The sequence below is a fragment of the Strix aluco genome, chromosome 4, assembly GCF_031877795.1.
Source record: "Strix aluco isolate bStrAlu1 chromosome 4, bStrAlu1.hap1, whole genome shotgun sequence".
Classification (NCBI taxonomy): Eukaryota; Metazoa; Chordata; class Aves; order Strigiformes; family Strigidae; genus Strix; species Strix aluco.
Genome location: NC_133934.1, coordinates 59301092 through 59589449, shown reverse-complemented (window position 1 = coordinate 59589449; position 288358 = coordinate 59301092). Strand labels below are relative to the sequence as shown.

The following is a 288358-nucleotide window of genomic DNA, read 5'->3' as shown; positions in this document are numbered from 1 at the left end:
AGCATATTACTAGCCCCTCTTTGATTAAGTTGCTTTACTGGAGAAAATGGTTTATTATACGTCATTCCATCTTTGTCTCTTGGACAGCAGAGTTGCAGGCAGACAGTTGCAGGCGTGGTAGTTGTAAATGCCATCCTCCTCCTTCCACTGAATTAGCAGAAAGGCAGCATGTCTGTCAGGTGAGTACAATAGAAGAAATTGCTAAGATGGCTTTGAAACATTCAGTGAGATTGCAGAACCTGGAATGTCAATGCTTCCACAAGTCCCTTGGTGCTACTTTCCTGCTTCACTCAAATAAATTTTGTACATTTTAGTCTGCTCCTGCATATTGCGCCCGGTGACTGTACCAGAAAGTCTTTGCTACCTGTCTACATCCATTTTTAGCAGCTGAGCAGTATCTTTCTGTTTTGAGTTGGGTTTTCAAGCGGCAATCTCATGAGAAGCTTCAGCAATCTGAAAGAGCAGTAAATTAGTTAGTAGTCATGAGATGCTGCTGTGAAGAAATGTAATCCCCACAGTTTAAATATTCAAAACACGGCCCTGCAGTTTTGATCAGAAAACAATCTTTCAATTTAGATTGTGCTTCCGTCCAAACAGTGGCACAATTTTGGTCACAAGGGAGAGCCATGGTTTTGTGTTAGCAGAGATGCAAGCAAGGCAGAAAGAAACAAAGCCAAATATCCAAATATTTTACCACATTATTTCCCATTGCTTTTTTAATATGTCTCCATAGATCTGATATAGTACGTGTGCTGGAATCACCCATGCATTTAGCCAGTCCTATAAACCTGTGCAAGGAAACAGTAGACCAGATGTAACTCTTCATAACTTTTGCACTTAGTTGTCTGATAGTAAATAGAATTTGCCATCTATTGTTATCTGATTATATAAAACAAGCTTGGTAGTACTGCTAGGCACTGATTTAAAGCTGAGATATTCAAGGTCACAAATCCACCATTTACTTATGTGATCTGTCAAGTGTTGAGGCATATTTATGGGAAAGTGTGGGAGGAAGTTTGTGCATTTCCAGTGACTGTCTCAGACTGTGGGTCAAGGAGCTTGGAACATAACATTAATTTGATTTTATATTTAATTCCAGTCATTTCTGCCACTGCAGAAGTGTTTGTTTCTCAGATAAGCTTTTGGAACAAGCAGTTGTACAGAGGGGAAGACATGAGAGGTTTGCATTTGTTTGAGGCCACTGACCTCCCAGGCTCCCTGTCATTCACACCGATAGAAGTGTGCGAGGAGTTAACCCTGGTTCAAATTTTCATCATACTTTGCAGGCTTTTTTTTCCAGGAAACCTGGAAGTTGCTTAGCCACAAATATCTTTATGCCCTGGAAAAAGCAAATGCACCTTCTTACTGATTGTGGATAAAATGTTAAGATAAGCATCTCTGGAGGGCTTTTTTTAAGAAGAATAAGATTGATAGTCAACTTTTAAGTGGAAAGAGCTTGCTGAGTCAGACCAGCTTTGATGCCAAGTTCTGTAATGGAAGTAGGAGATACTATAATTTCCAAAGTATTACTACTTCATTCCTTAATTGACAGTACCATGCACATGGGCGAAATCCACCTTCCCACTGGGACTATACAATAACAGTCAGGACGTGGTTTTGTCAGGACAGTGGAGCAGGAGTTATGGCAGCAAAAGGGCTCTTTGCATACTTGAAGCAAGATGTAAATATCGAACTCACCTAAAGCAAAGAAGGTACTTGCTCATAGCGTGGAGCATGTTCACTCTGGGAAAAGAAAGAAAGTGCCATTGATTTAATTTCAACTAAAAATATTTAACTAACCAATAGTTAATAGTTAATTACATTCCACTTAAAACACTGTAGGAGACACTGGAATGAAACAGCATTTAGCTCTATCTAGTATACAGTGATCTAATATAATATCCCTCACCTATATACAGTATCCAATTGTATATTGGAATTTTTTTAATTTCAGAGTGCAATTTTGGAGGAGAAATGTGGACATCAATTCCAGCAATGTAATTTCCCTCTCATTACTTGCTCTTTTAATATATTTTTTTCTCTAGTTAGTACCTATTCTGTCTTAAACACTCAAGCAAATATTGGGATCAGCTCAAAAATGCCTATCTGTAATTAGCAGCAACGTCGAGTTCCAGCCACCACTTATTTGAGTTCACCCAAGGCTAATCAGTACCAGCACTCTCAGGGACAGCTATGGGCACTGTCCTGCAAGAGCAGCTAATTCAGTTCCAGCCCCAGTTATGATTGTCAACTTCAGCTGTCTACTTTAACTGTGAAAAAAACATTTTTGAGTACAAATTGGAGCAGAATATCTACCCTGGGATATTCACTTTACATTTTTCTCTGAAAATGGGAATGGAGCTGGGCCAACAACAGCAAAAATCAGCTTTTTGTTTACGAAGTTGCTGTAAATGGAGGTGTAAAATGCTGGGCATATAGATTTCTAAATAGCTAATGAATTGTGCTTGCAAGATGCTATCTCAAGAGCAGGTAAGAAGCGGTCTCCCTTGGCACGCTGCTCTTGGCATGACACAGACAGGGATCCATGACAGCTTCCTTGCTCCACTAGAATGTTAGGACAAGTCCTTGGTAGATCCAAACTGTTATTCTCCCTGTGTCTAGATGGCTCCAAAGACAAATTCAGTTTGCTGTTACATTCAGGCTTCTGCCCAGAACACAGTCTTCTCTCCCTACCCACGAGATGGAGTGCTGTCAGCATTATGTTGTATAACTGGCACCACATTTTTCCCATACAGTTAATGCCAAGGCAAAATCGCTACTTATCCATAGACTAAAACTGTAACTGGTCTTCATGCCCCTTAGACTGCTTAAACTGCTTGCTGAAAATGAAATACGTAATCTGTATGGACACATGCATTTATGACAGACTGGTTATGCCAGGTCTTCAGAGAGGAACATTACGCAAGCAGATGGTAGCTGCTTTTTCCGTTGCCTTTAACCAGGAGATGAAGGGACCAGCTGGAGTCTTACTAGTGCTCAAAAAGCAAAGGCAACCACTCATTGACATTTCTCTGAGCCACCCAGTTTCCAGCAAAATGATTTTTAATATCTGTTCTGGAGTGTAGAGTTCCAGTTAGGCACTACAGCCCAGTGTGCAGAAAGGCAAGAAGAGGTTTTATTGGCAGGGACTGACACTGATGTAGTCACTGGCCATGAGCAGAGAATTTGATTGTCATATAGTCATATGAGAGAGAGCCATCTAATTCAGGAATTAATTCTTAATCACTGACAACTCTAAAGTGCTGATGGGGCTTCTACACTGAAATGTGCAGTAGCTCAAACATAGCCAGCACGAACCTCATGCAATCCAAATTCCTCTACTGTAGGGTGGCTTGCTGTTTTTTTCAGACTGAAAACTGAATGGCAGCCTAATTTTTTTTCTATGTTACTCAGGAGTCTCAAAATTTCTCCGATAGCTCAGCGTTGTTTGCAAATTGTTACGCTGCATATGAATAGCTGATTGCAATAGGGAAAAAATTGCATGAAAAGTGGGATTACTTGAATTCAAGTACACAGGTTATTTCAGTTATACTCTTTAAAAAAATTAGGTTTTCTCCTTTTAATTTGGACAGCCCCCTCTTTTCACTAAGCATCATGTGTGTCAGGGCCAGCCTAGGAGCAAATCCCAGTCCCTTCCCTTTCTGCTCACAGTCCTAATGACTGAAGGCAGTATTTTGGCCTCCGTTGAAGTCAGATTTTTAAAGTAATAGAATGGATAATTTTGGAAAATGCCTGGCAGAAGTTCACATGTATGCACGCAAGGGCATTGAGCAGATATTGTCAGTTCAGAAATACTACCAGCATCCACTTGACTGCTGTCTGGAGCATAGACTTTTGCTTCACTCTTTTGAAATCTGTGAAGCAGGGGCTGGAGGAGCTCTGCTGCAGTGCTGTGCTCTTCAGTAAAGCCTCTCTGTATTGTGTGCACATCATCAATTGCATAACCAGTGCCCAGTTGACCACCAGATGGCCTTCGCAGAAGCAAGCAGATAAGGTCAAGATTTTTATTTCCGATTCATGGGTAGACACTGTTTCCAGTCCTGCATAATCAGATTCTCTGTGCACCAGCTGATTTCCTAAGGCATAATGTAATTGATGAGTAGAAAATTGCTTACGCTATTATCCTGAAAGCACTACAAAGGTAAGCAACAATCCTCAGCATCCTTCTTGCATAGAGGCAGGATAGAGACATGAATTGTTAATCACAGAGGTTCTCCATTCACTCCCAACAGGCACTGCAGGGTAGTGGCATCTCCAGCTGGCTCAGGAGGGCTTAGTTTGTCACAGAGCAGATAACATCTGTGTGTTGTACCCACAACATCATGGAGTGCAGAATGTGCTGCAAAATGGGTTGGAGAAGCTGAATGAGTATCAGAGTGGTTACTTTAACACTGAGTTTTATGCTGCAGTGGTAAAACTGCTGTAGCAGTAGCTAACCTAAATTGTTTCTAACTTCGGTATGTCTGCACTATTTTGTCGTTGCTGCAGTGGTGCCTGCCCAAGTGGCAGGGACAGAAATAAAACCCAGCTCATCTAAATCACTGTCAGGAAGCTAATAACTGCACTGTGCAACTTTCAGCATTGGTAATGAAAATGATGCTACTCCTCAATCTTTACCTCTGCTGTATGTGGAAAATAGGAGTGTACACAGGACTGCACTGGAAGGAGCTGTGTCTGGTTTCAGGGAACTGGAAGCTGAAAAGCGTTTTCAGGTGGTTCCAGCCCTGGCTAGAAGTTGCCCTTCCTGTGCCAGACTGGCACAAGGCTCCCACTCCTCCTCCCACTGGTCCCCTCAGGTCTAGAGAATACCAAATCCTTCTCTGCTCCCATCTCACTTTTTCCTCTGCTGCATCTCAAGGCCATCAGTGTCTGTGTGCATGTGTGTATGTGAGCATGCAATACTGCCTCCCACAGCAGCTCCAGGTACCCTGGATGAATAGGTGTGCTATTTCATTATTCAGTTTGCTCAAGGGCTATTTCTTTCTTCCTCATTCCAGGTGAGGAAGGCTGCTTGTGACCCTCTGTTGTGTTGCATGGTGTGCTGCTGGGAGAGAGACACGGCATTTCCAGTTGTGTTCATTCAGCACATGCTTGGGGTACCTCGAAATGTCTTTGTCTTTTTCCTTAATGTCGATGGGTTAGCAGTTACCTTAAAGCCTTCAGAGATTCACAGCAAAGGGCAGACTTGAAAATTCAAATCTAACAAATTCAATCCAATTGTTGGCTTCAAATTAGATGACAGGAATAGTCTTTGGCTCCTCTTCCAGGTTCAAGGAAAAGTCAGACCAAAATACTGATGGATTTTGCCTTTCACCATCAATAGAGACTTGTGAAATGCTCTTGTATGTCCCATAGCTGTCAGTCATATCTTTCACTGAAGTAATTCACCACCCATTTCTTGCCTCTGCCAGAAATATACCACTTTACAGAAAGTGCAAATGAGTAGCACTACTTCTAAACGTATACATACACACATATTCGCATCAATGCATGTTGCTTACTGTATTGTTATACACTTCTGTGCCTTTTCAGTCCTCCATTTCCAATCTCTATAGACTATAATAATGCTGTTTTCTATATTAAACACTGCTTTACTCATTTCCTTAATACATTTTAGAAAAAGAATAACAAAAGGAGTAAATGGTTTGTTCAGAGTTAGTTGGCATTTGTGATAGCTGTGGAAACTACTCAAGATTCAGAAAAATCAAAGTATCAAGCTGTAGGGACCAAGCTGAAGCACAGCTGTTTCCCAAAACATCCTGGCTGGGGGAGTTTTGCCATTCCATGGGATGGAGGAGTTTCGATTTTGCAGGTGCAGGAATAAGTTAAAGCATTATACCTTTGTCACAGAAATTCGGAGCTGTAGATCCACTCAGCAGTGGAGTTTACATGCATGCAGAAAGCTACAGGTCAGGCTCTAGCAAGGCAGTCATGGGCGATGGTCTCATTGAATATACCCCCAAAGAAAGTGGGGGCAGAGAGCTATGGAGGAGCTGCCAGTGGTCTCCTACAGAACCAGAAAGAGAGTAAGAAATCTGTGCATCCTGCTCCCAGAATACCAGCATCATAGCAAAGGAGAGGGTTGTGGTATATGTCATGAGAAAAGGTGTTTTTACAGTATTCCTTACCACACAGGTTGAGATGACAAACCCAAATCATGACTATTAAATGAATAAAAGAGGGAGTCCTGAGCAGGAGCTATTGCAGTGGCTGGATTCACAGGTCAAATCTGATTAATTCTGTGTCATCAGTAATTCTTGCCTCATAGGTTGCAACTAAGGTTTTGGTGAATAAAGCCAAGAACAGCATCTTCACTGGTATAAACCAATCATGTGCTTTTTGCTAGGTGACAGATCAAAACCATGGTAGGTTTTGTTTTTTTTTTTTCCAGCTCGACTTAGAGTCCTGTTTTGGCACAAAATCAGAACATACCTCATTCAGACCTTTGGCCAGCCAGGAAATTTCACCTTTGGTTTCTGACCCAACCACAGTTCTCATAATTTATTTTCCTTCCCCAAGCCAAGTTTCAGTTAGTGCATCATAGGCAGAGACTTGGGCCCCACATGACAGCATTTAACTCAGTGTGGAAACCATGGGGGATTGCTGGGTGACCAGGACTGCTAAATAGTCCTTGGGAACTAGTGCAGAAAGAAGAATTGAGGAGCAAACAAGGAGTTTGTGGCTCACGTTCATACACAAGCCTGTTCTCAGTTGCAGTAGCTGCAGTTGTTCTTGCTAACAAGTCTCAGTTGAAACCATCTGGTTTTACACTTGACAAAGGCTGTTTGTACTATGTCAAATAGTTGAAACGTAACATGTGTGGGTAATTTTTTTCCTCATTTTTAGTGTACTATATGTTTTGTGAAAGCAATCCCTTATAAATCTCCATTATGTGAGGCTGTTTTAAAACACTCTTAAGCTCCATGAAAACAATCTCTTTTAATTACATGATCAATTTCTTCCTTTAGTGTGCCTTTTTTTTGCATGCTACAGACCTTTCTTTCTACTACATTATCTTCATGGGAGAGTAAAGAATAGCACTATTTACGGTTCTAAGATTACAGTTCCATAAATAAAACATATAGTGAGAATTACCACATCTAATAGGATTAGCATTACTTTTCTACTTATTTTTTAGATGGATAATTTTTATATAACTTATTCTCACCCACCCTTTCTGTAGCAGCAAACCAGCTTTAAGCTCCTCACCCTCTTCTCCCCTTCCCCTGCCTGCTGAACATTTTCTTAACACAGAAGTCACTGAATAAAGGCAGAGGCCAGGTCATGTATGAAACAGGATCTTAACCTTTTATTTTTTTTTTATCTGGAGCCATAAACTTAAAAGTCTATATCTCTCCTGCATCCTTTGCTTGTGCTTCCCACCAGGAAACATGCACTAAATGGGGCAGTTCAGGTGGGGAAATGTGCCCTCCCCGAGGCTGAATTCTCAGGAGGGGATTTATGGACTGTGCCTGGAGCATGTTGATGGCAGAGCTATGTGCATCCTTGGCCACACTGAGAGCTGGGCTGTAAACTGCAGGAAGGGGGTCCTTGCTAGGTCTTGGCTCCAGCTGTGGGGACGGATGCTTTAGGGAGCGCAGCTTCAAGTCTTCACCTCATTTTAATTCCAGGCTGGTGGGAATCCATCTGGGACACTCCAAGCAGGAACATTGCCCAGAGATAAGGACCACAACTAGCTCCTGTCTCATCAAATCAAACCGAAAAGCCGCGAGGAGTGGGTGCCTTTGCCTTTCACACCACAGATCACCTCCCTGGAAAGGGCATTTGGGGGGCTGAGACCCCCCACTGAGCTTTGTGCAAAGCCCAGACTAAGGGGCCTATTGGGAGATGCCTGTGTGCTCGTTCAGAGGACACCTGCAAGAGCTCGTTTTGCAAGTATGATATATGAACAAAAGTACCAGTCTGATTGTTCAGAGGAGATTAGTCCCAGGAAGAGAAATACATATGGAGTGGGGATACTACTGCTTCCAGGGGTAGGTGGCAGCCAAGAGAAATCTTGAGGGCACCTACCCGAAACATGGAGCCAACACTGATAGTTTTGTTAGTCTCACTGTGTTCCCAGACAAGTCTGAGACATCTTAGACAAAAACTTGGTTAAAAATGTCCATTAAAATGAAACAAAGAAACTATTTTGCTTTCTCAATACCCAGGGGTTTTAAATGAGCTGGTTGAGGGCCTTGGTATTTCTAGGATGAATTTTAAATAACTCTTTAGACAAAGAGGAATCTTTAGTGCTATGCTAATGTTTACAATCAGAAGATGGTATGACCCAGATGCTTTCAGCTGCTATTTGTCATTCTGACATTCATTCTGGGTAAAATATTTCAAATGGGATACAATAAGAAAATAGAGGGGAGAATTAATAGGTGTATAATTATTACTTATTACTATTTATTAAAGAACTTAAATGGATACTTTCATATTTGAAATAGCTTGCTAGATAAAGGTAGAATAAATGTGGATAGCATTTGGAATATTTGGAATACTTAGACATCTGGTAAGAATTTGACTAGATCTTACATAATATTTTGAATAATAAATAAAATGCCACAAAATTACCATAGCACATCTTAAAATTAAGAGGGATGAAAGGTCTTCAGTCATGGCTCATGTCAGGTAACCATGAGCAAGCATATGTGCTTCTAGAATGGTCAGCTAGTAACTGCTTCTTGGCCTTTGACTAACTGCCAGTAACCAATCAGATTTACAACGACAGCAATGTTGGGCTTAAAAGCCATACAGAACAACATGGTTCTCTGGATAAACTGAGAATAAGCTAAACAATGTAGGTCTTAACCTGAAGTTTATTACACAAATACATGATCTGGCTGCAATGTAGGATAAAAATGAGGAGAGAAAAGCTTCCTGTGTCCCGGAAAGCAGCATCTCTGTAAAGGACTGAAAGGGTAATTTGAGCTGCTTGGGTAATAAGCTTCTTCTTGACAGGGTAGTGTCTAATGCAGTCCTTGGATGTATAAACAGAGGTAGCTCAAATAGCAGTGGAGTGACGATATTTGTGTTTGGCACTGGAGAGAGCACTAATGGAATACTCTGTACAGTTCTGTCATCCCCAATTCAAGAAGGATATTGGCAAACTGAAATAAGTTCAGAGAAGAGTTATGAGAACAATTAAGAAGCTGGAAAATATTTATTATGGACAGAAAATCCTTGATCTAGGAAATAGCATCTATTTTAGCAAAAAAGAAAGTTAAAGGGTGACTTATTTGCAGTTCGTAAGAGTTTACAAGTAAGGAAAGCTTTGGCGATTGCTCTCTGCAGTCCTGAAGCCAGAAAAATGGGACTAGAAATAAGACACAGGTTTTAACAGTGAGACTCCCATTAAAATTTATGGTAGTAATTTGTAAAATTTTATTTTGTTTTGTTTTCTTACAGCTACACTTAAATGAGAGTTAACATGGGGGAGTGCTGCTCAAGAGTCATCCCTGTTGGCTTTGGGAGCTATAAATCTGAGAAAGCTACTGAGAGCATCTCAAACAATACGTGAGTTAAAATTGCATGATCATTCACATACTCATAAATACAAGCATGGGGTCAGGGTCTTAACTAAAATCAATTCTTTACACTGCTTTGAATGTTGAGAAAACTGTTCTAGACTGCTCACCTGTACATAGAAAACAGGCACCTTGAAGCACACCGGCTGTCATGAGATATATAAGAAGGTTCCAGTGTTTGAGGCTAAAACGAAAAAGGAATCCAGTATTGGAAGCAAAAAGGGTTAGTTAGGCAAATAACACAGGTAAGGCATGGAGCAATGAGAGTAGCAGAGAAGCCAAGTAACTTCCTGCTATGCAAGGAGGTCTGAGAAGAGTGGCATTTCACACAAACACATGAGGGTGAAATGAATCCTAAAAGGAAAATGGATGAGGTAGGGATTTGTGTTAGGCTCGCTTTTTATGCAGGCGTCCTCATTAGTGTGAGACTAAAGGAAACTGCAGGTGATGTGAAAGTATAAGTAACTGCCCTGAAGGAAATAGAAAAGAAGACAAAAAAAGATGTAGAGGATAACACCACAGGCATAGAATAACAGTGTGAGATTTGGGGTGAAAATATGTAAATTAACTCATTGAGGCAGAGGGAAAAATGGAAATAATCCAAAGGAAGGAAAAATTGTACAGAGCAGCTATGCTGAAAGATAAGAAATGTGCGAAGATGGGAGCCAGTGAAATGAGTCTGCAGTGTGATATGGTGGCATAAAAGATTGAATTAGTTCTGGATTTCAGATGTAAAAACACAAGCTAGGAGTCTAGGCTCTACCTGTAGCAAGATCTGCTGTCAGTTCCTAGGAACAGCATTAGGTCAAGTTGCCCTGCTAATGTTCTGCTTTCCTGGGAACAGAAATTCCCCTCGGTGAGTTGAAATATCAATAATATAAGGCAGTTTTGGAGTCATTGAAATGAGTTTGAGCAGGACCCAGGTGTGTGTTGAAGTACATTTGGGTCAGGATTTAGCTGGGGTATTTTGATATTTGACTGGCTTTAGCCAAACTCCCCTTTGCACATTGAAAATGTGCAGATTGGATTAAGGAATGTTACTGGAAGTTATGGGCTGAAACTGGGGGAAAATGAGGCAGAAACTGATCTGGAAATCTGTGTCTTCCTTGGTTGTCAGACAGGGGATTTCCCTAGAAAACTTCCAATGACAGTTTTGACAGCTTAGGTACAGCACTAGCAAAACCATGCAGTAAAGAAAAACCTTTCAGAGGCAGGGAGCTGGATTAGATGACCCACTATGCTTTTTCCATCTTTAACTTGCGATGACTTTATGAAAGCACTTTGTCAGCTCTTCACTAACTACTGTGTACTTAGCTTTGATCAGTCCTGTCAGACTATGGTTTGGGAAGTTAGATTTAGCTATAAATTCCTGTCTGAGTCTCTCTGAAATCTAAAAATAGAATAGTTGAGGCTGAATTATGGATCAAATGTGTTACTGCAGGAACCAAGGACAAAATGTGTGACATTAAACTGATGTCAAAGAAAAATTCTCTACTTGACTATTTCTCTACTCACAGAGTTCATTTTTCATGCACAGAACTCTGTCAAGACATTAACTAATTAATCCTCACAGGACGTCAGTGGATCATTACTCACACCTCCATTTTTCAGACAGAAAAGAAAGTTTAGAGAATCTTTCCATGTTACAACTGGAATCAGGAATACGAGTATCTTGCCCATTGCCCCATGCTGAAGCGTCCAGTTCATACTGCCACCTAATGCCTGTCTTGGTATATGTGAGAAAATGCAGCAGATGCTTTGAAAAACAAATGAAATAGATATTTTCAAACTATCCACAATGTTTAATAGTTAAAAAAAAATATGATACATAAATTGATTTCAGGGAGGTGAAAGTGGGAGAACGTGTGATATGAGGTTGATGGTAATTGCACGGAGAAGCATTGTTTCCTCCTGTAAGAGGCTGCAGACAGCCTTCCTGTCCTGGTTTGGTATGAATGTGACCCCTAGCAGCAGAGTGCAGAGTCCAGGCTGTTGCTTACCTTTATGAACGTTGCTAATGTATCACCCTGATGCCTCCTGGTTGGGGCGAGCAGTGATTGGGAGGAGTTTCCTCGTCACTTAGGGGCTGCAGGATTGATATTCCTCACCATTGCTGAGGGAAGCATTGGTATATGAGCTCCTCCTTTCTGGTAGAGGGAGAAACTAGGCCAGCCTGTGAATTGTAAGTCTTCTCGGAGACCTCAGGAGCCCAGGAACCCCAAGCCACCATTTGCGATTACAGCAGCTGCTTTGCCCTACATACTGATGAGGCCACAAACTTGTCATGGGACCACAATGCCAAATTGCTGCTCCCTCCATAGCAGTAACTTCTACCGCATCATCAGTCACAATTTCATCAGTTTTCAGATCTGCCACAAGCAGTTATGCTATCTATTATTCACAGATTCACCCATAGCATGATAATATTCATAGCTACACAGGCCTCTGTGCTGCCCCTAGATTGTATGCAGCTGCTGAAGCAGACGGATGCATCTGCACTGGTGCTGGACGGGAAGCAGGCAGTTTACACAGCCCTCAACTGAACACCTGCAAGATGCAAGTGTCCTTGAAATAAAAATATGTGGCATACCTGCTGCACTAACATTACTGTTCACTCTCATTATATACCTACCCTCTAGACTAGCTAAGGAAGCATGTTTAAAACTACAGCATGCAATTAGCAGTTGCCCAGAGGCAGTATAAAGCAATTGTACCTCTTTTTTCTCAAATTCTGTAGCAGCTAGAATATTCCATTAACAGTAATACTTACATGGTCTTCTACTCATTCAGCAGTTTTCCTGTAACTATTAGGTTTTGTTAGCATTAGTTTAATAAATCCTGGTATTTTTGGTCCAGGCAGTGCTTACAGCTTTGCCACTGGAAGAAAATAACAAGGGGAAATAGAATGGCTTTGTCCTCTTGTTGCCGTTGTTATGGAGGTGAAATTCTGTTTTGCTGTGGTTGATTAACCTTTAAATGAGGAAAAAAATCAGGTCTATACAAGCACTCAATGTTTTTTAATACAATGTGCTGAATATAGGGGTTTGCTGACAAGTAGGGGAGCCTGTCACAGTGAAAGCCAAGCTTTTACCATTAAAGAATATTTCTAATTGTCTTTCTGACCATCATTCAGAAATCTCTTATTAACATAATTAACCACTTGTCCAAAACTAGAAATCTATGCAGAGAAATGTAATTCTATGCCTTTGAGGGTTTGGAGATTTCAGAGTTTGCTTTTGTCCTAATTCGAGTGGAAAACCAAAACATTTTGAGTCCCCCATGTCAGTGCTGAAAGCATCCTTACCCATTACTAACATTGTCTGCACAGCAGACTCTGCTAAAGCCTTCAGTCCTGGAAGTCCCCAAAATTTTTGCCTGCCAGGGATCTGTATGCCAGGCAGACTAGGTTCCCTGGCATCTTTTCCCCAGGGAAGAGAGCTGCCAAGTGACTGGGAAGTGGGACAGGCAAGAAACCTGCTGAAGAGATCTTGCTTCCTTTCTTTCTAAATTTCACTCGCATGGGCACACATTTGCAAAGCTTTTCAGGTTCAGTTAATTCAGCAACTTGTAGTGAAAAGAGTTTTCTCTGTTCTGCCCTCCCCCCAGCAGTTCTAATCTTACCAGAAGATGGCTAAAATTACTGATTATGAACTTTCATTAGAAAATGTCAAAGAGAAAAATTCATAGCCTAATTTTTAAAAGTTAATGACTGCAAACTTTCCCACTGGAATGCTCATACCCCAAGAAATTAGGTTATTTTCCTGTTTCAGTATCTTCCAAAATAGGCCAAATTCAGCTCTGGAGGAAATAACTGTATTTATGGCAGGAGAACTCAGGTTCATGGGAGTTTGGTGTTTTTTTCCAAGACAGCCTTGTGTCATTATTATTATTATTATTATTATTATTATTATTATTATTATTATTATTATTATTATTATTATTATTATTTCTGTGGGGCAGTCTCACTATGCTAGGTAATATAAGAGCACCTAAGAAAAAATACCTCCTATCTCAAAGAAGGTAGATCCCAAGCAGACAAGAGCAGAGGAAGGAGGGGAAGGGAAAGGAGAGGAAGGGAAATTTAAGTTCTTGCATAGGATCAAGTGTATAGGCCTTATTGATTCTTATTGGTTGTCTTCCAACTTTCCCCACTGCCACTCAAGTTTAAAAAGCAAATGTTTTGATGGTATCCACCTGTGCCCCAGTGCACCACAGTGAAGGAGATGGCATGTCAGTGCTGCCGGGTTTCCAAGTGCATTCTGAAGCAGCCAATTAAAGCAGACAAGGAAAAAATAAATAATCGTCAGCCTCCACCTCATTACAGAATCCAAGCACCTGTCTCCTGTCAGAATCACTGAAAGGTTTTTGCAAATGCATAAGTGCATAAATTGTGTCTGCGCGATTACAGCTACCATTGCTCCTGGGGAAGCACCATGTGTCTTGCTAGCTTGCTTTTTGTGTGTAATAATTAAAAGCGTAAGTGCTGCCGTCCTCCACGTTTCTTGGTGGATATCTTTCTTGGCCAATCATTTCCGTTCAGCTGTTTACTAGACCTGAGACAGACTGAATTCAGGAAGAAGCAAAATCCTGGTTTTGCCTAAGAGCACAGGCCCAATTTCTTGCTCGCAGTCAGGTAGATGCAGTAGTCGCTAAAATGTTGAGACTTAGGTATGTTAAAAAATGCAACATTCTCCCTCAGAAGGATAATATCCTATACCTATGAGGCAGCAGACTTCAACTTAGATTATTTATCAGGGATCAGCTCTAGTTAACATAAGCGGTACATGCCAGGCTTGATCATTTTATTGCTGAAGTTACGTGTGTACTGTATTTGTATAACAGGAATACTATGCTTTTTGTTTTGTTGCCATTGCTAATACCAGTACGTAATAGTGTGATTTGTACTGAAATAGTAACTGTGTTGTGTAGACCTCCCCTCTCCCCATTGGGCAGAAGGTGGAACAGAGGACATTTTGGACAGCGATTTCCACCAAGGCCTTTAATTGCTACTATTTTGTGCTTAGGGGTAGGTTAGAAAGAATACGTATTTCCGAGCCTGATAAAAGAACTTAGATCAAATGGTTGATCTTTTTCTTCTTAGTGACATTGCTGTAACTAACTATATTACCTGGGAATGCAAAGATACAGTAAATGGATTGCAAATGTTCCCAGAATACCTTAATGAAATTACAAACAAAATAAGCATTTCAGCAACACACTGATTGTCCCTTACAAAGTCACACACATCAGTTAGTGCACAGCGCAAAGTATAGGAGGAGGGAGGGCTTACGACAGTGACCAGCTTCCATTAAGGAATAAAAAACTAACGGCTAAGGGTGTTTGCCTCAACTTCACCATTGATGAGCCTGGATAACATCAGTGAAGTTTCTCATGAAACTTCAGGTCTCTCAGATCATTTTAGGGGACAGCAGAAGGGAAAATCTTTCCATTATAGGTTGTTGGTTTAAATATAATCCCAGTCACTAGTGACCAGAACGCATCATTGTTTGACAACTGCCTGTTGGCACACACGGTCAATGCCAGCAGCCCAGCTCTGATGAGATGAACGTCCAGATCCCGGAGGTCACCATGACTGGCTTTACTTGCTCTTTCAAGGAAGGGTTGTAGCTGGAAACTGGTCTGCCTTTCCACTTCTGGAGGCCACTATGATCATGCATGCTGCTTTTGACATTTATCTTCTGGAGACAGATGATTGGCCTTTGGTCCTGAAGTATGAGTCTCTCAAGGGCACCTTTCTGCCTTTCTGAAGGGGAATTGCTGGTGCAATAGGAGGGAGAGGAAGGAGTACAAGCAAGAAATCTGGCTATAAAAAATAATATCCGCAGACCTTTGCAGAATGAGTGAAAACGCACTTTGTGTGTCAGAATTCAAGTGCCAGCTAGCATTTTGTCTTAAATGTTGAAATTCAGGAAATACTGACCATTTCCAACAGGGTCCAACCATTATTAAATTAAATGAAAAGAAAAATGTGTTTGCTTCGCTCAGCACTTAAGAGGAATTTAGGTGCCATTAAAGGTATTGTTTGATTCAGCTCCTACATTCAGTGGAGAAAAACATGGGTTTTCCCCCCTGACCTTTTAACTCTGTATCTTCTTATAACCATAACCCTCACAGACTGCGTACCCCGTAATAATGCAGTAGGAATATAACAATACCTCAACTCCGCCAGTTCCCAAGTGCTTTCATGTAGCTCTTAAAAGCCTGGCACCTTTGGCAGCAAAACCTTGCTTTGTAAAATCTGGGTTGCTGTTTTTCCGGCAGAGCTGAGAAAATTGTTGGCGGCTGAGCTGCACAGGAGAGCACCTTATTGTTCTGCTTGTCAAATACGATGCCAGGATCATTGCCTGCACACTTCAGTGCACACCTCACAAATTATAACTGTACCTGCACACGGGTTTAATTAGGTACATTCGCGTACAGGGGAGCTGAAACATTTCAGTGCTGGCTCTGGCAGTACCTATTCCCAGCACTCTGACGTGGAAAGAAAGAGTAAAAGGACTCCTTTTCACAAGAGAGATCAGAAGAGCCAGAAAGGAAACCTATGGCTAAAGCTGGTCGGTGCTTCTCATTATAATATCTACAATGCAGGCTGGAAGATCCAGGGTAGTAGCAGGGGCCTGAGATATACACAGGTGATGGGGAAGGCAGGAGCGGAGTTCCAGTGGCACCACAGGGAACACAGGGCAGGCGTTCAGGGCCAGAGAGAGGTTGGGAACAGAAGCAATGAGCTTGAAGCTGGTCTATAATGGTAGTTTTCTTTTTTATTTTTCTTTTTTTTTTTTTCCAAATAAAAGAATGGAACCGCAAATTAGAATTTATCTGGTTTTCTGGTAACTGAAGCCTTTATTTTTACTCTTGAGATGAAAAGCAAAAAAGAAAAAACTTTTAAGAATAAAAATTTGAACTTTTATGTTTCAAAGGTGTTGAGATTAAATTTTGGATTATCCTAAAATATGTTATTGGGGGCAGAGGGGAGCACAGGATCCAACCTGAATTCACGTGTGATCACCTGAAACTGAATTCTCTATTGCATTTAGCTGTGTTTGCTAACAAAATTTCATACAGCCTTGCTCTTTTCTTTTTTTAATAATTAAAGTTTATGGTACAACTGTGCTCATGCTGCAGTTTAGATAGATCCTACATGTCTATGCCTGACTCTGATGTTACTTCTCATAAATTTGCACTCCTTTTTATTTTTTATTTCTTTCTATTTAAATGAAAATTATTTCTGATCTGAAAAAGTTTTAGATGTTGAAGAAAAGGGTGAAGAAAAGATAAAAATTACATATTGCATGTTTAAAGATTTGATTTTGGTAAAGACAGATGGGTTTAAAAAGTGTTAGCAGTTGCTTTGCTCAAATTAGACAAATCTTAACAGAAGATCCATGAAATATTTCTACCTAGGGTGTGAGGGATGCTTGTAATCTATAGAACAGGGTTTGCCCTTGAAGTGTCTTCTGCAGTTAGGGTCCTTATGCCGCTTCTATTTATGAATTATTTGGATAAATGAGATATCAACCAACAGGTGATGGCTTCAGTTCCTTAACAACTGACTGAGGTTACCATTTGTCAGCCAGACTCTGAAAATATGAAGACAGTGAAGAAATAGATGCTGGAGCAAGGTGGAGATTGTTATAGGCAGCAGGAGGACAGGGGCTACAGATACACTACAAAAGTCCAAAAGCTGCATTTCCGTCATCATACTGCCCTTTGACCCAGTCTTTCCTGCAGCTTGAGCTACCACACAGCTTTTTGTAGAGAGGGTTTGTTCTGTTAGAAAAAGAGGGTGGTGACCTTCCAGGCTGAAATTGCAGATGAATGCTTTTCGAAAGGTAGTAGGAAAACTGTCCTTAGTTTCAGCTGTCAAATATAAAAGGTGTCTATATCAGTCATGATATATGTAGGTATGTACAGCACTGAATCAATCTCTGGTTCTACTTCATTTCAGTGTTACAAACAGGTTACAATATACAAAATACTAGTTTATTGCATGGTACATTGTATTTTACAAAATACCTAGGAGATATTTTACATTAAAGGTAAACGTTTACCTTTAATAAGATGTATAGTAAAGCAAGGTGCATGGTTGTTTAAAACACCGGCATGGAAAAGAAAATTATTTTTTCATTAAGTATTTCTATATACAAAATCAGTGGTGACAAAGTTGAATGAATATAGTTGTTTAACAGTCTCCCAACAATAAGTGCCCTTTTCCTTTGGTTTCCTTTCTCCATGGATCCTCAGTAGTTTTTGCCTCTGCTCTTTGTCTTCTAGTTCAGAGCATAGGCTCCCCTGTGGAGAAAACACGGATGAGAAGAGTTTTGCCATTTATTTCAAAAGGGTCTTGATTTGACTACAGATCGTCTTCCTGGCCATCACAACACAAGAGTAACGGCCAAAAGACAATGTCTAGGAGCTTTTACAGAAATTCAGGGCTTTATTCTAAATGCACTCAGGTACAGTGTTTCACAGGAAGTTTCCAAGAGTCCAGCCAGGAGATAAAAATTAAAAGTACAGTCTCACAGCTAGTATGACCACTTTGCCTGAGACTGAAAATGATGAGGATTTCCTTAAAGCGCTGCTGATCCCAACAAGTTCATCAGGCCCTTGAGGTTAAATGTAGCCCTTGTGAAAGCCAGTCATTAATGTCACTGGAGCTATAGCAAGGATGTATTTAGACCAATGTGCTTAGAAAAATTTGTGGTGTAGAAATACAAAATGCCAAGCTTGGTTGAAAGGTTCTGGGGCATGTGTGTGCAGATGGGTAGAAAGATGTGATTTCTTTCTGCTCTGTTTGGTATTTGGGTTTTTTAAATTTTATTTTATTAACTTTTTAGAGTGATAATTTATTCTATACAGTGTGTAGTACTGTTTTTAATCTTCATTCCCTCAACTATTCCAAAATCAAGGCGTACTAGTTTTGGGTGAATTGAGAGGTGACAAGTTTCAGGTCATGAAATCAGGAAATGAAATGAAACTGGAAAGTCTGTAGAAGAAAACCACCAGGAAAAAAATCCTAAAAGACTGCTATTATCAGAGGACTGAAGAACAAATATGGAAAAAATATGTCTATGCTTCCTATTTATCTGAGTGAAACAGTGACTGTGACCTACACGAGCTGTGGGCCTGATACACTACAAAGTCTGTTTATTTAGGCACCCACCACAGCATGGACACTTATAGCACTGGCTTCAGGGCTCCTGAGGGGACACTTTAGACTGTCCACGGCAAGTCAGTCTGGAAGCTTTCCTTTATAGATACAGAATATTATTAATATGGGAGGATTTTCCAGTATCGCTCTGCAATTGGATCGAAATCTCTCCCATCACTATGCATAGACCATAGTAATTGTGTGTGTGCATTAATATTAGCTTTCACAGAGCACAGTTTCCCTACTGAGGAGTCTTCCCTTGAAAATGTTTAACTATTCTAAGGTAAATTCAAGGTGATCCTACACCCCTTCTTGTATGTGAGAGCAGAAACTATCCCCAAAATGCAGATCGTTTGCATCAATAAAAGCTTCTCAGAGAAAATAAGTCAGTAACATATTTTATTATTCATTTCAGTCTCTTGGAGGTCTTTGCAAAACCATTTAACAAAAACATGATTTGGGGTGTTTGCACTGGATGTGAAGGTGAAATAGAGTCCTTCCCTATATTGCTGTCAGCAGAGGAAAAAACTGTGATGAAATTCACAGCAGGCTTGGACCAGCTGATGTAAACTGCCCTACCTCCACTGACTTCCACACAGCTAAGGTGGCTGACCCTCAGTAAAAATCTGCCACAGTAATTCTGGCCCTTCCCCAAATCTGTCTCTTATTAGCAAACGAGTTTCATGAAGTACCTTCATCCATTTTGTGCCCCTCTTCCTACCTAACCATATTCCAGAGCAGGACATCCTTCAGGAGAATACATTTCACCAGGTTCATTCCCCTAAGGTTTATAAATAATAAGTGGCATAGGCAGAGCATCATATTTGCTGTATCTGCTTCATTTAACTCTGTATGAGCTGTATTTCCCTGCACAGAAGGAAATAGCTTGCGAGTACCTTACAATGCTCAGGACAGTACAAAAGACGGTACTGAGTAACGAACTCAGCACAGCTCAAACATCCAGTGAAGCCTTGACAAAAGCCTCCCACAGTCTGCATCTCACAGAGCCGAACACCAAATTACCTCTTGGTGCAACAGTCTTGATTCTCCCTGCCAAAACGAGGAGGAAGCAACGCTGTGAGCTAGCTCGGCAGCAGGACCCACTTATCGGGGTTTCCCACTCCTAAGAGTGGCACTTGTCTTCCCTCTATTCAGCGCAGGAGAGCGATGGAGTGGGCACCGGGCAAAAAGCGTGCTAGCAGGCTGGAAGTTGCTATACAGACTGCAGGACTTAATTACACCCCCACTGGAGCAGAGAGGGACCAACGGGGAGTGTTTCTCCACTCCGTGCCTAAAACTCACCAGGGAGCAGGTCGCTGGAGCTCGGATGCCTGCCCCTAGAGCTGCTGGGGGCGTTTATCCAGTGACTGTCCCACATCCAACAGTGACACCACTGCAACCAACAGGGACTTAAAACCCAGATGGCAGAGCTGCTACCGGCCCCACCCCCGAAGCAGCAGCCTGGGGAAGCACAGCCCACCCGGCCCCCTGGGGCAGGTGCTGGGGGGAGGAGGTGGGGGGGCTGTGGGTGGCTTACTTGGCTTTTAGCACTGTCTGGCACCTATGCCCAAGCGTGGTTTGGGTCTGGTGCTTACCCAGCAGTGTCCGAAACACAGGCTCCACCAGAGGGCACAGCCACTCAGGAGAAGCGGGGAGCTGGGGCAGCGGCAGAGGCGGCAGCAGCAGCAGCAGCAGGAGGATGCTCCTGAGAGCAGATATTCCCCCAGCAGGTAGCAGGGCTGGCTCCTGCCGACTCCAGCTGCATCCTAAAAGGAGCTAGCGTTCTCCTTTAAAAACACACCGGTCCCTGCCACTTTCAAAAGGGGCGCAGCATCTGCTTTTGGCGCAGGAGCACATGATCACTTGGTCTGGGCAGGAAGCTATCACAGCCAGAACGTTGCTTTTTTTGCAGTGTTACATTTGATCTTATTTTGGATATGTGCATCAGGCAGCCTTCCTGAGGTAGCAACTGAGGGTTACCATTTCTACCGACTGATAAGGTACTAGATCCAGGGGTAACTGATACAAGGTCAGGATTTATGATTGGGATAAGAACTTGACCCTCATTCTTTATTTGCAAAAATCTTCCACTAATTTGGGGTTTACATGGTGACCAGTGTGCTTCAATGATTAATTTTCTTGCATTGCAAGAAACAGAAAAAACACCAGCTCTAACTTGTAAAATGATAATTTTTTTGTAGCTGTTGTGCCTAGTCCACTCTTGAGCTGTGGGGCTGAGAGGGGGGCATGGAGACCTTTCCTTTCTGAACTGGGATGGCTCTGCCCCCTTTCCCCTGCATTAGCCTGTGCAGCATTTCAAAGGGGCAAAAGCAGAGGAAGGGTATTGCTCCTTTTGAGCCAGCATGTGCAGAGAAACTGATACCCACCCTTCAGGGAGGTACAAATCAGGGGATGCGTCCTCCTTGTGTGAGGTTTGTGCATGTCTGCTTCTGGTACCTGACTGAAGTCCAATATTCTGTTGATTCCCATAATTAAGAATAGGCACTTTGACCTTTGGAGCCCAAGCCATGAGTTTCTGGTGACACAAGTTATACACATATGAAGCAAGTGATGAAATTTCCTGTCTTCTGAGTGTTGGTTTGAACACATGAGGTGCTCAGATAAGAAATGCATTGATTCACTGTCCTTCCTAAGGAAGCTAGTGAAGAGCCCTGGATGGAAATGCAAAGAATCTTCCTTTGGTCAGATCCTCATGGTGATCAGTGGTCATATATGGCCTCTGTGTATTCAAACCGTCATTTGATAATCATATGAGCATGCCAGAATACTCATCTCTTCTTTGGATTGGCCTGGAAAAGGGAGAGGGAAATGACTGGGAAAAGGAGTATGAGATCAAAGACAGTGGTATATTTCTGTACCTTCCTATGGAGAGGCAATTCTTATCCCTGGAAAGATCTTTCCCAATATCTGCACTTTTAAAAATGCTGAAAGAAATCATAGTTCCAGATTTTATCACCCTTTTTTTTTCATATTCAGTAATACTTAAACAGATATATACACATCCTATCTTATGTCCATGTGACAACTTACGGCTTAACCCCTAGTGCCAGAACTCTGAAACCCCTAATTTCCAAACTGGGATAACTTCAAACAGAGCTCTCTCCCCCATTGAGCGCAAGTCAACCAAGCCTGATTTTGCCTCTTTCCAGTCAGAATAGCTGGCCTAGGGCTAATCTGTTTCAAGCACTCTGCTCCTATTAGTGAGAAGTTGTTTCTGCTGTAAACTTGCACTGCTGCAGGCTTATCCTTGAGCAACACCTGGCTGAAGTAGTACCCATTTCCCAATTTACAGATTGGTAGATAGCTGACCACTGAAGCAGTAAAACAAGATAAAAACAAGCAGATAGCTGAAACTGAGAAACAACCTGTCTGCTCAGGAATATATAAAACCTGAAGAGAATTAACACTTAACATTTGAGCACCCCTGCCATACTTAGCAGGTGCTCTTTCTTCCCCTGCCCACCCTGCAGCCCCTGGGCCAAGCACACTGTTCCAAGAGTTGGCCACTGCAACCCCCTGTCTCATTTGGCCCCTTTGAGAGAGAGAGCAAGGAGCATCCCAACTCCAGCGAAACCACCAGCCACACTACTCACCCCCTCCATGAGCCAAACCTGACCCTTCAGGGAGCCAATGCAATTCACTACACAAGTTACTAACTTTTTTTTTTTAAGGTGACTTACCCACCCACTGTAGTGAGCTGAATCAGCTGACGGAGGGGTCAGGGGAGTGCCAGGGGTGGGGAAGCAGGGGGAGCATATGACCAACAGGAGAGCAGGGAGCAGAAACTCCCCTTCTGTGGCAACCAGGCTGGCTCTCAGACCTTCCACCCAGGCAGCCTCTGCCTGCTAGTGTGGCAATCGGTTGGAGCGCAGAGTGCAGGATGACCTGTTATTTTGGAACACTCCCCAAATAGCATTCATCCTCCAAACGGCCAGCAATCTCCAGAAGACTCATTCCTGTGACTCCTCTCTTGGAACGCAAACAGCTTGTGTCACACAGGCATGGTCATGTACTCAACTGCAGGTGCCTGCTTCTATAGGTAGGTGGGTAGGGTATCCAACACATCCCTGTGCCAGCAGATGGAATATGGGATTTAGGGGAACAGCTGCTGGAGGGCAGGAAAAATACTGGAGGACATCTCAAATGGCAGTACCAGACACCCGTCTCTCTGAAAATGAGTTGAGACTGAAGTGACTAATGCTAGAGTTCACAGCAATGACACAACATAACTCCAGCTACACTGATAAAACTGCCTGGGAGGCAGGGTACTCCTGGGCTTGAGTAGCAGTGGCAGAGCCTGCCCACAGACTTCCCCGTACCTCTGAAATAGTAACAGCAGATTGAATATACAGCTGGGTACAAGAGCTTCCCCCTGGCTCTACTGACTTCCTACAAAAATCCTGGCAGTTTTGTTATCATCTTAATTTGTTCTTATTTCTTCATGTATTCAATCTAATGCTAACATAGACCACTTTTTATGCCAACAAAAAGCACTTCTGAGGCCAAAAAATACCTGTGCAGTCCAGAAGATATTCAAAGATGTATTTAAAAATCAAAGGCAGCCCTTTAAAAACAGATTCTCTGTGCAACTACTTTTCTGTATGACTTTTCTTTCTTGTAGTCTGAAGTGCATGCAACTCTAAACTGCAAAGTAAAGTTCTTTTATAGACTATTTTTGCACAGATTCCAGATGGCACAGAGCAAGTGACTTTGCTATGTAAAGCTAAAGATTTTAGAGGAGGTGACTATAAAGATTTACTCAGCTTTTGTATCCCCTTCATCACTGACTGCAGGATTAGTCCAACTGCTGAAGTGAAAGAACAAGAGAAAAGCTCAGCAATCATTTCCCATTTTCAGTTTCAAAGAATCAGCCTAAGCATCGTTTTGGGGTTTTTTTTTTGTAAATCCCTAAAATAGAATACAATCAATATTTGTACAATTAAATGTCACATTGTTACATGGAAGAGCGAGACATTCTTTTTTCCCTTTCTAATCAGCGAGCCTTTGTGCTTACCTGTGTGATCTCGTCAGTAGCAGGGAGATTATGAAGCATAACTGATGACTGAGTCCTGTCCTTCATTTTAATAACCTCTGCATGGGATTTGTGTAGCACATTCACATTTGATTTAACAACAGTGGTAAGTAATAATAATCTTAACTGTAATAGTTAAGCAATAATTAACAGGAATTAATCCTGTTATTGACTTCCAGCTGAAGAAGCCCAAGTGATGGCTTTCATCTTCGAATGGGCAGCAAGTAGACTGAACACTATTTCCAAATCCCCATCACTGACTCCATTGCCTCAGACAGCAAGCGTGTCACCATATCTCATCCCTGCTGAGGTCAGCAGGACTTCTGAGGACCACTGCAAGACACAGCACAAAACCCTGTAGCAGAATCACGATCTGTATGGACTGCAAGCTGTGACAGTTGGGATAGAGCCTATGAGCCACTTGGCAATACCACTGTTGCATTATCAGTTTTTTTTAAGGAAGGGAGTGAACTGATTTGTTCAGGAGAAGTAGCAATATCAGTTCTGTTGGCTCTGGAAGCAGCTAAACCTGCACTGAGCAGAAGCAGGTGAAGAGTCCAGGCCTGCTTGATGACACTTTCCTAATTGCAGTTGGCAGGCAAGCTCCATGTTAGAGGCTGAAACCGTGAGGAGAAAAACCTAACCACAAGATTTTCAAGGTGCCCAGTATTTTGCTCTGTGGCCACTTCGTCGAATTGCCTGTCAGCTTTTTGCTCACTTTCCAAGAATGTGAAATATTCAGAAACAGGCTTTCTAGAAATTCAATGTATAAAAAAGTACAGAAAGTTAAGGTTGAAGTACACACACTTCTTTTTCTATCTCTCCACTCATCACCCAAAATATACACATACCCACCCATAAATAGACACTTGTAATAACAGCACTAATCACCTGAAGCAGTGCTTTCTGCTTCTGTGGCTCTTTTGTACTGCAATGTAAAATTAAATTAGTCTTTAGAACGTGATTGCACAGAGCCCATTATTTCAACTGCCTTTTCCATTTTTAACCTAACTCAATTAAAAAGTAATATGTAGGAATGCCAAGCAAATATATGGATTGACATCAAACGCCATAAAGTCAGTTCCTATTCCAACCTCTACCATGACCTCAGCATGCCAACTTAGTTGGTTCAGTTTAGGCATCCAGCTCCCAACTGACGTGCCCATGTTTGAACTTTTTGCCTTTCACTTCTCCATCTTGCCGCCTTCCCTTAAGAAACAGATTAATTTTGTTGACCTATTAGCAATGAAAATCAATTTATTTTATCTCAGATTTACTGGTATCGTCCAACCCAAGGTTGTAGAAAAGGAAGTATGCTCTTGGTGTTGTGCTCTTCCTGTCTTGTAGGGATGAAGCACTCCACAGGTCTGCAGATGTACTGGCAGATAATGTAGAAAAAACCTCGTGTCTTTTGCCTATGAATGAATACCATCTGGGATATGCTTAGAATTGCTACTAGTGTACGCAAAGATGGGAATTTCAAATTCTGTGATTTTTATGGAAATGCCTATAATGAGGGAGGTCTTGCTGTTGGTTTGCACAAGACTTCATGTGCTTTGAAACCACAGAGATTTTCCACTTCTTGCCACAAACCATGGCCTAGAGCTTCAGCACGAACTGAAAAATGACTCTGCTTCTTTTGGCTGTGAAGATGATACTGAGAGGGGCTGAGGAGGTGAACTGTGTGAAGGCAAAGATATAATTACCCCACTTACAACCACAGTGAGCTTTTACCGAGCCAACTTAAGTCATAGACCCAACAATAAGGAGAGGCATGTTTCTGTCCAAGCTACCCATGAGGGCTGCACCCTGGAGCTGCTGCCTGGCCCCTGTGGTGCACTCTGCAGCTTGCTCCTGCCCATCATCTTTTCTGTTGTAACTGGAATGATCTGCATTAAAAATATCGCAGAAGAGCTTAGATCTGGGTGGTTTCAGAGCCCGTGGGTGATTTTTAAGCCCGTCATCAAGCTGAAGTCCCTGGGTACTGTAGCACGATGAAACAGGAGTGCATTGAGACGTGTTATTTTATAGACCTGAAAGGTGACACAATAATTCTGCTTTAAATTCCTTTATAACATTTTAATTCTGATTAGTGCTTGCTATTGATTTACCGTGAGCTGACAGTTCCCAAGTACAGCAATTCATAGGGTTCATAAGGTTTGCTTAGGCTTACCACGACATTCATCCAAGCATCTTCCCAGCTGTCTGTGGTTGAGTCCAGGCGTAATGCAGTGGCACAGACTAACCCGATTTGCAGGCCTGACTTGCCAGGTAGATGGGCTGCCCATAAACATCCCTTGGCCATATTTTGTTTATTCCCTGGCACTTGATGAAACCTTTCTTTTGTTAGGACCAGTCAGGGGCAGCTAGCAGTCCTAGGGAGGTCCCTTATTAATTCTTCATACCAACTCCCATTATCTTATCCAAGGGCACAACCTAATTGTTTCTAGGTTATTTGGTATACAGAAGAACCTGTTTTTCCATAGCTTCCATTATTTTTATGTTGCTTTACTTTCAAGTATGGCAAAATCATGGTCACAGAGATTAAATCCTTTAATTCATTAATTGATAAAGCTGGGAAAAAAGCTTTCAAATACACAGGCATCCTTCAAGTTTTTGTTTGTTTTAGTAATTGTTGTTATATTTAAATCACAATGTTAACTCTCATTGCCAGTTACTATATCTTATGTTGACTTGTCAGCAACATAGCATCTCATTTCCCAGCAGCTGCTAAGAGTTTAGTTGAGACTTAGCTATACATCAGTAGGACAAACTATCAAATATTGCTCCTTACAGCAATAGAAGCCTAATGGTTTTTGCAATGAATTAACACTGTGACAGGGAGGAAAAAGTATTTGCTTAGTAACAGGAATGATAATGGTAAAGTGTCCAACCTGATTAGACAGTTCTTTGTAAATCCTGAATGAACCTGCTTGTATTATTCAACCAAAGGGTCTTGGGTAAAATGGAAATGGCATTATCATCTATCTGGTATAAAATGCAGCATTTACCGCCTATGCCTTCTGTACAGCCTTAGGAGACATGCTAAATAAGGGGAATAAAAAGTAATTCTCAATAACTACCCATTTACATGGGGATCCCGTAGAAAACAAAAAAGGTATGCATATATCACAGAATTGTCAAGGTTGGAAAAGACCTGGAAGATCATCCAGTCCAACCATTAACCTAACAATGACCGTTCCCAACTACATCATATCCCTCAGTGCTCTGTCAATCCGACTCTTAAACACCTCCAGGGATGGGGACTCCACCACCTCCCTGGGCAGCCCATTCCAATGCCTAACAACCCGTTCTGTAAAGAAATACTTCCTAATATCTAGTGTAAACCTGCCCTGGCGCAACTTGAGGCCATTACCTCTTGTCCTATCACTTGTTACTTGGTTAAAGAGACTCATCCCCAGCTCCCTGCAACCTCCTTTCAGGTAGTTGTAGAGGGCGATGAGGTCTCCCCTCAGCCTCCTCTTCTCCAGACTAAACAACCCCAGTTCCCTCAGCCGCTCCTCGTACGACATGTGCTCCAGACCCTTCACCAGCTTCGTTGCCCTTCTCTGGACACGCTCGAGCAATTCAATGTCCTTTTTGTAGTGAGGGGCCCAAAACTGAACACAGGAATCGAGGTGCGGCCTCACCAGTGCCGAGTACAGGGGTAAGATCACTTCCCTGTCCCTGCTGGCCAAGCTATTTCTGATACAAGCCAGGATGCCATTGGCTTTCTTGGCCACCTGGGCACACTGCTGGCTCATGTTCAGCTGGCTGTCAATCAACACCCCCAGGTCCCTCTCTGACTGGCAGCTCTCCAGCCACTCCTCCCCAAGCCTGTAGTGCTGCTGGGGGTTGTTGTGGCTGAAGTGCAGCACCCGGCATTTGGCCTTATTGAAACTCTTACAGTTGGCCTTAGCCCATCGCTCCAGCCTGTCCAGCTCTCTCTGTTTGAGTGTGTGCAGAGGGACTAAGGGTGTATTCCCTGTCTCCTGAAGACTTGGTTTTGAAGCCTTATTATTCTCCCCACATCCTTTCCCCTGAAAGGTATTTACAACTTTCACTTCAAGTTCCTGCTTTTATGTGAGAATTAATTAAATTATTTCTGAAATGGTTACATAAAAGTTATTTCCCCCTAAAATAGACTATATATTTTTGTTTACTGTTCTTTGAATGCAATTGGTTTAAGCAACTAGAAGCAGGGCTTACAAACTGCTCAAGGCCAAGAAGATTTTATACATTCTTCCATTGTCCACGCAGATTTTGTAAGGGACCCTGAGCTCTGGTATTTCAGGTAGCCCCCATGGGACCAGAACAGGAAGGGAAGAAAGATTCATTGCAGATTGTTCACACCATGTAGAAGTCCTGTGAGCTATAGAAAACCTGGAGAAATCCCTGGTGTGCTTTTGAGACTCATACAAATCCCAGTAGGGTTTAGTGTTTCAAGGCTGTTATTGTATTTCCTGAAGCTGTTATGGCTGATTTTCAAGCATTACTGGGACTTGAACTTCTACGTGATGCCTTGCACAGTCAGCAGTCCTGGGGGCAATAGCCAACCTCATCCAAAGCCCCATGGCCGCCCTAACCCTAGAGGAGACCTTGCCATAGCATTTTATAACCTTCAGCTTCATCCTGTGTACCTTGCCAGCTCTGGCACAGACTTTAGAAAGCCATCAGTGTAAGGGAGCAGGTCTCAGACCTCCTGGCTAGTCTGCCACTTCTGGGTTTCTTAGTCCATCCATGCACTCTGGAAACTTTTGCATCTGGGGCATACCTGTTATGAACAACTGTTTTCTGGGGGAAAGGAAGACCATAAACTTCAACGCACCAGGTACTCATGAAATAATCAGATGGGATAAGCCATTAAGCCACCCAAGTTTCTAATCCAAAATAATTTGTAGTTGAGAAAAAGGGGTATTGATTTTTTTTTTCACCCAAAATTAAAATTTCTGGTAACTTTCTCGCTGTAACAACTGCACTTTTAAGACAGAAAAAACATTTTGCCACTCATGGGAATAAAGGTACCAGACACCCAAATATTCTCTCAAAATTGGGGTCCAGATTTCCTCGTTTATTTCCTAGTCATTTTTGACCACAGCATTGACATACACCAGCATTTGTTGTATCACACATTAATTTCTCCACATCTCTGTAGTAAAGATATTGTTCAAATGGATGAGCGATATCACCTGAAGCCTTTAGTGAGCAAGTGCAGACTCACACTGCTGTGAGAGCACCACCAGGAGATACTTCAGCTGGAGGTGGCACATCTGTCCACTGGCAGTGGAGATTTGGAAGACTAACACACACCTTTGGGGACACATCTTTTGGAGCAGGAGTGCAAATGAAGTCAGCTTTGCCCAAACACCACTCCACCAGCCAGTTTAGTGACCTTGGAAAGCTGATGCAAAACAGTTTTGCAAGTCCCTGCAGCTCTCCAAGCTTCTCCACCTGGAAGGCAAGACTAGGACTGTTTCTCTTCCCCTTCATCTTGTTGATACAGACAGTAGTCTCTCTGAGGACTATGGGACCCCAATCTGTTGAGGGCCTCTGGGTACAATAGTAATAAATAGTAGTTTAGCACCATCTTGCAGTTTCAGTGCGAGCCGCGTGATGTTTGGTGTTTTGCTTAAAACCCTCAGTCAGATGACAATGTGAGAAACTCAGCCCTCATTCGGAAAAACGGAAAGTTCTATCTGTCAGGGAAAAAGAAGAGAAGAGCTGAAAGACGTGACTCTAAGGAGCATGACAGTCAAAATGCAAGCAGGAGCATCAGACTGTTTAGCTGTTCATGTCCCACAACTTGAGAGCTGCCTTTTTTTTCCTCAGTGCTTGGGTTTAATGACATCAAACACTTCCATGTCAACGAGGACTGAAGTCCATGAGAGTCAAGAGCATGCTGACCTGTGCCGGATCTGCTTGCTTACGGCTGGCTTTCTTGACACGAAAGCTGTTCTCCTCTTGCCTTCAGACTGCAAGATCAGTGGGGGCTGGGACTGCTATTTTAGCCCAGCTTGTACTGTAAAGCACGTCCAGGGGTGCTGCCGGAGCCGGAGAACTCAGCTGGAGACATCAGCATGTGGCAGATGAGACGGGAAGGCAAAATTAAGGATACATAAACACCGTGTGCCCTAGCTGTGAGAGGAGCTGAGCATAGTTACGCTCGGGGTCTCTGCCCCATCAGTACCATAACATCCAAAACTGTGTCTGTGGGGGGCACAGTGGGGAGCCTGGGACTGCCTGTCTGCAGGAGGGTCCCCCCCGCCTGAGGACACCCAGCTGCAGCAGGAGGGTCCCCCCCCGCCTGGGGACGCCCGGCTGCAGGAGGGTGCCCCCGGCATGAACCGGCCCGGACGGTGGGGGCGGCGGGTCCATCCCCGCGGGGTGGCGGCAGTCACAGCAGGTGATATTGAATTTAAGTGCAAAAAGGACTGGGGGGTGGGGGGGCGTAGGGGTTTTTTCGGGGAGTGTCTGCGTTTGCTTTTCTGGCTAAACCTGCGCTTGTGCTTCCTAATTTCCCGGGTGGCCGGGGAGGGCGCGCAGGGCGCTGCGGTCGGGATTCAACCCAGGGGTGGGGGCTTCCTATTTTTGTAGTTATTTTTGTCGGCCTTCGGCGGGGGGGGCGGGTGTGGGTGAGTGTCCTCCGTGCCAGGCCGGTGCACAGCCCCGGTGCGGAGCGGCGCCGTCCGCCGGGCAGCGGCGGGTGTTACGCGAGGCGCGGCGGCGGGGGGCGGGTGTCCCGGGCGGCGGCGGCGGCGGCGGGCAGGCGGGCACTAAGACCGCGCCGCCCCCGGGCGCTGCGCGGCGGCCGCAGAAGAGGAGGAGACCGGCGGGCCCGGGAGGAGAGGCGCGGAGGGGAGCGGAGCTATGCTAAACCCGGGGTACCGCTGAGGCGGGGCGGGCCAGGCCAGAGGCGGGGGCTCTCCGGCGGCGGGCACGCAGGGGCCCGGCTCCCGAGGCGGCGGCAGGCAGGCAGGCAGGCAGCATTTCGGCGCGGGGAGCGGCTCCGCAGCCACCGGGCCAATGAACATGTCAGTGTTGACTTTGCAGGAATACGAATTCGAGAAACAGTTCAACGAGCATGCGGCCATCCAGTGGATGCAGGAGAACTGGTGAGTGCCGCCCCCGGGCCCCCCCGCGCGTCCTCCCGGAGCGGCGGGGAGGCGCTGAGCCCATCCGGGTGCGCGCAGTGCGCGGTGCGGTGCGGCGCGGTGCGGCTCTGCGCTGCCGCCCGCGCTACCTGCGCGCCCGGGCCGGGGCCGCCCCGCCGGGCTACGCAAGGCCGGGGCATCCCGCCTGCGGCGCGGTGCGGGCCCTGAGCCCCGCCGCCGCCCCCTCCCGCCGTGTCCCGGCCGGCCCGGCGGCGCAGAGCCGCACACGTGCCCCGGCTCAGCCCTCGGCCTCCCCTGCCTCCTCCCCTGCCTCCATCCCTGCCCGTCCCTCCTGTCCGTCCCTCCCGCTCCCCGCGCAGCACGCCCGTTAAAACAAGTTGCGCGTGTGCCTGCGCTCCCCGCGGAGCCCCTTCGCCTCCCCCCTCCCCTCCCCCAGCTCCTAATAAAACTTCATTTTCAGCCATGCGGCTATTAACTTTCCCGGCGTGTGCGTGCGGCCGGGGAGCCGGGGCCAGCCGAGCCGCGGCGGGACCCGCCGTGCCGGGGGGCTGCGCAGAGACCCGCCGGGGCTTCCCGGGCCGCGGCAAGACGGAGCCTCCCGGGCACGCACACGCCTGGCCCGCCGAGGGGGAGTACTGTGCCGGGGGCCTGCTCGCTGCCCCGCACTGCCCCGGGGGCATCCCCCGTCCCGGGCGCGGTTTATGCCGCTCCCCGGGGCTCGGCCGGCAGCGTGGAGGCAGGGGTGGAGGGAGCGCCCGAGCTGCCCCTGCCCCCTCCCGCGGGGTCCCCCGGGCTGCCCTCGGGGCTGGGATCCCCCTCTCCATCACGCCCGCTCACACCTTCCTCCCGGTCCTCCTCCAGCCTTCGTCCACCTGCACCAGCCTTGTGTTCACACCTTGCCCGTGCTCATCCATGCCTCGCTGCTGCACCGTCCCGGCTACCCTCGCCTGGTGCCCAGGCTTGCCCCTTCTGCTGTCCCTGCAGTCTTTCTCCCCAGCTTGTTCCCCAGTCTTCCCATTGCCCACGTGCCCTCCCTCGGCGGTGCCACCTGCCCTCTCCGGCTCCCTTGGCCCCATATCTCCCGAGTGGGGACCTTCTTCCCCCTGCCACCCTCATGTCACGATGGCAGGATAGGACTGTCTCTGGGTCCAGGCTTTGGTGCCTACATTTGCAAGGCAAAGTGGTCCCAGATCCTAGGTGGATCTCAGCCAAGGACTTGCTAGTATCCTCCAGTGCCTCATCTGGGGACTTGTAAGGGCAGTAGAATTAAATTGACCATTTAAGTGTGTGTATGTCTCCATTGACCATTTAAGTGTGTGTGTCTCCCTCCATTCTCCTGCAGGTGAGCTCATTAGCTCTTGAGGGGTGCCTAGTGTCACTCATGTTTCAGGAGAAGGGAGACCACGTAGATGTTTTTGGGCTGGGAGTGTTGGATGCTTCCTATTTTGTCCATGTTCCAAAAGAAAACTGGCATCAGAATAGGACAAACTGGTAAAAGAGGGTAGAGGGGGTGGTACCTGAGTGTATATAATAGCCAAATAACCCAGGAGAGATGCAGTTTAGATTAAAGAACATGACTAGGAAACAGGACTCCTGCATCTTCTTCTTGGCTCTCCTGTGCTTCATGACATGACCTTGGGAATATTACATAACCTCTCCTAGGCCTCAGTTTCCCCTGCAGGGAAAGGCCAGGGGGGTGGGGGGTAATAGTGCTGAAATACCCTCACGAGGCGCTTTGATGACTTAGGTAATGTTTGCTGAGTGCCTCGAAGATGTCAGGTACTATATAAATGCTAAGCAGTGTTATTAAAATCGCCCTGGCAGTCTCATGTGCTGCAGAGGTTGCCAGCTGGAAGTCCCGTAACGCCAGGCTCCCACTTCCCAGGTTCAAAGGAGGAGACTCAGTTTTACGCTGCTGCGGTACAGCTAAAGAGACATGATGATCTGTGCACACGTGCTTTTTGGTCTAGTTTCACCTTCTCTAACGGTACTGATGAATTAATACCTTTGATTCACATGAAAGTGGAGGAGGAGAGCGATCTGCTGTGGCCAGGGAACGTTTCTGAAAATGAAACGGAACTGTGCCCACTGAGGTCTCCGTCATGGCAGGCTTTTCCTGAAAAGGCTGCAGAAGACTCTTCTGAGTTTCAGGTTATGTTGTATGTTTTTTTATTTTCAGGAAATTCAGTCTCTTAATGAAACAGGTCCTGCTCCAGCACCTGAATTTTGTGGGGAAGCTTAACTGGTAAATTACTGCAGCTAGGGACCATACAGGAAGGCTTTTCTACTTCATATCAGGATGACGTGATAAGTTTGCTTACGCAGACATCAATGGCAGTACATGGCTTCCCAACTTTGTAGGCACACCCTTAGCGTACACATCGTTAACGTAACAGCGTCCTAAGATGAGGCTGTTCAGTAGTAGTTCGTAGGGGTAAACATGGCTGTGCTGTTCATTCTCTAGGCAGGAAGATGGACTATGTGGACTTGCTTCAGGAAAGACTGTGACAGGATTTTATACTGTAATCGCCATTTAAATTAGGATGTAATACTATTACAATGCCTAACGTGGAGGTAAACAAATTCTATAGGTGTGGCATTTGTTATTTTACTTCCATCTCAGAAATATGTCTTGGTATCTTACAAGGCCAAAACCAAAAAAGGCTGTAAGGTGTTAGAGGGGATGAAGCGGCTCTAAGGAGTTGACCCCATCTTTTGGATTTTGGGAAGTGTCTTTGGAGTCTGACTAGGTCACATATGAAGATGTAGCCCAGTTTGAGGCAGGACATGAATCCTTTTATATACCCTCTGGGTTCTGAGCTGGTTAAAGCACTGACAAGCTCTTTTAATTACAAGTGCGTAAGCCTAAAGCTGGAAAAGCTTGAATGCAAAGCCTAGGGGTAGCGACATGCCCCTAGGTGCTGGTATGGTTGGTCAGGATGGATCACGGTTCAAGGAATGAAGTGGCTGGTTCTGTTCAGCTGGGGCTCACCCCTCCTTTGCCTCTGTCCTCCGAGCCTTCTCCAAGATCCATTGCACCCTGGGGCAAGAGCTTGTTCTTTGCACTCACTGATCACTGACACCCAGGCTCTTCTTCAGCATACCCCCATCCTAGGGTCTGTTTCCTCACTGCCATCTGCCCCTGGAAATCATCCCTCTGAGGCTGGCATGAATGGAGCCTGTCTGGTGACAAATTGGTCTCACAGCAGTGAATGAAGTTCTCCTTGCTTCGTTCCAGATGTTCCTGCTTCGCTTTAGGGAGGCCCTCATCCTGCAGTGTGCATTGTGCTGGGACCTCTTTAGAGCCTGGGCCTAGATTAGCAGTGCTGTAAAGAGGCTACTGTTTTGACACAGAGGAAAAATGAATAGTCTGTTCCCAGATACTTGCAAGCTGATGGGTTTCGTGCCTCCCTGAATGCTTGGCTTTATGCGTGTGCACGCCTTTACGGTATAGCCCCCAGACTGCCTGGCTGTCCTGCAGGGAGGCACGAACGGCCGAGCGAGGTTGCAGGCTGCAAAGGCAGACCTGCAGCCTGCTGGTCTCTGAGGGTGAGAGCCACCAATTAGTTGTCTACCCTAAACAAGCCATGACAGGTTTTGAGAAGGTTAAAGAACTAACAGGTCCATTTACTCCCATGAAACTCCTTACGCTTTATGTTGTGGGAAAGCTGTTGTTGATGTACATTTATGTATAGTGCCATCAGGTAGGTAGCTTTTGACATAAGATACGGTATCGCTTTGATCTTGTCGTGCTCGGACCATGGGAGAGTTGATTTCAGTAAGATCAGGATTAAGTCAAATGTTTATTAAAACAATTGCTTAAAATGATTTCTCAAATCAAACTCTCCCAGAACCTCCTCCCAACTTCTTCAGAGGGGGAAGAGGGATGAAGTAAATAATCTGCAGAGGATATTTTTTTGTCCTTAAACTGCTGCATGAGAATTAATGCAGCTGTAGTCCTTTATTTCATGTGAATAAATACATTACTATTTTTGCAGAAAATTTGCAGTTCAGTCAGACATACAGCAAAAACGATTGCAGTGCTGAGATCCCTGTTCCCAGCTGCAGCCAGTGAGGTAGCAAAAACCATCCGGTGCTTAGGAAAGCAAAAGTGACAGAAATGCGTGGACGGAGCGGTGACCGCCGGGGTCCTTCTCCATCGTGCTGCAGAGCGGCAGGTTCGGGCATCAGCACGAAGTGACAGTTGTTCCTGTTATAATTGTCTGGCCAATAATAATTATCTTCAGATGTCTGCTGACGAGGGGCTCGCCAATGGGGAGGCAGGAGGCCTGTGCTGACTGCACTGAGATTATCTGGGCGAGATGACGTCACGCGAGGGCTTGCCTAAAATCACAGAAACTTTTCCTCTGCTGCTCCGCCGGCTGCTGCAGAGCTTGGGCAGGCTCCCCTCGCTCCCCTCTATTTTGGCTCTCCTGGCTTTTTGCTTTCCTGTTTTTCTCCCTGAAAAGCCAAGGTTTAACCCTCGGCAGCCGTCAGCATGCTTGCAGGTAGTAGAGGGAGCCGAGTTGGAGTGGAGTAGGACAGACAAGCAGGGTGAAAGTGGAGCTGGTTATTCCCCAAAGATGCTCTGGGGCTCTGCTGCAGAAAGTGGCCGTTTTCATTAATGAGCTTCCAGGAAAGAGAGAAGCACTGCCTAGGGGCAGCTGGGCATTTTTTGGCTTTAAAGGGCACTGGCAACTCAAACTGGACTCTGAAGTTAACTTTGTAAACCTCAGATGAGTATAAATTTTTGTGTATTTGAAAAAAAAGTCCTGGTGCAGGAAGTTATTTTTAACCTTTTGTTACCTGAAACTTTTTTGTGGCAAGAGGCAGAAAGTGCAGCCAGTGCTGAGATAAATTTATCCTTTGGTGTGATTCTCTTTCTGGTCAAAACTGGAGATAGATGTGAAAGAGCAGAGCATCAGCTAATAAGTACCATCGTCTTAGACAGGTTTGTTTCCTAAATGCAGAACAAGCTTCCCTCATCCACTTAAGCTACTCTTACCTCATGCAGAAATCAAGAGTGAGAGGCTGTGCGTGTATCTCTTCAGGCTTACGTGGGTGGCAGCCAAAACCTGATGTAAATTACTTCTTTCCTTTTTTTTTTTCCGATCTCTTGCTAAATGCCAGTGAAGGATGTGAAGGGGACACTGCAGTCACCCTGTCCTCTCTGTGCCATGGCAAGGACTCAAAGGGAAGATGTACAAGTTGCACTTTACCACAGAGGGACTGTTTTACTTAAGCAAAATTCATTCAGCCCAAGAATTTACCCTACCTCCATATTTCATCCCCCAGAGAGGCTTTTTGCTGCTCTCTTGTGCAAACTGGCCATAATGCTGACAGGGCCCCCAGTGCGTGGCAGCTTTGGTGCTGCAGAGATCAGAGGGTACTTTCCTGCAGGCCTTTCTGAGCAAAATACTGATGGATTGGGGTACCATGGAGCTTTGGCTCCTTGAAAGTACAAGGATGGAGTCTAGGGGGAGTAACAGAATGTGTCCTTTCAGAGTTCAAGTTTTCTGTCTGTGCGTGTGCTTGGGGAAAAAAAAAAGAAGATGGTGGCACAAAAATGTCATTGGTGTCTTCTGGATTCAGCCTACCACTAAAACACAGGCATTGGTCTTTTGCTCACCCTATCCCTAGAGCATGAACACATCTCTCGTCATGTTGCTTCACTAATTTTTAAGCCTCTTGAGTGTGAAGGCATCTCTTCTGCTTTCTGAAACACCGTGTGCTTGTGGGAATGATAAACTTTTAAGAATGGGACAAGAAGTAATTTAGGAGCTTGCCATCATTTTCCAAAGTGTCTTTTGGTTTGGGATGAGATGTAGGATGCTGAATTATTTTGGCACTTTTGAAAAAGTAGCTCATGTGCTCAACTAGGCATAAATCTTGAAAGCAGAGGGGTGTTTGTGCAGGCACAGGCTAAGTAGCAAGTGGTGGTATGAACCCCTGGAGTCAGAGGGGGTTTTGTGGGTGGGCACAGGAGTAATGGGAAGAAACCGATTTGCCCTGGGATTGGGGTGCAGAGTGCCCAGCTATCTCCTTTCTCCTCTAAACTCCCTGGCCTTGTTGAATGGCAGAGCATTCTTCCCCTGGAGGACATTTCACCTCTGTGGCTCTTTCTGCTAGTTTGTGGATGCAGGCACCCATGCAGAGACTGACAGTCAGACCTTTGTCCTTCACTGGTTAAATCCACATGGAGTCAGTGGGAGGAGGTGCCCTGCACACTGTTCCAACTTTCCAGTCTGCCAAGCTGTAGCTTCACAAGGCTGTGGTGTTAGGGCTGTTGGGGCAGCACGAGGCAGATCGCCTTTCTTTTACTGTGGTAGCATCTCTGCTTGATCAGTCCCAGCAAAAGTGCAACCTGAAATCAACTTCCACAAGCTCTTCTGCACCCTGGGCGAAGGCAGTCTGAGCGCAAAGCACATCTTTGGTCAAGGTCATTGCCCCATGTCGAGAAGACAGCAATTTGTACAATGGCAGGTGAGTTGCTGCTGGCTGTTTTGCTGTCAGGTTGCACATGCTTCTCAGCTCTTCCTAGGCACCACAGTGGCATTCTTTTCCTGACTGCCAATTTTTAATCATACCTTGATGATGAGTCACTGCTGTTTAGGTTGGTGTGTTTTTTCCTCCTGATAGTTTTTCTGAGGCAGAGACTATGTGTGTGTGTGTCCCTTGCAACCCAGAAATCTTTAGAAAATGTCTTCTTTAAAAGCAGTAAAGAAAATTTATGTGGAGACAGCTTCCATATTCTCCTCCTCCCTCAAACGGGTGCAGTCTGTCTGTCCATAATCTGGTGAGAGAAGCACTGTAGACAGCCTACAGTAATTTGTTGTATCCTGGTCTTTTAATGAGCTCTGTGCTGGTAGATGGTGCCTTTTAATGGGGCTCAGGGTAGGCAGGAGATCGCTGTGTGTAACTCGTGGTGTGATTAGGGGTCTCAATTACTCCATTTTCTGCAACGCCTAACATAACTGGCCTTTTCCCTGACCCCCCTGCTGAAAATGCAGTGAGCGTTCATGTCCAGTACATCTACTGCTCCTTAAAAAGTCAAATGTGGTTACGTTCCCATTGGTCTCAGCAGAGAAAGGTCTGGCTGAGTATTTAACTCTCAAATTTATGCGCCGCGTTTGCCGTTGGTCTCTTCTCCACAGCCATCTATAGTGGTACTGGGAATAAAAGGATGTTTTGTACTTTTTTTCTTCCTTTATGTCATTGCACAGTCTCTGCCTCTGGCTCAAGAGTCTATCCCAAGCCCGTTTCAGCTGACTTTGATCTGCTGACTCTTAGCAATAAAAATAGAGATAAAATGTGGAAAAATTTGTAAAGGAAAGGCTGTAGTATTTCTGTCTTCATGACTGAGTTAGCACTGGCAGGCTGGTACCCCCGGTGCTTTGGGGGTCCAGACTGATGGGAAATGCAGAGACCCTTCTCTGCAAGGGTGTTTTCAGTACAGAGCTGGAGACATTGGAGGGTATAGCACTGGGGTTTCTTTTTTTGCTTCGAGGGTAAACTTTTATTAGTGTTTATGGAGCTTTCCATAGCTTTGAAAATGATTTTGTAGTACAGGGTCCACTGGGACTACACAAGGCAAGATGATGTAAAACACTTTTTGGAAAGCTTAATCGAGAGAGTTTAGATGCTTTTTCATTTAATGGAAATGAGCAGAGGTTAAAACATATTATTATTTTTAAATGTAAATTCACATTGACTAAAATGTAAAATAAACTTTTCACTGACTCAGACTATATCAACATGTGAGGTATTTGTGTAACCACGTTACTCACGTACTGCTGCTACCCAATACTTTTCTTCTTGCCAACCGTTTTGCCAGCCCACTTGAGCCTTGTCCCGGGTTGGAGTAGAAGGGTTGCATTTACTCTGTGTCTACACAGCGCCTAGCACAGTGGTACCCCATCACTGACTGAAGCGTCCCAGACTGCTGCTACTACAAGCCACACTGTTCCTGTTCGTGCCACGGCATCACATCTCCTGGCGTTGGGTTTGCTGGGGGAGGCCGGTGCAGCCTGGTGGGGTGCTCTGCAGGGACATGCAGGTTAGCGTTACACAAGCCAGCAGCAGAGTGGGAAACAGCGGGACTGTGATTGCACCCAAGCTAATTCAAGGACAAAATTGTATCACTTCATGTGCAGGGTTTGCAGATGTGGTTATTATTGCTTTCAGATCCAAAGTAGCAATGGTAACTGATACTGATACCTTTCACGGTGTGCCTTGTACTATATACTCCATTGCAAACCTTCAGTTGCAAGTCTTGTTGACTTTTGTGAGGACATCTTAGCCTTTGATTTCTGCAAGACTTACTTATGGACTGGGAGCAAGGTGGAAGGACTCCAAAAAATTAACATGACCTCAGTTTGGGTAGAGAAGGGACCCAGATCCTGCAGAGCAGACATGCCATGAAATAATGACATGATGGGCAGATCTTGCATCTGTTGAGCAGTTCTTGACCTCCTGTGTGAAGAACTGGTATTCCGAGTGGGGAAGAAGAACGGGTGATGGAAGTCAATGTTTACCTCATGCCAGGGGACCTGGGGCTTTGCAGAGTACATGTAGTGGTTTATGTACTACATGGCATGCAGGGGAATTATGATCACAGAATCACAGAATTGTCTAGGTTGGAAAAGACCTTGAAGATCATCCAGTCCAATCAACCCAACATCAATACATCTCTTGAGGATGCAGGGAGCCTGGCGTCAAACTGAATGCAGCCATAGCCACCTTGTACAAGTCAGGCATCAGTCAGTCAGGAGCAATTCTTTGGAAAGTGCCTGAGTCCCACGATTCCAATGGATATCAGGGACCTGTGTCATCTCTGAAAATTGCTCTTTGTGCCTCAGTTCCTCAACTGTAAATGGGGAACAATTCTTTTCTGGATATATTCAGAGTTGGTTTTTACCATGTCACAAAGGTGATTCTGAGGTGGTAAGACCCGTATGAGTAACTTCATTAAAACAGTACAGAAAACAGAATGGTTTTACAGTATTACTATGCAGCTTTACACTTGTGTTAGCACTGAAGAATACTTTATTGTTGCCAAGGATGTGAGGCAAAGTTTGTCTCCTTGACTGTGGTAACCGAGGAGTAAGAAGAGCTGCTGTAATATCGGAGGCAAGGCAGTTTATTGTTGGTATCATGGGATTAAACTGCAAAAGTCCAGACCATTCTTAATTGCAAATTTATGAAAGGAACTGTCCTTCAAATAGTCCAATAAAACTTCAGACTGTTCAACATCTTCTGATGATAACTTTTAAATAGAATTTTAAAAATTTGTTGGTAATTAGTTTCAGCGTATGAAGCCTGCAAACTGAGTGAAAAATGAATTGGACATCATCCATGATTATGGGCTCCTCAAATTGAATGTGTTAATTTTGATATCTGATGGCCTCAGTTACCCCTGGACATTTAGTTTAAGATTGGCCAAGAGCATTATTAAGGAAAAATATCTGCTCTGTATGTCTTGAGCCATCAGTAGTATAAATACACCTGGAAAGAGCAATCCCAGGGAGTGCCAATTAACGTTTTAAGCGGAAGAAACAATGGGCCAAGTTCTTCTCAGTAAAAACACCAGAATTATATTATTGAAGAGTGTGATCTTCTGGCTAATAAAATTGTCTGGTTTTCTTTTTCTTTTCTTTTTTTCTTTTCTTTTTTGTTTAGAACCATTAAGAGGTACTTAAGATGATAGTAAAATCCCCTAAGTATAAACAAAAGCAGGATGCCAAAGTTGTTGCACTGTCCCATTCAGATAGTGGGTTTATTAACAAATGTTTACAAAGTCTGGCTTTTTCCTTATGTAATTTTCCTTTTAGCTTTAATTGGGAATTTTCTCTCTAGGTTTCCTGTTGTGCATCTGCTGAATGCAGGTCCTCTGTAAACATTAAGGGAATTTTGTGCTTTCCAACACAGAAATCTCCAGGCAGCTGAAAGTCCTGGGTTTTCTTCCTTTTTGTTCTCCCTGGAGGGCCTGGCTGTCCAACTCCTCTTCCACATCTTTGCAGGTCACAACCAAGAGAGACGTTGGTTATTAGCAGGAAATTCTGTGGACACCTTACATTTCAATTCCTTACTTCTTGTTTCTTCATCCTCCTTGGCTTGACAGCCAAGCAGAAAACTCCGAGCTGTTTTGTACACCGTGATAATGTTTAGATCCTCTTGTCTTCATTAGCTACCTTCACTTTTGTGAAGACTTTTGCTCCATTGACATGGTACCTCTGGGGCTGACAGCTGCCCCAGCCCATGTTAGACATCAAGGTTTCATCATCAAGGGGACTTGTTGGGTCCCCTCTCCCAGATGTGGGCGGGGATCCAGCCCTTGTGAGCGGGCATCTCCATGCTCATGGGCAACTGACCCAGACCCAGCAAAACTTGCGGTGATTTTGCTGCGTTTCCTAGGTAAAAACTGAAGCTGTGAGGATGTGCTAAGTGAAACTGCTGATGAGAGTGCACAGCACTGATTGCAGACCCCTGATGAAACAGGGTGCTTAAGAGGTAGAAGTATTTTGAGATGTATAATGCTGTCTACATTATTTTGTGAGAGCATTTCCCTGTTACATTTTTTCATAAGATATTGCTGTTGGCCACTGTCTGAAACAAGATACTGACCTAATTCAGCCTTTGATGTGACCTGATTGCTCCTGTGTGCTTAAATACCCTTTTCTGATCACATGCCTCATAAAGAAAATACTATTTTTGGTACCAGTCATGCCAGAACTGTCTGGAAGCGACATTCCCTCTTGCAATGGCTCTGTGAGCACAGACTATCAGTATATTTTGTTAAATCATTATTTGTTGTTTCAGAACTCTGTAAATACTGTGGAGTTAAATCTATTCTTTCTAAGTCTTACTTTGATTGGCAGTTCATGCTGAAAATGCCCAGCAGTCCTACAAACTGTGGCATTTCTGGGTGTCTGATGCTAGTCGAGATTCCCCCTGTGCAAGGCATTGCTTGTGGATGCTACGAAAAACCCTGTCTTGCCCCTAACAGCTTGTGGATTGAGTTTAAGACTAGTAGTACCCCAGGCAGACAAAACTCATTCTTATTTTTGAAAAGGTTTACATAAATTATTGTTTGGACTGTGAGAGCCAGATCTATGCAGCTACATTGCCACTGTCTCTGTGAACCAGTGGGGAGTTTTGCATCTGTCCCAGCGGAGGAAGGACAGCTCCAGACAGCCAAACCCCAGGGGTAAAAATAGTGTTATAGCACTGAAAGGAACCCTCAGTTAATGTGTTCTTGTTCACTGACCTCTAATATCACCTCTGAAATGTATTTTTTTCATTTTTAACAATTTCCCATAAGCTTTCCAGCATTTTCCAAGAGCTACATCAAGCTCCAGTAAGCTCATCCTACATCAGTGCTTACATCATGGACAAATTTCCAAATTTAGTTTGAAAGATAGGATCAACATCAGGTGTTCCTATTGCAACACTTAGAACCAGACTGTCAGGAGGCTGTTGTACCCAGGATGCTCACGCTTGTTAGGAAATGAAAGAAAACGTCTTACTCAAAGAAACATTTTGAAAACCTGACCCTAGATGTTCATGAGGTGGTCCTTGTGTAATGGTACCCGTGTATAAAGATGATAGTTACAGTGCGTGCCTTTCCCAGATTTCTCCACATATGTCTTTTGATCCTGCTCGGGAGTTTTGCATGTCCAGTATTTGGTGGTTACAGACAGTTTATATTACTGTTCACTCATTCAGTCCTTTGAGCACCCTACAGGCACTGGTGATGGGATTTGTCTGACCACACATAGATGCCTGCTACGTAAGGAGTTGAGTCATCTCATCCTGAAATAGGGAGCTGAGAGAGATCAGTTGCATCAGAAAATCACTCTCTTCTCTGCACCGAATGTAGAGAGACTCCAGGGAGCTAATTGGACCATAGTTATTTCCAACCATCCTTCTTCCTTTCTCCCCCACCATGCATTTTCTTCTTTTTCCAGATATGTATTTGATTTCTCCTTTTTATCACCCTTTCCCCCTCCCTCTTTCATTTTCAGTATATCTTTTTCCCATTTAGGAATAGTCAAGCTGGCAGTGTGGGGGGCTGGGGAAGCCCTGTGTGCTTGTGTAAAACAGCCTGTGGACTGGGAAACAGCTGGTGTATGTGTTGGTGCTGGGCTGATGGAGCTGGGCAGCGCAGACCTGGCCCTGAGCTGTCTCCGGATGAACAGAAAAAGTACGGCGTTGGGGTAGTCCCTCTGTCACCTTCTAATGAAGTCTCTTGGTCCTTGATTTCTGGAATAGGGCAATAACAAAAAAAGAAGAGTCCTTGCTTGTAGCTTTCCTCAGCTCCCATCATATCCAATCCTAAATAAAGTCTACAGTAAAACTTCTGTTGGCTTCAATGTAAGAGATTTAGTTCCTAAACTTGTATGTGCTAGCTAAATGTAATGTAGCATCTGGTATGTAAAATGATTATGACAATTCACATATTTTGAAATGGTCATTACTGTAAATTGAATAATTGGAAAAGATGCTGGAAGAATATGAAGAGAAAAGAGATTGTGTCTACATTTAGGAAAAAATACAGACCAGGCTGATAATATGGGCAATCCAGAGATTAGAGAGAAATAGTAATTATAAAAGCTACCACAGCTTTTTACTGTGTGGTGAACGAGTAGAGCTCCTCCCTGTGCTTTCTGTAGTAGCATGCCCTTGATCAAGAAAAAAAATGGACTAGGATAACAAAAAAGGATCTGTTAGCATCTATCGTGTATCAGCATTAAAGCTGGGAATGCAGATTTTGACCTCAGGTTTCCAACTGCTCTTCTTGCCTTAGCAGTCCCCATGACTTCAGCTGTTGTGGTGTCATGGAGCATCTTCCCTAATGAAATGCTGGTGGCTTCAGGGTAGGCATGCAAAGTATGTAAGATACTCAGGATGGTCCTTTGGTTTATCTTGATGAACTCTTGCGAGTACAGTGAGCAGTTTTGAATTGCATCAATTAAAATGGCTTATACAATTGAGCGAGACTTTTGACAGACCACAAGTATCTTGCCTACGCTTTTCTTTTACGATTGTGTTCCAGCATTTTGTTTTCATAGGCTGTGTCTGATGACCTTAGTTACGATCCATATTTATTGCTGGCAGGGAGTTAGGCCCCTTTCCATTAAACTAGATCATGTTGTATCTGTTTACAGGGGACCTGAATTTGTCTTCAGACAACTTTAACCCATTTGCCTCGTTTAAATTTTCAAGAATGAGCCTTGACCCAGTGGAATTACAAGGAGCTCTTGTGTTAAAATAGCTGTGTATCTTGAAAGAGGGACACTTGTGTTCACTGAATTACCATGGAGAGTTATGGTATTTTAGTATGGTTTTGCCCTTTGTTCATGTCTTTTGTGAATCCTACAGTCATGTTTTTTGTGAGTTAGATGCTTTAATTACAGAAAGGTCTATAATGTAACATTTCTAACAACAAGAGGGATGCCTTGGAAGTGGTGAATCTGCACCGCTACCAGGGCTGCTCTGAGAGCTGCCTGAAGCCATTGCAACTGGAAGTCTTGCCAGATTAGAATGACCAGTTCTGCTGACTTTCAGCTGAGGTCTCTCTTCTTAGCTCCCAAGTCTTATATGACCTTAAAAAGCAAGACTTTGGTTCCTCACACTTTTGAGAGCCTCCCATTGCACATACAGTAAACCAGAGCACATCAGAGAGAAACTTGGTACCATTATGTGTTTTCCCTGGCTGCTGGATGAAATTCTGCCCTTTGAATGTCAGCCGGCCTGGCAGGCAAGAGGGACAGCCTCCCTGTCACCCAGGTTGCATAAGGGGCTGATGTCAGGGTGGGTTGCCATGGGTTTGCTGGTGCTGGAGTAGCTTCCCAGGGCTGAACTTTTGCCCCATGCCACTCAGATGCAACCACTGATACAGTTGGGTGAACTGGCTGCCTGTGCCAGGGCTGCCTGTCATGATTTCTCCCAGGGCCGTGACCTCCCGTGGTGGAGTGGAAGGGACCAACAGAGGCAGTAAATCTTCAAACTGCTCCAGGTGCTTTGCCCAGAGGCTGCCTGCATGGCCTTCCTGCAAGCAGTCCCAGAGGCAGCGTGGCATGGAGATCGTGTGTCCTTTGGTATTTAGTACCCATGAGAGCATGTATGCTGAGGTACTTGTTGCTCGTATGCCCAAAATATTGCACCCATGCAGTCTGAGTGGTTTCCTTCTAGCTGCATGAGCGGGGACAAACAGTTGTGAATTAGACAAACATCCCTCTCTAACTGGATCTCACAGTCTGCTATGGTAATGCCCTGCGGTCTGGTCCCTAGACTATCCTGCTCAACCTGTGTCATTCAAAGAGTGGGTAAGGCACCCATCTGGAGAACTATAGACTTTCAAGGACCTTCGCTATTAAAATTGGCGTCTGGGATTCATCCAAGTCAGTGGGAGACATGCCTGTGACTTGAATAGGAAGCGGATGTAAATTTTTGTGCATGAGTACATGAGATGGCTCTAGCGTTAGCCATAGCTTTGATTCAGAGATATGAGTGCTGCCGTAGTTGGAATAAGCTGCCATCCCGTGGGTTTCCTGCAGGAATACTGATGAAGAGGATGTAAATGCAGGATGGGGCTGTGGAGTAGATGGTAATATGTGGGGGATCACTAGAAAGCATGAAGACTAAACTGAAAAGGGCTTGTTTCCCAGAGATTGGCAAGTGCAAGTGCTCCTGTGCAAGCACTTCTCTTCCAGAATAAAACTACCCATCTCCAGTGTTGAACCAGTTAATGAGAGCAGGGGCTTAGGCTGCCTTCTGCCATGCTCTGGGGTAGTGGCTGTACGCGGGAGAAAGCCTTCCAGAACAGAAAGGGGAAAGAAATGCCAGTTTGCGTCAGGGTGTGTTGACTCATAGGAGACATTTTGAAGGTTATGGATATATGTTAAGCAGGTATTAAATAGCTCTTGCTTTATAAATATCATTTACAAAAGCAAGTATCCTTTTCAGGGCATCAGAGTGTATAAGAATATGAGTTAATTAGAGTCTGCATTTTCAAAGTGGCAGAAAACCAGTATTTAAATCAAAAGAACTGCAAAGAAGTTTGCTGGTGACTTGAAATCCCGTGAGTTTTGTAAAACTTTCTGGCCTTGTACCTTGCTTTTTCTTCCCACTCACAGCTTTCTGCAGCTGTGACCATTGAACTCAGTGTAGTTGTTTGTGATTTGTGTGACCTGAGAGAGGAGAGGTTCAGACCTGCATCTGATGGCTATTTGCAGAGTGTCAGGTCTGCCTGCTCGTGGGGGCATGTTGTGGTGGTACTCCGAAGCACTAAGTCACTTGTTTTGCAGAAAAATGCAGGCTGGCAAGAGGATGAGCCAGACCACAGGCTAATTTGTAAACAGGTTCAGTGGAGCGTTTCATGGCCTGCAAAGTGACCGGGCTAATCCTGGAAACCTGCAGCCTTTATCACGACACCTGACACAGCAGCGTAGCCAGCCTCCTCTGCTTTACCAGATTTCCACGCTCGTGTCTCCCATTTTTCTAAACATGGCACAGATTTTTTTCCTTTCCCAGACTTAAGGGGGGGAGTGATGGAAGAAATCTGCATTAAAGCCTTCCCCAAAACAGTATGAAAATGCAGAGGGCCCCCTGCAAAAGGGAGGGGTCCCTCACACTAGGGTGGTGTGTCATCCAGGTTGTCGGTCACACTGGGGTGGGGTGTTGTCCAGGTTATTGGGGATATGACTTTGTCTGCAGTGTGAACGACCTCGCAGTGCATTCAGAAATGCTCGCCTGACTAACATACTGCTTACATTTGCTGACTCACTCTTGCACTGCCTTTTTCTTTCTTGTTCCCTGGATGTGTTGATTTTTATCTCTGTTACTAGGGCTGTGCCCCAGACACTGTGTAATCAGCATGTTTGTGTTTGGCTCCTGTGGTGGTGGGAGGTATCTACATTTGGATACAAACGTTAATATAATTCACCCGCAAGTGAATAATAGCAACAAAATACAGGGACCTGAAACCCTCCGGTGTGGGAGGGAGGGCTGTGAAACTCTGCTTTTGGGGCAGGGCCACCCTCAGCATCACTGCCTGGGACTCTGCACCACCAGCTGTGTTCAGTCTTACTGTCACTTCAGATCGTGCCCCCCTATGCTATTTTGACTGATTAATTTAAATTCAGCCTTGTGCTTTCACCTGTAGAAGATACCAGCACAGGCAGCCTGTATCTCAAAGCCCTTCCAGGGTGGGAGCCATGCACCGGCATGGCTGAGAACCGCAGCGGAGCTGCTGGGTCCCTGCTGTCCTGCTTTTCCAGGAGGCATGTGGGTCATCAGAGGCCCTGCTTACCACCCACCCTGGTCGTAGGGTGCTCCTGGAAGAACTGCATCGGGCTCCTCCTCTCCCGGTGAGCTGCAGCAGCCCTGTGCCTTCACAGCCCTGCTTACTTTCCCACTTTGATCTTGCACCCGGAGCCATTAAGCGTCCCTTTCTCTTGCCACTTCAAAGGATGTCTATTCTTGATGTGCAGTGATCGGGTACTTCTGTAGCTATGGCTCGTTTCCTGCACATCTTCTCAAATACCAGTGATCTTAAGCAGCACCTGTAAAATGTCTGAGGGTCCAGGTTAGTATGCAAGGACAATTATGTCTTCAGGTTTTTTCCCTTTACAGCCCAGGCTCCGAAATTTTGTCTAGGGGTATCCCAGATGGTTGCGACTATTCTGTCTTCTCAATCTCTCCTGAACAGGACACCATTTATGCTCGTCCAGCTTGGTTAGGGCTAATTTGAAGTCCATCTCATTAAGTTGCCACCACATAATGCTTTTTTCTCTTCTTTTAATCAGATGGTGTCCAGTGTTTTCCCAGGAATCCTCATGCAAGGAATGACATTGCATGGCCAATTACCAGGGAAGTAATTAGCAGACAACTTCTTCCCTCATGGTTCAGAGAGCATTATGTACACATTCCCAGGAGATCGTACAACACAGCATCACCCTACAGCAGCATTGCTGCGAATGAAATGTGCTTTTTCCCTCTGTGCCTTTTCGTGCTCATCAATTTTGTGTCAGACTGGGAGCAGACAGTCGGCGCTCCCCAATGTCACCAAGCAGAATCCAGCACTGATGGTGCCTTTGAAACCCTCCCCGCGTTGAAACGATGGGATGGCCTCTGCGCGCTGGTTCTGCACAGTGGCAGCTGAACAGAGGCACCCTGCTGACTGCCTGGGCAGGATAGCTTTGCTTTAACGAACTTCAACCTGGAAAGGGATGCCTTTTTGGTTCTTTTTAGGCACGATTGCTTTTCTCAAGCTGAACAGTATTTGTGGCATTTCTTACTGCAGGTTCAGTGAGATCAGTGGTATTTAGCATTTGCAAACAGAAATTGTAGGTTTGAAAATCTTGGCATTTTTGATAGTGACTTTTGTAAGTGCTGGAGGGCATTAAGCATGCAGCTTTTCTGATGTCTTCTCCTGGTAGCTGTTTCTTCATAGAGGAAATGTCTGTCAGCTTCTTGAACCAGCTCTGAAAGCCCTCCAGGCTTTTCAGTGGCAATGCTAAGGACTTGTGACCAGCTTTACTCACTTCTGGATTTACATTTTTGTCATTGATTCTGAATGCATATTGGACCAAATATAGATGCAAACAGTATCAGGAGGGTGTGTGCTTGTACTCTCCTCTCGTACTTTTACTGATTCTCAAAAGCAGTGCCTGGCACCTTGGACCCATGCAGTGAGGACAATGATGAGCAGAGCTGTTGTTTTACATCACATTATTCTGTCTTCTCTGTCCCAGCTTCCTCTGCATTTGTGTTATATTTACTGGCAAAGAGCATCTGGTATCACCTATTTGTAAGTCATAAATTCAGATTTATTTTACCCAAGTAAACAGAAAGAAGTCCCAGAACATATAATAATATGAGAGCTTTAAAAAAGATGCCTTATCTTTATCAGTAAGTGGTAGTGTGTACTCTGTTAAGATCTTCTCAACTAAAATATTTCTTCATTTCTGTTGCCTAAGGTGAGCAATAAGCTTTTTCTTCAGCATAGCACTCTGTCACAGGATGGGGCGAGCAGTAGTGCTGGAGCAGATGAACTCTCCTCCACTTCCAGACTGCAGCACCTGATCCCGGTAACATTTTTATGTCCCCTAGTGCAGCTGCATGATGAATTTCTGGGATGAATAGCTGCTTCAGTGCCGAGTTTAAAAATGGAAATTAGAACTTTGCCACCCAACTTTCAAATGATCTCTGTTAGAGAGTTGAGGAGGAGGCTTTGTTGCCTTACCAGAGTACCCTTGCAGGCTAGAAACCCTAAGGCTGCTCCCACCCTCGTTGGCCCCGACCTTCTGGCCCTACAACTTTGTGCCATATCCCCTCCCTGGCCCAAAGCTGACCACTTGACTTTTTGTTTAAGATAAGTGAAGAGATACCTCAAAGATGCTTTGGGCTGCAGGCAAAGTCAAGGAAATATCCATATGTTAGTTATATGGATAGTTAGGCCAGATTTTCCAGCTGTTTATTTTACAAGCATGTTGAGACAACTTAATGCAGTTAGAGGTTATTAAGTCTAAGCTGTTAATTTTAATGACTTTAATAGACCTTTAGCATTCATGTTTAATCCAGCACTACTTATTGGCCTACACAGTATGTTGATACTTTTTAAAGCTTCAGACTTGGCAGCTCTCTGAAAGAGTACTTGTATTTCCCAGATGCTTGGATACTTCTTGCTGCTGTTGTTAACCAACGTAGACTGCAGCTCTGCATTTGGACTAAAATTTAAAACCATCTGCAGAAGGGAGCCTGATGCTGTAATTGTAAGCAACATCACTGGCTGACTTTGAAAAGGGTGCCTCTGTGTCTGCCAGGTGAAGGCACTGAGTGGAAGGATGATGGAGAGAGAGAGAAACAATGAGTCATAGAACATTGTACCAGCCGAGGAAGTCTGAGAAGCTGCCCAACAGACCATGCGACCTTGTTCACTGAAATGAAGCCTAGCTCAGGATGCTTCCAGCCCTCTTCAGATTCCTGCTGGTTACAGCACAATAAGAATAAGTATCGGCCACCACTTTTTTCTGTGTTGTTTGAACATCTTTTCGTTTGGCATAAGAGTGCTCCTCCAGCAATTCATTTTAAGTTTCGAAGTTTCTGGACTATGTTAACTGCCCTCTACTAGGTGGCAATTTCTATCCTGATCTGCAGTGATTAAAAATGAATCTAACTAGGTTTTAGAGGTACGCCACAATTCAGGCATTCTGATCTTCTAAGTCAGGTTTAAACTAAATGCACATTACATGTACATCTGCTTTATTTAAAAAATAGAATCAGTGTTTCATCTTTAAAGTAAAGATTATTCATGATTTCCTGGTTTATTCAGAATTGCAGATGTATCACTGCAGCTAAACAAGCAGAGAACATCTTCCAATTGACTGTTCATCTCTGTTCAGGAATACTTTTAGTGATTGGTATCAGAAACAGGTACAAAAGGAGCTTTTAAGTGTCTACCTGTGGCTGCTATGTTTTTGCTATTGTGTTTCAGGAAGCAAACCCAGCCCTGCCATGCTTTGCTGAGGCATAGCTTCCACTAATGCCATAGGACAAGTTTTCTTCTTTACTACGAGCAGCCATAGAAGTATGCTAACATAAAAAGATAAGAGATTCAAAGGCATATGAAGACTTGCTTCTCTTACAGAGATAATCTTTGTGCGATTTTCCTAAATATTTTGTCAAGTTTTTCTGTCTCTTTTTTTCTTAAGTGTATGTTGGCAATAAATGCCTGCTGACCTTCCTTGGATCAGCTTTTATCCTCTAATAACTTGAGGTAATGTGTACAAATCCTGAGATTTACATATTTGACTGATTTATGAGTAAATACCTCTCAGTCTCTGTTTAAATCTGCTCGAGTCTGAAGAGGTGCTGATGTGGATACAGATGTATTGCAGGTACTTGCACATGACAGATTTTGTTCATTAACTCTTCCCCAACTATGACAAAATACTTTTGCACCAAGTGGAAGCACCGGTTCAGGTGTTTTCCATCAGATCTGTGCAGGTTTTGCGGAAGTTGTACTAAACCTGTTCTTCTGCAAATATTAACACAATTTTGGTTTTTTACAACTATACCATAATTAGTATGCCTCTAAATTCTTCCTGACAGTTTATTAGTTCATGAAGGGCTACAGCATTTTCGCTGGTTGAATTCAGTTGTTAAGGCATAGATGATTAAACCCGTCTAACCAAAGCTGGAGTCTTCGCTTCCTGGTGTTGATGCTCCCTCTGTATGACTTTCTTGGCTTGCTCCTCACCTTTTTTCAGGTTATGATCCATTTAGCTTAAAACATCTTTCGATCTTTGGCTTGTAAACAAAAGCAATAAACACTTCTGTAAAGTGTCCAGGGCTTGGTGGAGAGAGGTGTTCAGTTGTGCCATTAGGTAACTGTTTTGTGAAATAGCTTATCCCAGTAGACATTGAAATGTGTTTAAATGGTAATCCTATTTCTAACCCAAGTTAGGTAAATAACCGTGTTTGTGTTTAGACTTCTCACCAGAGGTTAGTGTGTTATCCAGTAGGCTGCAGTCAAACAAATGACAAACATTGTTTTATCACTCTTGAGTAGAGAATAGTACCATCCTTGCATAGCACCATGCAATGTCTCAATTTTATGGCACTGCTCAAAACCAAATATAATGAGCATTGCTTTGTAGAGGCTTACGGCACTCACAGTCGCTGACACATGGGGATAAACCCTCCTTTCCACTTAGCTGTGCATTGTGTGTACTCTGTTTTACAGCGTCACATTTTATTCAATACCAGCCTGGACTGTGGTCCTGTGTGAGGTGGTATCCTTTCTCTGACTTCTGGGAGCTGCTTCCAGTTCACCTCAGGATGAAGATCCAGCAAATCTGCATGCACAAAGTGAAAGATTCAGGCCCAGGTTTCAACTGTATTAGAGTTTTTGAATATTGAAAATCTTTGATTTTGATTCTTATTCATCTCTTACAGTGAATGTTAACTAGATCTAAAATCCCAACATGCTGTACATTTTGAAGTTCAGATGAGTTCATTTCACTGAATTCAGAGAAGATTTCAAACCTTTCAGGTTTCCAAGTAAAATGTAGAACAACCACTGTTACTGTTATTTTCTATGTAATTTTATTCTGTAACTTCTCCAGCAATACATTAGGACAGTACATTTTTGGTGTCACTTGGGTAACCATCCTAAGTCCAATAAGAGGTTAATTTGGGAGACCTAGAACAGTTCTTAACTTTGTGCCATTGTAACAATGCGGGCTGGAATATAGTAGCAAAGTTTTCAGCATTTCACTTTAATGCTTTTCTGCAGGTAGATTCATAAGTCAAGATCAAGTTTTGAGTCAAATAAGTAGGAAGTGAAGCATAAAGTACAGACTTCCAGAAGCAAAAAGCACAAAACCATTTCAGGTTTTAATGAGATGTGAAATGTTCTCACCTTGCAGAAAAAGATCTCCAAAGAAAGATCACCGTTGTCTTTAGGTTATTCTGTGGGTAGAGTCGTACTTTCTCTACTAACAGCTAATCTTTAATACAATTACTGTTCAGTTATAATAATTTTACTTGAGACACCAAGGCTTTCTTCTTTAGAACTAATTACTTTCATGTTTAGTACTAATTCTTTTTGCTTTCCATGGATGGAACCATAATAGCTGTCCTAACCATACAGTAGATATATCAGATCAATTATAGGTCCAGCAGTCTTTTCCCAAAGCAAAGGTCTTCCTACAGATCAAATAAGGTAAAATCAGATAGCCAAGTCCCTGAGAGCACTGAAATTTCTACACATGATGTGTGGGAATCTGGATGCTCTGCATGGGACTTCACATGAGAGTTAAGTGTGGAGGCAGACTTAGCTCTGTATTTTAAATGGTAACGTTTTAGAAGGTGATAAAAATCATATCTTAGCTTTTACATAAGCTATTCCTCAGTAACAACAGGCAATGCAGTAATCTGCACAGGTTGATGTGACCAAACTGGAGTACCCAATACAGAACTACAAAAATGCAGTTCTTTACTAGCTATAAGTAGAATGATGGACAACCCCAACTGCAAATTCATGTAGACACTGGGTGCTCTTTCCCCAGTCCCATGCTTGCAGAACTGCATAGAGATCCATCTGTTCTTCTCCGCACCTCAGTGTCTGTGTGGGGAGAGAAAAATCACAGGTTTGTGATGTTTTTAGGGTCAGTCACAGTTTTCACAAAAGGTAAATTTTGAAGTAATTTTAGGAGATCATAATGAATTGGCTGGCTCTGTACTTTTTGTTATTAGGATGATAATTCTATATTAGATTTAGTTCAATTCAGTATAGTTTCGGCAGTTAAAATTGCTGGGAAAAAAGAAGGAAGAGTGGAGAATCTGTCCAGGAAAAAAAATACCGCCAAAACCTCCTGGTCAACATCTGAAAGGCTTGGAAAACTAGCTTCTTTGCAAGGGGGTTTAAGCTGCCATTTCCTGCAAGGCCAGGAGGAATTCACTGTATTCTGTCTAATCTTTCTGGATCACTCCTTATGGCTCCCAAGTGTAAAGATGACTAAACCTAAATGTGCTTAATGGTCGGTATGTTGAAACCTCTTCCTCTGAGTCCAGGACAGAGAGAATTTGAACAAGAAGAGGACATTCTTTGAGGCATAGTCTGGATCTTTCTTTGCAGACCTGATTAACATGGGCAGCTCTTAGCAATTATGGTGTTTACCTCTATAGGGTCCCTTCAATGCTGGGTTTCATGTAAACAGGAAACAATTAGAGAAGAAATGTGGTGCTCTATTTCCATTGCATTTCCTGTGCAAAACTGTGGGCTGAGCCGCTTGGGAATTTTTCCCTTAATTGCACCCTTGGTTGTATGGGGTGTGTTGATTGACTTTGTGTGATGCCCCCCCAGACACCTGCTTGGAGCTGATTCAGGCAACCTGCCTAGTGTGATGAAAGGTATTTTAGCTCAGTTTGCTATCTAAAAATACTGAGGGCTGGATTCAATCCTCAGTTAAGCAAGAGGAGTTGCAGAGAGATTGTGCCTATCTTGCCAGCTGCGGGAGGGAGGCGGGACGGAACGGGCTCAGCACTGTCCTCCTTGCAGGCATTCCCAGACAAGGATCGGCATGATTACAGCTTGTGCTGGCTACAGGTAGTCACACTGCATGGTTGGAGAACCGAAGCTGCCCACCCCAGCCCTTTGATCGCACAGGATGTTGTGTGTGTTGCACAAATAAATATTATCATGTGTAATCCTCTGAGCTCTGTGAGATGAGCTGCTCTACTTGCCTCGGGGCTCCCCGTTTGTTGCTGTGTCGCACTAGTAATGATGTAGCTCCAAATCAGAAGAAGAAAAGACCACCTGAGGCAGCCAAGTCCTTTGAAAGTTTGGTAAGTGCCAGTGAAATGAAACTAGGACATCAAGATATCAATAAATCCTTGAAAGTTGGGGGAATTTGTGCATAATTAATAGCAGTAACCAAAGCAGAGCATCAGGTGAACATGAATCTCAGCTTTCTTTTGGCAACTGCTTGGTAAGTTTTATCACTGGTGAAGATCTTGGAATTGTATCATACTTTCATTTGGCCTCAGAGATGCATTAGCTCTGAGATACCTGATAGAGGAGTTTGACTGTGTATACATGAGCCAGAAAGCTTTGGAATTGCCCAAGAGGACTAAGATCTTTCCAGAACTGTGTAGTGCTAGTTCAGAGCAAGACACAGGCAATGGTTCTCTGAGTCCCCCTGTAAGTCTGCAATTAAAACCTATATTTTTTTTTAATACTTGCTGGATTATTCATCTGGATTATTCATCATATGTAGCTGTGACTGGATGGAAGGATGTATGCATACATGTAAACTTCTAGAAGGCATTTTTTATGGAGAAATAATGAAATAACACGTTAGGGGGATTATGGCCAAAAAATGCTTTGTAAGCCACAGAAAAGGAAAGAATAAATAAATACCATGTTCTAACTCAAAATCAGTTTTTCTTTTTGTTTGACTGGCACTCTGGCAGGCTGATTCTTCTCAGTATTACTGAGTTAACGTGTGTGAAGATATCGTGGTTGGCCTTAGAAGTTTCTCTCTGAAGTGCCACTTTGCTTCTGCCCCATAAATTTTCATTAAAAAGCATTTTATGATCATCCAACATGAAATATGAGATTGGATTGATAATATATCCACAGCTACAGAAAAGGATGTCTTTCGGATCTATGTGTGCAGTGCAAAATTCATCTTTTTACATAGTTGTATTGGAGGGATGGTATTTAAATTGCAGCCTAGAATAATTACAGGAAAGTAATTACATTTATGCATCTAATGTTTTGGAAGTTTGTTTCATACATATATTTGTTGAATAAATGTCACCTTGATGGAACTTGCGCAGCCAGGTGATATGTTCGCTTGCACAATGAAGAGCACTTCAAACATGCAAGAGGACAAAGATAAAATTGGTTTTGTAATGATAAAGCCAAAGGCCTTTATGCAATTAAAATTTCACCCCAAAATTGCATAGTGAGTTGTTTGCACAGCCCTTCCTTTGATTCTTCAGCCATTTTACCTGGAGAAGGATGTGTGGAAGATGTGTTAAGCTGAGCTGCAGTTTGTTTGGAGCTGTTCTGGGCCTTGGTGCTTACTTCTGATGAGGCAGTGGTTAAAGTCTTAGGCTGTGCTTTTAGTTGTAACCATCCTAAGTTTTTCTTCTTTGATATTTCTTACCAAAGGCTGAGAATGACCTCCTGTCAAATGTTTGTGGGTAGCTTAACCGTTTTTCAGTTTGTCTTGTGCTGCTCAGCTGGTGAGTGCTTTGGTATTTGTTTTTTATAGCCAAGAAGGAAGAAATCCCAGCTTTTCTTGATGTTTCTAATCTTTGGTAAAGTGCCTTGTAGAGAAAACAAGCACACACAGCTAGTGTTTGTGGGTTTTAAAGGTACATACAGGAGTGCTTGGAGGTCCCTTGATTTCAAACAGCTTTTTTTGGTGGATATGCCTGTGCTTCAGCTGTTAAAATTTTAGGCAAGTCAGGTTTTTCCTTCCACAGAACATGTTTGAGTCGATGTCCAAGGAGGCAAACATGGAAGAAAGATGAAAGATTGTTTTGGATATTGAAAAAAATATTACGCATACTTCCAGCATTGACAGTGTTATTGGGAAGGTGGGAGAAGTTGTGAAAGAGCTTGCAGATGATTCAAGGTCCACTAAAGATGCCCTCTGAGGAAAAAATTAAGCATTTATCTGGTGATTTCATCCAAAATTGGCATGTTAGCACGAGAAAGGAAAGAAAATACTGAGCACTAAAGAGCTCAGAAAAGGGAGGCTGAACAAGGGTCTGTGACTGAGACTTCCAAGTCCTATGCACAGCAATTGTGACTAGTAATAAGTCTGATTATGCATTGAGGCAAATTAGTAAGGGAATTGCTGCATCTATATCACTGGGTTTCTTCCTCTCAAGAGCATATGTCCTCCTGGAAGGTATGCCTTAGCCAAACCCAGCTTCTTGAATTCACTGTAGAAGTTCCTAAATTAAAGGTGAGGACTTGAGATATTCAGAAGGTTGTGTTAGATGATGGTCCTTTCTGGCTTTTAAGCTGTGAATAAATGACTGATTTTGAACTCGAAGTGTTGTCTTGATCACTCTAATCAGCACCAATCAGTAAACACGTGGAAAGCTACATAGTGAGCTCACTGTGAAATGTTTTGGCACCTTGGAAGATTTTGCCCTTTTCAGAAGTGTTTCCTGTCAGTTCTTCTTGAGATGGTCACATCTTTAGAAGAAGCATGTATTCTTATAACTCCCTACCTAGAAGCCTTTAATGTTGAGTTTCTGGAATTTCTTGAGTGAAATAAGGTTAAAAAATGTATTTATCTAACTGCCGTATACAGTTTTCATTCTCAGCATTTCATGCGTTATCAGCATTGATGGTGGTATCTCTGGGAGATCAGGCTCATTGCCACATAAACAGCTGCTGGAGACAAGCTGCATCCTTTTCTTTGCTCTTGCTCACTGTTGTTCATGGGATCAGCTTAAGTGTATGTTTAATCTGTTACCTACATAGTTTTATTGCATGCTATGGATGTAGCAATACTTATGGGTACCATTGCCTTGCATTTCTCACTGGAAAAACTCATGTTCATTTACTTATACCTTCGCCCAAATCAGTCAGCCAGAAGGTGAAGCTCTGAAAATGAAGAATCAAAAAATACCGTGGCCATTGATCTTTGGTTATGGATAGCAAACTGTTTTTTTTTCTGAAAGCAAAAGATGTTGGCAGTGGGTAGAGCCAAAGGATGACATGTTTTTGATCAAATACTGCTCCTTAGAGCTGCCACTTGGGCTTCAGAAACCAAATTTTCAGATGAGATTGAACTAAATCCTTGAAAAGAAAATGATTAAACCCTTGTGAAGTAAGTTTGCATCAACATGCAATTTTCTGCCTGATAGCTTGAACTGAATTGAGTGCTGCCTAGTTTTTTTTCCATAAGGCACCAGTTCTGAAGTTTAATGATAGCAATTTAAAGGCATCTTTGCTGATTCCTTTGTGGGCAAACACAAAAGAAGTAGGCTGGAGGCTTCATGTCTGAATGCTGTCTGCCATCACAGGAGTGATGAGCTGTGTCTGAGAAACCAGTTCAGATTTTTGTTTCCAATTAAATGCCCTCTCTTCCCAGTACTTCCCAATATCAGTATACATACAGTGTGTATATACAGTACATAGTGCAAGAGACATAGATTGTCCAGATAGTAAATTCTGCAAGCCCATCTTCCCTAAATATGTCTGTTAATGAAAAGCCCATTATTGGCCTCTTCTGTAGCAAAGGCAGGGAAGTTTATGGCAGGCGGAGTAGGGGAGCCTGCCTCTTATGTAGAAGACGTGTCCACAGTCGGGCTCAGCTCCGGGCCATCCCTGCTGCTGCTCTGATCTAGCAGCAAGTGACCTCATGCTCTCTGCAGGGACGCAGTGACTCAGTAGCAGACAGATCCCATATAAACACCGTAGTGCTGATTGGCGAGCAGTCAAACACAGCAGCCAGCAGGGATTTGAACACAGTGTCTGCACTTGAGAAAATGAATCAGAGGCAAAGAAAAAAAACCACCCTAAATTGCTGGAAATTAAGAAAAGAACCCCACACAACAACCTTAGCACAGCACTGATTTGCATAGTGAGATGATATCTGTGCTCTCTGTCTCTCTTTCTAGTAATCTCGTCCACTGTTGTTTGATATGTCTGATTTTTGAAAGACTAGAATTTTTTTTTGAGAAGAAACTGACAAAATCACTATGTTAATTAGTCAATTGTTGTGGAAGCAGGCTGCTTATTTTAGTTTATTGTAGGAGTAAAATACGCCGTTAGGTCAGCAGAGACTAGCTAAGCCTTGTAAAGCTGCTTACGTTGTATTAGAGAACCTGTAAAGTAAGGGGAGGCTCATTATTTCTTCTTCAAAGTTATTTCAGGAACGTCACTGCGAAGTGCAGAAGATCCCATTTTACAAGAATCCCAAATTCTGAAAAAAAAAAAATCCAGTGGAGATTATCACTGCAAACAATAAAAAGATCTGTCAGTAGGAAAACAGTGCCATAGCTTGTTGTTTGAAGAAAAATATAAATACAAAATAAAATGCCCTCTTTCAAGAGAATCAAAGCATAGTATTCAAGCAGTGCTGTTGAAAGTGCACCTTTTTCCTGTTGAGTCTCTGAATTCAGACAGGTTGAGTTTTGCTACATCAAGGTAATCCTTTTGTCACCTTTGTCTTGCAATATCAGTATGTTTCAAAAGCTGCCGTCCAGTCTGTTTGAGCCTTTTGTAGTGTCCAGGGTTCTACCGAGAGAGGCTGTCCCAGACTGGGGGCAATCAGGGGTTTACTCAAGGACTGCAGGAGTGACTCCATAGCCCAACTGGAAATCAAGTGAAACCATGAAGGAGTTGGGTTGTTACTGAAGGGTGCACACACAACCACATTTGTTTATGTTGATGTGGGGTTTGAAGGGTTCTTAACTACTTAATGAATTGTTTGTTTGGATCTTATGTGTGACATTCATTACTCTGCTGCACATACTTGTGTGAAAGCTGAAAATAGAGGAAAAAGACTGCTCCTGAGTGGGCTAATAACTATGGAGTTAAGGCTACAGGATGTAACGTGAAAGCTTCCCTTTGAATCATACATGAAGCGAGATGCTAAACCTCGCCTATCTACTGCTGTCTCAAGGTTTCCAAAGTGACTAATGGTTATAATACCTCCTCAGTAGGTTTGTAGTCACGAGAGTCTGGTTTGCAAAACGTACCAAGCAGCTCCGCTCTAAAAACCAGACTCTTGGCATCAGAAGACTGCAGGTATGTATAGTCACTGTCCCCTGTGAAATCTAAGACAACACTACTTAATAAATTCTTCTTGACTGTTTCATGTATTGTCAACTGCTGATGCTCAGTTATATCACAGAATCACAGAATCATCTAGGTTGGAAAAGACCTTGAATATATATACACACACACACATATTTATATATACACATACATATACATATGTATGTATACATACATATATGACAGCTGCCCAGTTAGATGGGTGACCTTTTTTAAAAAGCAAAGAACAAGCTAGAATTACTGTCTTATATGATGTGACATTCAAAAAAATGAGCGCAAAACTGAAACCTAAGTCTTGATCATTATTTTAAGAATTTCATGGAATACCAGCCCCCTACAAGCATTTCATTTATCCTACATCCGCATACATGGACATTTGAAGATAGTAGCCCATAACTACATTTGGAAGAGTGCTCCCATCATCGTGTCAAATCCACACAGGCCTGGGTACCACTGAGCAGTTTTAATTTCATTTTCCATGTCCGAGAAGAATGGTGAGGGTTTGTGAGATCTCTCACTAGTGATCTCTTGCAGAAGATAATCTAGTCCAGATAAAACTATGTTCTTAGGAGACGAAAGAAGGGGAAAGCTAAAGTAAGGGAATTGCATTTATTGCATATATTGCTTATATTTATTGCCTACTTGTTTCAAAATCAGTGCTTCAGGAGTGGGCTTGTTCAGGATTCGTTACATGGCCATGTTGTGACTCAGTGTAAAGGCAGGAGTTAGATGGCAATGTGAAGGAATATGGTGCTGGAGGTATCATCCTGTTAGTGAGACATGTAACCTCGGTCAAGCCCATGTGCAGTCATAAGAGAAGAGTTGCCAGCTTGAGTGCAGTGTTTGAATTTCTGTTTGAGTAATTATGTTGTGCCTACCCTTTCTGAAGTTCCCCATGAAAACTTAATTGGTCCTAGTTCTGCTAAGTCCTTGAGCAAATAATTTTGTTGCGTGTCACATTTTACTGTCTGTGAAGAAGTAGCAATAATTTTTAGGGCTTGCACTGGTGTGCTGTCAGGGTAAATGTATTAATTTGGGGATGTGCTTATGTATGGGCTGAATTATATCACCACCCAGAAAGAAGAGCATAATTTTTTAAAAGACTGGATGCAGTATGTGTTGACCACTGTTGAAGGTCATGTGTAACCTTTTGGTTTGCTGGAGTGGCAATAGGGAACAATATACCAGGAATAACATGGTTCACCTCTGAAATGCTTTTCTGAAACTAATGAGTGACTGGCTAAAACTTAGAAACACCAAGTATGATCTTTTATGGGTTTAGTATTTATTTATTTTTTCAGTTCTCTTTAGAAGTGTGCTAAAAGCAAACAATCTGCAGCAGTGAGTCAGAGAGGCTAATTGTATCTCACACAAAAAATCCACAAGCTTTTTCAGCTCAAATTATTCCTCTTCTACCTTCATTGAATTCATTGTTGGTGAAAGATGCTGGATGAACAGTCATAACAACTGAGATTTTCAGACTGAAGCTGTGTAAAAGTATCACACTGTAGTGACCTTTCTCTGCTTTGCTTTTCTGCTGAGAACAAAATTGTAAAGCTGTTTCTTGCAAAGCACAGGCTTAATGCTACCAACTCATCTCACACAGATTATCAAATAGTCTTCAGGTAGTAATGACCTTTGGTCATGGTGGACATGGGCCAGATCTGAACTAACAAACTGTAAAAGTATCTATATCTCATTACCAAACTACTATCCGGTCTTACTCATTAACATTTTAGTGGCAAAAGTTCAAATGAGTTATTTCATTAATAGTCATGAAACTAATTACATTGAAGTGCATCTGTCAGTAGTAAAGGCAACTGACTTCTGTGCTTCTGAATTAATTCAGTCTGCATTAGGAAATGTTATTCTGCCTCTAAATGAGAGAAATACATTGCAAATCATGAAGAGGTATTAAAAAGGAGAATGCAGATGTGTCCTAAATGTGATGTGCTTGATGCGGCAGTTCCCTAATGCAATCAATTAATGAAATGAATAATCAGAAGTGTGTTTGAGTAGAAGAAGGGTCTTGGGCAATATTTTGTGCCTTATTTCCTCCCTCAGACACTGAAAAGTCTGCAAGATAAGAAAGGCTGAGGAGCAAGAGGGTTGTCATTGACTTCGATAAAAAACTCAACCCAGTATCAAGATTAGTTTGGATATGTAGAAATGAGACCTGGGTATACTGAGGAGATATGACCAGAGCTCAGGTATCAGTTATATCACAGATAGGTATCTATTCAAGTGATTTTCCTGGGAATTTGGCATCTGATTGTGACTAAGGACATGGTCAAATTTTCTTTGCTCAAGATCGCAGGGAAATTTGTGATGAAGCCGCTCTAGTTTCCTGAGCACTAATCTACCAGTCCAACACTGCAATGACTCCAGTTTGCTGAGATTGTGTAAATTTGTCTACCGCATCATTCCTGTACCCAGTGTAGCATGTCAGGTCAGGTCTGGTCCCTCTGCTGCCGTGAGGACTGCTATTTGCCATTGCTGTCATCGCTCCTTTCCCGTGTCTTTCTGAACCTGCATGTGCTCCACAGACACGATGGAGACACACACTTGGAGGTACATGCTGCCTTTAAGAATGAAAAACAAAGTCACCTTCATCGTGTGGTCATATGGTCCAAGAGGTGTTCAGTGGGGCCAGCGAAACAGGCTGTTCTCCATGTGTGTGCAGGAAGATGGGTGAGCAGTTCTATGAGAGACCCATGAATATGTGTAGGCTAAAAGTGGTTTGTAGACAAGTCTCAAGGGTTTCCAAACCATTAAGCTCTTCCCCTACGGTCACAGATTGAGAGTTGCCTGGATTGTTCAAAGAGAGAGTTCTTTCCTAAGGATCATCCAAGAGCACCGTATTTATAATTCTAGACCCTATGAGGAATTAATTGCTCTACAGTCTAAGATACACTTATCTCTCCTAGGGAGAGCGAGTGGAGTAGGAGAGAGAAAGGGGAAGAAGCCACAAATCTGTTTTTTCTAATTCTTGCCATTGGACAGCATTCCTCCCCAGAAGGGACTCAAGAGCAAAAGATAGGAATATGGCCAGCTCTATTTTTGTAACACAGTCTCCTGTCTGTAAAATGGGACTGTCTTTTTCTGGGGAGAAGTAAAAACATTAAAGAGTGTGAGCAATAGCAAGGTTACATGGGTATTTAAGGTAGATGAACCAGTTTGTGTAGTAATTAAGACGTGAAGTCAGCTGTATTTACAAACAGACCACTGTTAGGAAAAGTACTGTATATGAGTATACAGTAAAAGTAACTGCTAGTTATGACTGTGAATCTATCCCCATTAACATGTCTTTATGTGTCTCATAATGCTGTGGCATTCAGCACAGGTATGAGAAGTTAAGGAAAAATAGTTTTCCCTCTTGGCTTTATTATCTATTATTTTTGTGTTGTTAACAGGCTCTAGCAAACACAGCTGTGTTTCAGACACATTGCAGGAGATGGTGTCTCCAAAGTTTAAGAAGACAATGCAGACATTGAAAATACCGTTATATATTTGTTTTACATCTGGGCAACTAAACTGAGATACTTCAAGTAACCTACAATGAAGTTGATGAGGTGGTACCTATATATGTAACATACACACTGTATGCAATGAGCTGTTGTAAACCAAAGATGAAGCTCAGTTACTTTTGTTCCTAGTAAGTTCTGGTTTTATTTCTGTTCTTCAGACATACTTAAGACAAACGTGCACTGGAGTAACTATAATGAAGGAGTTCCTCAATGCAGGCAACCTGGCACCAGTGCAAATACAGTCTTGTAGTACTGCCACAAATGCCATTGAAATGAACTGTAATGGGCTCAGCTGTGTTGGACAGGCCAAAAATTAATAGAAAGAGACAAATGGGAGTTTTTCTTTAGTAGAGAACACCTTGCTCTTATTTTATGTGGAAAGTTCCTCAGCAGCCTGGGGTCTTCTCAGCTTGTCTTGAGAAGAAGCTAAGCCATAGGGGGACCAGGGGTGACACCACCTGCGTGCAGTGAGTGAAAGTCACCTAAGCCTGGTCTCCAGGAAACAGGAAGACAAGCCTGCAGTGATACCTATCCCCTTTTTACTCCCAGATAACAACTGTCGTAAGAGTCCAGAGGTTGTAAACGGCTTGAATTGACTCCTGCGATTCACCAAAGCAGGAACATAGTCAGATGTGTAGTTCCCCTCTTTAGTTACCTTTGTTTAACTCACTCTTAGAAGCTGGGCCATGTGAATTTTTTAGATGAGCAATAGCTTTTTCAAATGTTTCTTTTTCACTTAGAAAGCAATATAGATAAGGTTAACACACCTATGTAGGGAGTGGCAGTCTTGCCCACTAAGTCAGCAAAGAACAGTTTTGAACACTTCAGAGGTACCACAGGAAAGCCCAGGAAAGTGGAACAGATGTTCAAGGCACCTCTGCCCATGAAGAGGTCACACAGAAGGAGAGATCACTGAAAGCTGATCTGTCCTGTAAGAAAGGTTGCTTAATCAAATAAAAACCACCTGGATGAGGCACTTGGGGGAGTAAGAAATAAAATAAGATTATTAAAGCTGTTGAGTTTTGCTGTCTGAGTTAGGGATGGCAAATGTCAAAAACAATATCCACCAACTAGTATGCAGCTTTTCCAAAGTGCTCTGAAATGGTAGGGAGTTTTCTATTAATGCCCCTGAGCTCTGGGCCAGACCTAAGCACTTCTCTGGCAGTAAGAGAGAGGTGCAAGCTCTCCTAGCTTCGGTGCAGTTTCACCACATATTTTGGCAGTGTTTGGCCTCCTCACTCAGTTATTTCCCACTGGGCCTGTGCAGATAAAGAGGACAGGATCCAAATATGTTTGTTATTTGATGGGCAGTAGAGCAGCTTTGCCTGCAGCATTTATGTTTGACTTGGAGTTGCTGAGCTGTTCTTCCCAGCTGTAGAAATAGATGCTTTCTGCCCAGCTTATGCCCTAAACCAAGGTTGTTCCCTCCCTTCCCTGCCCAATAAGTTGCAGTAATCTATGCTACCACTATTTTTTCTTGATACATGTATGTTCACAGCTAGAGAATTATGTGGAAAAGCACAGTGTTGTTCTTCTATGTATGAATTTACAACTGGGAGCAAACAGCAGCTTGGCATCACTGTTGTCTTCCCTTATGGGTCGATCAGTGCAGGTTTCTCTGCACCTCCTCAGCTGTGACCTGGGCTGACCTGACCTGGAGTGAGAGAGTGACTCAGTTAATTCCCCTTCAGCCTTGCCACCATCAGTGCAGTGCTGTCCTTTAGGAGGTCTGTTGAGACTACCAAAGACTTGTCAGCATCAGCTGGTAAAAACTTTTAGTTACCAAGACTTCCAGCTCAGAGTAATACTCTAAGAGCCAGGCTCCCTTTCTCTCTCCTTTCTGCACACACAGTGTAGGACGAAACCCTGAAGTCTTTACCCTTTTCTTATTCTGTGGCGATCCGTAACAAAAGTCACCAATCCAAACCAAGTCAAACAAAAATGTGCTCTTATTGCAAGTGACATATTTACTAGATATGAGCTACCAAATAGTTTACTGTTTAGTTCTCAGAAATATACTGTTGTCAGCCAAATCCGTGCACTGATGCAGCAAAGCATTTCAGTGAAATAAATTAAAAGAAAGAAGAGGAATCCGTGCATGGGCACAGCTCAGTGAGGTTTTCCGAGTGAGGTGTTTAAACATTTTGCTGAGTTGCCTTCTGAACCGGCGCCCTTTAAGCTGTTCGTGTAGCTACAGGGATGCAGAGTGCTGAGCAGAGCCAGGCTTGGCATGGGGCCGTGCAGGACCCTGGTCTCGGGTAAACTGCAGTGCTTCGTCCTTCTGCCGGGGAGGGAGATGAGCACATGGGGGAAGGGAAGCGCAGGCCAGTAAAAAGGCTACACTTCTGCTATGAGTCAGCCCCAAAGGAATGTTAATTTTAATTTATTTGTTTTGGGTTGAGCTACCAGGGTTTATCGGTGCAGCCAAAGCCCCTGGGTTTGTAGGAGTGCTGTGCCAGAGGCAGGCTTGGGACCTTGCCAGGGACCGCTTTGGGATCCCCACTGCCTCTGCTGCCAGAGCAGCTGCAGCAGCTCCAGCCCGTCTCAGGCTCCAGAGTAATGATATATGTCCCAGGCTTCCTCTCAGCTCCAGTTGTTTAGACAGCCCAGGACTTCAGGAGCCCCTGGGGACAGATCAGCCTTTGCTGCTGGGGCTACAGGGCTGCAGAAGGGATGCAGAAGAGGATATAGCGACTGGGCTGGGTTGACAGTCACTATATATGGCTGTACAAGGGCAGACTTAATCTCTCTATCCCTTAATGCTTGCAAACTTACTTTTCCTTTCCTTCTTTCCTTCTCTGAGTTTCTCTTCTTTGCTGATAACTCTGCAGCTCTCCTCAGGATGCAGTTTGTAGGAAGGTGCCTATGCAGAGAACGGCTGTTATGCTGCACAGTCGGAGTTTCACTGGGTACATGTTGCTCAACAAGTCCCAGCCTTGCAGCCTGAGGGGGTTTGCGCTGGCACTGCAAGTGCCAGAAAGCAAGGGAGAAGCTTTTGCAAATTAAAGGTGCCAGGTTTGCACGCTTTCTCTACTCTGTGGAATGGTAGAGATGAGACTTCCCTGCCACCTCTGTGCATCACACCCAGCCATACCAAGCACCATCGAGCCTTTCTTCTCCTGGGTCTGTGTTCCCAATGACCACTTTCAGTACAGTCATCCTAGAAGTGATGGGGTGCAGACAGGAGTGCCCAAGCCCAGTTTTATTTTATAAGGGACCTGCAGGGTCATGCAGCCCCTCACCTGGTCTTCAATTTTTTTTCCCCCAAACTTGTCAAGCCCCATCTTTGAAGCAGGCAAATCTTTTTGCACTTGGAAAGCAGAGTATCCCAGAGTTTGGATGTCCTGATGGTTGGGAGTTGTCTTCCTGCCTACACATAGTGGTAGTTGGCATCTGCAGGTTTCTTTTGGTACCAATAAAAGTGGAGAGATGATATACCTTCCTCACCTTCCCCTTCCATGAGAGCAAACTCAACCTGCCAGGTTTTTTTAATAGATGTGTAGCAGGGAAGAGTTGTAAGAGCCTATATAAGGCATTGAGATCTTTTATTTTTAAAATTCAATAGTAATTATTAAATTTAATTAATTTAAATTATTAATATTATTTATTACATTTAATAATAAATATGTGTAAGATAGTCTTTCAGACCTTGTGAGATCAGCAACCCACTGTGTTTGTTGTGATAGATTTGCCCCAGCCTGCATGCTAGAGACTGTTTCTCACTTATTTTGTTAGTGTTTATCATTTAATATGAATGCAGAAATTCTCAATTACCTAAGACACTCACTTGTTCCTGCTCTCCCTCCCAAATTAAACAAGGCTGAAAAGTAAGACTGTATTTAAGCAGAGACAGCAAAGCCTTTTCCCAGTCTTAAAAATGGAAATGGCTTGCATAAGACAGCTGCAGTATTTTTTTTTTTAAATGCAGAGAAACGTGTTTCCTTTTCATTTGTTAATTATGAAAGAAAATTCACCAAGGAGAGTCTTGTTAAACAACTCTGGCATCGAAGAAGACAGAGAAAGAAAAGAAAAGGACCAGCCTTCACTCTGTAGCTGGTTGACCCAACTTACAGTCATGACCTGAATTTCAGATTTTTGTTTCCACGTTTTTCCTACATTTTTTCAATCCAGTCCTGACAGCTTTAGGAAGGACAGCAGAGCCCTGTATTTTGCCCCCAGGCACACCATGAAAAGGACAGTTTAGAAACTTAAGCAATAGACACTTGCGGCCCAGGGAGCCCTGGGAGCAGTGGTGGGTGCCTGTTGCTGGCAGGACTTTCGCTTCCCAACCTTCTTGCTGCCTGTCTGCCATCCTCTTCTTCAGACCCATTCAGAGTCAAATATTTAGAGGCAGCAGAGATTTTTTTTCCAGACACACTAAGAGGCAATGGGGGTTGGAGCATTCGAGCAGTACTGGCTGAGCTGCCCTTGCAGGAGGCTGACATGAAGTTGCTGAAATGTCTTATGCAGAGCTTTGACTTGCGTGAGGAAAAAACTACAGCTCTTGGTCTAAAATTGTGCCCCCAGAGAGGCCGTTCGGAGAGCTCATGGGTTTTGCTGGGCAACCAACTAAGCAGTGAAGGAGGCCTCCACGTGTGAAGGAGCCCTGGTCTGTTGGGTTCGGGGAGCCCCAGATGTGGAGAGTTTTCCAGGACCGTTCACGCTATCCAAAATGGACTAGCATACAAGAATAAGCCATGCCAGTATCTCTCAGGACATCAAGCCTGTATTCTGTCACTTTCCCGTTATATTAGCTGCAGGATGATTAAGTTTCATACCAGGACTTTCACATTTTCATTTTGGCTGCAGGACGTATGCCAGAAGGCTGCTTAATATGCCACCCGTATGATTTAAACCACTCCATGGTTTGAAATGCTTCAGTATACCATGGTGAGAAAGAGAAGCAGCTGCTTGAGAACATTTCTCCATTGCTCTATTGGAAAACTGCAGCCACTAAATTCAGATAGGCAGCTTTTTCATTAGCAGCTTTTTCTTGGTCCCAAGGAGCTCCCAAACTCTCGCTTATTAACACCTCCTGTCATCCGTAGGTTTTAGGCTCATTTTCTTGAGCCTGCTCAGGAAGGTGTCAGCCTAGCACAGGCTGTGAGCACCAAATTTAGCCAAATCGTTTGAATATAGTTTTACTTGAAGCTTACAGTCTTTCTGTGAATGCAAATGTAGCAGTGCTGTTGGGTTAAGTTTTAATTACATGGGGCCACATTCTCTCATACTTACCTGTTTTGTGAGTAAACCCATTTTCTTTAATTATTATTTAACAGGATCATTTAGTGTGTTACTGATGGTAGTATTATCAGTATTATTTGTTTTTTATCGACAGTATTGGTATTATTTAACAGGAGTGAGTTGGAAGTAGAAGTGGGATTTATTCTTCCTGCCATCCAAACAAACAAGAGCACATCTGAGACATGAATAAAATGTGTACTACAGGGAGTTTTGTGTAAATCAGCACAATATTTTAATACGCAGACAGAAGAAGAAAGAATCACAAGCTCATTTAAGTAATAAGGATTGGTACTGTTGTGACTGAAGTCTAGTTAGGTCCATCATCTGGTTTGTAGCCATGTAACACCCTTGTTTTATTTAGGGCAAAAGCTGCCAGGGGTGGAGCAGGATGGGTGGAGTGGCAGCTGTAGCATGGATCCAGCGTTTTACAGAAATGTGGATGAGAAGCTCAAAGCTTTATTTATAAGAAATCAGTCTCCAAAAGAACAAACTTTTGCAACTGCAGGTTTGGTACGTCTTTGAACAAGTCACCAGTGTCTTGTGAGAATTGCTAAACGTCTAAGTCAGGGAGATGCTGATTCTTTTTGCTGATACAGTAAGTAGCAAGAGGGACTAAACTGTAGGCTGTAAACAAATAACTTGCAATGAATCACAAAAGTGAATGTGTTTTGCCTGGCCCAGCCTGTCATGCTCGCTAGCCTCTGCTCAGGTGAGGGATGCAGGAGCTGTGCTGGGATTGCTGGTCGGGGTGCTGGAGCAGCACAGTGGGCTCTGCCCACTCAAGAGGGGCTCTGCGCTGGCTGGATGCTGCGCTGCCGATGAGGCTGAAACTGCTGAACCAGAAGGCACTTTGAACATGGACTTCATGCCTTCTCAGTAAAAGACAGAGGACTCTAATATTTTTCCTCAGAGACCTTTCTCTACCGCTTGTCCCCCTGCACATACGGTCATCTTGGTGATTCAGGCTATCGAGAAGGAGCAAAATGAAGGGCTGTGCTGGAAATTCCCACATGAGCCGGTGCACCCCTGCACTGTGCTGACCATGTGGAGATAGCAGCTTGGAGTGCCCAAGACCATTACCACTGGCTCCCAGCATGGGTACGGGTTGGCCCCAGCACGGCAGTACTGCTGCCAGGATGCAGGTGAACACAGGAGCACGTGTCTGTGTTTGTCAGTCATTATTGGTGCAAGTCAGGGTCTCTAAAATATTTTTGTTTTCAGTGGGCCAGAGTCCCAGTGAGCCAGAGAAATTAAATTAAAGTAGAAAAAACCTTGCAGTATGGCTGGAGGGGAGTCACTGGCATAGGTTCCTAAAACATGAGTAAACTCTTTCCTGTCGGCGTTTTGAATTCCAAGATTGGCTGCCTTTTGGAAAACATGCTGGAGTGAAGTCTTGGTCCAGACACAGAGTAATTGTGAAACTCTCTGATATGCATTTATAGTGTGCTTACACTCATGAATCTCAAAGCAGGCTACAGCTAAAGAAAAAAACCAACAAACTGAAAGCAGTGAACATTAACAAACTGCCATTTGCTCTAGGGTATCATGAAAGTGGAAAAACTTGTTGAATACACAGTGTTACAACTCTTCTCTGGGCACTTAGCTTAGCTGGGTGGCAAATATGCAGTTGTGTTGATCATTACCAACCTCAAAGAGATAGCATTTACCTTTCCCAAGGAGAGAGGCTTGTAAAAGCAAGCTATTGTTAATGTGTACTTAATGCACAGAAACTGGAGGTGCCCAGCCCATGGAGACTGTGGTAGGCGCTTGAGTTGCACTGGTTTAGCAGGAAGGCGTCAAGGTGTCCAGTCTCAGTGTGTGAGTTGTGTGACAGGGCCACTGACTGCAGGGACCGCAAGGGTGACTGGTGGCTGAGCAGGTTTTGGGTTCAGCTGCCAACACGGGCTGTGGTGGGAGCACTGCAAAGTGCTGGAGCACCTCGGGGCATCCTCTGGGAAAGTAGTATATTTAGAAGATCACTTTCTTCCCCCTCTCTGTTGCCCATAAGATCCTGGACACAGGTGCCAAGGGACTCTTGTATTCACTTTGCAAGTGAAAGAAGAAGCAGAGCAACAGAGCATCCTTGAACAAGATACTGATGTAAATGGGTTCATGTGTAGTTAACGACATCTGGTCATAAGAAGACAGAGACAATGGGTAGATGCAAGAGGCAGATTTATTGGTACTCTCAGAAGAGCCACATGAAAGAAAGGTAGTAAGAATAGGTAATGAGAATAGAGAGCATTCTATTCTATCACTCAGCTGTGTGATACAGAAATTAATTTAGGAATAGCTTGGCTTTTTTCTAGAACAGATTCTTTTTTTTTTTAGCTCTTTATAGGCCAGCCAGAAGTTAGCAGACCTGCCATGGAGAGAAGTTCGATCAAAATCCACAAGTTACAGAGGTAATCAGTGGTGGACAATCCAACTAAGAAAAAGAATAGCAAAAGGAGTATGCGTGGAGATGTAAACTAAATTTTGGTTATGTGATCTTTAGGAAAAAACAAAGGCCAGATAATGTATTTAATTTCTCTGCCTTCATGGGAGGCTACTTTCTGTTTAAAAAAAAATCTGAAACAGTGTCACTGACATGCTAACAGACTTTCCTGTTCATTTTCAGTAATCTGTTTCTCCCTTTCGCCCCTTAACGACTATGGCCATTAAATTCTGACTGTTGCTGTATTTGAATTGCTTTGCTTTGCTCCATTTGCCTGTCCAGAAGAGCTGAATGTCAATTACTGCTCGCTCCTGGTAATGCTTCTTTTCCTTCTCTTGGTGTCGTGTATGCAGCCACTTCCACCATAGTCCAGATTCATCGCCTTGTTTATGTGTGGTTTCTTTTCTTTTGGCATCTCCAATCTTTTAACAGCTCCCCTGCGACCAAGATTTAGCAGAGGGTAGGACAGGCAACTCTCTATGTATATATAACACTTTCATGTTACACTTGCTAATCCTTTAGTAACCTGGGCTCTTTATACCACCATGGAAAGTGAAATACTGCTAATCAGTTTAGTATCCCATCTAATTAGGTGAGGGGGTGGCTAAGGGCAGGATGCAGTCAGCCGAGCCCTTGCGGCTAGAAGCAATAAGACCCAGACTTTAGTTCGGAAGAGCTGGCAGGTCCTGCCACCTCTCAAGAGAGACGAGGGTGCCCGTGCCAAGTGTGAAGCTGTAGGCAGAGGTGGAAAGCCAGAACAAGCTGTCACAAACATATTGCTGACAGGATAGAGATAAGCTACATTAATGCCATGTACTTTGTACTGCCTTGTGCCACTCCTGCTGGTTTATTCTGATTGTTTCAGGCTGGTTCAGGACTGCAAGCGGGATGTCTGCAGGAAATGCCCGAAAAACAGCCAGGCTGTGATATTTAGTTGAGGAATGGGTGCTGGTGATTGTACAGTGTTTGCTACGTTCCTCTGCCCCATTCATTTCCACTACAGGTTTAGGAATGTCATCCTGCCTCTTAAATCTTGTCCTCATAGGATCCTGAAAACTCTGACAGTAATTAGAAAATTACTTCTACTGGTTTATCACTCAGAGTATTTCTCATGGTGTTTTACATTCTCTCCTCAAATAATTTTAGTTGGATTCGGGCCAGTTTGTCTCTATCTTTGAAAGGGTTTGCTTTAAAGGTACTGCCTTGACTGATTTCAGGTAGAGTGATTCTGGATTTAACAAAGAAGCTATAGGTCATGGTTAATGACATGAGAATTGTGACGGATTGAAAGTACTGGGAAATTTATTAGCAGATTAGCCTCTGCTAGGAATGAAAAGCATAAAATTCTTACGTAAGTAATGGTGAGGTTTAGTTCATGAAAATGCCATTTGTTAATGATGACGTAGCCAGCTAATGCACAGGGCTACCTTGTGTTGGGCAAGCTGCAAAGCATTGTGTTGTAAGGAGGTAGCAGCATGTAAACCTGCCTCTTTACTACTGCGAACTGCTCCCTGTTGCAAGTTTCAAGCACTGCTGAAACACCTTTGTATTTGTCCTGACCTGCTTCCCGGTCAACTAAGAAGGAAAATGGCTGTTTGGCAGGGCTCTTTATTTTAGAGAGGTGGCTGAAAAGATTATGGCAAGATTGCTGCATTTTTTTTTCTGGATTTTGCTAGTTTCCTATCAGTCAAGTGTTAGGTCCAGGTTTGCTGCAGCGTTTCCATTAGCATCCTTTGTCACTTGTTCTCTCAACACTAGACAAATATCAGATGTCCTTGAAGATTTTATTAGATACATCAAGCAGTCCTTGACATTGTGTATCAAAAAGTACTGCAGGAGCAGTCAGAGCAGGTAGTTGTTCTCCAGATGACCAGATTTTTCTTCAGTAAGGGATGCTGGAAAGTATTCTTTCATTTGTTTCTCTACCAAAATGCCTATGAGCTCCATTCACTCCCTTCTCTTCCACAGGGCATGTGAGCATTTACAGGGTTTGAAAGCAAGACATTTTATTCTGCAGTTCCATTACCGCAATGTCACCGGTACCAGTATCCCCTTTTCATCAGACCTAGGCCACAGAATGGCATTGCTGGCTTGCTCCCATCTGTCTATATGGTTTTTGGTCTTTAGGTGGGGAGGAGAAGAGTAGTAAGTGTATGTTCTAATTTATCATGCTTTTCAGGCATCCCCTCAGTTTGGTTTCCTTCAGAATAATGTTTTCTGGCACTGAAAGAGTTATGAAGTGATGCTTTTCATAAGGTGGTCACCAAGCCCTAGCTTATTTTTTGGCTGCTGTGTTTCCAAGGTTGCACTCTGCTCCACGGGAGAATCTTGCATGTCTTTTTTGACTGGGAACACTCGGGAAAATCAGAATGGTTTTTGTTTGTTTGTGTTTTGCAATCCACTGGCAGTTGTAGCAACATCATTTTCTGAGGTTGTATTGCAGAAGGCTGGAAGGGAGCAACATCTGCTGGAATGTCTTTTAGGGCAGTTAGATAGAAAAACAACACACTGCTTGCTTGCAATCCCTGCATTTTCTAGGTTTCATTTTGAATGACTGTTTTTTTCCTATTTAAATATTTTTTGAGCTCCAACAGACATTATTTCCAAGGCTGTTTACAAGGTGCATTTGCAATGATAGAGAGACCTGACCATGCCACCATGGTGCATAGGCTTTCCTGCAGATGCAAAGGCAAACGTATCTTTCGTAAAGTATTCTTACAGATTTGTTACTTGTAGTGTTGTGTTGTGTCCTGTTAAATAAATAAAAACATATCCCCAAAGAAGTAAAAAAAGCAGGACTTGTCTATATAAATAACATTGGTGAGTTGCTTCAGGGATCTTCCTGGATCTGAAGGCCTTATGTTGATGTACTCCTTTAAGTGTAAACTTACTAAATGTCATAACCATTGATTGATTTGATAAGATAAAGCAGATCAAATGAGTAAAGGCGGTATGGAGATCTAGTTATCTTCATGCAATGTCTATATGATACACTTCCACTAGCATCTTCATTAACTGCTCTCAGGTGAGATGCGGGTACAAACAGAATGACTTCAGCTGGGAGAGATGTAGGTTAGTAGTCCCCAAGTTCAGTTGCAGTTGTGTTTACTAGCTCCAGGTCTTTACTGTGGAGGCCAGAGGTTTAAATTTACATTGATGAAATTGAAAGTGAAAGTACTGTAGTTTTTCATCAGAACTGCAGTGCCTATGACCTACATTAGCTTCCCTTCTCTCTGTCACCTCTCCACAGACTGCCTGAAAGCCCCAGCAAAGGCTGGAGAAACCCATGATGGGTCCAAGGGGACAATGGGACACCCTACTTTGTCACCTGTTATAACCCCAAGTCTTTGTATTAAGAACTAGGTATGTTGTCAGAGTGATACAGATGGATTTAGCAGAGGCTCCCAGTAGAGAAGGAGTTTGATTACACTGACCTGCTATGAAGGCTATTAACAGGGACAGGGATGGTCATCGTTTTGCCGGTAGGCTTCTATGACTCTTCTGGGGCTAGATTCAATTCTTAGCTCTGGTGATGTAAATCTTGGAGGGTTTGTGCAAAAATGCACTTATGATCAGTAACAGTGAGGTCAGATGCTGGCCCATCCCTGAGGAGGAGTGGGGACATTGAAGATGGGGTGATGCAGGCTTCGGCGCAGGCTGAACAGTGTCATCTGGGACGCCAGCTGGGTAGGAGGGTACGATGGGACTGACCCTGGCAATGCAGCCCACTGGGCTGCAACTTCCACTGCTCTCCGTGTGAGGTGGAAACTCAGGGATGGCAATTGTCACTGCGAGCACACTGTCACTTGCCATGTCCACTGGATTGACCCCCATTCAATGCATGATTTAAAAGTGGAGGAAATCTGGGGCAGAGTCAGAGGTGAAGCTGATTTGCCTTCAGTGATAAAATTTTGGCAAGCTGGTTTTAAAACCCAAAGTTTTGGAGGTTGTTTTGTTTTTTTCTGAAGTGCTTTCCATATGAGGGGTTTTCTCTTGTGACGTTGCTTATATTTGGGATTGTAGCTTATGGGTTTTTAACATTTATGGTTTGTTCCATTAAGCCTAAATGAGGCCTATAAAGAACAAGGGACTTCATATACTTCCGAGCTGAGTTTGCCTCTTTTATCTGGAAAAAAAAATGTCCCTGAATTTTAACTTAATTTTCTCACCCTTACGCTTCTCATACTTTTCCCACCTCAAAGAGAAAGCAAGAAAAATTTGCTGCTGCTGTTTTTGTCTCTAGCTGCACACGTTTTAGTTTATGGCTAATACTCTGTAACATGTATATTCTACAAGCATGAGTGTGACAAACTACTGGCAAACACGTTTCAACAAAACAAATTCAACCATCAGGGACGTGCAGGACATGAGCCACCTTCCCCCATGCCTCCACATTTCCATGCCCTTGTTTCTCCTTTCTGTAATTTTAGGGCTGTTGCCTGTCTTGCCAACGGCATGACCTGGGAGTGCTTTCCTGCTCCTGGGTTTGATGGAATGTGATGCAGGGGGAGGCTTGGGTGGGCACAGCTGCTTGCTCCCCAGGGAGGATGCCCATGCAGGTTGGCTGGTGGGGGGCTGGGGTTATCTCCAGCCTCTGGCTGGACCACAGTGGGCTGTGACCTGATGATACACCATAAAAAAATAGTTGCTCTACTCTTCAGAGGTAGCTGGCACTGCAGCTCTCACCCTTCCTGCTCCAACATGGGCGATGGGGGACCTGGGCTTCAGGCTATGCCTTGGCTCAGCTGTTGGCACCCGTGGAGTAAGGAGTGCACATGCAAGTCCTTCTCCTCCTCCATCCTTTTCGGCCGAGTTGAGCTTGGGGCAATTCCTGCAGCAGTCCCTCTGACTGCTCCCAGTGCCGTATTTCCTTCCTTTTCATGGGTTAAGGTGTTGGACCAATGATACAGGTACTGTCTGTCAGTAATGATGTGAATTGGGTGTGGGAACAGGACCCCAGATAAAAGGTAGATGTGGAGTAATAGCAGTACCTGGCCAGGATGTGTTCCCGGGGCCCTGACTCCTCTTCCCTTGCTCCCAGCAGGGAGAGCAGAGCCTGGGAAACTGCCCAGGCCTTGGGGGGAGCACAGGCCTGTGTATCCAACAGTACCTGTCATGAGGAGGCTGAAATGGTCTTTTGAGAGGCAGGCCTTAGAAATCAAGGGATCAGATGATTGGTGTGAGGTATGTTCCCATTTACTCTCTGATAGCCTGTTACATCAAAGACCATCATCAGTGAGTCACCTACCCGTGTGTGTGACTGTTATCGTTGCTGCTCTAAATATAAATGTCAAAGGATATTGAGCTGTAGAAATAAATCAGACTGTGTTGGCATGTGTGTATCAGACAGGTCTTCCTCTTCTGCACATCCTTCTCTCTATTATTAAGGCTGGTATGGTCAATGGGAAACAGCTGCAGAAACTCAAATCGAAGCCAGGAGTACAGGGTATATTTTCATATGCAGATCTGGCATATCCACACATTGGATCTCTTCTTGCTGGTTCTGTCAAAATTATATCTGGGAAGAGAGAGAGAAAGCTTTGCTTTGACAGTATTTCTGAGGTAGAAACACTGAGAGACTGAGAAGCGTTTTCACACCCTTTTTATACATACAGAATGTGTGATTTTTAAATAAGCACCAAAGAGAAGGTAACTTTGCCAAGGCTACCAGCCACTGCTTGTGAGCCATGGACACAGGTATGCTGTGTGGTTTACACTGGTTCAGGTTAAAGCACTTTAATTAGACTCTCAAGTTAGGAGTTTCAATTATAAACACAAGTGGTTGTTGTTGTTTTCTGTTGAAAGCTGGAAGAAACCAATAAGTCCCTTATCTTTCATCTGAGAGAGCATCCTTTTTTTTCTTTTTCTTTTCTTCAGTAAAATCTATTTTTTTTAAGTCAATAAAATGGGCAATGAAGAAGGCTGAAAGAAAAACATCGAGAGCCTGAAATTGCCTCTTTACTTGCAAGAAGCACTCTGCTCTGGCAACTGGAGTGGTTGGTTTTTTTACCTGTTTTGCTTCCTTTATAGCATATGAAGAAGTGGTAATGAACTTAAGAAGGAGCTCTGCCTGTGAAAAGTAAATACATCTTGATAAAAAAAAAAGTTTTAAAAACCCTATATAGTGTAAGTAGAGAGGGGTAACACTGCTTCACTTTACTACTCCCCAACTGAATGCTGTTATGAGGATAATCCTGTATTACATGATAGAGGATAGTTAAAAGATCTCTGATAAGGTTGTCCTTTGTGCATTTCTATAAGGATTTTCCTTAATGATTAAAGAAAATCCTATGGAAATATTAAATTTTTTAGCACATATCTATATCTGTTTCATTTTACTCATTAACATCAGAGAACTCTACAATAATGACTCAGGCTGCTATTTTCAGGAGAAAAAATGACAACAGTGTATCTGGGCTGCAACCACCTCCTTCAGCAGTACTGCAATATTCGGGGCTATTTCACTTTGCATCAGAGACACCCGGATGACTTACGTTGCTGTACAAGAGGCTCACCCTCAGGCTTTGGCCCCTTATTTTAGAATACTGTGGTAATTCTTATCCTTTCAGTGTTTTATAAATAACATACTTCTGGGGGACTCAAGATTTCTTACTCCTTAGCTGTCTGTTTACCATTGCTTCCTCTTTGGATTATTTGCTGCCCCTTTCTGTGTTGAGTTTTCCTGCCTGAGGCTGGATGTCTGATCTCTCCCTGTCATTCCTTGGTGCCTGGGTGGGCTTTCCTGGGTGGGACTTCCTGGCTGTGAACGAGGAGAAGCTTTGTTCCTGGTGGGGTGGATTTCCTCTGTCTTCCTTTATCAGTCCCAGTTTCTGCCTCCCTCTTCCCAGTTGTACTCCTTTTCCTTTTCTTCTTGCCTGTCTCCACTCCTCTGCCATAAGGCAGACTTAATAAAGGATTTGAGCTTCTAAAAAGCACATCAGTGCCCAAACCTTCATCCATCCTTGAGAAAACACATCACCTGCCTGTGGTTTACACAGTGAAAAGGGACAAGCAGAACCCATGGGCTGTGGTCCAGGGGATGATGATACCACCTGTCCCTGTTGTAGAATTTTTGCAGGAGAGTAACCAAAGCTCTGTGTTCAGTGTGGGTAGCCTGAGCCTGTTGGTGTGCCCATGGGTTCAGGAAGCATCCCTCCAGGGGCTTCTGCAGAGAAAGGACTTCAAATCTCCTTCCCTTCCATGCTGTCCCAGCTTCATGTTCATCTCTTGGCTGCCAGCTCCCCTCATTTGCTGCCATGCTTACCATTGATCCTTCCTTTTCTGTTTCTCCCATCATGTCAGCAGCTTCTGCCTGTTCCCTTGCCTTGTAATATGGCCACCTCTCTGCTACCGTCCTGGAAGATCTGCCTCACATCTTCCACCTGTAGCCCCAAACTCTTGCCTCCCTTTCTTGTAGTAATCCCCAGCCTGAGCACAGCATTTTGTGGGTTCTCCAGAAAATTCCCCTGCCTCCCTTTTGGGGGAAAGAGCTGGCAACTTTCAACAGGGAAACATGGAGTTGTATTCAGTAGAGATAGTACTTAGTCCCTGAAGTCTGAAAATGTAGGAAGGTGGGAGACAACTGTGAGAAACAGAAATGCCAGAAAAATGTGGAGGATTTGGCAGCCCTGTCTTTATGTCTACTGTGTTACCCTGCAGAACAGAATTGAAGACAAACATATGAATGTGCTAACATTGAAGTTGCTGGATGCGAGTCTGCTACTGAATTACTTTGGGGATTTTTTATTTTTTTAGTTTCAAGGTTAATTTTTTTGTTGTCATTCTGCTCTGTTTAGTTTCTCTTCAGATAATAGTAATGAGAAGTTACAGTGCTCCAGTACAACTCCAAAACTCTGTCTTTAAAAATGCTTATTTGATTAGCCTCCTTTGGCTAAAACTGTATCAGATATAATTGAATGCTGTCAGATTGCCATTGCTTTGTGTCACCAGCCCAGGAACTAGACTGTAGTCATGAACCTCTCAGGAAAAGCCATCATAAAAACACTGATAGGAAGCTGGTTAATACCAGTCTAATGCAGTTAAACAGATTATCTTTAGAGTACATACCTCTGCAACCCCTTTATAACTATATCACCTGGACTACCCAGTCCTTTTAACCATTATTATGCCGCAAAGAGGGGAAAACTCAAAGTAATTTGGATGCAAAAATTGTGAAAAGCTGTCAGCAGGTGTCAAAACAGCGAGATGATATCAAAATCAGGCTGATCATTATTCAGTGTTGTGCTTACCTCTGATAGGAGATAATACTACTGCATCCCTCATCTGAAACTGCTTACAGCTGCTCTCTGCAGTTCTCATCATGCGTGCAGTCAAATCTTCTCATGTCTGCCACCACCAATACCAAGCTGTATACTGTGGGAATACCATTTACCGTCGTTGCAAATAATGCTGAACTCATTACAAAGCTGTTAAAGATGACCTAAAATTTATCTGTTCTAATTAGTATAATGTACCTATTAACCTCAATAGACTGACTGAACTCACAAAAAATAGTTTCAGTAATAAGCAAACCAAAATATTAGTTGGCGTAAATATATAGAGTATCTTGTCCAGGAAGAAGGGAGACAAACAGCATGGACCTGAGCTGCTAACTCATTCAGACTGGTCTTTTATTCTTTAATTGGAACTGAAGTCGAACCATTATTTTGAAGTCTTGGCTGTATTTGATCCAGAACTGAACTGCTTCCTGCCTGCCTGCCTTCCTGCAAAGTATCTCCAGCTACTGCTCTTAAGTCCTGACCTCTCCCCATGTCAGCCCACATAGCCCATGTCCTGTTGGTAGCTCCATGGCAGCACTGTGTTGCAGTCTTTTCCCCTGCACTGAGGTGTCGCCATCCTGCACTGCTCTCGGTTGCTTTGGAGCTCCATGTATGAACCAGTGCAACACAAACCTTTCCTGTCTCTGGTGTGAGGGACTCCCACTGCAGTGCTGTGAACTGGGGGATTTGCACTTCCCTTGTAGCGTGAGTCTGCAGGATCCCTCCCGCGGGACCCCTGCAGATGACTGACTGGCTCTAGTAGCAGCACATGTGTATGTGTATCTCCATAGCTCTTTGTGTGCATTGCTGTCTGTCTGGCTCAGTGCTGTAAACCCAGACTTTTGTGGGATTGAGGGGGCAGAAGCATGCAGAGCGGATATCTCTCCTAGTGCCCTGGGGCAGCCAGGACAGCACTGCAGACTGTGGTACAGCCCATCACATACCCTCTGCCTTCCCTCGCCCATGCCTATGTTAGCAATGGGCAGCTCTGCACACTGCTGCTGAAGAGGCCGCAGAGGGACGGAGATGGGAATGCAGTCCAACCTCACACTGAGAGTCTGTTCTTGTCCCGTAACGCATAAATCTTGTCTTAACAGTTAGGCGGTTCGGTTTGAGCAAGTTTGAGGTGGTTCATCACTACCCAAACTGGTTAACAAATATTTACTGACCTCCAGCCAAGCTAAACTGCAACCATGCTATCAAATGTGGTAATTCTACCCTTTTCCTGACTGTGAAATTCAAGACCATAGAAGTGAAAATGAATGCTTTTTTCTTTATTATGAGATGAATAAGGGCTGAGGCTTTGTGGTTTTCTGAACCCAGTTTAATAAACATTGCCATCTCAATGCAGAAGGTGAAAGGGCGCTGACTCTGAGGTCATCCTGGTCTTCTTGGGGCTTGTCGCCAGCACAGATGCAAAAGCTCACCCAGGGGACCGCAGGTGCCAGATTCTCCCTTCTCAGTGCAGAGCACCAGTTGGATTTTCATGAGGTTACCTGTGTTTTGCAACACACAGCTATAAACATGTCAATAGAAACAGAGGAGTTTCTAAGTGGGCAGAAAATGGCGTGCTGCTGTACGCATACTGATATGCCTCTGTCTCTTTGGACTTCGCTTTTACTTAGCTTTCAAATTCATATAAAACTCATTTCTCTCCAGAGAAGGCCGCCTGTGCTTTCTTTGTACTTCCAACCAGATGTGCTGCTACAGCTTTTCTTAGTTTTTGTGGATCTCCCGAGAAGACCCTTTTACATGGAGGGGCTTGTGATCTGTGTACCGGTTGCCTTCAGCAGGCGCAGGCACATGCTGTGCTGTGCCATACTGTGCTGCATGTATTGTTTGGCCTTCAGGACTGTGGTGTGCTGCCCATATCTCTTGCCATGGGGTACCCTCAGCCAGCTATTCATAATGGAAGAGCCTGGAGGTGTCACCTACTTGGCACCACGAGCATGTCCTTGTCTTTATCTTGAGGTGAAGCAACATACTTTCATATAACATCCAATTGAAAATCCTATAAAAACTCTAAAGACCACAATGCGAGTGAAACTTGTCCCCAATGGGAAGGCTGGGCAGCGTGCTGCACCCTGATCACAGGTCGGTCTGATACTGCATCGTCTTGGGCTTCCAGTGTCAGAAGGAACATAAGATCGTGTAGCTTGCTGATGCCTTTTCTGGGATATTCATGAAGTAGTTACCTTTCTTGAGAGTGTTTGTCTTTCTTTCTGGGGGTCCAAAAAGAACCATTACCTCTTCGTGCAAAGCCATAGTCCACTGGTATTTTTGAATATAATTATGGATTTTGTAGAGAAAAATCTGTTCCTAAATAGACGCCTATCCAGTTAGGCCACCATTAATGCTGTGCATCATTAAGTCTTAGTGTAATATTGTCCTGTGTGGGAAGGAATCGCAGACTGGATCTATTTCTGACCTCTAATGGTTGATTTATGATGAGTTATAGTAGCAGAGTTCAAATGTTTGCTCATTATTGCTGGCTGGACTACTATCAGGCAGTTTTAAAAATAAAACTTGCAATTCTAAGAGTATCATTGAAGTTCTTTAACAGAGCCCTGCTTGACCTTTCAGGAAATTCACTGGATTTCCAGAACTGGCACTCACAAGCAGGACTTGTGCAGCAGGGCGATGTCACCCAGCATGGTCGCTGCTTAATGGGGCTATTGACCTCTCCTTGCTGGTTCTCCACTTTTCATGAGGCTCTTCGTGTTGTGTTGCAGTGCTCATGATCTTTGAGTATCTTCTTGGAGGAAACAATAGATAACTACATTTCTAGGAAGCAAGGAGCCTGCAGGAAACAAAAATTTGTATGAAAAAGATAAGTCACAAAAGGTGATCAGCTGGTTCAAGTATCAACCATGTTGTGCTTGCAGAAGTGTGTCTGAGCTCTGCAATATCTATTCTGTTCCTCACAGAAGTTCAGTCTTCAGAAACTGGGGAAGAATGGAAGCCAAATCTGACTGTCCTTTTTCAGAACTTCCCCGGGGTCAGTTTTGCCTGCACCTGGACCTGACCCTATGTGCAGGCATGTAAGTTCATACACTACCGATAATTTCAGCTGGGCTGCAGGAGTGTCTTCAAAAGAGTTTCCTTTCAAGGAGATGCACAAGCCCAAGCCCTTGGCAGTTATGTCCAGATGTGACTCTGCTGTGTATCTAATACTAATTAAATACTTGACAGGTGTTTTTTGGTTTTGTTTTGCAGGAAGAAATCATTCCTATTTTCAGCTCTGTATGCTGCCTTTATATTTGGTGGTCGGCACCTAATGAACAAACGAGCAAAATTTGAACTGAGGAAACCACTAGTGCTCTGGTCCCTGAGCCTTGCCGTCTTCAGGTAGGCATTTCTTCACACCAGCTGCCTTTGACAGTAGTCCATGAAGAGGGTTTGGGGTTCTTCACATACAACAGCACTGCTAATGCGACAAGAAGCTTACCCAGAAATGGCATTTCTTTAGTTCTGCTATTCAGGGTTATGTCCTGATCCACTCCTCATCATTGAAATGATCCCCTTTGACTTGCCAGATCATATGGTGTTTGAAGAGGAGACGAATCGATAACCCTCTTGAAGAACAAAGGTGAAAATAAAGTGAGGACACAAGAAAAAGCACTTATCATTGCAGTAAATTTACTATGCAAGCTACAAATGGAAATAAACACATTAAGGTGTTAGTCTTGTTCTCACTTTCTGGTTAGTATTACAGTTGTATTGGTTCATATATGGAATATTTTGTCAAGACTCTGCTCTCCATTACAATGAGGTAAACCTAAAGTCACTGCTTTGATGACAGGGAAATTAAGCCACTGAAATCAGAATCTGTCTTCTGGTTATTGCATCGCAAAGAACTTGTGAATGTAGGAAAGGGGTGGCTCCACAGGGAAAGGCTATTTTTTAGTGATGCCCATGTCTCTAGCTGTGTGTTGACTCTATCGAGTATGAGGAAAGTCAGGTTCAGGTTCTGGATAGTTGCTGAAGTCAGGAGTAAAACTGACCAACTTGAATTCCACTTTATCTGCTTAATATGCTAATTTTTGATGAGGCTGAAGATAAATGAACAAATGAACTTATAAAAATAGCCCTTACAAACACGCAAACTTTTGGTACAATTTACTAATAACAGTACACAGGAGACCTGAGGATTATCCTTCATTTCAGTGCCTATTGGGAGTGTAAGTTATAGTATCAAACACTGATACCTGTATCTTTTTCTAATATCAATATAATAATTACTGATTATATTAGTTCACAAGTACATAAACCAGGTTTGCTTACTGAGCAGCTGTGAATGGTGCATGATTTTTCAGAGGATGGGGATAGTTTGAGCTGAGAGTTTCTACTGAGTAAAATAAAGCAGGAATGGAAAAGTTTGCTTTCTTTTGTGGCTTTTCCTTTTTTCCTCCAAAATTGTTCTATCACACTGACACTTTCTAAAACTCTGGCAGGGGAAAATAAATTGTATTTCTAAGTTGTCTCATCCAGCTAGGACATGCTAACAGAAGAACTTTATGTTGGCTTGATTTTAATAGTTTGTTGATACCTTTAAAAAGTATCAAAGACAAAACTTTGAGCAGTCTGGATAACTTTGAGAGCAAGTTCTAACACTGTGAAAATTTATAATTTTCATCTGGTTGCATTTGGTGTGTAATTCTGGCTGTGGATCTGACATAGTTTTGCTGTTAGGGTCCTGTCAGCAGTTGTCGTCATTTGTTCCAGAAATGGCTGAATTTCAGCAGCTGTTGAATTGGTTCCTAGATGGCATGTCAGTTGTGGATCAGTTTGTAATGTGATTTGTAGCCAGCAGGATCCCAAAATGCATATTCCAATTACACTTTCTTATTGAATGTAGACACTAGAAACTAGTTGACTTAATGCAAAGCATTTGTAGTTTAATTCCCAGACTGAGAGGGGGAAGCATGATTTCAGAAACGTCCTTTGCAGAAGGTATCTAGGATGAATTTTAATATCACATTATTTTGAGAGGGTCTGTGGCTGACATTCACAGTGTGGGGCTTTTAAGCAATTTCACTAATTAATTTCCTCCCAGAATCATTAACGATGTACCGTTCAACAAATAGCAAGAATATATACTACAGTGTGAAAGTGCTGTCTACACGGACTTTGAAATCAACACGTTCATTGCTTGCTAATTGGAGTTTCCTATCATAATCATATGAAATAGCTAACGCATGGCCAGCATGAGCTGCTGCGTGGTGCTGGGTGAAATCTAAAATGTGGACTTCGTGTTTTTGAAGCTAGAAGTTGCCAGATTGAACCTGCCACAAAGACCACCTCTTGCTGTGCCCCACAGTGCAGGTGCTTAAGGTGAGTTCTGCTTGTGCAGATGAGAAGCAGCGGACAGAAAGGCACAGTTGGGGAGGGCTTCACCACGGCAGGGTTTGCTTCCTCCATTAGCTCAAATAGCGCCATTCAGGGACAAGCGTTTCCCAAGTACTGCAGAACTCATCCTTTCCTCTGCATGTCGGGAAGTCAGACAGCAGGGTGGAGAGGGGAGGGATGAACAAGAGTGTGAGATGTTTGGACTACACAGAAGCACTGAGCATTTAAGCTGCTGGTTTGCTAGTGGGGACAAGTTGATTATGAAAATTATATGGCTGTACTTACAAAACTTTGCTGTTCGGAGGCACTGAGTAGTATGCAGAAGAGTGAAACAGGGAAGGGGAAAAACGACCCAAAGTGTTTGCAGTAGGACAGAGAATGAAACCTCTGTAGCTTCCACAGTAATGTGCAATCCCATACAAAACCAAGCCAAACACAAAACTCCTTGAGTTCTTGCCTGGAAAACAGAGGAAATGCAGAATATTCATTAAAACCTGAGATGAAGACTTCTTATTAAAAGTGTTAATTGGAACATCCGTTTCCTGGTGTTTCACCATCACTGTCCTTTCTAGGGCCATCAGTCACTCACAGCCTTTTTGACTCTCTTAGCAAGCTGCACTAGACTTCGAATGCTGTAAACTTTCCAAGTAACTTAGATCTTTTTTCCTGGCTCCTCACATAACTAGGTGTTTCATGCGGCCTGAAAGACATTTCTGCTTCCTCTGACAGTCAATTCAGATAGATTTAGATGCCAGTGTTCTGCCTGTAGACTTACTATGGATCCAGGAAAATGCTCCTTAACTTTAAAAAGACTTCCTCTTTGGCTTTCTGGGATGCTAAAATGCTATGACTTCTACGATACCTTGCAGAAATTCTAAGTAACGTATTTGTCTGCCGTGAGTGGTTATACGGAGGAAGAAAACCCTGCCTGGAGAGCCCTCAGTATTCTGCTTCAAGGTCAGTGTGAGGCTTTTTTCCAGAGTCCTTGTTTATCTCCCTTCTAGCACTCCTACCATTTTACCTGCTTCAAATATCCTCAGAAATAGTAACGCTTAGCAGAGGCTGGAAAGATATGTTTTGGGCTTTAAAAAAAGAGGAAATTGCCTGCCAGGCACTGACATAGTCCTTCTTCAGAATGTATCCCATACACCTTGCTCTTGCCAAGATCATTTAAATGTGGTAGCAGCTACAGTAGGAAACTTGCCACGCTTATAAATAAACAAAACAACTACACCACCCTACTGAGCTTGCTGAGCATTCAGGAGCTTGGTCAAGAGTGAGTTTTGTGTCAACACTGGCAGCCAGCAGGGTTTCTGAAACAGAAAAGCAGCTTTATTTCCCTTTGGAAGCATTGACTAGTTTGAACATTTTGTCTCTGGAATAAGCTTACCACTTCTCAGTGAAAACTTCTGTAGGAGCAATGACAGTAAATCTTGCTTTTCACTTGGAAACCACTGTGAAAACATGGTCTTCTGACACCTTTTGCTGAGAAATTAGTTCGGGATACTTTTCTTGGGTTGTTGGGTTAGGTTTCTTCTTCTCCGTAGCATGTTTGTTGACTTGTTTCAAGCATTGAAGGTTTATTGTTGTCTGAAATGTTTTCAGTCTTTTGTTTTTTTTTCTACACTTCAGTTAAGTGTTTTCACCCAGCTTGATTTTGGTACTGAGGTCCTTGGGGAGCAGCTCTATGTTGCTTCATGTCAACAGGAACCCGCTGTTAGGAAGCTGACACAAAATTCATTTTTCAGTCTCATAAGACCCTAAGGAAACTGTTGCTGATTCACCTACACATCAAAGTGACAATCAGCCCTGTATTTCTGAATATTTCCTGGGGTTAAAAATCTTCAAAAACATGTTGAATCTGAGTTGTCAGTTTTATATTCATGCCACTTTGAACATAAAGTTAGGGTCATTTATTGAATTTTTTACTTGGAGTTTACCAAAAGTGTCATGCTGGCATCTCTAGGAATCAGCAAAGCTGACACCAGGACTCTCACAGAAGGACACGAAGTCATTAATTTGTGTTTTCCTTACATCTCAGCTGGATTTTTGTAATTCCTTTTATAGGCCATAGACTCTGTGTATGGGTAGCATTGCTATCAAGGAGCTTAAACGTGTATTTGATCGTCTAGTCTTCACACAAGACAGCAGCATGGCACTGCTTTCACTTGCTTTCCATCCTTAAGGGGCTGCCAACAGAAGCCTCAGGGTCAAGGCACTATCTAATAGTAGCAAAAGGTTGTCTTCCCTAGGGAATACTGTCACGTCAGTACAGGAGACAGAGAAGCTAAAACATCCAATGTGATGCAGTCATTTGTAGGCAGAGGCTAAGCCTGACCCTGACTGGTGCAGTGAGAGGAGGGACTTCCCTCTGTCTAGCCAAACCACACAACCATAACACTATTATCATCACCTGAGATCACTTAGATTCTAATCCAAATTCAGCTGTGCTTTGTAGCAGTGGTAGAAATCAATTGATGTCAATACAGCGTTTCTGAATGTCTTTCTTCGTGGGAAACACTTTCTCTCAAAGTAGTAGAAAATAGTAGAAATGGTACCAAACGTAGCTGCTTGCTACAGAGCTAACCAGAGCCTCAAAAGCGAAGTATCCTTAACAGCAACAGGTCTTGTATTTGAAAGACAAATCTGAAAAGGCTCACTGGAGGAAGGTGACTCACTTTGCTTTTATCAGACTGCTGTAATTGATTCGTAAGTGCAAGCACAGCAGCATTTTGTAGAAGGGTTTGCACTTGTTCCTCAGAGAGCTCCTGACAAGGCAGTCCAAAACATATCTTTATGTGAGGAACTCAGTCCTGAGCTGAACTGAATCGAAAGGACTAAACATGAGTTTAAAGATAGGATTTCAATTGCTTGGATTTGTGACTCTGAAGTACATTCTAGTTATCATGCTTATAAGTAGGAAAATTGATGAAAAATGATTCAAATTTACGTCCTATCTCGAGAGCTGCCAATCACAGATACTTGCCATGGAGATTAAAACACAACTTAATTTCATATGTTGCTGAGCAACCCATCAAAATCTTAAAATACTCCGAAATTTTATAAAGGTCCTGACAGTACATTCGAAGAGAAAATGAATTACTGAAAAGAGCAATATTTGCCAAATAACATTAAAATTAATAAGCAGCATTTAAGGTGAATTAATGATCTTCTCTCTTATAAATTTAAAAGCATATGAATTCCATTTGAAACATTCTCTATATTTGTAAAGCATTAAGGCATATTCTCAGTAGGACATTTCTCAGAACCCAAATTAGTAAAATGCTTAATATATACCTACTTAACAATTTATTTCTATAGGACCATGTTTATCTTTATGTACTTCCCTGATTTTCTTATGTAACAGATATTGGAAACATCTTTTTAATTACCATTTTCGAGCAAAATTTGAAAGTTGGGTGAACACCAGGAATTCAAAATGATTGGAGAGAAGACAAAAATCCCTTGGGTGAGATTTAACAGTTTAAAAAGAAAAATTTCTTTTCTGTAAGCTGAACAGAAACCCCAATAGAGAAATGCAAACAGTGCTATGTAGGGTGAATTCATACATGGCAAAACAAATGCTGGCTGCCATTAAAAAAACAGTGTAGAGGTGATAAAAATATATAGACTAAAAGCAATAAAGTACTGTGAAGAAGATGTAACTCCAATATGTACCTTACTTATTCTAAGTAAGAAGAGAATCCCATGACAAGTATCTTTATTGCCAGGATTGTAATTGATGCCATGTAACAAAATGCTGTGCCCATTCTCTTCTGAGATCTCACCTCTTCATTCACTCTGCTGCTACTGCTGCAGCCTCTTTTGTGTCCATCAAAGTAATTTTGAATTTAAACTGGTTTTACTGTTTTTACCTAATCAGGCCTAATTAAAAGTAAACCAAGGATTCGCTGTGAGACTGGCTAATGCTACTTTACAGGAGATGTGGATAGGACTTGCTAAAAATTCCTATGAAAATCTTTTTTTTCAGTGCTAAGTTGGGCCTCCTTTCTTTAAAAACTTTTTTTTCTCCAACTGCTTGCCTGCTTGTTTGTCTTTATTGCTGGAAAACCAAACATCTTAGCAAAGTGAATTCAATACATTATTTGGAAAGCGGTTGTTGTGCTCACGTTGCCTCTCTTCCCTCCTCCCTCTCACAGTCAGTGAGAGTGTTGACACCCAGTTTGTCACCTTGAATTATATCTTTCTCATGAGATCACCCTGTCCCAGCCCATGGGAGCCCTCACAGGCCATGAATGTTGTACTCAAAGCAGAGCCCTCTGGGAGTGAGACTTCTCCTCTCCATTTTAAATGGGGAGCAGACTGAAAAGTGTATTTGAGGAATAAAGAACATCTGTCTGGTGGCTTAAGAAGGGAACTGCACTAGGGAGAAAGTAGATAATTCATTCAAAAGAAATCAAACCTCCCATCTGTCCCCCTGGGGCAGCACTTCTGCATTTTACTCAGCCTCGGTACTTGGTTTGTGTTCCTGGTAAAAGGCCCATGCAGAAATCCCTGGGGAACAGAAACCTCCATGTATTTTCTTCTGAGTAAGTCCCCAACAGCTTGTGCTTGTTGGAGACAGTGGGAATAAAACACTAAGAGGTGTTAACTTGCATGACCTATCAAATCTAACATTGCATCAGCAGACAAGCGTGTTAATAAACACTGCCAAACCGAGCAGTGCTCACACACAGGGTTGCATACGGGTGTCGAGCTGTGGTTTAGCGAAGTCACTGTTTTGCGATGAGTTTAACTTCTTCTAAACAAATGTGCATCCTTGTGCCTGTGCCATTCAGCATCTTGCCTAGGTTGCTGAATAAATAAAATACATTTATTACTTACCAGTTGTAGGTAAATCCCTGAGATCTGAACTTCCCTAGATGCTGGCAGGAGTACTGCCTTGGGAAGGACAGAGTGAAAAAGGAAGATCAATGGCTCCAGGCCTGTAATTGCCATTAAATTTATAGATCTGAGCAGCTCATTACAGCTGTATTATAACTTTTAGCTTCTTTAAGCCTTCTTTATTCTGTCAAATGCTAGTCTTTGCCTGTAACTTAGATTTTGCTTACTTTGTTATCTGCCTTTAGCTAGCTTTAGTGACAGCTAGCTTCATTGGTTGGCTTGATTCTCTGCTAAATCTTTTACTTTATTACTTTTTGGCTTTATTTGCCTAGGATAATTTCAAACTCCTAAATACATACATTTCAATGCTATACATGACAGTTACTCTACCAACCTGATACATTTGATCCTGTAAGTATCTTTAATTTATCCTGCAGAAATAGATAGGCCACTTTTTTTGGATTATCATTTAAATCACTGCAATATTAGAGTTATTCTAAAATTTTCTTGAGATAAAGTTGAATGCTGAGAATGATTTCAGTAATGACACAGTACCAAGTGCAAATGCCCCTGAAGCATTCATTAAGGATTGCTTAAGAGGTACACTGTGCTTATGAATCCTCATGGGCTACTTTAGGAATCCTGAGATGGATTCCTTAATTCTTATGAGATTTCGCACCAAACACAGGGCTTAAGTTGAAAATTGATTTTTTTTTTTTTTAAGTAATTTAGCCACAGTCCAAACTTGCTGAAATAATTATCTTAGAACTAGGAAATGTTTCTTGACAGAAAACCATCTCACAGAGTATACAGCCTTCACAGGGTGCGAGGCATTTCAACTGCAACAAAAGTCCAATTGTTATTTAGTGATGGAAGAGTGAGTTATTGCTCAAGAAATAACAGCTTTCATCAAGAAATATTGTTCCTGCAAGTTCCTACCCTACACGTGCCAGATAATCAGGGAGCAGCATCAGGTAACAGCACATTGAGGAGGGCAAGACCGGATGCTGGGTAATTACTATTGATTAGCTTGTAACTGACTCTTTAGAAGTCAGATGAGATGCAGGGATGCGTGGGTAGAGCTGAAAAATTATTTTTCATTCGTTGAAAGAAAACAGTTACATGTTTCTCAGCAGTGTATGGTTACATGGGTGTCCCTGTAAGCAACTTAAGCTATTCTCTCATGTTCCTAGGGTAATGATTGAGTTCAACTGCCCTTCAGCCTGACCATTGCTCCTTGTTTATCTCTACCAAAACCCAGTGGGCCTTGTGTAGCCACTAAGAGCTCTGTGTAAGACTGTCCATGCAAGTATAACCCTTTTTACCTCCACCAATTATCTTCTCCTCTGTTGCAAAGACTACTTGTAGGAATCTAGCCCTGGCATTTGTTTTTCTGCTATGCTTTATAAGCAGTGCGGGTTCTTCCACCAGCTCAGAGAGCTTCACTTTATTGATTATTTTTATACTCTGCTCCTCAGGATTGTCTGAATAAAGCTAATCCCTATCATAAACAAGGCAGGTCTGGGGGATCAAACTGTATTTTCTTGAGAGGGAATTCAGGCTCTGTGAGGAGGGACTGGAAGGTGGTAGCTGTGGTAGATTGATTTTTATCCACACATATAAATAAGCCTTCTGAGTAGTAGTTGCAGCAATTGGCGAAAGTGTTGAGCTTGCCACTTTAGCAAAGGAGAATCAGATGGATTTTACTCTGCTGTGGTATTAATGTGATTAAAATCTCCAGATGACAGTGTCCATTGATCTGGAGCCCTGCAGAGATGTCACTGTTTGGGTATGCTTAATGAGATCCCTGGAGAGGGAGAGAAATAAGTTAAGCCTGGTCTTCTTTCCAGTTTTGTCAATAAAAAAGACAAAGAAATAGTTTTGGAAGCCAGGTGAGTTGTGATTAGGAAATCTGCTGACGAGAAGGAAGGGCTGAAGGGAGTGGCCCCACATCGAGGGATTTATTGCAAAGGAGAAAAAAAAGACTGTTGCAAGGAGCACAGTATCTGCCCTCACTGGAAAACCACAGAGCGAGCTGTCACCTTAATGTACCTCATTTCCCTCCCCAAAATTTATCACATGTGAAACTAGTAACCACCCAGGCATGTATGCATATGCTTACGGGTATATAAACTTGCACAAATGATATGTTATTTCTTAAAGCCATATAAAATATTTGCACAATTTTTAAATCACTCTGAGCTGGCCTGGCTTCAGGTTTTGGTCATGATTTGCATTGAAAAGCTTACTAGGGAGACATCTGGATCAGATACAGTAGAAAGGTCTGAAAAGCAGGGCTTGTGTGTTTGGTGCAGTGATGGGGGTCTTTTCTAGAGATGGAAGGGGAATTCTCAAATTTTGTTTTGGGATTTTGATAGGACTAAACCCAAACCTCAAAGTATGTGTGAACTTATGCAAAGAAAAGTCTTCTGCCAAAAGAGTGATAAAAACTGCAAAGATCAGCACAACATTTGCTCACACAGCTGGTATTGAGAGCTAGAGCAACCCATTATAAAACACTACTAGTACTGCTGACCACCAGGTTTTTGGGTGAGCGCCACACTATCTCCCCCTTTTCTTACCTTTTTTTTAAACAATACTGTGGCTTAGACTCCGCCCTGAATGAGACTCCATCACCTTCAAGGATGATAAGGGAGGACTCTGTGGGTGAGCCACAAAACCCATCTGTTCTGCTTCCTGGTCAGGAGATGGGGGGGAAGGAGGCTGAGGAGCAGCTGGGCAGCAAGATGTTAGAAGGAAGGTTTTGCGGTTGGGCCTTGTTAAATTCTTGGTGTTCTCCTGCCCTTGCAGATATGCTAACTCTTTGTGTAAGTATGTTTTGGAGGCACCTTACTCTGTTATTCAGAGCAATGGGTTATGTAGAAAGAATATGTAACAATCATATATAACGGGAATGGTACTTAATACAACATTGGTATGGTTCCTGCTGTATTCCCAACCATAGCCTAAGTGACTTTTGAGTCAGTCTTGAGATTTTCTGTCACCCTCTAAAAGAACCATATTTGAAACAAGATCCAGCAGAGATGCAAAGCAGTTTAAATGCCTTTTCAGTGTCTTCCCAGAGCAGAGTATCTGCTCAGACCACAGTGCCACTGGACTCTCTAGCGCCAAGGCTGGCTGGAAATACCACCTTCTGTGGTCTTCGGTTTCCTCACTGTGACGGAGAGCAATGAAATCATGTCATTTAAAAAAAAGTGGCAGAGAGACTATTTTAGCTGCATGATTCACCTGTCCAGTTAAACAGCACAGCCCTGCAGTCAGCCAAATTGGCACAAGTGAGCAGGTAGCGGGCAGGTGGAGGCAGCAGCCTGCCTGCCTGCGGAGTGAGGGGTGGAGTAGCGCCAGTGCGGGAGGACCTGCGGAGCTCACTGTGAGATGCGCAGGTACAGGACCTCAAAGTAGAGAAGAACCACAGAGACTGCCCAGTGCTAGTTACCACATACACCTCCTCGGAGAAAATGAACGTTTTCAAATAATGCATTCCCTCAGCTGGAGAGGTAAAATTGCAAGTGGGAGCAAAATCATTAGTCATTTCAAGCTTTCAGAGAGTTTGGGAAGCTAAAAACGTTTCTTAGTCTAAATCGTTTGTGAAAATTGTGCTCTTATTTACAATAGTTTAGTCATTATGAAGAATATAAATACCTTATGACCTTTCAGACACATGGGCTGAAGAGGATGAGTTCTGTGTTCTTTTTAAAGAATGAGATTGACATAAGTGCTCTTAAATAACTGTTTTGTTAATTTTTGAAAACGTGCTTTTAAAGGTGTTCCATTACCATAGGAAAAAGGTATATTGTGGGACCAAGGTGCTTTTTCCATAATTTTTTTTTGTTCCTGCCCATTGTAAGAGAGTAAATAATGGTCCCAGATAATTTTATCAATAGGCAAGGCCTTGGAGGACACAGGTACAAGGGAGTTACTGTGCTTTCAGTTATCTGCTATCAACTGAATTGTGGTACCTAGCATGTGATTGTCTAAACACAGTTACAAAGGGGTAAAATATGGTAGCACAAACCTCCTTCTCTGGTTTTACAGTTTTACACTAAAATTTAGATTTACACTAAAATTTAGTTTTACACTAAAATTGCCATAGACAGAATGAGCATGTAAATACTTAGCATAGTTCATCAGCACCAGAGAAGACTCAGTAACATGTTCTCATGTCTGTGCCCAAATTTAGTTTTGTTAAAGGAAAATATGGGAAAGATAGCCAGTAATTTTTTTCCAGTCAAATGCAAATAGTATAGAGCAGAAGGGAGTTCAGCTTAGGCGCACAGTAACAGCGTGATAGTCCTAAATCCTGAACATAAAAACCCAATCATTTTAGTCCTCTGCAAGACTGACTTTGAAATAATGAGATTTTTTCATTTTAAAATGAGAATTTAGGGTTCTGTTTTTGTCTGTGGTTGACGCACTGGTTATGTCTTCAGGCTTTTCCTTCATAGACTTTGGTAGATAGAAGACTTTTCAAATGAGCTTCCCACAGAATCAGTTGCTGCTGATTAAAACCTGCATTTTTGTAGTTTATCAACTGAGGGCATTAGTAAAGGAAAACAGGTATTTTTAAGAACATTAGCATTGAGTTTTCCACCTCACTAGTGTGAGTTTTGTACCTGCCCATGTTGCAAGGAGTTAGGCACCCCCACCATGGATTCTGATCCATACTTGATTTTCTTCTGGAGTTGCTGGTGCGAGTAAGGGGATCAGCAGGGAGCATTAACACAAAACAACTACAATAGTTAGAACAACTGCAAAAATTCCGTGAGGGAGAAGAATCCAAATATTTTCTCCTATGACAAGGTCAGCTGTTGAGGTCTGGTCCTATGCAAATTCAAGGGGTGGGACAGTGTGGGGGGACATAGAAGCAATGACGCTCTTAAACTCACTCCGTAGGTTCACATTCTCTATGGCTTGTGTCCAGCTGTGTCAAGCCAAATCCACCCTGGTATTTGCCTAATACGTGAAGGGAAACAGAATGAAAGCAAGAGTCTAACTTGAGTCTGTGGAAGGCACGTCTTGCTCTTACCTGGTCTTCTGGCTAGGTCAGGAAGTTTCCAGCTGTTTGTGTTTCTAGGACAGCACAGCTTTGTAAACTTGCACCATAACTCTGTGCATCACTGTATTTTTAGGTCTTGAAAGCATGCTGCCAAAATATCGGATGTGCAGACAATGAAAATGTGATAAGAGGTGTAACAACAGCTTTTATGTCTATAAACTATTTATCTTTACAGATATAGGTGTACCTTGGGTAGTTAAGATGGAGGGTTTGGGACTTGAAGGTTTAGAGAGTAACTTTAAAAAGTGAAAAGAAAATCTATAGCAGGTCAAAGGACTCTCTGGAGAAAATTCCTCCTACTGGAGTGTGTTTACTGTTAATTCAATAATACTGTTTTCACTGATACAGAGTGAGGTCACACCTCTTTCTACTTACATCAAACAGACCTCATGGGTAGGACACTGAACCACAACTTGTGATGTTGCACATCATTTCTCATCCTGACTCAGACACAGGTTTTTGACAGGACACTTAAATTTCAGTTTGCCTCACCTGTCTTTGAAATGGGTCTTAGGCTTAGCCACTTTACGAGGCTGTCACAGAGTAAAGGCCACTGAGGACTGTGAAATATTTACAAATACAATGCTAAAGGCGTTGGAGATGCCAACATGGACAGAAGAAGTCTGGAGAAAGTTAAGTCTGAACCTGAAGACACCCCAGCTTACAAACAGCGTTGTACTTAGCAGTTGCTTCACACAGGGATGCCTGACCTAAAACAGTTGCTGGCCTGAATATTGTTGAGGCATTTGTAATTCTGGGACAGCCCAAGCTGGAGGTGGTAGGTCACTTGGCTGTGGGAAAACAGACAAGACCAAAATTTTGATACGGCAACAGGAAGGTCTGCTCTGTGGAGAGAAAGGAGATGTCTGCATCACAGGTGGCTTTGATGAGGAGACAAGGTCTTCTGGGGAGGTACCTGGATCAGTTCTGGGAGGTAAAACAGGGAAGTGCTTTATAAGTGTTTAACAACAGTGATTCTGCAGGATCGGGTCTCCCTCTCTCTATCACTAACCTTGGTGCTGCTTGAAAGCACTTCAGAAATGTTGAAGGATGATGAAACAACAGCCTAATTATATTAATTTTCTTGCCATTTCTTATAAAAATAACAGTTGGGCTAAGTTCATCAGCTGTAATTTGAACAAGTGTGTCTAGGATTTCAAGGTAACTCACTATTAGGAAGTCCTCTTTTTTAAATGCTTGTAAAATGCTCCGTAAATGTTACATTTAGAGTTAAGAGAGACCAAATCTGTAGTCAGTACTATTATTTTTCAAACTTTATCACTTAGATGAGTACCAACCATATCGCTGTGTATCCTTCACTGATCAAGAGACTGATTCATTTAATTTGAAAAATGTAACCCTTAGTTCCACAAACCTAGCAAAATATTTTTAATAACCAGGTGCAGACTTACAAAGCTGGTTCTTCGAGCAAGTTATTAATATATATGAATGTTTCATATAGGCTGTCCTTGTGTCACATTGACCATTTAGGATGTTGGCTGCCAGATCCTTTTCCAGGCTGCTTTTCTGTGAGATTAGAAGACATGTCATATTGCACTGACTTAGCCACAGCTCTCATTAACTTCTTGAGATCAACATAAGAGCCATTAATTCCATGTAGGTCACTGAACAACAGCCAATAATATCTTTCGGTCATTGCCCACATTTCATTTGTACTTAATGATAGGTTTCTTGTACAGTAAAAATATCATGTTTTTGCAATCAACCTAAAGCAATCTTATAGTTTCTACACCTGTTTAAATACAAGATCCAGGATTTTATGGAACGACGTTTGAATACAGTCAAGGCAAACTAAGACAGGAGTCACATCTGAGATAACATTTAGGTAGCCTGACAACCTTTTAGTGAAACTATATATTAGAATTGTCATAGGCTTAATTAATTCCTCCTCTCTTCTGGAGGATTTATTCCATCTGGAAAATCCAACTTTTTTTTTTAGTATTGCACCATCGTGTATTGCACATTGCTCAATGAAGGTAGTACTGCTCCTCCCTTTCCCCTGCAAAGGTGGCCAGATGTGGATGAATGTGCACATCAGTGGAAAAAGAAACACAAAAAGTTAAGAGGTGATTCATTTAAAAAAAAAAAAGGAGGGGGGGAGGAACAGCTGCAATGAAATCTAGCCAGTCGACAAACACCCGAGAGCAGCTTGGGTGTCAGAAAACAGAGCAAAGCAATTGTGAATTCTGGTGGGTTGTGCTGCTCCTTTGCTACATTCCATCACACATCCACCGCCCAGAAAGGGGGGTCCTCAGGACCTGCATTTGCTCTCTGTGATACCCTGTGAACATGTGCCCATGCACTCTTTAAGTTTAGGGAAACTTAGTTAGCCAGGAAACATATTTCTCACTCGCCCTTTTGCTTCTGTATGCTAGAAGGTTGGTGTGTGATGGCATGTCTTGCCAGTCCCCTCCCCATGTTGGAATGAATGCTGTCTCTGTCGGGCAGGCTCTTGGGGAGGCTACTCTCATGGTTTTAATTCTCCCAGCATCAAAACAGTCTGACAAATCTACCCACAAAATGATTTTTGAACAATACGTTTTAAATAAGCTCCCAGGCACCAATAAGCTGTTAGTCCATAATTTTGGTCAGCACAAATCAGACCCTAATATCCTTTCTTCATTTGACACCACCCAGATAACCGCTTAAACAAACCTGGACATTCCCTTTCATTTTGGCTCAACTTTAGAAAGAAACTACCCACTACAGTCATATCTTGGGAGAACTGGAAAAAAAAGCAGTTTTATATTTTTTTACAGATTATGGGATTTCTTTACAGATTGTGGGATTGAGTGCACCTCATCATGTTTGCCAGTGACATCAAGCTGTGTGGTGTGGTCAACATGCTGGAGGGAAGGGACGCCATCCAAAGGGACCTGGACAGGATTGAGAGGTGGGCCTGTGCGAACACCATGTTCAACAAGGCCAAGTGCAAGGTCCTGCACATGGGTCACATCAATCCTGTGCACAGATACAGGCTGGGCGATGAGTGGATTGAGAGCAGCTCTGTGGAGAAGGACTTGGGGGTATTAGTGGATGGAAAACTGAATATGAGCCAGCAATGTGCACTCACAGCCCAGAAAGCCAACAGTATCCTGGGCTGCATCAAGAGAAGTGTGGCCAGCAGGTCGAGGGAGGGGATTCTCCCCCTCTACTCCACTCTTGTCAGACCCTACCTGGAATACTGTGTCCAGCTCTGGACCTGCTTCAGCAGGTCCAGAGAAGAGCCACAAAGATGCTCAGGGGGCTGGAGCACCTCCCTTATGAGAACAGGCTGAGAGAGTTGGGGTTGTTCAGTCTGGAGAAGGTTCCAGGGAGACCTTATAGTGGCCTTCCAGTACTTAAAGGTGGCCTACAGGAAAGATGGGGAGGGACTCTATATCAGGGAGTGTAGTGATAGGATGAGGGGTAATGAAAGAGGGTAAATTCAGATTAGATATAAGGAAGAAATTCTTTATTGTGAGGGTGATGAGGCACTGGAACAGGTTGCCCAGAGAAGTTGTGGCTGCCCCCTCCCTGGAAGTGTTCAAGGCCGGGTTGGACGGGGCTTTGAGCAACCTGGTCTAGTGGAAGGTGTCCCTGCCCATGGCAGGGGGGTTGGAACTAGATGATCTTTAAGGTCCCTTCCAACCCAAACCATTCTATGATTCTATGATTATGAGGGTAGATTCCCATAAACTTCCTGATTTAAATACTAAAATTTTGTTTGATGGTCTTCTCTTTTTGACACAAAGCTTAGCAGTTTCCCAGAGTACTCTGCTCCTGCGGGACCTGAAGCCACTGCAAAATGTAAGCACAGATTTTAGGTTGGGAGCAGGCCAATGATTCATTAAATCTTCCATCCTTCCCACTGGTTTGATAGTATAATCACCGCAGCAGTAACAAAGCAGCAAGCACACTGTGATCTGGTTACCTCACCTGTCTACACAGATAATAGTTTAGGTATATCTTCTTACAATACAGCTGTATGTATAGTGTGTGGTCACCATACAGATGCATGTTCCCAGAACTCCTGCCCTGTTTGCTAGGTAGGACCTATCCTTGTGTGCTTCCTCCCTGGAAAGGGCCATTTCCCAACACTGGTCTGCCAACCTTATCTGAAGTCACCTAGGCAAAAATAATTCTGTGACAAGCTTGGAAAAAACCCTTCCATCTGCTGGTTGGCAAGGCAAGTGGCCCCTTCAACGTATGCATCCTACAAAGGTGACACTGTGTCTTTTGATTCAGCAAAACTACTGTTCCTTGTCACGTGGCCAAAGCAGGGTTTTGTGAGAGACAGATAGAAATCTCGTACAGTTTCATTTCTAGCAACAAAATCTTATCAGTTTCTTAAGAAAGCTGTGACCTAGCTCTGTCCCTGCTGTGTCATCCACTTGGTGCATATCACTGATGGACTGGTACTCTGGGACCACATTTCACAAGACTGCAGAAGGTAAGAGTGATTTGAAAGAAGCCTGCCCTTACTAGGTGGAGAAGAAAAGCTCCATAAATATTCAAAAGAATTACAAAACAAACTTACTGGTCATGTTGCAAAATTGCTTTGTTACAAACTTATTTTTAGGAATTAATCAAAGAGCACAGCGAGCAAATGGCTAAAAGATGAGAGATGTTCCTTCACATGGAGATGCACCCACCTTGGTCCATGTTACTTGATAATATCAGGCATTTCTGAGTTTCTGTGCTGATTTGGGGGTAGCTACCCTGCTGGGGAATTCAGAGCTCTCTGATTAAGGTGGCTTCAGCTGCATTTCTTTTCAAGAAACTTAGTTCATGGAGTTGTTTCTCTTATAGATGCTTCCTCTGTGCATTTTCCCAGCATCAGTTTGTATTTTACGTGTTTTCTGTTGCTTGGCTAAGCACAGAAATATTCTGTTGCCCTTTTACAGTAACTGCTTTCACCAGGTGTGCTTTTTGACTACCCTGCCACTCTGATGTGTCAGACCGAGGGGTCCCTGTGCATTCTGTGCTCCTGTGCCACAGCATTAGCAGCACAACTTGTTCCTCTTTTCTGAGAACCATGGGTTTTAAATCAGAAGGGCACAGAAAGGCCATTTTATTGTTTTAAGAGACCAGCTCTTCAGCAGCAGGAGGGAAACTTGATATGACCACTGAAATATTCCTGCTGAACAGAACAGAAAGGTGAATGCGGTTTGATTTGTCATGAAGGAAGGTGTAGGAAGCTCCGTGTTCTTCACCTGCTGACCTTTAAACATTTATTTCGAATTCAGAGTTCTTCCTCTGTAAATATTTTGCATGCAAAAATGAAAAAAAACCCAAAACCACAAAGAAGCAACAAAGAACCTGCTTGCCTTTTTTTTAGCCGTTATGGTACAAGCAGGCTGCAGTCTGAGGGCTGTGACTCTGCATGTAAGGTGATCTCGGCTGCTCTCACAGGACCACCGGCTGTTCAATGTGGCTTTCATGGAGGAGGACCACGTGCTCTATGTCACCTCCCAGTGCTCCCATGAGTTGCCATGTAAGTGGGTCGGGGCAGAATTAAGATTTCTTCTCTCCTCCAGCCAGGCCCCAGCCAGGGACCTGGAGCCGGACCCATGGGAACTCCGGCTGAGTGCCTGGCCAGCTCGCTGCCAGACTAACCCAGCACACCCACGACAGAGGGTAGTCCCACACCTTGGAGACTGGTTAAACCAGCTGGGCACCTGTGGTTTGGGCCATGTTGAACAGCCTGTGAGCCTGGGTAAGGCTGTGCTTGAAGTCTCTACCAGCCTGTAATTTTGCCCAGCACAGCTGGGTCTTGCTGGCTGTGGTCTCCCTGCTGCTCTCTGCTGGTGCTGTGTTTGCAGGATGGCATGCTTTCAAAAATATACTCCACTTCTGATGCGTAGCTTGTAGCTAACATATTCTACATTCACCTTAGCCACAGTCAAGACTTTTACCCCCTTCAATACCATCTTTACCTAGTTCTGCAGATACAGTTTGCATGGTGTGTTTGGTTAGTTTAAGGTTTTTTTTTAAGATGCAAACTGGAGCAGAGAATTCCCTGTCCGAAATTATCACAGCACTAAAATCCTTTAGGAAGTGTTAATATATTCTGTGCTGAACTTTTAATCTATTTATTTTTTTTATGTGGAAGAAACATTCCCTGCTCAATTCTGCAGTGTTAAATTCTGGACCAGGATGTCCAAGAGGTGTCAGGACCCAAGTGCAGTGACGGGTCTACATAGAAAGCAGCCCTAGCAAAAATAGGCAGTCTCCTCCTCACTGCAAGGAGGAGCTGAGTCTGCTAGAGTGCCAGCTGGGGTTGAACTAGAGTCTTGAGATACCTGCTGCCCTCTCAGGCTTTTGAGAAACAAGTACTTCAGTCCCTCCTGGTAAGTAGGATGGAGGGAACAGAAAGCAGTAATATGCTTCGGCCACTAACACCTGCTTTGTCTTCCAATCAGCTAGCTCCCCAGCCCTCGATTTCTCTCCTTAATGCCACACCTAACCCATGCACTGGCTGTGTTCTGAGGCCCTCATTTGAAAACAAGTTTGTGAGGGAAAAGTATTAGTATTTATTTTGCTCATGGGTATGTTTTGATTGTATTACGGACAGTAAAATCTCAATTGGGCATTTGTTCATCTACCAGAGAAGTCACTGGTTGAAGAGAGGAGAACGTAGGACATTTTGAGTCTGAATAGATGAGAAAGCTGCATTAGCTGGTGCAGTTTGTTTCTGATCAGTCTCTCTAGTTGCAAAAGGCTGTAATTGTACAGTAATTCACTGCTACCTTATTTCTAAAATCCCTGTGGATGATTCCCACCAGACAGACTGCTTTGGTAAGCAGTTTGTTTCAATACCTCATAAAAGCTACAGCAGAGAGCAGGGCGAGGACAAAATGAAGCAGAAGTGATTTATTGAGCAAGCAATGTCATCACTCTGCTGCACATCATGTTTTTGCAAGATAGAAATTTGTTGGTTGATCTTACCTTACAGAACAAACAAGATTAAGTGACAGAGGCACAAAAAGCAGTCCTGTCTCTCTGGGTCCAAGGCACGTTTGCAGACATGGATTAGATCTTTTTCTGTCTCCGGTGGCGTGTGCTTGGTGGCAGGGTAGTGTTTTGGCATGCAGCACATCTTATAAACAGCTACCTGCTCATGGCATCTGTTTAGGTAATTGAATCAGTTACTTCCAGTTTGCCATCCTCCTTATTTATAAAGTCTTCCCTTGTGAATTATGTGAAAATGTAACTTGGTTTTTACTGATAAAAAATTCAGATTAGTCTGACTCACACCATGTAGAGCAGTAGCTGGAGTCACAGAACTAGAGGAGGCAACTGTGCTACGAAATTATAGAAAAGCGTGTGGTGAGAGTGTGTGTGTGCATGTGCGCTGCAGTATTGCTAAATGGAAAGACAGGAAGAATTATATTGTTATAATCTCAAGGACAGCAAAGTGAAACTCTGTAATCCCCACAGGGCAAATACTCTTTGGCTCTGTTATCAGTCCACATTAAGTCCCTGGGGGTGTTGATACTCAGTCACTTAAAGTTAAGTCAACGTTTGCCTGTTGCTTGAACAAGCGCTCTTCTCAGCTGAGTTTGTGTTCATGGCACAGAATTCTCTTTAGTTTTAAAACTTTAATAATAAATGATGCCTTAGAAAAGCAATACAGCTTCTGTACAAGGAAGGGTGTATAGCTTGCAGCTATTTGATTTCATAACTTAAAATTTCCTTTTTTGCCCCCTTTTTAATGTCAGCACTGAGGTATTTGCTAATGGGAGAACCAACGTATCATTAGATATTCTGCCTGATCTTCCTCCACCCAGTTTTGCCACCACCCAAAACATAAGAGCAAGCAGCAGCCTGCCCTGGCTAGCTTGAGGAGTTTACTGCCTCAGGAAGTGATCAGATCACATCTCTGTCAGGATCTCCTGTCTTCTTGGGAATGAGAAATGCAATTCCTGAGAAAAAAAAAAAGAGGCATGCATTAAACTCCAGAGAGAAGACACAGAACAAGTTGCACCTCATTTCCAAACTCCTCCTGCAGGCTTTGGCACTCTCTGCTGAGTTAAAAGGACCAATCCCTGAAAGACATGAGAAAAGCATGCTGAGAGAGCATTTCTGGGAGGGAACAACCCTACACAGAGAGGATGCACTATGGTCTGCCTAGGTGTCAAGAATACTGCACTATCCCTCCTGCATGCAGGAGTGGATGAACACGAGAGACTGCAACAGCTGTCTTGCCTAAGCCTGAGAATATGTGCATTACTTTGGGCAGTGTTCGTGGGAAACCCAGACTCAGCTAAGCTCCTTCAGTACACCTGTACCACAGCAGGATGGTTTTTTATTTGCACATAGCAGAAGAGGACTCACCTGGCAGTAGAGCCCATGAGCAAATGCCACCGTACAAAGAACGGATAATCACAGTAGCTTCTTAAGTGCTTGCAGTTGTCTGAATTTCCTGATGGCACAGTGAAACCTCAGGCATCGAAGTGTAATGGTGCAGGAGCCAGAACATAACACATCTCCCCAGGTATGACCTGGCCATAGAGCCCCATCTGTGATGCCACTGACAGAGCCTGAAGAGCACCAGGCAGCATGGTACTCCACTTGGTTGTGGAGTGCATGCAGCAGACAGGGGAGAGCAAGGTGCATTGCTCCTTAGGAGCAGGCACATTTGACTGAATATATCAATGCTGCAGATTTGGAAATCTAAATACTTAGTGCAAAAATTATAAAAACTTAGGTCAACAGTTTTTTATGCTTGGCAGGCTTTCTTGAACCATCTAGTCTGACCAAGTACCATAAGAACTACCATAGAGCTGAACTTTTGAAGCTGCCTTGATGATTTTAAAACACATTTTTTAAATAATAATGACTTCACAAGACAAGGACAAGTAACAGAATCGATAACTTCAAATGAACTGTTCCTTATTTCACAGACTTTTGCATAAAAGGTAGCTTGCATTGCCCACATCAATTTTAGGTGGTTTGGTTTGCTTACTGGTGTGCAATAGTCACAAAAGACACTAAGGCAGGGCAGGAACTAGAGGATTCATGAGTAGGACAAGGTCACAAAGAAGTTAAAGGCTAGAGGCACAGGGTCATATGATGTAGACATAAAGTAAGATATACTCAGCCCCAAAGGACATCGGATCTTTCTTTTCTCCAGTTTTCTGAAAGCTGCTTGTTTCACCCAGTATTCGTCACAGCTTTTGAAGGGCCAACGAGCTACAATGGTAGACAATGGGCAAGCATGTTCTTGCCTAAAAACAGTGAGGCAATTCCTTCTGCAGAGCTCCTCACTGCAGAGACAGAAGCCTTTGTTCCTTACATCAGCTGGATATCTTTTGTTACCTAACCCTATCCCCTCTGTAATTGTACCAATTAATACCATTGCAAATCTCATTTCTCATTTACAGAAGACTGTTACTTTGCATCTCACTTTGATGAGGTGAGGGTGAATCTGCTGTTTTCGGCTCTATTCAACTAGTAGATTCCTCTGTTAGCAAAGACCTGTTAAGAGATGAAGTGTGAAGACAGCATATGCACCAAAACACATGGCCTGACTGAGACCCTCCATCAAAGTCTGTGCGCCCTACCTGGGTTTGTCTGTGCTCAGAGGTCCTGTGGGTGCAACAAACACAGGGAGAGACAAGAGAGAACTGAGAAAAATCAAAAGAGGGAATTAGTCCTGCTTATGTTGATGACAGCTCTTTATCAACTCATTTCTTGTAGTCTCCCAGCCATCAGCATCAAACTCTGCACATTCTTTTCAGCTGAAGTAGATGTCTCTCACTGCTTCTGAAATATGAAGGATCATTCCTGTAGAAATGAAATAAAAAACATTGACATTACTATTCCAGACTTTCACCAGGTGATACAGCTGGAGTCCAGTTTACAAATCTGAGTTCAGATTAACTTCCTAGAAACCAGCAGAGTTGCTCCAGCTTTAAGGCTGTCTCAAATGTATTATTTCAGCACATTTATGGCCTTTTTCTCTTAACGATTTGAAGTGATGGCATGTAAATTTCAAGTGTCCACTCAATTTTCTTCATTTTCTCTTTTTGTTTTAAAGTATATTTGGTGCTGTTCGAACTGGTGCTTATATGCTGTACATTTTGATGACCAAAGGCCTGAAGCAGTCAGTGTGTGACCAGAGTTTTTACATTGGACCTGTCAGCAAATTCTGGGCATATGCATTTGTGCTAAGCAAAGCACCCGAACTAGGTGAGTACCCTCCTTCCCTTTCTCTCACTACACATATTTAGAGCGGAAATGTCTGTGCAGGAAGCACAAGAAGGGTCTCAGTGCTGTTGAGGTCTTGTTTAGTCTTAGAAAAACTGAGTAAACAAAACCAACCCCAAACTCTGCATGTTTTAGTCTCTAGAGATTAAGTCCAGCTTGACTGAAGTTAGAGCAATGTGCAATTGAATAAGACTATTCCCAGCCCAGGATTAAATTGCAGTGATTATATACAGCAGGGCAGTCAAGGTAAGAGCAATCTGGTCCATACCTCTTCCTTAACTACTTGTAAGTAAATACAAGTAGCGTAATTGGCAGTCACTCACCCCATGGGTACAGAAGTGAAGGGTGGGCTACAGCAGCTGTGTCAGGAAGAAGCTTTGAGTTAGGTTCTACCTCCATTCTGCAACATTCATCCTTAAATACACATGTAGGCGTACAATTATGAACAGTAATGTGCTTCCTCCCTAAACACTGAAAGCTGCAGCTGTCTGCTTCCTCCAAATAGAAACGAATTTCCTATAATATCTCTAGCTTTTCCCGATTCTTATAAACTCCTGTCTCTCCAGCATTTTTTTTGCTAATGATACTTATGATATACATACCAAAGCCAACTTAATAGCCAGTCTGCATGTGTTCTCATCCCGTGGCTTCTTAATGCAAGAAAGGCTTGTCTTAATGGGAAATAGGAGGCAGCAATTTAGCTGCCCTCCAGCTTTCATTTCAGAGGATGCCCTTACTAAACCTCAGAGGGCTGCAGCACTCACTGTGTTCAGGTGTACAACAAAAAATAAGTCTTTACCTTTCAGCAGAGAATTTGATTCAGCAAATTACAGAAAAGCAATTCATCAGCGTAAAAACTGGAAAGAGACAGACACCAGTTGCCTTGCTGCGTCAGAATCCCTTGGTTTCCTGCTGCTTAAATTATTGCAAAGCCACAGAAACTTAGTTCTTAAAAACTGCACAGCAACAACAAATTGAACATATGATTAATTACAAAAATGTGAGTCAACATCTTGCAGCTAATGAAGTAAACAGTAGCATTATGGCTTATTACAGACCTTGTGCAGACAGTGCAGTTTTGGTTCCACCCATCACTAACTTTCATGATTTGGATTTCCTGGGATACATATATGTAGAAATAAGTACCTGGATTCAAATCTCAGGTATCTTTTTTGGAAACACTGTGTCTATAACAACAGAAAACAAGTAGCATACATATATACATCTAATTGAGATGCTGTCCTGGATTCGAGCCCAGAGGGCAAACAAGCACCACGCTGTTAACTCACTCCTTCCCCCCCAGCGCTGGGAAGGAGAGAAATGAATCAAAAGGCTCAGGAATCAAGATAAGGACAGGGAACAGTTGATCACCCATTTAACAGTCACAGGCAAAAGACAGACTCCTTAGGGGAAGAAAACAAGAACATCACTTTTATTCAAACACTAACAAAACCAGCACTTAACAGACAGAATGGAACAGTGAGAAGTGTTACCTATCTTAAAACATCTCGCCCCACCCCTACCTTCTGCCCAGGCCCAGCTTTGTTCCAGCAGCACAGGGGCAGGGGATGGGGGCGTGCAGTCAGTCTGCTGCTTCTTCCTCCAGGGTTGGGGGGAGCACTCTTCGCCCTGCTCCATGTGATGTCCTTCTCACGGGAAACAGTCTACCACAAACTCCCCACCATGAGTGCTCCCCATGGGATGCTCTGGCCTGGGTCACCCCCTGTGTTGCAGTCTGCCCAGTGCCAAACTACAACACTGGGGGCTGCTTCTTCCTACAGAGTCCCAGCCTAGCACAGCCACCTGCTCTGGTGTCGGGTCCTCCACAGGCAGATCTCTGCTCCTCCAGTGACCTTCATGGGTAGCATGGAGGGTGGCCCTGCCATTTCACCACAGGATACAGAAGGGCTCCCTCCTCTGGCTTGGCTTGGCTTCCCTCCCTTCCCTTCCCTCTACTGACCTCAATGTTCACACAGGTGTCCTTCTTATAACACCTCTTCAAAGTCTCCTCCCCCTTTCAGGTTCCCCTTCTTAAATACATTATCACAGAGGCGTGGCCACTGTTGCTAATTGGCCCAGGCTTAGCCAGAGGCGGGTCTAACTTGAAGCTGGGAGAGCTTCAAGAAGCTTCTCACAGGGGGACACTGCTTTAACTGTCTCCCCCGCTGCTAAAAACCTCGCCACTCAAACCCAGCACGGATGCTTAGTGCAATCACGAGAAGCAGAAGGAAGAAAAAAGCAGGAAAGAGGAATAAAATTTACTTTTTTACAATAGCAACATGAATTTGCAGAAAAGGATGCAAATTTCTTTCTAGAAGTGTTTTTTTCTGACAATTACATACCTTTCAGTATTGTAGGTTGCATACACAAGAGCTTTTTGCATAGTACCTCAAAAGGCTCTACTGAGTTTAACTAGGCTCAATTTGCAGGTAGGCATTTGAATTGGAGGACACTGTGCTGCTTTCTCTTCAGGTTTTCTGCTCTCTGTCAAGCTGCATTTCTCTTCTAGTCACAGTGTATCGTGGACAGTCTCACAGTCAGATGAAACATACATCCACCTACTTCAGCTCAGGCTTTCATGGATTATGTTTGCAGCAGAGGGCTACCAAGTAAACCTATGGAGTTTTTAAACAGGGGTTAGCCACACAGGAAAGTGTGGATACATTGGTTTTCCAAAGATTGCATAGAGATTAGGAGCCAAGCTGATTCTCAGATCAGACAGGCTCTCAGATCTAGAGCTGAAGTGTTTTTTCATGCTCCAAAATAGTGTATACTCCAGCAACATCAACGGGAAGAGAGCACTGCAGTAATTATGGAATTGTTCAATATGTTTCTCATTTCCTCCCCTCCTTTTTTTTTTTCTTTTTGTTTTGTTACAGGTGATACAATATTCATTATTCTTAGGAAACAGAAGCTCATCTTCTTACACTGGTACCATCACATTACTGTGTTACTTTATTCTTGGTACTCCTACAAGGACATGGTGGCTGGCGGTGGCTGGTTCATGACTATGAACTATGGAGTACACGCCGTTATGTACTCTTACTATGCCTTGCGGGCTGCTGGCTTCAGAGTCTCACGCAAATTTGCCATGTTCATCACCTTGTCGCAGATCACTCAGATGTTGATTGGTTGTGTGATCAATTACTTGGTCTTCTCCTGGATGCAGCAGGGCCAGTGCCATTCCCACGTGCAGAACATCATCTGGTCCTCTCTCATGTACCTCAGCTACTTTGTGCTCTTCTGCCATTTTTTCTTTGAGGCCTATATCGGCAAAACCAGAAAAGAAAGGAAGGTTGACTAGTGGTAGAAATGAGAATCCATAGCTCAGGGTCATCCAGAAAAACAAACTTATAAGAAAAGAAAATGGCACAAGGAAACACATATATGTATGGTGCAGCTAAAACTTGGCAGCTTAGGGAAAGTTAGCTTGGTTTAACCCAGTAAGTTTATGATCCTATCATGGTGAGGACTCACTGAATTCTACTCTATCTCAAAGGACTGCTGATGAAAGACAACTTCCTTCTTGTACCTGTCTGCTCTAGAAAAGAAAGAAGATAAGAGAAAAAAGGAAAGAAAAAAAGAGAAGAAGAGAGAAGGAAAGCGAAGAAAAGAGAAAAGGCATAATGTTGAGGGGGGGAAAAAGTACATTAAATAAGCAGTGTGTTTCCCCAGGGAGGAGCAGAGACTTTTATTAAAAAAAAAAAAGAAGTTTCTAAATCCTTTCTAATAATTTTGCAGCATTAAACTTGAACAAAACAAAGCAGAGAAGTGACAAAAAAAAATCTGTCTATGATAACAGTAAGATTGCAAAATTAAAATCTTTTCCATAGAAGGTCAATACCTTTAGCCAAAATGAAACCCTGGAGAATGTTTCCTGCATGGAAAGTGGCTGAACTCCACACTGTGGTCATGAATGGAAAAGAGAAGAGATTGATTTCTCCGCTATGTACTCTGCTGGGGGGAGCAGGTCTGGGATGCGGAGTCGCCTCCCTCAGAAGGCGGAATGGAGCAGTACTTTTACAAGAGTTTAATGTGAAAAGATGCACTGTTGCAATACATATCTCAGAGAGTGCATTTTCCAAGTGCATTTTTCAGTTAAAGGCAAGGAATTTCTGCAGCAGGATAAGTCATAGAGGGTTAAATCAATCAATATTTGCTAAATTACCAGGGGCTAATAGCAGAGGGTTGTTCAGGAAGGAGAGGGAGACAACTCCCCTCACGTGATTTTTAGGAATTATCTGTTAATCTCAGTTTCACCTGCAGCAACACTGAATTAAATGGGGGAAATCAGAAGAAATCCTAGTTAGCAAGAAGGGAGTGATATATCTGGCCACTGTTTTCAGAACAGAGCCCTGTGGTACAATACGGATTCTGTATTTTTGTGGACACATGGACACCTGCCTGGGTGGGAAGAGGTGGCAGGACTGTGTGACATTGGGTAACACTGTGCTTCTGCATCTGCCTCCTGGGCAGTGCAAAGATGTTCAAAGTGCCCTCCTCTGGTCATGTGGAGATACTACTACAAAACATACTTGGAATAGGTTTTTTGAGATTTGTATAGAAAAAATTAGCCTAAATGGAGTAATTTTGCTGCAGCAGCTTAACTCTAAAGTCCAGAGAGAATTATCCTTCATTAAATCTCTCTCTCTCTCTGCAGAATCTGTACTGTAACATCAGACTGACCACTTAAGAAGACACTCTTTCTTCTCTGAAGTCAGCTACAGATATAAGGAGAAATGTATTTCACTCTGAACCTTAGAGAGTTAGTTGAGAACAGCCATATTCTTTCAAAGACAAGTAGATTGCTTTATCTGTGATATTCCAGTCCTTACAAAGCCAAATAAAATGTGTAAAAGTTCCTAGTATTTCAAAGACGCAAGTATGTAAACTTGATGTTAAATGTGTTAATGTAGTATTCTAAATTGTATCAGTTAGGTAGTTTAACTAAACAATTAGAAGAACTAGATCAACAAAATAGGGACTGCTGTTCTGCATAGGATATACACACACCTATAACTACACCCATATACACATTCTGTGAATTGTCAACAAGAAAAAAAAAAGCCCAGTGGCAGAGAATCACGTTTCCTAGCTAATGCAAAGATTGTCATTATCTTTCTTGCTTTAATTTGAGATTGTACAGTACAAAGGGTTTTTTTTTTTTTTAATTATGATTTTTAGCTTTAATTGTGCTGTCATTCATGAAGCAGCTGCTTTAGTATCCTGTTAAGAGATGACAAGGGCTTTCGGTGTCTCATATACAAAAGAAAAACAAATAAAGTTACATTCCATGTTATGTGAATGGTCTTACAAATCAAAAAGCCTTTGCAGGCTAAAATCATAATTATAACAACCAGAAAATGAGTTTACATTTGTGTTATTTAAGTTATTGATGTGCTGACGTTATTTTATGGTACACAACAAATAGCAAAATGTGATATGCAGTAATGAAGCTATGATATTCATTAATAGGACTACTGTATATGTGGAAATACTAGACAAAACCAATTAAATGTGTAAACTATTTTGTTATACAGCTTGGGAGTAGATAATTATAATGCTGAATAAGACTTTTTCCTCATGCTTAATTTTGCCCTGGCTAAGAAGCAGGTTAAGAAGACCAGTTAAGAGTGGAAAAGGCAAAGTTAAAGTTGGCTGCAATTAGATGAGAAGCGTTGGGAGAAGCCCACCATCGTGCCATTTAGACCCTCAGTCCTGTGTGTCTTAGGTCTCTCAAATAAAGCAAGAGGGGTTGGAAGTGGTCTGGTGTCTGGAGCTGAAGCTGAAGCAGAAACCTTGGACCCTGTGAAGTCAGTGGAGGCTTTGCTCTGCTTTGAACAGACCTGGTGAGTCCGACTGCTGTTTATTTGAGCAGCGGGGAAGGAACCTCACACATCTCCTGCTAATTGGAGGCTTATGGGTAATGACTTAAAAGTCCCATAAACTTTATCAATAAGAAGTGACACCACAGCAAGGCAAGGACTTGCAGCCTAAGTTTAACACTGGCAGAAAACAGGGTGGGTTGCTAACAACTTACTGTGTTTCATACACTGTTTTCCTTAATTGGATAAGAGAAAAAAAACCCCACACCTGTGCATGCTGGATGGCAATGCTGGCAATGCCGACACTGACTTCAGTGGAGCAAGAGTTTCACCCACTCTGACCCCATCCTCTCAAGGCTCTCGCGGGTACCTCGGCACCATTCCCAGCACCTGCTCCCTGACGTGCCCACTGCCTCACCAGCCAGGGCTGGGCAGGTGAGGGCCGCCTTCCTCACTCCATGGGAAGAAGCTCCAGTGCAGAAACCAGCCTGAGTGACCTCCCCAAAACGCAGGGTGGGTGCACCCCTGGCATGCAGGGGGGCTCAACGCTGAATTCAGTGGGAGTCTGGCAGGTGACTAGGCTGCAGGTGAGCATGTGTGTAGGGAAGGGGCAGCGGGATCAGGCACGTAAGGGACAGTGGTAAATCAGGGTACATTTATTGTCATGCTGGAAATTGGCTGGAAATGGCAGTGTGACGCTGCCATTTGCTTCAGGACATGATGTATCACATGCATTTACACAGGTCCTATGGCCCTGCTATACCATTGGGCTTTTCCTCTGAGGTTTTCCAGCAGAGTCAAATGTGGTAACTGACATTAAAGAAATTGAGGATAAGACCAAACTAGCTTAAACTGTTTTGCTTTTTTTTTCTTCCTGAAACACCCATGATATTTAAGCATCACATTTAACCCACTCCCATGTACTTAAACACTGAGCCAGTCAATCCTAATGTAATGACACCTCAACAATACTCCAGCTGTTCCAACCTACGAGCTGTAAGATATAAACACAGTTAATTGGGTCCTATTTATTTCCCTTGGTTTGAGTCTTGGGGTCACACTTTCAAGTTTTTCTGTCTACTACCAGAACTCTTTTTTTTCCTAATTATTTTAAATAAAGCTGTAATTCTGTTGCATTCACACACACCACGGGCAACTGGAACTTTGTATAAATTACCAAGTATTATGGGACCTGTGACAACCACCACAGATGCTGGAAATGCTGTTATGGGATTCACTGTTAAAGTCAGGGAAGTTACACTGGCGATAAGGTCAGTCTGCCAGGGTCGAAGTCTGTGTTTTATGTTTTGACGCATTAATCCGATGTACTGAAATAAAACCAGAAAGGTTGGTATGGATTTACACTTAGGCAGCTGCAAGCAGAATAGGGTCCTTCCTGAACACTACTTCTGTGTAGTGAATGCTTTAAGGAAAATAGTTTTGGCTAGTTAGTGGAAGAAAAAAAACTTGGGTAATTCTGCAGCCTCTTTAAATTGTGCCTGTAATGAGAGGGAAAACTCATTCTTACAGACCTTCTGTAACTCAGTCACAAATGATTTATGTCTGGGCTCATTGATAACACCCAAGAGTGGCTGGCTCCAAAAGACACCTCTCACCAGAATCTCACAGTAAACTAATACAAGTTTTTACTTCAAGATAAGGGCCAAAGCGTGCAAAAGGAATCACCTGACAGAACCGAGTTTTGTAGTAGGAATACATTATTGAGCACAAATTGCAGGAGAGACAAGAAGGGAGAAGACCTATCCCGTATCCCAGGAGAAAGTATTTCCAGGCTGAACGCTCGCTCCTTCCTAAAATGAGGAAAAGAAAAGCAGGAGGAGGGTATACTGCATAGTGCCAGGCACCCTGGGTGGGATGTCTGGTGGAATAAGGCTTGCGTGAAGGGGTCCCTCCTGCAGAAGTTAATTATGCAGTGGCTCCCTGAGTGCAAGTGTGGGTCTGTGGATTTGTTTGGAGGAACATCCATGGTCTAACAACTTATGAACTTTAAGGCCTGGGTGTATTTCATTTTTCTTTCCTGAAAGTAGAAACCTGGGACAATGTTTTACTTGAGAGCAATAGTACCTCAGGGATCAATATTCATGTGGTTTTCAGGCAACAAAGAGCATAAGACACCCAACTGTTGTGACTGTGAAACAGCAGCCTTTGTAAGCAGTGCCAGATATAACATTAGTGCAGTAATATCTCTACTAGTTGCAGTCTATCCTGTACTTCAGAACCAGGAACAGAAGTATAACATGTTTATATAGCAATCATTAATACAGACATACTTCAAGTAATAAAAATGGCTTTGATCAAGGAAGAAATCAAAGCAAATTGCAGACCATACATACCATGTAAGTTCAGGACTTTGCCCAGTGCCTCCTGGGAGTGAGATTGCTGGTGAGATGTCCCATGACTTCAGGGAGCTTTGCTTCAGCCTGTTGCAGCCCAGTTGCAGCAGGCGATGCAAGACCTAAATCCCCCTGTTATTTACTTAGTGGTGACATGAACCCACTCGGGGCATCACTTAGGCCCTGATATGGGTCTTCAGTCACATTTTCCAGCCTAGTGTCAAGGAGCCCTCTAAAAGGGAAGAATTGCAACTCAGAATTGTCGGTGGGTTTCTACTGGCTTATTTCAATACATTTTCCATTCCATTTATTTTATTAAAAGCAACCTAAAGGACAAGTCCCTGCTCCTGCTATCATAATCACCCCGTTGAAGTCAGTGCAGCGATGCACAGGCACAGAAACCTTTTGCTTACGGGGTAAAGGCAGGATCAGTGCCTTGTTACAGACTTAATTTCTAGTAGAGCAAATACCACAGGGTAGGATTTGATTTCTTAAATTACACCAACTGTACCAACACAAATAAGATCGGATCTGCACAAGAACTTGACAGCTAAGGGGAACCAGGGCCCTCCCCAGTACATCATAAAGCTCAATAAAATGCTGCATGAAGTGGGGTTAGAGTGTATTTCCCAAAGGGTAAAAAATAATACTCGCCTGAAACAGTGACCTTCCTGAGAAGTCTCACTTCTGTCCAGCCCTGGACAGGTTCAAACAGGCCTGTCGGCTGAAAAAACACAGCTCTAATTGACTTATCTGCTTTCTCAAAAGAGCCACTACATGCTTTAGGCTTTTTGGAGCCTTAAAGTGCAAGCTAGATTTATATTCAGAAAAAAAAAACCTTAAATATGTGTACAATAACTAGGAAAGAATATTATGAGAAATATGTTTATTTTACCATTTTCAAATGGCTATTTCACTACATAAAAGGAAGTTTTTATTTTTATTTTTTGGGGGTATATTGATATTCCAAATAAAATTTTAACTTTTGGTTCAAAATAAAACCTGTCTCTGCATTTTATTAATCTAGAACGTCCATTTCATTCTCTATACTGCCATCAAGTCCAGCTATTGAAAAAGAGAAGTGATTCTCCAGCTATGAGACTACAGCGTGGCTACTCTGTCTTTCATTTCCCAGCAAATCTCTATCAAGTTCATATTTTGTGTATCACATAGAAGCATTATATGTTTTTTCCTTTGTGTGTATATGTGCACGTGCATCTGTATGCTATGAGTGCCTATCATACAGATAATCAATACTTGAATGTCCTGTTCCTACATGCTTACACTTTAGAAATCCTACTCTCTCCTTCTCTGGTAAGAAACACAATCCCTGTCCATCATGATACCTTCTGAGCAGAGAGACTGTGCAAACACAGCAGCACTCGCTAGCAAGCCCAGCCAGCACTGTTGTACAGCTCCTGATGGCATCGTCTGCTCTGTAACATTCCTGCACCAGCCTTTTTCTGAATGACTGTGTGTCCTTTGTTCCCTGAACATCACTTTTACCCATCCCTCTGCCTGCAGCACAACTCATGCAGGCAAGCACCCATGCTAAATGATGGGCATAGCCATCCTGGTCTGCACAGCAAGAGCATTTCATGGCTTGTTTTGGTCTTAATATTTTGTAGTTAAACCAAAGCAGTCTATAAAGGAAAATAAAAGCTTTGTTGCCCCATATACACAAATCAATAAGGTGACTTGCATCTATTGCAGGACTAACCAAAGACTGAGGCAGGACCCAAAGCATAAATGTTTGGGCTGCAGCATATCCCTGCTGAAACCCCACCACTCTCCCCTGGAAAGGTTTCCAGCCCCACAGCAGATTTCTGAGCAAAGGCAGCATATGCTGGAGGCAGAGGGAGGAGGGTAAAGCAGCGTGGGAAGCCCACAATGGGCACACATGGGGCTGTGAGAGACCCTGGTGACCTTCCTGAGGACTGGTTTGGGAGCCAGCCCAAGGAGCAGCCTGGAAGTGGAGCAGCAAGAAGATGGAATTGGATATACAGATCAGGAAGTGCTGCCTACCATCTTCAATATTATCACAGGGAGAGTGGAAGAGCAAATGTAGCAAAGCAGAGGGCAATTTCCAAGGTAGGTGCAGCTTTGCTGTTGGGAAGAACTCCAACAATAACTGGGGAGAAAAAAAATAGGATGTGGGCATTATAGGATTGTTTCAAGCTTATGGTGGAAAATACATTTCCTTGGTTCCACTACCCACCTTTCTATGCTACTCCAGCTACCTGTGACCCAGGCTGGATTACAGCTGTATTTGAGGTAGGAGCAGAGATGAAGCATGTAAATCCTTCTTTTATTAAGGTTCTATGGAAAGCTGTGCTGGATTTGGCTGGGATAGAGTTATTTTTCACAAGAACTTGGGAGGGGCCACAGCCAGGACAGCTGACCAGAACTAGCCAAGGGATATTTGATACCATATGACATTGTGGTCAGTATATACCTGGGGGAGCTGGCAGGGAGGAGGAGGGATTGTGGCTTAGGAACGGGCTAGGCATCAGGTTCTGGGTGGTAAGCAATTATATCGGGTATCGCTCACTTTATATGCTTGTTTATTAGTAGTATTATTATTTCTTCTCTCCTTGTGTTGTCCTATTAAACTGTCCTTATCTTAACCCATGAGGTTTTACCCTTCTGATTCTCCTCCCCATCCTACCAGGGTCGGGGGAGGAGTGAATGAGTGGCTGCGTGGTGCTTAAACTGTGACAGAAGCAAAGGGGTATAGCTTTTGTGATGTACTACACACTCTGCCAGTACCTTTGGCAAGGCTATGGTAGGGAGTGTCATCCTTATACCCCAAGCAGAAAAGAGCCTTTCTAGTTTCCTGTGTCAAGCTGCCATGACTTGCAATGACCTTGTGCTGAAAATCCCCAGCAGAATCAGTCATCCTGACATCCCACCAAACGTGAGCTGCTGCTTACACAGAGAGATGATATCAGGACAAAATAAAGTGTGTCACGCTTGTCCTTTAGCACTGCATGGCCAGGTAGGTATCTGTCACCATGTGGTACCAGCAGCGCTCTGTCTGTTACCATCCTGGCAAGGAGAAATGCTTTCTGGCCTGGAACAGATGCCAGGCACGAATGACTGAAGCTGAGCCTGTGCAGGAGCCCAGCCACAGCAGAGGGGAGTCACGGGGACGTAGCTGCCACTCCCCTGCCTGCTTGTCCAGGAGCATGGCACAGCCTTACCTTCAGCTACGCTTTGTCCCTCGTGCACAATGGTTGCCTCAAAGACAAAGCTGAAGCATTTCACAAAGCTGACGGTAAGTCCATGCAAGACAACACAGATTTCACAGTGATGCTGAGCTTGGCCAAGGAGTTTCTTGAGGCTTTGCCACGTCATTTAATGGGAAAATGCTGAATAAACATTCTTCATCCATTCTCCTCCAAGCAGCTTGGTGCCCTCTCTGCTCCCTCAGAGTGATGTGCCCGCAAAATCCCTTGTGGAAAAACCCACATAAACACCTTCAGCTGCACCTGTTCTGCCACCTTCCAGCCCTGTGGAGGCCTAAGGGCTTGGCAGGGAGCAAACCCTTGCTGCTGCTCTATCTCAAGCTCATCAGAGAAGGATTAAAAGGAATTATTTGTAACGTCTTTCACAGCAAAGGAGTAGGCTGTGTTGCCTAAATTACTGATCTGGGGAAGACAGGTGAAGCCAGAAGAACTCTGCTGGGGCACAGTGCTCTGTCTTGCCTCTCATCTACACTGCTCTTCAGCTTTCCTCTCTGCTCTACACGAGTGTAAAGACAGCCCCAGACCCTGCTGCTTCAAGGGCTTTGACAGTCTGCCTGTTCAGCCCAGGCTGAGCTCCACTGCTTTGCTCAACAGATTTATCCTTGCTCCTGAGCTGCCCTTCCCTTCAGCTTCTCACAGGAGCCACCCCTGTAGACCCTCCCACACCACCGAAACCCTGCTACAAAAACCCAAGTCCCCACCCTGCTACTGCCAGCTGCTGTTCCTTGATTTCCATTTGCAATTCATTGCTCAAATCCTTTCTGCGGTCACTGTAATTCTTCACACCCCAGGAATGCACCACAGCTGCTGCCACCCAGCATCGATGGCAGCTCCACCAACCCACAGGGCAGATGGTGAAGAAAATGGCACTAAGCTTCTCAATGACCTATTTTTCCACCTTCAATAGAAATTAAATGGCAGAGCATGGTGTCACTTGTTAAGATCATGCTGGCTTAGGGATGTTCATGCAATTGACCATTAATAGAAATACTGTGTTTCCATGCAAAATAATTAATGAAGTACCAACACTTTAGTGTATCAGCTGCAGTGTCAAATGATGCAGAAATTTAGTTTTACCTGTTAAAAATGAGCCATGTTTTGTGTATTTTACATCTAACTCATCTAACCATAGAAATGGTCATAGGTGAGGTTATAATAAAGGAAACAGTGATAGAAAATACTATTTTGGATTGTGTTGTATAGAATTATTTATTTTTGCTAAAAGAACCTTAAAGGTCATACATAAAGAATTTTTTTGGATCAGTATTTTTTCCTTTTAAATTTTACTAGAAATACTAAGGATCCTAGGTTTGGTCGGTACAATGCTGGCACTTATATCCAAATGGTGGCACTGTAACTGCTGAGGGCGTTTAAATCCTTTTTCCCAAGTATTCATTAGACAGAGAGCTAAATACAGTTAACAAAGACTTTGCTGTTCACCTCTTCTGCTTCCTCACTAAAGCTTTTCTTTCAACATGGCTTTATCTATATAAGATAAACTGAACACACGTAGGCTGATGACCATTCAGGGTATCTGTCTGTAAGATAGGTAAGGTCACAGCTGTTTCAGGGAGCACTGTTTTCTTGGGAACTTTTTCTCTGTTGTGTAACAGAGGCTAAATCTAGGAAGATAAAAGCAGTTCAGGCCTGTTATCACTTAAGAGGGTTATGCATTTCATGAATGCAACTCTGTGCCATTTTGGAGTTTAATTCACAACTATTGACATCAGTAGAATTTTAGGCTGGAAGGGTGTTACATCACTTCAAGCATAGCTCATATAACTGTTTCTTCAGGTAGAGCTTTTGCAAGCCCCACAGCTGGCAACTGGCATGATGCAAATGTGGGGCCTGGAGTCACACACAAAAGCTAGAGAGAGCGCGTCTGCAGGACACGTGCTGGGCCTAGCCCCTGTTGGTGGGCAGCAATCCCCCTGCAGAGGGGGACACAGGTGCTCCCAGGGAGCCTGGAGAAGACCTAGCCAGTCTTGGCCAGTGAGCTGACCAGTGACCTAGCCAGACTTGGCCAGTGAGGTGCGGTCTGGGGGCTGCTCTTGGTGGGACTTATGCCCCCTCCTCTCACCCCATGAAGCTTGTTTTTCAGGCTGGTAGAAGAGGACCTTGACCCACCTGTGCAGAGTGACTGAAGCTATAAGATGCAATTTGACTGTGTGGCTCCTAATACTGGTAGTATGTTGAGGATAGTATAGATGGTCATATTCCTCACAGGACTTATTTAAAGCAGAAAAGGAGGGTACATACAGGCAACTTGGCTTCTTGGAAACATCTGATGGTTTTAGCTGATGGGGCATTCAAGAGAAAACTGGGAAAACTACAAAGACGCAAGCCTAAGGTCTTGGTTCTAGCTGAGTTCCTCCATGACCTCCCACCCTACTTTCCACCACTGCAGCCAGCCTTGTCAGTACAAAACCATCCAGTGTCATACATCTCATGGGGCAGGAGAAAAATTTGTGCGAGTTAAACATTTTTACATGCAGGGAACAAACTTTCAGACTATCTGCTCCTATGCAATATATGTCTCTTCAAGAGGACACTTTTGAGCTGATATTTTCTCTGCTTGATCCTAGACTTGTTTGAATTAAATCAGGTAAACTCTGTTCCTTCAAGCAAAAGAATACAAGAAATGAGTTGTGGCAGTTGGCCAGGATCATTGCACGTGGTGTATATGTTGGTAGCTTGTATGGATTCACATACAGAGGCTGGGAACACCTGGCTTGCTCAGTGTGAACAGATCAGAGAGAAATCCCTGGCAGACAACTACTGAGGAGGACTCACACAGCCTTGGCACTGGGTTGCTTTCTTCCCTGCAGCTGCAAGCAGCTTCAACCTTCCTTTGCTAAGTTGCTCATCCCTGCTGTTGCAGGAGGTGGTGGGCAACATGCGGTAGCACTCTAACCACTCTAACACCCAGGGGCTGCTTGCTTCTTGCGTCACCTTGACAAAATATTACTTGCTGTGCAACCTCAAGATGTGGCCTTTCTCTGTGCATCAGTGAGTGAGGTAAAGGGCTTTGCTCTGAGCAGAAGAAATGATTCATTTGTAGCAGTGGAAGAGGCGGCTGCTGTGTTAAAGCTGTGTACTGTCCCCGAGAGCTGCAGAAGTGCTGGTGGCAGGTCTTGTGCGCTGCCAGTGGGACTGTTAGGGGCTCCAGGCTGCGCACATAAAACGACACGGCTCAGAGAAAGAAAGCTTGGCAAGGAAATACTCCACGGGAGCCTGAGAAACAAAGACATCTCTGTCTCCTGGCATCGTACAACACCATAGGGAGGACCTAGTGAAGGAGCCATCAAAAACTGGGCAAGAAAAAGACTCCGATCCCTTCTACCTCCCTCAGCAGAGCAATGCTAATAAGCTTGAGGAAATGGGAAATTACTCTGTAAATGAAAGCACTAAGTTGCAGGAAAAATTAAACAATTTCAGGTGTAAAAGAAAAAAAAGTTGCTGATACATAGGACAAACAAGCTGTTATCATTACCCAGACAGTCTTTTCTAAGCCTGCCTTTTTATAACTGCAGATACAGCAAATCTGATCAAAAGTGTCTGCCACAGCTTGGAAAACCAGCATGTGCTGCGGCATCTCCAGTACTGTCCGTCGGTACAGCCAGAGCCGCCTGCTCACCCGGAGGCCCGGGGGAGGCCGAGCAGCGCCTGTGCCTGGCTCCCCGACTGCCCAGGGCTGCTGCTCGCCAGGGCCTGCCACCCCACATCGCTCTGCAACGGGGAGATGATATTTCTCATCTTTTAAAGGAGGGAACTTCAACTGCACACAGCTTCAGTAAGTCCAAGCTGTATGAGGGTCTCTAGGAGGTGCTCTTAATTGCTCTCAACTGTGTGTGGGTTTTTTAATTTTCTTTTTTTTTTTTCACTTTCTCATCCTCCTCTGTGTAAGATAGTGACAGTATGAGGCACCAGGAGCTAACTTTACTGCTCAAATTCTGTAGAAATCTAGAAAACTCATCAAAAGTATGTGTGCATTTATATATAAAAATACCAATATTTTAACTACAAAGGACATAGGTGAATATTTGATGTATAGAAGTTTTTGGAGTTATTTTCTTAAAAGATAGCAACTGAGTTTGTTCTTTTTTTTAAAGGAACATGCAACTTTCATTTTGAATCACAGCTCACCACTTGAAAGTATCCTATGCAAACTTTGAATTTGCAGTGTTGCAAGCAGAGCTGTGAAATGGCAACCAAAGTATAAAGTAAGTTTACAGAGTGTGGTTTTGTTCCAGGTGCTGCCTTCAAAAAGGGTTTGTGTAACTCTGTATGCAGCATGCACTTGCCGCTTCTCCATGAAGTCACTCTCCCAGTGGGAAAGGTCTCAATACTTAAAAACCCACAGTGCTGGTCAGCTGCCTGCCGAGTGAAATGTGTTCATCAGACATCAACAACTTGGTTATTTTGCAGCTGTCACTTTTTCTTTTTTAAAGTTAAACAATAATGGCAGTTCAAAAGAAAAAGTGCAGGCTATTGCTCCAAGTAAACTGTTCTTCACTCCTACTGATAAGCTTAATGCTACAGTATGGCAGACACTCCAGGTTTAGGATCTGTACTGTATTTATATAGACTTTCCTTTGTAAACTTATCCACTGTAATTCTACACACAGCCTGTTCCTGAGTTCCCTGCTGAAGAGGAGTGAAGCACAGGGGTTACATCTGGTTTTGTGTCTATTACTTTGAGCAAATGCTTCTAGTCTAGTTCCTCTATAACACACTGGCAAGTCTAAAAAGGGGGAAAAGGGGGAAAGGAAATGAGTTGTTTTTCCAACTGATAAAATAGTAAAAAAGGGTCACCTGAACTTGCTTCATGTGTCTGAGGAGAGGCAGGCATGGAGGCTGCTCACAGTCACTTGGTCACCTCCAAAGGTTCTGAACCAGGGCATCCACACCTTCAAAGCAGGTGTCTGGATTGCCAAAAGCCCGGGCTGGCTAGGCACTTGTATCCTCTTTGCTGTGAGGAATTAGAAAAAGTGAGTCTGAGGCATGTCCCCAAACAAAACACATAAATGAAAGTACTAAGAATAACAACAAGCAAAGGCTTTGCACATGCTGTAGCCTGCAGAACTGTGATGGTGGCATTGCAGTGTACTGAACCAGTTCTTTTACCAAACTCTGGATGTAGGATTATTTATATCCATGGCTTAATGACTGACTGGTGAGATGCATGTAAGTGCTTGTAGCTGATCGGTTATGAACCTGCTGTTAGCCACAACAACATGTTTGTTAATAGATTATTTTTTCTTTTTTTTTTTTCCCTCCTGATAATACTGGGCTCAAGTGCAGTTACTGACGAGCTCTCAACACTGGTGACCCCATTTATATCAGTGTACCAAACCCTGTTATCTTTACCCTCACAATCAGTGTTAATTAGACAGGTTAAACTCTTCAGACTTTCTAGTTTTTACTGAAATTACCTAGATAAGACAGACCCATCTGGGTAAGACAGTGGTTGTAATTCTATGGGTCTCCAGAGCTTAAATTATGTATTTAACTTTTCTCTCAACATTCTGCTCAGGTATCTACAAGCTACCTCTTTATTTCATCATTTGTTACCCCTTTTGTTGTCATGCTCCATTTAGATGCCTTTCATTAGTTCCAAAAAGTAAGACAATATTATCCACTGTCTTTTGGAATTCTTTACAAGAGCTGCAAGCATGAAACTTCCAGTCCTGCTTGCTATTTGGTTGAGCTGTTCCAAGTCACACTTCCCTGTACCTACCAATGTCCATGGCAGTAGGCATAAATTGTGCAAGACTAGTACAAATAGTCCTTCTTGAATTCATAGAGACTGTTTACATTGTTAAGTAACATATACCTCACATGGATTATAAAGAGGGAGGAATAGTTAGAGTAACAAAGTAAACTATAAAACTTTAACTTTAGAAAGTAGCATTCATTAAAGAACGACTCATCAGTTCTTTCTTTAAGCATCTTCCACAGTTGCAGCTTGAGCTGAGTACCGTTATAATTATTATTAACTGGGAAAGCTTCCAAAGCCAACATATAGAAAGACCCAGAAGAAAATATTTTGATATTTTAACTAAAGCTAATCTCTCCATTGGTCATGTAAATGGTAGAATGGGAGCCAATGTTTTCCTTAAAAAAAGATACTTCACCAGCAGGACTTATTTATGAATCCTAAACTTTGGAGTAACTATTGCATCAGCACTTCTTAAACTTGTTTTCAAAGACACAAAACTAAAATCTTGATGTCATAATTAGAGGGTAGTACATAATTACAGGATTTGTGTGACCTACTCTCTAAACATGAACCCTCTTCTAACAAAGTTCTTGCCACTCATTACTTAACTCATGTTTCACTTGCATACAGCTGTCCTCACTTAGCCTGACAGCTCCCCATTTGGAGACCAGCTAGAAGATGTGCACAAGGAATGCCCTGAAGAACCTCTCCTGGTTTATGAGAGACTGTACTGGCATTTCCAGTGTCTGCTCTGCAGTGCAAAATTACCACAGATGTGCAGTCCATGTGCAGGCTTTCTACTGACCTGCCTTTCTCTATTCCTTCCTTTCAAAACTGGGATTTGAGAGGCAAAGGCACTGGATATGTTGCAATTTGCATGTTCATGTGCTGAGCAAAAGGGAGAGCAGGCTCTGCAACGGCCTCTAGTCCTACATCTGGATTACACCTGGCTGAGCAGTGACTGTTGCTCTTCACAAGTTCCTTTTCTCCAGAGACGGTATTTTGGGGAACGAGGGGGTATTTAACTTCCTTCTGTCAGCTGGACCTGGAACCATAACAACATTTTTTTCCCCTTAAAACTTCCTGGGATGTGCCATTTCAGGAAAAATACTTCACAGCTTTCATTGCAAGCTTGAATCCTAAGGTACTAGGTTTTTGGCTTTCTGGACTTGAACTTTAAGGGACACTTAGTTTTATTCTTGCACTAACTCCTCGTTTCACTGGCACCGGGATTTAAAAGAAACTTTGAAAAAATTATCTTTGTTTAAGATCTAAGGGAAAAAAAATCTTCATTCCTGTTTGGGACAAACTTTATTCCCATGGAGGAAGCCATCAGGTAGCTGCTAGGATTTCCTTGTCAAAAGAGAGCATGACTAGGTGAGAAGCTAGCAAGTGGGGTGACAGATCTGTTGACAAAGGTGCTTCAGACACAAAGCGTGTGGAAGAAGTTGCCCTCCAAGACTTTTTCTGAGATGGTTTCCAACCGAGAAATACCATGTCCTTCCCAACGTCAGCTTCCTTTTCACCACAGTGTGAAGGTGAAGCCTTGGTGCCAGCCTTCCATTGCCCTGCCATCAGCACAGGGATGAGTAGGTCCACATGAATATGTGCCTCGGCATTTGAAAAGCCTTGTTTCTCACTGCCAAGACAAAGTGTGTCTGCAAACGGAGCCCATGTCACTGGGTCCCTGAGCACAGGGGAGCAGTAGCAGCAGCAGCCACGCAGCTCGTAGCAGTGCAAAGCAGCCCTCAGTTTCGGCAGCCAGTACTTTTTCTTCCTAGAAAAACATTTCATTACTAAACTCTTGGCTAAAAGCGGAGGGCGCCAATCCTAAAATCACAGCATGCCTAGTGTTTTGCTGTCACAGCTTGGGAGGAGAGGAAGCAAGTGCTCCAGCCAAACTCCCGAGGTAGTTATTTCAGAGGGGCTGGGAGGCCCTGGGGTTGCTACTATAGGGGGAAATTAATGGCTTGGGCAGGCCAGCTTGCAAGAGGAGACCAAGCAAGCCAATGCACAAGTCTCTGGAGTAGGTATCAAAAGGGCTTTAATTTGCCTGCCCTGATGTCATTTCATACTCTGTCTCATGATACTGAGTTACAGGACGGAGGAAGCAAAATACTTGTTTCCTCAGGCTCTGGAAAGGGATTGTTGTATGTTTACATTTGTACAAGTTTTCAAGTATGTAAAGGGATATTAATGTGGAAAGTTAGCCCTGGTGGAAGGAAACACGCATATACTCAACAGGGACACAGTAGGGAGGAAGGACTGTTTTCTCTTATATATTCTTTTTCTTCCTTCACACATAAGCCTATTTGAGGTTTTCTGGACAGAATCTGAAGGAAAGAAAAAGAATCAAGTTTCCATCAGGAGCACTGTGTTATAATGAACCTGTACTGTGGAGGGTGTGGATGAGATGTAATTCTAGGCATGCTTCCTCCATGCAGCATGGCACTCTGCGATCCATGAGCAAAGCCTACAGTTAGGTAAAGTGCAAAAGCTGGGAGAGAAAATGACTGGGAGAGTACCAGACTACTAAAAGCGGCATAGCTTCCAGGGGAAAAATACCTGTTTGACAACCCTCTCAGGCAGTCTAATAAGGGGAAAACCCTCCAGTTCCCAAAGATTCCTGCTTTCTAGGCAAGAGAGCTGAAATCAGATGGGAGCTAGGAAGTGACTACAAATGAGTGAATAACAAATATATGTGCCAACACATGTATCATCAGAAGAAAGTGAATGTCTCTGTGGCTTTCTTTAATCATCCAGGTATGTAAGCCCTTAAGAGGAGGACAGCAGACAGTTTGAGAGGGAGGGAATCTTTATTTTATTTTGCTGTTGAAATTAAAAATGAAACCCAATGGATGCTGTGTGCTGCAGTTCTGCACTCCAACCGTACATTATCCACCAGGCAGCACAGAGAGGGCAGCCACGGGCTGCGAAACACTGGGAGCAGGCAGTGCTTAAGTATATACCCATGTACTTGTGTGAGTAAAAGTCCATAGGCTTCCTTGCTTTCTTGTTATCCCTTGAAATAAGGGTTAGGCAAGCAGTGATGGCAGGATTTGCACTGGGGACTGGAAGGCTCCACCCTTCAGAAGGAAGGTGGGAGGCATTCATCTAAGCAGCAGGTCTCCATACTGACACAGATGTTCGCAGGCAGTGCAGTCACAGCCCTGCATCACAAACACGACCTGCCATGGAGCCAGCCTGTGTGGCGTGCCCGGCGCCTGCCCAGCCAATTGCTGCACAGGGCTGGGCTGCAGCCCTGCTCTTTCATAGCAACATGGTCAGTCATGCTATGTAATACTGCGAAATGCAAAAGAAATCTCAACAGTAATTTGGAAGCTTCGTGGAACACCAACCTCAGTGCAGAGACCCTGCTAAAAGCAATGTGGGTCTGGAAAGTGACATCTGCGCTGTTTTTCTTTTGCATGAGTGAAAGCAAGACTCCTGAATTTTCTAATCAGCCTACTTCACTAGCTAGTAAAACATCAGTCCCTTGAATAAAAATTTACAGTCTTAAAATTAAAAAAAAAGTCATGTTTCTCCTCCTCCCTGCAGACTTTTCTCAATGGAGTTCTCAGAAATTCTGCTGGAAAAAAGATTAACTAACCTGATTTTCCTCTCTAAATCCTCACGCAGCAGGACAAGGTGACAGGCACTAAACGTGACAAATCCAGAGAAAGGGAACTGAGTAAGTGCTGGCTCAGTGCCGCTTGCCCCACAGCTTCCCTAAGCACTTTTCAGTTCCATTGATTTACACACATTAAATAGCTGCTTTCTGCTGGATAGTTAAAATTTGTTACTTGAAAGACCAGAGAGAGTTTGCAATGGAGGAGCTCACTCAATGGCCTGGTGGATCTGGTTTTCCTGTGTAAATGACCACAGTTCACATTCCTGCTCCCATAAATATATTTTGTATATAAAAGGGAAGGACTTTGCATGCGGAAGCTGTGAAGAGAACCTGCTCTGCTCACTCTCTCTTTATTTAGTAGCCTGGGGAGTTTGTCTGATTGATGAGTAATGCCTTTTCTTAACAAGTCTGATATGAATCAAGTAGAGTGGGGTCTGGCAACAGCATTTCCCACACATCTGGGAAAGCCCTGCCCAACAGCTGTGCTGTCTCTCTCCTGCTCTCACCCTGCTTGGTCACACCTAGCAGCCCCACATTGCCTTTGGCAGGCGGAGCAGACAGGCGGGAGTACCCGGAATTTCTCCTGGCTGGTGCCTCTGAGAGACTGGATCACCCAGCAGGGCTCCAGCGGTAGGAGGTGTCCATAGTGCCCCCTGCCAGCATCCTTCCCCACTAAGGAAAAGGGCAGTAGGACATGGACACAAGTGTTGGCTGCTTGCAAATAAGGGGATGGACAAAACCATTCTACAGTGACGATCATGGCTCTACGATTTCTTTGACAGTGGTCAGAGGACCAAAGGGAAAACTGCAAGCTAGGGAAACTGGTATCAGCTTAGAGCTGACATCATGGTGGAAATGTTCTCAGCTGACACCAAGTTGGGTGGGATTGTTGATCTGCTCGAGGGTAGGGAGGCTCTGCAGAGAGATCTGGACAGGCTGGAGTGATGGGCTAAGGCCAACTGTATGAGTTTCAATAAGGCCAAATGCCGGGTGCTGCACTTGGGCCACAACAACCCCCAGCAGCGCTACAGGCTTGGGGAGGAGTGGCTGGAGAGCTGCCAGTCAGAGAGGGACCTGGGGGTGTTGATTGACAGCCGGCTGAACATGAGCCAGCAGTGTGCCCAGGTGGCCAAGAAGGCCAATGGCATCCTGGCTTGTATCAGAAATAGCTTGGCCAGCAGGGACAGGGAAGTGATCTTACCCCTGTACTCGGCACTGGTGAGGCCACACCTTGATTCCTGTGTTCAGTTTTGGGCCCCTCACTACAAAAAGGACATTGAATTACTCGAGCATGTCCAGAGAAGGGCAACAAAGCTGGTGAAGGGTCTGGAGCACATGTCGTACGAGGAGCGGCTGAGGGAACTGGGGTTGTTTAGTCTGGAGAAGAGGAGGCTGAGGGGAGACCTCATCGCCCTCTACAACTACCTGAAAGGAGGTAGCAGGGAGCTGGGGATGAGTCTCTTTAACCAAGTAATGAGTGATAGGACAAGAGGGAATGGCCTCAAGTTGTGCCAAGGAAGGTTTACACTAGATATTAGGAAGCATTTCTTTACAGAACGGGTTGTTAGGCGTTGGAATGGGCTGCCCAGGGCAATGGTGGAGTCTCCATCCCTGGAGGTGTTTGAATAGGGTCGACATAATGCTGAGGGATATGGTGTAGTTGGGAACGGTCATTGTTAGGTTAATGGTCGGACTGGATGATCTTCAAGGTCTTTTCCAGCCTAGATGATTCTGTGATTCTGTGATATGCTGGTGTGTCAGGGTCAGGTCCCTTTATGACTCCTACTACAATTGTGCATTTCAGGTGCACATCCTCACTCCCACCTGTTGTCCCTTCCATCCTAGCTCCCTTCTCACTCCTCCTGTTCATTGTCCCAGATGAGCAGAGCAGGAGGAGATAGCACAGACATGGTAGATGGGTCAACCCAGTGACTCTCTGCTGTCATCTAATACACAAAACAACATTTGAGGTCCCAGACATCACTCGTGCTTTTGAGTTTGTCCTCAACACCTATGAAGTACGAACAAGTATGAGCTAGCCCCAGGGGTTTCTCTACATTAAATGTGGTGTTTGTGCGATACGGGGGAGTGTATAACAGAGTAGGGGGTGCTCACATAAGCTTGTAGTTTAGCAAGTCAGTGCAACCGGCTAATAGCATCAAAGCAATAGACTTGATCCCTATAGCTAGGGCCATCTGCTAAGCCAAAAGAGAGAAGGCAAGACTTACAAATTTTTTCCTCATGATGCATAAAAAATATGGCCCAGCCAGCAAGTCAGTGGGGAACTACTCATCCAATGCAAATCAGCAAAGATGACAGCTTCCCCTTGAGAAGATTCGGAAAATTACATTGAGGCAAAAAGGTTCCTAGAACTGTTTCTTCCCATTCACTAGGGATTAAGTGCTCCAGTGTCACTTTTCCTCTTAAAAGGTTTTTTGAGCAAAACTTCTTGATATTTCGTAGATTAATATTACATACTGCTGTTAATAATGTCTTGTGAAACTTTATCCTTGAAGGAGCTACCCAAAAAGCCAGCAACCCAAAGGGACAGACTAGGCCTTAGGAAAATGGCAAAGACAGAAGTGGGGCTAATCCTCTAAGAGTGTAACCCTGCTCACTCAGAGTCAAGAGAGATGCACTGAGTCTGGAGTAAATGTGGAGAAAGGCAGCATGAAGAGCAAACAAAGGCTCTAACTAGAACTTGGCCTTCAAGTGAGCATGAGTTCATCTCACAGCATGGAACCATCTACCACAAGTTACTATCCAGTGCTTCACATCCCTTTCTGTATCACATCTCTCCCGTCTTCTTCTCTTTTTCCTTCTAAAGCAGTGGGAAATGGCTAGAAGGGCTTCCCAGGAGAGGAGGAAGGGATTTTTTTTTTTTTTTTCAAGACATAGTGGTGGAAAAAATTACCACCACAACAATTGTAAATATGTTTGAGAATTATGAGAATGAGAAGATCTTTGCAGAAATTAGTCTGTAGGGGTGGTAATGGGAACTTGACTCAAATGCTGTGAAATTGTGTTATTTGCCAATCCTTTTGTTCAGAACTTGTTTATTCCATGCTAATAGATTTGCAAGATTTTTCATTCTGCCTAAGACAGAAAGGAAACAGGTTGCTGTAATACGTGCACTGTCTGCAGATGTTATTTTTTTCTTTTAATTTGAGTTACAGCATAGGAAGACAAACTGATCACAGGACTAGCAGAGTTTGATTCAGGAGTTAAAGTCACTGAAAATAAATTACTATGCTAACATAAATTGTGGTAAGGAAGAACAAGAATTAATAATATGGTTGTAGGTGATTAATGAAAGAAAAAAAAAAAAAAGGAAGGAAGGAAAAGAAGAATTTTATTCCCTCAATTTAGGAAGGGCCCTTACATTGTGCTATTGGCAGAGGCGAGCATTTACGCAATGATGCAAGGAATTTTAGAGGGATTAAGTAATTTTTTTTCTGAATCAAGGGAGTAATCTTTGATACTTCCCTCCCCAGAAAGGACCAGTACAAGCATGGTAAAGTGTCTGCAGAGTAGCATGAACAGCATGCATTTCTATTAGGTAATACATCAGTCAAGAGACCAGCCTCCTGAGAAGTTAAACACTTGGTTTCTGCAGGTCTATGCTTTGCCACTAGAAGAACTGTCATAATCAAATTTCTTTGCTTCAATTCGCAGTGCCAGGAGACCTTTCGGCATTTTCTTTCCTTCTCATTTTCCTTTTTCTCCTTTCTGAGGAGCCTTTGTTTGTATCACACAGCTTGCAAAGTTGTTAAGGACAGAACAAAGTAGAGCAAATCAATCATTTCTCCATCTTTAATGAAGTGATCAAAGAAAGTGAACATACACAGTCAAAGTGAAAAGGATGCTCAGAGGTTTCAACAAGACAGACTCTTGTTTGGGAATAGAAACCACTATTTTTCTTTCTTGTGATGCAGTTATTTATTTTCCGGGAATCTGACATAAAGTATACTGGAGCAAATATATCTTTCTTAATAGCTTGACTACCACACGGAATTTCAGCAGCTATATTAAAAAAAAAAAAAAGCTATATGATTGATCAAAAAAATAGCTTAAAATGACAATGCTAAAAAATGATGAAAGAATCCTTATTCTAAGACATCACTCATTTACTGTTAAGAATGTGAAGATCTAACAAATGGAGCATGATCAAAGAGCATCACTAGAATTAATTTCATAGCATTAACTATGATATCTGTGCGTAAAACACAGCAAATTAGATGTGGTTTGTTTGCTCATGCCCCAAAACCCTTCCTCAGGAATAAACCAGCATTGTTTACCCTTCTATTTATAATCCAGAGAAAAAGAGTGAGGAAGAGGAGATCTGACTCTTAGGCCTATCTACTAACCTGCTAATACCTCTAGCATATGGGGTACTGCAGCATACTGGTGTAGGAGGTTAGTGGGTAATCTGGGACAGCAGTAACAGGGGCTTCTCCTCACTTTTATTCCAGCCAGGTGATACATCCACAGCAATGCTACACAACAGGACTGTACCAGCTCAGCCAGGCTCTGAGCAAATATTTGGCAATTGAAGTTCTTCCCCAGTTTCTTTGCTAGGCTAGTGGAATTTTAGTCAGCAGGGTCTTTCTGGCCCTAAGCACGCTCTGCCCAAAAAAACCTTGAGGTGCTGAAGATACTTCCTGCATGCCTTTGTAGTAAACCTCTGTGTTGAATTAGCATTTGCAAACCTCACTTAAGTTGCAAGGACCATTGGGCTTTGCCATGAGATGGTCATGTCTTTAGTTGTCCACTGCCCAAAAGTAGGCTATCTGGTTTTATGTTGAATTTTGATGGTAGGCTATTTTAATAGTCATACAGCAGGTACGCTTTGAATGTATTTCCCCTCTTGTCAGTGTACCAAGCTGTAACACAGGCTGAGGTCTTCTGTTAATTCACTGTGGTATAATTTTTCCCTTAGAGTATCAAACCACAAAAACAGCTTATAGGAAATCTTGGCAAAGTTACACCCATTTATCCAAACACAGCAACTATTTAGTGTGGTAAAGAACAAACAAGGATCAGTGGTTTGCTGCTATTCCTAAATTACAGATAGCAGCTTGATCATTAGCTATTTATGTATCAGCTGAGATTTTAACTCTTTTCCTAGTGATCTTCCTTTACCTTAATATTTTATAAACACATTCTGGGGACAGGTGGAAGTTTTACAGAGGCAGCAATAGTTTTTAATATATTACAGTGGCTTTCAGTCAAAATGATGGAACATGGTGGGACATTTTTCTCTGTGCTATTAAGTCATTTCAAAACTTTGTGAAATATCACTTGTGGAGCTGCTTCTGAATCATACAAACCACAGAGCAGCTCCTTCTGTGGAGATGAATAGGAAACTAATCCTGTTTTCAAACATACACATGCACATATATGCAAGTTGCTATGTTATTTTTCCTTTCATGGGATGTACAAAGGCTTTTATTTTGCGGACATTTTTCACTGCTCACAGTCACGTTGTCATTTGCTAAAATGAAATCATGTTTCTTGGTCATAGTTCTTATTCATAAAAGAGAAAGCCCTGACAATTTCAGTGACACTGGTTTTGCAAAACTGCCATTTTGAGTAAGGTCATTCAGAAAGTTTTGTTCTGAAACAGGTGGTTTGACATTTTCAGGCTCATCCATTACATTTCAAAGCATCCACGGAATGAGTGAAGGATTTATAGCACACACTGTTTCAGGGTTAGTCATAGGGTAGTGGTAAGAGGAGAGAAGGCTGTGGTGTGGTATTTCCATCACTGGAAGTACTGAAGAAGGTATTAGGAAGATATAATATGATAACAGAATGAAATATTATTATAAAGGTAATTGGCCTTATCCTGAAGCAGAGAGAACCAGGCAAATTATTGGATTGCCTTTCAGCCCTGTGCTTCTCCTATGATTTTTATTGCAACCCTCAATGGGTTTTCCTGACACTTTTTTTCAAGCTAGAGTTATAGAGAGCATTTGCTAAGAAACATAAAACTCATGATTACCAAGTTGCATGCTTGGTAATAAACCTGCAAAAGTTCACTTTCTAAAAATGAACAGATGGGTTTTATTCCAGAGTATCAGATATGACCAAGAAAGTGTACTTAACTTGCAGAAAATGGCCAAAAGAAACCCTCAAGCAGCTACTAGGCAAAATGGTATTAAAAGCGTAATCAATCTATATGTCATATATGAAATCAATAGCAAATTATAGTAGAAAACCAGTAACTCTCTAAAACGCAATTGGTATTTCTCCAATAGTCACTCTGGGCCAGTGATGGTGGCAGAATTTATATGGATTTTTAATAGCAAGTGTTAATGTATAACATATATGCTAGGTATAAGGTTAGGTGTTAATTTTTTTTTTTTTTTTTAACATAATGGGGTATCTGGTGTCTTCCTACTGAGGTTCAGCATGGAGACAAAGGATTAAACCACTACCACCATTTAGATAGTACAGGACTACACTTGAAGAAGAGGTTCCAATATTAAATTACAATGCATGGTCTTTGTGCATCACTGAAAACTTGTTATATTAAAATAACACGTTTAATAAGTAAATTTACTTACTTGCAGAGGAAGTTTTGGAGTTTTGCTACTTGCTATTGGACATGCCTGTGTATGAAGAAAAAAGAAACAGAGAAGCACTGTCAGGTTTGGATTACTTGAACAAACTGTTCTGTGTTAACTTGTTATTCTTTTGTGACTGTGCCACAGTTCATACAAATATGGATTCCACTCTGTCACAGGGAGTCAAACACTTGAAAGGGACAAAGGGGTGCCAGAAAATTCAAATTGCTCAAGTGTTTTTCCCAAGCAAGTGCATTCCATCTCAATTTGGACATCATATCATTTCTCCACTGTGGAAGCAGCTCACAAACTTCACCTATTTCACCTGCATTCCCTTGTATATATCCCTCTGCCTTGCAGAATTCTGGGTCCAAAGTCTCAGATAGTTTCCTGGATTTTTCCATCAGTATATGGACTTCCCAATTAAAATTTTTGCCAAAATGATAATAAATACAATACACAGAAATGTTCAGGAAAAAATGATCACTCTGAAGGTGAGTTGCAGGAGGATGTTCTCATTAATACAGATTTCACAGTCCTATCAACTCTTCCATTGCAGCAGCCATGGCCTTCCTACAATGCTCTTGGTAAGGCTTGAAGGATATCCCACACCTTTCTCCTTCTTTCCCCCCCACTTCATTCCTGAAATACATTTTTCTTCACACTTCTTTGTTAAACCATACTTGCTCCTTTTTGAATAATATTGGACAATACTCTATTTGAGGAGGCAGTGCCAAGAAATGTGCAGGTTGCAAAGCAGTTCAGATGAAAAGGTTGCAGTTACAGCAAGAAAAAAAAATTACAAACCAGCAAGCACAAAGAAATTAACACAATTAAGATGTTAAGATGAGTCTGCCCAGAATGCTTACCATTGTATATGCAGCAGTATATAGAAATCTTAGAAGATTAATGGCTTGCAAGCAGCAGCAGATTAAAATATACTTCGCACAGGGACATACAAAGCCAGTGGCAGTCTCATCTGGATTTCAATAGCCAGGGTCACTCTACGGTAGAGGCCACCTTAGCTGAACTGTCATTTCTCACTCTGCATGTAAAATGATCTATATCAAAACTTCGATCATGCTGGGAATATCTGAAAATATATTAATTCTTTTTGGTCATAACTCAGAGCTGCCTCTGCGTGAAATAAAATAGCCGACTTTTTTTTAATTTATCAGTGGTTGAGTTTCTAAAGTCCAGTCATGCCCAAGGAAGAGCTTGCCCATGGCTTTGCTCAGAGACTGGCTGACTAGAGAAGGAGCCAGGACCTGCTGTAAAGCATGCGTACGGCTATTTGAAAATCTGGTAGATGATTTTGGGATGTATAAATGAAATCTGAAGGCAATGTACCCACAGTGGGGCTGGTTGCAAGGAGTGGGATTTAGTGATCGAAAACAAGGTCATAAGCTTCTCTTATCCTTGCTTACACAAATGACCAATTTTCATTTCATGGAGTTTTAATTTTCCATATGCAGGTAACTAACTTAAAAATCAAACAAGACTTCTCAGAGCAATAAATAAAGCTTATTTGTGTTATAGAGGGTCAATTCTAGATGCTGCATAAATTTAATAATTTATTAAATGTTTAATAAATTTAATAATTTACTTCAGGATCACTGTTGCTACCTTTCAGCATGAGCATATTTTATAGCATTTATTGAAACATTCTGTGATTGGGAAGGCAGAGTGACAACAGGGTAACCCTTTGTTTTCAGACATAAAAATACTGTATCAGTCGTCTTGAGATTACTTTCCAGGCACAAATAAGAAATGCCAAATGTCTCCTGCATCACAAATTTAATCTAATAAGCCCATGACTGTGTTGACATACTAAGTGGTATAAGTGAATTCTGGTCAGACTGCTGTTTCCTGCTGCAGGAGCACTTGCACCTGGGTGTTAGGAACGGCACACACAACTGTCTCTCCTCTGTGTGAAAGCCCCCTCTGCTGGACCAGCCTGATATGTAAGCAGTACATAAAACTACCAATCATCCCCCTTCCCCCCAAAAATGGAAAAGTCAGTGAAACAATTCTCCATCAGCTGCCCCTTATGTAAGAAGCCCTTTTCCTGACTGATGCAATACGAGTCACAGAAGTGGCCAGGTTTTCTAAAATGCAGCATGGTTTGAGGAATACATACCTTATCTATCCCATGCATGAGGTCAGCAGAGGGCCTTTTCTCCAAATTTTGAAGGACTCCCAAATGTCAGGCTGTTTCCTAATGTCCTGCTGCATGCCAAGGAGGTTCTGATCTGGCCGGAGAACATGCCATTTCCCAAGATACATCTTGTATTACCAATCCTTTCATCTTTGTGTAGATGATCCTCCAAATACTGAGGAATGTCTAAACTGGGCAAGATATCAGGAAGTTGGAGAAGAAAAACAGTGTGTCCCAGTGAATTGAGCATGCTGCTCTGTCACCTTGAAATCACTCAGCATCAGAGAAGACCAAGAGTAGAAGTAAAGATTATGATTTTCCTAAACGTGAGGTTAAAGAATCATTTACTCTGTTCAGAGAGAAATATTGAGAAATAAATCTGTAGCACTCCAGCCTTCTCACTCTGGTTTAGCTCAGTGTTGTGTGTGTCCATTTCACCCAAGGGCCTCTGAAGCCAGAAGACCTCCCCAGTTACATTTGATAAGTCCCCATGGCTATCTGATTTTTTAGACAAGCTCCATCATTAGGGGTTGCCTTCTTGCAGCTGGATCTTGACTCCAAGGAAAGCTTCCCAATTGCCCTTTCTCCTTGCTGGGGACTCTACCCAGTATCTAAGCTGCACCCAGGGATGGCTCCCATCCATGTGCTCAATAATGCATTAGGACATCAGTTAATACAGCTCTTCTCAATGAGCTGCTGTCTACAGCAGGGGTAGCTTTTAACATGCAAGAAGTGGAAGACCTGTCGGTGCTTGCTGGACAAAACTGGATGATGTTACCGCCTGACTTTGTAGTAAACCAAGTTATGCTGTACTGTCAGTGTGAATTTTCCTGTCAGGCACTTCTGCTTAAGCAATTAGTGATGGTACAAATCTATGAGTTCAGCACCTAGCCTGGCCATAACAAAATCATTTATACAACCTATGTGAGGTTCTTCCTGATGGCTGGTGAGAGGAGTTTTGTGTTTCAGAACTAACAAAATGAATTATCTTCACCATGCAATGTTTTATAACACATGCTGAAAACGACACTTAACACACCTGTAAGAGAGCGCCAGTGATGCAGTCTCTCACTGTGATGTGATAGAGACTAACATGACAGCAACTCAAATAAACATGGGGACTATTGTTAGTTTGCAATAAATCTCACTTACACATAGCTTGTTGGAGCTGTGTGACAGCATCTCACAAAGACAAAAGAGGAAGCATCCCCAGTGAGCAAAAGGAAGAATTGAAGAGGAAAGATCCACAAACCATTGAAATGGGAGAGTAAAAAACAGCTGAAACATATGGTTGAGGAGAAAGGAGCCCCATAATGTTGTGAGGACTTAAGTGAAAAACATATGAGGCAAGGTACTCAAGGAAAAGCTTACAACTATAGTTTTGCATATGGAGTCATTAGTAGAGGAAGAAATCTAACCAACATTTTCAGTGCAGGTAAAAATGGCAGAGGGTCATCAAAATGTGGGAGAAAAGAGAGGCTGATAAGTGTAGAAGAAGTAGCACAGTTTCATGGAGGAGCATCACAGGGTTGGAGGAGGAGCAGTCTGTATAGCTGTCCAAACTATTTGCTGTGAACCATCACACCTGGAAAGCAAGGAAAGTAAATAATGTCCTTTTCCTTTGGCAAACAGATTATAAATTAGTATATTAATCTGAGCCCTCAAATGACTTATTTTCTGGAACTTGTGTTTCATGTGGGCAAACTGTGAGATAATGGGACTCAACATTCTGCCTCAAATGTGCTATTGTCACAGGAGGCAAAAGTTACTTACTCCTTCTCTTCCTCACTCTACCACCTGTAAAATGAGAGTAGTAGTACTATCCTGCTGTATCAGACCTTCACAAGGATAAATACTGAGACTGCAAGTGCTCAGATACAGTGGTATCCTGAAAGAGGTTAATACAGAGCACTCTTACCAGGCCTTCTGCTCCAAAACAGAACATTGTATCCCTCTAACACAAAAGAAGCGGCACTGTTTTCCATTTTGCTGTTTTAGTCGCCATCTCTCCCTGACAGCCATCTCAGAACCCAGATGGAAATCAAACAGATCAGTAAAACCCACTTCAAAGTGTACTTTTAAAGCTCACTGACTTTTTTGACCAGAAAACTCTCACAAGTCTTGGTCAGCAGTGTTAGGTAACACATCATTTCCCAAGTTACTTCTTTAAATTCCTTGAAATGGAAGACAAAAGAAAACTCAGGCAGAAGAGGGTATGACCGAAGCTTTCACAACTCAGCTTCTTGACCTCCAAAGCATTTGCTGAAGTCTGAAACAGTGCAGCTAACTTTACCCTTTTGTCTTCTCCTTCTCCCTGTGCACTCTATAAATTTGGCTCTTTCATTCCCTCCAAGTAATTCTGTGCTTGGACCAAGGCTGTGTCAAAGGGATCTCATCCCAAGTCTTTATCTCAATTCAGCCATGTGGAAATAGGTCATTTTCACTTCTGAGCTTTCACCTACTTGAATTTTAAACCTCACAGTTACATCTCTGTGCAATTTTTGATCGGCTTAAATTCTATCTTTCATCCACAACTGGAGCTGGAACAACTTATTCTCAACAAATGACACATCCTGTGACATACGAGTCTCTTTCCATCTGCAGAATATTTGAGATCAATTGTAATTTCCTCAAATGTATTTCTCGTTCTACCACTGCCAACAGATTTTGTTCTGTAAAGTTTCAGTTGTGAACACCATCCTGCAAACATCTATGCAACTGTTTAATTTATCAATTATTTCAATAAGTACATGTATAATTAACTACCAAGTCAGCTTGCAAACAAATACTTAATATTCCAGACTATGGCTTCCTCAGCTATTATTGGTCACACTTGGGACTGGTTCCAGACCTTGGCTGAGAGAGCAAAAATAATTGTGTAGCTTATATACATTTCTGTTTCATTGAATACTTTTGCACTAGAGTTTGAATTTAACTCTTCTCAGATATTTTCCTGATAAAGTTTTTACCAGAGAACAGACAAAACCAGACATAAAACTAGCTGCCAAAATTCACTCAAATGTTAATTCATGGCAAACATATTTTTGCAATACCCACTTTCAAGCATACGGCTATACACCCTCAGCCAGCAACAAGGCCTCTCATTGATAGTGCTAAGGTCAAAATCTTTACACTAAATTACAGTGTTTTACCAGCCCCCTTCAGAAAGAATAGAAAGGCTTGTTAACAGGTTCATAAATCTGGGTGAAAAGATTAACCCAGTCATCCAGGCATATATGTTATTACTGAGTATATATATTTTTAGAACATAGTAAATAACCAGATCCATGTTTACTGTTATGTGCTGAATGCAGATTGGACTCACTGTTTCCCTATATATTAGGGGATATATATTAGATCCTGAATACCTATCAGCACTATACTCCAATACAGCTTTTATTCTACTGGGTCAGGTTAAACAGCTCCTGGATTCCTGTTTGTCTCAAGTAGTGAGCAAAACTACACATGAAGAAACCAGCTCTCTGTGTTAGCATGCTACAGAAATTGCATTCTCACTTATCTAAAGTGACAGCCCCTCTGGGTATATGCTCGTTGCTCTCCTCTATTTAAATGCTACAGCTTCTTTTCTTTAAATGTATTTACTTTTGAATGGAAGACTAAACAACAGCTGTTATATCCTAATTTAATCTGTGTAAAACCTCACATCTAAAGGGTTTAGTCAATAAAATGAAAGGAGACATTAGAACTGAGTACAAATGCCCAAAACCAAACCCCAGCACACAATTCTCTTACAAATAAAAACTACATGACATGCCTCCAACAGAGTTTAGAGCGCAATTTCCTGGCCTCTCTTCGAGATACTCACACCGAAATCTTGAGAGGCACTGAACCCCTTGGCAAGCTAAACAGCTAGTTTTATCAGAGTTACAGTTAACTCCTGATTGCCCATGGAGAGATTATCTAGGTTGCAGCTCAGTGGGGTCCTGCTTTCCCAAAAAAGCCTTTGCCCACCAGCATTTGCATCAGTCACCATGCTGCCTCTTGCAGTTTATAGAGGCTCTTGATATCCACCAAAATCTCTTCACAAGATTTTTAAAGGTGAGTGTATGTAACTTGTGTCTAGCCCAATTTTATATGGTATGCATTATCTGTTTCCACTTTATAGAATTTATTTCCTATTAGCCCGTAGGATTAAGAACTGGCTGTGGCCAAACACTTTTGAATGTTTTGAATGTGAATCTTCAAATTTTCCTGTAGGGAAAAGAATTTATTTCTAAACCAAGCCCCCCAAATCCTATTTTTCCTCAGTTATACATTTCTGTATAGAAATCAGTTCAGTTCTCTATCTCTTCACCTTCATACCTGCCACATTAAAACAATAGCTTTAGTTTCTATCCCTCTTGTGCACATTTCATCAAATTTCTTCCCAGTTGAGAGAATATAATGCAAAAAAAAAAAGAAAAAAATGCTGTAGACACCTCCATTCCCAAAAAGGAAAAGATTCTGCACAGATTCCCAAACATATTCAAGGATGTTGCTATGCATTTTCTCAAATGTATGTCAAATTGTCAAATTCTCCTGACACATTCCCAAAGGGTTTGATATGAGCTTTGGGAGATACACTGCATAGGTTTTTAAGTTACATGAATTAGTTCATATCTCTTTGTTTAATGTCACTGTCTGGCAGCTGTACAGGCTTGGCTTTTAATAACACCTTATTTTACAGCTTCAAAGGAAAAGTAAGTTCCCTGGTTCTGCAACCTGAATTTGTGAATTTTGACGTTCTAGCTGTCAACAGAAGGAATACTTATTGCTTGGGAAAAATGAAAGAGTAAACAGTGCAGGAAACAGTGCGTAGTGTAAAGCCCATGGGAAACTCACCTGAGATACCACTGCCTTTACAGTGATCTATCTAGTTGCCACCTCAGAGCAATGCTTCTCATGCTCGAGCTGTGTTCAGATGCAGAAATCAGAGTGGTAACTCAGGAACCAGAAACAGGATCTAGAAAAGAAATAGACATCTTCTTGATAACAGTGGTTTACAAATAATTTCCCTTCTGATTCAACAAGCTCATGGAAAAACACCTGCTGGAAGACAGACTGTAGCATTCCTTTGCTGAACAATCACCCGCAGGCTGTGATCCTGCCATGCCACCCTTATCAGTTCCCTTGAGCTTCCTCAGATATGCTTCAAGGAGATGAAAAAAAGTTGGAGGTCTTTAGGATTACACTCAGATTCAGCAAGTTGCTGATGAACAACTCTGATGATACTCATGCTCCCTGGGACATGTGCCACTTGCATGGCCTGGGGTTGTATTGCCCTGATGATGCGTGCAGGGATCTGGTGGAGTCTGCCACAGCTGATTTCTCTCTGTGAACTTAGGTTTCCACCACTCAGAAACCAGGGTGTCAGCAGTATGCATGCGTCCAGGTCTCATTGAATAATGGCAACAGGTTTGGCCAAGGCAAGCAGGAGGCCTAGAATCTGGGAAGTGATCCTGGTTTAGACACAAGTCCTGGTTTTGTGAGTGACTTTTTTTCTACTGTGTCTATTCATGGAAGCTCCAGCCCAACCAGAAACCACTGAAAGCAATGAAAATGCACCAGCAAGAAAATGAAAAGCAGCAAGACGTTTGAAAGTGTTTGTCATTTTTACTTTAAGTGTGAGAGCACTGAGGACAAGGAGAGAAGGACAGAGGAGGGTTAATGCTGATACAGTCCATGAGGGTGCTGTTGAACCACAGGCACATTTTAGAAGCCACCCAGCTTTAGTCAATGCAGCCATAAAGAAGAGCATGTTGCACGGGTGGATGATAGTGCTTTTCTGCACTCACAAAAATAATTCACTCTCTCTATGCCTCAGGTGCCCTGTTCATGAATACAACTGTTTTTATCCAGCCAGGATTCATTAACTTCTCTAAAGCACTTCAGAGTTCAGATGGAAGTCTTTTCTATATAAATATAAATACAGGCCAATAATGTTGCACACTGACTTACCATTCCTTTAAGAAATGTAACTGAAATACATTTAGTGCAGTAGAAAGGTTTCCGGGGGATCTGTATGCTTCCAGAAATTTCAAAAGGGCTCAGAGAGCAAAGGCTATAAGCTGGCTCTGCTCCATTAATGTAAGCTCTGCTCCATTAATTTTGGTCTCACTTTAATCGGGCAAGTTATCAGATATAATTTTTCCAAGACAGCACTAGACATGTACCCCAAAATTTTCCTTTTTGAATGTTAACAATAACAGTCCCTTTTGCCAGAAGCCCTTTACAAATGCACACTAAAGAAAACAACACCAGTAAATTAGAAAGGGCTGTTAGACATCTCATAATATTAACTGGCATTTTATATCTCTTCATGCACAAATTACCCAATTAATCCCAGCTGCTCAGAATTTTCCTGCTCCATTGCACTGGCCAGCTCCATGCCCACCTGCATGACCCAGGACCCCATGCCAGGGGTAAGATGGATTGTACAACCCTGTGTATGCTGGCCAGCTGCCTTGAGCTCGCCTGGCCACCCACGGCTTTCCATCAAGCCAAAGACCACCTTTTCTAGCAAGCTTTTCCACGCATGGTCATTTATCAGAAGCTGTCCCTCCCCAGGCCACAAAGCAGTGCTGTGGTCTTGCTAGACAAAGCATGGCTTTGCTGGGCAAAGCTAGACAGCAGTGTGCAGGACTTGCTAAATAACCTCATGGGGTCTGTCAGCCCCTGGAGCAGGGAGGAGGTCACAGCATGGCATTGCAAGCCCACGAGACAAAGGCCAAACCCTTGTCTGACTCTCAGCCTCAGTAAGTAGGGCAGGATAGGGTTGTGTGTCCCCCAGTACGCTATCCCCAGTTTACAGGTGAGGATGTCCCTGAGAGTCAAAACTGCAAGGTGCCCCCATGTGCTTAAATCAATGGAGGAGCCCCTGGCTCCCTCCAAGTAGGGCATCACTGCAGGATGAGAGAACCCTGAATCTGCAGCAAAGCAGGATTTGAAGTTCAGACCCTCCAAGACCACACACAGTCTCCCCAAACTTTGCCACTCTTACCTGCCACTGAACATAAAGTTTCTTTTTCTAATGCAAAATACAATTATAAACAGGCTAAGCCAAACAAAGCTCAAGTGTCTCCTCCTCTCCTCTAGGAAGAGGGTGAGAGAGAGGGTTTCTCCCTTCTCTCAACAAACAGACGCGTTTGGGCAGCTAAATGTGTTAATGCACATGGCTGGACCACAGGGACTGTCCACATGGGAAAGGTGAAGCAAAAGCTTTTAGCCTAAACCATGGTAAAAGAGATTTACCCTGTCAATGAAAACTTTGACAAATGTCTCCTACTGTCTTTCCATATGACTCCATATGCAAAACTATAGTTGTAAGCTTTTCCTTGAGTACCTTGCCTCATATGTTTTACACTTAAGTCCTCACAATGTTATGGCGCTCCTTTCTCCTCAATCATGTGCTTCAGCTGCTTTTTACTCTCACGTTTCAATGGCTTGTGGATCATCCCTCTCCAATTCTTCCCTTTGCTCACTGGGGATGCTTCCTCTTTTGTCTTTTGCAGAGGCAGCGACAGTTTTTAATGTCCCCCATGTCACTGCCAACTGGGCCTCATTTTGAAGCATTACATAAAATATTGGTACAAGTTACTGATCACTGATTTGTTCTCTTCACTGAATACACACATAGAGCTACAAATATTTTTTTTTAATAGAAAATATTTAAATAACTGAAGTGATAGCCCGTCAAGATCAAGGGCCAAATTGCCTTTGATTTTAACAGGATCAGGCCTTCATGACATGATATGTATTAATCCATGATAAATGCACGTGTTTTAATGGTGGAGATTGGCTAAAATAGGAATAGCTTATCTCAGATCTCTAAAAATGCCTTAAATATGGGTCCCCAAATCCCTATTTTGTAGATTCTCACATTAGAGCATTGTAATATTTCACCTACCTCTGTTTTAATCTTATGACAATCAGTGGTGGTGCAGAACTGCTGGGTTTCAGGATAGGGAGTTGTCAGAGTTATTTAATAAAATCTAAATAAACTTTAATTATATTGCAATCTAGGAATGTCTAGTAAAGGCATTTAAATATCCTCACTCATAAACAACTCAAGCTGCACCAAATTCAGACCTTCAAATTAAACCTGAAAGATTCCAGAGGCAGTTTCAGGTATGACTCTGACTCCATGACCTGGGCTGCAGAGCAGATTCCAAACTCAAAGGTACATTTGCTGTGCACCAGCATACACCACTTGCTAACAGTGCCCCAAATGCCCTGCACACATGATTTCAGAAGCAAGCCCAAATCCTCATGCAGGTTCAGTGTTGTGGTGCCCAATCACAGAAGGATCAAATTGTCTATCATGGTCCATCTCCAGAAGTAATGACATTAGGTGAGTTGCACAAATCCCTCTTGAATGGGTAGACTGAAGAAGATAAATGTGCTCATAAGTGTTTTAACTGGTTTTTGTGCTTTTACTTATTAAAAAAAAATTAAAAACAGTGCTTATGAAAGCAGTTTAACATCCCCTACTGTATCTTTTTTCCCAAACCAGTAGGACAGAATTTGGTATAAAATTCAAGAAGTCTCATTTTCTCTTGCTTATGACAGAGCTACATTGTTGTACTCTTGTTCTGATTCACTCTTTGCATTTTCAATTCCTGACAGTGACTTTTTCTGAATGTACAAACATGTAGGCTGGCTGTTTAGAAAAGCAAAATTAACAGTTTTTGTCTTTCTCTCTCTTTTTCCCATTCTGTCTTCTCAATAAACCAACCAAAACCCCTCAGCTCAAGAGTCTGATCCTGCCTGCAGCACCACGCAAGAAACTGCTAGCAGTGCACAGACTTGAACACCTGCATAAACCTCTCCAAGGCTGGGGATGAGCCCTCTCTGTCTCCGAGTCTTCTATGGTTCAGCATGGCATTGACCATAGGAGATGGGGCAAGTGATGAATGGAGGCTGACAGGAGCACCGCTCAGTCACTCTGCTGGGGACTGCACACTGGTTTCAGCAGGATGCTCAGCTGTTACCGTGCGGAAGGCCCTAGGAGAGCTGTTTCTGTCGGCGGGGAGTCTCCCCACTAAACCACGCTCGGTTCTTAACAGGGCCTCACATGTAATACTAGAAAGTGCTTGTCAGGCCTCGCTTTGCTCAAAGCATTTCATGCCTCATGCTTTCCTTAAGGACATTTCTTACTTCTCATTGCTGGTGGGAGGTACAGCCCCATCACTTCAAGAGGCTGTTTACCAGACACCATGGGGCAATCTAGAGAAAAATAATGAAAAATGGATTTTTGTAGACCAAGTCAGTCTGTCCAACTAAAGTCTGTCAGTAGATTTGCCTACTAGAGAGTGCAAGAACTCTTAGTTGCAAATGTATACGCAATATGACACCATGCTCACCTGTGTTTTCCCTCCAATACACTCTTTTCAGTTGCTACAGATCTTTGCAAAGCAGAAAGGAGTCAGGGGTCAGACTTGCAGGTACCACCCTGTGTAACGGGTCCAAATCTGGTCAACAGGATTTACCTATTTACAGCAGGTCTAAACCAACCCAAGGAAACTCAGCCTGCCTCTGGCTGCACTTCATATGATGTATAGATACACATTATATATGGTTAATCAAGCTTGCAAGAGCTTCATATTCATTATTCAAGTGAAATATGAATTATTTTTTTTATCTATTAAATTTTCATTATCTGCAATTATTCCCCAGGGCACAATAGATAATGAGTCAGCAGGCACAGATTTAATTATCGTTTTTTACTGTAAGATGATGAAGTTTATTGATATCACTATCAGACAGACACTGAAATGAAGCAGATGTTAATCTGAGGTTAAGCTCCAGGAGGCGCCTAGCAGTCTGACCAAAGGGACTGATGTTCATCAGATAATAAAAGAGGAGACCTCCCTCCCTCCCAAGGCCTGCACAGAGCTCACAGAAGTACTGCCTTGTTTTGCAAATTCCTCCTCACACCGTTTTCAACCTGTCCAACAAGCAGCTTGCCCCTTAATGCAGAGCTTTCAGTCAGTTCTAGCAGACTGTTTAACCTAACATCCTATTTTGCTTACATAGGAACTTTATGGTTGGGTTTGGTTTATTTTTCCCTGGCACATCCTAAAGGGTGATGCCAGAGAACTCAAAAACAGAAATCGAGTGGTCACAAAGTTGCTGTGGCATCACAGTTGTGAGCAGAAAGCCTGTCACTGATTCCCATCACACCATCTGCCTTAAGTAAATCCACAGCAAGGCAAAACACTGCTCTCCAGTTCAAATGATACAATGTAAAGAAAAGGGACCTTCAGTGAGGAAGGAGAGGATGACGAAATAACAGCAGCTTTCTATGCTTGTCAGTCTGCCGTCACTTTCTAGTGTTGAGAACAATGATGTGACAGCCTATGTACTAATAAAAAATATGCTGGCAGATGACACTCACTGAAATATGTTAACGTTTAACGTTAGAGCTTTGCAACAGGGCTAGTGAGCTGGTGCAAATGATCATTCAGATAGGTGATTTTTCATAGCTATTTCAGTGGTATACTTTTTTCCTAACAAGAATGTGTCTGACAGTTTCAGTGGAAGATGAGTGGGAAAAAAAGCCCATGTTCTATTTTCTAGATAAAGACTAGTCCTGCATCCTACAGCAATACCGTACATTTTATTTTTATTATTACCATTTGTGGATCAGCTAGGGCATTTTTAAGCTGTTGCAGCAGCATCCAGACTCTTCTGGTCCGCTCCCAACCCAGCAATGGTGTGGCCCAGCCCCATGCCTAGCCTGCCACACCAACAGGGTGATCTTGCTCTTGCCCTGGCTCGGGTAGACCTGGGCAAGTCTCTGGGCACAGCACTGCAGGACGTGGTGTAAGTAGGCTTTGCACAGGAGGGGAGTCTCATGCACCCAAAAAGCTGGCTGTCTCAAGAAGCACAGACAAAGCAGAGAAAAGAGACACGGATAAATCAACGCATTGTCTGGCATCAAAGAACAGTTCAGTGGCAAACCTGGGACCAGAACAGAAAGTTGATGTATTACATTGATTCATGCAGTCCCTTAGCCCATATTTTCTCTGTTAAAGTCAAAGTCATGAAGAGTTTGACAGAACACGAAGATCCCCTCCTTAAGGTCCTCCAGCTTGATACCTGGACACAGGACCCTCAATAAGCTGACATGGGTATATGTTTAAAATTATATAAAAGCGTTGCTTTAAACTACTAGGAAGAGAGATTTAATACCACTGGAGACTGGCAGAGATAATGAGGTGGGGGAGCAGTAATGTTTTTTTCCAATTAAAAAGAGAAAAAGGAGAAACCAACTTGTGGAATTTCAACATGCGAGAACACATCATTTGCAAAAGAGCCACGCTCAATCTCTGTGCCTGGCTGAAGGGAATTTGTGGTTTCATTTCAGGCCCTTTTGGACTGTTTTTCATGTCAAAATTACATATTCACTATAATTTGTCTCTGTTCCAAGATTTACTGAAACAAAGGAAACATTTGAATGAGATTTGGGACAACTTCTTTCTCACCTGTCAGGAAGGTAATCCCCAACCTTCAGATAAATGTGGGCATGTGGTTTCCAGTATTCTCACTCCATATGTCTTCACAAGCACCAAATAGATCTAATGTAAGAGGACTTTTTTTTCCCTGTAGATCAAAAGGTTACAGTGATGGACCTTGCCCAGGATGATCCAGACTTTCATCCATATCTGCACTCCCTATAGAAATACAGACTCCCTGGCACAGAAATGAGGAGACAGGTTGTAGGTACCAACCCATTCCAGCACTTTCAATCTCAGCCATATCAGCTGTAAAGTGGAACAAAAGAATAATGCCCAGTTTAGGAATTGAGCTTTACAGGTGAACCACTGCAACATTTTGACTGCTGTAACTCTGAAATGAGGAAGATACTTCATGGTGGTGTTTTGTCCTGAGTCTCATTCCTAAAGAAAAATTATGTTTGATGCTTTGTGTCAGCTCTCTTTCTCCAATATTTTGGGGTAAACACTATAGAGTAAACACTATAGCTCTTAAATCTGCTGCTTACATGGTACCCTGTTTGTGGGTTTGAAATCTGCCTTCATATGCTCGTGTTCATATTGGGTTTGGGGAAACGCAAATGAAAGCAGAGGGAGCAGCTCCTGAAAAAGAGCAGAAAGGAAAGGCGGGCATAGAAAGCCAGGTTTGCACCACCCCTCACTGCCAGCCCCAATTAAAAGAAAGTTTAATCTGTGTATACGCATTCACAGGAGGAATTTTTGCTGGTACAGCTGTTTCAGTCACAAATCACACCTCATGGCACTCTGACCCTTGTTTGTAGAGTAGGTCCAGCCCTTGCCTTACCCCAGAGGCAACAGTTCCCTCTGCTATAAAATGCAATAAAATAAAAATAAAATAAAATGCACAAAGCTCAAGCAGCCTTGACACAGCCAAAGCCTCTTTATTTCCTATATGAGCCACTGGGTCTGGCAATGGCATGAACAGGTCAGGTAGGGGGAACAGCAACTGGACTGACAGCTGCCAGGTTGACTCCACCACTTATTGGCTGGGAGTGCATCTCTCAATGCCTTTACTTGTCTTGTTACATGGCTGGATACCTTCCCAGAGCAGGGAGACAGGGGGGGAAAAAGAAAGGAGGAAAAAAAGAAAAGTGCTTTACATGGGATTCTCCCATTGGAGAAGAATGTGGATGTGCAATTAATTCTTTCCAAGAAAGGAAACATTGAGCTAGATAAGATTTTCTTCAAAATCCCATTGACACACCAGTGCAACATTTAGCATGTAATATAGAAAAGTCTGTATGACACACTGTGGTGTTTCTTTCTGCCATAAACGGACAGAAGTTATACATAATGCAAAGCTATAAACGCTGACAGACTTTTGCAAGAATGTTTACATTTATTTTTCATAGCCCTAAGAAATCGATCTGCATAGACCTCCCATAAGAGACTGCACTTGGCTCTGAAATATTGTCCTGAGAGACTGTGTTTCTTTCTTCCATCTGACATATTTTACATAGGGTATCAGCATATGGATTTGCACCTCAGCTGTGTCATGAGCAAAGAATTGCTATTGTTTTAATATGCTACGCTGGGACATTTAAACATTGATATTGTCAGGTACTACTTTACAATTCCCATTAGATTTGTTGTAAAGCACACATTTATGAAATAAAATATTGCTGTATTCACCCATAAATTTCTATGTTATAACAGTACTGAGCATCTGGTTTTAATCAGAAGTCAGGAAATTCACAGTTCAGGCTGGAACTCCATCCTTTCCTAAATTCATTGTGTTTAACTTCTGCAACTCAGATGTGAACAGGTTCTACAAAAGTCTCATTGCCCCTACTGAAAGCTAAGCACAACAGGCATACAGGTTTGGAGTTAGGTGATGTACCAGGGGCAATTCCACTTTTTGAGGCTTCCTGATTGAGCAACTCGAGCAGCGGTAGTAAAGCAAGACAAAGAGACAACACAGAACATCATTGCTAATAGGTTACACAATGGTGTTAATGTTGCAAAGCAGGCACGTTTGAACTGAACTTTCAAATCCAAGCCCTATCTGAAAATGGTTTAATACTTTCTAACACTCTCTTTAAATGAATTTAATGCTTCCTTTCTCTAAAATAACAATAGGGATTTTGCTGGTAAAATATAATCAGGAATGGGCACCAAAATAATTTTTTAGTGTAAATCTGTCTAAAACATTTTGTTCATGAATGAAACAAAAATCCATAGCAGCAAAGAAAATAAATGAATGCAATGCACATAAACAAAGTGATTGAATTAATGTTGGACAGACAGTTTTGAATGCAACATTTAATAATTTTCAATTGATCAACTTTGCTAATAAATAAATTGATTTTCATTTGGGGGGGCTTTGTGATTGCTCTACTGTACACCTAGCATTTGCTTGTTCGTTTCAACCTTTTTTTTGAGGTTTTTCTCCACTCCTACAGCTGAGGCATGCCCTCGGCTACATGTTTGATTAAAATTTAGACCCCAAAACCCTCCTCAAGAAAATAAATGAAGTTTCAAAGTATAGGAAGAAAGTTTAAGGAATGCAAACACGTTAAAATCTTAAAAAAAAAAAAAAAGTGAGAGTTCTACAAAACCAGGGGCTCCAGTGGCATTCACCAGATACTTTAAGGGAACCTCGACAGGTTCCGTTCAGCTATGATCCTATACATTCACATGACTCTTCTCTGAAGCTTAGCCAAACCCTTATGATCTTCAAAGTTCTTCAAGAAAAAACTTTTCAGAAAGTCCTGAAGGAAAAAAAAAAAAACAAAAAAACCAAACTGGAAGTCTCATACCCTGGAGGACTGGACATCTTGCATACATTTACCTGGCCTCTCAGCTTTCACAACACTGATTATATGTGTTCAGTAAGAGGGAGATGCTACTGCAAACTTGCTATCACTTCTCTATCCAGCAGCCAAGATGACAAATCATACACTCACAATTATATTTACCTTTTAGAGTTTTAAAGAAAAATCTATCCTACAGCTCAGAGTACCAGTAGATGGATGCCACATCCATCTAGCATCTGAAATACTGAAGCAATTCACTGCTGTGTCCCTTTCACCTGATAGCATGGAAAATGTTAAATTAAGTTATGCATTTCTGTGAATATCTAAAGTTCCTATTTGAGAAAGTGCCAGTTGATGTTGCTTCTTAGCTGTGGTGGTGAAGAAGACAAATGGTCTTCCTACACAAATCTGTGTGTTTCAATGGGGCTAGGTGGTCACTCAGTAAGATAGACAGTATATGGTAAGTAGGTACAGTTCAGGTAGGTTAACCAGCAAAAGGGTGTGGATATTTGATCTACATTCTCTATTAGCTTGAGTGCAACAGTGGGCACATGTGTAAAGCACAATCCAGAGTGAATACAGGTTGCAGAGTGGCTCGATCACCACCCTGGCCCAGAGCTACTGAACTGAACCCACAGAAGTAGCACAGACCATGTTCATCCACAGACTGGGGCAAGAGTGAGCCTCTGTACCCTTGGAGAAAGCTTAGTTCCTCTGAACCCTACATTCAGCTTTGTGATATTTCTTGGATATATGCATTGTCCATTAGTATAACAGCATAACCTGTTCTATTAAATCCTTAAACTAATCTACTATGTGCTAATGTAAAGATAGAAACACACAAACACATGTACACAAGAACCTCAAAACATTGCATCAGAAATGGTAGTTTCACACATGGAAATAATAGAAGGAGACATCTATAAAGAAGAGTTTACATTAATTTATGTCATATGAGAAATTATCTAGATTTGTCTTCATGAAGGCCTGTTCTGATGAACCATTGCCTTTAACCACTGTTTCTTCATTCCCGCTCTCTCTTCTAAAGAGAAAAACAAACTCCCTATTTCATTCTTATTTTTATGATGATGAGATTTGAAATTTGCTAGCCATTGTCATTTAAGATGTTTCCCATCCTTCTGGGCATTTGTTTGGCTTTTATGTTTTGAAGAAGCAGACTGTGGATGCTTGTTATCTATGCAAAGCATGGAAGATAAATGCAAATGCTTAGTTGTGTACTAAATAAGACCCTTTGATTTTGCAGATGGAAGCAGAGGGATACTACCTGGGTTGCAAAGCCATCTAAACGTAAGGCTGAATGACCTGTAATTGAACAATGTATGGTGAAAAAAAAGTAACAAAAACCAAACCAGAAGAAAAAATACACATTAAACTGGAAAAAGGTGAAATGTGAAATCTATCCCTTTTCTATAAACACATGTGGAAAGAATAACACCTAGCCTTTTTATTCTTGGCTTCTTTTTCCCCCCTCCTTTACATTCCAAGAGAAGATCTGCCAACTTTTGGCCATATCCGTTTCTCTTCTGTTGTTTGCCAGTATTAGTGCACTCTAGCACACATTCTTTCCTAAGACTTCAAAACGAGCCATTTGTTAGGTCTAACTGTTTAAAGAACCCAGCTACCCTTCCCTCCTTTGCTTACAGCAAGCTGGGTGGTATACAGCACATTCGCATACCCCAGCTTACACACTACAGGTTTAGCTGAAATCTTTAATTGAAAAGACTCTTGAACTAGAATTCACACTGCATGCCTTGTGTTACTGTAGATCAAAAGACCTCACACTGATACCTTCAAATGCTTCTAATGCTCCCTTTGTCCTAAAACATACACTGAGGCAAATATACCTGTGTTTTGCTTATTGAAGCCTCCTGATGCAGAGCTTCAGTACTTCTGTTCTGTAAAGCATTTCCAAAATCTTAGATCTGGATCTGCTTATCATTACACATATAAACAGAGGGTGAATTCACCTCTACACAAAAGGTTAGCACAGTTTAACCGTTTTAGGATTTAAATTGGACTCTATGGCAAACAGACTTCCAACAAAGGGCTGAGTTTTACCAAGAAAGGTTAGTTAACATCGCTCAAAAATAAAATATTGAGTGAGTTAGGGTGTACAGTACTCTTCATGTATAATAATGTGAGAATGTAGTTAGATTCAGATCTGGTATAAACGATGAGTCAACACTAACAACTGTGCTAAAGCTGTGTCCACTTCAAACAGGTCTTAATCTGTCTCTGGAGCAGCAAAAAAATGTAAATCTCAATCAGCTTGATTCCAAGTCCACTGATTTTAATGTTAGCTTTGTTTATAAAACTAGCCCATCTGTGGGAATTTCTTTCAAAAATCTAAAAACGTGCCACACTGACAGCTATTAGAATATAGGTAAGAATATTATGTCCTTCTCTATCTCTTTCTTTCCATCTCTTTTTTATTTTGAGTGGGAAGGAAGCTTGCAAGGACCTGCTGAGTTATTTGCCTGACACCATCCCATGAGTAGTGGAGTGAGGAACAGAACCAAGAGCTCCTTATTGCTCACTACCACTCTCTAATGTAACAGCATCCTCAGCCACAAAGCTCTAAATTTGCATTTTGAGGGAATGTTATACCGGATGCAGAAGAAGAGTAGGGATCCACTGGCTGGATGAAGACTTCAGGGTTTGGTTTATTATTACATCCAGCCACAAGGCAGATCAGATCCAGATCCAACTGCCTCAGCATTTGATAGTGTTCAGCTCTGGGATCATGGTTCACTCGCCCATTATGAAAACAGGCTCATAGTATGTTTTGATGTACTTCCTACAACTGATACAGATTATCAGGTATAAGAAAGGAAAAAAGAACTATTATGATTACAACATACAATAAGCAGTAGGGAGTGCCTTGTTATGTATCTTGGTCTCCCAGAGGTGGTGTTCAGCACCTTTCTGTGTTTAGGCAAACATTGTATAGTGATTAAGGATACTGACAAAGCCAAAAAAATGGACGGATAATACCATGTTTAGACTCTCATTTAGGAGATTTTGCAGAGAAGACTGTTATTTAAAACTAACTGCTGTTGACCATTGGAGAAATGAGGAAAGATACTATAATCTTATGCAATCCCAGTTTTGGTCTGTTCCCTTGACCTGGATTAACCTTTTTCCTTTTATCTGTATTTTAATTCCAAACACCTTGCTTGAATGTGACTGTATCCAGGTCTCTGCTAAAACCTTTAATGAGCAACACTAAGGTCAGCGGAAATAAGTTTGAACTCTATTATTATTTCATACAAATACTGTAGGGATCCTTGAATCTCCCATAATTATTAGTGATTTTTGTCTCCAGTGAGATGTTCAGCATCTGGCTATATTTAGTTTATTGATTTCTTTTTTAAATGGTTACCTTTCAGAAACCATTTAAAATACATGTTTCTTCTTCTTAACTTACTATTTACAGGCATGCACACTGCACAAAGGCTGCACAGAAGTAGTCCCAACTTTCTTTTGCAAGCAAGAAGTAAACAGCAAAAGGACCATTAAAATCTTAGTCTAAATATTTCTATTTCTTTCTTGATTGAAAAAAGCATAAATTTATATATAGCATACTTTCTTACTTTATGACTAAGTACTGTTAATAGACTAATGAAATATCAACTCTGCATTCCCTCAATTTATTACATCACATGCAAATGTATTGTTTTGTGCAATCAATATTAGCAAAGATCATGTCCATTAAAATGTGCACACTGTTCTGTAGACTGAACACAGCACATAAAACTTGTTGGCTTTAATCAATAAAAAGCCCAGAGCTACACAAAAATTGCTGGGTCATGAAACTATGAAGCTATTAAACCTTTTTTAACGTGGGTTTTTTTTTTTTAATAAATCTCTTTTTTATATGGGTATGAGTAGCTAATTCTTTTATAAATTATTAAGTATTCTTTTTCATTGCTGCATCATATTAATACCTAGGGGACTTATTAATGGACCAGGACTCCAGCTGCTCTGTTTCCAGTAGCTGCTCACATCAAAGTGAGAAATTCCCTTACATGGTGTCTTTGACTTACTTTTAAAACCATTCCAAATTGACTTGGATAAAGGCCACATGGTTAAGGCCAATATTGCTACACGGACTGAAAACTGGCTAGCAGACAGGATCCCATAACCTGTAATGAGCATACAGTGAGGGTCAGACTGATGGGACCAGATTAGGGGTGACATGGACAAGACTATCTGTGAACTGAAGCTCCTGGAAGGCATGTGGTATAAAGCTGGATGATTGGAAAAGTCACAGTGTCATGCAGCAGTGAGCGTGAGCAAAAACAAGGGTCTAGGACTCTGGTGTTCTTAAAAACTTAGTCTTGGAGACATATCCTAACTTCTTACCCAGAAAAAAGGCAGCTGCCAGACTAGAGGGTCTTGATCTGTAAAGTGTAGATATTCCTTCTAGGCTTTGGTTTAGCTTCTGCTTGCATCTAATAGAACAAAAGAGTCAGAACCATCCCCTCCAAAAAGAAAATAGGCAGGGAGAAGACATTTTGGTTGTAATAGCTAGGCTTGAGGAGGAAGACGTGATAGTGGCAAGGGTCTTAATACAAAAGGTCTTCTGCATCTTTACAGATGATTATTGCAACAGTTGCCTCAAAAGTAAAGTTCCCAAGTCTTGAAATTGCAGGATACTGAGGGCCCCAAAGACTGGTTAGAAGGGACTAAGGCTTTTCATTGGACTGAATCTAGTCCACCTCGGTACTGAGGAGTGTCCGAAAGTTAATCGCATGATGAATGGTCTTCACAAAGTTGGCTGTTCCTGGTCCACATCAAAACTGGCATTAAACAGCAGTCTCAATAAAAGATCAGAGGAACGTGAGCCAACTTAGGCTATCACCCTTGCAGATTGTGTTCGGGGTGCATTCCTGGGGCTCTGGGGGAGGCTTCTAACGCCACTAACATCTTTCCTTTTCACATGCACAGAGATAAAGATGGCAAGTTATCAGGGAGCAAAGCAATAACACCAAGTGTGTCCTGAAGACTAACGGAACAGTGTAGGCATCACCCTGAAATAACATGAGATAAAATGACTTCAGATAAGACAAAAATACAATATATGGTAAGAAGGCAGAGGCTTTCCCTAACCCCATTATGAATAATTTTTTATTTTTTTCCCTAGAATGTTTTTTTGGAAATATTTTCATCCTGAAAGAGATTACTAGGATGGACAATTTTTGCCTGAATAGATAAACTCTGCAAAGCTGCAAGTAACTGCAAAAGGGGCTTAAAATGAGAAGTGTCATGCATTCCTATGACTAGGAACCATTGCATTGCCTACATCCATTATGAATGAGCATGAATCATTCCTCACTTGTTTACAATGAAAATACAGCTTTAGAGTACTGAAATGTCAATTTCAATAAAGTCAGGATTTACTAAACCGAACAAATTAATTTTCTCCCTTGCTCTTTAGAATTGCCCAATAGTTTTCTCACTTTGGACTCGTCAAGCTTTTCCCCCCTATCTTTCTAAATTCCTCTTCTACAGCTTAACATAACATGTTGATTTCATTTTTAAAAGTCAGAGTATACCAGTAGGATTTGAGGTCAGTACTAAGTTAGCTACATACCCAGAAAGTCTAATAATTTTAAAAATTCTGGGGTTTTTTTGCATAACTGAAAAAGTTTAACCAAAAAAAAAAAAGAGGAACCTCCAGGATTCAACCAGTTGACTTCAATTGATCTGCATGTAAAGCCTGAGAATAAGATCTTGGAGACCAATTTGAAAACATATTGTGAAGCCATGGATAATATTTCTAGAAAAACAAGTAGCAACATTCATAACAGTCATTTAAATGTGCACAAAGAGGAATATATGGCTTCTACTGGTTTATGGGAATGTATAACTAAAATAATAAATAAAAACTTACCATATTCAATCTGGGACCTACCTGTGAGCTGCATATCCTCATTAGTACAGATTCTCCAAGCAGTGAATGAAAAACCCACGTTATCTGCACATGCTGCACCAACACTTACACGCTGTGGCTTTATGAAACCAATGGAGCTATCAACGAGCATGACATGGGTTAATGGAAACCAAAATTTTGCATTCATTTCTTTTAAAACACAAGGGACATCAGGGATCTTTTAAAATTTTATTTTATAAATCAATAGCTTTATAAACATACAAATAAACCAAATATATTATATTTGTGTTGAAATATCATTTCAAGGTTTTATACTAAAGATTATTTTGAGTTTAGAGATGAGTTTAGGAAACATTTAAAACTCAAAACACCCTCATTACAAAAACATATCAACTTGATTTTCCTATCTTATTCCGTAAAGAACACTATCAAATTTAAAATTAGATCCTTAGACTGAAGGAAAACAAAGCAAAATACAGCCTAGAATATGAAAATATTTTGTAAAGAGTCTGAAACACCTTTGTTTAGACAAGATTCAAAGTTAAAAATCTTTATTTCCTTTGATTGGGTAAACGTCCAACTAAATGTTGACTGTCGTTCAACACAACATTGATTTTAAGCACACAAACGTATTTCACCAGAGATAATCAAAGTGCGGGGATTAAAGTCATTTTACTGTCTAGCTCTCATGGAAATAAAATGCTTTATTGAATCGGAGCCTTCATAGCTGGACTCTCTTCCCATCAAAATACACAAGATCAGTGATGAACTGTGAAAGACCAGGGAATCCAAACTAGATGCTTTTAACAATATTAATGAAATTAAACTATACTGAACATAAAAACAAATGGTTCAACCCAGTGGTTGCCCTCTCCTGAACACAGTTTCAACCACTTCTCTGTACCCTTGTTGTCATTCACACAAGAGAATGTGTCTTCATTGCTACTAGTTCCAACTAACCTCTGGAAATGCCCATTTTACAAGTTTATTCTGAATTCAGAACTGACGTGATTAGAAAACAGACTCAACAATTCAAAACCACCAGAAAAAAAAATCACTTTAGAAGATAAACAAGTGACAACTCCCTACACAACAGAGCATTATAATTTTTGTAATTCAGACACCTTGGGCTCAATGTTCTTTCTGCTTACACCAACATAAATCAGAACTGACTCTGCAAAGTTACTCAAGTGTGTAACTGTTTTGGACAAGAGGTAAGAGCCTCTCAATACTCTTTCCCATCACTGGCCTACAGAGCTGGTAACCAAATGACAACATCCCCTACTTTCCTGGGACAAAACAAAAAGCAGTATGTTAAACACCCAAATTAATAACATTTGCCACTATTATCCAGCTGATGGGCCATTGCAGTTGGAATGGGCTGCCCAGGGCAGTGGTGGAGTCCCCATCCCTGGAGGTGTTTAAGAGGCGGGTTGACATAGCGCTGAGGGACATGGTGTAGTTGGGAACAGTCAGTGTTAGGTTAATGGTTGGACTAGATGATCTTCAAGGTCCTTTCCAACCTTGATGATTCTGTGATTCATTTTCTAGGCAGTTTCTGGACTCTGCGTATGTGTAAAGACCACTACTTGCAACAAACTCCCTTAGAAAATACTTATCTCTGACAAATCACCCACTTGTCTGTTTTCCCCTCAGTGTCCTTTTATCAGGCAGTTAATGAAGTTAGTGGCAGTGACCCTTAAAGTGATACTTACAGAGTACTCACTGCTAACACACTGCTCACAGTAATTCTTCCAAGCAGGGATGACAGGGAAGGAGTGGCAAGGACTTAGTTGTTCTGTCTTGATTTGTGTTTGTTTTTGTTTTTGTTTTTTTTTTCTAAAGCAGATTTTAACAAAAAAATGCAGGTTGCTTCAGTGTTTCATGAGTTCCCATTCTCTACTGACTTCATCCTTCCTCCTTTTCCCACTCAAACCCAGGCTGTGTCTAGTCTGGCTGCATCAGCAGGCTGTCTGGAGCAAGCTCGCAGGGCTCCCTTTCCAGCGGGATTTGAGAGTGGATGCTCCAGGGAGCCTGGGGAGGGCCCTTTGCTGCTCCCATGGGCTGACACGATTTCTCACCAACAAGAACCTCTTGTCGACAGCCTTGTTCTTTCTCCTCTTCTGCCAAAGTCTCTGCTGCTTTGTCATATGTTATAGGCTGTTCTTCCACTGGGAAAAAAAGGATATGTATTACTGAAAGCCATTTGAGAAGCCCCACAACAACTAAGCTAATGGCAACTCAGAGAGGAAAGCTATGAAAGGAAGCACAGAATCAGGTTCAGAAAATTACAAAACCAACTCATGTCAAAAGAACAAAAAAAGAGGCAAAGTCAAGAACTTGCTTCAGATTTTAAGAAATTAATTGTCCTAGGCAAATTTCATGGTTTTCTGTTTTAATGCATAATAGGAAAAAGCATGCCCATGACAGGAAGATTACCTGCCTGGCAAAAATTAAAGCCCCTGTTCCAAAGTCAAAAGATCTTAGGATTTATTCACTGGCATGGTATAAGAACCTTCTTTAACATGTTAGAAAAGACATCAATTTATTTACCAGTCTTGTCTGAAATGGTTGAACCACTTTTGATAAAATTTTCAACTAGGAAAAAATGAGACACCTGTCATGGGAAATTACTGTTCCAATACCTGCATCTGATAAAACTATAAATGAAAACAGAGCCTCCTAATGGGAAACATCAGGCTTCCTTTGCTGGACAACACAGTTCTACACATGTTCACAATATTAGTCCAGCCAAGTAAATGTGAGGCATATTTTCTACTGATGAACAAAGTAACTTCCCAACATATGTCTGAGGCCAGGATGGGCAATTTTGAAAATCTTGCAAGATGCCTACCCATTCAAGTATCCTCAAACGTTTGTCTTTGCATATCTCTAAATGACTGATGCAAATTTGCTCCTCTAGTAACTTCTGTAGTTAGGAGGTATATATGGTAAATAAGACAAATGATTAAAGATATCAGTCTTTCTTCATCAGTTCTCACCATCTGGGCAATGAGGAGATTCAGTTGCCATCTACAGGGAGGCATTTCCTAAAACTCAGAGTGGTCCAGCTGGTAACAGGTGGGCCATGGAAGCCTGTTGTGTGCTTCTGTGCTGCCTGCTGCCTTTGCACCAGGGATGGGAGGCACATCTCCTTCATTCATCTCATCTTTGTTTAAGCACCAAACACTCCCCAAGCAGTCAAACACCTTGTTTAACACAAAAAGCAGAACTGCAGTTGCTGCCACAGGCCAAAAGGTTTCTGGGGAGACCTGGGCTCCTCACACAATTTCAGTTAACCTGCCTGAATGAAAAAGGGCTGTCAAAGTATATCGATCCACAGATATACATTCCCCATCAGTATGATGGGCATAACTTCACTTGCTATGAAGCAAGCCTGTGAATTTGTATATAAACACAAAAATATGATAATATTACTATCACAAGAAGCATCTGGCTTCTTATGAGTGTGAAAGCACTGTTACAGTGTAATTTCTCATGAATAATCTGCAAAGTGAAGGACTGAATGGTCTGTCTCTTCACAGCAATACAAACATGACTTCTGATGTGCACAGCAGCTTTAAACGGGCCAGAAATATAATTTTGATTTCTCTGTCTCCTCTATCAGCCGCTGTTTCTGCTGGTACAAAGGTGAGGAGAGATCTTATAAGGAAGGAAATCCTACTCACCATATTCCGAAGGACAGGCAGGATGAGGATCTGCTGTCTCACACTCAATTAGATCAACCGCTTTAGTCTCCAGAGAACTGTTACACTCCTTAACAACCGCAAACTGCAAATACATACAATATGCACAAAATATACAGAGTCCAAATTAATATAAAATGAACCGGTTTTCTGAAACCCAAGAGGCATACTAGAAGGGCCACATACTCCAACCACAGCAGGGGGAAAAAGGTCACCCTGGCTTCTGGGATGACCCTTCCCCTGCAGATAATTAAACATTTAAGTTGATGACAGCCCCGGTCTTTGGAAAGTGCACGGTTCCAGTCTAGTAAAGAACTACCCATTCTCTTGCCTTGCAAATCAACCTTTCCAGATGCAAGAACAAAAGTTTATGAAAATCAACTCTCTCTAAAGTACTGAGGGCCACTTTTAAAGTATTAAAGAGACCCAGAACCAGACAGCAGGAAACCGTGTCAGACACAGGGAAGGAAGTGAGCCTCCCTCCTCTCAGTACAACCTGGGGGGTGCAGTTCCATTGTCCCACAGTTACAGTGTGACACCTCAGAAGCAGAAGATGGGACCCTCTGGGGAAACGTGCTGAAAAGACCGGGGGCAAAAGAGAAAACAGGGGTAGAGGAAAGCAACATGAAGCACTGTGCTGAAATAGTATAGAGGGAAAGAGGAAAACCCAGTAAGTAAAGGAGAGATGTTTAAAGAGCAGAGACAGGGAAGAGAAAATGCCTGTAAATAAGATGTTCCAACAGAAAGATCGACAGATTCAGTGGTCCAGGTAGATAATTGGTGGATTTATGTGGATAGATCACAGATGTAGCAGGTGTGACTACTTAGGCATCAGTTCATTTACATAAAATCTGTAGGTTTACAGCTGCTAACCCACATGTGACAGACCCTCAGAGGAGATTCAGCTATGCACTGTTCTGCAAAATATCTTTGACTGTGCAAAGCAGAACACTTGCTAGATGAAAAGGCTCAGAATAGCATCAAAATCCAGGCCTATGCAGAAGTTGACCAAGGCTTACATATCCCTAGAATAAACCTAGCCTGATTTATGGAATTCTAATACGAATGTGAAAAAAATACCCAGGCATACCCTCAACTAAATGCAGCCTCACCTGGCAGAATAGAAGTAAAGGGAAAAGTGAATGACACTTGAACAATTTATAGGTATAGTTTCAGTATCACAATACCAAATATTTGGTATGTGTGATGGTGTAAAAGCTCATTATCCTCTACATTAACCCAGATGGGCAAGAACAAGAAAGCCTTTGCATGCCCTCTCCCCAGACTCACAAATGAACAGTAGAACTGTGGGCCACAAAAGGTGTGAATTTCATGAGCTCTTTACAGTTACTGCAATACACATCATCCAGTTTCCATACAAAGTCCTTCATTAGGATTATTAATCCTTATTATTATTATATTATATATAATTATATATAATTATATAATTATAATTAAATCAATAGCACCCAAAAACCTATTCCAGTACCTTAAGAGTTGAGGAGCTATAGAGTCTTCTGTCCCCAACGTAGTATAATCTCTTTTTTTACATAAAACTCCCCCATAATCCACTTTAAGTGAACAGTAGAAATGGACAACTTCCTGCTGCTTTTTGGCAACTCTACAGTTTCTAACCTAAGTGCATGCATGCATGAAGCCCCAGTGAACTTAACACTCAATGGCTACATCAGCACAGAGAAAAATCACATGCATGAAACCACAGGAATCCATCACTGTGTAAGCAGAAATAATTAGCAAAGGGTCAGTGATTTCCTCTTCCAGCCTGCAACGAGCTATTTGCAATAAATCAGTTTATTAATGTATTTGATGTCTCCCAGGGCAAGAATGCTGGGTGAAATTTAACATGAGCGTGTAATAGATGAGTAGGCTGGATTCGGTTTTGTTGATTCAGTTCATTGCTTAGCTGTCTAATTACTCCTATATTCAGCAAAAATGTCATTGACCACTAGCATTATCTGTGTGGACACTAGCAGGTGAGGACAGAGTCAATGAGCTGCAGGTCTTCTAGAGCACTGTTCCCACGCAATGAGCTGCTCTCAGTCCCAACAAATGTTTCTGATTTTCCTGGCCTCAGATATTTTGAAAGCTGTAGCTTTTGTCTCTGCTGTGAACAAATAATGACATTGCCACAATTCAGCACATTTGCTGTCCAGTACCTGGAGGACCAAAGCACTAGTAAGAAAAGTCCACAAAGAGTATGCAGTTGACCAGCATATGTCATAACCAGGGTCAAGTCAACTCAGTTCCCAGCATATGTTTGATAGTGTGTTTCAGTGGCTATCCACTCACAGATCCTGCCAGATGTACGATCTAAACCATTTGCAAGACCTTCTTCGAGTTGATTAAAATTCCTTGCATTTGCACTATAAGTATTCCATGATATTCAACCCCTCAAACAGACTCCCAAGTAGAACAAACTCATCTCTTTCTGGACTCAAAGATTTGGAGCAGAGTTAAACTTCAGGCCATTTAAAGTCAAATTCTTTTGCGACCATGACTATTATGCACATGATTCTTGTACCTTTCCAGCTACAGTTGAGTGTGGAAAGCTTTAAAACCTTGTAATAATACCTATACTAGAAAAACTTGTGTGCAGTTACCCGAGTAAAAACAGTATGTGCCTCACTAGAGTTTATCACCAATCCCATACAAGTATAAACTCTTCCAGTAGTCTTTTCCACTGTGGCATAACTGTGTTTGTTTTGAAGAGTGTATGCTGCTTAGCTAATGTGATGCTACCTGGACAAGTATGGTGAAGAAGCTTATTCAGAGCTGAATGTGTGTGCAGACAAGCTCTCAGGGTACGTCATGCCGTTCTGAGAAAGGAGTCTCAGACTGGAAACAGAAGTAGCCACAGATGCCAATTATGTCACTTTTCCCAACTTCAAGTTTCAATCACAATCACCTAGCAGTGTAATGTCATTTTAATGCCAGTAAGAATCAGGTCCTTAGATCAGATCTTATGGGGCCAAATTCTCTGATGCAACTTCAAAAATGACATTTCTACCTATACCAGTGCAAAACTGGTATTTTATATTCCCTCCCAAGCTGCCTGATAACATCCTGGTTGTTTTGCTTTACAAGGCAGCAGCCTCTCATACAAAGACATTTAATTTCATCAATCCCCAAAATAAAGTTCAACATCTCATGTAGCACACACAATGCTTGGCTTCCAAGAAGCCTTTTTTACACAGGGCATACTTTCCTGTGAAAATAACTCTGTGATATGCCATGTCATCACATTGCCATTTCCTTAATTTAGAACACAGTTCCCCAACTGTTGTGTTCAAAGCTAACAATAACACTGGCTAATGGTTGCAATACATCCAGGCAGCTGTGAACTTTGAGGGATAACAATGAGGTAAGATGAACTAGGGTTCACAGCAAAGCACTTGATGACTCTAGCAGTTATTTAATATATTTAAGATGTGAATTATTTGATGGATAATCTCAAGTGGATCCCTAACACTCTTTGATCCTTCCTGCCTCCCTCTCCACTCCACATTAATATAGTTACCCGAGACTTGTTGCTAGTAGGTGTCACGTTCTCATTGTCAGCGTGGCTGCTGGCATCTCTTATCGCTTCTGCATAGAGATTCTTCTTATACAAGTTTTGACTTCTGCAACAGAACAAAAGCTGAAATACATTATTTTGCTTTGGCAGGAACAGATGCTGCTTCCTTTCACACATTATTCTACAGGTATGTAGAGCAAGGACATATTTTGTTTTCTTTCATTGGTTTGAAAGGGTGTATTACTGTCAATTACCACACAGTGGTTAAAAAAAACTCAGCTTGTCAGAAACAAAAGTCAGTAAGAAGTGAACCAGTGTTTGTACTAATGTCTCATCTGTAGAGGCTCATTCATTACAAAAGAACAACAGGCCTCATAATTTTAACTACTCCCCTTCCATTTTCTTATTCTATTTATAATACATCCGTCTTATAAAGGTTTAGGTTTCAGCCAATACAATGAACAGCATTTGTGAGTGAAGCTCAAAAATAAAAACCTGACTGTATTTTTGTACACCATTGATAGTTATGAAAGTTGCTTCTGCATTCATCAGCATCATTTATGAAAAACAATAATTTCAGAAATTACTATGAAATAAAAAAACTGAAAGCCTCAAAAAAAATTGGACTAAGACATTTCCAGGAAAAAGCATGACCAGCAGAATTAGCTCAAGGGGGAAAGAAGCCAAGAGTACAGCCCGAAGGTGGAAAAAGATACAAATAATCAGCTCGAAGTGGCTAGTTCCATAAATTCAAAAATTGTTATTTTTGCAGTTAAACAGCAATCACTTATAAAGCAGTATTAAAAGCCCATATAGGCCCCAACATAGAAAACACAGTCATAAGAAAAAGAGCTCATTTACACTGCTTGAAATCCAAATCGGTATATCTTTACTGACTTTACATACATTTTTTTTCTTTTCCTAGACATCAGCTAACAAAATTAATGTTACACTCATCAAATTCCAGAAGTCTCAAGTTATAACATCCTTTTACTTGATTTTAAATGAAATTTAATAGACATGTACCAAAGAAAATAGGCAGTTTCCTTTTATTTTTACATTACATTCATATACTAACTGGGAAAGTGCATCTGCTGTAATTACCGTATGTTAGTCCCTTCATGAAAATACAACGTAAATAAAATTTGCTTTTTGCTAGAAACCTGTCTCCACCATGGATTTTATCCCCAGATTCTCCATAACATGTTCCTGTGTATTCAAATATTTAAAAAAGTAATTGCTTCCAGTAGAGGATAAGAGTGGGACTGCTAATATGAAATCAAATAGGTGTCAGATTTGAGGGTATATCCACAGAGCAGAATGCTGAGAAATAAGGTAAATTAATCCATTTTGACTTTTTCTGATGCTGTGGCAAGGCTGCTGATCATGTTTTGTCACCTGGATGTGCCTGTTCTGCATTGCAGCTCATAGTGCTGACAAAACTTGAGCCCATTACTCAAGTGTTATAAAATCCACTGCAGAGAGCTCACACACAGGCATGGTCCTCAGCGGGATGCACTGCTCAAGGGGATCGCTAATTCTACATCTTACTTTACAGTATGCAGAGTAACAGATGCCAGATGGACTTGGCGGGCACTGGAGTCTTCATGTACAATTGAGCACAAGCAGACAAGGCAGTGAAATCTAGTTGATCGAGCATGGGCAAGAGGCCAAGAATTTCTCAATCCTAATCCCAGTCCTACTGTTGCTTTTTGCACAGCCTTGGTCAATTGAGGTGAAAGGATTGTGGGTGTTAAATCTATGATTCAGATTTTTTTGTTGTTGGAAAAGAGTTGTTTCCTCGCTTCCCAAGGAAGATAGGAAACTTGGCATATTATACAGTCAGACTACATAAACCTGATATTAAGAATAACACAATGCTCTTCAGCAGACTACAGCCACTGAGCAAACCAGCACAATACTTTGGTATTCTTGGCCTTCAGTTCACACATTTTTCAAATTGACGGGTGTAGATCTGCAACTTAATTTCCTCCATTGAAAAGGAAATAGGCATCTCCATTTTACAGGGGAAGGAACAGAACTATGACAGACTTAATCGGTACATTCCAAAATATAGTAGATTATGTGAAAAAGCAGTATAGCAATTTCAACCCAAATACTGGTTTCCAGACTCCAGTTAAATAGGGATTTTAGGTCAGTGGTTTCATTTTGATCTAGTTATGCTAGTAATAGCTACAGCACAAATTCAGTCAAGCATGTAATTGAAAACTTGTTGTCAAGGTAAATACTTCTATTGATCAAAAGCATTTGGCAAGAAAGAATGGTAAATCAGGGAGAAATGACAAAAGAGAGAGGAAGGGAGAATTAATATCTTCACACCTTAAAACCAGCCATATTCTGGCTATTTTTCATGACAGTTTATATGACATATATGGGAAATACAAGAATCTCACAATTTGTCAATTCTGTATGTATCATTCCACTGATTAGCTTCTGAACCCCAGGTCATGAGAACAAACCAGGCTGCGCTTATCTTTAATTCTGGACCTCTACCATTAGTTAACAGAAAATACGAAACATGGCAGCTTCTCTATTTTTATGAACTAAATACACTAGGAACCATTAAATAAGAATGGAAAATATTAGCTTCCATAGTTAACTTCTTTTGTAGCTTAACTTTTTATGCCTGGGAGAGTCTAGTTTTAAAATTAACCTAAACCACAAGCAAAACCCCTGCACATGAAGGGCAGGTCAGCATGAAGCAGGAGACTCTTGATTTGGCTGCTGTCTGGCTTTTTGTTTGTTTACTTTTAAATATAAATATGCATTTAAACAAGAGCCTCTGAGAACAGTTGTCTACCAAGGTCATGGCCAAAGGACTCTAACTTATTAAATGCTGATTACTTTCCAGTCCAAGGGACATCGACAACATTTAATTTCACATCAGACTGCGTTCTTAAATAGTGACTGACAGGATTCTTTTTGCCATGAGAAGAATCCCAAACCTGCACAATTCATTACAGCCATGGAAAATGCCAGGGAATGCTTTTACAACAGATGTGCCTTAGGCTCACATCCCTATTTTTTACTCTTTCCACTGCCAGGAAAACTGCTTTCATGTTTATTGCTGGAGGCATCACTGTGGAAGCTTATTATTGGCAGGTTAGATACTGCTTTTCTCAATGGCAAGGAAACTTTCAGGTGCCACTCTACACTGAAAGGGAAGCAAAGCCAAACTAATGGGACAGCTAGCAGAGAAGAGCCAAACCCTACCATGACAGTTTCAGACATCTAGAACTCTTAAGGGAAACCAATGAAGAAGATAAATAGCATGCTCCTGAACTCTCTCATCAATACAAATTTCAAACCTAAGAAGGTCTATTCTTCTTCCCCCAGAGACATGCCACTCACTAAAACCAATGTGTCTACTGCAGGCAAGGGACATGCCAGAACTTTCTGAATTATTCATAGATCCAATTACTGAAAAGAAAAAGAGTAGCAAGGATGATATGGTGATTTCCACCAGCTGAGGAACAGCTCACGTTCTTTGCCATGAGCCTTCTGTGAAAGTCAGCAGTGCCTTGATTCCTGTGCCACACATTCACAATGCGGTTGGAATCACTACCTGTGGCAGTAGGCAGCCAGGGACCCCAGCAGTAGCAGTAGAACCAGCACAGCTACACACACTGTGATGGTGATATTCCGCATCTTCACCCGCTCAGCGTGCTGCTGCTCCCACCACTCCAGATCACTGAACTGGCACCGCTCCCCGACGTAGCCTGTCACACAGCTGCCAAAAGGAAGTGAGCACACTTTGTAACTGGTGGTGGAGGAAAAACCCCAGATCATCACTTCAGTTACCTGCTATATTGATTTACCATTGGCAACCACTACAGAAGTATCTGGTTGAATTTAGTAGTGGTGAAGACAAAATGACTTTAAAGAAATGGCTGTCAAAACATGTAGAATTCAATATTTAAATACTTTTTTTTTTATTGTACAGCTATTGAATCACCTATAGAAATATACAGATAGATTATAATTTCCAGATTCCAATGGGTAAAGAATAGAAAAAATTATTTTCTCTTAAATCCTGCTGCGTGAGTATTATTTCCCTAAGACTTTCCACTGAACTGTTTCCAGCAGCAAGTTTTCCTTTCTTTGAAATAGGCAATACAGGACTTATGTATTTCAGAGTGATTTTGTTAAGTGAATCAAATTTTAATCTGAATCCTTATTTTAAAATAAAAGACAAATGAAAGTGTTTAAAAAAACCATCATGTGGGTTAGAAATATCTTCATAATTTAGTTTTAATACAAGCTTCTTCTAGGCAGTTTTTATTTGTTTGTTTTTACCACTGAAAACCCAGCATAGAAATATCAGAGCATGAAACCCTCAAATCAAAATTACTGCAAAGTGAGAAATACATCAAGAAGAATCTCAGTCTAGTTTTACTGTCCAAAGTGAGAGACATAAAAAAGGAAATAATAAACAATAAGAAATGAAAAAATCTATTCAATTCATAACAATCTCTCAGCAATGTAGGCTCAAATCCTTCTCACAATTTTTATCGGTCTAGTTTTACTCAAGTAAAAAGAGCTAGTCAAATGAGCAAAAGAAGTAGCAGCTTTTACCTAATGCCCTGAAAATGTTATATCAGCATTCATTATTAAATCAGGCACAAGCACTCTCATTCTGTCACAAATTAGAATGCATATATGTTGGAAGGCAAAAAAATGCTCATTTTTTAATGTAAGATCACAATAAATTCCAAATAAGCTATCAGATGTACTTTGTAGTGTTAGAGCTTTTATTAATTAAAATACAATGTGATTTTTGCTAGATAACATTTTCCCATTACTTCATTCTGGTATTTAATATATTACAGCCTACATGAATGAATGCTGCCATCTAGTGAGAATTCAGCAATGTGAGAATTAGCAAGGTCCACACACAAACCCTGGCCCCCAAGAACACAGTGAAACACTGTTGCTCCTCAGTTTTTTAAAAGGCTTCCACTTCCAGAACTGAAGAATAAGTACATTTGGATTCTTATTATGCAGAAAAAAAGATGTGATCCCATTTGAAAGTTCTGCAGTTGTAGACTCTCAGTTTCAATAGGAGAAACTCAATGAGGTGAAAAAAGGTAGTTTTCAATGCCACTGAAATTTACGCTAAAAATTCATAACAAATACGAGAGATAACCATGAATCTATCTCCTATAATGGTTTTGCCCAAGGGTTTTGCTGAGCTCAGGAAATCCATGGCACAAAGCATCCACTTCATTCCCATGTATGGACATGAGATAATTTTTTTTCACATTCCTGCAGGTACAGAGGTCTGTAGGCAGGACAGACAAATTATATTTAAAAATAAGAATGCCTTGGATTTGACAGTGTTTGCAGGAATGGCCTGGTATAGAGGTTCCTGCAGCGCAGTACAAGGAAGATTTGGGGCAATGGTGGGCCAAAGAAACCCTTCAGCGCAATGCTTGCTTTCCTCACTCCAGGGTAATACCAGGGCCACCTGAGTTACTGAGACACAGAGGGACATTTGCTTGCTACGGAACAGCATCCATGCCCTGCACAGGTCCTCACTTACCAGGTGAGACCCCAGGGGAGGAGGCAGGCATTGGATTTTTCCCACTGTAAACACTTTTATGCTTGATTTTGAAGAAAGATATAACACAGGTTCAAATATAATCAAGTTACACAATTAAACTCCAGCGCTAGTGGTTTTGAAGTAATGATTCATTACCAGTCCCCATGGGACTAGGTTGTCACATGGTCCAGGCCAAGGCTGACTCCTGGAGATATGAGATTCTCTTTGCTTTTATCAGTAACTGCATTTGGGGAACTAGGAATGAGGCTTCACAAAAATATTGACAGGAGGAAGGAGGTCTCATTTTTGAGGTGTCATGGCTACTCTCAATGTTTTTAAGAGGACCATCATGTTGTACCCTTTCTGCCAGGGACTGAGACTCTTCAAACTGTGGGGGAAGATGTTGACACCAGAATTCTCTTCCCTGGTCCCAATCAGAGAAGACAAGAGAGAGGTTTCCTCTTCCATCCCAGTGAGTGCTACACATGAACAGCAAGGCTAACAGAGGTACAAGTCAGCATGATCTGTACAGGACAGACAGCAAGCACCTCTTTCATAGAGCCATGACCACTAAGTCATTTAACCACCTATCTCACATTTCCAAAGCAAAGAATTGAGTGCTTAGGGAACAAATCCAGTCCTACTATTAATTGCAATGGGTGTGAATGGAGTGACCACTTACAGAAACTTACAGTGATCACTTACAGAAAAGAGCATAGTCTAATGATTCTAGTCTAATTGCTAGCATGAGTGATGAACAGATAATTTATGAACAAACACTTCACACTCTGCACCCAGCTGAGCCCTAAGGATACCATTCATCAGCACAGACAACACAAATTTCTGTACTTACTTGCAGGCATAGTCTTGTAGATCAGAAACATAATTGCACACTCCGCCATGGAGGCAGTATGACTCGTACGAAGGAGGGCATCCTACAGTATCACCTTGCACAGGGTGAGTAGCGTATTCATTGCTGATAACAGTGGGGGACACAGTAGGTTCTGAAACACAGGATTTCACAAGGACATCTCAAACTTTTGACTGCATAGGCAACGTGATCTTACAGCAGAGTTCCAGAACTTCAAGATAGGAATGTAGGCAAAAATTTCTAATTTCAACCAATTACTTGTGTTTTACCTATTTGATTATGTTGCTTATCAAATTTAGGCACACAGAACTTTAGATCAAAATATTAAATATGCTTGATTCTAGGTTTGTAATGAAAGATGCACAGAGGCTGGCTGTGTTCTGTTTATTTAGCTCTGAAGAAAAACTGTACTGGCTGTCCTGTTACTTACACTCAAATGATTTTTGAAGCTTATGCAGCTTTAAAACTCCACCATGCATAAAGTACAGATATACAGGTGAAGGGTGACTGTTTTTCACATATTTGGATCTCAGACTGAGAAGTTTTCATAGGCAACTTGCCATTCTTATTCAGATTATTTCTACTCCACTGCCATCCAGTTTATTGCATCTGATGTGACTGCAGATCACATTTGTTATTGTTTCAGGCTAGCTGAGGTACAGATAACAGCATCATTGGGGAAGCAGGGAACTCTGTTGACCCAGTTCTTCAAAGGGTTCTGTAGCCTGCTCTGAGTGGCACACTGTCACCTACATAGATATCCAAACTAGCTAGTTTTAAAGGTAGTTCTAATATCTCTGTGCAGCATGACCTACGGGGCAGACATGCCCTTACAGAAAAGGAGTGCTTTCTTGACTACTTTGATGCTGCAGCAAATCTATAGGTCAGAACCAAACATCTACATGGCAAAGAATTTCTAGAAGGATGGCTTAGCAGAAATGTGCCTAATCACTCTCAAACATTTATGGGATCAGTTTTATGACTTACACTAGTTTTATTGCAACATGACCTTCAATGACATTTGGTTTTTAAAATTTCATTTGCAGGAGAACTGTCACAGCAAAGAGCCTGAATGGAAAGGGATGAGTGATTTTAGTGAACCTCAGGTGTGACCGATTTCTGCAAGGAAAATTTCAGCTTGCTAATAGAGCTTATTAGGCTAAGAACTAAAACAGTGTGTTAACACCCATGAAGACATGGGATCAGATTTACAGCTGAGGGACCTAGAAGGCATTACTTCCAAGTCATGCATCATTTAAAATCATCATTTCCTGAGTGACACCTGAAACTACTGAAAGCTTAAGTAACTGAAAAGGGGATAAGGATCTGATAGGTGTTCTACTTTAAAAAGCCATCATTTCCTTCTGTTTTTCTGCAGAAACAGATCTGTGACAATCACAGAGTATTCCTCCATCATCAGACAGTCACTTGATCTGGAGTAAAATTCACCTCGATGCAGAGGGCTGGCACAGAGTAAAATGATGAGTCACCCAGCTCCATGTTTTCAGAGAATGCTGCTGTCATATTAAGGCACATTTTGAAAGGAGGGTCAGATAGTCACTAGTGCTGAACCTTCAGCAGCTCCCTTCATTAAATTGGTAACCAGATTTTCTAAAGAGTTTCAGAGTACTTTTGAAAAATTAGCCATGGGATCTGAAAGACTAGTTTAGTCTGAAGAATTAAACGGAACTTAAATTATGTGCAGTTCTTGTGCTAGCCTTCTGTAGAGGGAAAGAAGGCAGAGAGTTTGAAAATTACACAGACTGAAATCACCTCCAAAAATGTTACCTCCAAGGAGCATTTACTTCTGCTGTTGATTGTAAAGGCCGTTAGATAGATGTGTCATTACATTTAGACAGTAAAACTGGCATTGAACCTTAATGTAGGTACTTCCGAACTAAACTCAAATCTGGTCTCTTTAGCCCACCTCAAAACAGGCTCCTAAAGCAATGCTAAATGGATCCACAAGCTGCCCAGTATGACACTATACAGGGTTTTCTTAATTTCCAGGTATCGCTATTTATCCAAGAGCACAGTTCTTAGTTAAGGGCCTCTTCATTTTAATTGCTCACTCAGTTTACTCACTGCAACCAATGCCAGTTCCAGAAGCATCATCAGCACGTGAGCAAGTGAAGTTTCCTTCTGTATTTGTGCAGGTTGTGTTCTCTCCACAGGTGTGGGACCCCATCTTGCACTCATCAATATCTGTCACCCAAACAGTCTGCAGTTAGAAGAATGAAATGCCTCAGAGCATCGGTTAAAAGGGCAGCAGTTGCAACATTGCAGTCTCCTGGCAGTGAGGAAAAACACCAAAGACTTTCCCTCTGCAAATATGCCTTCATGGAAAATGTAGCGGAAAAGAACCCAGCATACTTTCTATGCCAAGTAATCACAGCCTCCCCAGCCTCTCAGAGCATGGTGTGCTGCTGCAGAAGCTCTCCACAGGGAGAAGGAAGGAAAAGCCACCCCATGAAACATAATGAGTACAGTAGAGTTGAAGAGAAGACTTTTTTGTACTAGGTACATTCTCCTGGCATTGTTAGTCATAACTTGCACCCTGGATGAGTACTAGAGTGCTGTCAGTTGGCATTCTTGCATTAAGACAGCAGAAGGGTTTGGGAGTGGGGAGTTGCCCATCCCTATACCACCCTGCCTTGGTCCAGCCTAAACAAAAAGTTTAGAGAGAAGGAAAGGGTCTAGAAACCTATAGGTTTATCTAGTCTATGTAAACACTTAAATGAAGCGAGCCTCTGAATTACTATGAAGAGGCTCCTTTATTCCAAGAGTTTCCAGGCTGTGCTAGACTCACATATACCTCTCACTTACATCCTGCTGCACATCCTCACCCTGCCTCCACACCTTCTCTAGCACAGCCCACAGCGGCAGCTCCTGCCAGGCTGGCACTCACCCCCCAGGTGTCACCTGCTAAGTACCAAAGCATCCCCCTCAAAGGTGGGAACTTTGAAAGGGTTCACATATCAGAGTTTGGGAGCCTCCAATTCATTTTATGAACTGTCAGCAGAATACTTTGGAGAAACAAAATCACAGATCAACCATCCCAATTAGTGTGAAATGATTGCTTAAACCACTGGGACTTTTTCTACAGTAAAATTTTTCCTACAGGATCTGGCCCAAAACAGTCTAGAAAATTCAGAGCACTTTTAAAAGCAAAAATACAGGAGCAAAACTATTGCAGCATATTCCAATAAATGTGATTTCAGCAATGCAACATGCCCATAATAATGATCTTGTTCTTAATTTTTCAGTCATCCTTATCTGTATCGAGGAACCAAGGTCCAGTAAAGACTATATGAGAATTGGGTCAAATTTAATGGGCTTTGATTTAAGCTATAAGGAGAAAGGAAAAAGAAAAGGCCAAAGGAGAAGCCAAGACTTTCATAAAGCTCTGAACAAACTGTGGGCTAGTCAAATACTGGGGGAAAAAATCTTCCTGGTCCTTCACATTTACTGCTAAAATGGATTAAAAAATTAAGAAATGTAGGGAATGAACTAAAGACCTGGTATTAGAGCTGGATGGGAAAATCAGTGGGTCTGATTATTAACAAGACTCTAAATGTACTCAAGCCGTCAGTGTCAACACCTTGAACCTCATGCCTATTAAACAGGCCTGGAATTATTTGATGAGTATTATGACACACTCAATTCCTGCTTTCGTTTATATTCATGGCAACGATTTCCAATAAAGCTCTACTGCTTCACCTCCACTTCCCTCCTCCCCTTCACTCTTCCTCTCTCTCCTGCTGTAGCTACTAAAAAGAGTGCAAACACTGAGAGGAGGTATTCACTGACTACAGGCTTTGCATATTGATCACTAGCTGAGGTTGCCACACTTCAAACAGGAAGGAAAGAATAAAAAGGAAGAAATGATAAATGTCAGCTGTCTGTGGGAACCACTGCTAGGATCCATGCCCCTTCCAGATTTTTCAAAAAGAACCGAAACAGTTCATCTGACAACTTCACAGCTTGATGCAAGGCTAGCCCAAATCATAAGACATGTCTCTTCCTCTTTCAGCCTGTCCCAGCCTTCCAGACACAGCACAGCCCTCACACATGTCTGTACCGTAGCAATGGACTCCATCTCCAGTGTAGCCCTCCAGACATTTACAGACATAGCCCCCTTCCGTATTGATACAGCCCGACACATTTCGATTACAGCGGTCCATATTTACAGCACACTCATCAACATCTGTGAGACAAAACAAGGACATAGGACACATGGGTCATGAACCATCAAGTAAATCGATAAAAAGAAATGTCTACATCATGAATCTCCCTCAGACTATGCTGTCACTTGTCATTTGTGCATCTGAAACAAATAGGAAGAGAAGGGCTTTGTGGCCTTTTCTTGGTATGAAATTTGATGGGGATGTTCTAAAGAGTCTAAGACAGTCAACCAGTTACTTTCAACTGGAGACCTATAGATTCCACAAATATCAGTTTTTTCAAAAAAAATATCCCCTTTGGAGGCAATGATCCTATTTAAAATTAGCCTTATATTTTTCAACCCTACTCAGACAAAAGCTTTGTTTTGAAAAAGAACACATAAGCTTTAAAAAAAAGGTACCAGAATGAAAAAAAAATTACATTCATTTCATCTTCCAATTTTTTTTTTCCTTTCCATAGCAACATAGACTCCTGTGAGTTTTCATGTTTAGTGACCAAATGGTAAATTGTTCTGTTTCTAATGCCTTCATGTCTTGACCTTTATGAGTGAACAAAGTGCTTCCATTTATGTTGTATGCAAGTCCAAAAACTTAAAGACCACTGTGAGCAATGTGTTGTCTGACTGTTAGTCTCTTTCCGGTTCTAGAAAGAAACAAGAGCAGCACTTTTATATGAACATTACATCAAGAATACTAATTTTTAAGAGATTCCTTAATACATACTTCTAAATTATACATCAAATATCAAGTCTATGGACTGAGGTTTTATTTTTACAAATTTTTACAAATTTTTAGAAATAAATACATTATGCTTTTATTCCTATTATCCCTGTTATTGCTTGTTAATATTAATAGGATTAAAACACATGACTCAGGAAAATAAGGCATGTGATAATTAGCCATTTCATCTCACATGCTCTCTGCTTATCATCCCTTTCAAAATAAGCAATACCATTGACCTTTCTGTGATGGCTCACACAGCAGAGCTGTCAGTGTGAGAAAAGATAGATTTTCTTCCTCTCCCCCAATGTACAGTTTTCCAGAAGGTTGTATTAATGTCTTTTATTACCATAGCATGATTTCCCCTTCCTGGTAAATCCTTTCAAACAGTGGCACACAGCACCATCTTCCAGCAAAACACACTGTGCATTGACATCACATTCTAGTGCAGTACAGTCATCTTGATCTATAGCATAAACAAAACCAAAAACAACTCTAGATGTATTTGGACAGATCAAAGGAGGTATTGTATGTAAAAAACCCACCAAAACAACCAAACAAAAAGCTAACAAGAAAACCAGAACTACAGTCAAAGTTTGAAACATAGCTCTCCAGGGTTAATGATGACAAGCCAATACAATCATTAAAGCTCTCTTTGACTAGGTGGAGTTGAAGTGTCTTTTATTATCAGGATTTTTGAATACTGTATGCAAAACCTATTGTACAATTTAATGATCTAGTGTCATCAAACATATGTAGGATTCACCTGTTTTCCTCTGAACAATTTTGTTCAGAGGAACATAATATAAAATCTAAGGGAGAGACTTTCACAAGTGTTCCAAATTAGAAACATTTGTTCTCTAGACCTGGATAATCTTAACGAGTTTGTTGACATAGCAAAGGAACATGGAGACAAAGGAAAAAAAAAGCAGTCCTACATGGCATAATTGCATAGACCCAACCTCCTGTAAGAGGGTTAAGAGCATGAATGCCACCAGTCTTGACACTGAGCCTTTCTTCCTTTAAGGTCTATGGTTTCATTCTGTTCTATAAACCTGTTCAGAACCTCACAGTAAATAGAAGGAAGACAATCATCAGACTCTACCTGATACCATGATTTCAGCCATCAACAAAACACTGATTTTCTGCTTTTCCCCACTGTCCGTATTCTTGAATATCCCAGTGCTTTGTGTGCTCTGCAGCACAGTCTCTGATGTTGGCATTGGCACTACCTCCTTGTGCACAGAGATGCTTCCTGAAAAAGACAAGAAAAAAAAGTGACACAGATTATTTAAATCTACTGAACTAACTTTCTGATTTTCTATCACTTGCCTACTTTCCAATAATCAAGGTGGTTTTCTTTTAAAATAAACATCAGTACCCTCCCAGACTAGCTTGTTTCTGGCCTCAAATTATTCCTAAAACCACTCACTGGTGGGTTTTCTGAAATTCAAAAGACAAGGAATGCAACTCATTGTTCATAATGCTTGTCAGCACTACACACATCTCTCTTACTGCTAATATGCCAAGGGAAAAATTACAACGGTCAGACAATATGTTATTGTCCCAGGACAACACACCAGTGTCTTCATTCTTCAGAGAAACCATCATTCATTATGTAGAACAAGATGAGTATTTTCCAATGCTATCTGTCAGGATCCTCAAGGGTTTGAGGAGGGTCTTTTTTAGAACTGGAAGATTTTACCTGTTGTTGTGTTGGAAGCATCCAGAGCACGACAAGTTTTTCCATCTTGAGTTTTCCCAAATCCTGGATGGCACATGCAATGGGCAACTCCAAAATTGTTTTCACAGATCTGATCACAGCCTCCATTCTCATAAAGGCAAGGATTTGTCCCTAATGCAGAAAAACAGGCAGCTTAACAAGCTGCTTTTTCAGTCAACATCTCCTTTTAGCTGTGCAGAGTTGAAGCAGTTGGGAAAAGAATAAGGACTGACAAAAGCTAGAACATCATTTTTTAAATTAAAAACAGGTGCATATAGTAAAGCATAGATATTATCATCTAGCCTCTGGTGGGAAAGAAGATTAGCATACTCTTTATCTAATAAATGTATCACTTCTTTAAAAAAAAAAATTCCTTTATTATTTCTCCTTTAGAGTCCCAGCATTCCCTGAAAGAATGTTACAAGGGCATAGGGAACCTGTGATTACCTTCTCTCAATCCTGGTATATCGAATTACTTTTTTCTGCTTACAAAGAGATTGTTTCCAACAGAAAATCAAATTATTTGATCCAAAACTAATAAATCTTACAAAATCTTTCTCCACGTTGTTATTATTTGTGTGGGGGAGGGGTGCTAATAAACCAGGATAAATAGGAATTAGAAGACTATGGTAGCCTTGTGGCAATTGACCAGCATCTATTCTTGAGCATGATCATAAATATACAAAATCTGTTAGCATTCCTGGGACACATGCCCAGATGATGCTTTCAGTAAATGCCAGTCTGACTATGCAAGGCGTTTTTTAAAGAGTCTATTTCTGAGAAGATAATCCTCTCCCCAAGGACATCTATTCTACTGATATCAGTGAACAAGAGGAAGCTAGAAGGGAATGACTGCTTAATTTTTGCAGTATACCTGGTTTCGCCAAAGGATGAACTACAACCATTGATGAGGGTCTCAGCATGCTGCCTCGAAGACGTACCCTGTTTTGGCCGGTCTTCTTGTCCACCCTCATTAGTGATGGCCTAGCCCAGTCAGAAAACCAAAGGTGATCCTCAAACACTGCTACATCAAAAGGGTGGCCTACAAAGAAATTAGATTTCTCATTTCCACATCTGCAGAATACACACAAGAAACCACACAAACAAAAGCAGTCTCTGCATATAGGTCTACTTCTAACACAGTGGCATAGCCATAGCCACTTTTCCACTATGATGTCTCGTGGGGAGACATAGGCACATGTTACTTATGCTTTTAGCAGAGGAAGTTATGACACTTGCCTGGCCCAGTACACTCTCTATACTGCTGGTGACCTCCAACCAGATCAAGTTCACAAGATGCTTCCACCTCAGACATTATAATTTCTTGAAGCAACATTGGGACCAGCTTTTCAGAAGTGGAGTGCCTTCCTCCTCTGTCAGTAAGTGGCCCAGCACAGAGCTGCTGAGGTACACAGCTCCTTTTGCAGTCTTCACATAACAGGGAGGAGAGGAACTCATGGCATGTGCCATCCTGCATAAGTGTACCAGCATGGGGCAACCTGGGAGTTACAGACACTATAGCCACTGAGTCATGATAGGACCCCAAAGCCAGTGTGTGGTCTCTGCAAGTGCCAAAAGTAGACACAAGTGCACTGCAGTGTGGTCCACACATACATATAAACACACACAGACATTCACTAGCCAATTCATCATAGTGCAAAATTCAAGAGGGGAATTAATTTTCCTCGCTTCAGCCAACTAGCAGCAGTAGGTTGTGACTAGGTAGTCACTGTCTGTTAGCCACCTAACTAATAGTAACAGCTAACACAATCCACAGGATGCAATAGATCATCCAGATAGCTTCCTCTCTTTTCACTGATTAGAAGAGGAACCTAGATTCCAGTTTAGACCAGGCACCTAACACTTACATGACTAACAGTAGGTGAGAGAAATTCCACCCCAAGTGGAGAGCACAGCAATTTTTCCTTGATAGCACAACATTATCTGCACCAGGAAAACTCAGATCCCTAGTTTGACTTCCAGAGAGAAGCTCAGCCATTCAGAATCCAAAGGACACTTTCATATATAAAGGTAGACATACTTACAGATATAAAGATCTTTGCAAAATGACTCTTTTTAATATCTCTCTCATAATAGAAAATTGTCATTAGTCCATATGGGACTATGCATTCTTTCTATATGTTTAGAAAACTCCTGCTTTCAGGATAGCCTTTGGGCAAGCTTTTTGCAATGCAAGGTGAGAACACATACTATTCTTCCATGGATGTCACCCGGGTTTCATAGTGGGTGCTTCCTGGCTGAAGGAGATTCGCTTTGTCCTGGTCTTTACCCACAGTTTGAATATGCACCACACTTTGTACCACTGCAGTCTGACCCCCTCTGAAAGGTATGTTTGGAGGCACATGCTTTTATGATCCGTGTTTTTGATGTAGACCTCAACTAGGTCATGTTTGATTTCAGTAATGAAATTGGGATCCCAAAAGGTATTAGTTTAAAAAAATAAAAAAGAATTAAAAAAAAATCAAAGCCAAGCAAACAAAACAACAGATAAATTACGACCTTGGAGAAGGAGTATGTGTTGGTATATCTTAAATAAACATCACAAATAAACTGAAAAAACCCACACCTACATAAGAAAATTTCTAAGATACATTTTAAGTGTTCTTAAGTGTTAAGGTGAAGACCATTCTGTTAGAACTTCACTACCTCCACTGAACCATGATTAATCGCTGGGTGTGGTTCTTAGTTTTTCTTTCCATTAAATTTGAGCAACTAGCCCAAGATCCAGACACCATCCAAACATTTACTCACAATTTTGGGATCTATAGCATGCACTACCAACAAACAACACCCTGCTTTGACCAGCAATTCTTTAACCTCTTAACTTATAAATACATTGAGGATTAAAAATAGAAGTGTAGTGCCGTCAGTGGAGATAGCGGGAACAGAAAAATAAATAATCACATAAACCCTTTCCATAACAGTGCAAACCCAACCCACTGCATAAACAAAAGGAATAGTTATGTTGTTCATTGCCTTGGGCAGGTGCTTACAGGTTGTTTTACTTACAGCTGAAAATGGGGTTAGCAGAAGAGCAGAAATAATTTTACCTATTTTGCATGCAGCTATACTGAATGAATTCTCAGTACAGGGGCACTAGAGGGAGCTGCTGTAATAATAAAAAAAAAAAAATCACCTTACAGCAGAACGCCTGTGAAGCGGTGCCACTTTTCTGTTCTCCAGTGTACAGCTGTGCAAGGACAGAAGCTGAATTCTGGTCTCACTAACAGCATTAGCAAAATATCAGGATATCAAGTCTCTCTGCCTCTCTAAATTCATATCCCTACAGGTCTGCACTTCATCTCTTTCACTTCTTTCCATACAGGTGTTGATATCCTTTTCTTCCACCTCCAATCAGCCATATCACTGCTCCAAGTCTACCTCCTTTCCCATACCCAGCACTCCTAGCTCTCCTCTGTTTTCTCCCCATAAGACAGTGTCTCATTCCTTGTGGAGAAACAAAGTGAAACTTTCAACAGGCTTCAAGGTTGTCCTTCACAGATCAGTTGCAAGGTGGAGCGTACAGCAGAATACATGCAGCAGGGGAAAAGAGAGGAATGCTGGGAAGTCACTCTGCTCAGGGCTTTTGATGTCTTATGAACTGGAGAACACTGCTCCCTCCAGCACCTCACTCTGGTAACCTTCAAACAAGCTGGAGGGCATCTGGTTTAGGAGATGAACACAAGCCTTCCCAGTGCACAGACTAGAACAGCAGCTGCTTAACAGAGTAACCGTAAAGTCTTTACCCATGGCAGTCATGGTATTGAGCCAAGAGCCCTCATTCTACCCATGAATGTATGCACTTTGTATGCACACCTACAAAATGGTCCCCAGAGGGATATCATGCACAAAGGGAATTGGCCTCTCCAGAAATAATTTGCCATGAACAAGATTCTTAAACACATTGTTTACTTCAGATGTGGGACAACATCAGTTCCTCATTGCTGATACTTCTGTTCCCTTGCTCCAGAACAACACAGCTATGTGTCAAACAACACAAATCTCAGCCAAAACAAATACCAGCATATTTCATAAATAATTTTTCCATTCAGTGTCTATTGTGTATTTAGAACCATCCCAGTGTTCAACACTGTGCAGATGCAGGTTTGTTGCTCAAGGACCGTAACGGCCAAGATATCCAGCTTAATATCCAGTTTACATCAATATAACTCAGTGGTGTAATAAGTACATCAAAACCTGAATTACACTAAGCAGCCATGCATTGAACAAGCAAAATACATTTTTAATTTTTTTCTTCTTTTCATTTTTCTGTGAAGGCAGAGAAGTTCTCTGTACAATCCAGATTGGCTGATTAGTAAAAGCAGAGAGTGTTGAAAAGGTGTTCTTTTGCTAAAATGAATAAATAAAAGTCAACTGGGTAACAGAATGAAGAACTAAGTGATGCCATTAACCTCAACACAGTTGCATGGGATATACAGCACAGCCGCTGGCTGGTAATTCACATGCACATATGCAGATACACACTGACAAGCAGCAGTAGGTAATTATTAACCCCAAAGCCTCACCTACATCATTCTGTGCAAGAATTTGACGACCAGAACCATCCAGGTTTGCACTCTCAACCACCGACTGCTTAGCGTCACACCAGTACACCTTGTTGGCTAAGTAGTCGAGAGCTATTCCACTGGGCCACACCAGACCAGTGCTGGCTATAACCTGGCGATCGATGCCTTCTAATGAAGAGCTGTCAATCCGGGGATTGACCCCCAGGTCAGTCCAGAATAATCTCCTTTAGAAAACAAAACACATACAGGAAGTCAGTAAGTAAATGTTTGTCCTCCTCTCCATGGAGTTCTTTCAAAGCAGAAAGATCAGATCAGAGCAATACAGGCCTGAGGCCCCTGAGAAAAAGTGCATGCTTCAAGCAAATATATTAGCTGCTGATCTTTTCACACTTGCCATAAGACTCCAGGTGATTACACTGGGACTTATGCAGAATCCCCACTCCATTGGCACAAAACCTTTGAAAAACAACTCCCACCTATGCTAACTGCCAACTCTTCATATCTGCTTTTTGCGTTTTCTACGTGTCTGCTGATAGCAGTTTAGCAAACCCAGACAACAGAAGACAATGCATTAGCCAGCCCCTTGTCTAAACAAGGGTGTAACAATGCACAAATGGAACCAAAATTACCCACCACCCACGGAAAGCAAGCGAGAGTGCTCAGGTTATTTCAGTTTTAAAAAATAAATCAGTATCAGGCCCAGCCTCTTTTCTTCTTTTAATAAAATCGTGATTCTCAGGGCCTCCCTCTAGAGTCCTGAGTGTTACTCACTGAGTGCATACTTTTTTTTCAATGAACAGACAGTGCTAGATGGCAGCTCAAAATGGGGATAGCCAAAACCACAAATTACTTCTGAAGTTTGGACTCCAGTAATCCCAGTCATCAGCTCCCTCTGTCAGGGTTACTGAAATAACCCACAGACTCACTTAGCTTTTTTTACATGAAAAGTTTTTCCGTAGCAAATGCAGGGATCAGTATTTGCAATAGCCTTAATTGTGTCTCAGATCACTCTTTAATATGGACTTTACAATTATGGACATTGCTATAATATCTGTTCCTCCTTTCACCATTAACCTTCTAATAAGGAAGGCTTTAGTGACGGTTCCCTGTTCCCTTTCCCCTTGTCACCTTTGAGTCTACCAATAATTCTAATAAGCAATCCCCCTGATTGTTCTTAAAAAGTTCTGTTCTTAAAAGTTTTCCTGCAAAATGTATCTATCACACTCAACTTGTGCTGAAAAATGCTTTCAGCTCTTTTATGTCCAGAGTGAAGTTAACAAAATACCTTCCTCATCTCTGCTTCATTCATCAGTAGTACTTAGTCACAGCAGGATATGAGCATCCAAAAAAAAAAAAAAAAAAAAAATCAACAGCTTTAAAATCATCCTACTACAGGCATATTGACTGAAATCAATGGGGCTTTGCCATTGATTAAAATGGCCAGAATTTCATAAAGAATTTAAACATCCAAACCTCCTGTGATCACTGTAGCACTCGATAAGAAGATATAAGGTGCATTTAAATCAACAAATGTCCACAACAATAGATTTGGTTTAGTTTCCCCAGAAACTGAAACATGGCCCAAAAAAATAATTTGTAAGCACCATTGGTTAAAAGCGACAACCTTCTTCGTACTAATAGATATGGAACCATCAAAGTTTACAGTGTGGTGCTTACAACTGTCAGGGTGACTTCAGTTGCTCTTACCTTTCTTTAGCTTAAACTGCATACAGTACCTTTAATGTTTCTGGTATTTTTTAAAATCTTTAAGAGAAATGAACACACCCCAACTCACAAAAGAAAGCCAGTAGTAAAACATTGCAGTTCACACAACTCTGCAAGGCAATGACTATCCTAACATGAGACTAATGTACTTTTTGACTGCCAAAAGGACAAGACTGGCATGCTCATTTTTAAAATCCTCCCCAGGAATTACACAGTTAACTGCGTTTATCACTCCTTACTTAGCAAATGGGTGAATGGCAATCCCTCGGGGCTGGGAGATATCCTCCCAGATGATCATTTTTCTTTGCATTCCATTCAGATTGCTCCTTTCCAGGCATGCCTTCCTGCAACACACAGAGCACTGTTAGGTCCTCCCTGCTATCTTTATAATTACCTTCTCAGGCAGAATCTACTAAGTTTTTGCATTGCTTTAGTTTAGCACAAAACTGTAATAAATAACTTTACAATGACAGGAAATAATCCTGCTGATGTGGGATGTCTAGCTGTTTTATCAACAAGTAATTCATGTTACAGCCTCATTATCTGGTCCAGGGCACAATGATAAAATACCTGCTGCTCTGCAGGAGACATGAAGTTCTCCTTTTTTGGGTAAATAATGAGTTGGAAGTATGATCGCTAATAGATAAACATTAGCTTTAAAGGGCTTCAGGAGGAAAACAAGTTCCTAACTGAACGGCATTATCAAATGGATACAGAATTTTTTAAAATAGTACTTTTAGATAGCATTTTTCATCCAGAAATCACCAAGCATTTTATGTATTATATCTACTTTACAGGAAAGAATGAAGCTAAGGTCCTTATGATCACTCATAAAATCTATGGCAGAGTGAAGTACAGAATCTACATCACCAGTCTCCCAATCAGACTTTTTTCAAGAAAGCTGTACTTATTGCTACAAACTTCACCTTACCAAACAAATATCAGCCTCTACCTGAAAGCAAGCCTACAGCCTTCCACGCCTATCTGAACCTGCAAAGAAAGGCCACACAGAGATGGAAGGAGAAATATATTCATGTAAATGTGGAATACCAACAGGTAAATGCAGTGAGTGAGAAGGAAGTGGCACATACAAATTCACAGCTTCACCCTTGACTCTTGTGTTCCAGAGATGAGCACCACAATTTCCCATTTCACAAGAAACATGGGCGTATTTGTACAGAACAACCATGTATACAAGATTGTAGCTGATAGCAAGGAAGTGGACTAGTACTATGTACTCAGTGCAGTAATACTCACTATTTTATATATATATATATATGTGTGTGTGTATATATATAAAAAGATATACCTATACATGCAGTGTATTTATATAAATACGAGTGTATACATATATATTCACATGCATGTGTGCACATACATACATGTGTCAGCACATGCTTTAGATTCCTTGAAACCGAGTCCAAACCCTTGCTTCTTGGAAAGACAAAGATAAAAATACAATATCAGACTCAAAGTGAACTTTCAGCATTTCAGTTTTAAAAAAACCTTCCAACTGTATATACTTGAGATTACAGCTACCCAATCAGAATGTGAAGCATTACTGAATTTAGAGTGGTATCTCAGCTATTTCTGTATCACCAGTCATTTATTCCAAATATTTTATGGCATGCTTCAACATAAATGCACTATGGAGCATGTACCCTCTGTCTGTCCAATACAATTTACGGTTAATCCAGTCCACAGCAAGGCCTTCAGGTATATCTATAGCTTCATGAATAACTTTTTCACGATTTGAGCCATCCAGATTAGCGCGTTCTATCCATTTCAAGGCAGTGTGGGCAAAGTAAATCTGTGAAGAAATAATAGATAAGGTGTTATTAGTTCCCATCTCACTTACCGCTCTATTTCCCTTGTCTAATAGTTCCACTTCTAAAATAACTTTTTAATCTTGAAAGTTCCCTGAACTGCTTATTCACAAAAAGCTGCATAGGTAACCTGTGATCCCTGATCAAATAAAAAAGCACTTATCCTTCAACCAGGATGACTTCCACAGGCAGCTTGTGCTTAGCTGTAAATCCTGGTTGCCCTATATACAGCCCTCTGAATATCCTGTGGTTTTGTTTCAGAGAGCAGCTACCTCGCATGAAGCATGGTTGAGGAAGCAAAAGTAGGAGCAGGCAAAAAGAAGCATATTATCATTTCACTGACTGCTCAGTTTAAAAAGGGAGGAGCGGGGAGAAGAGAGTGGTAGTGTATATGTGTCAAGGAGCTGGGAAGGTAAAAGGAGTTATATAATTTGCTTCTATTTTTTAACTCTTTCAACCTGCACTTATTTTTTTACCAGGTGTCTATTGTTTAGGGCTCTAGCATTTCCAGAAGACCCATCTCTGTTTTGGGTCAAAATAAAAGTTCTTTGCTGGTGGGGAAACGAGGTTTGTGTTTTCCAAGAATAGGAAAAAAATTTGTCTTGTATTTCACATCCAGAGGGAGCCAAACTCTGCATTGGCAGACCCATATGCAAAGCAATGCAGAGGCTTACTTTGCAGATGGTAATAACAAAACAAATAACTTTGTTCGGATGCTAACCATGAGGCTGAACAAAGCAGGAGAGAGGCCTCTACCATTAAACCAGCTAATTCAATTGTCATGGGAGCACAGAGCGATGCTGGGCTAATTTACCTTGCACCTCCGTTCTGTGCCACCAGGACCAGACTGCTACAGGCAGCCTGGCTGGCCCACTGTGGGTCATCTCGCCTCCGCACTGCCCACCCCACCAGCCATCCTGCACAGCTCCCTACAGGAGTCGAACAAGAGTGCACACCCAGTGTGACCAGTGCAGCTGATTTACGTTCGGCACAGCACAGAACAACTGCTAGTTCCACAGCAGGGCCCTATTTCAGGAGCAAGTGGCGATGTTCCAGCAGCTCCTGAAACGATTCTCCTGTAACGCAGATCTGGTAACATTCTCATTTGTTTAGCTGTGTTCATCCAGGCCTTGAGACATTTCCAGCAACTTAACCAAGCTCCTTATCAGCTTTCACTGTACCATCCAGTATCTTTTTGTAACACTTCTACAGTGCAAATAAGTCTCACCATGGGAAAAAATAGCTATCTGCCAGAGAAGGTTTAGCAAAGCACAGCTGAAGTCCTATTCTTTCAAACTCTGCAGGCAAGGAGTAGGGCACTGGGATGCGGCCACACAAACAGCTCTTTATGCAGAGAAGACTCCTGTTTCCAGCAGCAATATCTTGTAATATGAGCAATACATTTCATAAGAGCAATAAACCAGTGAGTATTCAGCAGTTTTGTTTAACAATGACAGGACATGGGAAGTAATTCTTGTTAAGATTACTCCTACATTTAGTAGGGATCATGGGATGTAGCTGTACAGAAAAAAAGATACTGTTGCTTTTACAGCTACCCAGTGAAAAAAAACCCACAATATATTTTGAGAAAACAGTATGGAAATCTTAAGGGAGAAAGCTATCACTCACACAAAAGTTCTTTGAAATTGAAATCATGCCTGAAGTGAATTTAGAAATCCAAATTCTCTGTGAACTAGCCATGTCAATGTGCAAAGCACATTCACTCGTAAGTAAAGGATTAAATTCTTTAAACTAGTGTTTGGCATCCTGTACCAGTTGTGCTCCTGGACAGGCCACAGAACCATGAGCAGCATCAACATGTAATCTGGATCACTGACAGCAGAAAGGTTAAGGCACATGGAAGCCCAATCCATTTGTCCTTGCAACACTTCAAAATCCTCTCATTTTTAATGCCTTACCTTATTTTCCACCGGGTCAGAGTCCAGCGCTAAGACTATTCCCATCTGCCAGTCAAGTAAACTTGCATAATCTGTTCCATCAAAACCGATCTGGCGGATATCTTGGCTATTTGCAAATAACAAAAATGGTTTAGGACCTGTTGATGGAAATTTGCACATACATTAATGCCACTTGGTTCATAGCGATCCCTAGTCTGCTTTAGTACCTGGCTAACACTGTAAGTAAATAGAAGAAAAAATGAGGAACAGGAGCACAAAGAAATTAAGGCCTTTGTGGTACATTCCACTTGCCTCAGAAATGAAAGATAAATGTAACTATAGGTTTTCAGCATCAGTGCCTTGCTCAGAATTTGCGATAAAGGTAGTCACTAGCCCTGCTGCATTTCACACTGAGTTAGCCTCAAGACAATCTTCCCTCTGCATTTTACAGCATCACCATAAATGCCAGAACACTTGTCTCTTGCATGAGAAGCCTTTCACAGTAAAAGCAAGAAATATGTGGTCCTTCAAAAAATAAAGCTTTTGCTTTATTCTTGAAACAAATCACAAATTTCTCTTTCCTCCTCTCTCTCATGCAATTGCTTATACCTTACTGTTCACCTTACTGTCTGCCCTTTTCTCAGAAGAAACAGAAGGGTCTGGAATCCAAACATGCACATCAAATACCTGGGCTTCCTGGGACCAGTGGGGGAGAAATATTCTTGTAGGGAAGGTCCTTCAACAGACTGTTTCCTGCCCTGTTCTCCAAATGTAGACACCTCAACCCCAGTTCTTTAACTCTGGGCAGAAACCACACCCACATTCATATGAAGGCACAAAACCCTGAATACTGCAGATAGACCTCTGCAGTATGGGAGCCCACAGTGAAATGCAGAAGTTGGACAACAGACTGAATCTTCCGTGAGGGAGACTGAACCATATACTGGTGCTTGTTCTGGTATATTTCCAAAATAGGTTATTTTTCCGAACAACTAATACTTCCCAAGTTTCACAAAGTAACCTAAAACCAGTGGATCCCAGTTATGCAATCCACTTTAAAGCTCTCTAAAATGTTTTTGCTTCTATTGGCAGAAACATGCAAGCATACCAAGATACCAACCTATGGCAGTGCAGTGCTTTCTGTCTCGCTGAAGCTTATATCCAGGAAAACAAGCACACTCCCAGGAGGATGGGCTTAAAGAAGAACATATCTGACTACAGCCACCATTATCTGGAGATGTACAACCTTAAACAGAGCATTTGAAAAATTTAACTTTGCCACTCTAAGAAAAAAAATACAACAAAATCAGAGTTATAAGTAAGAAAACAATTCACTCTGGTTAGGATTTCTACAGTGCAAAACACCTCAGTGACCGATAGATTTACTGAAAGGCCTCCTGCTGGAAGCAGAAGTCTAGTGAAGCAAAAGCAAAGTAACAGTAACTTCTTCCAGAGTTTTTCCTGAAAATTCACAACATAGGATCAGGGGGTGGAGGGGTGGTATATAGGAAGAGGGCTTCCATGTGTTTGTTATTTCAGAGAATTCTTTCTTCCATTCAAATCTCATCCCATCTACAATAGAGTAACAAATTTTATCAGACTTTGGACTCCATGTAAAGAAACAGCAAATTAATGCCATTGTCTCCCCACAAGTTAATTAGGCTAGGATGGTGAACTGATACCTTTTAATACAGCAAACCAAGATTTCATACAAAAAAAAAAGCTGCCCTTTCTTCTTGGGGCTGTACAATGGTTACAGCCTCAAAGCCAACCTGAGCTTACTCAGTGGAGTGTCCCTACCAAAACAGCAACACTGACTGAATCTATCTATACAGTACAGTTCACAATATGTAAGGGGTGTAAAAGGGGAAGGGGATTTTTCAAAGTGTAAGGCTGGCATCAATGGAGCTACCTCGATCCCTAAGACTCAAAAGCTTCAGTTAAAGAGCTACAATCCCTTGAATTTGGAAAGCCTGATGGAATAGGAAATGACAGATTAGTGGGTGTAGCAGCTTCAAATATTCTCACTGCAAAAATTCCATTTTTGGGTACTTAGATGAAATTGCTGTAAGTTAGAGTGACTCTGAAGCTGAGTTGCACGATGTCAATAAAGTAATTGTCAGATTTCATGCAAGCCCTAATTTTGTACCTATATTTCCCCTCAAATATAAATTTTAGATGTCTCCTGCAACAAACATCTGGCAGATGTCTTGATCTGTGCTGAAAACAGAAGAATTTGTCCTGCAAACATTGGATGTTGCTGCTAAGAAACATCTATTAATAACTGAAGATAAATATTGCTCATCTCAGCACTCAAAACACCTGACATTCCATTGCCTCCTATCTTGTACAATCATTTATAGCTGTGTAAAATGAGAGTAAAATGCCTTCATTCACTTTTGGCTCTCAGTGCCAAGAATAAACAGAGTTTGGCAGTCACTACATCTAGAAAAAATGTAACTTACCCGTGCATGCTTTGCCATCCACTTTGAGTAAAGATCCCTCAGGACAAAAACAAACAGGCCCTTTAGATGTTTGAAGGCAACCATGGCTACATTCGGTGTCATTACTTGTACAGGAAATTAGCTCTACAGTAATTTAAAGAGAAAAAAAAAAATCTTAAACGATGATAAAAATTTTTACTAGGCTCCCCGAAAGAGATTTCAACACTTTCTTACATACCAAAAGAAAAAAAGAATAAAGAAAGAAAAAAAGACAAAAAAATAAAAGTGTGATGTTGAGAGTACAACACTTCAGTGGTCTTTCTGGGGTTTGTTTTGGTTTTTTCCATTTTTTTTCCCCACCTTCTCCTAATTATAGCAAAGGAGAAAACCAAAATTGCTTGGTCCTGAAGCCATTATACTGATCAGCTTTAAATTCTCCAAAATTTTACGATGTGTTATCCAAATAGAAATTATTTAGAAAACTTCCTTTTTTACATTTCATCGAAAATAGATCAGGTTTTGAAAACTACAAGTAAGTTATCCTGAAAGAATAAGTATAAAACACAAAGAGAATGAGGAAAAACTTCTTTCCTACTACTCCAAGGGTTACAGAGCTAGAATCAATGAAAACAGGAGATGAACCTTCCAGAAATAAAGATGTGTTCCTTAGTGGCAACTTTTGAAGTTTTAGGGGGAAAACCATCTGAGGACCTGGCAACAGCTTTCCTTTCCATTACAATTGTTGGAGTGCCAACATTTTTTTGAATATTTCTTTAATGCAATTTCACAGGATATGCTTCTTCCACCTTCTGTATTGCAGTGCTACATCTCTTTATGCCAATTCTAGTGCCATATGGCAACACCCGCTGGAAGACTGGAACTAATGCAAGTTTCCCACAGCTGCTTCTTTGAATCAGCTGCATACACTGGCTTAAACGGTGCATAGCTGTTGCAAATATTGCTTCTCCAGGGCAACTGCACTCTCGACTGGATTGTTCCAAACCCTTAAGCACAGTGAAGAGGGTCAAGAAACTGATCTTGTGTTTCTTTCTGACCAGAGCTTGTGGCTTTAGATGAAGAGCTTCATAAAGGACTTCAAGGACAAAGCATCAAAATGTCTGGTCAGCATGTGGACTTCTCACCTTGCATCTCTCTTTCTCTCAAGCTGCGTAGCTGGTGACACATCTGCCTTGTGCTGCAGTAGTTAAGCAGTTATACTGTCCATGCTGCATCCCTAGCCTGTGTTAGAAAAACATTATTTTCTACCTAATTTAAGCTGCTCAAAATGGAGGCATATAGTTCAAGCTAGTTATCCAGAGTAGGACCGAGTTGCACAGTGTCTAAGTGTTGTTTTGGACACAAAAGGATATCCCACCTCCCAATAGCCTTTGGCTGCAGGTCTCCGATAGGTCTCCTGTCACATCTGACTGCCTTCTGCAGCTGTCACATACACCCTGGACCCCCACATTTTCGTCACTGAATCCTGCTCCTGGCTCCCTCTTAATAGAGAGGGAGAAGTGACTACTGGAGTTCTAAGATAGACTGATTGCTAGAGTCTGTTAGACTCTATGGCTACATTTACTCTCTAGTAGAGATATTTAATATACCCTAGGTCCTGATCCTGCCATGATTCAGACTGAACTCATTGGTGTGCACTGGCACTTCTACCTGGGGCATATACCAAAGTTTTATTTCCATGGAAACAAGGTAGAAGGACCTTTGTCTATGTTTCACTTCATTATGAAATAGAAAAGTGACCAGGAATATCCCAAGACCTCAAAATTTAGATGCATTTCACATTTGATGTTCTAGACTTACTTTATTCATTTAAGACTTGCTTAATTCAATTGTAGACTGAATATACACAGTGCTGCATAAAGGGAGAAAAAAACCCCCTTCACCTCTGACTCTTACTATGACTGAAATGTGGTCCTTGAAGCCTACTGACAGACAGATCTTTGTTTTTTCCCTTCATTTCTCTGTGTTCTCTGTATTTAGTTTATTCACATTCATCCAGCTTCAGAGAAATTCTCACTTTATGTAGGTGTGTTATATGGATAAGTTCTCTCAGGCATACTTCTTATATACAATTTAATTGATAAAAGAAAAAAAATCACAGGTGCAGCAGAACCCCAGAATAATCAACTTTTTGAGTACTTCTGTGTGTCTTATTGGTTGTGAACAGATGCACATGCATTTAATTTCAATAATGTGATGCACATTAGCAATGCTATCAACCCTTATCTGAAGAAAAAAAAGACAATGCTGTAAGCTGCTCATTCAGAGACTGTGTGAATTCTTATGCAGGGCAGCCAGAGTGAGCCAAATTCAGAGACATTTTAAATTATATATCTGCTTATCCACTTGGAATGTGCCACAGAGCCTCATCTGAGTGAAGAGGTCTCTCTGGAGATCTGACTTTTTTTTTTTTTGCTCCTGAAGAGGCTCACTGATTACTCACGTGTAACTTACGCTTCCTTAAACATGACATCTGAATTTGGTTCACTCAGTTTAAGCTGATCCTACTTACATAATAAGGGATTGGAAGTGAGCAATGCAACACACAAAACTTTCAGCCGTTCCAGTGTTAAATGAGGATTCTTTCCATTATGATACTCAAAGTGTTTATGTATTACTGCTACTTACCATGACATGTTTTCCTATCAGGCAGCAGAACAAAACCTCTTGGGCAGGTGCAATAATAAGAACCGGGGATGTTCACACAGCCCAAAGTACAGCCATGATTCCAAAAGCCACATTCATTGATATCTGCCAAAAGAAGCACTTGCTGACAGAATAACATCATCAACCAGTCTTGGAATTAGGTTAATGAAACAAACTAACAGTCTTCAAGAAGTACCTCTTTTTCCCATTCATTTTACAAAAATATGTTGGTCCTAATAAATGATAAAAAAGCGAGTTGGTAGACCTTATTTAAATAAGCTTTAAAAACCTTCTAGTAAAACCTACTTAGGCTGCACATGTTCAGCATAGGTGTCCAGAGGACGTTCAAAAGTATGCGTTCCCATACAGATTCCAGTGCCAGTTAAATCCTGTGTGCACCCAAAAAATTTACATTAGACACTTTCTTCAGACAAAAATTATTTTTAAAAGTTTGCCTCCAACATGACTCAAGTAAAACTCTCAAAACACAGAAGTGGTTTAGAGGTTGAAATTCAGAAAGAAATACTGGTGAATTTCCTGAAAACTGGATGGCTGCTGCTCTGGCAGGTGTGTAAATCCTCTAAGCTAGGAATTTTGATGCCTTTATGTCTTTTCAAATCTGGTCGTGTAGTGAAGATGCTTCTAAAAGTGATATGTTAACTATTATTTATACTAATGTTAGATTTTTATTAAAACAATCCAGATTAAAACATTTAGAAGCATGTTAAGAATTTGCGTCTTTTTTGAAAGTGGTCTTAAGTCAGCCATCTTGTTGCAGGATTTTTCAGCGTTTCACCTTTGGTGATATATCTGTTTTAATTTTTATTTAAAAATTAAATAAGCACCCATAAGCATGTCTACTTATCTGAAGCTCCTTTAACTACTCAGGCTAAGACCAAAATTTCTTGCAAGAGTAACACTTGTGACACTTTCATAGGTCTCCTTTTAAACTATTTCAGAACCTGGAAGGACACAAAACTGAAATGCACAACTGGAATTTTTAAGACCTCAGGGTGGTTTTTCGTACTCAAGATATGAATAAAGTAAAAGAACGGAAGAATTTGTTCATCTGATGGAATAAAGCTGATAGGAAATTCACATAATTACCTTCACAAAACTGTTTATTTCGACTTAAAATAAAGCCGCTGGAACATTTACACCGATGAGTCCTTGAGTCTGGCCTGCAGATTCTTCTTCTGCACTTTTCTTTGTTCAAATCACAGGTTTCTTTTTCTGGAAGAACAAATATAGTGTAAATGTAATGGAGTTCTTACCATATCAAACTTCAAGGAGAAACTCTTTTGAGCAAAGCTGCTCAGTGATATGTCGTCTTCTCAGCAGCTACTTGCTCAACCCAAAGAACTTCTTATTAATAAAAAATAACTTCTATTATTTTCTATTGGTAAAATCAGGCCAAAAAGTCACTATAAAAAGTAAAGTACTTGGAAGACTAAGAGTAGGGCTATGTGAATGATCATTTCTAGCTCTGTGTCAGCACAAGCAGATCCAGAGAGAGCCTTAAGTAGGGGATGGTTTGGTTTGGGTGCATACCTATAGTGACTATGAAAGAAAAACCTTGTGTAGCAGGCTTCACATGCCACCAGTACTGCACAGTATTACATGTTGCCAGGCTCTGTAAAACACTCAGAGAGAAGACAGTGGCAGGGAGAGAGCACACATGCAAAAAGACAGAGAAGAGAGATTAAAAAGAGAGAAAGCATACAAAGACTGGACATTATTAGCACGAAGCAGTGCTCAAGTCTCAAGTTATTTAACAAAAAATAGCTTGACAAATCATAATGGTCAGACATTTCATTTGGACAAAAAGTATTAGCCTAGTTTAGAGCATCTTTGTATTGGAGTGGATCCTGCTGAGTGGATCCTGCTTTCTGACTATGAGAAATACAAATCTTGAACTCAGATTTAAAACTCAGAATGTTTCTGATGTCCAACAAGATATGCTCAAAGTTTCTTCAAAGGAAGCAGAAAAAAGTACCCAACAGATCCCCAGAACCTTCCGACTTCTCCTGCTTCACACAAAAAGGCAGATATTCAACTATCCTTTTCCATGGGAAGGATTTGCAGGGCCTTGTGCCTGTGCTCAGATATCTTTTATTGCTGGTGTGTTCGCAGAGATGCAACAATCATGGTTTTATTTTTGTCTTCCAAACTATTACTTTTGTTTTAATTTTCCTAATCTTCTTCTGGGGTTGCTTGCCCCCTCCCCAAGCTAAGAATATCTGAACTGCTGCTACTGAATGTGGCTGTGCAACCACCCACACACACTGTCTTTGCCCTTTGCTGTCTGTGTAATATATAAGAAATCACAGGCTCATACAGGCAAAGAAGTTTGTATGTGAACAATTCTCTTGTGCTACTTCCAATTCACACCCTAAATTCCAAGAGATGAAAAGCAGCATAATAATTAAGTTTGACATTTAGTCTTCTGTTAGCCACAACAGAGAAAATGCCAGCCATTTGGTGGAATGATAGATCACATCTGTAAAAGACTGAAATATTTTCCAGACAGACACTTCAGCTTGGCTGAGATCAACACTGCACTTACTTGTATCAAACTGATTAATTCTTTTCTAACAGAATTTGTATCACTAAATGAAAAGTTATGAATGGATGACTAGACGGATATTATTTGTGTTATTAAGCATGTTAGCTTTTGAGAGATTTGAATTTGACAGTTTTGGCTGAGCCTCTCTTTTTGTAGAAATAGTTTTGAATTGGACCCTTAATCTTTGTCCCTGCTGCAACTGAATCAGGACATACAGTAGTGGGGTGTCTAATCTTCAAATACAGAACTCACTAGAATGACAAAAGTGCAAGTACATGCAATCACAAAACAATACAAAACAGAAACAAGACCACATTCAAGGCTGCATCTTATGCTTATCACTGTTGCTAGTTGTTTGTCCCTTTCTTGTATCATTATTGGTCTAATGAGATCTAAGACACTTAGGAGTTACAGGAGAAATAACAGAAACAATAATTTTGCCATTTGGGCAATCTCAAGAAGAAATTCTTTTTTAAGTGAATAATTATTAGAACTTGATATTGTCAAATCAATATGTAAAAAAAAAAAAATCACATTTCAAAACTTAAAATGAATGGTGGTTAAATTATGAATCACAAAGTTTTTAAGGTAATCTGTTCTGGAAGAACAACCATTACGAAACAAACTTTCTAGTTGGTTTGGGTTTTGCGTGGTTTTTTCCCTCCCATCACTTCTTTTCTATGGAAATGGGTGTTCTCAGAAAATAGCCTGATGCTCGTATCTTACACTGGAAAGAAACACAACAAAATTCCTCTAAAAAATTAACCTAAGTGTACTGGATATCATTAATCTGTCAGATAAGATACTTAAAAAAGTTCCAGAAGCAGTCTTTGAGATTTTAAGGTAAATAAGTGTGAAGAACATTCCATCAGGCATTTATGAATACACATACTGTCACCAAATCTAGGGTTAGCTGTTAAAGAGAGTTGAAGTAAATTAGAGGTCATCTTCCAGATACTGCTGTACTAAAGTTGTTGTGTGGCGTTATAGCAAATCCATAGCTGAATTAATGCTCTTCTCTGTACTTATTGGCCCTGACCAATCCAGGAAAGTGTTTTGAAAGAGAAAGGGAAGAGGGGACATGAGAAATTGAAGTAGTAAAGTAAATAATCCAAATTCCAGTAAAAAATCAAATCATGTCAGTTGAGCACTTCTCATCAGTTCCCTTTTCATCTGAAGAAACTCACTTGCTATCTGCTTTAAAGAAGGTCTGGTAATTCACAGCTGGCACTACATTGCACCATACACTTTCTTAGCTTGTACAAAGCATCCAATTAGTCTAGGTATGCTTTTATCTCCAGGTTTCTCTGTTGTAAGATCAGCTATAAATCTCATTTGTACTCCAGGCTCATTAGTACTCCTTTCATCCCAGTTCTTGCACTGGATAAGTCAAGCAGCATACATGCAAAGTCCAAAAGGTTCATCTGGATTCAGCCCATTAAGCTTATTTCTACTCCATCACTTCCCAGATGTTTTTACAAGAAGGTATTTGGAATTAAAAAAAAAAAAAAAAAAAAAAGCCTACTGCTGATAACACTGTCATATAAAAATTCACTAAATACATTGGAAATATACGAGTATATAGTGCAAAGCTTTTAAAAACACTGGTAGTTTATTTATTAATAAAGTTGGGGAAATCCTTTTTCCAGTGGAAAGAGAAACACCAGAAAGCAGCATATTCTGGTGGAAGAAGTGGAGTTTATCTTCTGAGATAAGAATAAAAGCTAAGTTCCCATAGTCAATGAAATTATGCTACACACTCTGATGGAGAGGACATAAGTAACAAACCCAATATCCTCTGAGGTTCAAGAGACCACTATAATGAACTACTTTTCTTGGTAATTGTTTCTTCCTCTCCATCTTCATGCATATGCAGACATGGTGACAGACAGCCAAGGAGGCCTCATGAGACTTTCTAAATGTCATTGTAACAACCCTGAGATGTGTGGACATACCACTGTCTGCTCCACAGACATATTCTTCCCTAGTTATTCTGTGTGAGAGCACCAAAGGTATCAGCTGAAAAAAATGCTTCCGTTTGCCAGGATGACTGTTTTCCTTGAGGGATACACAGAACAGGTATTGTCTCTGAATGCAGGCTCCCTGTGTTTACAAGTTTAAACTTGATTTCCAGGAACAATTTCTCTTCTGCATCTCAACAGCTATTTGCACTGCAAACAAAGCATTTGAAGGGAAGTTCCCTTGAAGATTTTGATTTTCCCACTCAGACCAGGCTTCAGGAAGGAGAGACAGTATGGTACCCTATAAAGGTGTTGGCTGGCATGAAGAAAGACAAAGCTTATTTTATAGTAGATATTTAGAAATGGTTCAAGAGAGATATTTACAGCTTCATTTTGCTCATACAAAACACCACTATTTTCTTCAAATGTCTTTATACCACCTATACCTTTTGGGAACACATGGCCATCTTTCCCTTGGGAGTTCTGCAACCACTGTTCAACACATGAATGTCTCCATGCTGTTCGCTCAGTTGTTCGTATCCAAGCAAAACTGGTGACAAAAGTTATTCCTTCAAACCAAGAATACCCTATGTCTGCTTTCCAGAGATCAGTGAACAAGACATTATTTCCCCTGGACAACCCTCACTTCCTACTGCCTCAGCAGGAATCCTCAAGGAGGGTGAGCAATCCATAGTCATCTACCTTCATTTTCTGATCCACGGTGAAAGGCAGCGACATGAACACCTCATACTGCAGGCTGTAATTAATATCAATTAAAGAGACCCAAGGCTCCTATTTCATAGTTATTATGGCAACTTCAAGTCTGTCTAAAACAGGCTGACTCTTAATCCAGCCATTTCACAGCAAAACTGAGACATCTACAGTATTACTTGTAGGACATACTATGCACTTGAGATCCTTCAGTGCCATAATAATTGAAGGTGTTTAGATGCACATTAGAATAAAACTTCCAGAAAGGAGCAGACATTTGATGGAGATAATCTCCATGGAAGATGAAAAAGCTGTATGCTTTGCGCATTTAGCAGGAAAGTATAAAAACATCTTCAGTAAACAAAGGGAAGAGAAGGAGAAAAATCACATTTATCTTCATGTGTATTCAGCTTAATGAAATGAGCGGTTCATGTTCAGCACACTTCCAGCCTGATACTCCAGCTGGACTTACAAACACTAAGTGGCATTGTGGATCACTGAAGTTAAAGGAAAACTTTTTCCTTGACTTCACCAAGGCATGGAATTTTGCTGAAGAAAACTGTTACTGTGAAAAATCAGAGTGTATAACATTATTATTCTCACTCGTACAACTCTATCATTAGTTTACTTACCAAAATCCTGAGAATCTGTTCTTGCACCTGGCTGTTTAAATGGATGTACCACTTTTATCTCCACTGGTGGAAAAGATGATGGCTTCAGGCTAATTGTGACTACAACTTTTCCAGTATACTTGTTGGCTCTCCATATCATACCAGATTTCAACTCTGAATAGTACAGATGCTCAGCAAAGAGAGACATACCAAGTAATTGATGTCTGCAACAAAGGGAAATAACACAAAGTGGTACATTACCTGATCCCTATATATTTACTTACACATTTTCTGAGCACCTAGTTCAGTCAAGTTCACTGTAAATAACCTTTCTCTGTATTCTTATATATATATCTCTCTTACATTATTTTATATATATGAGAATCAATGAGGTGCCAGAGTCATTCCCAAATAATCCAGCACCCAAAATCCTGCAGATTTTCAAGAAATAAATGCAAACTGGACAACCTGTTGGGTAGGACAGTTTTCACCACATCTGATAATGTTTGCTGGAGAGCCTGAGCACAAGCTTGAGCCTCCCTGCCTGGCAGCTGAGGAGGACAACAGGCTTAGAGGAGGATAGGAAACACCTGATCTAGCTCAGTCTCTTGAGTACAGCTCAGACACCTGAGCTCACCCACTGTGACCTTGGACAAATCATTTAGTCTCTGCTTTTGGATTCTTTATCTGCAGAAAAAGTCCACTAATAAACACTCAGAGAGGATTTCTAAGGTAGTTATCATCTGCTAATAATTAAGTAGTTATCATTTGCTAAAAGCTTGGAAGATGGAGAGTACTGAGTGGCACTATTATCCTTACAACAGTGACTTTTTTCCATTTTGTTATCGGTAGTTTTAGATTTACAGTTACAGGCCACTTGCACTACACTTTATACTCCTTATTGGGTTATGAACTGACAAAATAAAAGGGAGAATGAGGAAGAGAGCTTAAATGCATCCCCGGGAAATGAGTGGGTTTTTTCTGACAAACTCAGGAATACTCACCGGACAGAGTTTTTGAGCAAACGAACAGCTCCTCCATCATAGTTGCATGATGCAATATGGGAAATCTCTTTCCTGTGGTCATGTTGGATCCAGTAGAGCCTTGTGTCAACCAAATCTAGTGAGATAGCCTTTATTCTTTCTGTCGTTCTTAAAACATTTCTCACTTCACTTCCACTGAGGGACACTCTGTGTATGCTGGAAACTGTACCATCTGAAGACCAAAATAATAGCCTGCAGGCAAGAGAGACATGTTTTGAAAAAAACAACCAAACAAAAAAAACCAACCAAACAAAAAAATTTGCAAGATCACATCACTGCTACACACTCCTTGTTTAGTTGCTCCTGTATACAGAATTTCTCAGTCTTACCATAGTGCTTTCAGAACCAAAACTAATAATAAAGCAAGGGACTTCCTTAATATGTCCTCACCTATTTCAGAGAAGTTCCACATACATCTTCCCTTAACATAGCTCTATTAAGAATGGAAATAATTTTTGACAACAAAGCATTGCCTGCTTAAGAGAAGCAATGTTACCACATGTTTTGTTACAGTTGTTTTCTTATTTTAATAAATATGTTCCTATCAGAGACTGTATGACTCTGTTCAGGAAGCAATGAGATACTAGAAATTTCTCTCATGTAGGTCAAGCAGGAATCAACCCAGCTTAACTGCAAAGCACTACTGTCTGTCTCTCTGCTTTGTTTGGCCATGCAGTCAGAGAAGGAAACTGGAATAACCTCTCAAATCTACGGGGAACTCCTGCAAACTTGGGGAAAGGCACGTCTTTGAGGCAGATCTGCATTCCCTCTCCCTCTGGGGAGGAGTCTATCTCCTGAAACTCTAGATGAACACATCATTCAAGTGCTTAACTTAAAAATACTACTTCTATTATTGTTCTTATTTCTTTCTACCTTCCTGCTGGTTATAGCAGCCAGACTATGCTGTTATTAAATTAAGACACAGTCGAAATACAGCTCCAATACTCAAAACAGTTATGCACTGAAGCTACTTATATATCAAGTTATTAATGGATCAGAACCCAGATTTACCAATGTGACTAAGGTTAACAACAGTTCTTCCAAAATAGCAAGTTATCCCTCATTCATGTATTTTTGAATGTTTGGATTTAGGTTCTTTGCTTGGGTTTCTTATGCACAAAAATTCCAAGAAGCATCATCATTTTGCCTTGTCTTCACAAAACTGAAGAATTTATATGTTCAAAACAATGTAGCATAAAGCCAACCTTACTATGTTTATATTAATAATTTTATATTAATAATTTTTATATTAATAATTAATAATTTGGGTAAAGGCCCCAAAATGGATTAGATCTCACTGGCAAGATATTACACTAAATCAGTAGGAATAATCAGCCCCTGCCTCACAGCTTTTCCTCTCTGTTACATAGTCTACAGTTATCATAGGTTATTAATGTATAGGTGAAAACATGTTTCCAGGACAGCCCGATTTTATACCGTCATTTTTAAATACTTTATTAATACCTGCTTGCGTTTCTATAGCACCTGTTATTTAAGAAACATCACTACTCTGTAAGTTTGGGCAAATGGTAGGAGTCACTTTTTACAGACAAGGAAACTAAGAAACAAAGGTGGTTATAGTCTCTATGCACAACTTTTGCAAATTGATGTAGGGACAGGATATGATATGAACAAACAGGAAGACAGAAGAAGAATGAAGATTAGAAACTGGCTTGAGTAATTCCTAGCCTTTATTGTATTTGCCCTCTATTTTTCTTTAGTCTTAATCCTTATTTTTCAGCATTTCTAAACACCATTTAAAAAAATAAATCAATCTTACAGCAATAGTTATATTATTGCTACTTAAATAATCCTATCACTGCCAATATCCAGACATATCTTTTGAGAAAAACTGTTATTAGGGTATCTCATTGACATTCATTACTTAAGAGTTGCACACATTTGAAGGAAGATATTGTTAATACCAGATTTAGTTCATGTTTATGCCTGCGCACATAAACATACTGGAGGTTTAATTCACTTCTCACTAAAAAGAGAGCCCTCAGAGTTTTCCTGCAAGCAAATTGCTATAGATCATAAAAATGATGTTAGACTTCTCGGAGTCTACTTTCTTTACAGTTTATTACTGACTCACCGGCCTCCCTGTAAGCACATGAGTACAGCTTTTATGCATGGTGAATCACACCTAGGTGAATATACGCACTTGAGTCTCCCCAGACTTTCACATAAGTTCAACAAATATATCCCTATAATGCCATCTGCAACATGCATTTTGATGGCTTTTGACAGTGGGTTTGAGGACTTGTGAATATTTCCAAGACTGGTAAATACTACATTCAAAAGCAAATAAAAAAAAAATTATATGGGCTGATGTTCAGGCCTTTAAATCCTACTCAAATGACAAGATTCCAAAGAATACTAGTAATGCTACTAGCATCAGAAGACTGGTTTATGTACAAATGTACTAGGAAAGGACACATAGGCCTTAATATTGAAATAGTTTCATAGACTGCTGAGCAACTTTACTGAAATTCAAAAGTGGCAACAAAAACACACTTTTGCTGTACAAAACAAAAGCACCTCAAACTCTCCTCAAGCTTTTATTTTTGCAACTTTAATGGAAGAGGTTTATGTGTAAAGAGAAATTAGCACTGTGACAATTCATATTGATAACTCTTGAGGAGGCCAAATCTCTTATGTGAGCATGGTTCTCAGTGTAAATTGCTTGAAGCTGAAAGAATCTTTATGAAGATCAAATTACTAGTGACACAAAGTAGCAACAACAGTAGATTCAGAACCAATATTCAGAGCAACTGACAGACAAGGGAAACAGGAGCAAAACTAATCAGACTTTTTTTCAGAAAACATATCAATTTATATTCCAAGTGTGCCAGCACACAAGGGGCACCCAGCATTTGCAGGCATCATTCTCCTTCCTACTTCAATCCTGCTTTCTGCTGCCCTGAAACTTTGATGTCTTTGAAAAAGGACCAGCAATGCCTCTTTTTCCTCAGCTCTCCTCACTAGCAAAATTTTCCCTGATGACCAAGAGGTATAGATTCTGCATTAGACTTTAGTGGGTTTTTCTCACGCACTTCTCTATTTATCTCTTACATGCTTATTAATCCTTTATCCTCTTTTGTCAAAGTTCAAGCAGGTATTGTACTATAGACAATACACTATGCACAGACTAGCCCAGCAGTCTATAAACCACAATCATTGCATAAACCGCAAGTACTTTGCATATTTTGAGTTCATTTCAATGAAATTACTAACCTAGTTAAAATTACCTTTGCTCAGCATCAATGATAATCTTTGTGGGACGACCAACATCTCTTAGAAGAACTCGGCGTTTCTTCCCATTCATGTCTGTCGCTTCTATGGTTGATTTCTGTCTATTGGCCCAGAGAATGTCTTGATTTATCCAGTCAACAGCAAATCCTGAAATACCTTTGTCTATGTAACACAGTCTCTGTAAACAGAAAAAAAATAAAAGTTGACAAGAAGCATCCTAATGATTACCCTAAACTTGACTTTCAATATAGGGAATAAAGTGCCAGACTGAAGCTTCTCATTTCATTTCTTCACCTGCTTCATTTTCTCTCAGACCTGTAGATATTTCTCATTCTTTAATGACATTCATTTGGTCTCCATACTTACACATACCCCTTCTGAACTGAGTGACCCCCTGTGAAACGTGAAACTGTTCTCCATGAGAAATACACTGGACTAATCTTTTAGCTACAGCTTCTTGCATTTAGCTCACTGAGAAGCACCTAGACCTGTACTGTTACAGATGGAAGACTTCCTAATACACTGTTTATGGACTCTGATCCTTAAAATACATCAGGGTAAAATACATCAGTGAAGACTCCACATGGGTACATGAACACTGGCATCTCTCTCAAACAAAAGAAGGCTCTCACAGCATTACAGTTCAGCCACAAGAGCCTGTCTGTCCTTCCTAATCAGCCAGATGCAATGAACTGCACAGCTTTTTCTGAACAAAGGATGAAGTGCTAAAAGAAGCATTTATGCAACCATAGAAACCAATAAAAGGTTTGAGAAAAAATGAGTAGGAATTCAAGCACATTCTTCTCATACCATTTGTGCCAGTCTGAATTTCAGTAATTTGGAAGTCAAACTTCCATAATGCCAGGGATTAATTTAAAACTGATAGAAACGTTATTGTCTTCAAAGCTTTAGTTTGTCTGTATTTCCTCTCCTTCACTTTTAACTCCCTTTCACTTGATCCACAGAAAATACTAAATGAACTGTGAATGCCAGTAAACAGCCTAGACTCAGGACCATAACTATTATGACAGCAAAAACTATTAAATAAGTCTGAAGTCCTAATCAGTGAACAGGGATGGCAGAATCATACCTAAAGAACAGGTGGTTTCCATAGAAGGTTTTATGCCTATTAACTCAGAGAACTGCAGAGGAGAACTGATTACTTTACCTCTCGTTTTGTGCCATTCAGGTGAATTCTTTGAAGTAGTCGCCTTTCAGAGTCTACCCAATACAATTTCTCTTCTGTATAATGAAAATCCGTAAGTGTTGACTGACCAGTATCAGCCACCAATCTTTCATGATTGGTCCCTTCAGTGTCAATTCTAAAGATGGCATTTCCATGGCTAAAAAGTAGGAATGGTGCAGGGTCTGGTGTGGAGAAAACAAAAAGAAACTATTAATAGATAAGCCTTGCATTTTTGCTACATTAAGTTCTCATCAGTATTATACTAGCCAAAGAGGAAGTTCAGGATCTAACCATCTCTCTCATACTTCAATGATAACTTTCTAGGCATATCATAGAGAACCAATAAGATATAAATGCAATGGTCCTTTCACATTTAATGCTGGAAGTAAGGTCAAAAATCTGAGTCATGAAACTGAGATTGCAGTGGTTGTTACCAGTAATCCCAAATCCTACAGCCTAGTTGGAGGTCAGAAGAACCGTTACATGCATCCCAACAGAGGTTGGAAGAATTATGCTATGGACTCGTCTCCAAGTTGAAAACCTCTTCCAACGATTGTGCTATAGCAAAAATTTATCACAGAGAGGTGGTCTGGACTGTCACTTTAACTACCAAAACAGGGACATTGAAGATCCCCAGACAGGGCAAAGGAAGAAGCTGTGGATGTTCATTGCAATGCAGGGGTGAAGGGAACCAAAAGACCTGTACTTAAAACTCCTATAGCTCAACAGCAACAACTCCTTCCAGACAAAAACTGCATTCATACCGAGTGAAGGGTAAGAGCATATCAGCAACTTAACATAAAATATATTAAAATTAAACGTGTTCCAGTTATGCCCCAAAATCCAGAAATCAAATTAAGGTTGAAAATGATGAGCAACTAGGATGGTCCAAATAGCCTTAATTCAGCCTTAAAACCAGGTGATAAGTATGGAAATACAATTAGTAGGACATAACGGTTGGGGCAGCAGATTACACTACCCTGTTTTTATCAAGTTATTTTTATTTTTTTTATTTTATTGTTATTTTTACGGTATCACCACAGGGCAGGGTTAAGATTGCCCAAGAAACCTTAACTGCGTTTGCAAACTATGATGATTTTCATCTAAGTAATCTGAATATTATGGATGTCTATCAAGTGTGTAGCAGAGGAAAGGAGTTTTTATGTAACCAGTCATGCCTTCATTTTAAAAAGAAATGTAGTTTGGTTTTTTTTGTTTTTAATTTAAAAAAATAAAAATGGGAGATATACAGCCTAGTCTTTAATTTACCACTAAAATAACATTCAAAGAATAAAGCCCATTGTGATGGTAATGATGGGGATTTATAACATTATTGCCTGAAACAACAGATCATGGCATAAAAATAATGCTCTAACCAAGTGACTTTGAAATGTAATTATTGATATAGATCCAACAGAATGACAGCTTTCAAGCCTGTCCAATCACTTGTTGAATTGATCTTCCTGCAATGCAGAAGCAACTCTCCATTTATCAGGGACGGATGTCATCAAAGATACACTATCATCAGTTTTCTTGTACATATACTTTTGAAAATTAAACTGGTGTTATTGACCAGTTTTGCAACCTTTTAAAAAAATATCTTTATTATTAGCATGAAACCTGAGGCTTTAAACTCAACAGACATCAATTCTACAAATTTTAACCAGATGTTCCACCTTCATCATGGTTTCAAGGTTAGTTGATTCAACTCCTTTCACAGCAGAAGAATGAGACCAATTTTGAGTTCTCCAAGCGAAGAAAGTTCTGACAAGACCCCACCCAAGATGTAATTTTCCTCTGTTCACAAGGAAGATGATCAACTCTGTTTCTATACTGACAGACTGGTTTGTATCTCAAGTTTTCAAGCTATCATCGAGTTATAACAGCTGCTTCTAGGATTTTAGTGACTCCCTTTTTCTGCTGCTATTTGCACTGAGCAACCCCATGTGAGAATATTTAAATGATGAAGACTTATTTTATGTAAATGTTAAATGAATGGTGAAGTGTAGCAAGGTGTAGAAAAAATTATCTCAGGAATTTAACAGCTGTACTGCTTGCATTTTTGCCAATTAGTTGACCAAGAGCATTTATATACTTTGGTTTTTGTCCTTTCCACTCTATGGATTTCCTACCAGGCACTCATGAATGAGGGCTGTAAATGAAACAGGGACCGAACAAATCTAACTTTGATAGCAGAGGCACTAGTTAGATTTGGGACTTAATTTTGTCAGGGGTTTAATGAACAGGTAAACAACACCTGCATCGAAGAGCTTTCTGTCTTTAAAACATGAGGGTATTTCACTTGGTGTACCCTCTACAGGAGGGTTTATACCTAACATATGGGTTCCTTATCCATCACAGTAGCTCTTGAACCATCAGTCACTTTCTACTGGTGCTATAAATGCTAGTGATAACATTAAAAAAAGTTGAAGTCCTCCTTTGGCCAACTGTATGAGCTTCAATAAGGCCAAATGCCGGGTGCTGCACTTCGGCCACAACAACCCCCAGCAGCGTTACAGGCTTGGGGAGGAGTGGCTGGAGAGCTGCCAGTCAGAGAGGGACCTGGGGGTGTTGATTGACAGCCGGCTGGACATGAGCCAGCAGTGTGCCCAGGTGGCCAAGAAGGCCAATGGCATCCTGGCCTGTATCAGAAATAGCGTGGCCAGCAGGGACAGGGAAGTGATCTTACCCCTGTACTCGGCACTGGTGAGGCCGCACCTCGATTCCTGTGTTCAGTTTTGGGCCCCTCACTACAAAAAGGACATTGAATTACTCGAGCGTGTCCAGAGAAGGGCAACGAAGCTGGTGAAGGGTCTGGAGCTCATGTTGTACAAGGAGCGGCTGAGGGAACTGGGGGTGTTTAGTCTGGAGAAGAGGAGGCTGAGGGGAGACCTCATCGCCCTCTACAACTACCCTTTCAGTTGCAGAGAACTGGGGATGAGTCTCTTCAACCAAGTAATGAGTGATAAGACAAGAGGGAATGGCCTCAAGTTGCACCAGGGAAGGTTTAGACTGGATATTAGGAAGCATTTCTTTACAGAACGGGTTGTTAGCCGTTGGAATGGGCTGCCAGGGAGGTGGTGGAGTCCCCATCCCTGGAGGTATTTAAGAGTCGGGTTGACATAGCGCTGAGGGATATGGTATAGTTGAGAACGGTCATTGTTAGGTTAATGGTTGGACTGGATGATCTTCAAGGTCTTTTCCAACCTAGACGATTCTGTGATTCTGTGATTCTGTAAATATCAAGGTAGGATTGTTCTTTGAGATGTACCTGTGCACAAATATCACTGTGAGGTAACAGGTTTATTTTCACTTCTCTTCAGTTCAGAAGTGAAGAGTTTACAAAACATTTGATTAAAAGAACTTAAAAATTCTATTTAAGGGGCTAGAGATATTTAGGCAGGACTACAAAAATTCCAGCTTGGGTTTTTGTGAGTCATGTGTGGCAGTCAATAACAATGATTCTAGGAGATGACTGAAGTAATTGTGCTGGTGTCAAATTGGGAGCTACACAGAATACTTTTGGTTATGTTCATGGTCCCAAAGGCTACATGCACAGGGACTCAAGTACATCTCCTACTTCTTGGGTCAGAAACATGCCCTGTCACATCCCTTCTCTGCATTAGCGAGAGTCCCAGGTAAACATTAGTCAGAAAAAGAAAACCTGAGATCCTGGATCAGAAGGAAGCTGTAGCATATCCCAGACAGGAACCAAAACCAGACATTCAGGAAACCAAAGTGGAGAGATGAGAGGGGAGAGGTGAACTTCAGACCACTCCCACCTCATACTCTAGATACAATACAGGGTTAAACCAATCAATAAAAGAAAAATATTTTTTTCTCCCTGGGTAACATCATTTGAGGACAAAATGAAGGTTATTCAAAGGCCACAACTGTGGATATTTTCCCCTTGGAAGGGCTAAAAACTTTTAAAATTTAAATGCATCTTACACATTAAAAAGTCAATTTATACATTCAGGGCAGAGCAAGGGAGAGCAAGAACTCACAGTAACACTCATGTTTATTAAGAAACTGTCAATGGACCAAAACAAAACTAAGGGCTTCCTGCTTATGATGTCACAGCACTGTCCCTAGAACCTAAACACACTGCGAAGACATCAACACCAACTGACTGAAAGAGGCAAAGGTAGCAAAATCTTGTGTACCACTGTGTTTTCCTGGAAGTAGTAAGGATGGGATAAGAGAGTTTACAGTTCTGAGCACACAGAGAGAATACATCTACTAAACAGGAAGTCATTGGTTAGTTTTGTTTGTTTTCATATGTTCATTCATCTTACCACCACCATACTTTCCACTCTTCACCATCACTCTTCTGTGGCACCCACTCTTGGCCTTGCCACTTACCCACACAGTAGAAGAGGCAGTTTTTCCATCAGCGAACCAGAGCACCTGTTCAGTAGGGACCAGCCAGACATGGTTCACTTTGAAAAATAGTGTTAACTAAATCTCTAAAGCTCTTTTTTAGTCATCAAAACAGAAAATGACCTTACCGTTCACATAGCAAGACCGTCTGTCAATATCCAAAGTGTAGCCAGGCAAACAGGAGCAGATGTAGGACCCTGGAACATTGATACATGTTTGGCCACAGGTTCCCAAGCCGCCTTCAAGGCATTCATCGATATCTGAAACATGTTTTTGAATGGGTCAGGAAAATTCAGCTAGCAAAAGCAGCAAAGAGCAAAAAGAATACCTTTGACATAGCTATCTAAGAAATTGGTCACAAAATTTAATATCCCATCATTAAAAAAGGAGAGGAGGATGGCTGTATTGCTTCATGCATTGGTTTCAGAATTATTGTTTCATCCGTTGTCACATGCACAGTGATTTAAAAAAAATTTTTAGGAGACTGTCCAGAGAAATTATCATTCTCCCTAGTGTCTGGGCACTCTGGTCTCTGCCCAAACACAGGGAACAGACTTGTCTCATACTTCGTTTCTGTGATTTGCGTTATCATTTGTTATGCAAATGTTGCCTGCACCTGCTTCCTTCTACCATCATCCCTCTTTCCACAGTAATAATTTTGCCAGCAAATTAACAAACTCTGCAAAACAGCAAACAGACTGCCACAGCACTGAGTTCCACATTGAGCTCATTTTAGTTTGAATCAAATCTCAAAAACACATACAAAACACTAAAAACTCCACTATATTCTGACAGCAACAAGCTCAAGCCAAGGCAACAAGAAAACTAATTAGAAACTGGGCTTTTAACTGGTAGATTAGGCTAGAGCGTTTAGGAATTAAAAGATATTTAATGTATTTATGGTGTTTTATCAGGGCTTGAGGCAGTAACTATTAATTAAGTCCTAAATTAAGGACTTTATTTTTCAAAAAAAAGGTCACCACTAAGGAGCATATTTTACACTAAAGGAGAAAGAAATTAACCCCTTTGGCAGTACCATGGACAATTGTCCCAGAAAATTTAGATAAACTTCAGTTCCTACTGAAAACAAATGCATCTGATAGTAACTTCTCGAGGTGCTTGACATCTGGCAGTACCATATCCGGGTATATTTCTTCCATAACCACTGTGAGAGTAGGTCTAAGGCTTTTTGCCTGCCCATGATCTATTTTCTGTCAGTGGCTTTTGTTCTGGGCTTTACTGACTTTGCACATGCAGGAAAAAGGAAATCAACACAAATTATTTTAAAGAGACACATTTTATTAGGTCACTAAAGAACATTGATTCATAACCAAAACTACATATATGTATTGAGTTATTCCAAAGATAGCTCACAATTTTTTTTTTTTCTTCTGTATTCCTGTTCAAGAATTTAGGGCAACAGAAGAAGACCCTCTCCTTGGATAACTTATCTTAGAGGATCGTTTGAATCAAGTGCAAATTACCACAGTGCTTCAGGCGGTCTGTGACTGTTGGTGAGGATTCCCCTAGTTCAAAGAAGGTCAGAAATAACACCTCATGATAACTACAAGAAACTGCAATTCAACCAACTCACACCAGGACTTTGAAAGAAACTTTCTCTCTCAGTAACCCAGGGAGAGCTAAGCAATCCAATCCATGGGCCTGGGAACCTGTATCCTTTAACTGCTTTAAAAAAATACCTGCACTGGAAGTGTTTAGGGGTTCTGCGTCAAGTATCAAAGTTGTTCAAAAAGAATGTCAATGCTTTACAGTTACCTAGCATGTCTGTACAGATTAGGGAATGTTTCCATATTGTTCAGGGTTATCAATCTGCCCATTTGCATCACCATCAAAGTTCACATGATAAAGCAAATCCCACACATACTGAAAAGCGAGCAATGGCCCTAGCTGAAGAAAGGCTACAGTGGAAGAAAAACTGTCCAATAAAAGACGAATTTGACAATGTATGAAATGTAATCAAAGCACATGCAACTGAATTCTGTTGAACAGATTATTAAAGTAAAGCAGAAGCATTTTCAGTAACATAATTCCATAAAGCACTCTAATTCTAACCCACAATCTTCTTCAAACAATCAGCTTTCAGGAGCATGTTTTCCCACACATACTAGGGATGTACATGCCATTCTCCACAGCATTAAAGGAGTAACTCCTCCAAATCCCCTCTAGAAAGGTTTGACTGGCTTAGAAGTTTAATGGGCTACAGAAACCATGAGCTCCAGGTTGCAATTTAAAACTAGCTACTCCTGGCTACTGTTGCCTGGATGTCATTAAAACTAAAGGGATCTTTGATATCCCATTCAGGAGGGCTTTGGTGACCTCAGCTCATTGTCACAGCAGCTGTCAGTGCTAGCAGAGACATCAATGAGTCTGCAGGCATGAACACTGTATCTCTCCTTGATGCACTGGTTTTCAAATGAAGTAACTGTCTGACTAAACTGGACAGTTAATCTGATCTAGTCACCAGTACAAAAGCAGATGCAAGACTTGATAAAGGTTATAGTGTAGTTGATATTAGTAGATACACTTTTATGACAATAGTGGTTTGTTAAATAAACAAGATGTTATTTCACTGAGGAAACCACAAGTATGTGATAAAGGCAACTGTGTAGTTGTAAGATTGCTAAAGACAGAGGTCGTTTGACTAAGCAATGTGATACACTGATAAAAGAACTATTATTCAATCACAATGAAGAGCACATTAAATAAGAATATGAAAGATAGGCCTGACCTACAGATGGTATCTGAAAGACTGCTTACTCTGAAAAGGATTTGTGTTCATACTGGACAGAAAGTTGACCTCTTAACATGTTACAGGGCAAGAAAATTCAAATCACAACACATATGAATGACAGTGCAGAAATAATTTCATTTCTGTATGTGGCAGTGGTCAAACTATATTAGCATGCTGCTTGTATTTCTCAGATATAAGTTGTTAAAGGATTCTGAAAAATTAGAAAGTGTATATAACAAGGATAAAAGCCTGATTTAAGGATAAAGAAGAGTGCCTTTCTGTGAGACACTTAAAGAGCTCAGTCTCCTTACATTATCAGAAAGAAGCTTGAGAGAGGATTGATCACAGTATATAAATATCTTCACAAAGAAAAAGTACCAGATTTTCTAAAGGACACTATAATCTTTTAAAGGAAAGATTTGGCAAGGACTGATGGCTGAGAACTGAAGCCAGGGAAATCAAATTTAGATATTAAATTTACATTTTAAGAGGAGGTGTGATTCTCTAAGGGAACTAGCTACCAAGAAAACTGTGAAGATGTGAAAAAACATCAGTGGATATTCTCAATTCAAGATCAGACTGGAAAGACATGCTTTAACCAAGCACAGTTTACTGAGCTATGTACCAAGGTAACTGGACAATGACCTGTTATTTACAGGATGGATTTTCCAGCTTTATATGAGTGTACAAAACTGACTCTCTAAGAAAGAGCACACTGATTGATCAGGCTACAAGAATTTACACTGCCTCCCCAGTAATTGCACTTGAAGAGAGGATTTCAGGGTTATCAATCTGCCCATTTGCATCACCATCAAAGTTCACATGATAAAGCAAATCCCACACATACTGAAAAGCGAGCAATGGCCCTAGCTGAAGAAAGGCTACAGTGGAAGAAAAACTGCCCAATAAAAGACGAAGGGCACAGCGATGCAGACGTCTCAGCCACCAGAGAATGCCCCTTCCAGCAGTAAACAGGAAGCGCCAACAGACACAGCGGTATTGTAAAACGCCGCAGCGCTGTGAACATTCAGCTTTTACAGCGCTAACAATGGAATAGGGTCCTATGCTTAACATGCTCTCTTCTTTGCTCAAAGTACAAAACAAAGGCTGTTTCTTAAGGTTTAGGAGAACTCGATCATAAAGCCATCCATCAGGTGTAACTTGCAGTGCCTTCACCTGCACTCTTAGTGCTAAAGCAAAGCACGGATTTGCATCCTGGTGTAGCTGTTTTACGTGTCCTGGCAACGACATCCCCCAGTGGGAACTTTACCCTGTGAAAGAAATCAGCTTAGTGAACACAAAAGCTGTCTGCAGTGCCCTGACAGCCAGCCCTGAAAGGAAGAATGAGGTTCTGCTCAGTTCTCAAAGGCTTCTTTATGCAAAAAATGCTTTGAGAATCAGCAAAAACGATGAATCATGTCATCATGATGTTGGCAGCTCTCAATGACTTTGCATACAAATATGCTACTTTATTGAGAGTCTTGAGAAGTGCTCTGACTGCAGAAGGTGAAGCATTAGTATGCCTGGCAGGGATACAGAGAAACTACAGTGAGCCAGAACTTGTGTTTCATTATGGCCCCAAATACATACATTATACACATAAAATATACATGTGCAGATAGATACACACACTCAAATAACCTCACTCAAATTTGTTTCCTGTGGAGCTGGACTGGGGATTAATTCAATCCGCTATATCTAGCCACCACCTTGTTGAAAAAAATCTTTTCAACAAGGTTGAACATAAAATTTCATCTGGGTTACAAAGAAAGATGCCCATCCCTTTTATCTATTTTGTTAAAAGCATACAGCTAAAAGAACAGAAGATAGCCAGAAATGGAAAAAGATGCTCCATCTATCAGTAGCTCATAATAAAATAGATGAGGCATAGCTCAGTATCTTCTCTCTCTAATTTTACATGAGGTTTAAAGTACAACCTGATCACTCACAATTTTTGAGAGGATAGAGACTGTGAAGTGCTCAAATACTATCGTAAGAAATACAATGTGAATACAATAAGGTGATTATCAACTCCTGGACTCTTCCAGTCCAGAGCCACAGAGGTGATCATATCACAGATATGACAGCAAGAGCAATCATATGATTTAATCAAGTATAAAGTAGAAACAAATTTAAAATTGAAATAAAATTCAGAAAACACTTGTAGACTTCTTGAAGAGAAATGGCAAAAAAGATCTCAAAGGACTACAATATTTTTAATTTTCTACCTTTCTGGACTCAGGTCTCAAGGATTTGGGCACTAGAATGGAAAAAATATATTTTGGGTTTGTCTTTGAAATAAATTCCATGTGTAAATTAGTAACTACAAAATGGATCTCTACTTCCCGGATTATGCAACTTTCAACACACTGTTATTGGCTTGCCTTTCAAAGGTGAAGTTCATGAGGCTATCATCTGGCCCTCTTTGAAAGGCATCAACAAATACCATCATCCAGCTCCCTTTAAAATCAAGTTTCAAATTAGATGCTAGAAAGTAGTCAGTTTTGTTAAAAACAGAACACGAAATTAATATCTGCTATTTTCCACTGAGCAAAACAATTATGAGTCTTGCTGTATTAGTCATTGGTCCTGGAATCTGCCCCTTAGCCCTCTTCAGGATTAAGCTTCATGTGATATGTGACGACATTTCTGTCATTTCTTGCGACATATTCGCCTCCTTCCTATTTTGATGTAAGTTTTTACAGCTAAAGATAGTATTTGTCCACATTCAGCTGGATCCAATTTCCAGAGAACTCAACGGGAATCCTCATAAATTGGTCTGTGGATTCAGATCCATGTTTAAGAATTCCTGACTACTATTTGGCAACAATATTTTCAAGTATCTTTCCCCAAGGAAGTATAATATAAAGGGAGCTAGCTGGAAGACAGCTACTGAAAACAAGGAAACAAACATGTCTCAACTGCAGCTCTTCTGAAATACAGAGGGATACAGTGGGGTCTCAACGGGTTTATCCCTATGTCATGACACAGGTAGACAACACAGTTCCCCATTTCATTGGCTCTTACTGCTCCATATGTGATGCTTGCAAAGAAAGGATAGCTGTGAATTAGCAAGGTTTAGACATTTTCTATTTCTCAGAATAAAACATAAGAAGTATTAACAGTGTGTCTTCAGAAGGCTGCATGGAGCAAAGTGAAGCCAGGATTTAGCTAATTAAGGTGAATTTAAAGATGTAGTACAAAGAGGAATAACTTAAAATTCCACATCAGCAGTGCTCCATGGCAGGAGAGTGGTGAACAGTAAGAAAGAAAGGAGAAAAGCTTGAGATACAGGAAGAAGCATCTGACTAAAAGAGCTGACCTAGATAGCCACAGTTGTCACCTTCAATTGCAGGCTGTAGCTCTGTAGGAATGTGCAGCATGCTAGCCCTGAAGAAGTGACAAGGTCTGATCAGTAAATGTCAAAAGTTAGTAGAGATGTGCAGAATTTAAGAACCTACGATTAAGTAAAACTTCAATAATACGGGTTGTGTTTTGCCTTCTTCAAAAACCTTTCTACAATAGTTCAGGTTTTTTAAAATAACTATCTTCCTTCACTTTTCAAACTTACAAAGTAAGTATTAAAAGTCAGCCCTGAAGACAAAGTACACCTCCAGTCTTGCAGAATTCAGAACATAATATATTTACCTAAGGCAGCCCAAGACTATCAGGCACTAGTATCTAGTCTAAAATTGATAATGCAAGGGGCTGCTCTAGAGGCTTGTTCAGAGAAACAGTGTTATGTGAGAAACTTTTTGGTCTCAAGTGGGGAAAGCATCTATACACTACAAGAGAATAAAAAATAGCATGGTTAAAGCAGTACTTCAGGAGGGCACAGACAACTGATTTCAACAAGCATAAGGTCCATCCCCTGGTGTACCATGTATGCTTACATGGTCAAATATGTTAGAAATTAAAGCTCTCTCAGGACAAACTATGCACATGTTCCTACCTTGTAGGAATAATAACTCCTGTGTAGCCCAGACCATTTTGCTTTAGAGGTAGAAGGTTCTATGTTTTCACTGGAATCTAAGAAAGATGAGTTATTTAAAGGTAACTGGGTCCCCAGTCTTGACATCAGCTTAAAATAAATTATTAAATCTAGATTGTAATGTCAAAAATTGCAGAAATGCTTGCAATTCTACCATAACTTGCCATAAATTGGTATGTTCCTTCACCAGACTAGTCTTGTTCTAACCTCATGATCTGTTCTCCCGTACTTTCTGTCTTATAAACCTTGCTGTTGTGGGACATACAGCCCCTCTGAAAGGCCTCTCCTCTCTTGGCATACCAAGTCAGGATTCAAATAATCTCTCTTAAAATAACTATATAAAATTATGTGAGACATTTAGGGTTAGATTTCATTAACCTTCCACAGGATGAGAAGGTCTTTGATCTTTGAATATCCCCAGAAATAAAAGGAACTAATTAAGAAGTGAGCTATTTAGCAATGTAAGAAGAGCACGACCTAGACCTTCATCTGTAGTGGAAGTAAGAAAAGCCTACACACTTTCCAGTACGTGTCACTTGTAAGAGTCTCCTAACAGAGTGCAGACACCTTCTCAATTCAGGGTAGTCCTTATGGCTGGCAGGATGCCACCACAGTCACAGATGATAAAGAACATTTTATAATTGGTATATTTATTACGGCTCACCAAGAATGGTCACCAAGCCACAGTTCAGCTTGCTGTCATTGTTCACAGTTCAGTGGTATGAGTCACGTCTCCCACTCACCACTTTTATCCCCACTATTACCTTCAAAGCCTGCCTCCAGCTTCCTACCACTTGCTTCCACTGCACACTCTATCTTGCATAATTAATGAACTAGAATATCATAAATCCAGTCTTCTGGTCAGAACATGACTTGTATATCCAGCACAGAGGAAAGAACAGAGGAAATCCGTTCCACTAAAGCATCCTTGAGTCTTACATTTCATGTCAGAATTTCACCTTTCCTTAGTCCCCTGTAATCCAGTGGTCTCTAATTAAAAAGATATCCTAGCTCATCTCATTTTTCATTTATTCTATGTTACATGGAATTGCTCAGAGTATGTCATAGTAACATTAGCTCTTACGCAAAAGACTTATTCTATTACTATTTCTTGCAGAGTTTGCTGAGCCACCGGTTATTCTGTTTTGGTGCTTCACTCAGAGTCCCCTCCATTCATAGAGCAGCTGAATGTACCTACTTTTCAACAGAAAAGACATAACACATGGCAGGTTATATCTCCATTAGTAGAAGAGAGATGTACATCAATATCTGAAATATATCAACTGAAATAAAAAGTATATCTTTGCAGCCTTTTGAATGTCAATATTTAGAGAGCTTTTTGACTCATTAAACAATAGCCAAGCCATTCCTTTCATGTCAGTAGGATTCTCCTGTCATATGTGAGCTTTTAATTGGGTAACCCAGTAATGCAGAAGTCATAACTCATGTACATCCTAATTAGCTTGTGGAAGCGACATACATATTAGCAAATAGCACAGACCTATAGGAGAGGCTGTGTAAAGTGCAATAGCTGCTGAGGAGATGACATACACACTGCATATACATCAGGTTGAGGTTACAGAGAACCAGGTCTAGTCTGGTCCCATGGACTGAATGGCCATCAACAGTGGAAAGGATAGATGCTTTCCTATGGGAACAGCGTCTGGTTTAGGTTGGCCTAAAGGGAGTCCAGTTTGTGCACTTTGAGAGTGCTCTGCAATGTGAAGTATGGAGATTCATTTCAGAAGTATGCTTCTCATTTGAATTCAAGCATCAGTGTGGAAGCCCCCTAGGTGTGTTTGGCTCTCAGATAAACCTTCAGACAGGTTTATCATTTGTACACAAAAAATGCCTAGCTCCTCCTCTCTCAATACAAGAGCGTTTAACATGCATACTTCTATTTTCTGCTTACAAGATGGTATTTCTTGGCAGAATGCACAGAGGAGGCACCTGCTATTAAATCACTGGAATCATGTCAAGAACTGAGTAAGAGCCTCTGAAGCACAAGCAATCTAAGGCAAAAGCATTAATTCCAAGTATTAGGTCTGCTTGCTTGAATCCTTACAGAGTATTTCCTCATCTCCTTACTGCAAAGACCACAAATTCACTGGCTCTGGCTTCCTAAAAAAAAAAAAAAGAAGGACTTCAAGGTAGCAGGGTAGGGAGAAGGGTTCTGTCATTCTTTGTCTTATACTTTGTAAAGAATAGGAACCTGCATTTTACATGTCCCCAATCACTGTAGGTGATTATACTAGTATTAGTGTCATACATTTCACCCAGACTTTAGTAGTACAGTACCAAGCACACCTGCGATTCATGTATTGTATGAGACGTATTATGAAATATAAGCATGCATATCTACATGCACCAATAAACATAGAAAGAGTAGTTTTTAAAGTTATCTAGCCCACATCTAAGTATAATACTAATACATAATCGTTAAAATACTCTTTCTAGATGTTATAGAAATACAAAAATACACCTATATACAAATTTTACATATATAGAACTATGAATATGTGCATGCACATGTATTGAAAATACAGAGATGTTAAAGCTATGGCAAGGAATTTTGGTAACTAAGAAACAATTCAGATCTCTTAATGATCATATAAAAGTTTATCTTGCTTTCTAATTGTTGATTTGACAGACAAGAGACTGATTTCTGAAAAACAAACTAAATAAAATGAGTTCTGTTCATTATGAGAAGCAAAAGATATCGAGAAGCAGATTTATCAATTCTAGTAGTACAACACACAAGCAATACGTAAAAAACCTCTTTGAAAATCATAAAGCTCAATTAAGAGAATAAAAATGCAGTTTTCTTAATCTGTGAATGGTCAGCAACTTACCTATACAAGCAGAGTTTTCAGTCTTTAATCTGTATCCATTAGGACAGTTCCAGTGCTGCAGAGCTGAGAGGCTGACAAAGCCACTTTTAAAAACCACAGTCGAAAAAGCAACAAAGAAGAGAAACATAATCTTGAGGGTTTTTTGAACTGTCACTAGAGAAAAACTAGCTTGTATTCAGTCATATCCAGGACAGATGAGCATGTGTAATCCCAAAAGGTTTCTGCAATCTCCCACTTTACACTCAGACATCTTATCACAATACCAAGTTTTATCTTTGCCTTGCTTTTCTTGTCACTTTAGCCCTTACTGTGTCTAACTACAACCTTGAAGAAATTCTTGGGAGATTTCTTCCCCACACACGTCGTTTTTTCTCTCTTTCGTTTCTTTCTTTTTTTTTTTTTTTTTCTTTTTTGGAAGCCAAGTATGAAATGCCTGACACTCTTGCCACAAATTTAACACAGCTTAAAAGCAATGCTCGCAAGGATCACTGCAAATTTCCTCACAACAAGCAAAGCTGCTGTTTAAATCTTAAAAGTAGCAAATTTGGAAAACTGTTCACCACAGCCGTCAGTGGAGTACAGGGAGCGAGATCTCCAGGTACCGTCCTTCTCCAAAATGCAGTTGCTTTTTACATACAAACTTGGACGGACTCCTCTTTTCTTTTTAAAGCTCTGCTTGCCCCACCTCTTCTCTTTTTAGTACCACTTGAGTGAACCCTGTGTTTGCAAATAGTAATGTGGTCAGTTCCTTACTACAGGGAACTGAGCCAGAATGTAGATACCCAGCCACCCGTAATAAATACAGTCTATTTAGAAAAGCAGCCTCTCCTGCTTGAGAAGTACCTGTGGCATGCCAGCTAAGTTTTATTTCTCAGAGATTGTAGGCAGGTTTATACCATGCTTGTTCAATCATGATTAGTGGCATTCATTTTAATATTTTATATTCAATATTTAATATTGAAACAAACTTTGTCATCAAAACATTTCGTGCAAAAAGGGGGAAAAAAATCCCTCTGGCTTCTCCAATGTATTTCAACTGGAAATACAAATTGGCTTAAGGTAAAGTTCAGATCTAGGGTATCTAATTCTGATTTCAAAGTTGCAACCATCTCTCTCAGGTCTGAATTTGGCCCTTCTGCACTTCCAGGAAAATACCTGCTGTCAGAAACCAAGGCAACGTGTTCTGAGTCTGCATCTCACACACATGTTGCAGTCATTTATATGCACACATCAGTGCTGTAAGAGGCTACTGTTGTGATGCAGTGCTCTTTTATACCTGTTTTGCTGAGGTATATAAACTAGAGAAATTCCAAGTGCATTAAGCTCATAATTCTTCCAGTATTGAAAAAAATCTCTTTTTTCCCTGTCCTTTGGCCCAGACCAGGAAAGCTCTAGAGCACAAGCATAACTGATTTGCTGAGTTTTGAATGTGCTGAGATTTAAGCAGGTGTTCAAATGGTTGACCGTGCCAGGCTTTGTTGAGCTAACTTCTGTGAGGCATTCTGGTTCTGTTGCTTTTTTCTTTCCTTCTTTTTTTTTTTTTCCATTTTTTCAGTGTTGTGCTAGAATAAAGAGTAATACAACAGCTGGATACAGCAGCATCATCAGACAGTAACCTACAGCTGTACAAGCTCTGTCTCTGGGAATTTCCCCCCCATATTCGTCTGAATCGATAAAGAGTCCAGACTTGCACTGTCAGAAAATAAGAAGCATGAAACCTGATTATAAATCGGGACACTTTCCATTAAAAGCAACTGTTTCATGATGATTCTGCCTGTGTGTAGGCACATTCTGCTCTCTCAATCTTCACTGCTACAGCTAATGTAACTAATTAAATCTGGACTGACAAATGGCAGACACATTTCCATATACTCTGTTCAGAATCGAGTCTCTATTCTGCATGCTATAAAATACAATAACAGTAATGTAAATTATGCAGGGCCAGACTCATGCCAAACAGCATTTGCTTCTCCAAATAGTCCCCTGGAATACAAAAGGGCAACCAATGTGAAAGCACACTATGATGCCATCCCATCTAGGATTACAGGATCCTGCCCAGGAACTGTGGTATGTTCCACGTGAACCTCTTTTACTAATTCTGCAGCCATCAGTTCCTCCTCACACAATTTTCTTCAGTGTTCAAGCCAGGAGCATGCAACCTAACCAGCTGAAAAGGAATGTGTCACTTCTTTGTGAGCAACTGCCAGCAGTGTTTGCTAGACCGTGAGGGTGGCCGTCCCAGCACAGCCCTGACCTCTTCCAGGGCAGACTCAGACAAACTCACTGAAGGAGACAAAATGAATAAGCTCTCCCTTTTCTATTAAAACCAAGAAGCAATTTCTGGCTTAGTCCCAATCTTTTAGTCTCTCATTTACACATGCATTGTTCAAGCGTGTTTCCACAAAGCAAACTATTGTGCTCACCTACAGGTATTAAGTACAGCAATTTACTCTGGTCTAGCATTCGTACGATAAATTAGACTAAAATAGCACAGTACTCTTATTTGCAGGGCTCACCACAGATTCAGTCCAAATGATCTTAAAATTACCTGTCCCAGTACATCAGATGCAAAGAACTGACTTAGTTTAATTTTACTTGCTGACTCAAGAGACTGATGAACTAACAACAAATAAACATTTTATTCCTGTCTTTTGGACTTCCCGCTATCTCAGCTAGTTTTGGAAGGCTTTCTTTGCCAAAGCTGGTAAAGACCAGCTAGCAATTCAAATGGAGGGGATCTTCTACCCTACCTTGGCAAAGAGCTGCTGTTATCTAGTTCAAGGACGGTATGTTCTGGCTGTTTCTAAACTGTGAAGGAAACAGAGCTCTCCCTCAGTTTCCCAGGGCTTTCAGTATCTATATTGTATTAATTAGCACATTGTTTAAGTCATATATTGGTTTTTATTCTTGCTTACTACACATTACACTAGCTTGTCAGCACTTTGACTTCTTTTCCTGTCAGCCTCTGAAAGTTTGATTCTGGCCTTACACATACCCTAATCTGGTTAAAATTATATTTTATAATCATCACAATCCCAATTACCACCAACACAGCGTAATGATTAAATGCAAGAGTGTAATGAAATAGTGTAGGAAATGTGTAGTGGCTATTCTAGTACAAATAGCACAGAGCAATGAGAAACACTCAGATCCCACAAAACAGCTTCCAGGTCCCCTATGGCCCCAGGGAATCTGCCATCCCCTGGGTCAACATGCTCGTGTACATGTCATTCTGTCAGAAAAGATATTGACACCAGAGCAATAGCTTATTGACACAAGCAACTTTTACAATGATACTGGGGATTTCTGATAGCCTTCAGGAAAAATACACATTTCTGTAAGCCATGCCTTACACATACTTACCAGAGCCTGATCTCTCTCAGGGTCATTGTGGGGATGGCTGACTCTGATCACCATACTTTCTCTGACATGACAGTGCTTGATTCAGTACTGCTAACGTCATTTCAGCAGGTTGAGCCTGCATTGTGTATAATTCTGACAAAAGGGACATTATGTGATATTAAATTGACTGTCAGACAGAGCGAGGGAAGCACAAAGTGAAAGAGTGGCATATTCCAGTGATCCTGAAAAGCCAGAAAGGCCTGAAATCTCCTCCCGAGTTACAATAACCCTTCTGATTTTGTCCTCAAGCACATCACTCATTGTTCTCTTCAACAATTTGGAGATGATATTTTGTTGACAGGATGTTGTAATTTAATTTATTACTAAAATTAATTAAAGAGTGGGGCTTTAAATCATGGAAGTTTTTTGAAAACCAAGTGCTATTGTTGGTAATCTCTTTCCAGTTGTCTCAATTTTTTTCACAGCAGCAATTACGACAAATACCCACTGGAATTTTTTTGGCAGTTTGAGTCCCATGTCTTTTCTGCTAAGGTTACAATTTTTCCTATTGCAATCTGATCATAAGAAAAAGACAAACAAAATCCATGTTAAAACCATACTGTTAATTATAACCGATATTATCTTTTTTAAGCAGTTTTATGTTTAACATTTTGACAGGCACCTTTCACCAGTTGCTGTACAGTGAATTCTTATTTCATCAGCTAGGCCACACTGGAATCCACAGAAGGATCCAGAAAGAAAATTAAATATGCTCTCTCTTGTATTCAGACAGAACAAGAGCGAAACACTCTGGGGTAGCCACATAGCACATTACTGACTTATGACATTTATCAATGTTAGATGACTACATTAGGCCTCTATGTTAGCAGACATAAAGTAGTTAAAATAGCACATTGAAACAGTCATTTGGCTCTCTGAAGTGAAGATAACACTGAAGATAAAGCAAGTCATTTGTTACCATGAATAAGGTCTATGCAGCTTGTTACGTGAGAACATTTAAGAAAGGATCTTAGTAACAGGTATGGCATTACTTCACTATCGGGGTCAAAAAATGTATCCTCCCCATGGTTTTCTGCTGTGTTTCCATCCCAGGGATAGCTCTGTTTTACCCACAGTAAAATAATTCCTAGTGCACATATTAGAACAGCCACTCTAACAGATCTCTCAGAACAAAGGCACTGGCTGAAATCTGTTTTCACTGATTTTCGGAGTTGCTGAGAATTCACCATTTCCACTGATACCAGTAAGAGATCAGGATTTTAAATATCAGTCTGTAAGTTCTTATCTGGATTTCATCTATCACAGGTATTGTTACTTTTACTTTTTATCCCATGAGTTCTGGGCTGGGAAGATGAATAATTAAAATTACTTTCTCAGTCAACTTTTGTCTCTGGCATTACAGACTTTTCCAGATGGTTCATTCTTCTTGTGACCATGACGCGCTTTAGAAAATAAACACCAGGGAGTATTTTATGTTTTTGTTTTACAGCTGCCTCTCTGGCTGTGTGGAATAGAATCACTGCATTTACCAATATGATTCATTTCATAAAATTAACCCCATTTCACCTGGTGTATCTATTACACCAGTTTGGCATACCTGCACAAATCATACCTGCATAACGTTACCTCTGTGTATCACATCTTAAAGGCATAATCAAGCAAGATGGACAATAAACAGGAGTAGAAGTAGAAACAGGCATTGTTATAGTCAGCTTTCCACAGCAAAAGCACCTGAGATGAACTCAAAAGATTGGAATTACCAGAGATGTTGTCAGTGCCTGGTACTGAGCTCCTGTGAGCAGACTGCAGGATGCTTCCAGCTGCTGCCAGACGCAAACACTCTGAAGGAGGCGATAACTTCCTGAGCACTCTGCAAGCCACGTTTTCTTTGCAGAAATTTAACGTTTTCCTGTACATGGCCATGCAGCTGGTGCCATCAGTTAATTGGTGGGCAACCAAGAGCAGGTGAAATAAAATACGTTGCTAACTGCTGGGAATGTTCATTTCCCTACAATTTATAGAACAGATTCAAGAGATCTCCAGAAGCAAATGTGTCCTAATTGATAAATACTTGAGCATCGAGAAGCTCCCGAAGAATTTGCCCAGAGACTGATGAAAATAGCTTGCACTGAAAGTGTGAGTTTTTGATGTGATGTCATTTGCTGTGTGAGACAATGTTACAGGTGCAGTACAGATCTAAAGCAAAATAATATACGGTCATCAGACCCTATCCACAGTGGTCATAAGAGTCCTGGCCTATGGATTTCTTATACTATATCAGGAAATAGTTGGTACAGAAAGGGGCAAGTGATCAGCAAGGGGCTCTGCCATGGAGGAGGCAGCTTGACCCGACACCACCTCAGAGAGAGCCTCACAGCTGCGAGCACTGCAATGCCAGAGCCTATTGCAGACCCAAATGCCGCTGTGAGCATGATACCCCAGAACTTGTCATCCAAATCCTGCAGCTACCAAACACACCCTGCTTGAGGCCACAGCTGTCAATTCTCCATCTAGACAGGGACAAGGAGAGAAAACCAGTGGGAAAAAAGGCAGGCATACTAAGTACAAACAGTAGCCCACATTATAGTTAACTTTTCGATAATGGTTCTGCATACTCCAAAGTTTCAGACAGATCCTGTATTGCTGGTGAGAGCGTGAATACAGAGGGTCTAGTTCAGACTCAAGAGACAATGGTGATTTCAGAAAGGGGAGCAAAAGTTCTTCACAGTAGTCCCTTTGCCTCTGGAGCCCTGTAAAACACTACCGCACTACAGGAGTCCCCTGAGATTACCTGTAGGAGTCAGAAATAGTATTATTCCCACAGTGTTTTTGAAGAAAATGAAATGACCGAAAAAAGGCTTGGTCTCAGGGACTGATCAAGCAAGTACTAAGCACTGGGTTAAGCATTAAGGACCAGGGAAAATCATTTTGTAACAGATCAGCACACAAGTGATTGTATAAGCAACAAAAAACCAGCATGCAAAGTGGTCATTAACAATCACATACATTCTTACAAAACATCTACTCGGCTGCACGGCAACGAGCAATGTCTGCCTAGCTGAAGAGTGAACAAACAGATTCCTGAAAGATATAGCTACCTCCTTCATAGCTGCCAGTATGTATTGGTTGGCGTAGGCTTTGCCTTACACTAGGCTGTCAACTTACAAACCATGAAAATCAACAGTAAAGTCAGGCACAGTTAGACTTTGTAAATTAAAATGTCTATGGATGCACAGACAAATTCTCTGGATGCTATAACCATACGCACAGCATATTAAAAGATTACTTCATTCCATCTACATCCCTGCCACAGGCTTCCCAAGTGATCTTGGCATCCTGTGCAAGATCTGCGCACCTCACTATTCACCTTTTTATAAAAAAAGGACCAATACTTCCCTCTTGCTTGAAGGAGGGTTACTTAATTTAATAGTTGTTTTAAAGTGCACCAAGATCTTTCTGTGTAAGATAGTATTCAAAATTGCAACGTAATTGTTAATTTATTACTGCTAAAAACACATAGAGAGAATACATTAGTCCACAAAATAGAAGGAAAAAGGGAACATTAATTTGGGTTTGTACATTAGTTGCATCAGAAATAAAAACCAATATTCTTGCCAAGTGGTGTGGCAAAAAACTGAAAACTTTTAAATATCACTTGTTACTCTCGGAATGCAATATAAGTTTACTTCTATACAGAAAAGCACATTAAAAATAAACTTCCTTCAAAGGAGATATGTTAATCTTTATACTGCATTTCTGCCAAAAATCATTACACTATATTGTAGAAGATTTTATCTCTCAAAGTGAAAACTAAGTTTATTAAAACAAAATTCCTATTAGTGCTATGAGATAAAATACACAGAAGCCTTCCATGATTTTACTAGAACTAACACACGATATCAGTAGGAATACATCAGCTAGCTTAAAGTACTAAGAGAGCACTTCTGAGACTCATTGCCTTATACACTATATAAAAAATGCTTCACACTTTCAAGTCACTTCACAAATTACCAGACTAAAACCACAATAATAATGAACACCATAGCTAATCGAAAATCACCACCTATAAAATACACCCCAACCTATTCTAGCATCTTCATTAAAGATTAGAGTAATTCAGGGCCATTCTGTACAATATTACAATCCTATTGCAGTTAAGATCAACTGGGCATTAGGACAAAATTATAAAAAGAAGTACCCACCCAAATCCTTCTCAGCAATGCCCGTGGGAGAGGGTTTGGCGTACCTCTTGGGTAGTGCTTTGAAAATTAGCCATAGGTGCCCAGTTTTCCAAAACGAAACAGGACTCTAGTAAGGGGAGAGGGGCACGGGAAATCTATTCTGAGAGTTTGCATGTGTTTCCCAATGCTAAAGAAACCTCTCCATTTGCGCGTTTGCATTTGCCTGCCTTATTTAGAACTGGGCTGAGAGGCAAGGCAGAATGTGTCATAAGAAGAAACCTAAATACCTAAAATACCTGAACCAAACAGTATAATTCTAATATCTTCTCTATATCTTGAGAGAGGCTTATAGAAGCACCTACCTTATGTATGTTGGCATATAAGTCAAAGACACTTATTCTTGTATAAATTTTCAATGTTCATAGCTGCTCATTGCTGAAAAACATGTGGACCAAGGGCAGGGACTCTCCTTCAGTGTTGCTGGATCACAGGCTCATCTTCACGTTCCAGGATGAAATACCCAGAGTGACAGCTCTTTGCTTCCAGGCATGAAGGAGAAACTGATCCTGAGCTCACCGAAGTCAGTATCAAACTCCTATTGACTGCATTAAAACCATTGGATTAGGCCTATTTTATGGAAGGGAGAGATTCTTGTCTTAACTGTCAACACAGTTCTAAATAAGTGTATTTCTTTTTTCTCCCACAGAAATCAAAAGAGATTAGGTCCCTGGGTAAGAGAATATCTCTATTATGTGCTCTCCAGGGGCTGCTTAAGTATTTTTTTTTTAAACCTGTATAATTTAACTTAGGCCTGATACTCGGAAATGGGAGAAAGAATGAAAAATATTTCTAATATTTTAGAAAATATTAGTAAAAGTAAAGGCAAAATAAGAGGAGAATCTGATTAAGGCTTCAGGATATGGCTTTTATGCTATGCACTTTTACACCTGTCCCAAACACAAGTTGTCATTGTGTGAGCATATGAAACGGACATTTCTTTTCTCAATCTCAAGTCTACAAGAGGTTCCGGCAGCAAACATTAACTACCAGTTGACATCAACATTCTTTTTCCTCTACTGCCAATAACAGCCACCTGTTCCCTACTACACAACAAAGCAATTATACTTTCAGAAATTATCATTTATTAAAAATTCTACACATCCTAGTGTTCTGTGGATCAAGTATTCAGCTGCTACTAATGCTTTTGTCATAAGATAAAGAAGAACAATCTATTCAGCGCAGAACAATTCAAAAGAGGAAAGCGTTATAAGTACGTAAGGCTGAATGGTTTGCCTGTACTGCGGCATGGCTGTTGAGAACTCTTGCTATAGCTGCATCCACGATGAATAAATGACAACATTCATATTTCATATCACTCTGATTTTACCAGGACCCATCAGATAAATAATATCAATTCAGACAGGAAAAGACTGCCATATTTTAGCTTCACCTGTTTAATATAGATCAATCTATGATGAAAATCTACCTCCAAAGTTGTCAGGATTTCTTTAGACTAACCATCCAGACTATTCCTAGAAGTAATGTGGTCATCAGTATTCAGTAGCTTAGAAGAAAAAACCCAAGTTTTTTTGATGCAGCAAAGCTCTTGGCAATCAGTGCTCAGGCAAAGTGGCTAGGGCTTGAAGTAATATTCTTGAGACTGGAGTGCTGAACCCAAAGCAATTGCTTTTCTGTGCCCAGCTGAATTGCAGAGTTACTGAGAAGCAGCATTTCCACAAAACTAGCAAAAGTAGTCAGCCAACACCAAAGAAGGAAATGGTATGCTGCATTGTAAATGGCAGTCACTTTACCTTTCTGCAACCTCATTACTTAGGCAGTGGATATCTTAAGCTCTGTGAGTGGCAACTTTAAGGCAGCTAACAGGGCTCCTTCTCATAAACTGCTGACATTTGAGGATGGTGTAACTGCTATGAAACTGTTGCACACAAAAAAACCGTCCCTCCTCTTGCACAAAAGTGCCAGGCAGAACACAGGTCCCTGATGGTGACTGAGGCAAACTCAAAAAACCTGATATTTTTTGTTTGTCTGTGGTTATCAGTAGTTACTTATACACACCAGGTTTGTACAGTGATGAAAGGAGGCCATTCAGTTACATCCTTCACAAGCTCCTTTATCATGCTGAAAATCTCAGTCATCTATGGTCTCCTTAATAGACGGTCAGTCACCCTTAGAGACTTTCCTGGTATAATATTTTTTGAGATAGGTTTGAAACACATTAGTAAGGGAAACTTTGTCAGACTATTACTAATTTATCAATACTGCAAGTGGCTTACGATCTACCTGTCACATCGCTGAAATTATCAAAATGTGGAAGCATCTTCTGAATCTCTCCCATGGCCCAACCTCTCACCAGACAGTCTCACTATTTGTGCATACTTATTCTTGTTGTCTGAAAGTTGCCTGAAGCATGTGACAGGATTCATCTCACTGTAACTGGAATACCACTCCACCAGGTCTTGAGCTCCTGGCATTTGCTGAAATGCCAGTTCCCAGGATGTGGTCAATAAATTATTTAAAGCATGTTTTCAGAACCCATTCCTATGTTTTATCCCCAGCCTACGCAAGGGTGGCATCACACAGTTCATAAAGAACATGGCCTTTTGTGGAATTTACTCCAAATATTCAGAGGAAGAAACCTCATCGTTTCAGATATATTTTTAGGTGGTGACATTTGACTTCAACTTCCTCCAGGCCTGTCCCCCTGCCCTTTTGATGAATCACAAGTTATTTGTACTGTAATGGACTTCCTATAGTAAAAGTTTTGTCAATTCATTCTGCCCAGAACTTCCTATAACTGCAAAGGATCAGAAAGATAATGCAAGGATATGTTATGACTATAACAGATCCTATAAAAGTACATCATCTTCATAGCTGATTTCTCTCCCTGTTTCAGTATTCTTCTCAGTAAGACTGAAAATCATTCAGGCAGTGCTGTCCAAGTTCACTCCAGCTATCTTCCTAGCTAGCAGTTGTCATCAAATCCTGTCCTAGCTTTTCCCACTTAACATGGGGCCCATCTCATTTTTACAGTTTGGTTAGACTCCTTTGACAGCAAAGGTGCCAGTCACATGGCTCCTTGTCTATGTAGCCTCATCAGACTCAGAAAGCCCATCTTTTACTTTCCTTCAGCCAAAGTTTAGGGTTTCCCCTGCCATAAGTCTTGTTACAAAGCAGTTAGCTCCTGAATTACGATTAATGAACAAATCATGTACAAGAATACAGACTTTTGTCCCCCAGACCAGACTTCTCTTAACTCTACTGAAGATCTTTCCTGGATCCATTTATTGAAACTGGTGAATTCTCACTATTCTTCCTCCCTGCAGTTCTTGTCTGTGATTTAATAAGACAAAAGATTGATGAATGAGGTATGTCCACTCAGGGAACTGAGTACTCTTCAGCAGGGCATTCTTTAGTTAATATTACTTCTGTGTTTCCTGTAGAAATTTCTTCTTTGCTACCCACACATTCCCCTTCACCACAGCTTTTTTGCTTGTTTAGAATCTGTGTTTGATCAGGTTGCCAATTTAATTCGCTCTTCCAAGGCAGACTTGCACATAAATAGTTATACTAAAAATTATTGTTTCATGTCCCAGCCACCAAACTATCATACATGTGTTCTGCTTATACTGAGCACCTTTTGAAATGTCTATCTGCTGATTTTGGGCCTTTCCAGTCTTTTATTAAAAAAAAAAAAAAAGACCAATTGTTTAACCATTATTCCTTTTTTGGCATCATTTTTGGCTGATCAACCCTTAAAAGAATTTTCATTCTTTTAATTTCTTTATGAAGGTCAATGAGCTTTAAGAATCACCATTTTTTCTCTCATATCATTGATACAGACTTCATTTCTATGTGAATCTTCAGTAGTAAGAAACTGAAAACTTAATCATCTTGTGACAGACTGAACTTTTGTCTGTACCAATTCACACTCAGGCAATCTCTAGAGCTAAGTCCCTGTTACAGACACAAGAAAATGTCACTTTTTTCTATCAATAAACAAAGAACTTTATTAGTTACCTCTCCTTATGAAGTGCCTGTTACAGTTTCAAATAGATATTCATATAGATATTGGACATTATGTCTATTCAATCATTGTGCCTGACCAGAACAAAGACCGTTATTTTTCTGGCTTGTGAAAAACGTGGCTTGCTTTGTTCTGATGCTGATTACCCTATCCAGAGGGAATGTCTGCTCCGCCGTCAAAGAGTAAAGAATGCTCAAGCAGGCTAAGGAACAAATAAGCAGCACTTTTGTGCATGAAAATGTGCCTCTGCCATTCTAGTTGCTGAGAAATAATTTGGGGAAATCTTCGACTAAAAAATATTATGATCAGATATTAGGCTGAACTCAGAATGATTAGCACAGAACTCCAGGAATTGAGTGTTTTGTGGATATCGATGCAAAGCAGACGCGATGGCAAACACTACAATTGCAAGGTGTAAGTGATCCTCAGCTATGAAGTTTGACTCCCAGAACTATCAGGAGTGTTATGATTCCTGTTTCACACTTCTGTTTCAGCAGGAAGGAAATCACTCCACCATGTCACTTTTATGCTAGAGAACAATAAATACCAAATATTTTTCTTTTTTAAACCAATCAGTGAGAAACCAGAACAGGTCGCTACAGACTTGAGAGCATGCTCTGGAAAAATACCCATGTATAATGTCATTCATGTGTAATCTGAAGCTAGCAGTACACTGCAGGATTAGTCTAACATAGAAGAAGGCTCTATCCAAAGTCAAGTATGGATAAAATTTAAAAGACAAAGAAAAAGGAAAAGTAACATTAAATGAGAAAGTAGTATTATTCTGAATTTAATTTGCCATGCTCTATAGCTGGCTGCTCACCATATTCCTATTGCCTTCTTTCTCCCTCTGTGATTTAACTTCCACATGATCTTAAACACAAGGCACTGGGCTATGAAACAAAAATTGTAATTGGTACAAGTTATTTTTGGAGGCTCAAACGTTTGGCCAAATCTTAGCAGCATAAAATTCAAGACACGTGACTCAGAAATTGATCCGATCAGCCCATGGCATTAGACTTCAGCGTCATTATTTAAATCAGGTTCTTACAAAAAAATGTACTTATGGGTATTGGACCTAATTTCCTTCTTCTTCAACAAAGGTGTAATTATTTTAGAGACTGGAAAATATTACAAAGCACACTATACATATAGTTTCGTTCCTGTTTTCTAAAATAATATCAAACTGGAAAGAATAAGTGAGAAAGAGTTAAGGAAGAACATGATCTGGAGATTTGTTTATGAATTTACTTTTTGAAGGATTAGAGAAACAGCTGTTTGAGGACTTTAAGGGTTTCCTAAAACTGTAGGTCTAAATGAATGAAAATACTAAAAATATATCAGCAAAGCACTTGTTTAGTTTACTGAACAAGCAACCCATTGAATTTAAATTATAGTTGCACTGAATCTACTAGTAATCATCATTTTGGATTGCTCTTACTTTCCACCTAGTCCAGTAGAATGTCTCAAGTACCAGCAGCCCATACCAGAGGCCTCAGAAGAAACTACTTGAACTCTGAGGCAACACTGGAATACTCTATTTCTGCCCTCAATGCACACATACATAAAGCTCCTTTCTCCTGTATTACGACAGAAGAAGAAAACACATTCCATTTTAGCCTTCTCTGGACATGAGGTATTTCACCAAGTCCTCTTTCAGTCACCTTAGTTCCATAAAAAAACAAAACAAAACAAAACCCCCACACCACTACCAAATTCCTTTGACTCCTTAAAAAGATGTGCCAAATATTTGAATAGTCATCGTGTTTTAGAATAAAGTATTTTCTTGTCAGAGTATCTTCTCCAAAATGTAGTAATTCATGCATTGTTGGTAAACTAGTATTCCACTATTATGACAGGCTAAAGTTATAGTTGTTTGCACAGTCAAGTACTTTCATAACACGCTTAAGCCAATCAGGTAACTTTCAAACCTTAAGTTAGATGAAATGTATTTAAAATACATACCCGGCAAGTGCTGTTGAACTTGCTGCAATAATTTCAGCAATTTCACATTCTTTTCTAAACACAAGGTTGGGATGTTATCTCATAAAAAACAGAAACTTAGAAGAAAGTGCATCTTTTTTACTTAGGTCTTGGGAAAGATGATATCCTTTTGTTCATAGTTGCTTTCTATCCTTTAGATTGAAAAGATTCCCATCCTGAACACTGATGAATAATGTACACAGCTTTGTAAAAAGAATTATTCCTTGCTACGGGCTGTTTCAGACTGATATTTCAGCTTGATTTTGCCACTGTTTAGCAAGGGAGCCTTTCAGATTTATAAAAAATACTTTATAAAAATGACTCATTAATTATGCCTCCAGTCTGATGTGAATTCAGAGGAAAAGTTTTTCAGTGATTGAAAAAGAAGAGAGAAGCACCTACTCTATTAAAACCTTCTCATTTTCAAAAAAGGAAAGTGACAGAGCTAGCCTGGGGCTTCTGTGGTTGACTACAACACCTAGAACAATGCAATGAATTCTGTGAGAAAAGGCATCCAGGTAGAGCATGTTTCCATTCTGCACCCAGTTAGATAATTAAAAAAAGGTTAATTCTGAAATCTCATCTGTGTTCATGAAGGAAATTCAAGTCGGTTTATCTCCCAGCCACAAATCTAACAAATTGGGGCTTTTTAAAAGAAAAACATGGATGAAAATAATGGACCATTGTAGTACATTATGTCTAGGATTCACACCCTAGCCAGATTGCTACTGATGCACATCCCTGTTTCTTGCAATAAATGCATAAACTACTCACTCTCCCCTTTTCAGTTTATAGGCAATGTTCTTCAGAAAGCTCTCGCAATTTTCATTAGGACACAGGCAGGCTTTTAGACCAGCTTCAAGTACATTATTCAAATTCCCCTAGTGCCTTTGTTCCACACTCCAATTTTATAGCTGTCCCCACCTTGTCGAAACTGGGCATGTATAGACCCCCACTCTTTGCAATAAGCTGGCAGTATCTTCATCCATCGTTTTACAGCTACCTGTCGGCAGACACCCCAGCACCCTTGCCACGTACATAGCAGAATTGCAAGCAAAAGACTTTGTGGCACGCAGTCCCAGCATTCTCTAGGATATTACCCTTCCATTGTTTCTCAGCCTTCTTTTTGTATTTTCTCTCATTTCTTCTCAGATTTCCTCTTGTCCCCACAGCTACACTCATCACATATTGTCTAAAGCTATAAACAAAGATGAAAGCGTCAGGCAAACACTGTCACGTATAAAAACAATCTTTTATTTTCAGATCAAAACAACTTGTATTTTAATTACTTCTTTGAAAAGGTAATGAGTTTAAAATGTCCTTTGTTTAGCCTCTTAGATATAGCCCAAGTCTGAATGTTTTTGCTATTACAGACATTTTCATAGCACACACAAAAAGTTTTCTCTCTTAATCCCCAACCTGAGAAAAGTATGAGAATCTGATGATAGTGCAAGGAATACAGTACCCACTGTGAGCAATGGCAAGGACTAAAATAGATGCATGGATGCCTAAAATTTGGCTTAGTAAGTGCATATTGAAGCCAGGACTGTGGTTAACTTGACAAGTGCTGAGGCCCACTACAGCTTTAGATAAAAATGAGGTCTATTTGGAATTCAGCTCACGTTACTCAGTTATTTCATTAACCATCCCATTTTGACACACCCATTGTAAGTAATGTATAAAAAGAGGTCTAAGCTTTTTGGTGAAATGCAGGATGAATTGAGGTAACAATGTGCAAAATACGTGAAAGGCGATACATAAAAATTGGTTAAATCCTCTCCAAATTCTCCTACCAGGCAAGCATAGATTATAGTCATCACTGTTCATAGTGATGATTGATTCAGTATTGCATTTCAGAAGACATTATATGAATTGATTGCAGGTGACAAAAATCTATCTCATAATGATTCTATCTTTAATATTAACAATTTACAGTATAAAAATTTGCATCTGTTACCAGAAGTATTTCTTCAGCTCTTTAATTAAACCAGTCCTGAGTGATGCAGGGCATATGTTTTCATTGTGTGATTTGGCCTTTGTATCAAATTCCTACCAAAATTCCCCAGCAAGTTTGCTGTTTTGACATGAGGTACAGAAGCATGTCCAGGTTATATAACTCTGTTGTCTCAAGAACTATGGAAAAAATAATGTATCTCATGCTTTCTTGAAAGAACACGCCCTTTATAATACATTCCATCTTTGATATACTGATAGCGCACATGGTCACAGAGATTAATTTCTAACTTTAGGACATGCTAATTCCACAAGCATTAGTCAAACCAAAAGGTTTCACATTTGCAAGTGAGCTCTCTCAAAAGAGCTTTGCACCACCTCAGTCTGATATATTGATTCATCATCTACAAGTCAGGTGATAGGAGAGCACTTCTGAACTCCAGAATTAGATTCAGATTTCTTGCAAAGCTTTAAAACCTGAGACCAAATGTTCTCCAGAAATTAAAAGATAAGTGTTAAAATAATTGATCTCGCTAATGTCAAACATGGTGTTTTTAATTGGAAACACCTTCAGCAACAACTACTGGCTACACTATGTACACAGAAAACAGAAGGCAAATATTGTAACGCTTCAGGTCCTGTTAAAAATTTAGTTTATCATAAACTCCTTGGTTTTGACACAAAAAGAATCTGCTTTCCCTAAAAAATGCCACATCTCAAAAGACTGTCAAAGTAAAAATATTCCACTCAGAAAACTAAAAACATTTTCACTGCAATCAGAATTATCCATGGAAAAAGAAGAAAGATCACTTTTTAACCACACATACTAGTAACACAGAAAGGAACACCAAGGTTAATTCTAAAAGCATGTGCAGGTCAGCTAATTTTGCACTTCTGAACATCTCACCTGCTTCCTTACTACAGCTCCCATGGTCTCAAATACTCATTCTATTACTCCTGACCATCAAGCAGCATCATGTAGATGCTATGGAGATTTTTCAGTGTGTTCGTTTTCTGCCATGATTTTACATTGGAGGCTTTTTTGACAGTGCTTTTCTCTTGCCAAACTATGCCTTCCAAGATAAGCCCTTTAGCATTCCACCAGGCAAAATTTAATCCTACACTAGTGACACCAAGAAACGCCACTATTTTAAAGTTAACTAAGCAAGCTTTGGTTTGTAGCTTTAAGTAGTATTTCTCCCTCCAGGAAGAGAAGATTCCAAATTTCCTAGCAAAACAAACATAGAAAGGCATAGACTCCCAATTTCCTAGCAAAACAAACATCTTCTAGGCATAGAAAGGTCCAAGAAAACAACGCAGTTGTAATTTTTAGAAAAAACTGTGGTTCTCAATTCATACATACTTCTAACCATAATATTTGAACCTAAAACAATAAAAGCTCTGTTATTTACTTCAGACAACAAAAAATCAGCCTCAGAACAGATGATTCATTATTATTAATAGGCAATTCTGTATTCATTGTTACTACTAATATTAATACCCAATTTTTTAAACATTTGGAAGCATGCTCACATGTTCATTGAACTTCATTACGCATCCAACATGATCTGAGGAGAATACTTCCTCTTACTGTATCTCAAAATGTATTATATTACTACAGTGTAGTACATAATGTTGTGCAGTATCTATGTAATATATAGGTATATAAGACTGTGTGTTTTATTACAGTACCACAAAATTTTCTGTAACGACATTTCTGAAATTGAGGTATGTAGACATATGCATCCAAGTAAATTCTAAGGCTGCGATTTTGTCATAAGATCATTTGATGTAAATTAACATTATTAATACCAAGTATCTCTCACAGAGTTACTCATAATGATACTACCTGAGCTTCAGAATACTAAGGAAGCTCCTTTGCCATAGCATCTGCAAATTGACAATACAATGTGTACTGTACCTCTCAAGAGTCCATAACCTGTGGCTTCCCAGCTTCAGCCTTGATTAGCCTGAGATCACTTGCAGTCCAAATGTACAAACAGAGCTGTATGACATCTCAAAGTACAAGCTGATATCAGAAGAGAACTTGTATTTTCGAATAAAGTTTTGACCTCAATAGAAGTAGTTTAAACTGTTTTCCTAATATTTTTAAAGTACGTAGTTTTTATGAAGGTTGTGATTAATGTTTGATACATACAACTAGCACATCATACAGTAAAACAAGAGAAGAGAGAACAGAATGATGTTTTAATGAAATCAAAAAATAGAAGATCTTTAACCAGGCAACCATTTCATGCTGTATTTATCTTTTGAAGAACATAGTTCCTTCACATCCAAAGTCACAAACAGAAAATAAACAGGCAACATTTTTCTTCTATTATCCCTCCTACCCACCACCCTACCCATCGGGCAGATGGCATTACATCAGATAATATATTCTGACCACCACCTAGTACCAACCTGCTTCCAAATGGAGTATCGTCATTTTGGATTAATTTAACCTATTGTATATTCCATCTCCTCCACCCTCACCCAAGTTCAACAGAGATACTCAGACCTAGAGCCCTCACTTTTGAAGGTCATTTGAGAATCCATGCTTGACCTAGAACAAAGGAGAAGTCTTTCCGACTCATCTGTGCACCTTCGTGCCCAGAGCTGCTCTCCTGCATTCACTGTTCGAGGCTTCAGAGAGACTGTTTCAAATTTCACATAGGTCTCTTTTGCAAGGTCAGCTTCCTTTGCAGTTTTTGGTTTCACACGAAGCTTTAAAACTTTGTAGAGTAAGAAAAATATCACAGGTAAAATAACCACGCATGCTGCACTGCTGGCCAATATCAGAATAGAAAACTGAGAGCTGCTTTCACCATTTAACCTATCAGTGGAGAAAATAATGCACTGCTCTTTTGTAGGTGGCACTCCTTTGGGTGAGACGCATGCCATATATTGAGTATTAGGTTGCAAACCATCAATTGTGACTTTGTTTTTGCTAGAATCAGTGCTCAGAGGCAACATATCTTTCTCACCATACTTTGAGTATAACACAGTCACTGCACAGTTGCTTGTGACATTGATAGTCTTCCAAGTTAAGGTCACTCTTTCATCAGTTTCACTGACTACTCTTAGGTTCTTTACAGTAACATTTTGCTCAGCCATACCTGCTGTATTCAATGAAGTCTCCTCACCTTTCTTGCTTATTGCCCCAGTCTGCTTTTTGTTTCCATTTGTCACTGCCTTTGAATTTTTCTTTCCATCAAACAGAGGCCTGGATTGCTTCTTGTCAGTAAACCTGGTGCTCGTTAATGCTTCAGTGCTCGTTGATGCTTCAGTGCTCATTAATGCTTCAGTGCTCATTGATACTTCAGTGCTCATTGATACTTCAGTGCTAACCAGTGCTGTGGTGGTTGGTGTAGTGGGCAGAGGTGTTGTTGTCCTCTCAGGTTCCTGCTTGGATTCCTCCTCAGTGGTATTCTGTCTCTCTGCCTCTTGCTTCCTTCCATACTTCTGCGGTGACACCGTTGTAGTAACTACACCAACCACGGTGACAGTAACAGCAGCTTCTGACATTCCTGCTAAGTTCTTGGCTTTACATCTGTATTCACCTGCATCCTTGTAGGAAATCCCTGTCAAGCTTATTATGGACCATCTGACACCCTCTCCAGGTGTTTCTTGAATTACTACAGGAAAATGCAAAGAACAAAATATTATAAAAGGGAGCTAAAGAGAAAGTAAACATTATTAGGCTACTTCTACCCTTAAGTTACTTCTGCCAGAAAGAATCACATGTATTAAACTTAAAAAAACCCCAAAGCAAAACAAAACAATAAAACCCCCAAACAAACCCCTACACAAACTATGGAAGTCCCTGCCATATTATATTATTGCAGAAAAAAGCTCAGCTTGGGTCAAAATAGAATTGAATGTCTGGAAGAATTACAACATAATTTGCAGTTCATTAAGGAAAACAAAACCACATAAAGAGAAATAAAATGTCTTAAAGCTGCTAAGTGATGAGGAAATATACAAGTCTCTGACTTCAAGTGACACTGAACACACTACCCATTGAAAACATTTTTGGAAATTACCCTTGTCTTAAGATATGTCAATACTTTAGACTATTACCTTCTTCAGACCTACAATTTAAGATAACTGATAACTACTTGGCATTAGCAAGACACATTGTTTATATTTAAATTACTGCATAAATATTGATCATAGCAGCTAGAATATATAAGATAATCACAGCCTCATTAGTGTTCCAGATGGGTGTTGCAAATAAAAAATAAATATTTGCAAATAACACAGAAAACATGATTTTGGAAAATCCTACGTTTACAATGCTGAGTTTTAAGTGGCTCAGTTATGGCCTCACTGGCTTTTTAGCATGAACATTTTGGACCAAAATGGAGATTCCAGTAACAAATTCTCCTTTCTGCTTTTCAGCTTCTGAGTTAGGGCCCAACTATCCCAACCTCCATTTTCCTGTATCCTCCTCCCCCCACTTCATCCATTCCCCCCCTTTATGCACATTGTTCTTATTGCAGACCACATCCAGAATCAGAACAGTCTGTTGGACCTGTTCACATAAAGACCTAGACAAAGACTTTCATAACAGCTGTTGCACGGATACAAGTGCCAGCTTGGTGCAATACCTGGTCCATTGTTACTCATTATAATTATCTCAAAGCACAAGCAACCCAACAATTTGAGGCTCTCCCATTTCCTATAAAAGAGCAATTATACCTGTGTAGTTCACTGGTATATTGTCTGACCCAGTCCAAGTAAGCTGTGGTGTTGGGTACCCAGTCGCATCGCAGCGTAGAAGAACGTTGCTTCCCAGTGGGGAAGTGATTTTTGTTGCTGATGTCATCACGGATGGTTTAAGACAGTGCTCTAACTCAGCTCTCTGGAACAAGATTCCTGCCAGGCTCTCAGGTCCACTACATGAAACCAATGGATCAAGAAGTACAACTGAGTTGTCCACAATTTTGGAAAATTCAATTAGCTTTGAAATGCGACAGTCACAAAACCATGGGTTGTCCTGCAGACCTGAAGCAGGGAGGGAAGAGTGGAAATTAAAAAAAACTTACACCAACATCTCTGCCCCTTGAAAAAAGGATAAAGGCTAAGGACAAAAAACTTTAGGCCAATAAAATTCTTATCTGGCTCTGAACAATACCAATATTCTTAGAAATCTGGCTTCAATTTAGGACAACCTCTGAAATACATTCAAAAATAGCAGAAAAGTAGAAAATGGGAAGGATCCTGAAAAAAGCTGATGACTACAATATTTTTATGATGGCACACAAGAATGCTATCTCTCCTCTTCTGTTAGAGGCTATACATTAGCTTCTCAATTCCAAAGCCTTTGAATGAGAGGCTTCTCCCTCTTGGTGAACTTGTTACGGTGAAAGAGAGTAGACATTTCTGAGGAATAAAAGTCTAAATCCTCAGCTGGTATCTATTAATCCACTATGTTGACCTTCACGGAGCAACAGCGGCTTCACCAGGTGAAACACCACACAGCATATCACTCATGAGTTCAAATATTTTCTCATTTGACTTATACTTTTGGGCATACTTTTTTCATTTTTGTCAAGTATTAACAATAAGCAGAACTTACAGTCTGAAAGGAGGGATGGTATGCAAGAACCTCTTGCTATTGAATTTACTGATTAGTGCAACAGACAAGTCATATTAATTAAACCAAAATTAAAAGAAAAAAAACCCTGAAACACCTGCTAATATTGTTCGATGTGTATCTTTAGGAATTATCAAAACAGCTAATGGAAAAATTCTGCTTTTTGCTCTGAAAGAAACCTGTAGACGAAAGAATATATGAATAATTAACTACTGCTTCCTTTTATCGCCTGACCAAGATTAGTTTATTTTAAGCACAACAGCAGTGATTGGTTAAAGCTGTGGTAAACCCCAATTAATCCCCACTCTTTAAAACAAGACTTGACCTGAAGAGATTCCATGAGTTTGACATCACAATCCAATTTCACCCCTTCCAGACATAAGAGATTTTACATCTATTCACTACTTATTGCCCACTGGAACGGAGAAGGAGAAATCAAGGAAACTGCTTTTCTTTTAAAAAAAAAGAAAAAGATAATCTCAAAAAAAAAAAATATTTTCCTGTGAACTTCATTCACAAGCAAAAGAGACACCATCCAAATGTTTTCTGTATATCTAGGCACATCAACTGTTTGTGCTCATAAAAATTCTGCCCAATCAAGCACAGGTATGTAACTATTTGTGCTCATCTTTTAAATTAGCAAGCTTTAGTTTGTAGTTAGAGACAATATTCCTGTAATGTTTTTTTCATTCTTACTTGCTTATAAGGGGTCAATTTTCCTCACTATGTTAACGAAGAGACTATATGTACATTTGAAAATTAAATTCCCTTAAGTTATAAGAGAGAAGACAGGATCCCCTTGAAAAATGGCCTCAACTGCCAGAGTTCCTCTGTAACAAATGCTGCTAAAATGCATGTGAACTCCCAGCATGGCCTCTGTGTGATCTAGAGGACAGAAGCATGGGGCAGCTGTGCTACAAGCAGTCAGCAGGGCAGGAACTCTGGGTCCACAGCATTAATCAGGACAGATTTGCAGCATCAGGGGGTCCTATCCCACACAGCAGGCAGCAGATTCTCCCTTATGTTGAACAATACTGAAAATATTTCTTCTGTGACCTTTCTGCATCCTACAAGCTTTACTGCAGGAAAGGATGGGTTTTATTATTGTTTCTAATATAGCAGCTCTCAAAGGCCTTTCAAATAGAATCATAGACCCATTTAGGTTGGAAAAGACCATTAAGATCATTGAGTCCAACTGTAAACCTAACAGCACCATGTCCACCACTAAGCCATGTCCCTAAGCACCACATCTAGATGTCTTTTAAATACCTCCAGGGATGGTGACTCAACCACTTCCCCAGGCAGCCTGTTCCAATGCCTGAGAACCCTTTTGGTGAAGAAATTTCTCCAAATATATATAAATACATGGCTTTCATATTGTGTTCCAAAGAAGACCCACAATTGTTACAATAAATGTCAGAAATTGACAAAATAGAAGGAACGATGAAGCAAAGGTGGATAGTCCTTAGATTGGATGGTTGTTTAGTCCAGTCTGGGACACAGGTTTGACAACCTCAGATCATTCTGAAGGCCTGGTTTCAGCTTCAGAAGAAAGCTGTAGTTCCAGAACATTCTGTACTTCTGTGTTTTAATGCAAAGAAAGAGTTATTTCAGTTAGTCACATCTCCCCCATCCATCATGCTTCCCAGTGGAACTGGCTAAAGAAGCAGGACTTACATAAATACATATAATATATACAGCTACAGGAGTTCCTTCCTTGCCTCCATGGTTCATCTATTTATCTGTGTCTTGCCAACATCTGACAGTATTCACATTATTTTTAGTAAACTTGCACAGCCATTGTAAGTCATCAAGTCATGTGAATTCCCAAAATTAAAAGATGAAAGCACTATTGAGTTGGAAGCAAGGATAAAACACTGAATTTGATTATACTTAGGTTAGTTATTGAAGAGAACAGAAATGGGAATGTAAACCTAGTTTCCAAACTACAAAGGGCATTCTGAAATTTAACAGCTTGTGTTTACAAGATGGTAAAAGTGAGAACAAACACATGAAAGAACAAAGAAAAGGTTAAAAATAAAGGAAAAAAATAAGAAACCATAAAAAATGGGGAGCTTTAATAAAGGAATGAGATGGAATCCCCTCAGGAAAATAATTTCCTAAGAAGAGAAAATAAAAATGATAAGTCCGCAACGGCATGTGTATCTGATTGAACACCAAGTCTTTATAAATCCTGGATTCTTTTGTAGAAATATTAAGAAAGCTTGTTGACCTGAGAAAGAAATACTAACCAAAGAAAAACAAACATTAATAAATATTTATGCATTGCAATATACCAATGCAGTGTATTTTATTAAATATGGATTACAAATTGCTCTAAAAACCTTTCTTTATTCTAGATATAGCATATTTTAAATTTACTCTCACACATTTATATATATGCTTGTGTGTACAATGGCAAATATATGTGTATGTGTGTCTGTGCATGCACATTTTTGCAGTCTTCTCAGTAAGCAGGGTTTCCCCATGCTGTGTCAATATGGACTTTAGCATTTGAAATAGCTACAAGCAACATTTCCTTTGTAAATCAGTAACCACTCTCAGACCATAACTTGTGTAATATACTGCTTTTCAGTTGCTGTAAAATGGCGGTATGTGAAACACTCAAGTTCTGGGCCAATGGAAATATTCATCACAGCTTGGGCCAACCTACCCAAGGCCCTCTTCCAACTGAAGCTACAAAATTTTTGATCCATCACTCTAAACAATAACGCCCACTTCCTGCACTGTGTCCCAGTGTTTCATACATACAGTAATTGCCAGGAAGTAGTTTCAGGAAATGCATCATCTACCCAATGGCCCAGCATAACAGCTGGGAGCCTGATGGACCTGCAGCATTTCAAATTTTTGGCACCTCTACATGCAACAGAGGCAAGATCTCATCTAACTGCCACTCTATCAAATCCTGGACTCCTCTGTTCCTCTCAGTGACTCACTAGATGCAATTTTCCATACAGAAAATGCTACTTCCATAATTCATGCCAGAAATTTCAATCTCTGTACAGCAGCCAATGCTGAAACTTAGCTGTGATTTGGATCAAAGTATTAGGCTATAGCTCCAGAGGTAACCAAGAGAGGGCCAGATGAACTCACGCACTGGTCCCTCAGTCATTTCCACTGCTTAATTGTCAGATCACTCCACAGCTTTGTTGTGAACTGTTCCAAGAGGTGCTCTCCAAGACAAATCCAGATGTGGCTCCAGGCATCGTTCTCACTCCAGGGGTTGCTCCCTGAAAGCCTTATGGATGAGGCCACACCAAGGATGGCTCTCTCTGTCCTGTTCTTGTCCCCAACTTAAGTGCAGCAGGCTTTGCACCTCCAAACTATCCTGCATGCCTGTCAATCCATCAGGCACACAACATACCCTTGCTATTTTATATTACAAAAGCACAATTCTATGCATTGTAATGCAATTCTTGATTACTTCAGGCAGTTTGAACTGAAGAAAAAACACCCCCACCCACACAGTTACATTTTAGAGTCACTGCAGCATCCCATAGAGCCCAGAGAAAACCCAGGGCTAAATTTTACAAAGCATGGAACAGCCAGTCAGCTTTAAAGAGAGCTGGCCCTAAACTGTGTAGATGAGAGCCAGAGTGAGCCACTTGGTCAGGAATCATTCCTAACCCTCTTTCATTTCGCATAGCATCCACACAGAGGAACATCATACTGTGGGAGGTAATAAAAAACCCTGAACTCCTAAGTACAAAGATTATGAATTGGAATAAGAAGATGTTACTCCTCTGGCAAAAGTAGTCTGTGGCTCCTCCAAGAATCCTTGAAGTAAACATAGGGAACCTGAACTTTCTCTTACGTGCAACCTTCTTGATGCTCAGTCAAGACACTCAGTCAAGATAAAATTGTCTCCTGGTGTTAAAAAATACATATGCACAAACATCTGAGTTTGGCACTTTGCTGTTGTTGATCTTGTTAATTAAATGCAAATGACAGTTTTGTTTTGTCAAAACTAGGAGACAAGCCAACTCAAGCCGTAATTGCTTACACCAATAGAACCTGACTCCTGTTTTCCTGACTAGACAAAACCAGCATTTATTTGCTCTGGGTTCCTGCTTCTAGCAGAGCTCTGACTATAGTTACCATTCCATGTAGGCACATAGGTCAGGCTGAATGCTCCCACACAGAACAGCTGGAGCACATAGGACACTCTCGAGCATCACAGCACGCAATCGTGGGCATCACATTTTAAGAGAAACCTGATTTTTAAAACCCAAAGGAGTCCAAAGGGAACCATTAACTGTGGTAGAAAATGGGAAAAAAAAAAAACCCTCACAGTCTATAAGAAAATGGTGAAAGAAATGGTGTGATTAGTTAAGGTGCCAAACAGGAGAGAAAAATGTATGAAAGGTTACTATAAGAGATGGTAATTAGTTTTTCTGTATGTCCATTTCATGTAGGACAAGAGGTAGTCAGCTTAGTTTGCAGTAAGGGAAGTTGAGGTTAGATATTAAGAGAAACTTTCTCACTATCATGATAGATAAACACTGGAAGAGGTTACAGAGAAGGTTCTAGAATGGTTTGGCCACAGGCTTTAAGATCAGGACTGACTTAACCAGAACATATCAGTTCATCTGGATCTGCATCCCAGCAGGATAGAGGCCTTTTCAAAATCCTTCCTGATCACGTACCTCTGTGATCCTTATCTCCACCTCGGAGGAGGAGGAGAGTATCTATGGGATACATTTCTCCTCTCTCAGGCTCCAGCAATCCTGACAGAGACAGGAGGGGTGTCAAGACAGGAAGCAATGCCACATCTTGCTCCTGTTGTTCTAAGCCAACATCTCCTATGGTTGGAGCATTACAGAGGCATCTCAACTCCTAGGTCATATTTCTAGCTTGATAGTTTCTATCAACCATTCATTCCTGAAGAATAACTGCTTTGTAACAGTCCATCAACAGCAACCTAAGGATGAGCCTCTAGCAGTGAGCGTGAGTGGCATAACTGCAACTTCACAAGCTCCAGTAATATAGGTAATAAAAGTAACACTTAGTGGAGGCTAAGTAAGCTTGTCAAAATAACCCATGACATAAAGAGCACTGCACTTTCTAAACTCCAGAGGAAGGGGATGTTTTCTTATTCACTATAGAGTTTCTTACATAGCAAGCACTGTCTGTCTGCATTGGGATATATTCATCAGAGGGTAATGATATCAATGAAAGAAAATTTAGCTAATTATTCACAGCTTACCTAAGGTAGATTTACTCAACACAACACAATGAAAGGACTACCTGGCATTTTGCATTCTCAGATCCAAATCTATAATGACTGCACAGAGCCTCCCTCAGCACGTAACATTAAAATAAGAGAAGCAAGACGCTGTTTGAACCCAGTGTGTGTTCCCCTCCAGAGATCTGTGTTCAAACTTCGTTGCAGTTCATAAATGAAAATGATCCAAAGGTCACATCCCAAGTCTCTAGAGAAAATGCTGGCACCAGAGGGTTTGCCAGGACTAGAGGAGGCTGGCAAAGTGCCTGCACCGACAAAGCCTGCAGATGGTTGCCAGGGGGAAGGGGAGGAGAGAAGAGTGTGTGTGTGTGGCTTGGGGTTCTTTTGGTGTTTGTTTTTTGAGTTGTTTTTTTGTTTGTTTCTTTTGTTTTGTTTTTAAAGCGGTGATGGCTATGTAAGTCAAAGAAACCAAATAACCTCTGGGACTCGCACATGAGATCATCAGGAGGATTAGATCTAGCACAGTCAGCTCCTACTTTACAGCCTCCTATAGCCTTCACGGTGGGGACAGGGAAAGGGGTACTGAGCTGGACTTACTTTTACAACTTTTCCTTTTTTTTTTTTTTTTTTTTTTTTAATCCTGAATAAATGAAGATCCTATTAATGCTGCAAACCTACAGTTACCATGCATGTGAAGAACTCATTCAGCCTACTTGCATCTATTAAGTTAATTATACACAATCTCATCTGAATGAGAGTTTCAAATTGCAGCTTCTGCTGTGAAACAAAGCAGCTGAACAAATGAACACTGAATAGTGGGTGTTTAGATCAAAAAATTGGAAATACTAGGCAGTGCAATGCAGGGCAGATCTTTACCAGTGGTATAGAACTACTGCAGTAGAGACAGCCAGCTGGTTTTCCTCCCTTCCACCTGCTACACTATACTACAAAACCATCAGAACATGCACTTGTACAAAACAGTGACAGGAGAGAACACTATTGATAGAGTTGTTCCAGCCATGTTCTGAGACTGCAGAAGTAAGAAAGGGGTTACCTGCAAGACTAGGAAGTGGAGTAAAAGCGTAAGATAAAGCACAAAGTCACAAACAGAACTGATGTGATGGTGTACTAGAGAGATGGAACAAAATTCTGAAAACAATCAATCTGGCCAAACTATTCTTATATACTTCCCTTAAATACTATAAAAAGTACTGTGAAGTTATAGGGATCAGATTCCTATTCTCTCTCTCATATTCAGCATGCAAATTGGGAAAGACATCGGGATAATCATTCAGCTTTAGAGCAACGCAAGGACAACAGGAGTCATTGGGAGAGCAGAGTTACCCTCTTTTGAGCCACCAACACTATCTGCAGCACTGTGTGTCAGGACAGGCTTCATATGAGCATCAACTCTAGCACTTGTTTGGCTTGTGAGTCACTGGAAAAAAGAGTTGCAAATGGACATGCTTGCAGTTGCAACCATGTACAGTGATGAGGGAAATGTCATCAGAAACACAATTTTTGGAAGCCTTGCATTTATATGGATAGTGAATACTCCATATGGCCTGCATTCCTGTAGACTGGAATCTCGTAGATTTTACTTCAGTTTTATAGTCTTGAGATAGCAACATACGTGGAGGTCACTATCTTCATTTTATAGTTTTCTGTCACCAACAGAAAATAAATAAATAAATAATCACAGAGCAAACCAGGAGACTGACTCAGATAAAACCCACTCTCCTGAATCCCAGGCTGGTTCCTTACATGCTCTCACTTGCAACTTAACATTCAGGTACATTTTAATAAGGAATGAGACAGGCTGTTTAACGTACCCAAAACAACTCTCTGGGTCACCAGAACGTCTGTGTTCTTGGACGGGACAGCTTCTGAGAAGGGGGGCCAAATGTCCATCAAGTCTGATGGCAAGGTGGTTAGCTTGTTGCTGGATATGTCCAGGTAGGTAAGGTTTCTCAGGTACCGGCCAGCATCAGCAGGAATGCTGGTCACTTTATTGTTGTGTAAATCAAGAGTCCGTAGGTTGGGCATCTCTGCCAGCGATTCCCAAGGAAAAGTCGAGAGCAGATTACCATCCAGCCGTAGGTCATGCAGTTGTTTCAAGTTATAGAAACTGCTGATATCAATGTTGGTTATACAGTTGTAAGTTACCCACAGGTATTTGAGATCTACTAGGTAGTAAAAGGCTTCAGTTGGAATCCTTCGTATGACAGTTTTCTCTATACGAAGTTTTACAGTATCCACAGGAACATTCACGGGGATCTCATACATGTCAGGATCATTACAGAGCACAGACCTAGCATCAAAAAAAAAAAAAAAAAACCAAAAAAAGAGAGAGATTGGCATTTCTTTATCAGAAATCTGCATTTCAGATATAAATGCAAATGTTATTATTTTCTGCAACAGTACTAGCAGAACGAAGAACATCAAATCAAAAACAGTTCTCTACATTTACATATTGTAAAGACAAACATGGAGTTTCTAGAGAAAAAGAATACAAAATAGCAATGATACTTTCACACGAAATCTAGATTTGCTTTATTCTAAAGCATGTAAGTACCATCTTCTGTACATCATTCTATTGACAACTGAAGAAGAATAGAAGCCATTGTATAAGGAATAATACATGCATGTATCTCAAGTGGGAACTGCGTGCCACCTGTTTTACTAAAATTCAGAATATTGGATTTCTAATTTTTGTGCATGATGAAGATTCAATGTATTTGTCTATAACTACCTTTCAGAATAGACTGAAAATGTTAGCATATTTCTCTGAAGGAGAGCTTTCTAGCACTTTTTGAAATGACTTGCTTTTCAGAGGTGCTAAGAACTTTCTGCTGCTGTTGATTTCATTGAAATGTGATTTCTCAGCATTTTCAAGAATCAGTATGTTTCCATTTCTTCGGGGTACATTGTTTGCACATATTAGCTTGAAGATTCCCCCCCCTAAATAAGCCTATCTTTAACTTTCTCCCCCTTTTCTCTATATTCTTGCTCTATTTTACTTTCCCCTCATGCAGTTTTACACTAGATATGTTGTGACAATAAGTAGCAATGACAAAGAGATTCTCCCAAAATTGACATGACAATACCCAGATCATCAAATTTCAAATTAACCTCTTTATTACAAAAAATTATATTATTTTCCTGCAGATTAAAAAAGAAGAAACTACTGTATTTATTTAAATCAGAATCACCTTACAGTAGACAACTAGTTTGTAAAAATAGAAAGGACATTACAATAGTAGAAAAATCATGGAGCAGAAAGAAATTGCCTTCTGCAAAAACTGGAGATTTAGAATAGCTATTTGCTAAGTACAAAACCATAATCACCATCTGCTCCTACTCAGGAACACTGCTAAGCATATAACAGCAGTGTTATATATGCCTTTATTTCAACTATACTAGTACTAATTCGCAATGTATGACAGTGATCTTTTCAATTTCTTCAACCCTTTCCCTTAAAAACTGCCTTGTATAACAAATAATAAAATATATACCTTGTTCCAGTGCCATCACTTCTGCCATGGTAAACACAAGTGCATTGTGAAGGACAAAAACCATTCACTTCTTCGAAGAAGCTCATTAGGAGGTAGAAATAAATAAACTGATACATGGCTTCCTCCCAGCAGAACTGACATGAAAAAATTTGAAAACTTTATTCCTAGGCACTCATGCGCAGTGTGCTACAAATGTGAATGTAGACATCCATTTAGCAACAGCAGATTACATCAGATTAGCCGAGATGTGTACTTGCTTAACCTTCAAATGTATCCTGAAAGGGATCAGTTAAAACCAGCTCACTCTTTATTCTGTCAGAAGAACATGCTCTGTTTCAAATCATATCCAGCATGTTTAAAGGCTATGTTAATATGGAGCTTGTAAGGTTAGTATGCAATATAATATCTCTTTGCTTCTTCTAAGAGGCAATGCATTAGTTACTGTCCATAAAGTGTTCCAAGGTTCCTGAAGAAAATCTAGTACAGCATGATGATATTGCATAGCATTTTCTTTAATACTAAAAATTACAAATTAATAGGAAGCCTAGATTCCAGAGCTTTTAAAAAAATCCTCTAAAAAAGTTTTTTACCAAAAAAACCCACATATATTTTAAATAAGTTACAGTCTGCAACCCCAAATTTCAGATGCATGCATACATAATAAGATATTTATTCTCAAAATCTGAGAATCATCAAGAGTTCATATACTACCATTCATAAATAGATCCGTACACAGCCATCTTTTCCATCCTGAATAAATCCATTGCTCACATCACGAAAGGTATTTTCTGAAAATTACACAACAGACCTATAGAACCATGCGATTGACTGAGAAATGATGAGAAATGACCATAAATATTTACTTGGTTTTATGTGCCTCCCAAGCATCAAGCTTTAGGGTGCATTTTGTCTCATTTTCAGGATTTGCTGTGCAGCCACAAGCACTAGAAATGTACTATTACTAAAACAAAAGCTGTCTTTCTTACAAATTAATTAGATTGTATGAGCCAAAACTTTAAAAATACATTAAATATCCTGAAACTCCTTTAAAATCCTAACAGCTGATAACAGGTTCTACAGGGTTTGGCTAAATATTTTGATAACATATTCACAGAAACAGAACTTTGCAAAGCATATCAACACAGACACTTGGTATAGAAATATATTGACACAGGGAGAATCCAGAATATTTCAAGTCTGGAAAACTTTCAAGGGAAGTTGAGGGAAAGTAATTCATGAAAGGAATTCCAGGTGCAAAATCTATGTTACTGAACCTAGGCGCTTCTTGCGTCAGTCTCTCCCTGCCCCTGTGTCACCTTGTCCAATCCTGTAAGAGTCACAGTGACAACTTCACTAGCCTTTTTTGTTTGGGACAGGCTTATTGGGCCAATAAACCTCACTCTCAAAAAACTAAAGTCTTAGTGGCTTTGTCTTCTTAACCTACTTAAAAAGATTACTGTGATTAACAGCCCCAGGCTGGCTGGGGCAGATTATTATTCCAAAAGATTAATCTTCCAAAAGATTAATCTTCCAAAAGATTAATTAACTTTAACCCAGATTTCACTCCTTTCCATGTAACACATCTAAGCAAATGACATGAGTTCTATGATGTCAGTGCACTTTGAGATATACTCATGGGCAAGGCATTGTTTATAGCCATCTCTTCTCTTGTCTGACATCGCACCATTGCCAGGATTGCCCTCCGAAACCTGCAAAGGACAAGAAAGGGAAAGCAGAAAGATTGTTGGCTGAAGAACCAAGTACAAAGAAAAACCAGGTGAGCTGGCCTTAAGTATTACAACAGTTTTCAATTTTAGTAAAATTTACTTAATAAAAAATGGTGTATTTGGAATCAAAAGGACCCGAGTCTCTTTCACTTCCATGTACAGAAATAACTCAGTTAGTTCAGTGTTTCTTCTACAACAGGGATCACAGAAGCTTTTGCTTATCTCAGAACAGGGTATAGCCACAACAAAGATGAACTTGGGAATGGGGAAAAAAAGATGGGTTTTCACTGACTCATCAGGATCAGATAAGTTCACCTAGGCAGAGATCACAGGCTCTGCTTCTAGGTTGGTAGTAGAGAAAGGAAGGCTACCTCTTTGCAAAATCCTGTTTTCAATCAGTGGCACTGGCTTGGTTAGAGCATTTGATATGCTTGCTCAAAACAGAAGCACAGGCTTAGTTTATTCACTTTAATGAAAAGTGTCAATTCATCCTAATCAGTCAGAATATGACACATCCCAAATAAAGCAAGGAAACTACAGAAGTTACATGTCACTAAGCCACCACACATTTTGGCCAGTCTAAAACCAGTCTATTGCTGATGCATCCCAAATTCTGTAATGAGTGCCTTTGAGAAACCACAAAGGGACTTTCAAAACTCTCTTACAAAAGCTTTCTTAATGTGCTCTCAAAAATCTTTATCAATTCAGTATGTTCTGATGATGATCAAAACAACTTCTTCTAGACTTTCCTGTCCAAAAGGTCATCTTTAGTAAATCAACAGTGGCTTACCCTTTGATCTCTTTGCTAATCAGTTTATCATATTTTACAGATGATCCTCCTATAGTTAGATGATATGCTAAAATTATGAAGTAGACTGATACTAAATTAAGAACACTTACTTTTTGTTTGCAACAACATAAATGCAAGGATTATAGAATGTGGAGGATTTTGCGAATAGAGGAGCTATGATGGCCATTGCAGGAGAAATTTTCTTTGGGTCTCCAAAGGAAGACCATAAACACACAATAGAATACGGAGACCATGCCATCAAGAACATTACAATCATCACAACAGACATCTGTAAAACAAGAGGAACAGACACATAGCCAGTATTACCTGAAGATGAAGACCTCACAACCTAACCTCAAAAGCACATGCATCTGTGTGAAAACAGAGCTATCCAGAACAAAATAACACCGTGTTAACAAGCACACTTGACAAATTTTGACAGATTATAATGGGATTTAATTGGGGGATTTAATAGCACATCACACTGCCGTGTATTTTGGCACGCTGTTATTTCATTACGTACAATCTTCCTTTACAGTCAGCACTACTGATTACGTCAAATGTGTCCATCAAAAGTTTAAATGTCCAGAGAGGCCCATAACAGGTCACTCTGGGATGCTATTAAAAACTACAGATATGAACAAAGAGAAAAATCTAAGCCAAACATTTAATAAATCTGTTAATACAAATGTTTCATAAGGCTTAACTATGGTACAATTAAATAAAAGAAAGTAAATATTCTAGGACACAAAAGCTTAGCCCATATATTTAAGGAACCCAGAAGTGTCTGCTTGGTTTAATGAAGCATGGTAGCCATGTTCAAGCATCATACCAAGGAGATATCTGAGCAGTTATGTCTTCTCTGCCTGCCTGTCAGAGAGAACAGTCTGGGCATATTGGGGCTCACACATCAGAACACACCATGCCACAGCTAGAACTGAACAGCAACAAACTGGGGGTAGTGGGAGGCTAGGAGAGGAATCAACGGGGACAGACTTTTCTGGCTTTTGTCAGGGACATAAATCGGGAATGGAAACTGGAGTGGAAATCTGAAATTTATCAAGAGGACAAGACAAATCACTAGAATACCAAACAAAACTGCAGGGCTCTTTACATGTACGGATTCCCTAGTGTTGTTTACCCGTACCCTTATTCTGTCTTTCAGTGATGAACAAAATGAAAAATAAGAAGTAAATGGCTACTTCGTATGAGCTGTTCTAGAGCATGACCAATAAACAAGTAGTGACTCTCTCCACGGAAGATTCCTATTTAAATAGAAACGCAATACCTATTGATAATAATGTAAAGAAAAAACTCTTTTGTTTAGAAGTTTGCTTGGTGCATAGAAAGCTTAGAAGACGCCAATCTGTGGAAAAGCAAGTAGTCCAGTTCTAAAGAAGGATACTGCTTAACTCCAAAGCTTCAGTCTTTTCTCTTTTTCCTTATTTTCTAAAAATATAACTCAGTGTCTTCAACTGAAAAACAGGATAAATGCATTTTCTTCACAAATGTGAGTTTAGATTTACAACTGAATTCTTTGTATCAAGCATTCTGAAAGTTCTTCAGAAGAGCAAAATGCTCAAATTATTATTTTTAGGTAAAAATACCATTTTTCAGAATTTAGCAATGAGAAAGTTTTCCAAGGAATGTTAAGTTTACATTGATAAGTAATTCAAAAGCATAGGTACATAGTCTTCTGTCCAATTCTCTCTCACATTTTCATCATGCCCAACCACAAAACACATCTTTACAAAAAATCAAAGAAGCTAGTGAACTTCAAGCGTTTTCCAGGACTTTTATATGTTAAAAGAATGTCAATCTTCCAGGAAGGATACAGCATTTTACACCATAACTCATATTTCCTACCATTTACATAAGAAAGAGATAAGCTCAACAGATAGAAAAGAACAAGGGATTGGAATCACATAGCTCAGGAGCTTGGAAATGCATTTTCATTTCTAGGCCATGAGTTCAAATCAGAGTTGACCAATCCATTTCAGACCAGATACACCTGGGAACCTAGCAGAAAGCTTAAAGGACTCTGCAAACACAAAGAGTAAAAGTCCTCCTAGGACACCTCTGAGGTACATTTCTCTGTAATGACAGAGGGCAGAGCAAGGAAAATTCACATTGTTTGCAGCCTTCAAATTAGCTATTCATCTGGAAAGAGTATTAGGTCAAAAGCAAAGAATCTAGTGTTCTAAGTCAAGCCAAGAGTTTTCATCAAGGCTAAATTTCAGTTAATATTTAGTACAAAAGGAAAAGGGGGAATGTGGGAAACAGATACGCTTAAAAGGCTGTACTGTTCCTTTGCCCCCAAGACTTTAACACAAAAGAACATGCTTAAAACAAAACATGCCTTCATTTACCATACCTTTGTCACATCTACTTGGTCAGACCAATCTACATTGATGCTCTCCAGGCAGCTACTGCTCGCGTATTGTTTCATTGTCCGGGAAACATTGTAATAACAGTAAAACATGACTGTTAAGGGTACAACAAAATTAACAGCAATTACACTCATTGTGTAGGAAACAAAGGACCTGATAAAACAGAAAAACAAAACACAGTAACTTACAAATAGCCATCCAGGAAAAGTTACTAAAGAATTTGATATTTTGATTTGGTTATGAAATTTTAAAACAAGCTTTTAAAGAATTAGGAAAATTTTCGTTAGCTTTAATTTTTTTATTAGCAACTATAAGTCTTGCAGTTTTCAAGCACAGCTCAGTTCCCATGTTTTTTCTAGACTTGCTCTATATTATTTCCATTGTTTTAAAATTATTTTTATAAATTAGGCTTCATACTTCAGAAAGAAAAAGTTATGCTCATATAGTGGTGAATTAAATCATCTTAGCCTTCAATGAGACAGAAAATTTAAAAGAAATGGTGAAGTGGAATCTTACACATCATTTTTCCTCCAGTTTACTGTGCACGTTGCTCCCGTCGGATCTGGAGCATAGCTAGCCCAGCCTACAGTAGGCATGGAAGCCCAAAAGACTGCATTTATCCAAGCAGCAAGGATTAGAGTGGCATAGCTACGGGTAGTCATTCTTCTTCCTGTAGCCAAGCACATAAAAATCACAAACTGCTGTCAACTTTTGCTTCTTTCCAGTGTTGAACTTGAATGACAAGTGGCTTCCAGCAAGCACATATCAGGTTAATAATGATCCTTTCAAAGGCCTACACTCCTGAACACTGTAGCATACCTGTTTCATACTGCTGAATGGCATCTCAAGCTTTCCAGCCTGTAACGCCACTTAAATACCATCACCCATTCCAACTCACAGCATACACGCAATACCTGATCCCAACCCCATGCCAAAAAGCTTATTATGCACACTACATTCAAGTGTATCTTTGCATGATTGCAGGGGGAGGAATTAACTATTACAATACAGCTGTAACAGAGGGGATAGAAAAACATCCAGTACAGTGTTAACACAACACTAGAGGCACACACCCACTTGACTCTCCCACAGCTAGAGGCTTTTCATGTGCTTCTGTATATGTATGTGGCCCTCTAAAGTCTGGAAACAGCCATGAAAATACAGCTTATAAACAGAGTAATGGCCTAACTGTGACATTTTCACTTTCACAAGCAGTACCATCCATGCCAACTAGATAACTAACTTAACGAAGTGCTGTAGGATCATGCCTTAAATTCAAATTATGCCCAACACTGTAATTATGGAGTCATTCATGAGAAAACAATACAATTAGACTCTTATTTCTTAGAAGCCCAACAGTGAATGATTTTTGACCATAAGTACAGTACCTATATCAGGCCTGCAGATTGTCAGATAACGATCAACTGCAACAACAGTGAGCAAACCAATACTTGCCATCCCAAAAAAGATATTTAAGGCAGCATAGATCTGAAATTTAAACAAACAACAAAAAAAAAACTTTTCTGAGAAATCTTTCAAAGGTACCAGCACAGATTTGTGGACTGAATTGAAGCCACCACAATACATTACATTGAGCCAGTGTTCTCCTCCATAAACAAGATACTGAAGGAACTAATTCAATGCAGGCAATTTGGAGTTGACTCATTTAAAATTAAACATTTCAAAAGCAACCTGCCTGTGTGCACATCAAAAATCCTAAAGACAGTAGTCTAAAAAGCAAACAAACACCATACTTCAATAAGTAAATTTTGAGATTCAGAGATAAAGAATTTGGAGGTTGAGGGAGGTTCAACTCATGCTTTCTATATATGTTAAAGAAACCTGAAGAACATTTGATTAATCAAAAAAGTCATGGCTTTAGCAAATGTGAAGTCCTGAATTGTCACTCTTTCCTCTGTTTTATAACTGCACTTATTTCACAGATACGGTACACTGATTTTCCCCATTGGCCCCCATTTTACATGTGTCAGATCTACTGCACAGAGTAACATATGCTGCAATCCCACCATGCTCCAAATGCATCTGCCCAGTCATCCCATGGGCAGCCTGACAGGAAGGATGACTGGGAGGGCTGTGTTACCACTGGTACCCCAGAAATACAGAGCCCTGTGCCAGACCATATGCCACCAGGGGTTATAACAGAACCACATGACATTCAGTCATCTCAATTCACAGGATTCATTTGGTTTAGGCTGACATGAGTTGTGTTTCAAGTGATCTTAACTCCCAAAGCATTGGTAGTGAGATTTCACATCAACTTCAACCCACTGTAAGTCAGTCTAGATTCAAAGATGTTAAAAGTGAGGCTTCCTGTCAAACAGTGACTGAATTTTGAGCTTGAAATAACTGTGTACTCAGACAAGTGATGTCAGACTGTTCTAAACATTCATTGTATAAAGGTCCAAAACATACAGTGTTGCTAATATTTTCCTTGAGTCACATTTTCAGCATATGCCTTCACATTACTACTCATTTTCCTAGGCACTTAAGCCCAACAGTTTTTTAAAAAAGTAGATTTAAATCACAGTACACAGCAAGAAAAGGGCAGATCTCTCTGCTATGGAAGCATAATTTTTCAGTCACTCTATTTTTAAAAATAGACAGCAATTAAAACTAGGCTAAATCTTTAATGGAGACCAATAGCCTTGTAGGTCTTCATTTTGGATATCCTAATAGTCCCACCAGAAAGGACATGTATTTGCCAAGAAGAACTCATTAAGATCTGACAAGCTCATCATCAAAACTGTAGCCACATCCAAAGTCTTTTAACTATCAAATAAGTCATCAAATGTGCATGTACTACTAAAACCCTCTTCATCTGGGGATTTAATTTTCTAAGCCTTCTTAAAGCTATGTTAAAATCTCTAGTTGATAAATATAAGGTTACACTTTAATGTTTTCAGATTATGGATACAAGTTTGGAATGAAATTCATACGAAATCTTACATCCAGAAATTGCTGACATTACAGAACATCAGCTTCAGGTCTTAAGAGTCAGATTTCGCATCTTCATCTTATCCCTTAAAGTAACTAGTATCAGGAAGAGCTACTACTTATTTCTCAGTTTGCTTTTAAGTGTTCAAAACTTTCTGTCTGCTGAATTGCAATACCTGGCATCCAGTATATCCAAATTTCCAGCTTCCATACAGGTCTGAGGCAGCAGACATGGGGTAACCAATGCCACTAACACCAATGTCAGTAAAAGCCAAGTTGATAATAATTGCGTTGGTTGCTGTCCGAAGCTCTTTGTACTTAACAAAGATGCCTAACACAACAATGTTACTGAAAATGCTTATTGCTCCTGTAAAAACAGAAAAAGGGAAACTTACAAAAGATAACAGCCAGTAATATACATGCAGAAGAAAATGCAGCCTATTGTAATATCTAAGTTCTAAACAAGTTTTATTTTCAGTGAATCACAATTTTGCAAAGAGGATAGACACCTGAAAAGGAGAGAAAGGCTTTTCCAATTAAGTAATTTTCACTTGGATTCAGTAAGTGGAGTGTTTTGCCAAACCTGGAACTTCTGATGCAATGACAAGCATAGCAGAAATTCCAAAGCATCTAGGATTACGATTCAAACACTCCAGCCACCAAGTACAGTGCTATCTTCCAAGGCAAAAAAGAATGCAGGTTGGTGACTGGCCAAAAAAGTGGGGCTTATGATGCATCTGATCTAGCAGAAGGCCCCTGCCACCACCTGAGATCTGCCTTTCTCAGCAGAGTTTCCACTATGCATTCAGACAATAATCCTGTGCAAAAGGTATACAGGACCTTTGACTTTGCTACCACTATTCTAGCCAAACTACTCCCCTCTCTGTTCATGAGGTCTCAATTCTTTGCAAGCATCAGAGTTAGCTCAGGTTGCTGCAAGTGGTATTTTCGAAGCCTTTTCAAGCAGTTTGGATGATCTGCACAGCCTGCCACAGTGGCATGGCTGGGCCTGCACCAGAGCTATTTTCTCCATCTGACAAGCTCTAGGGCTGTGTCATTGCCATGGTAAAAGTCCAGCTCTGCACTGAACTTGCTTCTGCCTTGCTAACCTGTGTATTTTTAAACCTTTTTGATCCGGCTTGACTCAGATTGTGAAGTCTATTATTAGGCAACATAAGAAATGGCCAGTAGACAAAGAGTTGTAATAAAGAAATATGGTACTAAAGCTAAAATGTACATTCTCCTCTCATCATGTTCAATCCCTCTGAAATTTGCTTTGGACTTAATGCTCTTTGAGGTGCCCAGGACACTCTTCAGGACCCTGTGCATCAGCAAGATTTTTGATCCTGGTGACCTATATTAAAACCTCCAGATCCTCCTTTTCTCCTGCTATTTCTCCTTCCTAGCCAAGTCCTACTGCATGGCTTGTGGAGTGAGTTTACATGGCACTCCCACAAAACAGGGGTTTTTTGGTTGTGGTTTTATTCTCTTCAGACTCTAGTCTGTGGCAGAGATATCCAGAGTAAACTCCTATCCTCTAAAATCTTACTAACCCACTAATAATATAGGTTATTAATAAACAGCTAATAAGGGTAAAATTTCCCCCTTATACCTCAGCAGAGAAATACTCACAGCCCTTATCAATAAAATGGAGAATTCCAACATGTTCAGGCAAACACAGCCATTCAAAAAATAACTTGTAAATGACAACAGGAATTTGTAAGTTGTTCATAGATTCCCTAGTCTGGCACAGCTGTTACAGTATCACTGCACCAAATCTTAAACTTATAAACACTTTTATAGCCTGGGCACCTTAAATTACAAGTGCATAGTGGAATGTTATTTTGGTAAAAGTCTAACAACACATTATCCACAGAAATGCCTCTCAGAATTTTTTTTTTTTTTTAATTTAAAAAGTTTCACCTATGAGTCAAAATACTATAGTTTTCATCATCACAGATCTGAGGCATAATTCTGTAAGGAGCTTGAGGGAACGGCTGTCATGTTTGGACTTCCAAAAGCAGACCCATCTTCTTTCACAGTCACTGCCTATCTTGCTCCAGTACCCTGGCATTCCACCACCTTCACTGATGGGATTTCTGCTCCTCTATTGGCTCCGCCAAAAATCTGACACACACAGCTTAACTTTTGCTGACATGCCTCTGTGGAAAGGGCAGCACAGTTTTTAAGCATAATACAATGTTCTTCCATCTCTGTCACTGTCAGTGATGCAGCACAGAGTTAAAAATCTCTAACATTAGTTTATAGTCAGACTACAAACTGCAGACACTGCAGTTCAAACAATAACCTCAAATCAGCAGGGTTAAAAACCTGAGGGCAAGAATCAGTTTCAAGCACTTCACCTCTACAGTTTAATTTTGAAGACCTCAACTGGTATCAATATGGAAATTCCTTCAAATCATGGAAAGTCTTGTGGACTTCATCACTGGCAGTCCACAGGAACACAATCCATAGATTTGTAAATACCAGGACACACCCCAGTGCATCAAACTGAGGTAGACATTTCTAGAGTCAAATATACATCAGAAGTACCATCTGAACCACTATGCTCAGCAAGAGCTACGTTAATACCATGACAGATATGAAAAAGAGCAGATGGAAAGCCAGTGCAATCATAATAACATACATAAAAACATAACAAAGATGATACTTTGGATAATGGACACTAGATACGCCACCAATTCTTCAACTTTTAAAATGGAGTTTCTCCATTTCAATTACATAAATTGGTACCTGAAACTCACATAAGGAGTTTCATAGAATCATAGAATGGGTTGGGTTGGAAGGGACCTTAAAGATCATCTAGTTCCAACCCCTCTGCCAGGGGCAGGGAACCTTCCACTAGACCAGGTTGCTCAAAGCCCCGTCCAACCTGGCCTTGAACACTTCCAGGGAGGGGGCAGCCACAGCTTCTCTGGGAAACCTGCTCCAGTGTCTCACCATCCTAACAGTAAAGAATTTCTTCCTTATGTCTAATCTAAATCTACTCTCTCTGTTTAAAACCATTACCCCTTAAGGGTTGTTTAATACCATTACCCACTGAGGGTCGTTTAGATGAGATGCTGGGGCATATGGTGTAGGGGAGAACTTTGTAGAGTAGGGCTGATGGTTGGACTTGATGATCCCAAGGGTTTTTTCCAACCTGAATGATTCTATGATTCTATGATCCTATCACTACGCTCCCTGATGAAGAGTCCCTCCCCAGCTTTCCTGCAGGCCCCCTTGAAGTACTGGAAGGCCACTATAAGGTTTACCCAGAGCCTTCTCTTATCCAGGCTGAACAACCCCAGCTCTCTCAGCCTGTCCTCACAGGGGAGGTGCTCCAGCCCCTGATCATCTTCATGTCCTCCTCTGGATCCGCTTGAGCAGATCCATGTCCTTCTTATGTGGGGGGCCCCAGAGCTGGACACAGGACTGTAGGTGGAGTCTCACAGGAGCAGAGTAGAGGGGGAGAATCCCCTCCCTCGACCTGCTGGCCACACTTCTCTTGATGCAGCCCAGGATACCGTTGGCTTTCTGGGCTGAGAACACACATTGCTGGCTCATAGCCAGTTTTTCATCCACCAGTACTCCCAAATCCTTCTCCACAGGGCTGCTCTCAATTCACTGCAACATTTTATTAATCAGTACCAATTTCCTACACTACAGAAACTCTCTTAACAGGTTCAGTAATTTTAAAATCAAATGAGGCAAAATTATAATTAATTCTTGCCCATCTCTCCATTCTTTTTTTAAAAACACCAAGTATGTCTGTTCTCAGGTGCAAGTCTCCTGCTTAGTACATAGAAAATACATTACAGATGATGTTGGAGATGCATAGCCACATAGATGCCATCAGCTATCATATCATATATTCACACATTTCAGGAACGACACAGTGATGCTATGAGCCCCTAAAATGGACAAAAGCAGGGAGCTGGGGATGTGATCTGAAACCAGTACCATAGTAAAAGCACTCGCAGTGCCAGTTCTGTCAGCTCTCCTGTTGACAGGTAGTATGTCATCTTTTGGGAGAGAGGAAGCAAAATAGGATTACAAGTTTATAAAACAGTACGGGCTTCTTATGAGGCATGCTTTAACAAATATTACAGCTACCAAGTACGAGATCATAAATCCAAGAGGACTGTAAACTCATATCCTCAGGGTGAAGGAAGGATCCTGCTAGACACACTTCAGTGCTTCAAAGCCCAATCTTAAAATGAAAGGGGGGAAGGGGAGGGAACCAAACCAAACCAGGGAAGAGAAAGTGGAAATTACTAAGCCTATATTCATTAAAAATTTTAGCACCATAATAATAGAGCCAAAAAAAAAAAAATGTTCTGGGGAGCAAAATGTAATAAAGAAGATGGATTCCATCTTGAACAAAGTGAGAAAAAACATGCAGATTCAAGAAATGCTCTCTTCCCTGTTTCCAAGAATCAGGTCAAATAGAAGAACAAAGTTTCTCCAGGCAGCAGCTAAGCAGTGCCCATTACAAGAGCAATGAAACTGGTGAAGGGTCTGGAGAACAAGTCCTGTGAGGAGCAGCTGAAGGAACTGGGGTTGTTTAGCCTGGAGAAAAGGAGGCTCAGGGGAGAGCTTATCGCTCTCTACAACTACCTCAAAGGAGGTTGTAGGGAGGTGGGTGTCAGTCTCTTCTCCCAAGTAACAAGTGATAGGACGACAGGAAATATTGGGAAAAACGTATTCACCAAAAGGGTTGTCAAGCATTGGAACAGGCTGCCCAGGAAAGTGGTTGAGTCACCATCCCTGGAGGTATTTTAAAGACATGTAGATGTGGCATTTAGGGACAAGGTTTAGTGGTGACTTGGGAGTGCTAGGTTAATGGTTGGACATGATTATCTTAAAGGTCTTTTCCAATCTAAATGATTCTATGATTTCTTAGAGGGCAGGGAGTGCAGACCAAGCCCAAGCCTTTCAGTAACCTGAAATCATCAGCTGGGATGAACTCATGTGATTCAGAAGAAGCACATGGATGCTGCCACTTGGCCTGTGAAACATCTTAGGGTTAGACAACTATTTCTGTATTTCTTTAATTAAACCTTGTAGTTTTGTGAAGATGAAGATAAAAACCCCATGACCTGATCAAGAGCAGAAGAATTTCTTATTTTCCTTCTTCCCAGGGAAGCAACAAAAAATAAAGGCAGACCAAATGCAAATACAAGCCCTAACAGAGTTAAGCAAGACACATGGGTAGTAGCATCAAAACAATGAAGGTTAGGTCCACACATAACACAGAATTTACTTTTCCAGTCAGCATTTTAAAATTATACCAGAGCATTTCACCATTATAAGATGAAGGATATCCATGAGGCAGTACTGCTTCCTGCAGTGCAAGTACCCCTGTTGTCATCTCTAAAATTAACACACTGACCACTGTACAGTGCAATACTTAATTACTTCCTTCTCAGAAAACAACAATTATTTGCAAAAGAGAGAAGCATTCATTCAAAACTTTTAAAAAGCAGCATAATGATGAACGCTGTACCTATACTTCATTGTTATTCTTAGACATCTGCTTATTAACACAGCTTAAATTTTCCAGATGTGAGATCTGCTGTGGTAAGGCATTTTGCAAAGCAATCAGTCATACTTTCAAAGATGTTACAGACCTTACTGTCAAAAACATTCCTCATTAAGAAAGCAATTACCAAGCTACAGGTGAAAGATTTACTATACTCCCCCAATTATAATGAGGGGAAAAAAAAAAAAAGAAAAAATAAAGCAAACCACAAAGCAATCCAACTTTTTTTTTGGAAGACATTTCATTTCCATGCAAGATTAAGATAGAAGAGCTGGGTTGATTCTGGCTAATCCCACTGATCTCTATGATAGCTTTGATCCCTAACACCAGGTGGTCAAGCTATCTGAAAAGACCACCTTGTTACATACAATGTGATCAATTTTAATTAAAATATAACAAGTGTCATATGCATTTGCAGCGCCTAATGGATCCAGTTACTTCTAAAGAGTGTAGTAGTACTACAGAATGTATCTAGCCTTCCAATACTTGACCATCATCCATTTCTACAGCTTCTTAACAAGTCTAGTGATCTGTGTAGCTGTTCTACCAGTTTCTCTAAAAACCTGAAATAATTTATTGCTTTTGCATTCAAAAATACCCTCTTTACCAGAACAGCAATTTGACACTCACCACTTCAAACAGATATGCTAAATAAAATTGACCATCAGCAATACTATTTAATATAAACCTAAAGTACATTAATATTTTAAAGTATTTTAAAAACCAGTTATAACATAGACAATGTATGGTAGAGCCTACGAATAAAGTATTTATAAACTGATTTAATTTTCCATAATAAAGGTATAGAAGGCCTATTTTTAAACACAGCAGGTTTCAGTTTTTGGTCAGGTCGATATTTCATTGCTATAGCACTCAATGCTTCAGAAAAACATTACTGAAGCATTTGTGGTTATAACAATGAGAAAGTTTTCAAGGGGAAAAAACCCAATAATTCCATAATCGTTCAAGTTTAGCCAAAGGCCATTGCAGTCACAGGGAACGAACACAATGTCAAGCCTTCCAACATGCTTTTTCTAACATGTGTCATCAGTGAAAAATACAGCTGCAACTGGAGTCTGCTCTTCTCTGATTAATGACCAGCTCCCTCCCTCAGAGTCACATTCCAACCCTTCCCCTTACATCCCCCTAACAGACACCCGCTCACATGCTCAGACTACACGTATATTACTACAAACATGTGGCCCAAGAGAAATCTCAAGATAGCTTCGAGCACATCACAGAAAAACGCAAGATGTGACAGCTATGCCCTATTTTTATCTCTTTTGCAAGCTGGCAGAAATTAATTCTCACTCTCTTCTATAATTACATATCAACAAAATATATTTTTCAAGACACAACACTGCCTTCAAATATAGAAAACTTAGATGTTTCTCCACACTGCAGTCAGCTTGCTGACTGCTAACTTGTCACTAAACTATGAAGAAAAGCCATCAGACATTTGTGTAATACAAAATGAAATACCATCGCTGCTATTATACAAAATGAGCATTCAGATCTACAGTTCTACTTTTAAAAGTTACACAACAATTTGCCAATGGCCATACCTGCTGCTATTAAGTAAGCTGCAACTATGTTGTGCTCAGTCTGTGTAAAGGCTGAATGAGCTTCATTGTCACTTTCTGAGGAATTGGATGAATCGTTCCAATGCATTTTGGACAAAAGAGACTGTCGTCTAACCTCTGCAATAATTCATCAAGACCACAAAACACTACAAAACCCTGTCAGGCAAATTCTTTCATTATTCAACAGACTTACTGAACAATTAAAAAAAGAGGGGTAGGGGGGAGTTCCCCCCACCATTCACAGCCTCCAACCACGATTTAATTAGACTAAAGTGCAAAGAAGTTTACACTCTAAATCTATGCAAGAGATTGTTAATTCAAACAAAGAGCAGCATAGAACTGAGTGCATTTCCAACAGTGTGCTTAAACTTCATTCTTACTGCTAAAGAGATTATCTGTCACATGCCCCCAAACTTTTTCCTTCAAACCTCTTATGCAATGCTTTGGAAACCTCAACAAAAGTTGGCTCAGGTCAGTTGGTCATCAGCCTGGCTTGCAATTAATTCCTGTCATCTCAGAGAACACACGAAACCGCAGCACAACATACAGACACAAATGTCAATTTCTTTAAAAAGCAAGATATGCTTACTCTAAAGTCCATCCCTTCAAATCTTTAAAGACCTACTTCATCAAGATTCTTAGATTGATTTAAACTCTCAAGCTGACGCAGACACAAGAACATAATCCAGTATTTTCTAAAGTGAGGCATGACTTTCAGAAAACTCAATCGCTACATTTCTAAAATAGCCTGGTCTGCAGAAAATGCTTGTTGAATACGTCTTACAAGTCTGAGCACCCCCCCTCTCCCAAACACACACACGTAAGCTTACTTCAGGCAAATTTTCCACAGCAAGTTACTGGGCAGAAAATTATTAGGCATTTTCCAGAGGCTTGATCAGCAGCTCATGTCTTCCTCTCTTCAGTGATGAGGTAGCAGCACACCAAAGTAAAGACCTTTTACAAAATCCTGCATAAATATTAGCTGCAATAAACTTTTGCCCAAAGAGCTCATATACAGTATCAGTATACACAATCAAAGAAGGTGTCTCCCACCAGTTCCCCTTCATACAGTTTTTGCCTCGTTTTGTATTCATACTGGTTATAAAGGTGACAAGGATGAGCAACCAGTGGTTCTTCAGCTGTAGGTGGGTTGCAGGCAGCTCAAGCGGGCTCCCAGGCTAGGGCTGTGTTTTCTGAGCAGCAGTAAGGGTGTAGTACACAGGCAGTATTGAGAAATATAGCCATCCAAGAAAAAGGAATTATACCTGAAGAGCTCTCCCGACTCTAACTCATGAAACACTCATAGACCATTCCCTCCCACTCCTCAGCTTTCCAAAACAGACATCCTGCATCTTTCACCCATTTGAATCTAAAGGTAAGAAAATTTTTATATAAAACTTGTGCAGTCATGACATTTAGTCATCATTACTACAGACGATCATGTGTCATAGTTCTACCAACAAACACTTCTTTAATGCCACAAATCTACACTCGCTCTTACAGTTCTTGGGGTACTTGTATTATTACCGTATTTTTCCTGTCAGAAGAGGATTAGGCAGGAACAGGGTGGGAGGGTTCTGAAAGGAAAGATGATCTGTTTGGCAATGAAGCAACTTCCCTAGCGCCCCATAGTCCTGCCTCGAAAGATAAAAGCACAGTGATAAATTGATATCTTTGCTTTCCTCCCCTGAAACTTTGGCAAGATTTTCAAAAGCATCTCAGATCTTGCAGCTTCCACAGAAGTCAGAGCTTGCAATGTTGAATGTCTCAGAAAAGCAAAGCGTTACTATTTTTATTCAGATAGGATTCCAGACTTAGAGTAGCAGTTAATGAGACCATACAGATTTTATACATACTTGTTGGTTGAAACGTAAGTTTCTAATACGTGCAGTCCATCCTATGTACCATCACTTTGTCTCTGTCTCCTCTTTAATTTGGCTAATTTTACAGCAACAGGAATTGAGAGAAAAAAGGTGAAAATTAAAGGCAGACATTACTTATCATGAACCTAAAAGTAATTTTTCTAGAACACTGCAGTTCATAAAACAAAGCCAAAAAGATAAAGCAAGGAATTAAATATTAAAGCATACAAATAATCCAGAAAGTTGGAACCACAGCTCCTAAGCCAGATAAAATATGGCTTAGCACATTGCTTTTTAATACTGGCATAAGAAAAAAAAATAAATCCAAAACCTCAGGCTACTTTCATCCTCCAATAACAGATAGTATTACTGGAGTCAGAGGGGCACTTTATAACCTCAAGTGATGCTTTTCCTTCCCACTTGTCCCAGATCTGTAGCAACAAAACTCAATTTCTATTTAAGTCTATTCTTCAGCTTTTAGGTATCTGTAGAGATATGGGACAATACAAAACCCATTACAGGGTTTAGCAAGTTCCTTTCAATTATGTGTAAAGTATATTTCAATCCAATAGTGACAAGAGTAGAAGAAACTTACCGTTTGCATTAAAAAAATTAAAAAACAAAACCAAAGCCTCTTTCCTATTTTCAGTGTTAACCACAGTAAAAAACCAAAACCCTCCAACGGTTATTAAGAACATCACCACTAGAGGGCTCTATAAGGCAGAACTTCCCTTTTATTTTCACAAACATGCAAATAGTTCAAACCCAAGGGAAAACTAATTAATAAATTACTTTTTTTCCTCCCTCACAGAGGTTTTTATTAGATTTAAACTGCTGATTAGAAAAGTTTCACTCTAAAGAGATTTTCTGCTGACTGAAAAAAATGTCCTGAAAAATACACGACTCTACAAAGCTTTGCCATACTTCATGCAGCAGCTATGCTTTTTTTTTTTTTTTTTTTAAGATGACAGCACTGTTTCTTGCCAAGACAATGCTTTGCACAACTGGAAGAAATTTTGCACCAGTCTGTATGTGACTATTCAGCACTGCTTCAGGCAAACATCCACTACTTCACGTTAGTGCTAGAGAGAATCCTTTCTGTTCAACAACAGCCAAAATGTATGCTGCAAACATACATTAAAATATCACAATTATTTTCTGCACATCATCAAATTTCCCTGACAAAGTAACAAAGCAAATCTATGAACTATATTGAACAACCCTATCCCAGCAACTAAAGAAAACACAAGGAGAAAAAACATCTCTCCAAGAAGGAATGCAGGGGCACTAAAGCCATTCTCAATGGGTAACAATTTTAAGCTTTACAATACACGTCTATGTACTACCCTCTGTTTAGCAAGGATTTAGATCCCACATAGAAAAAATAAAACCAGAATTTGAGTATGGCAAGGCTCAGGGTATTCTAAATACCCTTAAGCAATCTGGTCCTAGTGATTTACCAGCAGTCATTTTCAAAATCAGCTAAAAGTCAGGCCCTATCCACTTGCGACCACTTTTTAAAAATGGAACTTGGCTGTTGAATGCTCTGCCCGTCACCAGTGAGCACATGCAGACACTGACAAGCAGACAAGGAGACAGGCAGGTGACACCACTCCTGCCATGCCCTGGGTGGGAAGCCAAGCAGTGGGGTGCACTGAAGCCTACCTTCCCCCCGAGCTTCAGAGGAACACTGCAGGACAGCAACCCCCTTTGCACTGCTGGAGCGGGTGGCAGGTTGAGAAGTTCTTCAGGTTGCCCAGCCATTTGCCCCAAAGGCTGCCAGTGAGGGGAAATCCAGGGAACACCAAACTGTCATCAAGAGCCTACACTGCCACTAGCACCTTTCCCCCGCCGCCCTCGCTTCAGATTGCATTGTGACTTTTTTTCCTCCAGACACTACAGCTACTCGGAACTTTCCATTTCTGCCAACACACCTATTTCTGTCAAGGTGCTGGTGAGCCCACCTTTCCTGTTCTCTGCAGAGAAAGCACATATATAAAACTCAAACACTTCACTTACTAGGCTCAGGAGCACAGTAACAGAATTACAGATAGGATTTGAATAAAAAGCTCAAGGCAGAGAGGAAGGTGTCATATAAAATTAGAGAACCTGTATTTTAGTTCATTTCAGCACTACACTGTAGACAAGACGTGTCATCTTAAGTTTGTTAAGACACTGAATTTTCATCCATTAGTTAGCAACTACTTGCTTGAGGAGGGCAGGGTCATGCCATGGCACAGAGAAGATGAAGCAGAACAGGCACTGGATGGGCCTTGCCACAACCAAAGATGATCCTTCCTCATTCAGGGGAAGGAAAACAAAAACAAACAAAAAAAAAGGCATCACCACATGGCAGAGTGGTCCAGGACTGCTTCCTCATATGGCAGCTCATTTCACATCTAGTCACTAAAGACGTTCTTCCATCAGCATCTGAACATCCTACAAGCTCCACAAAGAGCTAAGATTATAAATTTTCTCTGTATATTTGTGTTAATCCCATCCAACACTGTTTGTACGTGTAGGCCAGGCCATAATTCTCCTCACCCACTTCTCAGCTGAGACTGCAATCCAGTTCCCTATAATCAAGAGGCCGATCTTCCCTCTAGAGCAGCAACAGATACTGTTCTTTAACTGCTCTGCACACAGATGTAAGTCTTCGCTTTGGCCTTGCAACAGCTTCAGGCTGACTCACTGCTCCATCTGCTGTGAGATTCAAAGCATACGCTTCTTGTCCTAGGCTGCAAGATGGCACTTCATGCAACTGAAACATCAGCTGTCACATCGTACAGTTTAAAGGTGATAGCTGTACAGTCTTCTGATATCCTGGGAAAAAGAATGTCCCTAAAGCATGCAGTGTGAATAGCAAAGCAGAGCATGAATCTGGGTGTAAGAGTGAGGACTGTATTAAGTCTTCCAAAGCCAGAAGGGAAGATCTGTCAGCTACCCACAACTAGCTACTGAAGCATCAGTGAATACAGGACCGTAGAGGATGCAATTACAAATATAACAAAAGTAATGACAATTCCAGCTTCACTGCAAGTTGGTACTGTTCAACTGCAATGTGATATGCCAGAGATGCAATGACTTGAATAGGATTTTGTCTAGATAAAGGGCAATTCTACAATGCCTCAAATCAGAGCCCTAAGTCGCTTAGGCCTAGCAATACACAGTAACAGAAGGCTGAACATTTCCAGAGTCTGGATTTAACCAACCTGGTTTAAAGTGTATAGCAATACAAGGAAAATAATCAGTATCCCTCAATTCCTGATTGTGCTGCGGTTGAACAGCAGACTCAGTGTCTTCTCACAAAAGCAGATCTCGCAGAAATTCCAGTTTTGTGGATTCCTTTAAGCTGAAGAACATTTTTATCTATTATCCTATACAGCACCTGTTCAGACTTAATTGAATTCTCGAACATTTGTTTTGCTACCTTGTTTCCAGTTTTGTTCAAGAAATTATTCAAACTGACAGTCATGTTTGTTCAAACGGCCAGTAACTGTCCAATCCTGGTGCTGACAAATTACCAGTTTCTTTTTGCCAAGCAGAAGGTCAATATCTCATTTGCCTGTTACTGCATTCATTAATTAAAAAGTATTCTGAAATGTACTTCTTTCCACATTCAACAAGATGTTCAGAATACTGTCATGTAGATATTCTACAGATCCCTTTTCAAAAGTGTTTGGGTATGAGAGTCTGTGAAAGGACTTCTGGCTCCAGATGAAATCTGGGGAGATTCTACTTTTCTATTCTTACTGTATTTCCAAAGTTAAAGAGAAGCACCCTGTTCTGCTCCATCCTTAAGAGGAGAGAGTGCTTTTCAAAAACTCTCATATTGCATCCAATTAAAGAGACTAAAGACTTGTGCATAATTTTTCATGTTTTAAGCAATACTTAACTGAAAGCACTGTGTGCAGAGGAGGCCTGTGATGGACTGTCTCATCTTAGCCCTAAGCAAGCTCAGAGCACCACAGAGGTGTGGTGCCAGGACATCAAAACCTGAAGAGAAAGAGGCTAATGGGGAGGTGGGGGCAGTTAAAAACTCTTAGCAATTTTAGTATCAGTGTAATTAGATACAATTAGGTGACTTAAGAACAGTATTAACCTTGGTCTTAATGCCTTTGGTTTTCATTGAGAAAAATCCACTGAAAAATCATACATAAAAATCCACAAAGAGCCTTTGCTATCTTCCTTTTATACATTATTATGTATAAAACCATTCTATCAACACAAAGTTTTGAAGTTTACTTTGTAAAAAAAAAGGTTCACCAAGGTTGTTTAAACGGCATTGTCCTCTGTAGACCAACTCGGAAGATTCAATATAAAAAGAGGATGAAAACTAGGGATCGATCACACAGAGGTAACAGGTTCATACCGACAAATGTGCATGTAGTGAACTGGCAGGGCTTTTTGAAAAAACACTTCAATTGATCGTTTACTCCAAACTCCAACATGAAGTCAAGCATTGACTATGTCACTTGTCAGAAACAAACAGTTTAAGAGTAACATTGAATCCTGGCTTAGTTTAAAAAGTTCAAGTATATTCTGAGCAGTCTTCAGTTCTTCACCTGGGGCTACACTCTCCTCATGTGTTGATCAACAGTCATTAAGTGTAAAAATAATTGTCATTTTACAACTTCAAGTTTTTTATAAAAAGAACTTTTTCAGGGTCCTTTACAAAAATTTCTCCTTGTTCTTCACTTCTGCAGATGATACAGTAACACAGCGGCGAGACACTCATGGCTCCATTTTTAATATCCTCTTCCTATTTTAAGAGGGAAAAAAAATACACTGAACAATTCACATCTTAGATGCATTTAAAGCAAATAAATTATATACATAACACTAAATGAGTTGATAGAACAAAATAATTTATCATCATTATCTGTTCTCACAGTCCCTTTTGAATGCGAAAAACTAGCACGGTCTTACACAAGCATCAAATGCAGAATGCTGTGCTTTGGTTTAAGCTAGCTACTGCGATGCACTGAAACTTTTTGCATAAAACTATAAACATCTATAACAGATTAAAAAATACAACATTCCGTTCAAAAGCTTAATAAAACAAGAGCCATTCTTATTACTGAAATGTAAAAACCTCACACTCACCCCGAAAGCCTCCTCCACCTCTTCCTCCTCTGAATCCTCCTCCTCCACCTCTTCCTCCTCCTCTGAATCCTCCTCCTCTTCCTCCACCTCTTCCTCCTCCAAATCCTCCTAAACATAGGAAAGAAATTACACTTTGAGGAGCATATAAATTCTTTGTTATACATAACAACTAATTTCATTGACAGCTTCTGAAAGGAGAACAGAAAAACAGAAACTCAATTGCAGGATATTACTAGGTCAATTACTAGTACCTTGTCTCCTCTAGGGACCATCTGCAACATTTTAGGTATTGTTTAATATCTGATATACAATGTCCAAAATACTAAAAAGACATTAACAAAACTCCACGATAAACTTCTTTCATGAGAGCAAAAAATAATTACAACTATTAATTAATAAGTAATTTATTACAACTCAACAGAACATTAAAACAAACAAAAAATTTTGAAACACTTGTGCCTCACTGCAAAGGGGTAGGGTAGGAAGAAGAGGCAAGAAACTGTGATGTAAGAAAAAAAAATTAACTTCAGCTTTAATTGAGGAGTACATTGCAGATGATGTACAAAAAGCAAAGGATGAGACCTACCAGGTCATTCACCTCTCTCTCAAACACCCCATTTCAAGTATTTTGTCCAAGCTAGATGTTTAAAACATACTAAAAATACAGCTTTCACTGACAAGTTTGGAGTGTGTATTATCTGTAACCTTTTGCCAAAAGTTTGCGTAGTAGTCATGCTTTCCATCTTTGTTATAAATCAGCATACTCTCCTCCCTATGCTTTGGAGCTGTTATTTAGCTAGCTACAGAAGCCTAGGTCTTGCCATTGGAAAACATATCACTGTCTCTTCCACTGAGTTATCAAACAGAAATAAGCATAACATTTTAATTTGCAATACAACTGTTGATATGCAAGTACTCAACTGCAGCTTTATCAAAAAAAAACCAACCCCCCAACCAAAAAACAGACAAAAACCCCCCAAACAACCCACACCACACCAAAAAAACCCCCAACATTCTGCAGCTTCCATTCTTGGCATCTTACCTCTACCACCACCTCTTCCTCCTCCTCGTCCACCGCCACGTCCTCCTCTACCACCTCCTCTGGGAGCACCTTTTTCTCCAGGTGGCCTTGGCAAAAATCTTTGAAGGGGTAGCAGCTTTGCTGGATCAATGTAAAACTGCAGGAAGAGAGTTCCATTAGGCTTTGAAAATACCAAAGCTAAAGAGCACATTAATAACTACAAATATCCATGATTTGGTCTTATCTCTTTATGTCAAATTGTCCTCTGCAAATAGCCAAATAAAGCAAGCATGCAAGAAATAAATCAGCGTTATAAAGTTATTAAAATACAGATGATATTTGCATAAGTTTAATTTGTTACATTTTTTTTGCGGGGCAGGAAGAGGGAAGAACATGGCAGATACAAAAGCAAAAAGGAAGAGGAAAGGAATATTTATGTTTACGAAGGACAACTAGTTTTTAAAGCTAAAAAAAGTTTAATAAAGCTTTTATTATCTGATGACAGTATATTTATCTAACTGATGACATGCAGAAGAATTCTGATATTGAGATTGGCTAACCTTTTGCATTTTTTTAAATGAAGAGGCTTTCATGTTCTCAGACAGTTTCACTGAAAAATACTGTTAGTTTCTTTAAGGAACACAGTAGGAATAAAACATTAGAAATTGTGATTTTGATTATTGTATGAAAGGCACATTCAGAAGTTTTCTAAATTAGTATTTTATAAATGAAGCTAAACATCATCACCACAAATGAAAAATTACAATTAAAAGATCAGGAGAAACTATTTCCAACTCTTCTCAGGGTTTTTCATAGTTACAAACACGGTATTTTGTGGTAAAATCATTTTTTCGTTCTATGCATTAAGGCGTAAGGAAGAACGTACCAGTGGAAGGAGTACATAAAAACATAATTGTAAAGAAACAAATTTGTTTAGCAAGTGACATCTCCTTTAGCCCCAGGGTGACCTCAAGGCTTATCTAGAACAATCTACATGCTGCAGGGGCTCTGCTAGTGCTGCTGCTGCTGGGTGGTACAACTGCCTGGCTGTGCAAAGGAAGAGCCAGCAGGGACTGCTGGACCAACCACATGCCCAGCCTCATCCTACTGTGAAGCGGCAGACACTCTGTAACCCCACATGCAGTCTTGCACAACTCCGTTGGCTCTCCAGTATGCAAGAATTTTGGTATGTGGCTCCTAAGATCAAAGAGAGCTGCTGGCCAACTCTGCTTAATTAAAACTCAAAATTAAATGGGGAGGCAAGGAGCTGCAAAATCCAGTAATATATTTTCTTAATATTGTTATTGTAGGAAGAAAACAAGTTTCTAAAATTCAAATAATTTCAATGAAAAAGTAAATCTGAAAATTAATATATTCAGAGGGTGAGTGATTTAAACCTGCACATTTTACTTCACAATTAACGTGGGAGAGGAAAATGCATGCAGCTAGTTACTGATGCTCAACCAACCAACACAAGCTAAGTCCCACTGCCATGTTACAGGGTTACTCCCCCAGTTGTCCTGCTTTTGTCATAGTTTCTGTCAATCTGGCAGTGACAACAGAATGGCCCCAGTGCATCTGTCTCAACAAGCTTGCTTTATGAGAGGATGTCCTAGCACAAACTCACCTTTATAATTAATAAGCTGGAGCATGAGCAAGGTCCCTTAATGCACAAAAACTTTAAGATAGGCACTTAATGTGAATGAGGCACCTACTGACACTAACAGTTGCAGCTAGACTTGTGACTGTTCACATCTAACTGGTAGCCAAACCTTGAACTATTTTTAAATCCTAGAGAAATTCTATTTAATATTCAACCAGCCTTTAAAAAAAAAATAATCGTATGTCACACATTTTTTGGAAGGATACAAAATCTCTCAGCTGTCCGAAGATTTCATCCACTTTGCCAATCTGTTCCTTATTATCCAAGTACACTGGGGCGTTGAAATAAGGCACTTTGTTTTCTTCTGTTTTACATTTACAAACAATGTCATCTTCGCATGGATGCATAAACTCTCCCAATACTGAAATAAAGAACGAACAAGCTAAAGATCTGGAGCAGTCATTCTAAATGAAATAAATATAATCTCTTCATGTAACTTACAAACTACCCTTTCTGGAGGCCCCTGGTCATATCCGCCTCTGTTGAAGCCTCCTCGTCCACCTCCCCGTCCAAAGCCGCCTCGTCCACCACGATTAAAGCCACCTCTGTCACCGCCACCTCCTCCACGATTGAAGCCACCTCCTCTTCCTCCTCCACCTCCTCTTCCACGAAAAGACATTCTCTACTACCTCCTAAATTGTGGACAAAAATCAGCTGTTTAAGATGTAAAAGATATTTCACATTTGATTTGCTGTACAAATGAAAGCCTCCTGCTAGCCTTGCTTGTTTACTTAATGGTTAGCCGTTTCAGCCCTCGCTAAAACCACGCAGGCACATGAAAAATCAAGTTTACACCCAAGATGTCATCCACTGCAACGCCAACGTGTAAAAAGGGACCAGCAGTGACGGCAGGTTTTTCAGTCCTATGTATGAGGGTTGAAGGTGACACTCTCCGGCCCCAGGAGAAGCCCCTGCGAGTCTCCCGCCCCAGCCCCGCGGAGGAGCGGCACGCAGCCGGAACACCCTCGGCGCACATCCGCAGCGCCCTTCCCACCACGGGGGACTGCCTGCAGCCTGGGTACGGGGATCCCCGCGCCCCCGGGCCCCCGCCCGCCCCCGGGCGCTGAGGCACGGCCAACGGCCGCTAGCGGCTCTGTCCCCTTCCCGCGTGTCCCCACACGCGTCTCGAGCCCGACCTGCCTGCACGTGGCGTACCTCCGCGCGCGCCGCCCCGTGCCGTCCCGTCCCGCTGGCGTCAGCAGCGCGCACCGCCACCGGGAAACCGCCCACGCCGCCGAAAACGAGGCTGCCTGCCGTAAATGAAACGGCACCTCCGACAGGCACCGTCGCAAAAAGACCCTAAAGCAAGTCATCCTCCCGGGACGCCGCGGCTCCTGGCGCCGCAAGCGAGCGGCGGCCGCTGCCGCCGGGGCAGACGGCTGGCTCGGCTGGCCGGCTAGCGGTGGGCGGCCCGCGCCGCCTCGCATCGGGGCGGCACGGCACGGCACGGCACGGCACGGCGCGGCACGGCGCGGCACGGCGCGGCGCGGCGACCCTCGGGCCCGCAGCGTGCGGCAGCCGGACCGACGGCCGCTGCGGGCCGCCCTGGTTTTGGCCCGGTGCGGGGCTGTGGCAGCCCGAGCGCCACCACCCGGCGGGGGCGCGCGCTCACGCGCCGTACTGGCGGGAACGAGCGAGCGCCTCTGGCGGCGATCCCCCGGCCGTGCCGCGGCCTGCACGGAGGGGAGGGGAGGGGACGGGACGGGAGGGGACGGGAGGGGGCCAGGGGGCCAGGTTGGTTCTGCTGGATTCGGCCAAAGTGCTCCTGGAAACCGGCTTTCCGAAGAGTACTTCAGGGACTGGTCAAACCCTTGGAAATTCCCGATACAAATCGTGTAATGTGAGCTTGTAATCCAGCTGGGCATGTAATGGACATTACACAGACATGAGTGTTTCTCCGTATCTATGAAGACATATGTATCTCATATAAAAACACATTCATCTTTTACAACAGTCTGGCACAGATGAATGCCTACAACCAGGAGAATCAGCGTGATGATACAATCAATCTCCCCTAGCAAAAGAAATGTGTACCCTTAATAAGTGCTTCCTTTTAATGATTTACTTTAAGGGCTTTACTTTTGTTATCTTGTCCTGCACTTACAGTAAAACCAATTAAATTGAGGCAGGATCCTTTTGGACAGATCAGATTTATCAGTTAATAGTTGAGGCTCCTGTACTTTTACTTCTAACTCACTTTAAAATATTTTACTAATGGTTAAAAATTAAACACAAATATAACAACTGACATTCAAAAGAATCTCAGCCAGAAAAATTCGTCTACAAAGAGAGATAAAATTTCATCATGCAAGCAGTCCCGGTTTTCTTGGTTTTCTTGTCTCTCTTTTGGTTTTGTGGATCAGAGGTAAGAATTTATTTTATTGTGGTAGCAGTAATTTATTGCTAAAAAAAAAAAAAGTTAAAAAGCAGTTTATTGTTATAAAAGCAAAACCAGTTGATTTTTTAAAGTTTCCTTTCATAGGATTTGTGTTTCATACATTTGTTTCAGCCCACCTTCAATGTTTGAAGCTTGCCATTTCTCTTTCATGTATTGATTCTATCTGGGGTTTACCCTAACAGGCTTCTGGAAAAGATTTTAATCATGATCCTATCCTAAACCCAATTTGCAAACATGGTTGACTGCAGAAAGGTGCTGCAATTTTTCCTGTCCCTCTTTTTTTGAAAAATTAAATTACAGTCTTCTCATGTGGCAGTTTGGTATATTGTACTGCCTGAAGGTTTGCTGCCGAATCTCTTCTGGCAGAAGTGTCCCAGAAAGCCCCTCTGGGCTGAGCGTTCAACATGCCCTGAGTCTTTTAGAGAAACCCTTAGATAAAAATCAGCACCTTTTGTTCCTATTCAGGACAAATGTCTAGTACAATATGGGAGTTATGCCAAGCCGGATCTGGCTCACAGTTTGGATTCTACCCACCTGAGAACAGCAGGAAGAATTCAGTAAGATTATACAACTGTTAAAAGGGGGGTTGCTGGATTAAATTCTGCTCCAACAACATTCCTGCTGACTTTACTATGGCCAAGATTTCTTCATGAGAACTTTAAACTTAAGCTCCATTGATTCAATTGACAGTCAAAGCTGATAAATCACATTTGAGGACTGACTTTTCTCTCCCGTTTTTATGCAAAGTCCATCCATATGTATTTTTCATGTTTCAACATTCTTCCTACCCATAGATCTTAGTAAGCAAAAGCACTCAGCCAGCAATGACGTCACCAGAGAGCTGCACAAACTCAGGTGCAGAGTCACTCACCTAGAGGCAGTTGGACGGAGGGTCAGAATCTGTACTTGCAGTCTGGTGATGACCAGCAACAACACTGCAAATCCACTGCTGTGCAAGAGACAGGAAAAGAGCTAATAAAGAAGGGCACTTTAATTTTCAAATTTCGTTAAGGTACTTGTCACTTCAGCAGTCACATGGTGAAACAAATTATTAATTTCAGATTTCTTTATTTGCTTCTACGTAGCTCATAAATATTTACAGGTGATATTTAAACCCAAAGCCAACCAAGCCAATAAAAAAGTCTCAGAAAAAAACAAGAATTTTTTTTTCTGGTGTTTAGGTCCCCTTGTGTTTTGATTTGCTTACAATCCAATGGTTTATAACACACCACAGCAATGGGATTGTATGGGAGAGTATAGAGCTTGTGGAAGACCAGTAAGAGTGAAGATCACACCAGGTGAATGATCCAAAAACGAAAAGTTCACAAAAACTGAGAAAGATGAGGTGGCCAAAGACAAGGAAATAAACACTATAAATGTTATTTAGTACCTTTGTGCTTGTAAGATAGGAAAAGGATTATGAATGAACACTTTGTTGAGGTCAGTAAAGAGATCTGCAGAACTCTTGGAGCAGTTCCTAGTCTTACTCCCTTTATTTTTTATTTTGTGCCTTGCAGAATGCAGCATCTAATACTGAAGAAAACCAATTTCAGCAGGTTGAGCCTGCCCAGCCAGCTGAGCAAGACACGTACCTCATAGGAGAATGCTTAAGCAACAAATACACACACAAGTCCTGTGAGAAAGTGTTTTGTCATCCCTGGGAACGATGTGTGGAGGGAAAGTGCCTTTGTAAGCTTCCCTACCAGTGCCCCAAGAATGGCACTTCAGTTTGTTCTACCAATGGAAGGTACTTCCGTACTTACTGTCACCTGAAGAGCTATGAGTGTCAACGTCCTGAAGCAAAGTTTCTGCACAAGGGAAAATGCACATCTGAAGGTATTAACATCTTATTTTCCAAAATGTATCGGTCAGTCATTTGTGGCCAAGGAGATGCTTACTATTTACAGCTCAGAAAGTCTGTTCATTTCCTTGCACTAGTAAGAACATGAAGCAGAAAATGAGAAGTCATTGAAAATGGGCAGTATCTATTGATTTTCATAAAGTTACTGACAGGCCCAGGTCACCCTACTGCTGGTAGATTGCTCAAATCATCAGGTAGAAAGGGAAGAAACAGACACAGGAAAGACCTCAAAGGTTTCCAAGCAGCGTGTTGACTATGGTGGGAGGCACAGTGGGAGAGGGCCTGCTGAGAACATTAGCAGAGAGGGTATCTTTTGGATAGGGACAGACCACACAGGAGCAGAAGTCCAAGGGATGGAGCCAAGCTGCTGACGTGTGTGTGGGAGTGCGTGGGGAGAAGGTAAGCCACGTTCACTGCCATCACCTTCACACTGTGGATTTCATCAAAACAGAAAGATATTGCCCTGCAAACCAGTGATGGTTTGTGCACTGACAAGCAGCTGTTTGTGCTCATCTGCTTTTCAGGCTGCACCAAGCTGCTTTGTCAGCCCAACCTCCATCTGAGTGCAAGGAGAAATGGCTCCTGCTAACTAGGCGGGTGGCCTCTTTTAGCAGTAGCGGTTCCTGTTCCTACCCATCCTTCAGCTGCACCTCCACCGAAGGCAGCAGGAGCAGCAAGCCGGGCCCAGGACTCTCCTGTCCAGTCTCTGTCTCAGTACCAGCCCTCCCTTTCCCCACAGAAGCAGCAGCTCAGTCCACTGCCCTCAGGGTGGCAAAATTCAATTTGCCCATTATACTGAAAAGGATCAGAGAGCCTCCATTCACTAAGTTAAGCGGAGGACCTTAGCTCCACTGTAAATAGCAGAAGTTTTGCTACACAGGTAATAGACACAGGATCTGGATATCTCACTTGAAGCGTTACTGGTTGGTTATCAAAAATCCTCTAATGAAAGTTATTATACTAAGATGCAACCTTTGCTCGGTACACCTTCAGGTACTCTTACGTGGTAGGAACCATTACCCTCATTTGTCCTGAAACTGGTATATTTTGAAAAAGTGGCAGGCTCAAAGCCACAAAGTCAGTCCACAGAAAAATCAGGAATAATACCTAAAGCTTCTGATTCCCAATCTACTGTTGTTTCCATATGAACTTTGGCTGTCAATACAAAATTAGACCTGATGTGTTTCTGTGCTCTTCTTTCCACTAGATACATCTACATAATATGATTTTATTTGGGGATTTTTTTTAATTTATCTTTTTTTTAGAAACATTTTCAGTCTCTGTGGGCAATGGAGATTCAAGTTTGCTTCGAGTAAAACCTCTGAATCAAAAGAACCACATTCTTGTATGTGATAGTGAGTGGACTATGAATGAAGCAAATGTGGCTTGCAAGCACCTTGGCTTTGAATCGTAAGTTTGGGAAATTTATCTCTGGATAACTGCAAGGGATCTGAAAAAGTAGTGATGCTTAGGGAAGTGCCAGTCGCAGCCAGCCAACAGTTAAGGCAGAAAACTCATCAACAATGTACTGGCTGCAATATTCTGATAAAGTTTCTTAAATTGACACCTGGAACTGAAAGCCAAAACATAGATTTCTGTGTTCTATTACAAATTACAACTATACAAACCATAATTGTTTTAAAATAAAGCTGAAGACCAATGCAGAGGTTTTCCCTCAGGTCTGTGTAAGGGAAAGTGCATAGATGGACCATTCCCAAGTAGTTCTGAGCAATAACCTGTATGCAGAGAAAAGTAAGAAATGACAGCTGACAACAGGGCACAGCTCTGTTTTGCTGCTTGCACCAGCCAGACTAATAAGAACCAGAACATGTTCTTTTCCTTCATCCCTTGCCCCTGCTGTCATTGCTTGCTTTGGCCCCAGGGATGGCCACACAGAACTTGTTCTTTTTCCTGCGACCGCACTGATGACCTGAGTTGCACGTTCAGCTCAACTCTATATCCTGTACATAATAACTTTACACATATACAACTAATTTAACTTAGTCACATACAGCTGCCCCCCCAACCCTACCTGAAGACTGAAAATGCTATTGCAGTGCCCTAAATTGTCCCCTCTAGGTGAGAAGCAAACATTTCCTAGTCCTAATCAGTATCTCTTTAGATAGCATAGAAGGGTTTGTCCTGGGACAGAGCATTCAGCCCTAGAGTCCCACTGTAAGCCTCTCTAGTTACTTATTTACTCGATCCATATTTCTTTAAGGTAGGGGACACATACACTGTTAGGAGGATACCGCTCAGGTACAACCAAGGGAGATAAAATTTATTAATCCCAGCCTTGCAGTGGCTTGAGCTTCCTCAATATGCATTGGTTTTGATGACACCAAGGATACTTGACCCCATGCAGGATGGTTTCCAAATTATGGCTCACCTGTGTCCACACAGAGATAGAGATCTGAGCTTACAAGTAAGGAGACTTTTCTATCCATCATGATACACAGTGACTGTCATAGAGCTACATACGGATTTAGGGACAGTTTTATGCAGCAACCAGCAAAAACTAGCACTTTGTTTTACTTTTTCTTCCAAAGTAAACATCTCCTACTTACCCCTAGACAATTCCATGGGACGTCTGCTCTTTTTCTTAGCCATGACCAAAATTCATTTACACTGAGGAAAATCATATAAATTCTAAACAATAAAAGCAGTGGACAATCCATCGTGAAATTATATAATTTGTTATTATTATTTGTATCTTCACAGAGGTGCTGAATATTACCAAGCTGATTCCAGCATCACAGAATCTGCCTTAAATTCGTTGCACTGTCTAAAAATAACTTGCAGGGGCCTAGAGACGAGTCTTGCTGAATGTCACATAGAGATGAAATCAAGAGATAGTCATGAGGGATTTGTTAGTCTTCAGTGCCATGAAAACCTCAGAGGTTAGTAGGGGGTTTTTTGTTTTATATCTATTTGGGGTTCTTATATTTTAAGTTTATTTTAAATAATTAGGACCTAGTTTGCTGAACTCTCAGCCACAGCAGACCTGAACTGAAACATTTTGATTTTTTTAAATAATCCTTCTGCAGACTTTGAGACAATTGAGGCAGTGTTGAGTCAAGACAGTCTTGAGTTTACGGGTTTGGAAAATCACTGTTGCTCCTAAAGAATTTTTACAGATATTTCTCAAAAGTGAATATATTTCACCCATGGTTCTGTTTGCTTGCCCATCCCTTCCAAGGGTACCATGGTATATTGTATCCCACAGGTCTTGTCTCTCCCGGTTTAACTGGTGAAGAGACAGGTGACAACCTCCTACTGTTTTGTCTATGAGGAAGATCAATTAGAACACCAGTAGCACTGTAGCCAGACAAGCATGACTGTAGTGGAACTGTTCGTGTCTTCTGGGGAGTTTTGGGACTCCTCAGTTTCTCATTGATATAAGGAGAATCACTCCTTGTTTTGACTTCTAACAGCTTTCTATTTTCTGTAGTGGGCTTTCTTTGGCACTGATAAACATCAGCCTTTGATGCTGCTGGTTAGGAGAGCTATGAATCGTCTCAGGTTTTTCTTATGCCACAAAAGTAGGAGTGCACAGACTCTTGATTACTTAGTTCTGGAGAGGGAACATCCATCATCTTAACCACTTGAATCATTTACAGTGGGTTTGAACTGATCATTTCTGATTTAGTTCTTGTCTAGAAGAAATGAAGGTCCTTTTAGCAAGGCTCCTGCAAGTTGGAGGAGGAAAATAAGTGGTCACATTGAAAGCTTGATGAGAAGGTGATTAAAACAATAAAAAAGGTTCCTATTTACATTACTGGGCCTCAGAATGCCTACTGTTGATCGGCCAAACTGCTGATAGAATAAAATGCACAAGCAAAATATTTTTGTGGGCAGTTGTGAACCTATAGACCTTTCCACACTAACTTCATTTTCATCATGCTGCACAGCTTGTTCAGATGGTGAGTTTCAGTGTGTCAACAACAAGTGCATTTCTCTGAACCAAATCTGTGATGGAATCAATGACTGTGGAGACCTAAGTGATGAACTGTGCTGTAGAGGTAATAATTTCCTTTCTCAGCTGTTTCAAAATCATTTCAGCAGAAAATCACCCCCAAATAATTTTTACAGTGATGTAACAGCTGGAAGTCTTTTTTCCAGTAAGCCACTACATTAAAGCAATCAAACCATAGTTTATGTATACGCAAGTGCAAAAAATGTAGGCATAATATAAGTTTTTGAAGCAGGCAAGTGATCTCTGAGAATCTGGATTTCCTCAGAGGATGAGGAAATACAATGAGATTATTTAGGAGGCTACTAAACATGGATACAAAAAAATGAGCTGTGTTAGAATAAAAATGTATTTTTAGTTGGGAAAAATCAATAGTAATTAAACAAGACACTGTTTTTCCAGTGAACTATCATTAAACCAAAGTAAGATCTCTCTTAAATTTATTACTAATGCAAGATCATCCATAGAATATCTGTGAACAGTTCCAGTCACCTTGCTTGTTCATGAGCAGTCATTCTTCCAGCATCTGCAATTCCAGCTGTAACAATTTTGATAAGAAACAAGGCATGGATCTAGCATGACCTGAATGCAGGAGAATACTTTCAGAAGTTGTGTTTCAGGTGCCAAATGGTAACATGGGTTACAAATCCCATCACTATCCCTAAATAACCTTAATTTTGTAGGTTTACAATTGACAGTAAACTTAGTCTGATAATCATGGAAAAACAGTTGCAGGCATTTTAGAAAAAAATAATAAATACCTGTGGCTTCATATATTTAGAGAACATTTATTCAGATTCCACTTGACACAAATAGCGCTGTTTCAGCTATATGGGCTGAAAACAATGCTTCCTGGAATCAAAGAAGTATTTCAACTGAGTTCAGTGGTCTTTGGATCATACTGGGATATCTGGATACTTTTAGAGAACTATCTTATTTTCTATTAAGATCATATATCCTTAAATAGTAAATTGACACAAGACTATAAAGTAGCTCAAAAAACCCTGCCATAAATTCAAGCACTGCTTTGCTTTTGATAACATACAAAGTGATCACAAGAATTAAAAGGAAGGGGGTCCTCAGGTTTGTAATAACATTTCATATAATCAAGAATTTTAGAAGAAATAAGTTATTATATACAGTATCTTCAAAATAAGAGTTCTGATTCCTAATCCTGTATTTAGCTCATTCAACCAAAAGCCATCTTGGACTTGGATTTTGGGGGGGAAATTTGATCCAAGCATCACAAATTCCTCATTTGAGATGATCAGTAACGCTGGCAGAACTGGAAGTCCTTTGGCTGAGGTTGAGTGTGGAGATGTGTTGTGGATGAAACTGGTAAGGAGTGATACCAAGTCTAGCAGTACAATACTGAACTGGTAACAGAGATCCACATTTTTTAAGTCTTAAAACTTCAAGACTGTAAAATGAGAAGAGCCAAGTATTCATTTCGTTTTACACTTACAGAGCCTGCTTTTATGATCTGTTTATGAACAGCCAAGTCCCCCATAACATGGATATTTTATTGTGTTTATATTTTAAAAAGTTCTCTAACTATGTGAGATTGCTGAATCATATGATGCTGTGATTTACATTTGTAATTCTCCTCTGTTACAGAGTGCAGAGACAACAGTTTCCACTGTCGGTCAGATATCTGTATTCCAAACAAGAATGTCTGTAACAACGAAATTGACTGCCTCACAGGAGAGGATGAAGCTCGAGTTCTCTGTGCAGGTTTCCTTCTGAAACATGTTTTTGTTTCTTACTTTTCATTCTGCTCAGTTGGAACTAGATACTACACAATGCATATTATTAAATTATTTAACAGATTAGCAAAACCAAAATGCATGCAAGAATTAGTCTTCCCAATGTTATGTTATGCACAGTAGGAGGAAAAGGTCACGTAATTTTCCTCCCTTTCCTTCTAGAAAAGAATAGCAAGAAAACTAAAGGAAGGAAGAAACAGATGATGTTTTAGGAGGCTTAAGGCAGATTATGTCTTTTGCTTACGTGGCCATCTATCAAACTGGTATCCCCCTATTTGTGAAGAAAGCATAAACAGGACAGGCAGGAATATTCTCCTCACAGATGAGGAATTCAACTAGTTTGTCAACATAGTAATTCTTGTGTGCTGTCCCCTCACTGCTGAAAAGATTTTGTTTTGAAATTAGAATGTTCTTCCTTGCTCTGATAAGAGACAAAGTCTAAAGCCAAAAAGTAAACACTATTGGTAAACAGTAATTGGTAAAGGTAAACTGAACTCTAAATGTAAGTATTACTGTCGGTAACATGAGAACAGACCCAATCCTCAACCTCCATTTAGGAACTGAATTCAATGGGCATCTTATTTGAATAAAACCTGACAAACCAGATTCAGGAAGCATTTAATTTACCTCTCATGTTAAATAACCTCCTTTACCCTGTTAAAGGAGGCACACAGTACACAACAGTATCATCTAAATTGAAAAACAACAAAAAAAATCCTGTTATCTGATGCTCATTTTGCCTTTAGAAAGCTCCTAAAGGTTGATGGGGAAGGAGGGGGAATTTCTGTTGTTTCCTGGTGGAGGAGAATGGGCTATCACTTTAGAGATTAAAAATCAAAAAAAGGCCATTTCTCAGGGTTTCTTTGCAGAAGGGCTCCCTAGGCATGGAAGGCAGAGTAGATGTCATGTAGTTACGAATGAGTATCATCTGCTGGATGTAGGTCATTTGTAGTCTGAGGCAGCCAGAGTGTCTAGTAGGAAAGGAAACAGCAGGCAGCAGGCTGAGAGAGTATTGCTGTCGATGTGAAATGGTGTGCCCTCATGCATTTAAAACATGCACCACGATTTTGGCACACAAACATACATTCAAGTAATAGAACAAATTTAAATGTTTGCCAGTATTTTTAGTATTTTGTTACTCTACTACAGGCAAAGAAAAAGGTGCTGAAAATCACAGTATGGATGAAGGTAAGTGTTAACTAACCTTCCAAAAACAACATCATCGCCTCTTATTAGTGGCTTTCTAGATACCAGGCAGCTGGCCAGATCCAGAACTCTCAGATATTTGGACTTTGTGATTTAGTAATATACACTCTGGGGCTTACTATTTGTCTTGCTTTCCACTAATTTCAAGAATGCCATAATAATTCATCCTGGCTGAGGACCCACATCTGCATGTTTTGGCAACTGGTGGAGGTAAACTCTCAGCAAATCAAGGAGAACTGCTTTAAAATTATTTGCCTGAATGCAAGCAGCAGTGGAAAATGAAGAGAAGTAATGTGATGCTAAGACACAAGCAATTTTCAAAGCATAAACAGATGCCAAAAGTTTTGGTCTTTGCTTTCCTGCTTCTCCAGCTACCGGCATATTCACAGCACTCAGATTTTCAGGATAAAGATAAACCTGTCTCCAAATAGGGAGAATGGATACCTGAATTCTGAGATACATTTCTCCTTTTTGTTAAAGAAAGAAAAATGACAAAGACACTTCTTCCCCAAGTACACTGCGGTTTTACAAATCACACATTAATTCGACGGAAAAGAATCATAGGTGGAAAGACTGCAAGAAAGGTAAAAAAAATCCTTACCAGATATGAGTTCATTCAGCATCAATTTAAATGGGCATTATTGTCCTTCTGTTAAAATGTATGGAAATAATAAAATTGGCTACAACACTAATTTCATGTTTTGCAGCAGTAGTGGCATTGCACTAAAAGAAAGTAAAGTGAAGCACAATTTATAAAGTAAAATATGCAGTTGCAAAACTGAGCACTACAAGTACACATTGAAAATGATTCAGCAAAATACTTAATACTATAGCTAGAAATAACAGTTCTGACAAAATGGAATTTAAATTTGTGCTTTTGAAACAGAATGCAGTCAAAAATGCTATTCTTGATCACACCAGGTCAGATTCTACATCTGTTTCTCTGGCTACAAGGGGTTTCATGACAGAAAGCTGGAAGGAAGGAGGCACCGCACAAAGTCAGAAGATTGAACAAAATTACTGCATTTTAGAGTATATATCCTTTATATCAGATGGAGCCCAATTCACAACTTCTGGAGAACAGATTTTTTTATTTACAACTAGATACAGTCAAGGAGATGAGTTGATACCAAGAAGGGTGTTTGCCCTTTATGCACTAAAAATAGTACAATTATTATGATTTCACATTATGGGTATTTGTTGTTTGAATAGGGTGAATTCCCTTGGCAAGTGGCAATTAAAGAAAATCACCATGAAGGTGCAACAGTGTACTGTGGAGGGGTTTATATTGGTGGCTGTTGGGTTCTGACTGCTGCACACTGTGTCAGGTAAAAACAACAAACTGGGGCATTATTTTCTTCTTGCAAGGCAAAAGATTGATTGGGATATTATTGTCCTTCTTAGCTACCTGTTTGCTAATTCCTATTTGCCTATTGAATAAAACAATTTAAAACACTGACTCACATTAACAATGGGGAAGATTCAGAGAAAGTAGAATATTTTGGCAGTGAATAGAAAGATTAAAAAGAAATGATGAGTTGGAAGAGACATGGCGTTCTTCAGCCAGAGTGTAGGGAGGCAGGATAGGTTCACCATAACCGCTTTGCCTGAAAGGGAGATACAAGAGACGTCCTCTGTTCCCCAGCTCTACCTTGGGGGGGGAGTCCAGGATCTGTTCCCTGAGAATGTCCCTGGGGTCGTGTATTCCCCAGAACAAGCAAGAGCAGACAGGGAAGATCTGCCAGTCCCAGCATCCCATCCACACCTGTTCACTCTTCCTTCTTTTGAAATCAGAGAGGCATGAACACCTGCTTTCTCTCTGTCACAGCACTAAACACAGAGGCTGGCCATTAAAATTTTTTTTCTGTATTAGTTTCAGTACTCAGCAGTAAGTCTCATCTGCCTTGCATTTGCTAAACTTCAGAAAAACCTAAACATCAAGTCCAGAAAGAAACTATATGTATATAATATTTTTATTCTAGAGAAACTTTGATAAAATGCAAAAGTTTACAGCTAGTTGAAATGTACAGTGCCTGTGTTAAGTTCCAAAACATATTTTATTCCACTGTTTTTTTCCAGGGCAAATCGAGTTCATCTGTACCGTGTCTGGACTGGACTGTTGCATACAGCAGAACATGACAAAGAGACAGACACTTTCACTCTAAACCAACTGATAATCCATGAAAAGTATAATGCAACAACTTACGAAAATGACATTGCTCTGCTGGAGCTGAAAGCTTTTGCAAATGGAGAATGTCCCCTGAAACACACCACACCTGCCTGTATCCCCTGGTCAGAGTATATGTTCAAGGCTGGTGACAGGTGCAAGGTTTCTGGATGGGGACTAGAGGAAGGTATTTGCTTTAGTGCTTACTACAAGAATGTATTACTAGTATCACTCATTTTCTAATTGGGGTGAGCTTTCATTGTACTTTCAATGTACTCGAGCGTGTCCAGAGAAGGGCAACGAAGCTGGTGAAGGGTCTGGAGCACATGTCGTACGAGGAGCGGCTGAGGGAACTGGGGTTGTTTAGTCTGGAGAAGAGGAGGCTGAGGGGAGACCTCATCGCCCTCTACAACTACCTGAAAGGAGGGTGCAGAGAGCCGGGGATGAGTCTCTTTAACGAAGTAACAAGCGATAGGACAAGAGGGAATGGCCTCAAGTTGTGCCAGGGAAGGTTTAGACTGGATATTAGGAAGCATTTCTTTACAGAACGGGTTGTTAGGTGTTGGAATGGGCTGCCCAGGGAGGTGGTGGAGTCCCCATCCCTGGAGGTGTTTAAGAGTCAGGTTGACATAGCGCTGAGGGATATGGTGTAGTTGGGAACTGTCAATGTTAGGCTAATGGTTGGACTAGGTGATCTTCAAGATCTTTTCCAACCTAGATGATTCTGTGATTCTGTGATTCATTTTGAAAAGGCTGAAGAGTAGTGGTGCACAAAACACTCAGAAGAGGCTGAGTACAGAAAACATAGGCTGTGGTTCAGCAGTTGGCTATCACTGTTGGCTCTCTTCTCTGTACTGCTTCCTCTGCTGTTTCAGCCACTTATGATATTGATCTGGAGGACACCCCTGGTTGAAAACTACCTTGACAATAAGAAATGCTCCGTTTGCCAATCTAAGATTTATAGTAGTTGCGGAGACCTGGTAACTACTTAACAGGTGGTGGTTAGTAGCTGACAGTGGCCCATAGTCACAGCCCATCCTCTGTCCCCTGCCCAAGAGGATCTGAGCTACAGCCAACAGTTATGAAACTCAGAACACCTTGTCTCTGATGTGTTTGAGTTTAGCCCAGAGAAGGTTGTACAGAGACAGGTAAGCCAAATGTAATCACGCTTTCAAAGATTTGGGAAGCATTTGTTTTGCATCACAGTGATTACAGCCTGGTGTTGGAGCTACTGCATACTGGTTGTAAGGGCTGTCCTGTCCATAATCAGTAGAAGTCCACAAAGCAAATACAAAGTTGAGAATTACTACCAAATGGACAGAGAACAAAATAGAGAATCTCCTTAACCTTGTTGAATACATAGTTCACCTGTATCTTCAGTATCTGGACCACTCACCCCAAAAAGATAGAGTAGAATTGGAAAAAAGGTAACAAGGATGATCAGAGTCACACCTCCATTTCACAGAAAACAATATACCGATTTCTCAGTGTCTGAAAACCTTGATATGGAAAACATAGGAAAAAACATGAGGAAGACAAGGAAAGGGAAAGGCTGAAAATGGCATAAAATGAAAGTACTAACACTGCAATTAAACCACTCTGCTTTTATTTTGACATATATGGACAATGTTCTGCAGTTCATATGGAGTATTAGTGGCAGTTTAAGGTATCTGGTTTATAATACTGAAGATTATGTTCTGTAGATATACAACTGTGAATTTATGATGTTAGAAGTGTCTAAGATACACTTACCATTTTTAATTTAGAAAAGTTTATTCTTTTCTTTTGTAGGTTACAACAAACCACATGTCCTCAAGTGGGGCAATGTTCATTTATTTCAGAATTGTTCTGAATTGTATCCAGGACGATTTTTTAAACGAATGGCATGTGCAGGCAAGCATCAGTTTTCTTACTATAATTTCTCTACCATCAAACCCACTGTTTATAAGGTCAGACATACGAGCTGGGAATCTTTTAGACTTGGGAAAGACAATAAACCAATTGCCGCAGTATCACCATTAGCAAAATGCTGGCCATTGGAGCCTAGATGCATCCACCATTACATATCTATCCATAAACAGAGTTAAGATGACAGTATGCCAAGTTTCTGTGATTATGGGCACATTTCAGCATGAAATTTGAGTTATGTTTTCTAAATACACAAGCACTATACAGCCCACTGAACTTCCTACCTTTATTATATTTGATTCTGATTCAGCAACATATTTAAATGCCTGTCTTAGAGCACACTGGTAGTCCAATTGACTAGAACGTGACTATTCCTCTGCTTAGACAGTTACTACTACCACACTGCACTCCAGGAAAAATACAATTAACTTTTCAAACTAAGATTAGCCTGGCCAGGAAACTGCTTGTCACTTCTAGCACTAAAATAAGGATTTTAAATACATATTTTTTGCTTCTCAAGTAATGAAAGAAATTGCCAAATACCTGACTAAAAGAGCAATGAGTATTCAACTTACAGGACTGATAGTCTCAACTGTTCTTTAAATCAAACAATAAAGGCAATATCTAAACAAACAATGAGAAAAACAAAAACCAGATTTAAAAGCCAAATCATTTGTGATAAATTCAGCATGACATCTATAAGATACTGGGTTTGTCTACTGTGCAAGTTCTGTAACTTACCTCCTTATTCTTCAATGTGTTCCAAGTGATCATACTTTACCAAGAGGGAATAAAGACAGTATCACATGGGACAACATCAGAAAAGGGGTATCTGGGGTTAGGTTCCCCTCCCTGATGCAAATACAGTCTTTGGAATTAAGAGCTAGTAGTATCCACAGGAGTTAGTTATACAAGCAAACATTAATTAAACTGAGTAAAGGCAATAAAATCTTGTTTTATAGGATAGTAATTCCAACTCTGAAAAGTTCACAAAACTCTTTCTCAGTAGTGTGGAGATTCAAGAAAGAAGTTACATTTATAAAAACTTGGAGACTCATGCTTAGTATGGGTTCCTTCATACTAGGTCAATCAATCAAGCAGAAAAGTGTGGTAAGGGTTTTAGAAATTAATAAACTTCTAATAAGTACATAGGACATAGCATAAATAGTATTCTAGCTCTGTAGCAGTGTTTCTATCACATCCTTCACTCTTAATTCATTTTTTCACTAGCACTATATTTGCTAAATTGCAAACAAGTAGTTCCATGAGCACTGAAACTCATAATGACCACTGGATCCTACACCCTTGCACCTCAGGGCCACTATCTGGTGTTGCAAAAGGTCCCCACTGTGACAGAGACCTTGCAGTGAGGGCACTTACAGACAGTTGCTCTCTCTCCCATTCCAGCATTCACATGCTCTCCTTCTTTTTCATAAAGCTGGTAGAGAAACTAATTTTGAGGCCTCTGCCTTTCTTGTACAGCTCTGTACAGACGGAACTGGCCAATGGCCAATTGGGTAGAAAGGACACCAAAGGCAGACACATAGGCACACACACATTATGATAGCTTCATTTCCATAGGAATCAGCCTACAAATCTTTTTATCTTTTTCCTCCTGCTTTTGTCCACTTTTAATGAGCTACTTCTAATGATACAATAGACAATATGGCTGAATTCTTCCCTATTGCACAGGGCAAAACATGACTCACATCACTGACATCAAAGCAAATCAGGAGAATTTGGGCCAGCCAAAAATGTAAAGAGAGGCCCTGCACTTAAAAAGAAATAAGTAACAGACCAAAGAGGTTAGGAACCTCCTTTACTGGTGACCATTAGGCAAACAGCTGTCAGGAAGTGACATGGACCTGAAAAACCTTCTGAGCTCTGTTTTGTGTGCTCCCTTGTATATGAACTCATTTTTGCTTTTTTTCTCCTCTTTTGCCTCAGGTACTCATGATGGCTCCATAGACAGTTGCAAAGGTGATTCAGGAGGACCCTTGGTCTGTTTTGATGCAGAAAATGTGGCGTATCTCTGGGGTATTGTGAGTTGGGGTGAGAACTGCGGGGAGCCTGGTCACCCTGGCGTGTATACAAAAATCGCCAGCTATTATGATTGGATTAGCCATCATGTGACAAGGAGTCTCATTTCACGGTACAATATCTGAAGCTCAGAAAATTATATACTTCCTTCTTATCACTCATGCAAAAATGGACACTAGTCCTTTTTTACAATCAGCAGCCATGTAACTTAGCAATGATTAGTATAAATCTTTGAAGAATATATTTTGAAAATTTTTAACACTCTATATGAATACCACAATTTTGCAAAAGCCTGTAGGAGGAGAGTCTGCAGAAAAAGTCTCTAGTAAAAGCAGGGAAATTAAAATATCTTTTTCTTGTTACTTGGGTTTTTTTCCACATTTCACATTGCGTTTCAATTGTGGTTGTTTATTTATTTAAAATGGACAACCAATGGAAAGCAGTGGTTGGAAAATGACTGCACTGGCGGTACGTGAACTTCACAGAAAGGACAGCAACCAGAGTACTTTAAAGAACTTCCATCATCTCAAGGTCTAGGTCAATAGAAACCCTCACGATGCTGCCTTACTTGGCAGTTGATTCTCTAGGCTTATTGCAAAAGTAAACTTCAGGCCATCTATTAATTGACCGACTGACTATGATTGTGAGATCTGTTGTAATGCAACAATTACCCAAATAATAACTCTGGTGGTAGTTTTTTCAGCTACAAACTCAGACCATTTTTATCTAGCTAATATACCTCATCTGATCATCTTGCTTTGGGAAGTTTTTGCAGCTCTACGTTTTATTAATTTAACCACAGCTGGTCACAAGCAACAAAGGAATTTTAAAACTTGAATCATCAACTTAAATAAAAGGCATCTTTACGATCTTAAGTTCTCTGTGTATGTATATATATATTTCTGGTATCCAACAAATTCTTAACATCAAGTAGGGTTTTGTCGCATGTATATATATGTATCTTTTATATATATACACACACAATGCATATAACAATATAAATATATTAAAAGTCTATACATTAAACATATAGACTTAATTCTACAAAACCAAGTTACAGATCTAAAGTTAAAAATTAATACTTTCAGTCAGAATCCCCCATCACCGGATTCTCAAATCAGCACAAACTTTCTACACCAGCATACAGAAGTGTGAAACAGTGATGCCAAGCAAGAACATCCAGGGCCTGATCCTGCAATGTGCAGTCAGGGGGAGTTTTGCTTACTGCCTTAACTGACCCAGAACTGGGCAAAGACAAGGGGCCCTCAACAAAACTGGAACGATTAAGTGGAAAATCCTTCTTTCACCAATCCTTGTGAGGAAGTCATGATGATCAGGAAGCACAGCCCAAAGGACCACTGTAAGCTACACATTTTTAGACAGCAGGAACGGTGCCTGCTTCTTATAAGAAAACATCAGTCTATATGTAATCGTCTCATATTTGGCAAGAGTTATGTACAGAAAGTGTGCACAAAAGTTTTTAAAAGAACTAGAATTTGGTTTGTGGATTGGTACCCTCGACACAAAATTGTCAAATCACTTCAGGACCATCTTGGTGAATTCAGACAATCTCGGTCTGCTACAGACAACATTTTTACATTTTCATTGAATTTTCTTCATCTTCCAGTCTCGTAAAAAACCCACATCAGCATGAATTTGTCATGTAAAGTCACTGTCAATCACCAATAACTAAAGTAAGGGTATGAATTGCTTCTCTTAACCCCTCCCCAACAAGGCTTGCTATTTAGGAAAGCATTTAAGTATATTACTACACAGGAATTATTTTGCTGAATCAGGGTCTTTGTAAAGTAATCATAGAGAGAAGCTGGACAGGCGTAGGAAGAGCTCCCTCTTTTGTTTGACTTAATTAAGTTCTGTAAAGAACTCTTTCCACCTATTTCTTCAGTTAACTACAAATATTAAACGCTGAGACTGAAGAAAAAAAACCAC

General features: G+C 41.0%; 6 protein-coding genes across 8 annotated transcripts; 2 read left to right on the top strand and 4 right to left on the bottom strand.

Moving 5' to 3' along the window:
- The first annotated feature begins 30579 nt into the window (after nt 1-30579).
- On the top strand, nt 30580-109727 carry ELOVL6 (ELOVL fatty acid elongase 6). 3 transcript variants are annotated; one of them, XM_074823268.1, is made up of 5 exons: nt 30580-30660; nt 30830-30891; nt 81919-82050; nt 104019-104170; nt 107068-109727. In XM_074823268.1, the coding sequence occupies exons 2-5, from the start codon at nt 30878-30880 to the stop codon at nt 107490-107492; spliced, it is 723 nt and encodes a 240-aa protein (XP_074679369.1). In that variant the 5' UTR covers nt 30580-30660; nt 30830-30877; the 3' UTR covers nt 107493-109727. The 3 variants fall into 3 exon arrangements, with proteins under 3 accessions (XP_074679369.1, XP_074679368.1, XP_074679371.1); XM_074823267.1 differs by having other exon boundaries at nt 30643-30891; XM_074823270.1 differs by lacking the exons at nt 30580-30660; nt 30830-30891 and adding an exon at nt 81664-81743.
- Nucleotides 109728-154098: 44371 nt separating this feature from the next.
- EGF (epidermal growth factor) lies at nt 154099-215229 on the bottom strand. Its single transcript, XM_074823266.1, has 25 exons — nt 214603-215229; nt 205136-205267; nt 200607-200806; nt 199435-199616; nt 196145-196375; nt 195162-195364; nt 190399-190524; nt 189274-189396; nt 186649-186771; nt 185304-185429; nt 184205-184341; nt 182121-182269; nt 180699-180803; nt 178735-178958; nt 175062-175229; nt 174170-174319; nt 173570-173719; nt 172814-172930; nt 171642-171767; nt 169646-169765; nt 167543-167693; nt 164713-164877; nt 161130-161232; nt 157574-157676; nt 154099-156055 (listed from the first exon to the last, which is right to left on the bottom strand). The coding sequence occupies exons 1-25, from the start codon at nt 214727-214729 to the stop codon at nt 155832-155834; spliced, it is 3765 nt and encodes a 1254-aa protein (XP_074679367.1). The 5' UTR covers nt 214730-215229; the 3' UTR covers nt 154099-155831.
- A 14203-nt stretch (nt 215230-229432) lies between these two features.
- LRIT3 (leucine rich repeat, Ig-like and transmembrane domains 3) lies at nt 229433-244719 on the bottom strand. Its single transcript, XM_074823265.1, has 4 exons — nt 244448-244719; nt 242765-243243; nt 234829-235134; nt 229433-233762 (listed from the first exon to the last, which is right to left on the bottom strand). Exons 1-4 carry the CDS (start codon nt 244561-244563, stop codon nt 232627-232629), a joined length of 2037 nt encoding a protein of 678 aa, XP_074679366.1. The 5' UTR covers nt 244564-244719; the 3' UTR covers nt 229433-232626.
- A 1331-nt stretch (nt 244720-246050) lies between these two features.
- RRH (retinal pigment epithelium-derived rhodopsin homolog) lies at nt 246051-259525 on the bottom strand. The gene is made up of 7 exons (XM_074821441.1): nt 259420-259525; nt 252486-252676; nt 250743-250842; nt 249871-250024; nt 249339-249507; nt 247075-247253; nt 246051-246156 (listed from the first exon to the last, which is right to left on the bottom strand). Exons 1-7 carry the CDS (start codon nt 259523-259525, stop codon nt 246051-246053), a joined length of 1005 nt encoding a protein of 334 aa, XP_074677542.1.
- Nucleotides 259526-261195: 1670 nt separating this feature from the next.
- Nucleotides 261196-270696, bottom strand: GAR1 (GAR1 ribonucleoprotein). Its single transcript, XM_074823263.1, has 7 exons — nt 270245-270696; nt 269531-269721; nt 269296-269450; nt 267987-268046; nt 267448-267583; nt 266406-266513; nt 261196-266061 (listed from the first exon to the last, which is right to left on the bottom strand). Exons 2-7 carry the CDS (start codon nt 269706-269708, stop codon nt 266048-266050), a joined length of 651 nt encoding a protein of 216 aa, XP_074679364.1. The 5' UTR covers nt 269709-269721; nt 270245-270696; the 3' UTR covers nt 261196-266047.
- A 201-nt stretch (nt 270697-270897) lies between these two features.
- Nucleotides 270898-287283, top strand: CFI (complement factor I). Its single transcript, XM_074823262.1, has 12 exons — nt 270898-271454; nt 273005-273323; nt 274614-274758; nt 276070-276248; nt 277260-277370; nt 278939-279055; nt 280237-280275; nt 280774-280877; nt 281506-281621; nt 282373-282647; nt 284252-284353; nt 286316-287283. The coding sequence occupies exons 1-12, from the start codon at nt 271395-271397 to the stop codon at nt 286531-286533; spliced, it is 1785 nt and encodes a 594-aa protein (XP_074679363.1). The 5' UTR covers nt 270898-271394; the 3' UTR covers nt 286534-287283.
- Nucleotides 287284-288358: the final 1075 nt, after the last annotated feature.

Bases quoted from the DNA above. Each gene is read 5' to 3' on its own strand.
- ELOVL6 (XM_074823267.1), top strand. From the start codon at position 30,803: ATGAACATGTCAGTGTTGACTTTGCAGGAATACGAATTCGAGAAACAG. The intron at 82,051-104,018 runs GTAGGCATTTCT...TTTGTTTTAAAG, and splicing joins CTGAGCCTTGCCGTCTTCAG to TATATTTGGTGCTGTTCGAA. The intron at 104,171-107,067 runs GTGAGTACCCTC...GTTTTGTTACAG, and splicing joins AAGCAAAGCACCCGAACTAG to GTGATACAATATTCATTATT.
- EGF (XM_074823266.1), bottom strand. From the start codon at position 214,729: ATGTTTCTCTTCTTTGTTGCTTTTTCGACTGTGGTTTTTAAAAGTGGC. The intron at 196,376-199,434 runs GTAATTTTAACT...TCTTGCCTGCAG, and splicing joins ATCATTGATGCTGAGCAAAG to GCTATTATTTTGGTCTTCAG. The intron at 175,230-178,734 runs GTGAGGCTTTGG...ATTTCTTTGTAG, and splicing joins TCTTGCACAGAATGATGTAG to GCCACCCTTTTGATGTAGCA.
- LRIT3 (XM_074823265.1), bottom strand. From the start codon at position 244,563: ATGTATCAGTTTATTTATTTCTACCTCCTAATGAGCTTCTTCGAAGAA. The intron at 243,244-244,447 runs GTATATATTTTA...TTTTGATGCTAG, and splicing joins AGTGATGGCACTGGAACAAG to GTCTGTGCTCTGTAATGATC. The intron at 233,763-234,828 runs GTATAATTGCTC...ATTTTCCTGTAG, and splicing joins TATACCAGTGAACTACACAG to TAATTCAAGAAACACCTGGA.
- RRH (XM_074821441.1), bottom strand. From the start codon at position 259,525: ATGCATTGGAACGATTCATCCAATTCCTCAGAAAGTGACAATGAAGCT. The intron at 252,677-259,419 runs GTATGGCCATTG...CTGTTTTTACAG, and splicing joins AGCTTACTTAATAGCAGCAG to GAGCAATAAGCATTTTCAGT. The intron at 249,508-249,870 runs GTAAGATTCCAC...CTGTTTTATCAG, and splicing joins AACTGGAGGAAAAATGATGT to GTCCTTTGTTTCCTACACAA.
- GAR1 (XM_074823263.1), bottom strand. From the start codon at position 269,708: ATGTCTTTTCGTGGAAGAGGAGGTGGAGGAGGAAGAGGAGGTGGCTTC. The intron at 267,584-267,986 runs GTTAGCCAATCT...CTCTTCCTGCAG, and splicing joins CATTTAAAAAAATGCAAAAG to TTTTACATTGATCCAGCAAA. The intron at 266,514-267,447 runs GTAAGATGCCAA...TCCTATGTTTAG, and splicing joins AGGAAGAGGTGGTGGTAGAG to GAGGATTTGGAGGAGGAAGA.
- CFI (XM_074823262.1), top strand. From the start codon at position 271,395: ATGCAAGCAGTCCCGGTTTTCTTGGTTTTCTTGTCTCTCTTTTGGTTT. The intron at 274,759-276,069 runs GTAAGTTTGGGA...GTATCTTCACAG, and splicing joins AAGCACCTTGGCTTTGAATC to AGGTGCTGAATATTACCAAG. The intron at 281,622-282,372 runs GTAAAAACAACA...GTTTTTTTCCAG, and splicing joins ACTGCTGCACACTGTGTCAG to GGCAAATCGAGTTCATCTGT.